The sequence below is a fragment of the Chenopodium album genome, chromosome 7 (genome assembly GCF_948465745.1).
Source record: "Chenopodium album chromosome 7, dcCheAlbu1.1, whole genome shotgun sequence".
NCBI lineage: Eukaryota > Viridiplantae > Streptophyta > Magnoliopsida > Caryophyllales > Amaranthaceae > Chenopodium > Chenopodium album.
The window spans coordinates 71,073,180-71,344,857 of NC_137840.1; the positions used below are offsets into that span (position 1 = coordinate 71,073,180).

A 271,678-nucleotide genomic window follows, 5' to 3' on the forward strand; every position below is an offset into this window, starting at 1 on the left:
AATTAAATGAAATTATGAAAAAAATAAAGCTACAAAATGATAATCAACATAACATTATTCTTATAAAGTAGTGAGATTTATTTAAGTTGGGGGTTTGGGGGGGGGGGGGGGGGATATTCAGTTGGACAATACAATTAGGAACCAACAAAAAGTCAACACTAATTAGTCTACTCTCATAGCCATGTTCTTGTTATATCATTTAAAAGTGGTACAATAAATTAGATATTACCCATGTTCATTCAATCAAAAACCAATAAGTTCTTTAATTTGTTTGAAAAATGAAAATTCAAACATGACAACGCAATTTTCTATCTTCATTTTGTATGTATCATATTTCCATAGCTAAATGCATATTAATATATTACTCCGTATTATTTTATGCTAGAATATGTCGCTTTGCAGGCCGACCCTGTATTATAATGAACTTTATTTTCACACACGCATATTTATAAAATAAAATTAAAGTAATATATTATATAATGAGTTCATATTAGGTAAAATAAGTTAACTAAAACAAGTATGCAATGTAAATTTATAATATCCGGTTTGTATTTTCAAAAAACAAATACGAGTAATAAAAAAAAAATAAGTATGGTAAAAACTAAAAAATACTCCTATATGCAGATGAAATACTCTACTATTCCGTACTCCGTATGCAAGAATTTACGTTTAAAGTAATGGAAGCATCGTACACATGAACGTGCATTAGATGCATGCTGCTTGCACGTGGCTTATGTAAGGTGCTCCATCTGATTAATTATTGTATTAGCTGCTGTTTTACCTTTTTTTTTTTTATAAAAAATAAAATAAAAATTTAAAGAGTTGTCTACCCTGAAATTAGGGTTAGTTGAAGACTTGAAGTACTCAACATTTCAAGTTAATTTCTACTCATTTTCTTATAAAATTAGACATATGTTGAGAATAAGGAATAACTAGACAAAATTGCGTGTCAATCACTCTGATTATTAATGTTGTATTTCATTTATTATTTCTAATTTTATCTCATTATATAGTATAATGATGTATAATGTATTGCATTCCACATAGCTTTACATACAATATGGAGTATATAATTTTACATATGGAGTATATTTATCATTGCTATTACGTACCACTTATTATTGAGAATAAGGAATAACTCAATTGGTTATAATTTTTCTCCTATGTGCGGCCTCTAAGCTAAGGAGTAATCACACAACCAAGAATTATAGGGTAGCCTCTTCTATTAAATATATGTTGGTCTTGAACATCTGCTGCAAGGATTTTCAACGTGCACCTTTGATTAAGAAAAACGATCTACTTTATGTTACTAATTTTCCAAATAGCAAAAAAGGTTTTAAGCTAATTAGATTTTTTTTTTTTTTAATTTTCTTTTTCTCCATTACTTTTTATTTTTTGGGGTGTGTGGAAACTTCACCTAAAATTAACAGTAAACTAGGCTAACCTAGCCCTAAATTAAGCACTTTAGCTTGTAATACTGTTAGAGATGCCATAAATTAGCTCTTTAGTCTTTACCAATATGAGAAAGGCTATGTAACACTGTAAAGAGATGCCTAAATCAAGCACTATACTGTAGATCGATCTGCCATGAATTACGAAGTAGCATTCTATTCAATTTTGTCAAACTTTTGCTAAAACGAGCTTAATTATTCTTTATTTTACAAAACTTTATTTAATGTTGTTGAACTTATTTAATTATGGTAAGGCTCTAAATAAACATTTAAGATTTTTCCTCATATGGAATCAATTTAGAATTTCATCACAAAATCACGCGCAAATAGTGTAATTAGGAGTATTTTTTTTTTCTTCATAATTTTTAGCTCCTTATATATTATACTGTTATGTAACGCTAAAGGCTATGGATAATATTATATTCTGAACATTATTTATTTTGCACATACTCCTATTTGACATCATATTATGCTAATTACTAAAATATGCATGAGATAATAATACTTAAGGCAACTCATAATATATTTCAACAAACTTTTAGTTGGTTTTTTGGATGCAACTTTTAGTTGGTTAAATAATAGAGATTATATAATTGTATTGGCAGTTTTGGCACCAAAGACATAAGATTAAATTTTGTATAAATCTTGTCTTTAATTTGTATAAACCAAAAATAAATTATTGACCGACCAATGACCACGCAAAACCAATTAAAAGAACGCACATTAATAATTGATGATAGGCAGAAGAGAAAAGAGTGGTAATGCCTGATTACCTCTGACTCTTGTAAACAATTTGATTCTTGAAATTGAAATCACTTGCTATTGTGGTCCCTTTTGATATAGAACTACTCTCTAGCAGAAATCAGATAAAAAATTTAGTAATGGAAAACAACTTTACAAGCCAATTAATTGAATGTGTATGGTACTTTTTGGCAATTTTTTGATGATTGATTATTTAATGGGTTAATGCCTTAATTAGCAGTGTTGTTGATGTTATTATGTTAATGAGTGAAACGATATAAATATCAACAAATTCGTGATGCATTTTGATCAACCATACTTAAAATGCCAAAATTATAATTATATTGGTTTAACATTCCTAATTACAATATATAAGTGTACGTTCAAAAAGTTACATGCCAATGACAATTTGTACTTGTGTTAGTGAATCACAAATTCGACTATAATGAACCTCTAAAGCTCTAATTAAGCGCTAAATACAACATATTAATTAAGTACGTGTTTATTTAATTCATCATCATCTTAATTACGTACACCCTTAATCCTTAGTTTTTAATTTACAAAAGATATGTGCATTATTATTGTTTAGGTTTATGTGCTTAGTTCAAGCGCTAGAATGCTTCCAAAATCTCATGCTATACAACACCCTAAATGTCACTTTCTTATAATCAGCATTTTTCTTATTGCAAATCTATTTATTTGTGTAGTTTGTGATGAAAAAATAACACACGTTCCCTTATTCACCATCTAATAATATATACAAAAGGATATTATTTAAAATCACGTCCTTTAATTCAATGTGATTTGATGTATCAATGTTAACAAAATTGCAATAACAATTCACTCTTCCACTATCCCCACAAAAGAAATGAAGCCAAAAATTGAGAGAATAATACTTTGAAAATCAACATTATTAGGATATGATGAAATTATCTCTCTAATGAAGGAGATCATACAATTTCAATTAATATGTTAGTATTGATAGTTTCCAATTATTCACGTAATCATCAATGTGATAAACTGATGGAGATGTGAATATCATTTAACTCCACAGTTTATGAAATCATTTACATGTTTATGTTCATTCATATAATGACATTTTCAATTAGATCTCCCCTATACGACTATACTTCCTCATTTATCTCTTTATTGCAACGTATGCATGAATATCTGACCCTCTCCAATTATTGAACGTTAACTTTTTTTAAAAGATTATCCTCCTATATCCATCTATCTATCTATACTATATACTAAAGTAACTTGAAAGAGTCTCAATTTATTATTATTATTTTTTATTTCACCTTGTGCACCCGCCTCTATAGTGAGGCTAGGTTATACTCCCTGTGTGTTGTGTCCACTACTTTTTAACTTGTTCTTTCCGATCTGGTCTTTTGGACATCCAAATACTCTAAATGTGATGTTTCTTGGACGACAAAAGTAAAACTACTTGATTAATAAATACTAGTAAATACTCCATATAAGTAATGAAGAAAATGGAAGAATAAAAACAAATGACACATATCACACACTCACACATAATGAACCCACAATAATCTAGCAAATCACAAATTCGTAATCATATAAATTGATTTATTGCGGACCTAAAACATAAGGTGGATCATGATCCGTACCTCTATAATTAACTTCGTCGGATCCATACATTCAAATAAAATTATATAAAGATGAACAATATTTTTTTTTTTTTTGAGAAACCGTTTAAGGTGCATTATATTGATAATTTATCCATCAAAATGTATGGGGCGACCTCACACGGACAATGTGCCTCCCATACTTGTTCAACACCGAAAGGGGTAAAACGGGCTAAATTATGAGCTACGGCATTGCCGTCTCTCTTTACATGACACCAAAGAACAAAATTAAAATGAGAGGAAGAGTACAAAATATCATTAAGGATAGTATCAAGATCAGTGTATAAGATTGTAGCCTTCGATAAACGATTGATAAGCACTTGGTTATCAGCTTCAAGAATAATATCTGTCAGCCCATATCTCTTTGCAAGCCTGATTGCTAAAGCTGCTGACTTGCCTTCTGCTATAATCGGTGGCCAGTAGGCTCTTGTGCGTCTAGTTGCACGCGAAGATAACCTCCCCTTTCCAATCCCTTGCTATCACTCCCAAGCCAACCCAGCCATCAACACTTAGTGAAGCATCGCAGTTTAATTTGATGACACCTTCAGGAGGTGGCTTCCAAGTCTTTGGACTGTTGCAGCTAAGCTTACGGGTTCCACCATAAATTTTCTTCACATACGAGTTACAATCAGCCGCAAGACGAAAGGTGCGTTCTAGTATTATGGGGTGGAAGGTTTCCTTAGCATTAAACACCATATCATTCCTCCTGCACCATAAATTCCACATTAAAATCGCTCCCCTGCATACCTTCTTAGCATCTAACTTGCTCCACGAATCAATCAGCTCAAGGAAGGAAAAACCTGTAGGCCAAAAGGACATTTCGGTGCAGTCACTCTCTACCCAAAGAGCTCTGACAGAAGGGCAATCAAAGAGCGCGTGCTGAACCGTTTCAGGGCTGCCTTCACACCACAGACAGTCCACATGCTCTGTCATGTGTCTATAATTCAGGTAGGCTCGCACCGGAAGAGTTCCAGTGCAAACACGCCATAGGAAATGACGAACCTTTGGAGTGACATTTAATTTCCAGATATCCAACCACGCTTTATGAAAGAGGTCTAGATTACATGGCTTTCCGAGCATATACGCTGACTTTACAGAGTAACAGCCATCCAAGGAGAATGCCCACATGATAGAGTCCGGAGCAGCCATAGCACTCAAAGGCAAAGCTAATATACTACGGACATCCTCATCATTGAAGATGCGTTCAATGCGTTGCACATCCCACTCATGAGAATTAAAGTCGATCAAGTCACTTACCCGTGAGACCTCTTCGGAGATTGGGGTGGTAATGAATCTGCTTGTACCATTATCGACCCAAGGATCATGCCAAATATCAACATTCGACCCATTTCCAATCCTCCATAACAAGCCCTCCTTAAACAAGGCTTTCGAAGACCATATACTACGCCAGGAATAGCTGCCACCTACACCCGAATTCGCATCGAGAAAGGTTTTCCTAGCATAGTATTTTGCACTTAGTACTCTGCTCAATAAGGAGTTCGGGTTGCTTGTTAGCCTCCAAGCCGGAAGGCCCAGCTAAGCGTCATTAAAGACTTTCAAATCCCTAAAGCCCATACCCCCGAGGCATTTCGGGGTACAGAGATCTTTCCAACTCTTCCAATGCACTCTTTTTTTCCCTTCTTCTTGTCCCCACCAAAATCGAGCCATCATCGAATGAATATCATCAATTATGCCCGCCGGAATTTTATACACTCCCATAAGGTAGGTAGGAATGGCTTGAATCACTGATTTAAGTAGAATCTCCTTCCCTGCTCTTGATAGCAATTTTTCCTTCCATCCCGACAACTTTTTCCAAATTCGATATTTCAGAGCCGAAAAAACCATTTTCCTTGATTTTCCGATAATGGTCGGAATACCAAGATACTTGTCATGCTTATCAACTCGTCGCATCGCTAGGACAACCAACAATTCCTCTTGCATTGTAACACTGACACCCTTGCTGAAAGAGACTTCCGATTTGTCATAGTTAATTTTCTGTCCGGAAGCTTGTTCATATATGTTGAGAATTTCTACAATTTTTGAACACTCCCTTCGGTTAGCTCTAGCAAATAAAAGGTTGTCATCTGCAAAAAGAAGATGAGAAATAACCGGCCCACTCCGACTAGCTTTGGCACCATGAATAGAGCCATCAACCAAAGCTTTCCGTAATAAACCAGAAAAAGCATCTGCGACAAGAATAAACAGATACGGGGATAAGGGGTCTCCCTGCCTGAGACCTCTAGAAGGAACCACCGAACCACTCACATTGCCATTGACTATAAAGGAATATTTTACAGTAGTAACAAAGTCCATGATAGTCTTCACCCACCTCCTATCAAAACCCATTTTCAGGAGCAGTTTTTCCAGAAAATTCCATTCAACTCTATCATAGGCCTTACTCATATCAAGCTTCATCGACACCAACCCCTTCCTGCTATTGCACCTAGATTTCATCGTGTGAAATAACTCCAGAGCAATAAGAGCATTGTCTGTGATGAGTCTGTCCGGGACGAAAGCACTCTGATTCTCGGAAACAATGATAGTATAGGAAGAATAGACTTTAATCTCATAACAATTGCCTTCGAAGCTATTTTATACAACACATTACACAGAGCAATAGGCCTGAATTCCGCCATCAGAGTAGGGGATTTAACTTTCGGGATCAAAACAATGTTAGTATTATTAACAGGGCTTATAGACTCATGACCCTGTAAGATATTACTAACAAGACTAGCAACATCATCACCAAAAATATGCCAAAATTTTTTAAAAAATATTGCATGCATACCGTCAGGTCCCGGAGCCTTACATGGGTGCATCTGATTAAGAGCGGCAAAAATCTCATCCTTTGAAAAAGGACGCAAGAGCTCTGAATTAATTTCTGGGGTTATCAGCCTTTCCGTCGACTCAAGAACTTTCTCATAAGCTTCTTTCGAAGGGGTGCCCGCTGTGAACAACTTCTGATAAAAGCTCTCCACAATTTTCTCTAAATCCTCATCATCTTCTTTCCATGTGCCATTATCATCGAAAAGACCCTTGATTTCGTTACTGTTACTTCTCTGAGAAGCCTTGTGATGGAAATAAGAAGTGTTTCGATCTCCATCTTTGATTTCTGAGGCCCTAGACCGCATATACCAATAAGCTTCCTGTTTATCATATAGATCGTCAAGTCTTTTCTCAAGGTCGGCTCTCTTTGCTAAGGATTCATCTGACACCTCTTCTCTTTGCGCTTCATTCAACTCTTTTCCAAGAGTATTAATTTGATTATCCAGATTTCTAAATTTGCCTCTACTCCAAACTTGAAGATCTGCAGCCACCATTTTAATTCTATCCTCCATATTACCCACATTGCCTCGCCAAGCCTCTCTAACCACCTTCTCACAATCCGCATCTAGCAACCAGCAAGTTTCAAAACGGAATCTTTTCTTCTTTCTCTTCTTCTTTCGCCTATGAGCACCAAATTTGAGGAATATTGGTGCGTGGTCAGACTTGCAGCGATCAAGATTCTCAACTCTTGGGAACATCACAGTATCGAGCCATTTACCATTTGCCACAAATCGGTCTAGCCTCTCTCTCAAATAAGTACGGGCAGTTAAGCCCCGCTCCCAAGTAAACCACTGCCCCTCGAAACCCAAATAATGAAGATCACAATCACGGAGTGCATCCCGGAACTCTGACATCTCCCTTCTTTCATTATCCACACCACCCTCCTTCTCATCATAGGCAAGAATTTCGTTGAAATCCCCACCAATCAATAAAGGGCCATCGAAATTATCACAAAGGCTTCTAATAAGGGACCATGTTTTATTCTTATTTCCGGAATCCGGCCAACCATACATGCCCACAAAACGCCAACTCAAGCCCTTTTCCGTTTTAACATCCCCACAAATATGGTTTTGAGAGTAAGAGACAACGGAAAAATCAACATTATCCTTCCAGTAAATACACAAACCACCAGACTTACCAATACTACTAACACCAAAAGCATAAGGGAAGCCAAATTTATTTTTATTCATCTCAGCAATATTTTTATTAATCATAGTTTCAGACAAAAATAAAATTTCAGGACCTAAAGATGAGCACCACTTGCGAAGTGCTCGAACTGCTCGAGGGCTTGCCATCCCCCGGCAGTTCCAACAGAAGGTACTCATTGGATAGGGCGAGGTTGAACCGAGTCAACCTCCGCCAGATTAGTAGAGAAAGGAGTCACCTCAGAGCTAGCTTTAAGCTTCTTCCCAGTTGATGCCTCCGATACTTCTACTTCTTCAGAATTGACAGTCTGCTTCCTTTTACCCGCAAGCACAGGTTGCTCCTCCATGGTGATGTCAACATCCCTGTTAACTCTCATCCACTTCTTCTTTACCCCAGCATGATCCCCTTCTTCTGTGCCAGAAGGTTCTTGAGTATTCGGAGCTAGGGTCTGATCAGGTGCCCCATTAACCTGTGCCGAGACATTCAAGGGTCCTGAGAAAGTGTCAGTTTCCTCAGAATCAATATTAGCCACACTCCTCAGTCTAAGTACTTCTTTGGAGCTTGATTTATCGAACACCTTGACAAGAGTGGCCTCCCTAGCACGTGGAGAAAGGTTATGTTCGATAGCAGAAGGCGATGAAAACTGCAGTTTCCGAGCAGCTCCAGGGGGACCCAACCTCACTGCATTGTAGTCATTGTAGCTAATTGCACGTCCCTTCCTCAATGATAGCAGCTCTTCTTTCAATTTTTTCTCCTTTTCAATTTCTGCCAGGGCTTGACGGGACAATTTCCTTGGAGATGCTCTGAGCCATGGACCATAATTAAACACTATCTCCTTACTTGAATCTCTAGCCTCCTCCTTGTAAGTGTAGCTGCTCTCTGTATGATCTAAACGCCCACAGAAAAAGCAAAAATCTGCTAGGCGTTCATATTTTATTGTGACCCATTTGGATGAAGCACGTCCAGTGGCTAGGAAGAGCCCCCTTCGCAGAGGCTTTGTGATGTCTACATTAACCTTGATACGCATAAATTCGCCCCACCCCAAAGGGTCTGACTCTTCTAGTTCAACAAAATCCCCAAGGTAATCTCCAATTTCTTTCATAACTTTCGAATTTCGCTTATTAAAAGGCACGTCAAACAATCGAACCCACATTGGAGAATGAATGAATTCGACCTCAGATGGTTGTTTGACTCCACTAATCTCCTTCAAAACCAGCAATTTATCGTCAAAGAACCATGGGCAGCCCTCTACGATCCTCTCCTTATCCTCTACCCTTGTGAATTGAAAAGCAAACAAATTCGAGTCCAAGGTTTTGACAGCGATTTTGTCTTGAAGTCCCCAAACATTCATTAAGGTTCGTTTCATCGCCCCCGAGTTAAAGGGTTTCGAGGTCCATAGTTTTCCAATTAACGATAAGGGAATCTGATTATTAGTGTCCTGTTCCTCATCGTCATCAATGTCCTCTCCAACAATCTTGACCTCGTCCTCTGTTAATTGGAAGCGCTCAAACTCTGTAAGCAATTCTTCTGCCATTGAGTCGAAGCACAGGAGACCGACAAAAGTAGTGAAAATACGAGCAAGAAGAAAGAAGAAATTGAGGGAAAGGTTCAGAAATAGGGAATGGAATTGGGACAGGAAGTGAAAAAGAGAATTAGATTGGGAAAAAAAAAGGGGGGGAAACGACAAACCCTAGTCGAGGGACGTACGAACCCTAGACGAGGGACCTTGACAAATTAGGTTGTATTTTGTAATTAAGAAAAAAAAAAAGTAAATTAGATGAACAATATTTTCACATAAAAGTAAAGAAAAAAAAACCATGGATTTGATTGAGCTTGATTTCACCTAAAATGAACATGGTTGGATAAATTGTTGTGGTGGGGTGGAAGTTTAACCTATTTTAAACATCTCGACTTTTTTTTTTTTTTTTTTCCATCTATTTTAAAAACTTTTAATTTATATTTTTAAAAACAAAAAGATATCACATGGGGTAGGCAAATAAGGGGTTGTTGATAATTAGGGGTCAATAGACACTTTTATGCTACGAGTAGCTAGTAAGTACGATCGAGTAATAATCTTTGATGAAAAAAAAAAGAAAAAAAGAAGGAAATCAATAAGAATATCCTGTTAACCACTTTTCCATGCACAGAACGTGTAGTAGTGATATGAAGTGACTATCTATGTGGGCATCTTAATCTTTTTGTATGTCCATTTTTTGTCAGAAATAAGAGATCATGTTTTTATGCAACTTAACATTCTTTCTTCCTTATTCTTCCTTATTATTGCCTTCATCCCTAAGGTTCCATGTCAACCTATACGTAATCATTTCTAAAGGGAACCAAGGGGATTGCTATGTGTCTACATGTTTGGGTCACTAGGAGGATTGATCGAGTTAAGTTTATAGCTAATATATATATATATTGGATTCAGATACTGGCTGATAAGTTTTAGTTACACTAAATTAATTTATACTCCGTTTAAACATTCGTGTTTGAATGATTGTTAATTAATTAAGATCATGATTCAAGGATGATTCATTTTTCTGACTTAATATAAAAAACAATCGTATATCATATAAGCCTATAAGGTTGGTACTTAGCCACGTGACATGTTTTTTTGGCTCTTTGCGTCCGATCTAGTGAGACAAATTAAAATGTCTTCATATTGTGTCTGTCTCACGGTCTCACCAATAAGTTAATTAGTCAATGGTATTTATCAAGTGGCAGATCGTAGGCCAAAAAAAATTAAAGGACTAAGATTAATCCTTCAACCTTTTGTTAAAAAATAACAATACTTAATCAATATGTCATGTAACTTTTTAAATACTAATATAATTATAAGACATTATATTACTTATAACCAACAACTCAGAAAAATTTAGAGGGGACGGACCCTGATGTGCCGTACGCTTGTAACAAAGGTCCGCCCCTCCCACATGTAGAATCACGTTGTCGGCCGGTCCTAGCTAGGCGGTGCTAAGCAGTTGTAACGAAGCTTGTGTCGTCCCTGTCATATATATTGCAACGGGTCGCTAGAAAAAGAAGCCCGAGTCTAACCCACCACGCCAACCAAGCACAATATTCTGTTGGGTCTTGCAGCTCGTGCTTGGCTCATGCATGCATGTACATGTCGGTCCACCGTACCATACATAATTACTAACCTTAATCTTATAATATTTGCATGGTTGGTAGATTGAGCAATATATTAATCTATATTTCTTTGTTCTTAGTAAAACTTCACCTTTATATAACTACTACCACTAGTACGTACCACATAATACTACCTACTTAGGATTTACCAATTACCACTAGCAAGGTTTTTAACATGCAATTTTTTGCTCATGAGAATGACCCCAATTCTCAATAATCAAATATTCAATAATTCAAATATCAATTCAATATGCTTAGTGCCGAGAATAAGAAGATAAATAACCACCTTTCTGAATTTAAAGAGGAAATTTGTAGGTTTTCTTTTGGTGCGTTGAGACATTTGGATGACATCTTATTAGAGTAGTGGCTTCTATGGTCCTCGCCCTAGCATTGCAACTTACTATTGAAGCTATTAAGAAAATTAACGATATGAATGTCAAATAGTTTAGTTAATTAGCAGACTTAACACTCATACTTCTTATCAGTTATCACAAAGTTATTTGATGGGATTATGAATCTATTATGATTTGTCGTTAAATTACATGATTAAATGGTCCCGGCTCCTGCCCACCAATCTTGGTCTAGTTAAAGCTACTTTCATCCCTAAGATAAAACAAGAAACTATATCTACCAATGTACCACATTACTACTATTAAGGAAATTAAATTCTCATTCACTCAGACTAAATTAATCTGCAAATAAGGATAAGTTACATGATAATAACATTCTAAATTGGCGTCTTACCATAAACTAATACACTTAAATCTTAAGATGCATGGGGTCCAAGATTAAAGCAGCAGATTGACTACTGGAAGACTTTAATTAGTAGAAAGTTGAAGATTGAAAGAAAAAGAGGAAGATTTAAAATACAGTAGCTAAGATACATTCCCCTTTGATATTTTTCATCTCAATCAACAACAGCTAGCAGCCTAGCTAAAATACAAATTTGACTTTACAGTTGTATTCACTGCGTTCTTTTATATTCTACTCACTTATATACAAGTACAATTTTTTTTGAAGGATTATATACAAGTACATTTTATACGATCTTCAACTGATATGTTTCTTTTATCAAATTAATACGAGTATATGTTTAATTATATACTAATGAAAATTATTAACAAAAATTAATATTTTTAAGTAGTATTTATTAAAACGAATATAACAAGTATAGTAATAAAGTATTAATTTTGACCCCATAAATAGTATGAGGGCATTGTATCACAGTAACAATCCTATATAAAATTGAAATATCTCAAATAAAGTTAATATATCTACCTAGGGTCCAAATTTATCAGCTCTTCTATATCTTAATCCAATCATCAAAGTTAAGAAAATAAGCATGTGTGCTTATACAATTATAAAGTAAGTAAAACTTTAGATTAAAAAAAAGGGGTCTAGAAGCAGACATTAGCTAGATTCCCACAAACTCAACATGCACTTTTTTTAATTTATTATTTTTTAAAAAAATATATTGACTTCCTCTTCTGTGATCTATGGAAAATATCTTAATTTGAAGAGTATATATGTAGGTCAATTAGTTAATTAGTTATAAATATTAATACTATTAAGTAAAAAGTACTCTTTTTGAAACAAAAAAAATGCGCGGGTTTTGCGGTAATTTGCAATTTATTGGAGTTGTTAGGTCAAGTCCAATATGATACTAAGCTCCAAATATTTTTTTTTGGGATATATGCACGTTAGCCTTATTAGAAATCATTAGAATTTTAGGTGCATGGTTGGTCCATGCACTATTGCTTGCTTGATTATTTAAGGAGTGATAGTATTTTATTTAGATGGGTCAATTTATACTTCATCGAAGGATATACACCACACCAATTTACATGATCTTGTTATATTTAAACTTTTAAAGTCACGAGATGTTTTGAATTTCTATTTTGTTTGCCTTATTATATCTGATTAAATAACATGCTCAGATCATTATTTTGAAATGCCGCTAATAATCTAAACTTTTGTTTACCTAGACAATAAGGATATTATTGATGCTTATAATATACAACAACTCGATCTAGTAGAGTGATCGAGAAACCCTGAGTAAACGTGTGCAAGCAATAATGTATATGCATTGCTTGTCTTACGAGCATCCAAACGACTTCTTGATACACACGAGTTACATGACATATGAATATATGATCTTAGTTGAGCCTAAGAAACCAGGGTAATCACACATAAGCAAGAAAGCAAAGGCGACAAAGCTGAAAAATGTCAAAAGAAAGATTATGAAATCAACTTTGAACTCCTGGATATATATAACTTTACGTACTACCTAGTATAGATAGCTTGGTCCCGACCTTAATAAAAGACATAGTATAGTACTCGTAGTAGTTGTAACAAGAGAAGTATCTTTGTAAATTAAAGCGCCAAGTTTGAAATGCATTGCATGCAATGTAATTGTAATGTGACCACTTTAGCAAATTGATCAAGCCGATGTCAAGGCAGTAAAAAAGGGAAACTTAGTGGTACTGGCGGCCGGATTGTTACCGAGTAGATGAAAACATCATTTTTGTCTCATTGGTATTTTTATTATAACGAAATATGTTCGGATTAACCATTACAAAGGGACGTGTTCAAAGGGCCTGTTCTCTTCAGGAGCTTAATTTCAGTTCAGTTCAGCTTCAATCAGTTCAGTTCCTAATCTCCTTCTATCATAAACAATTCATTTCAGTTCAGTTCAGCTCCAATCAGTTCATCACAGTTCAGTATATCAGAACATGCCCATGTATGTCTAGATTCTAGACTCAAATTTTAATAATATGATTTAGTCAATTTATGTAATCAATAATTATTGATAACAAGACTTTAGGTGTAATTAATGATGATTGATACTTGATAGAGTATGCTAATATGTATAAACTAATTTTGGGATTCAACCATTTAAACTTTTTGTTAAGATGAACCTTTAACATGGTATCAATTATCAAGAGCTAGGGTCACAAAAGTCACGGGTTCAAATTAAATCTCATCTAGCGCCCTCCTTTCAAGTGGAAAATCTAGCATGATAGATTATAGAATTCAATTCAATAATGAGCTACAACCCTCTTAATATGAATTACCTGTACAGTTTAAGGAGGTAATTAATATATTTTTATCAATTGGTTGTAGCAGTTGCATCCCGAAAAGAACTGAATTTTCATAGTTGAAGACACTTTAATTTGTCTCAAAAACAATTGGTGATCAAAGTAGAACTAATTATCCCAAATTATCCAAAATTTTAGGCACATGATCCATCCATAAACACACATTTGGGCCAAGTTTGGTTAAGGATGGTGCTTAAGCCGGATCCTGGATAAAAGTTTGGAGATTGGCCAAATTAATTCTTCCTTAATTAACTTTCTATTCCTTATTGCTTATTCAGTTATGTTCCATTAATGTATGCCATTCTAAGATTAGTATTTCCTAGAAATTTGATTCTTTTTATATCCTAATGATCACATATATACACAAGTTCATTAACTTTCTCTTCATTTGTACTACGCATACATAGTATATTTTAATGGTCAAACTCATGCATATATACATGACATACATATATGTTAGATTTAAATGCGTCAATCATCTTGAAACAAAAAGAACAGTGGATCCTTTCATGACAATCTAGGTTATGCATTGGCCTAATAACAATAATGGACCCACGTGATTTATTTTTTAAAAGCATAATCTAGCTGCTTTAGGCTTCTTCTTCTTCTTCTTTTTTTTTTTTTTTTTTTCCTTCTCCCCCCCCCCCCAAGTTATTTGTTGTTGATCTTTTTTCATTGAAGTTGAAGGTAATAACTTAAATTGGCCCTTTACTATTCTTTTTATATTTTCAACAAGATTAGTTTCTTTTAGAATTGAGTTGAAAATCATGAATCATGTCCATTGCAATAATATAGGTAGAGCTGTCAAATGTTGACCCGACTTGAAATGCTGACTCAAACCCAATTATTAACTGACCCATCTGAACCCGAAAAAATGGTGACCCAAACCCGACCTGACCCGACATGAAACCAACCCTAGACCCTAGTTGACCCGAGTATGTTAGATCTGAACCCGAGCATGAACAGACCTGGAGATGACCCGACCCGAATGTAACCCGTAAATTATTGACCTGAACCGAACCCGACTCAAATCGAAATTGACCCAAACCCGTTTTAACCCGTCAAAACCCGAACTTAACCCGACTTGTTACTACCCCTACCTGAATTTAACCCGACCCGAATTTAACACAACCTATTACAAACCCGACCCGAAATCAACCCGACTTGTTATTGACTTGACCCAAATTCAACCCGACTTGTTATTGACTCGACCCGAATTTTACCAGACCTAATACTAACCCGACCCAAAAATTCAACCCGATCTGTTAATAACCCGACTCGAAATCAACACGACTTGTTATTGACCCGATTCAACCCAAATTGTTCCGAATCCGATTTCGAACAATTCACCTTAAATGCAATTAAGACCACCTTATCATCATTGATTAAAGCATTTTGTCTAGGGAGACCAAGTCGGTCCAGGCCAGCAAAAGAAAAGAGCATCATCCTCAAATTTAAGAGTTAAATATAGTATATATTTGTTGTATGGTCAAAGAAGATAATTATCTTCCTAAATTATAAACTATAGTTCCCTAGTATATCGTCATTATAGTCAAAGGAAATAATTAGCTTGACAAAATGATAATTATCTATTTATAGTGAGTTGAACCCGAATATGACCTGACTTGGAAATGACCCGACCTGATTGTAACCTGCAAATTATTGACTTGAACAAAACCCGACTTGAATCCGAGAATGACCCGACTTTGAAATAACCCGACCTGATTATAACCCGCAAATTATTGACTTGAACCGAAGCCGAATTGAACCCGAGAATGATCCGACTTGATTATAACCCGCAAATTATTGACTTGAATCAAACCCGACTCAAACTCGAGACTCGACCTGATTCTAACCTGCAAATTATTGACTTGAACCGAACCCGACTCAAACCCGAGAATTACCCTAATCCGTTTTAACCCGTGAAAACCCGAATTAAACCCGACCTATTGTTCACCCGACCCGAATGTTACCCAACCTGTTATTAACCCGACCTAAACCCGACCCAAACCCGACCCAAACCCGATAAGAAGTATGACCCGACGTGACCCGACTCAAGCATGACCCAACCCAAACCCGACCCGCATAGGTTATGGACCCGAACCGAGTTGACCCGACCCACTCTTATCGACCCAAACCCAACCCGTTTACCCGAATTGACAGCTCTACCCGAAACCTCCAAAATTTCTCAAAAAGTGTGGATATTAGCCTTCAATTTTTGAATTTTTTTTTGACTTTTTTCACCCAGAAATAAAAACTGCCAAAATGTTTACCATGGTCCCTAATACCCTCCGGGGGTCCAATTAGCTGGGTGGAACCATCCAATTTGCCTTTAAACAACCAATTTACCGATTTACAACTTGCACCGATTTCATTAACTCAAGCTTACCACGAACATTATTTATGACAGCATATAATGATCATATATGGATCCAAACGACATTATATGACCCCGAGATATATCCCCTACAATCTCAATGCTTTTCGACACCGGGCCCCGAAACCTCCAAAATTTCTCAAAAAACGTGGATATTAGCCTTCAATTTTGGAATTTTTTGACTTTTTTTTCACCTGGAAAATAAAATTGCCGAAATGTTTACCATGGTCCCTAATATCCTCTGGGAGTCCAATTAGCTGGGTGGAACCATCCAATTTGCCTTTAAACGACCAATTTACCAGTTTACAACTTGTACCGATTTCATTAACTCAAGCTTATTATGAACATTTATGACAACATATAATGATCATATTGAAGGAGTTATGTCTTCGTCGTGTGCAATTACCAGATATATAATTTGATCAAATTATGGAGATAATTAAGTTCGTACATTTGGGTCGTCGTTTTGCCATAGCTAGAGGTACTAACGATCTTTGGACTAGTGAAATAGCCCAAAGCCCAATTGGACGGATCCTATAAGGTCACACAAAGGGGCTAGATCGAGCATTAGAGGACGAGGCCCATCACGGGCCTCATCACTCTAGGTGGCCGGCCATGTAGTGGATTAGAAGGAGTTTTGGGCTTCGTGCCCTAGTCTAATTATAATGAGATTATAAATAGACTAGGTGCCTAGGTTTGCAGTAAGTAAGCAATTAACTGATCAGTGTGATCAAACCCTAATTAGCAAACACGAAACCCAACCTTCTCAAAGTCCTCTCTCTCTCACGGCTCTCTCCTCCTCCTAGGCGCCGGTGGTGTGTCGTGGTGGTGGTGGTTCGTGCGATGGTCGGTTGTCCATAAAGGTGGTGATCGCGGTTTTCCTCAATCACTCGACCAATCTAGTATTGGTGGACGGTTCGTTCGAATCTCGTGGACTAAGTAGAGGAGCAACGCTTGGGGCTCTATTCTCTCCCTGATTTGCCTGTCGAATAGCTTCGTGGAATTCACGCGTCAAAGGTATGATTATGTGTCTTGTGTGTTATGCATGTGATTCTTGGGATTGGTACTTGTTTGAATATGATTCATATTATTTCCGCTGCGTAGTACCTATAAACTCCTACACATATATGGATCCAAAAAGCATTAAATGACCCCGAGATGTATCCCCTACAATCTCAATGCTTTTCGACACCGAGCCCCGAAACATTCGAAATTTCTCAAAAAGCGTGGATATTAGACTTTAATTTTGGAATTTTTTGACTTTTTTTCGCCCGAATATAAAAATTGCAGAAATTTTTACCATAGTCCAAAATACCCTCCGGGAGTCCAATTGGGTGGGTGGAACCATCCAATTTGCCTTTAAACGACCAATTTACCGGTTTACAACTTACACCGATTTCATTAATTCAAGCCTACAACGAAAATTTATGACAACAAATAATGATTATATATGGTTCCAAACGACATTATATGGCCTCGAGATGTATTCCCTAGAATTTCAAGACTTTTCGACACAGGACCCCGAAACCTCTAAAATTTCTCAAAAAGCGTGGATATTAGCCTTTAATTTTTGAATTTTTTGACTTTTTTTCGCCCGGAAATAAAAAATAAATGTCGAAATGTTTACCATGGTCTCTAATACCCAGCGGGAGTCCAATTGGGTGGGTGGAACAATCCAATTTGCCTTTAAACGACCAATTTACCGGTTTAACACTTGCGCCGATTTCATTAACTCAAGCATACCACGAACATTTATGACAACATATAATGATCATATATGGTTCAAAACGGAATTATATGACCCCGAGATGTATCCCCTAAAATCTCAAGGATTTTCGACACTTGGCCTCGAAAACTTCAAAATTTCTCAAAAAGCATGGATATTAGCCTTCAATTTTTTATTTTATTTTTTTAATTTTTTTTTTTTAACTTTTTTTCGCTCGTAAATAAAAATTTCCGAAGTGTTTACCATGGTCCCTAATACCCTGCAGGAGTCCAATTGTGTGGGTGGAACCATCCAATTTGTCTTTAAACGACCTATTTACCGGTTTACAACTTGCAAAGATTTCATTAACTCAAGTCTACCACGAACATTTATGACAACATATAATGATCATATATGGTTCAAAACGACATTATATGACCCCGAGATGTATCCCCTAAAATCTCAAGGATTTTCGACATCAGCCTCGAAACCTTCAAATTTTCTCAAAAAATGTGGATATTAGTCTTCAATTTTTGAATTTTTGACTTTTTTTCGCCCGTAAATAAAAATTGCCGGAATGTTTACCTTGGTCCCTAATACTCTCTGGGAGTCCAATTATGTGGGCGGAACTATCCAATTTATCTTTAAACGGCCTATTTACCGGTTTACAACTTGCACCGATTTCATTTACTCAAGCCTAAACTGTCACGAACATTAATCACAACATATAATGATCATATATGGTTCCAAACAACATTATATGACTCGAGATGTAATCTTAAAATTTCAAGGCTTTTCGACAATGGGTCTCGAAATCTCTAAAAGTTCTCAACAAGCATGGATCTTAGACTTTAATTTTGGAATTTTTTTTTACTTTTATTTCGCAAATAAAAATTGCAGAAATGTTTACCGTGGTCCCTAATATCCTTCGGGAGTCTAATTGTATGGGTGGAACCATCCAATTTGCCTTTAAACAACCTATTTACCAGCTTACAACTTGCAAGGATTTCATTAACTCTAGTCTACCACGAAAATTTATGACAACAAGTAGTGATCATATATGGTTCCAAACGAAATTATATGACCCCGAGATGTATTCCCTGGAATCTCAAGACTTTTCGATACCGGGCCCCGAAACCTCCAAAATTTCTCAAAAAGCGTGGATATTAACCTTTCATTTTGAAATTTTTAGACTTTTTTTCGCCCGGAAATAATAATTTCCGAAACGTTTACCATGGTCCCTAATAACCTTCGGGAGTCCAATTGGATGGGTGGAACCATCCAATATTCCTTTAAACGGCCTATTTACTGGTTTATAACTTGCACGAATTTCATTAACTCAAGCCTACCACAAACATTTATGACAGCAAATAATGATCATATATGGTTCCAAACGTCATTAAATGACCCCGAGATGTATCACCTAGAATTTCAAGACTTTTCAACACCGGGCCCCGAATCCTCCAAAATTGCTCAAAAAGCGTAGATATTAGCCTTTAATTTTGAAATTTTTGACTTTTTTTCGCCTGGAAATAAATATTATTGCTAAAATATTTACCATGGTCCCTAATACAGTCTGGGAGTCCCACTGGGTGGGTGGAACCATCCAATTTGCCTTTAAACGACCAATTTACCGGTTTACAATTTGCACCGATTTCATTAACTCAAGCCTAACATGAACATTTATGACAACAAATAATGATCATATATGGTTCCAAACATCATTATATGACCCCGAGATGTATCCCCTAAAATTTCAAGACTTTTCGACACCGAGCCTCGAAACCTCCAAAATTCTCAAAAAGCGTGGATATTAGTCTTCAATTTTGGAATTTTTTGACCTTTTCCGCTAGGAATTAAAAATTGCCGAAATGTTTACCATGGTCCCTAATACCATCCGGGAGTACAATTGGGTGGGTGGAACCATCCAATTTGCCTTTGAATGACCAATTTATCGGTTTACAACTTGCACCGATTTCATTAATTCAAGCCTACCACGAACGTTTATGACAACTAATAATGATCATAAATGGTTCCAAATGGAATTATATGACCCTGAGATGTATCTCATAGTATTAAGAATTTTCGACACCGGGCCCCGAAACCTCCAAAAATTCTCAAAAAGCGTGGATATTAGCCTTTAATTTTGGAATTTTTTTGACTTTTTTTTTTGCCCATAAATAAAAATTGCCGAAATGTTTACCATGGTCCCTAATACCCTCCGGAATTCTAATTGGGTGTGTGGAACCATTCAATTTGCGTTTAAACGGCCAATTTACCGGTTTAGAACTTACACCAATTTATCGGTTTACAACGGCTAATTTAATTAACTTGCACCGAACTCGACTTGAACCAAAATTTACCCAAATCCGTTTTAACCCGTCTAAACCTGAATTTAACATGACTTATTACTAACCTGGCTTGAATTCAAACCGACCCGTTCCTAACCCGACCCGAATTTAACCCAACCTGTTACAAACGTGACCCTAAATCAACCCGAATGGTTATTGACCTGACCCAAATTCAATCTGACTTGTTATTGACCCGAACCAAATTTAAGCATACCTATTATTGACCCGATCTATTACTAACCCAAAAATTCAACCCAATGTGTTACTAATCCGACTCGAAATTAACACGACTTGTTATTGACCCGACTTAATTCAACCCAAATTGTTCCTGACCCGATTTCAAATCACCTCAAATGCAATTTAGACCACCTTATTATTGTTGATCAAATTATTTTGCCTTGGGAGACCAAGTCGGTCTAGGCCAGCAAAAGAAAGGATTTTCATCCTCAAATTTAAGAGTTAAATTTAGTTTATATTTGTTGTATGGTTAAAGGAGATAATTATCTTCCTAAATTATAGACTATAGTTCCCTAGTATAATGCCATATATATTATATTCAAAGGAAATAATTAGTTTGATAAAAATGATAATTGTCTATTTATAGTTAGTTGAACCCGAATATGACCTGACTTGGAAATGACCCGACCTGATTGTAACCTGCAAATTATTGACTTGAACATAACCCGACTTAAATCCGATAATGACCCGACTTGGAAATGACCCAACCTGATTATAACCCGCAAATTATTGACTGGAATCGAAACCGACTTGAACCCGAGAATGACCCAACCTGATTCTAACCTGTAAATTATTGACTTCAACCGAACCCGACTCGAACCCAAGAATTACCCTAACCCGTTTCAACCCGTGAAAACCCGAATTAAACCTGACCTATTGTTCACCCGACCCGAATGTAATCCGACCTGTTATTAACCCGACCTATACTCGACCCAAACCCGATAAGAAGTATGACCCGACGTGACCCGACTAAAGCATGACCCAACCCAAACCCGACCCGCATAGGTTATGAAATTAATGTGAATTGACCCAACCCGAGTTGACCCGACCCACTCTTATCCGACCCATTTACCCGAATTGACAGCTCTAAATACAAGTACAATATTCACTATTCATATCACCAATTTTGAGATTGAAAACTATGACCAAAAGCCTTAGATTATACGTGTAATATATAAAACTATTTTTTACAATTGTCAACCAAACAACACTTGTGTTACTACTCCCTCCGTTTTTAAATTCTTGCTCCACTTTCCTTTTTCGGCCGTTTTAAATACTTGCTCCGTTTCATTATTTGAAAAACTTTTACAATATTTAATTCATTTCTCTCACATTGTGGACCCAACATAAATTATATTTTATTAATTTCATATTCTCTCTCCTCTAATTCTCTCCACTACTTTTGCTTTTTACAATTTTTTATTCTTTCACCTATCTCACTACCTCCATATTCTATTACTTTCTCTAATTTCTCCTAAAACTCTGTGCATGGAGAAATGGAACAAGTATTTAAAAACAGAGGGAGTATTATATTAACCAAATCATACATTTTATTCATTCAGTTCAAAAAAATTATCACTAACTAAACAATAATTTCAAATTTTATATACCAAAAACCTTGATTACTGCTGTAGAATCATACTCATCACTCAAATTCTAATTCCAAAAGCTTATCACAATTAATAACTTCGTACATGGAACTGAAAGTGAATTCAAGGCTCACATCAAAAGTCTCTATCCCAAATTACCAATCACAATTCATTAAACTTAAACATTAAAGCAACCAAACTAATTTAATGCAACTGGCCCATAATTGGTTGTGTGAGCCCATACATTTAGAAGCCCTCAGCCCATAACCACAACCTAGGATTTATTGAAGGTGACAACAATATATTTTGGATTTTACAACAAAAATTTAGGTTTTGTGAGTTCTTACAATTAAACACGACAAGACAAGAAACAAGCTAAAATATTTATCACACATTCATACCCTGCCCCTTTAGGTTCGTTCTATTGGAGCCTGGGGTTATGCTTAGACTTGAGATTTATGTTATTTTGAGCATGATAAACTTTTATTACGATCTACTCAAAATTTTTTGACCTAGAGCATGGGTGTGACAAATTTTCCACCCTTGATACATAGACTTGCAATTAAGTGGGTTCAATTGTTCAAGCTAAGGGCCTGTTTCGATTTTCAGAAAACAACTTAACTGAACTGATTGGAGTTGAACTGAACTACACTGAATAGAGCTGAAATGAATTGTTTATGAGATAAGAAAATTAGGAACTGAACTGAACTGAAATTAAGCTGAACAGAACAGGCCCTTACACCTTATACCTTACAATGACAGTACCCCCCCCCCCCCCCCCCCCCACCCACCAAAAACCCATGCAGCAGCAACAAAAGTTTCTTTACCATAGAGCCGAATTGATACTCTTCTGGCAATAATAAAAGTTGTGTACTTTTCTTTTCTTACATATCACATTGCTATGATATGCTCCTTCATGCTTTAAAATACTGTAGTAATGGGGTAATTGCCCTACTTCTTTACCCAAAAAAATAAAGAAAAAAAAAGCCGAATCTTCGGTGATAGCATAATTTTCTTACAAGGCTTCTAGGGAAAAAAGAAGGCAGAAACAGATCTTTAATATCAGTGTGCTGACATCCACAAAAAAGCCTCAGTAAGGAGTAATTATGTTTCTTCCATCGACTTCGAGAGGAAGAGAAAGAGAACATATATTAATACAAGGTTAGACTTACATCTTAATTTACAGTGGAGGTTGAAGAGAAGGGGTAGAAACAGGTTACAACAGGAATTCGTAAACACGAATATATACAATTCACATTACAACAGTCAACAAAAACACAACACATGAGAAACTCTAGACACAGAAGATAAGCCTCAGACAGTCGGAACATGCATCAATAGCACAAACTATTCTTGCATATTTCCTTACAAAGATTATAAAAGCAGGTAAAATCTTAAGAAAGAAACCTAGTTAAGGATGAAACTCCTACCGAAAATAAATATTCTTCATAGGTCTCGATCACCATACTGCAGAATATAAAGAGCTTAACCGCATAGTTCCATATTTTGGTTGACAGCTTCTGGATGGTAATGCATAATCTCCTGCCACATGGATTCCCTGATCATTTCTTCGTCTAAATCTTCATCAATTTCGAGATCAATAGGGAATTGTGCAGGAGGGTTAGCTCGAGGGTCATACAAAGGAGACATGTATGGGTGTTGGAGAGCCTCAGTCACGCTAATTCTCTTTGTTGGATCAAAGACGAGCATCTTTTGCAGCAAGTCAATGGCTAAAGGATTGGCAGTTGGGTAAAGGCGAGACAAAGAAGCAGTAGGAGAATAAGGGAGTGATTTTATGAACCTTTTGGCCTTAGGATTGTCAATAAATTCAAGATCAGCATCTCTTTGGCTACCAAGGATGTTAACTATCAATTTTAGTTGGTTCAAACACTCGGTACCTGGGAACAATGGTTTACGACCAAGAAGTTCAGCAAAAATGCACCCAACAGACCACACATCAATAGAGGTTCCATACTTGTCACAGCACAACAGCAGTTCGGGAGCTCTGTACCAACGTGTCACCACATACTCGGTCATAAATTGACCTTTGCCACTACTTGTACGAGCCAATCCAAAGTCACAAATTTTTAGATCACAATTTGCATTTATAAGAAGGTTTCCAGGCTTCAAATCACGATGAAGGATGTTAGCCGAGTGGAGATACTTCAGACCTCTCAGCAACTGCATTAAAAAATGTATGCTAAAATTTGTCAAACAGCAAGCACATGTATTTACATCAATCTTAGCATTGAATGATATGACACAAACTGACTGATTTAGGAACAGATTCAATCCAAATTTATAAGTTCCATTTTATTTTTTTTCTTACGAAAAATTGCTCCCATTAATCTGAACTTTGCCTCGTCCGCCGAAAATAATCCCAACTTTCGTTTATTATCTATTGCACCCAACTTTAGGGGGTATTAATTTTCGTTGCACCCAAATGACCTGCAACCGGTAAATCAGGTAAACATTTCTAATTTTTTTTTTGGCACACGTGTCAACATGTAATTGGTTGAAAAAAATAGAAAAAAAAAATTAAAAACATAATTATAAAAAAAACAATAAAAATATTAAAAACATAATTAAAAAAAAAAAGTTTAAAACAAAAAAAAAAAAAAAAAGTAAAAAAAACGACCACCACCAGCAACCCCCCCAACCACCGCCAAACCCTAACCGTTCCCGTAGCCCCACCAAACACCGGCCGGCCGCCGCCATAAACCCATGAAAACGGCCGGCCGGAACCCCTAACTATTGAAAACCACCCCGCCAACAAAACCTACCCTGAAAATCGCACAATCCCACCCCAGAAACCACCATAACCACCACCCTGAAAATCGCACCTAGCCGCCGTAAACCCGTCGAAACCCCACACAGCCGCCGAAAATCCCACCCAGCTACCGATAAACCGCCGATAATCACCAACAACGTCATCCCAACATCCCTAACCAGCATGGGAGGGGGTTTTCGTGGGTGGGGGAGGGGATTTCGGGGGTGGGGGAGGGGGTTTTCGGGGGTGAGGGAAGGGAAGGGGTGGGTTTCGAGGGAGGGGGAGGGGTTTCCGGGGATGGGTGGTGGTTTCCGGCACCTGGGGAGGGGTTTTTCGGGGGTGGGGGTGGGGGTGTGGTGGCCGGCTGCTGGGTATGGGTGGTTTGTGGGGTTTTTATTTTTTATTTTTTGTTTTTTTTTTTTTTAAAAAAAAAAAAAAAAAAAATTTAAGCCAATCATACGTTGACACGTGGCTAGGTGACCTGCTACATCAGGTTAGATGACCTGTTGGGTGCAACGAAAATTAATACCCCCTAAAGTTGGGTGCAATAGATAATAAACGAAAGTTGGGATTATTTTCGGCGGACGAGGCAAAGTTCAGATTAATGGGAGCAATTTTTCCTTTTTCTTATTGCAATTTCTTTATTTTATACTACGTATTATTTTGTAGCTCTCTGTAAAATCACCCAAGAGAACACGTTTCTAAGGAATAGCATGATAGAAACTTTTCAGCAAATTAAAGCAAGATCTGGAATCATGCTAGCAGACTTTACACACAAGCAAACAAGTAAACGCAAAGTAGGATGAACAGAATCCATATGAACTAATATATGAAGTACTTGCAAGAAAATATTGCAATACACATATATGGTCAAACTACAGTAAGCCTATCATAGGAGTTTCCGGAAAAATTGCAATGAATTGCTTTGAGCATGAGGAATGTGAACTCAACAAGAACAAAGAGATCGAGAAGATATAGAGTATAGACTTATCATCATTAAGCTGTCCAAAAATGGAGTGAAGTTGTTACTTAGAAATTTATGGTAGTAGTAAATTTCATTGTAAAGCTCTGATGTTCGGGAACATTTGCATATGAACATAAGAAAGGATGGCTCAATGTGAACATGGAAAAAGGGATACAGTGATTAAAATACAAGAAACTCTACAAACAAGTAAAAGCATGCTTGGTTTATTAAAAACAAAAGTTCAAAGACTTCAAACACAGATTAGTACATTTAGATTGAAGGAAAGAAAAAGAAATTTGCGGCTTTCATAAAGATAAGCAAAGGTCCAACATAAAGATTATTTATAAAGATTTTATTTAAACTAGATTTCTTGAAGATTACTGCTTCTCAACTTCAGAATGCTTTCCCATATAGACTTCACAAAAGACAGCATTTTCTTTCTCAATTTCATAATGATCATCATTCCTTTCTTTAATAAAAAGGAAAAGAAGGCTAATAAAGAGGATCAATTGGAAAACAGAACAAAACATAATACATAACAGGATATAACAAATCCAAATCTATAAGTAAAAATAAGCAATGAAAGTTTTAAACTCGAGCATCTTGATAAAACAGAAAGCACCAATGAACACAAGAGTTCAGACAAATATGCTACAAGGCAACCACAGCCAAAAATCTAAATGATAATGCCAACAGACTCATGTTCTAATTATAGACAATAAAATTCATTAAATCTTCCCATAGAAACACAGACATAGAACAATTGTTGAATGCTACAATAACCAAGAAGTGACACCAAAAAATATACCTGAAACAAGAAGTACTGACAATGATCATTCGAGAGAGCCTGAGAAGACTTAATAATCTGATGAAGATCTGTGTCCATAAGTTCATAGACCAAATACACATCCTTGAAATTCTTTGGATGGGCTGGCAACATGACATCCTTTAAAGCAATCACATTATCATGCCTAAGGTGCCGAAGAAGTTTCAATTCGCGCAATGTCCTCAGTGCATCAACACGATTCTCAAAAGCGTTATGGATCTTCTTTATAGCAACTCTCTCATTCGTCTCTTTGTTTATGGACGAGCAAACAATTCCATATGCACCTCGACCAATTGGTTTAATGGGCACATACTTTGTGTCAATCTCAAACAAAGCTTGCCACATTGAATAGTAATGCTTCCCTGGGCATCTAACACCATTTGGAGGCTCAACTTGTGTTGCCATTACCTTCAAAGTCACAACTTATAAAATCAAGTAAAATTCGAAAAATTCATCATTCTTTTCTTGCAAAATTATCTTCATTAACAATTTAAGTACAATAAAATGGTAGATAAACGGTATTATTAAGCATAATCTACACTATTATCATAGATTAACACTAGTTAATTAATCATAAACTTCATAATCCAAATTATTTTCATATTAACATAAGTTAGTTATACATAAACATTACACTCCATTTTTTTGTCATAGATTAACAACTAGTTAATTGAAGCATTATAATTATAATCTAATCTAAATTCATAGATTAAGACAAGTTAACTAGACATGAACATTACAATCCAAACTGTTTTCATGGATCAATACTAGATAACTAAACAGAAAATCATGGCCCACATAACATTGAAACACATCAATCACATTAAGTACAAAAAGAGCATGTGAATAACGTTTCCATTTCCAAAAAAAAAAAAAAATCGAAGCAATGAAAATACATTAGCAAATTTTATGAACAACAAAAAAATTGTAATTAAATCTTCATACTATTAAATAGTTTCTAATATTTGAGCTTAACATAGTAGCGAAAAGATAAAACGATAAAAAAAAATAAAAATCGTCATTAGGTATTGTAGTTTATATAGTTTTTATTTATGATTGCAAACAATTTAAAGAAAAAAAAAATGAAAATTATTCATACCTTTGAATTAAAAACCCCAGAAAGAAAATTCAGTAAAATTGGCAGCAAATATAGATAGAAATTAGAATCAAAGCGTCGCTTTTATCATCAATCCCCAGAAAAATTGCATCCTCGAACTTACTCCAAATAGAAACATCTTCAAAATCCCACCTTTTTAATTCGACTTTTATTTTATCTTTATTCACCAAATTTCACTAAACCCACAAAAAAATCAAACTTTATTCTTTAAACCCAGCTAAAAAATCGATCAAAAGTTTGGAAATTTAGCAAGAACAAAGAGCAAAAAATGTCATCAATTGAGAAAAAAGAAAATTGATGAACAGATCTGAAGCAGGGGAATTGATAATTTGGAGGGAAAATTGGAAATTACAAAGTTGGTAATGATGAAATTGAGGAGAGAAAAAAGATAGAAAATGGGGATTATTGGATCAGATCCTCGATTAGAGAGATTATATTATTGCGTCACGATCAGTTGAACAGAGGAGAGAGAAATGATGGGAGAAGAAGGGGAGATGTTGCAGGAACAAAGAAAGAATGGATAGGTGACAAAATAGATCCATTATATCTTTTTTTTTTTTAAAAAAATCAGGATTTTTTTATTGTAACCTTTCTTCCCTAATTTTCTAAACTTAGCCCAGTTCTAATTTACTGGAATGAACTGTTCATAGAAAAAGAATTAGGAATTGAACAAATTGTAGTATAACTGAATTGAACTGAAATGAAATTAAACTGAAGAGAACACTCATAAAGATGTAAAAAAAAAATTAAAAATTTTGGAGAAATTTGATGTTTATAGCTAAAAGAGTTTAAGAAAACAGACCTTTAGACAACTAATTAAACTTTCAACTTAAATAACAATTTAGATCTCACACTCTTAGCATGCATTTGTTCAAAATATTGACACATTTTTAGGTTCATTAGTGTAACACTTGGACTTATTTAAGTTTAATTATCCACGATTAGACCTAATTAGCTTTAGAGTATTTTTTATTAAGGTGAAATAAAACCCATAACCCCACCCTTAACTTTTCATTCTATTTCCCATCAAAAACACAATGGAAAAAGTAAAAGAATTGGAATGAGTCCTTAAACATAGATTTAGTTAGCACCTCAAAATCAAAGATTATTTTTAGTAACTTAGCTTTTTACATGCTTGTCATTTGACTTATGATTTCAGCCAATTTAATTGTAAAAGTTTATGACATCAGACATCAAACATCAAGTATAAATTTCATTCACGAAATTACACTACAATTGAAATAATAAAGAAATCTATTTTTGATGTGTATTACCTAATGCAAATAAAGATTGATTTTCTAGTTGAAAAAGATAATCTAGATATTGGATTAAGAATAGAAAATCGTATAAAATCAGATATAAAGAACATGATTAGGATTGTTTGTTGAGCTTCCACTCTAAGGACGACAAATATAGCATTGGGATTGATTGTCTAAACTTCAACGCAATTAAGTCAAACTTTGAAATTGCAAATCTTATGAGAAATTCCTTAAAATGGAAGGAAGTAAAGTTTTTTTTTTTCTTTTTTTTACAAAGTAAAGTTTTTATTCTACAGTACAATAATAATTAAGTATTTATTTGGGAAAGAAAGGCTTTTGTGCTTTTAATCCGATACATCATACATGTGATTTACGCCAAGGGGATGTTGATGTTAGGTTCTTTTGTCGTAATTAATATCTCACTTTTTGAGGAACCTAACCAAGAATTTTAGAATATCCCCTTCATTTTGGGTCTACTATTTTATCTTTACTTGCCAAATATCTAACTATAAGTAATTTTTGTGGCCAATAATAATGTAATATTCTTCCTAAACAATTAAGAGCTTATTTAGAAATGCATGATAAAATCAAATAATTTTGCTTTATTTTATTTAAACTATCCATTTTTAGCTTACACGGGGTATATCATTGTGTAGCTTTATTTACAACTTAAAACTTGGTGCAATTACCGTAGCGGGTTAATTATATTTCTATATGGGGGGGGGGGGGGGTGGGGGGGGCAGAACTTGTACACATCTTTTTACACATTGGCGGTGCAAAGTGAGAAAGATTGCAATTAATTTAGAACAAAAGAATATGATAAGTGTGGAGATAATCTTTAAACAAAGGAAGTATTGTGCACGTTTGGGATTTTTTTTTTGCAAATAAAAGCCATGTTCTTTTCACATTATTCAAATATATCAAGTAGAAATAATTAAAGTTTTGTAAAATAAGTTATAATTATTTTTTAAACATCAAATATAAAAGAAAAGTAGTAAAAATAATTTTTCATAACCAAAAAAATTTAACTTCAGCAAATACAAGGTGAAGAGAATAAAGTCCTATACACAGATAACATATAACTCTGCAAGTACTAGTTGTTGGCTTGTTGCCCTTGTTAAAACTATGCTTAGTATCAATATACTTTGTTCAGTACACATTCACACATTGAAATGTTTGACCATAAGTTAATTAATGCATTATTTGTTCCCATGCCTTTTTTTATTTATTTATTTATTTTTTTAATTTTTGAAAAATGACCCTAAATATCTTTACTTTCATATTCGTAAAAATTGTAACAATTAAATATTAGTAGTTTACTCATTAAAATGAATCAAATGATAGGACCCGACATGACTGTGATATATTTTACATATTGAGAGTAATTAAATTATTTTCTCACCTTATAAATAATGCCAAAAATTCAACTGAAAAGAACTTTTAGAATTAAACATAGATCATGTAGTAATTATTAAAATTAGGCTTTGTTAATTAGCTGATTAGTTGTTACAAACTAGCAGAACAAAAAGCAATAAAAAAAAGCTTGTAATTTGCATACTTTGGGCCTCTTGATTGTTGGTGGAGACCATCACACAATAATGGAAGTGCAACATAAAATCAAAATTACCTACTTGTATATGCTACATTGTCCTCTTACATGGCTTACAATTATTGGTACTCCGTAGTATTTAAGTAGTTAATATCATTCTTTAAGTAAAAACCCTTCAAAAATTCACAACTTTACTTATAATTTCATTGAAGAAGTCATTTTGTGTACTAATATAATGTGCTTTAGCATGATTATTAAAGGTTGTACTTAAATACTATAGTACATTACTACAATACTACCTAATCAGCAAAGACAGTCGGTAGACTAAAACTAAATAGACCATCACATTATCATAATTCAATTCATATTTCCTACTATTGTACATCTTTTGCAAATCTTAACTCACACAAAATTCCAATTTGATCACTGTCTAAACAGCTGAACAACACACAATTAAGCAAACAAGCTAGTGTTTGGGTCGAATAATGGCAGCTTTGATGATGAGCCCGGACTTCCAGTGACCGCCATGCTCAAAGATATCGAAACACACCTCTTCAGTTTCATCAGCTTTTGCCTGAAAAGTGCCCAAATTCAGCTCAAACCATTCTCCTTTTGGTTTCATTAACAAGCTGACTTGCCTTGCCTTAACTTCATTACCTGGTACATTTAATCTCAGCATAAGTGGAAGCTCCCACCCAGATGCTGATTTTGTCAGCTTAACAACGTACACAACCTCATAAGTTACTCCTGGTGAGAGCTCTGACATAGCCAATTTACCTCGCACATCTAGCCAGCACACACTGATCAGCTTCGCGACTTCAATATTATCATCACTGTCGAATTGCCAACAAATTTACCAATGTAAATAGTTATGATGCAACCAATTAGAATTATTAATAGCTTCTCCAAATAATATAATACAGTAATAATTTGAGCTCTTTAACATGAAAGTATGCAAATGAGATAATAGAGAACTTACTCAGTGTCTTTGAAGCTATTCCAAGACCAATACCAACTTTGACCCCAAGTTATAAACAGGAATCGTGCATATAACATAAAACCATAGCTTCCATCCTTGGTATCTACCCATTTTTTCTGCATATAGCATAACATAAAAATTATATATATATACTTCATCCGCTTCTTTATACATGCAACAAGTCGACTTTATTATATACTCCTTAATAGTCGACTACTATGTATTGAGAAATAGAGGAAGCATAACATTTTATGAATTTCATCCTTTTCTTTTTAGAGATTTCCTAACCTTTCTCTTGTGCTCGAGGAATAGTTCCTCTGTCTTCAATAATTTCTTCCCCATTAGTTTTGATGAAAATTTTTGCTTTTGCCTTGTGAGATCATCCCCGTCTTTGAACCACATATATAAGAAGCTGCAGGGGTAGTCATACTAGTCAACTAGTCATTGTAGCAAAGTCAGCTGATCAACGCGATTAAGCATTTCTTCCCCATTAGTTTAGATGTCTTTTCATAGATTTTCGAATTTCCGACCCAATTCTGAATCATCTTCTGGAATCGTATAATTGTCAAAAGTCTTCCGCTCCTCATGAACTACATACGTAGTATATTAGAACCTGCAGAGGTAGTCATTGTAGAAAAGTAAGCAGATCAACGCGATTAAGCCTTCTGTTTTGAAAAAATACAGTAAGACGCGTTTACTAATAACCTCATATGGAAATTGTTCTGAAACTACACTTTGTTACTTCTAGCTTCTGTTAAATTACGAACTTTTTTCATTATAAAATATGCAGTTGTTTAACATCCGAGTACCATCTCACAAACAAAATCAGATCATTTCATGCTTCCTCTGAATTTATACCTCCATAATTTCCATTTTCCAAAACTTTCTTGTTCCATATTTGATTGATTCTCTATTAGAAAGAGAACATCAGACCAATGTCTGACCTGGTCTCACCTCTGATAGAGCCTATAATCACAAAAATCATAGAGTTAGCATTTTCCTTCAGCAAGAACAAGTATGATAAACTCTATGGAGTCGAAGGCGAGATTGAAAAGCTAACGAGCAACTTAAGCTCCATTGCAGCGGTGCTTAAGGACGCAGAGCATTGCTGTTCAGATTCAAAATCCGAGCAGCTAGTTGATTGGCTGACGAAGCTTAGAGATGCAGCTCTGGATGCAGAGGATATACTGGAAACTTATGCTGTTGAGGTTGCTATGAGAGACAAGCAGAGGTACCCTGCCCCACTTGCCTGGATTTCTTCTCGATCAGAAGTTGCAAATAAGATCAAGAAGATTGCAGCAAGGATCGGCACAATCTCCCAAGAAAAGAATAACTTCCATTTTAGGCCCAAGGACTATGGTGGAACAGAATGGACACATCAATCCACTAGGATTGGCCTGCGCGAAAGGGATTTTCTAAGGGACACATCAGACATAGTTGGCAGGGAAGAGGAGAAAAATGAGGTTGTTAGATGGTTGCTCTCGGAAGAAGAATCTGACAACGATGGGCGTGTCCCTGTGTTGCCCATCATTGGGATGGGAGGCCTAGGAAAAACAACCCTCGCTCAGCTAGCCTATAATGATGGGAGGGTCTATAAAAAGCGAGATGAGTCGTGCCATTTCAAGGTTGCTATGTGGGTTAATGTCTCAGTGGATTCAAGCGTGGATAGGATTCTTAGGGAGATGGTTGAAATCCTCACAGAGATGAGGCATGATAGGGTTCCTCAGAGCTCAATCAAGTCTCATATCCTGGAAGTCTTGGATGGAAAACGTTTCTTGCTTGTTTTAGATGATGTGTGGGTTGAGAAATTAGACTGGGAACCACTTCATGATTTCCTCAAGCAATGTCCAAAAGGAAGTAAAGTCTTGGTTACCAGTAGAAATGGCAATGTCGCAAGGATTATGGGCGCAACTCATATACATACCTTGGGAAATTTGCCAGAGGAACGCTGCTGGGACTTGTTTGTAAAAAGAGCCTTTCCACCAAATGGGGCATTTTCGACAGATTTGGAAGAGATAGGGAGAGAAATCATCCGCAGGTGCAATTTTCTCCCTCTAGCAGTGAAGGCAATGGCAGGCCTTTTGCGTGGGAATAATGATGTTAGTCAATGGCAGAGAATCCTGCGAAATGGCATCTGGGAATCAGAGCAATACAGCCTTGGAAATGGGGCTCCAAACATTCTGCCAGCTCTGAAATTGAGTTATGATCATCTCCCTTCTCAACTCAAGCAGTGTTTTGCATACTGTTACATATTCCCAAAAGGCCATATGTTTGATAAAAATGATCTGGTCAAACTATGGATAGCTGAAGGTTACATCCAACTGAGAGGAGAAAACAAGCTGGAGGAAGCTGGAAGTGATTATTTCAACGAGTTGCTAGCGAGATCCTTCTTTCAGATCTTAGACATTGACAGTCAGGAACAGTTCAAGATGCACGATCTAATTCACGATTTAGCGAAATCTGTCTCAAGTTGCTGTCAGCATGTTGAAGAAAACAAGCCTTGCTCTATTGAACAGACACTGCGGCATGTATCACTTAACTGTAAAGATGTTCATAAGCCTGCACAAGAGATTCTCAAAGCTAAGAAGTTGCGCACTTTACTGCTACCGATCAGTTACCCCAGAGATTTTGGTCATACCCTTGATAAGATGTTCCGTGCATTGAAGTACATGCGGGTTTTAGATCTCAGTTCAAGCAGCATAGTTGATCTACCAAAATCAATAGGGGAACTGAAGTTGCTGCGGTATCTTGACTTATCAAGAACGGAGATCAGGTTACTACCCAACACCATTTGCAATCTCTCCAATCTGCAAATACTAAAGCTCCTAGGGTGTCTTTGGCTTCTGGAATTGCCAAAGGACCTTGGGAACCTTAGAAATCTCCGATATCTTGAGCTGGATGAGATGTTTTGGTACAAGTGCTCCACATTGCCCCCAGGTATAGGAGGCATAGCTAATTTGCATAATTTGCATACTTTCCATGTTCGTCGTGAGAATGGATATGGAATTGAGGAGTTAAAGAGCATGAACAGTCTAGAAGGTACGCTACACATTTCTAAACTCGAAAATTCAGCCGATGCAAAGGCTGCAGAGCTCAAACAAAAGGAAGGCATTACTAAGTTGATACTTGAATGGAGCAAGGAGGTAGCCAATTCACAAGATCAAACAGAGCAAGAAACTGTCCTTGAAGATCTTGAACCTTATCAAAGTCTGCGAGAGCTCCACATACATCAGTACAAAGGAAGTAGACTTTCAAGTTGGATGGGGAATGGAATGCTCGAGAACTTATACAAGCTCTCCTTAAATCATTGTGCAAGCTGTAGAATTCTCTCTCTTGGCCCATTACCGCGCCTCGGGGAGCTTTTCATTAAAGGAATGCTAGAGTTGGCTGAATGGCCAGAGACACTATATTCTTCTCTCACGAGAGTAACGATTAGTAAGTGTCCACAGTTGCGGGAGCTTCCACGCATCTTCCCAAACGTCAGGGTCATGAAAATCAAGCACTGTGATGCTCTGAAGGCTCTACCAGTGATGCCAACTGTGGAGTTTTTGTTTCTCAGCAACAATGCCTTGCTAGAAGAATGGAGAGAGGTATCTGTCTTTATAAGAAATCATGGAGGTCAAGATGAATATATACAGCAAGTTTCATTCATGAAACTTCTCGAGTTGAGTATTGTCAATTGTCCAAGGCTGCAGGGCATGCCACAAATCTTTTTTCCTCAGAAACTGCAGATAAGTGGGTGCCCTTTACTAAGGACACTCCCACAGCACAACCGACGTCTTCAGTGTCTGGAAATAGACAAATGCAATGGTTCAAGCTTGATAGAGGCAATACAGAGTACAGGCTCCTTATACTCGCTGATAATTTCTAATATAGCCAACCTTGCCTCGTTACCAAAATTGCCACATCTTCCTCAACTGAAATCTTTGTACATCCACAACTGCCAGGATCTTGTTTGTTTGTCTCGTGAAGATAGCTCACTACAAAACCTCACTTCCCTGAAGTTTCTGTCTGTTTCAGGATGTCAAAAGCTGATGGTGTTTTCAGAAGAAGACCTTCCTACATCACTTGAATGCTTGAGTATCGAAAACTGTTTCAAGCTGCAATCCTTTCCTACAAGAAACTATCTAGCAAGCCTCACATCCCTTAAAGACCTGTACCTGGAGGACTGCCCCATACTTGAATCATTGCCAGAAGACGGACTTCCCATCTCCCTCCAGCATATACGCATTCGAGGATGCTCTCTACTCACACAACAATGCAACAAGGAAGTAGGAGGCAAGTATTGGCAAATGATCAGCCATGTTGCGGATTTGGAACTTGATTCTATCATGAATCATGAACCAAAACCATCTCTTGGTCCAAGTAAAGGTTATCTTACTTGCTTTACAGGCAAATAAAGCTTCTCTGCAAATTAAACAAGCCAATATACATAAACTTAAGGGAATGGTGAACTCTAAAGAGACACATTACATACCTTATCTGCAGCACTATTCAGTCTTTACTGTAATGGTAGATATAATATACTCCCTTGTATTTTTCTTCTTTTATTTAACAAATGCTCCAATAATAGAAATTAATACAGCAAACTTAATCTTCTTAGATCTTTGATACACTAATCAAACGAATATTATTCACAGATGCCATTATTACAACTACAAAAATTGCGAAATATATAGAGAATGTTTGAGTAGCCAAAACTTACTGTACTATTTTAGAGGAAAGAGAACAAATTTGTATACAAACATATTAAATTCAAAATAGTTCAACAATTTTCACGAAACTCATCAGTGTCATCACCATTAAACGACAGTTTCCTCACTTTTCTTTCTTTCTTTCTTTTTTTTTTTATTTTTTATTTTTTATTTTTTTACATGAAATTTTAGTAAAAGAGAAATGAATTGGGATTTTACTTGATTTCCATTTGTAAGAGTTGAACTCGTAGTAAAGCAATGTAGTACAGCCAATGAGACATATAAATTCAACACCAAGTAGAACATCTCAATGTAAAATCTTGCAATGGCAGGTAAACTTCTTAGACAAAAACTTTGTGATACTTCGAGAGGATCTCCAAGTTCTTAACTTTTGACAAGTTTGACCTCAATAAGTTCAGAATCTCTCACATTTTCTCAGCGGCATTTTCACAAACACTTGGTGTACATCAGAAAAATTTAGGCTCTTTTTCACCTATAAATATTTGAATCTTCATCTCATCTAAATTAGTTTCTAAGATTTGAACCTTCATCTCACCTATAATTTTCTGGGTAGGATTTGAATCTTCATTTCACCAATAACTAACTTTTGGGTATAAATATTTGAAACTTCTATCTCTCATTGTAATACGTAGTACAAGAAATAAATAGATTGAAGTAGAACATACATCGGTAATGGTCTAATGGAGCAATAAAGATACTAATCTCAACGAGCTTTCGAGTGAGGAGGCGTGCTAGAGTATATAACACCCCTTTAAGGAGTGTTTTCGGGCTCTAGCAACTGGAGACGAGAATGTCTCTAGGAAAGAGTAACATATAAATTAGAATAGATGTAAATATTTTTCAAAAAAAAAAAAAGAATAGACGTAAATAAAAATAAAAGAAAAATAAAATGGTATTAAAAAAAAAAAAAAAAAAAAAAAGTTCATGTGAGACTAGGGATGGCAATGGGTCGGGTCCACTGAGACCAAGACCCAGCCTCGAAATTTCAAAGGTAAATCCAGATCCAACCCAAACCCACTGGGTCTAAAAAAATAGACCCGGAGCCAGATCTATCGGGTCTAGCGAGTCTCTGGTCTAAAACGGGTCTAACTAGGATTTTTATTAATTTTATAACTTTGTATATATATTATAAATTTATAATTATACTACTGCTTCAAAATAATTAAAGACGCATTAAAAAAAATGTGTTCATATTTTTGACACACAAATAATTTGTTCATTAAAAAGTAAAGAAAAAAAAGAGCGTACTACGCAAAAAACTTAATTTCTTGGTTGCTTGCCGTTTTATTTGCTCACTTTCACTAAAGTCTATCTTCTCAACCTCTAATTACGTAGTATATTAAGTGATTTTTTTTAAAATATTATAACCAATACGAGTGTATATTTATTATTTATAAAAAATAAAAATAAAAAATGGGTCCATGGGTCGGGTTTAGGTCACAATTTTTGGACCCAGATCCAGATCCCACCCAGACCCATCGGGTCTAAAATTTAAGGACCCAGACCCTAAAATATAGGTCAGGTCCATCCGGGTCTGGGTAGGGTCCAGGACCCATTGCCACCACTACATGTGACTCCAAGAGAGAGAAAGAATCCAAGGGAAAGAAAGAAAGGGAAAAAAAAAAAGTCAGCTCTCATTATCAATTGAAGCACTAAAAAGAAGGAAAAAATAGCCAAAAAAATTCCATATTTTCGGTAGCAAGAGGATCGATACATTCATCAATTTTTTGAAGATGGAAGAGGAGGAGGAGGAGGAGGAGCATCAAACCACAGAGCAAGGATGAAGCTTTCAACTACATCTTGTAAATTATAGTATATATTTGACTTTATTTTTTAGGGAATTGACATCCTAAATTGTAGATCTATAATAATGAAAATTGTATTAGTCATTGAAATCCGTGACCGGGAAGAAATACATGTAGTTGAGGTGAAATTATGTATATGTACTTTGAATTATATTCTTCTTTTGTAGAGATCTAATTGTGAATTGAACAATTATATTTTTATTTTGTGAAGATCTAATAGTAAAGATAAAAACGGATAACGAATTAAATTACGATTGACTTAGTGCTCAGTATTGATCATCGAGAACAAATATATATTCTTCTTTTGTGGAGATCTAGTTGTGAAAGTAAGATTGCGTAATGAATTAAACTGTGATTGATTTGACGCTCAATGTTGGTCTACAATTGATGTTTGTTGGTATGAATTTGGTTAATGTATATTGGTATAAATATGTACTCAAAGTATTTTGAGCTTTAAGGTGCTAGGTGTATGTAATTTTATAAAAATTTAATTATTTAATTGTGGAATAATTAGTGGTGATAAGAATACAATATGATGGTTAATTACTACTCCGTATTGGTTAAAATTGTAGTTGGTGTTTACTTATGATGTTATTGAAAAAAAATAATTAGAAATATAAGAAATTTCAAAGTAGTGTTTTCATGTCTTATAAACCAAAACTTATGTACAAGCATGTGTTTATGTTGGGGATCGATGAATTGAACAATTATATTCTTTTTTTGTGGAGATCTAATTGTGAAGGTAAATTGCGTAATGAATTAAATTGTGATTGACTTGATGCTTGGCGTTCGTCTACAATTGATGTTTGGTTTTACAAATTAAAAGGTATATATTTGTTATATGTTGGTATAAACATGTAATCAAAGTACTTTAATATAATATTTTGAGCTTTAAGTATAATGTATTAATTTTTCGTAATTGAGACAATATAATGTGTATTGTATGCATAATAATATAATTGTGTGAAAAATGATATCCTCTTTGTTTCAAAATAAATGTCCCATATGACTTTCTTTGTGCTATTCACAAAATTCACGTTGACCAATGTTAGTAATTGATATATAAGAAAAAAAAATATAATTACTCCGTGTATAGGTACTTGTTAGAACCGTCTTAATTTTCTAGATATCAATTTTCTTCAATTTATATTTACTAAATATCAAAGACATTATTTATCAAAGTTTTGTGTTTTCATATATGTGCTTAATTTGATTGGGACATTTATTTAAAATAGAGGGAGCATATATTCAGGCGAAAATGCAAATATTATAGATGGATATATAATTATAATTTGGGTTTGGACTTTGGATTATAATCGTTTTATAACATGTCGTGATACATTTTATGTTACAGGTTTGTTTATTGAGCGTGAATGTGGATCCCAAACTACTAGTTTAGGATCTGTGATTTCATAGGCATCCTTTTTCCGATTTCTATACATCACAAGTTTTGTGACATTATTCCAAAACGTCTGTACAACGGACATCAACACTTATTAGTCACGTACTATTATATGGGGGGGGGGGGGGAGGGGGAGACTTGTGTACACACCTTTTCACACATTGGCGGTGCAAAGTGAGAAAGGTTGCAATTAATTTAGAACAAAAGAATATGATAAGTGTGGAGATAATCTTTAAACAAAGGAAGTATTGTGAAAATTGTATAGTACACCAGGGTGTACCATGCTCCTGGTACACCTAGTGTTAAATGATGTGTTTTTAACATTTCATTTGCAAGCTGTCAGTTTGTTATTTAAAAAAAAAAAAATCAATCTCTTCCACAATTCATGGAATTCAACGTGATATTTTCCATTTTTACATAACTTTCAAAATTAAATTTCACCATATATATTTCTATTTCGAATTAAGAGAGAATAAAGTTTATAAAGAATTTTGTAGAGAGAAAAATACAGAGCAAATTATGATAACATTGTAATCGATGGATCGGAGAAGGTAATTTGATTTTATTTGTTATGATTTCAATTTCAAAATTTTGCTTGTTAGGTTGATTATATTTCGTTATTATTTTGCACGATTATTATAAAATATCGTTGTTTTTTATTTCAATTTTGATATTTATGAATTTGAGATCCATATGACAAAGGTTGAAGATGATGTTCTTTTATTTTGTCAAAGGTTGAAGATGATTTTCTTTTATTTTGTCAAAGGTTGAAGATGATGTTCTTTATATTTTGTCAAATGTTGAAGATGGTGTTCCTTATAAATTGTACTTATGTTCGTCATTATAGTTATTGAACAATTATATGAATGTTCTTTATTTTTATCCTTTATGTTCTTTGCTTCGATGTTCTTTGATTTATTCTGTATTTTTAAATAATATATCATTTATTAATTCTATATATTTTTTTATAATATTAATAATCACTAACTACGTATATATATTTTTTAAATCAGGATCGTGAAGGTTGATGACGATATTCTTTTGAGATCTCCTCTATTGATTATTGTTTTTCAGATCTAAAGAACATCCGTAATATTATTAAAGAACATGATAATATTATGTAATGAACATAACTTATATATATACCTACCACGATCCAAAGACAAAATTCAAAGAACATTTCACAATAAGCAATGAACATTATGTGACGATAAAAGTACATTGCAATTACAATAATAAAAAAAAAACATAATTAAAATAAACTATAAAAAAATCTAATAAAAATCATTATATGATATAATTATGGACATAAGGAAAAAGATATAGTTTTAAAAGGTAATTGTACATTACAAAAAACTATAAAGTACATCATGTTTTCTAATAGAGAACATTATTAAATCACATATAGAACATCACAAAAAATTTATAAATACCATCCCTAAAATGAATATTGTAACTATATATATTAAAGGTGAAAAATATGAACGAAATTAAAAAAAAATTGAAAACCAAAATTTTGAAAACGAAATTTTATAAATTTAAATTTTGAAATTTAAAAACAAAATCTTAAGTTATTCATAGGTGAAATAATTTTAGAGAATAAAAATTATTTTTTTTACAAAGAACATTATAGTCATATAAAGAGCGTCAAAAAAAGTACACAGAACAATCATTAAAATAAATATAATAATTAATTTTTTTTAAAAAAATTGGTGAACAATATGAAATATATATATATATATATTTAAAGAAAGGGAACTAATTATAATATTTTGGATAATAACATTTTGAAATTTAAATTAAAATTTAAAAATTTAAAATTAGAAATTCAAAATCCAGGTGTACCATGTGCATGGTACATGCATGGTACACCTAGGTGTAGGAACCACGCATTAAAGTATTGTGCACGTTTGGGATTTTTTTGCAAATAAAAGCCATGTTCTTTTCACATTATTCAAATAATTTCAAGTAAAAATAATTAATTAAAGTCGGTAAAATAAGTTATAATCATTTTTTTTAAGAGCAAATATAAAAGAAAAGTAGTAAACACATTTTTTCATAACCAAATATTACCTCCGTTTCTTTTTTATTGACACGTATTACTTTTTAGGAAGTATTTTTTTAGTTGATACATACGTTTATTTTAGGGTAAATTTTTTATCTTGCATTTACAAGGTACACCACTTGCTTTTTCATTCTCTCTCACTCTCTCTCCTCTGCTTAATATATGTGACTAAATCAAACGCGTTAAGTAAATAGAAACGGAGAAAGTATAATTTTAGTTTAGCAAATATAAGGTGAAGAGAATAAGGTCATACACACGGATTCTATATTACTCATCAGCAAGTACTAGTTGTTTCAATATACTTTGTTCAGGACACAATAACACATTGAAATGTTTTTAATTAATGCATTATTTTGTCCCCATGCCATTTTTTTTTTGTTGAAAAATGACCCTTAATATCTTTACTTTCATATCAATAAGACAATAACTAATTGACTATATCCTAAAAGACACACCAGCAATGACACGTGTCATCTTCAGGTGTGGGTTTTTTTTTTTTTTTTTTTTAAATATCTATAATATAATTGTAACATTTTAGGCAGTAAATAAGTTAGCTTTGATGATACAATTTATTTTGATTTTCATGTACTATTTAACTCATTATAATTTCCTTAATTATATTTTAAGTTTTTAACTAATATACTCCATACAATTTCCACTTTACATAAAAATATTTTTGTAAAAAACAAAATTCGGTTAAGATAATTTTTTATGATAAAAAATTATTGTCTTTTGTTATGAATTATGATGAAAGTTTAAGTATCTTATTAAAAGAAATATACATAATAAGTATCTTATTAAAAGAAATATACATAATATTAGCAATATTATTTTCGGATTAAGCAAGTATTTGTGATTTTGACTTGCCAATTTTTGTTTTTAATATATATTTTTATTTCCCTTTATTTATCTCTTCTACGACTATATTTTAAAGGCAAAACCAAAATGACATGTCTTATTCTGGTTAAAAAAATTTCCTTCAACAGTTTAGTTTAGTTTAGTTTTTTTTTTTTTTTTTTTTTTTTTTTTTTTTTGGTGCCAAATTTTCTTAAAGAATATATATTACTATATAATAATAATACTTCCTTCCTATTTGGTAGGTATATTCCATTTATATACATCTAACAAAAATATTATTTTTATAATTTAATACTTCGTAGTTCGTACTATGCAATAATATTTTTCCTATTGTTAACTTTGTGATGTAATCCAATTTTCTATTAGATGTACATGTAATACTCCGATCCCTCTGTTTTTAATTTGTTTTTTTTTTTAACTTTAATACTCTATTGGTTTTCTTTAGTATTAATTTTCTTTGTTTTCTTTCTTTTTTTTTAAATTACAAATTTTTTATCTTATTTTGCAAAATATAAATTTTTGTAATTATATGTAGTGTTAAACTAATGATAAGTAATAAAATTTACCGTGCTTGACACAGGATCTAACCTAGTTAGTAGAAATTGTAACAATTAAATCCGTAGTAATCTATTCATTAAAATGAATCAAATGATATGTTTTATTTATTGGGAGTAATTAAATAATTTTCTCACCTTATAAATAAGGATTTTTTTGACTTTTACGACAAAAAAAAAAAATCACAAAATTATTTTTTACTACCAAAAATTTTAAAAGTTTTATTTTACCAAAAAAAAAAATTGTTTTTTTACCACATGCCGTCAAATACCTAACAAAATATTTTAAATTCTTCGATTTTCGTGCCAAAACATCATCTTAATGGGTTTTGGGGTGCATTTTGGCCCTTATAGATCCAATTTGAGGTCAGAATTGACAAAAAAATAATCAGAAATGCTTCTTTTTGCTTTTTAAAAAAACCTCTGCTTGCGTGAAACACACAAAACAAGGCATTTACGATCATCTTTTGTCAATTCTGACTTCAAATTGGATCCATAGGGCCAAAATGCCCCCTAAACAATGAAAAACATGTTTTGCGCACAAAAATAAAAGAATTTTTTTAAAACCGTTAAATTTAACGGTTTTCTTGACGGTAGGTGGCAAAAAACAATTTTTAGAAATTTTTTTGGTGGTAAAATAAAACTTTTAAAATATTTGGTAGTAAAAAACAATTTCGTGATTTTTTTTTTTTTTTTTTGTAGTAAATGGAGCCCTTTCCCTAAATAATGTTGGGAAATTATCTAATTCCCAAATTACAACTACTCTTTTTTTAATTCCCTTCATACTGTCCACGTCAGTTAAGGAAAACAAACCGTTTTTTTTTCTCGGTCCAGCAACAAACTGCTACTTCAAGTAGCGGTGTTATGAGAATAAACCGCTACTTGAAGTAGCGGTTTTAATTTTGTAAACCGCTACTTGAAGTAGCGGTTTTAATTTTGTAAACCGCTACTTGAAGTAGCGGTTTTCCTCAAAACACCGCTACTTCAAGTAGCGGTGTTATGAGAATAAACCGCTACTTGAAGTAGCGGTTTTAATTTTGTAAACCGCTACTTGAAGTAGCGGTTTTCCTCAAAACACTGCTACTTCAAGTAGCGGTTTTCCTCAAAACACCAACAACCCCAATTTGATGAAAATTTGTTTAAATATAAACCGCTACCTCAAGTAGCGGTTTCTAATAAGTAAACCGCTACTTGAAGTAGCGGTTTTCCTCAAAACACCAACAACCCCATTTTGATGAAAATTTGTTTAAATATAAACTGCTACCTCAAGTAGCAGTTTCTAATAAGTAAACCGCTACTTCAAGTAGCGGTTTTTAGTAGCACACCGCTACTTGAAGTAGCGGTTTTCTAATAAACCCGTTTTTAAAAAAATTCCCACTGAACCGGTGACATGGACGGTATGGTGGGAATTAAAAAAAGAGTAGCTGTAATTTGGGAATTAGATAATTTCCCAACATTATTTAGGGAAAGGGCTCTAGTAAATGTCAAAAAATCCTAGTATAAATAATGCCAAAAATTCAAATGAAAAAAAAACTTTTAGAAATTAAACACAGAGCGTATATTAATTATTAAACATAGGCTTTGTTAGCTTTTTTTTAAAAAAACCATGGAAATCAATTAATTAATAATAGTCAAATACAACCAAGGAGCCAAAATTCCAGATTAGATCCACTAATCTGCTAGCTCCATCAGCAATCCAAGAAAAAGCATAAAAGGGAACATAAGTTTGCAAGATAGTACTTAGGCTACCATTACATGTCATAACAGGAATAAAAAGACTAATGCTAGAGCAGCATCCCAAAGGCATGTCAAAATCTGGCTTTGTTAGCTGATTAGCTGTTACAAACTAGCAGAACAAAAGGCAATAAAAAAGCTTGTAAGTTGCATACTTTGGGCCTCTTGATTGTTGGTGGTGGAGACCATCACTCAATAATGGAAGTGCAACATAAAATCAAAATTACATACGGAGTACTATACTTGTATATGCTACATTGTCACCTTACATGGCTTACAATTATTGGTACTCCGTAGTATTGAAGTACTGTAGTTAGTATCATTATTTAAGTAAAAATCCTTCAAAAATTCACAACTTTACTTGTAATTTCTTTGAAGAAGACATTTTGTGTACTAATATAATGTACTTTAGCATGATTATTAAATACTTCGTATTGTACAGTACACAAGTACATAACCACCAAATCATCAAAGACTGTCGGTAAACTAAGCCATCACATTGTTATATTCTAATGAAGTAGGAATGTTCTGAAATAATTTATTTAAACACAATAATAAATCATTACACCCATGTCCCATGTACATATTTTGCAAATCTTAGCTCACACAAAAATACTAATTAATTTGATCACAGACTAAATAACCGAACAACACACACACATAAGCAAACAAGCTAGTGTTTGGGTCGGATGATGGCAGCTTTGATGATGAGCCCGGTCTTCCAGTGACCGCCATGTTCAAAGATATCGAAACACACCTCTTTATCAGCTTCATCAGCTTTTGCTTGAAAAGTGCCCAAATTCAGCTCAAACCATTCTCCTTTTGGTTTCATCAACAAGCTGACTTGCCTTAACTTAACTTCATTACCTGGTGCAGTAGTTAATCTCAGCATAAGTGGAAGCTCCCACCCAGATGCGGATTTTGTCAGCTTAACAACGTACACAACCTCATAAGTTACTCCTGGTGAGAGCTCCGACATAGCCAATTTACCTCGCACATCTAGCCAGCACACATAGTTCAGCTTCGCGACTTCAATATTATCATCACTGTCGATTAGCCAACAAAATCACAAATGTAAATAGTCATAAATCTCATAATGCTAGCCTATACATTATTCAGTGTCAGAGCCTTATACATGGTTTTGACACTTGGACACTTCACTTTTAGTTTAAAATCATGAATTTTTTTCACAAAGTAGCCCGAGTCCAAGTAATTTAACATAGTATAGCTTCTCTAAATAATACAGTTATAATTTGAGCCTTAAACACGAAAGTATGCAAGAGAGATTAAAGATAACTTACTCGGTATCTTTGAAGCTATTCCAAGACCAATAACAAGATTGTCCCCAAGTTATAAACAGGAATCGTGCGTATAACATGAAACCACAGCTTCCATCCTTGTTATCTACCCATTTTTTCTGCATATATAACCTTTGTCAGACACAGTGATATTGTAAACATATCAAAACAAGAAGAAAATTGAAAAGAAGGAATAGTATTCTTGGCTAATTAATTTCATACTTTTTCTTTTACATAGGTTTCTAACCTTTCTTTTGTGCTCGAGGAACACTTCCTTTGTCTTTAATAATTTCTTCCCCATCACTTATAACTTAAGTTTTTGACTCATAAGACCGTACCAGTCTATAAACTACATATATAGCAAGCTGCAGGAGTGGTCACTGTTCGAGAAACAACAACTAATCAACACAATTAAGCAATTTGTTCTCTATTCTTCTTCTTATACTTTAACGCCTTAATCCCATAAGTAAGGTCAACTACATGAACCAACTTGAAGACTTCCTAGAAAGTCAACCATCCTAGTACTACTCTCAATCATTGTGGCTCATGTCAGGTGATGTTACAGAAACTTATTTATTAAGTAAAGCAATTAAAAGCACTTTGTTCTCCATTATTAAAGTAAAACGTGTTTACAATTCCCAAGGTGTAAAATGTTTAGAAATTATCTTTTTTCTATTTAGATAATGTAAAATCCATAAATTTTCTATTATAAATAGTTTAACATCCGAGTATAATTCATCTCACAAACCAAAATTAAATATTTTCACACTTCCTCTAAATTTATACCTCAAAAATTTCCACCACCTTTCTTTCACAAATCTGCAGTACAGTTCTTTGGTTTAGCCACCTCTAGTACACTTTCTTGTTCCATATCTGATTGATTCTTTGTTAGGAAGAGACATCAGACCAATGTCTGACCCGATGTCACTTCTGGCAGAGCCTATAATCACAAAAGTAATAGAGTTAGCATATGCCTTCAGCAAGGACAAGTATGATAAACTCTATGGAGTTGAAGGCGAGATTGAAAAGCTGACGAGCAACTTAAGCTCCATTGCAGCAGTGCTTAAGGACGCTGAGCATTGCTGTTCAGATTCAAAATCTGAGCAGCTAGTTGATTGGCAAACGAAGCTTAGAGATGCAGCTCTGGATGCAGAGGATATACTGGAAATTTATTCTGCCGAGGTTGCTATGAGAGAAAAGCAGAGGTATCTTGCCCCACTTGCCTGGATTTCTTCTCGATCAGAAGCTGCAAATATGATCAAGAAGATTGCGGCAAGGATGACATAATCTCCCAAGAAAAGAATAACTTCCATTTCAGGCCCAAGGACTATGGTGGAACAGGATGGACACATGAATCCACTTGGACTGGCCTGCGAGAAATGGATTTTCTAAGGGACACATCAGACATAGTTGGCAGGGAAGAGGAGAAAAATGAGGTTGTTAGATGGTTGCTCTCGGAAGAAGAATCTGACAACGATGGGCGTGTTCCTGTGTTGCCCATCATTGGGATGGGAGGCCTAGGAAAAACAACCCTCGCGCAGCTAGCCTATAATGATGGGAGGGTCTATAAAACGCAAGATGAGTTGTGCCATTTCAAGGTTGCTATGTGGGTTAATGTCTCAGTGGATTCAAGTGTGGATAGGATTCTTAGGGAGATGGTTGAAATCCTCACAGATATGAGGCATGATATGGTTCCTCAGAGTTCAATCAAGTCTCATATCCTGGAAGTCTTGGATGGAAAACATTTCTTGCTTGTTTTAGATGATGTATGGGTTGAGAAATTAGACTGGGAACCACTTCATGATTTCCTCAAGTTATGTCCAAAAGGAAGTAAAGTCTTGGTTACCAGTAGAAATGGCAATGTTGCAAAAATTATGGGCGCAACTCATACACATACCTTGGGACAATTGCCAGAGGAACATTGCTGGGGCCTGTTTGCAAAGCGAGCCTTTCTACCAAATGCGGCATGTTCAAAAGATTTGGAAGAGATAGGGAGAGAAATCATCCGCAGGTGCAATTTCCTCCCTCTAGCAGTGAAGGCAATGGCAGCCCTTTTGCGTGGCAATAATGATGTTAGTCAATGGCAGAAAATCCTGCGAAATGGCATCTGGGAATCAGAGCAATCCAGTCTTGGAAATGGCGGTCCAAACATTCTGCCTGCTCTGAAATTGAGTTATGATCATCTCCCTTCTCAACTCAAGCAGTGTTTTGCATACTGTTATATATTCCCCAAAGGCCATATGTTTGACAAAAATGATCTGGTCAAACTGTGGATAGCTGAAGGTTACATCCAAGAGGAAGCTGGAAGTGATTATTTCAACGAGTTGCTAGCGAGATCCTTCTTTCAGATCTTAGACATTGACAGTCAGGAACAGTTCAAGATGCACGATCTAATTCACGATTTAGCAAAATCTGTCTCAAGTTGCTGTCAGCATGTTGAAGAAAACAAGCCTTGCTCTATAGAACAAACACTGCGGCATGTATCACTTGACTGTAAAGATGTTCAGAAGCCTGCACAAGAGATTCTCAAAGCTAAGAAGTTGCGCACTTTACTGCTACCAATCAGTTACCCCAGAGATTTTGGTCATACCCTTGATAAGATGTTCCATGCATTGAAGTACATGCGGGTTTTAGATCTCAGTTCAAGCAACATAGTTGATCTACCAAAATCAATAGGGGAACTGAAGTTGCTACGGTATCTTGACTTATCAAGAACTGAGATCAGGTTACTACCCAACACCATTTGCAATCTCTCCAATCTGCAAATACTAAAGCTCCTAGGGTGTCTTTGGCTTCTGGAATTGCCAAAGGACCTTGGGAACCTTAGAAATCTCCGATATCTTGAGCTGGATGAGATGTTTTGGTACAAGTGCTCCACATTGCCTCCAGGTATAGGAGGCATAGCTAATTTGCATAATTTGCATACTTTCCATGTTCGTCGTGAGAATGGATATGGAATTGAGGAGTTAAAGAGCATGAACAGTCTAGAAGGTACGCTACACATTTCTAAACTCGAAAATTCAACAGATGCAAAGGCTGCAGAGCTCAAACAAAAGGAAGGCATTACTAAGTTGATACTTGAATGGAGCAAGGAGGTTGCCAATTCACAAGATCAAACAGAGCAAGATACTGTCCTTGAAGATCTTGAACCTTATCAAAGCCTGCAAGAGCTCCACATACATCAGTACAAAGGAAGCAGACTTTCAAGTTGGATGGGGAATGGAATGCTCGAGAACTTATACAAGCTCTCCTTAAATCATTGTGCAAGCTGTAGAATTCTCTCTCTTGGCCCATTACCGCGCCTCGGGGAGCTTTTCATTAAAGGAATGCTAGAGTTGGCTGAATGGCCAGAGACACTATATCCTTCTCTCACGAGAGTAACGATTAGTAAGTGTCCACAGTTGCGGGAGCTTCCACGCATCTTCCCAAACCTCAGGGTCATGAAAATCAAGCACTGTGATGCTCTGAAGGCTCTACCAGTGATGCCAACTGTGGAGTTTTTGTTTCTCAGCAACAATGCCTTGCTAGAAGAATGGAGAGAGGTATCTGTCTTTATAAGAAATCATGGAGGTCAAGATGAATATATACAGCAAGTTTCATTCATGAAACTTCTCGAGTTGAGTATTGTCAATTGTCCAAGGCTGCAGGGCATGCCACAAATCTTTTTTCCTCAGAAACTGCAGATAAGTGGGTGCCCTTTACTAAGGACACTCCCACAGCTCAACCAACGTCTTCAGTGTCTGGAAATAGACAACTGCAATGGTTCAAGCTTGATAGAGGCAATACAGAGTACAGGCTCCTTATACTCGCTGATAATTTCTAATATAGCCAACCTTGCCTCGTTACCAAAATTGCCACATCTTCCTCAACTGAAATCTTTGTACATCCACAACTGCCAGGATCTTGTTTGTTTGTCTCGTGAAGATAGCTCACTGCAAAACCTCACTTCCCTGAAGTTTCTGTCTGTTTCAGGATGTCAAAAGCTGGTGGTGTTTTCAGAAGAAGACCTTCCAACATCACTTGAATGCTTGAGTATCGAAAACTGTTTCAAGCTGCAATCCTTTCCTACAAGAAACTATCTAGCAAGCCTCACATCCCTTAAAGACCTGTACCTGGAGGACTGCCCCATACTTGAATCATTGCCAGAAGACGGACTTCCCATCTCCCTCCAGCATCTACGCATTCGAGGATGCTCTCTACTCACACAACAATGCAACAAGGAAGTAGGAGGCAAGTATTGGCAAATGATCAGCCATGTTGCGGATTTGGAACTTGATTCTATCATGAATCATGAACCAAAACCATCTCTTGGTCCAAGTAAAGGTTATCTTACTTGCTTTACAGGCAAATAAAGCTTCTCTGCAAATTAAACAAGCCAATATACATAAACTTAAGGGAATGGTGAACTCTAAAGAGACACATTACATACCTTGTCTGCAGCACTATACAGTCAATCTACTTCATTTATGCTCATTTAGATATAAAATAAGAAGACATACATATTGTTGTATTGCACAGTCATTACTGTAATGGTAGATATAATATACTCCCTTGTATTCTTCTTCTTTTATTTAACAAATGCTCCAATAATAGAAATTAATACAGCAAACTTCATCTTCTTAGATCTTTGATAGACTAATCAAACGAATGTTATTCACAGCATGCCATTATTACAACTACAAAAATTGCGAAATATATAGAGAATGTCTGAGTAGCCAAAACTTACTGTACTATTTTAGAGGAAAGAAAACAAATTTGTATACAAACATATTAAATTCAAAATAGTTCAACAATTTTCACTAAACTCATCAGTGTCATCACCATTAAACAACAGTTCCCTCACTTTTATTTTATTTATTTTTATTTTTTTTTGACATAAAAACATATTAAAACTACGTAGTAAAAAAAGTTCAATAATTTTCACTTAACTCATCACCATTAGACGATTGTTCCCTCACTTTGGGTAGCCGCTCTGAGTAGCTCCACATTGATTGAACACAAATGTTATCTAGATATAAATTTTGGCTGCCAATTATGTGAAAGGTTTCATCAAATTTATCATAAACTCGAGACACACGATGACATAGGACTACTAAATCTCGACAATTGGCCTACAAAACCCTTACTTCATCCATCATTCAGGGTTTAATATTTACACAGATAAATTGTCACCGGTCTTGAGCTTCGTGCATTAGCCCATCCTTCCTTAATATCAAGTTCATTACAGTTTCTCCATTGGGTTATATTTTTGTTTTTTATTTTTTTGACATGAACTGTTAGAAAAAGAGAAATGAATTGGGATTTTACTTAATTTCCATTTGTTAGAGTTGAACTAATAGTTTACCGATGTAGTACAGCCAATTAGCCAATATAGTTCAACCCCATTTGGATCATCTCAATGTAAAATCTTGCAATGGCAAGGAAACTTCTAATGCAAAAACCTTGTAATATTTTGAGAACCATGAGAGGTTCAGATCTCCAAGCTCTTAACTTTTAACAAGGTTGACCTCAATAAATTCAGAATCTCTCACATTTTCTCAGCAGCATTTTCACAAACACTTGGTGTACATCTTAAAAAATGTAGGACTCCTCTCCTCATTTTCACCTATAACTATTTCAATCTTCATCTCCTAAATTAGTTTCTAAGATTTGAATCTTCATCTCACCTATAATTTTCTGGGTAAAAAGATTTGAATCTTCATTCCAACAATATATAGATAGAAATAGAACATACATCAGTAATGGAGCAATTAAACTTAAAGGATGAATCTTTGTCAAATTTTCTCTGTGGCATTTTCACAAACAGTTGGTATACATGTAAAAAGTTGGTACTTCTTTTACCTCCATTGGATATTAAATATTGTGAGATAATAGGTTGAAGCATCAAATTTCTAAGTAATAACAAAGATTAATAGATGGATAGAGAACAAACCTCAGAAATCTGGAGAGCGGCTAATGATGTAGCCTCCATAAAGGCTGATTATGCGCCACCATCGGAGGAGGAAGTATGGAATTCTCTTACTCCTAACCAAATGTAAATAGTGGGTCTTGAATTTGTGACATTAACTGATTGTTGGCTGCTGGAGGTTTAATTTAATTGGCTATATTGACTAGCTGAATGTATTAGCTGTCGGACCATTGTCTATTTAGAAATTTGTTTGGTGAAATTAAATATTGGTTGTTGGCCGTAAGAACATAAAATGATGATTAAGGAGATTAATTATAAACTATGAATTATTTGATTATTAATTTTGAATGGTGAACTATCTCATTACGGAGTATTGATTATAAAAAATAATTTATTTAGTTATTGATTATTTAATGATAATAAGAAGTAAAAAAAAAGTCATTTAACATGTAAAACCCAAAAGCCAAAATGAAAAATTTTGCTTTTGGCTTAAATGTTGTTTTAACATTGTAAAAAAAAAAAAAAGTCATTTCGTATAACTATATTGTCCCATTAGCTTTTTCATTTGGCAAAAGCTAACGAACGCTCCAAGGGCGTTGGATAAGCTGGCTAAAAGTAAAAAGATTAAATTAAAATGAACATTAATTACACCGATCGAGGCGTGATTTTGTCATGCTTTTCCAAATTAATACCATTTTAGGCAATATTTTTAATGTTTATCCAACGCCCTGGGAGTGTTCATTAACAAGATCCTTTTCATTTTGGCTTTAAAGGTAGCTTTTCAACCATTAAAAGATGAATAATTAAACATGTTTATGACTGTTTGACCACATAAAAAATCAAAAATCAACCAAAAAAAACCTCTTAAAAGCCATTTATTGAACATAACAAAATTAGAAATATGAAATTAAATTGCTAAACCCTTGTACACCCTGAGCATTCAAAGTTTCAAACTAACACTTTGTGATGTATGCAGATGGAGCTATGCTATGTTATGCTTGAAAAGTGAAGACTACTATGTATTCAACAGCTTATCTCCACAATTATGTGGTAATCAAAATCTGATGTGATAGCACTGCACTTAACCAACTCAACTAACTTAAATAACAATATATTTGCACATAAGCATGCTAATACCACTTCCAATATATTCCATCAACTTTGGATTGCATAACAACTAAACATACAAATATACTCTATTATATAATCAAATTAAAGGCATAGATCTTATCTTACTCTAGCTTTAAAAATAATATACTCGTATATAAAAATCAATTTCTTTCACATCAATAAAATTTTCTTTTCAAATTTTTCTTGAGGAATTGGATTCCAACAAACTTATTCCTATATTGACTTAACATAAATAAGAAATATATATGGGAATGATACCAATTGCATCACCCAAAGCATTTGAGCCAACTCTTAATTAACTATTGATTTGAAGTATGAAAATAAATACTCTCTTTGTAAAGGTATTGTGGTTAGAAACTATTTGATAGAAACTAAATAAAAGTAGGGCTAGCTTGGGAATGAATTTATTGTTTTTCTAAGGAGAAGTAGTGAAAGAAACTTGGAGATTAATTTACAATAGATTGATGGTCCGTTCACATTAACTTAATTAATATTCAGTTCAGTTCAGCTCCAATCAGTTCAATACATTTCAGTTCAGCTCCAATCAGTTCTGTACAGTTCAGTTCAACTCCTAATTTTTGTCTCTTATAAAATATATATTTCAGCTCAGTTTAGTTTAGTTCAGTTCAGTTCTAACCAGTTCAGTTCAACTCAATTCAATAAATATGAACAGGCTCTAATTCACTCAAATGAGAAATAAAACTTTTGCTAGGGACATATATATAGAAAGAAATGAAAATTTTCCCTAGATACGAAGGGAGTAAAACAAACGTATATTTTATGCCGCCTTCGTTATCAAGAAATCTAATTAGACAGGAAGATGTGTTATATACCTATGTATATGTTAAAGACATTGTATATTTCATGAACATTATAATCTTAATTAAACCATGCATCTCTTGGATTGGAAAGGCGGCTGTAAAACTGACGTTGACATTTGTTATTGGAGATTAACAGCATTCGACTTGTTATTGGTCACGATGTATTAATTTAATATAATCATATTTCTTTGACATAATAATATGCCCTTTAATATTCTTATTTGGAATTGAGATATATCTTTACCAAAAGAAAATGCATAGTGAAGTTTCATTTATCATCTTATTAGATTCTCATATGCATAGCATAACATTGATTTTATGCGATTTTCATAAGATTAATTAGTTTGCGGTATATATGAATATCATAATACTTGTATGTGTGTTATGTATTGAGAGGAATCGCATAATATATTATGATTAGGGTCTGTTCACTTTAACTTAATTTCAGTTCAGTTCAGTTCAGTTCCAATCAGTTCAGTTCAGCTCCTGATTTTCTTCTCTCATAAAATATTTATTTCAGCTCTATTCAATTCATTTCAGTTCAGCTTCAATCAGATCAGTTCAGTTCAATTCAAATCAGTTCAGTAAATATGAACAGGATATTAAAAACAAATATTTGTAACATACATAAGTATTTAATTAACTAGAATAATTTCATTTAACATGGAGAAAATTATACTACCTCCGTTACATATTATTTGCAACGATTTGATATAAAGTAGAGAGGAAAAATGTCTAATCGTTGTACATAATATGTAACGGAAGTAGTAGATTTATTTGGACAACGATTGAGTTATAAGCCTTAAAATTCAAGAGGACCCAACGATAATGTACTGTTGTCAACATACCACTGTACTGAGTTATTTGCACAGTTAGATGGTACGGTGCACATAATTGTACTGATTACAAAACATAATAAAACCGAAAAAAGAAAAACAAAAAATGAAGCCGAATTACATTCGCGTGGTGGTGTTACATCATATTATTGTTCATTTGTTCCTGCATTTGTTATGCTACAAGCACGGTTTTTGCTATTTCAGGAAAGAATGCATTTCTAAATCATCATGGTTCCATGAAGCTAATCAATAATAATAATGATGGTTTTATAAATATAATTATTGTCTATATTTAGTGTGGTCTTATCCCTCTCTAATAGTAGGGGTGGCAATTCAAGTGGACGAGTCAGATTCGAGTTAGACTTGAGTCAATTTCAGATTGTGTTAAGAAACCATCAAGAATAGTGTAAAACTTATAAGGGTTATTCAAGTTCGGTTTAGGTTGGATTCAAGTTTCTCTAGTAACTTATGGTCGAGTCGGGAATTGTCAACCATGCTCCCTAAAAGTCAATACATTCAATTTGTGTACGGGTAGGGGCTGACCTTTGTTTGGGCTGGCTAGGGCCCGGCACCCCTAAGTATTTTGGAGTTGTTCATTATAAGTAATTTGATGTCTATTTATTGCATGTAAAACGTTGTGGCAAAGTGGTTTTATACTGTTATTTTTGAACAAAGGTTAAGGGATTAAACCTTGACCCCTCCTAACTTTTTGGCCTAAGATCCGCCACTGTGTTTAAATACATAATACAATGAGATCCCTTCGATGTCTAGTCGTGAGTCTACATGGTAACATGTTTGGTTATTGAAAGAAAAATTATACTCTATATAGAAAAGACATGTTAGGCGCGTGAGAGTCAAACTTGAGTCTCTCATCTGAAATAAAGGTTTAAAGACTTGGCGAACTTCCACAAGTATTCTTTTTTAAAATAGTCATTACAAATGTGGTTCCATTCAAACCGATAAGATAAGAAAGATCAAATAGAAAACTTAGAATGTGGTGGGCAAAATTATAGCCCCCTCAAGTAGTATAATGATTCAACAAACTCTAAATACCAAATGTGGCTTATGATTAGATGAGAGTGGTCGATCGCGTGACTTTGGCATGATATGGTATTAGATTTTGTTGTTTATTAAGAAGATCTGTCCATGTCAGAAATTAACCTCTTTTTTTTTTTTTTTTTGGCCATATTTATAGGCTTCCACGTATTGGAGGATTTATAAAATATGATCAACCCACGTGGATTAGCAACAATTAACGATAATATAATCTACAAGAGTGCATATGTAATTATCAAAACATGTACTTAAAGTGATTATCATCATCAAAATCAAGAATTAGAAGACCACCCCATTTCAATTTGGACCACCATAACTACTCTTTCACATCACATTCCTATGTTAGTTTAAGTAGTTTTTATATAAACTTCACAAACTCATAAACTCTTAGGCGTGTAATAAATATTGTAAGGCGGGTGTAAAATTACAATATAGTTTGAAAAATGATTAAAAGTCACTTTGATGTACCTAATAAAATAAAAGTCATCATATCTATATTTTATGACAAAATGAAGTTTCTCTTAATCAATATAAGAGTTTGTTTTCATTTACAGAACTGATTGGAACTGGATTGAACTAAATTGATTATTTTATGAGAGAAGGAAATTAAGAATTAAACTGACTGATTGAAGCTAAACTGAATTGAATTGAACTAAAATTAAGATGAAGAGAACAAGCTCTAAGGGTAGATAACTATCATTGAAATTTAAATTTTATTGCACAAAGATAAACAAAAACAGGTTTAAAATCACTCCAAACTAGTTAATTAGGTGCCTTAATATATTGTATGATAGAGTTAAATAGTGTACACCCTAGACATATACAGCAAAGTTAAATCATTAGGGTACCCCAAACACACACAAAAAACTTTCATTAACTTTTTCTGTAATAGAATGCATGATTTAATTCAAGAAAATATTCATTTTGAGTGCCTAAGTTGTTCCATTTTGCACCTAAAAAAATTACTCAACGTGAATATATATACCAACTTGCCATCTTAATTTGTTAATTAAAGTTAAATTTTTTTTATCTAATCTTTTTTTTTTTTTTTGGGGTGCAAATAAGAATCTTTCTTTCTTTATTATTTATATATGTACTTAAACTTTTGTGTGATCGATCAAATCTTGCTAACATCAATTTCTCGTGACTTTCTTAATAAAAAAAAAAGTATGATTTTTTGTATTATTAGGGTGTTGATACCACTAATCCACGCACCGTCTCAACATGAATATTTTTTATTAGATAATAGCATCCTTAACGACAATTGGAATATGCTCTAAGCTAAGATCTAACAAGAGGCATTTCGTCCAATGGCAGAACCCCGCGAATCACATGGTGCTCCTCCATATAAATTTAATTTGTACACATCATTTAATTAAGCAAGCAATTTATAAATTAGTATAGTAGTTTAAGGTTTAAGCCAAAATAGATTTGTGTAGTTAATTTAGTTGAAATTACTTGATAATCTTATTAATAACATTGATGTAGTTTATTACTTTTTCAAAAGTGGACATCACATAAGATATTCAATACAAAAGTCCAAGTACTCAAAAATAATTTGAACCGATATGTATAGTACTATCGGTTCAAGTACATATCCACTCCATACACGAGATCAATGCTACCTCAGTAATCACTAGTTTCCGAGCATTATTATTAAGTTGGATCCGATCCCCTCCCCCTCCCCCTCCCCCAAGGTGCTCTCTAGTCTCTATCCCCGCCTACTTATCAAGTGTCACGTAGTGGAATCTCATCGTACATGACAATATCACTAACTATCTATAATATGAACATAACATAACATAACATGCATATCTAACCGTAGATTTCTTTCTCTCCTCTACAAATTCCCTCCTTCCTTTCATCTCTTCTCCAACCTTCAATCCCCTCTCTTTCCCTCTCTACTTTCTCTCTCTAAAAAACTTTTCAAAAAATAATAAACATGACAGCGGACACTAAAAAATCCGCAGAAATCCCAGATTGTGAGTACCACCCTAACAGTCCTTCATTAATCACTCCACATCTTTCTACACCAACTCATTCTCTCTATCTCTCGAATCTCGACGATCAAAAGTTCCTTCGATTCTCCATTAAGTACCTTTACTTGTACGAGAAGGGTGTTTGTGTTGAGAGTTTGAAGCTTTCGCTTTCGAGGATTCTGACCGAGTATTACCCTCTAGCCGGGAGGTTGAGAGCTACTACTACTACTACTACTACGACTAGTACTACTACTCATGAAAGTAGTGATTATCAAAAGCTTGAAGTTGAATGTAATGGTGAAGGTGCTTTATTTGCTGAGGCTTTTTTAGATTTATCTGTTGTTGAGTTTTTAGAGTTTTGTGGTAAGCCTAATAAGTCTTGGAGGAAACTTCTTTACAAAGTTGATGCTCTTTGCTTCTTGGATGTTCCTCCTCTTGTTATTCAGGTTTGCATCTCTACTCATTTATCCATTTTTTATATTATAAATTCTTAGTTGTTTTCGGGTATACTTGAGATACTCAGAACTATATATATATATCCAAATTAAATGATTGGAGTATAAAATAACCTAAGTTAACAAAATAAACGTGTTTGTATACTATAAATAGTACTTAAGAACATAGTAGTCGTGTTGATCTTCTGTACGTACAACTCCATAGGTGTGATTCAACAATTGATCTCCAACATATTAAAAGTAGTAATGGAAAAAATTATAAGCCAAAAATTTTAATTTTCAATTTTTGAAAAGCCAAAAAAAAAAAAAAAAAAAAAAAGTAAGAAAAAGGGAAGTAGAAGTGGGGGCATACTCGTAACTAAACAAAAAACGGATAAAAAATGATACAAGTCCACTAATTTGTCCTTTAACTGGTAATTAAACTAAAATAATATAATTTCTATAATGTTAAGTATTTTTTGAAATAATGTGAAAATATTTTCTAATATACTTTAACAAGCGAAAGGAGTTATAACTCATCAACTAGATAAATTAGACGATGTTTTAAGTAAAATATACAAGTATATATATCAATATATGGATGATGATAACGTAAGTTTAATCTTAACTATAAACGCAGTATTACATACTCTATTGAGAAATAACACAAATTAGTACTTCGGATATTGTAAAAGTGAACATTATGAATAATATGTAACAAATAAAGATTCCAGATAACTTTCACACTAATATAAATAATGCAAAAGCTTTCAAATGTAAAGTTATTAGCTATTCTAATTAACATGTATTCCAAGGTTACTAAATTCAACAATTCTAGCTAGGGAATTAGTTCCTTTTCTCTTTTTCGATGGGAGTGGATTTGAGCTGGATTTGGTTAATTAAAAGATTTGTTACAATATCTTGAATTAAATTGAACAAAAATTATAGTACTAGTAGTACGGTGCATAATCTACTCCGTAATTCCTCAATAATTAATTTTGAGTATGTTCACTTCAGCTTAATTTCAGCTCAATTCAGTTCAGTTCACTTCAACTCTTAATTTCCTTCTCTCATAATATATTCATTTCAGCTCAGTTCAGCTTCAATCAGTTCAATTCAGTAAATGTGAACAGGCCGTTAACATTTTAAATTCAAATTCTAAGTTACAAACAAGGGTTAATAGTTTGGCTTAATACAAATATTTTTTTTTTCTTTTAAAAAATGTACGGATTCTACTATATATTAGTACGAATAATGCCATTATATAATTTTATTTTATTTTTTTCGCTTATGCAACTAGCAAATCATACTATTCTTATCTAAGATATTTTACATAATAAACAAAATTCCAAACAATAATGAGCTTTTATGTGCTTTCAATTCATTTTGAATGATGACAACGTCAAAAAAGATTGGTAGGGTTTTTTTTTTTATGAATTTGGAGGTATCGTTCCTCCAAAAACTTACCAAAGAGTGAAAGAACATATACACAAAAAAACATGCTCCAATGATACTAGCTAGGCTTATAATACTTATTAGACTTAAGTTTCATATAATACGTTATTGAAAGCAACCTTTTATTTTGACATGATTATTGATTATTCCTCTATTTCGTTAACTTCATATGTTGCATGTCCATTTTCTCACCTTGTTACTCTCAAATGTCCAAAACATCACATGCTTATATTCTTGCCAAAAACATACACGTACACAAAACCTTTATCATAAAGTCACATACTAAAGTACATTTCAATATGGTTTGGGGCTTTCTTCCCATGCATTATTCCATTTTTTGATTTGATTTTCCAAAACATTGTTGTTTTCATTCAAAATCTCATATAATAATATTCACATTAAACAAAATATTATGTTATGAAATTCTATTTTGGCAACTTATATTCTACAAATAATTTATTTTTAATTAGACACGGATATCTTAATTACTTAATTAGAAGATTAGTAACAGGTGTTTGGAAATGAAAATTGCCCTAAGGGCCTGTTCTCATTTACTAAACTGAGCTGAGCTGAATTGAATTGAATATTTTATGAGAGAAGAAAATTAGGAACTGAACTGAAAAATAAGCTAAAGAGAACAAGCCCTAAGTTATCCACAAATCAATCTAGGTCACATGTGCTTGTCGAATCCTTAATTTGTGTCTTCACTTATATATATGATGTTCATTTTGTGAGGATTTATCTACTAATTGTTTTACTGTAAAACGAGTCTAATCTAACTACTTAAGAATGGATTAAGAGTTTCTACTTTTATAATAGTATGTCAATAATGCAAATTGAATTACATTGACAATTAAGTTATCTAAATAGAATAGTGAAAACACACAAAAGCAATTGAAATAAAACAGGTGAATCGTTACCACACTATCCCCACTACTTGAGCTGAACTTATTGGTAACAAGTTTTGGAAAACGTCAATCACAAACTAGTACTATTTTATCCAAAAAAAAAAATCCTTAACAAATTAAAACGCATACATGCATATTATTACAAAATAATTCATAGCATACATGTAAAGCAACATCTATATGGATCCCTATCTAATTAATCTAAAATATGAATTCTTCATCTTTGTTTCTTTCTTTTTTCTTTTTTTTTTTTCCTTTTTAATTTATGACATAAGACGTAGCACATATGTATGTCAATCATCACTATAGACAAGTATAATCCTTCATTGGCAAAGAACAAAATTTTGAATAATTTTATGATTAGAATTTAATAAAATATATATTTATTCCATTGACAAGTAGTTAAGAATGCTATATAATCCATTTAATTTATTATTAGCAAAGTGATGTGAACGGGAACAATGATTAACTTTTTAATTGGAAAACTAAAAAATCATTTGAAAGATGGGATGAGCTCGCAATTTATGGCGTGCCTTTTTGTTTCTTTTGCCCTTTTCTTACCCTTTGCTAAATCCTTTTTGATTTAAATATCATATCCTAAAAAATAATAATAATGTATGAATATCACTATATCTCTTTCAATTTTATTTTGTTAATTTTATTGCTTTGGAATTATTCAAGAAAATGACAATAAAGCCATGGATGACCCTACATTTCATGTGCAAATTTTGCTCATTTGGATTTAGTGTCACTAGCTCCTCTATTGTTCTTTTCACTACTTGTTGGTTGGTGAATTTGTGTTTTTTTTTTTTTCCATCCTCAATATAATAAGAAATGATTATTTGAAATTATACTTGAGACTAATCTACAAATATTTAGGCAATATTATAAATTTATAGTAATTATATAACTTAATATAAGTACATCTATAAATAGTGTAAAAGTAAAGTTGATATCTAAAAGATACCTTAATAATTTAACAAAAAATTTTAAGTCTTCTATGAAGTATAGTATGTCTTAAATTCACGATAAAAAAGTGATATCTTAACTTGTCTCATGTAGTTATCTTATTTTTACCACTTAACAAATTAAATAGTCTTTTCAAAACGTTTAACTTTAATTTATTTATACGACTATATATTTGTGTCTCTCATATTATATGCAATAAATCAAAATTTGCTCGGGTCAATAACTAGTTTTGTGCTAACATACACACGTACCTTATTCTCTAATACAGGTAACTAATCTCAGATGTGGTGGAATGATCCTGTGCACAGCCATCAATCATTGCCTATGTGATGGCATTGGCACATCACAATTTCTCAATGCTTGGGCCCACATCACTTCCAATCCCAATTCTGATCCACCAATCCAGCCATTCCACTATCGACACGTGTTAAAACCTAGGACCCCATCAAAAGTTACCTTTACTCATCCAGTGTTTACTAACTTTACCCCTAAGATTGGAGAAAATGGCCATTTTGCCCTCAACAAATATTTACAATCTCAACCCCTTGTTGCCACATCCATAACATTCAACCCCTCCCAAATTCTTAAATTAAAAAGTAAAATTACTCCATCACAAAAATGTACCACATTTGAAGCCCTTGCATCTCACACGTGGCAGGCGTGGGTTAAATCATTAAACTTGTCACATTTGCTTAATGTTAAACTTCTTTTCTCAGTTAACATTAGAAAAAGGGTAAAACCAGAGTTACCACAAGGATACTACGGTAATGGATTTGTGCTTGGATGTGCCGAGACAACGGTAAAAGATTTGGTCAATAACAACTTATGTCATGGGGTAAAGTTGGTCCAACAAGCTAAGTCATGTTTAAATGACGATTATATAAGATCTATGATAGATATGTTGGAGGATAAAAAGGTAAGAACAGATCTATCAGCAACATTGGTAATTTCTCAATGGTCTAAGTTAGGTTTAGAAGATTTGGATTTCGGGTTAGGAAAACCATTACATATGGGTCCAGTAGCTAGTGATATTTATTGTTTATTTTTACCCGTAGCTAAAGATCCTGAATCTGTGAGAGTTCTTGTATCGTTGCCTCCAAAATCTGCTGAAAAGTTTGAGTTTTACATGACTCAATTTTTGGAATGTGACCGAAATATCGAGTTGAATGGCTATCATAATAACGATGGAGATATGTTAACATATTAAGATGGTATATGTATTGCACCACCTTTTCCTCCTAACATGTAATTACTACCTCCGTTACAGGTTTTGTGCAACGATTTAACATAAAGCAGAGAGGGGAAATGTCTAATCGTTACACATAACATGTAACGGAGGTAGTATTTTTTATAAAGTGAGTAATATAAGCTAAGGTTGCATTGTATGAGGAAGCACCTTGGTTACCCTTTTGCTCCTTATTAATTAAAGAGTGGAATGGCAAGTAAATTTATCCTTAATTTAGTTGTAGAGTTTTGTACTTGAAAGCATTTTCTTGAACAAATTATATAACCATCTGAAAAGTTTAAGTTGCACAAATTATTTGCCATAACTTTTTTTCATATGAAATCCTATGATGGATTGTGTTGCCGACGAATCTTTGGAGCTTTGGTAATAAGTACTCTTTTAGTCTTTCTTACTTTCCATCTTTGACACCCCATATTGTTTGGTCTGAAGAAAGGGTGAACTTAAATAAAGTCATTTTCACTCCTTTTTGCTCAATGTTGTAACATACTACATATAAGTTGCTAATAGGTGTCACACATGTTTGACTAGTACTTAAATAAGCTAGTTATTACTATGGCCATGTTCGGTAAATGGCTTTTTGGTGGCTTTTTGGTTAGCTTTTGGCTTTTGGCTTTTTTATGAGGTCAAACAGCCAAAAAATGTGTTTGGTAATTGGCTTTTAAGCCAGTGAAAAAGCTGGCTTTTAAGCCAAAATGAAAAAGCTGCTTTGAGTAACTTTTTTGTTGGCTTTTGGCTTGTTGGCCCACAAATTATCTAATAAGCAGCCAACCACCAACAATTAATTTACCAAACACTTTTATAAACAGCCAGCTTTAACAGCCAATTTCAAAAGCCATTATAAACAGTCAAACATACCAGCTGGTCAAACAAGCCAAGTGAACCAGCCAACAGCCAACCGCCAACAGCCACTTGCCAAACAAGGCCTATTACAGAGTAAATGTGCAGTATGATCTTACCAACAAGTGGGTCGTTTGTACCTATGGGCCTTTAATAAGTGTCTCACGAGACACTTATATAAGGCTCATATTAGTAAAATAAAAAATTAAATTGACACCTATTAGCATGTATATGTGGTTATGGCTCTGTTTGGTTTGATGTAAAAGGTTTTCATGGAAAATGAATTTTCCATTTTTTCCCATTTTCCTTTGTTTGGTTTGTTAAGGAGTGGAAAACAATTTTTCAAGGGTGAAAAATTCCATCTTTAATAATGGAAAACATTTTCCTTCCAAAAACAAGGGAAGCCACATTTTCCTCTCTCCTCCTTACCTCTTTTTTTACTTCCCTCTCATTCATCCTTACATTTCCACTCTTATTTTTTTTATTTTTCTTGGACTTTTCTTGTATGCAACCAAACAAAGGAAAACTAATTTGCAATTGTGTTTTTCCTTGAAAATATGTTTTCCATGAAAACTAATTTTCCATTGAAAATGTTTTACATTAAACCATACGGGGCCTATAAGCCTGATTTAACACGCTCTTATTTATAACATTTTGCTACAAATCAATACACTAAGTCAGATATTAGAGTGACTTTTCTCGACCTAACATTCAAGGCCATTTCTTTGCTCTTCTTAAAGATGTAAACTAACATAAAAATTACCATTCTACTGTATGACTGTATCAATCTAAAACAATTGAACACTATAAACATCTTTTTAATTATACAGAATTAGCGAAAATAATCTAATGTAAGCATATTGTATTGTGTTTATAAACTATCAATCATAAAGCCAACTATATATTGCATGAATGTCATAGGTCTAAAAGTTATCACCTTTTAAAACATATTAACATTCCCTTTAAATTAAGGACATTACCAAGTAGCAAAATGCATGTTTTCCTTGTATGACCCACATAATCTTAAACTTTGGATTTTATCATCTCAAATTCAAGATTGTTATAATAAGAAAGCCTAATTATTTAAGCAAAGATCACAGCAATATAAATTTGTGACTAAGAAGCCATCCTTTTTTCCCTCCTTTATATCTTAAAAGATTTGTGTTCAACAAGAATATCATTGACACTGTCGTGACGTACCATTTATTTTGGTATATTTTCCCCTTTTAGCTGATTTTATAAGAAAACATCAAACATTATTCGTGCAATTATTCAAGAGTAGGGCATATATTATAAGGTGGAACTCCAAATTGGAATTCATTATTGCACTCTTCCGTACCTTTCCTTTGCCTATGCTCTGAAGAGGCATTGCAGAGGCCTTGTTGTGTAGGGCGGTAGGGCCCTTGTAACGTTTATCATGCCTGACATCAACTTTACTCATTCTTGAAAACTTATAACGGTTTAACTTTTATACTGGTACCATTCTTCTAACTTATAATTGACCACATTTTCTTACCACTGTGGTCAAAGTTTGTAATGCTTTGTGTACTAGTTACATTGTTGCGATTATATAGGAAGGAAGCTAAGAGACAAGGGACGAATTGAAGTAACAAACTAGAGATAAGTTTATCAATAGATGATTTTTTTAATGGCCATTGGAAGCTACAAGAAATAACATAATTTGAATTCCTTCATCTAGATGATAACTTTCTACTCTACTTTTGACTGATATTGTTCATGTTATAGACCATGTCCATCTTTAATTGAGATAGCCACCTCACGTTGTGCTAGGAAAGTAAGCTAATAGAGATAGTCTATATATGGCTATATGCTCCACTCTTCACGACTAAGATTGGTGCCTTATATACCTTGGTTGTTCGGACACTAGAAATTTAAAGGAGTGGCTAGGAACCTATATACATTATTCTTTAGTTGGCCCAAGGATGACTCAGGGAGCATATTATTCACTACTATGCCACGGTGGGATCGATGATAGATTCGGGGTCGATTCTCATTATCCACAACTTCATGATTGGACATCATGTAGGTTTTATACACCATATACCCTTATAGATATACTAATGATTCTCGATTATGAGTCTAAATGACTGAGGTTTCCTTGTGCGTTGAGGATTCAAATCCTCTAATCACCTGCCTAGCGAGGATTGTAATCAATGAGTACGTTTTTATAATTCATGTTAAGGTTTTTGGTAAAATGTCAAACATAAAAGTAGCTACTTGATTGTTAATTGACATATAAAGATATTGACATGAACATCATAGCAGAATGAAAGTGCTAAGGACCTCACTGGCTTTCTTCCATAACTTCTACGCTTCAATGCGTCGAATTTTGTAACTTCATAGTTCAGTTTCATAAACTCACAAACCATTTTTTTTATTGAAAGAAAACTCCAACCTCAAAATACATTTTATTTTTCAGCTAAGCGGCTACCACTTGGTATCCTATGACCCTATGTTTAGATAACCAAGTGAGTGACCACCCAAGGGAAGGGTGAAGTGAGGCTGTGACTTAGCCATGTAAGTTGGGGTGAGCACCAGCTAAGCTACATGTCGTCCTCAGTTATTATTACAACATAGTTACAATTGTGCCTCGGCACATTCTAAACTGTACAATAAGAAAAAATAAGGCCAATCGTCAGGAAGGTTACAGGTATCATATGGATACAACAGATGGTGCAGACAAAAATCTACCTTCAAGTTCAAAGATCACTGTGATCAATATGTCAATATTATCAAGGTAAAATGGAGTGACCAGAGACGTCATCATAAACTGTCAAGCCGATGAGGCCCATTTCCGTCAGCCTCACCACTCTCATTTTGAAGAATGTTGCCTGAATCATCCAACCACTCTTCTAATCTGGCTTCCCTATCAGCCTTGAACTCGTCATATTCTATTGCTTCGGGCAATACGAGTTGAGATTTTCCATCTACGGATAAATTACCGCCTTCAACTACCTCATTTTCAATCTGACTAGATACAGGCAAATCATCAGTTTCCTCCACCTGAGTGGAACTATTGCTTCCAGAAGGTAATGGCTCCTTCATATCGAGTTGAGTACCTTGTGCCCATTTCAAGTTAACTGCCTTTTCCTTAGCAGACTGGAACACGCTTGAAAAGTAACTTCCTGATTTCACAACATCATTCTGGTCACTAATTGCAGAGCGGGCCCATGCTGAGCCCCAGGAACTGGCTGCACCGGCCTGATAACTTGAAGTGCGTGGTTGGATAACACCTCTAACCGGTTGTTTGGTTGACATTATTGTCAGAGATGTCTTAATATCTCGAATCATTGCATCAATAACTGGGGAGCCACATTTTTTCATCGTCCTTGTCATAGCTACGGAATCCTCCAAATCTTCAGTGTGTAAACTCACTTCATGTGACTTCTCCAAGATGTTATTCTTGAGCCTGATGATGTTAGGCACTGCACTCTGGGCATGCTGCTGGATGTAGTATAGTCCTACAGAAGGTTCGTTTGCCACGTACTTAATCATATCTCCCAAGTTCTCATTTATCTCAACAAAGCCATCAGCAGGAGAGAGTTCACACATTTACTACAAGTACACAAATTGGAAAAGTTAACAATATGCCACCTCCAAAGATAATCTAATACAACGAACACGTGAAATTTGATAGTATATGTATATTTACTTCCAGAATCAATGGATAGAAATTTAGTAGAAAAGATACGGAGAATAAAAGATCAGAAGTTTCACAACCTATGCAATGTACAAAATCTTTTCTGACTCCTGGGCTTTCTATGAGTTACGATTAGTAGCTGGCATAAATATCACATAGCTTATCTGAAAGGTACTGATCATACAATTGAAGGTCTCAAAGAGATTGACCCTTCCACAGACACAATCTTCTCTTCTTAAATACAAATCAGTAGCACTACTTTGAGAAAAGGCATTCCTAACTTTGGATCTAATACTGTAGTATAGATTTATAACCTTATATATACCAATCTAATGATATTGCATTTTCAGCTGAATCAATTAGGATCAAGTTGGCCTTTTAGAAGTCCATAATAATATTGGAGGTCTGGAGGATCAGAAAAGAGGATCATAACCAATGAGGCAGGCAGAAAAAATAATCCGGAGTAACTAAGAGAAGACCTGTTCCAGTTCCAATTTACAAAAATTCTAGAGGCAATATAGGTCTCTTATGTTCTCCCAAAGCATCAGTCTAGAATGTCAATGCAGCTATAGGGTCAAAAGGTCATCTCCAGTGAGGTAAAGATGTATGCACCCTCATTCCTAACTAATCAAACAAAGAAGTGAGCTGCACATCAAAACTGCATTTTTGTCCAGTTCTGGATTTGATTTCAACAGATGATCTAGAAACGAGAATGAACTGAACACAAAATAGCAAAGGGCATCAGAGCAGCAACTCATAAGAAGAGAATGTAAACCATAAATCAACGTCTTTTAAGTTTTAAGTATGTCAACCATAAAAAAGGTAAGGGAAGGCCTAATTAAAGCATTGTCTTTTGAGTATGCAGACAGACTGGATGATAGAAATATCAGCCCAGCCCTTCCTGTATCCATTACTTAAAGATTCTCTAATTGATAAGGTAGTCCCCGTAGTTTGGATCTCTGTGAGAACAAAGCATTTAGTTCTGCACTAAAATAGCTTACTTCAACAAACTTAATCACACGCTACAATGGCCAACCTCTGCAGCAAAGCTGTGTCTAAACTCAGATGGGTTTCTGAAAGTATGCTATTATTGTATTCATGCCCATTTACTCGTCACCAAATAAATAAAAAAATAACACCAGAAATGAGTTCAAGCTTTCTTATATGGTAAAATCCATTGTCTTTACTAAATAATCCATTGTCGAATCATGGATAGCATTACCATGATAACACATCCTTACTAGCTACATGCCTACATGTCATGTTCCAAAATCTGTTTGACAGGTGTATACACTTCCCATAAACTACAAAGTTCTACAATCAACTATAATGTTGCAGAGATCTCTAGGCCTCCGGGAACGTGAAGGACATCAGAAATCCTTTTCCAACTACGCGTAACTCATATCAAATTACAACCATGACCTTACCAACATCTCCGTAATTAAGGCTATACTGTCACTTGGGTACAAAACACAGCAATAAACAAACTCGAATACTCAAACCTTTCCAAGATTCACTTGTTCATAAAAACATCTCCCAATCCTACCATTAAACATATTACAAGTTACAACCTTGCATCTCTTAACTTCCCCCCAACCCAAAGCAATTTCTTCAATTAATCATTTTCTACCCCTCTATCCCTACATCCATCAACTCGCCTCGCACCTGCACTCAATACCTCCGTTATCAATCTAATTACAATCGAATTCTCGTTCATTATGATTACAGACAACGCTGTATACAACCTTTCCTTGACTTACTCCCTCCTTTCCCCAAAGAACAAAAAGACAGTTCCTTTAAGCAATGTACAAATCCAAATTGCATAAACTATAATCATCAATCAACCACTCAATTCCCAGAACAATAATGTTGGCGATTGCACATAAATAATTACCAACCCCATGCAATACAACAAACAAAGTGCATTACCAAATTTTCTTTCTTGACAAATTCACAGTATTCTTCAATTGTCAAACACTGACAAAATAAATGTGCATGAAAACGTAAATTAAACACAAAAACTTGGTAATTAAATTCGATGAAAACGAGAATAAATCATACCCCAATTCCAGTTTCTGAATAATAATTAAATTAAAGCATTCAAGAAAGATTTGAAATTAGTACCTGAGATGGTCAATTCCACACCCGGAAGATGATTTGTATTGCTTGAAGCAGATCCACAAACACCATATAAATGAGCATTACCTGAATTAACACGACGATTGAATAGATAATTTAAGGTTCAAAATTAGGGATTGGTGGATAAGAAGTAAAGTGATAAGAAATTGTGTTAATTATTTATACCTGAATTTATAAAATTCTGGGTTGTAGTTGTGATCAAATAGGTTTGTTGGGGATTTTCAGATTGAGGAAATTTTGACAAGATTGATATATGAGACAATGGTAGAATTAGACTCCACTAGGACAATTGTTGTTTTGTGGGAAAAGGATGATGGATTGAGACATTTGATAGTGGGGCAGGCGGGCGGGCAAGGCCAATTGTTTTGGATACGAATACGGAAATGGATACGGATACGGATATGAATATTGATGTAGTTTGTAGTTTTGAACGAGTTGATCTGTAGATATAGTTCAGAGTTGATGAGATCATGAGAGATCCTTTTATCTAAATCCGCGACTTGATTTGCTTTCCAAAAAACAGTGAGAAAACATAAAAAATAGAATTTGGATTTATTAAATCAAAGTTGATATTAAATCAAAGTTGATATCAGTATCAAAATTGAGATCTCTAAAATAATATGTCATCAAATCCGCTGCTTGATTTGCTTCTAATAGAAAAAAAAACATGCCACTATCCCAAAGAATATTGATTTATCAAATCAAACCTCATATTAGTATCAAATTATGATCTTCCAAAGAATATATCACTATTTTGATCCGATTTATAATCTTAATCACATAATGACATTTCGTGTATCATTCTTATAACATCCTCCAATTATGGGATACCTTACAAAAATACACCTTGACGATTTTGTGTATTTTATAAAACTTTCTTGTGATACATGGTGAAAAATCCGAAAAAGGAAACCTAGGTAAAATAATTATCACCTAAGTTACGGACCTAAAAAAAAAACAAATCTGAAAAACGTGTGAAGTCTTCTTGGTCAACTGGAATATCTTTTTTTTTATTTTTTTATTTTATTTTTTTTTTGACAACGGAATATCTTTATTTAATCCCACAAAAACACAACATGTTTCTTTTTGTTTGGTTTATTTTAACAGATACCGTTAATAACCCCTAAATCAAACTCCATCTTGCTGCTGCTTCAGGTTTCTCTATTCCTCTCAATTTGTTTTTATTTAGTCTATTTAATTTACTTTAATGTGTTTGATTTTATTTATATTGTCAAGTAATTCATTTGAATTATGCGTGGTGCCAATTTTTTATTTAAAGATGCAATTTTTTTTCAATATTTTGGATTATGTTGTCGATTTCTAGGTTTCTTTAATTTTTGGCTCAATTTTCTCGTGTTCATCATGAATTATTGCTGAAATTTGTGTTTTTATTATAAATCATGATGAATTCTTGTCGAATTTTGGGTATTGGGTATATTAGGGTTTCATCGAATTGATTTCTGTGATTTTTCTGGTTGGAGGACGAATTAGGGTTTCAATTGTTCATGTTGCCTGTGAGGTTGAATATCCTTTTTTATTTGTTCGGGAATTTGTCAGTGAAGGAGTGAAGTTTGCTTTGGAAGTTTTGTCTTAGTTGGTTTGCTGTAAATTGATGAGGAAAATCAAGCGTGGGAAAGTATAGTTTGTAATCTGTTATAGTAAGAAACTATAAAATTGTAAAGTCTGAGAGATCTGTGGAAATCTTCGTGTTTCGTTTGGTTTTATGTAGCTTTCCGCCTTTCCGTTGAATTTCTTTAGATAATGATGGGATATTTTGGAAAGTTAATATAGAATAAGAAGAAAATTTGAATACTGGTTCCACTATACCTCCGTAGTTTGTAATCCGTTGAATTTCTATTGCAGTTGTTTTTGTTACATATAAACTAGATGCTGATAAGCCAGACGAATTATAATTACTGGTTCCATAATTATACCTCTGTAGTTACTTAGTTAGATTTGCATAGATATCCTGGGATCAGTTGGTTTAGTAACTGTTTGAGTAAGTTATTATATGTCTGTAGGGTCCCTTGATACTTGAAGTTATATTATAGCTGTGGCAGCTGATGTAGTTTCTTCTGATTAATTTTTATTTTATTTTTTTCAAAATTGTGCAGCAATCTTGTTAGTGGAAAGCTCTTAATCAATTCAGCTGTAACTTTAGAGGTGCCATTCCTATAGATTTGTGGCGGGAAGAGCCTCTTTAAGTGAAATTGTGAAAATGCCAGCGAATGCTTCTCAGAATGGCAATAATGCCACTTGTAAAGATTTCACTGGTAACCTTCATCCAGGTACACATGGCTGGTACTTCACCAAAGATGAAATAGACAACTATTCACCGTCTAGGAAGGACGGGGTTGACCGTGCTAGGGAATCTTCTCTGCGGAAATTATATTGTTCATTTATTAAAGATCTTGGCATGAAGCTTCGAGTGTAAGCGCATCTGTTGCATACATTATTACAGTTTATAAAGTTTACTTGCCTAATTAAGGGATATCTTTTGGATAGTTATGTTCAACTACCAATGATGTTTATATTGAAACTCGGTGTATATATTCTTATTCAGGTTTCAATTAGAAATTTAAGATCAGGGGAAAGCTTTAGAAGATTCTGCTAGTTCTATAATGTGTACTTTTTTTTTATTAAGTGTGATATTATACATTTCAGGAGCCCAGTCACTACGGCAACTGCAACAATGTTCTGCCATCGATTTTTTATGCGCCAATCTCATGCGAAGAATGATTGGCAGGTAATGTTGCAATCCTGACTTGGCCTGCTGTATATATATATCAGGAAATGCAGCTGTATATTAAAATTTGCAAAGGGTTCCTGTTTGTCTTATTGTAATACTAAGTATTTATTCATTAGCATAGTAGATAGTAATGATGGAAGATAATTTACCAAGAAATACTACCTCATCCCTGCCTTTTTTAATACCCCCTCTTCTGTGTTCTTCTCTTCTTCTTTCAAGCTTGTGTGCTTATTTATTGCGTTGTCTCTATAGGATCTACGCTTCAAATATTTCAAAAGGAGACCATGATAACAATATACTTGTATCTTTTAGAAGTATCTATAAAAGCTACTAGCAGCATTTTTGCTTCCTGCTTGTGTTTCATCTTTGCTGGAAAAAAATATGTCTAATTTGTTTTTATATTGAGACCTCATGAATCCTCTGTTTTCCTCTCTTCTTCCTTCAAGCTTGTGTGCTTATTTATTGCGTTGTCTCTGTAGGATCTATGCTTCAAATATTTCAAAAGGAGACCGTGATAACAATATACTTGTATCTTTTAGAAGTATCTATAAAAGCTACTAGCAGCATTTTTGCTTCCTGCTTGTGTTTCATCCCTGCTGGATAAAAATATGTCTAATTTGTTTTTATATTGAGACATCATGAATCCACAAGAGCACAACAATAGTTTATAATTTATTTAAAAGAGATATTAGTAGCGTCTCATTCGATCGATTATGTAAGGGAAAAGTTGGCACGTTTATGATATCCACACTTTGTTGTTTTCTAATAAGGTACGTCAATGTTCTCGCTTGTGATATTTTGATAGTTAAACCCGACTGTTGGCTTTTGCCCCCCCACTTTGCACCTCTTATTGTGGCAGATATGAAACCTTTTGTGATTTAAAAAAAATGTTGTAAAAAGTATTTTATAGAATCTCTTTGGAACTGGCTTTTAAACTTTTAGTATGAGTTTTATTCAAGTGTATTTTCAGGTTGTATCTATATTCATCTTGGAAAAGCCTAAAGGGTTCTTTTACTTAGAGTTCCTGGATTTGTTTTCATTGTTTCTACCAACCCCTCTCTTTTAAATAAGGGGATGTAGCTCATTTGGTAGAGCGCTTGCTTATCATGCGAGAGGTATGGGGATCAATAACCCGCATCCCATAAATTCATCGTTTTTATTACCTTGTTCTTAGATTTTAATATCCCTTAAAATCTAACCAAAATTTTTTCCAGTTATAGAAAATATATCTACAACCTACAAGTGTAATATATCTGTAGTTCATATAACTTGATGTTCAAAGTTGCAAAAAACAATCAGTGACCTAAAGAACCCATCTTCATTCATTAAGAAAATTAACTTTCTACACATCACAAGTAGCTGAGTAGTTGAGGCTGAAGCAGCTGCAGATGATACAAAAAAAAATATTCTTTTTCTTTAAATTCTTCTCATAAATAGGGCTTCTTTCTTTATCGTTTGCTATATGTACTTTGTTCCTTCTCAATTTGGTCTAATAATTGTATTTCTACAAAAATGGTCATTTATCATGTGAAAGTTATATCTAGTAGGGTAATTGAACACAAAGCATAGAAAATTTTAATTGTATAGGGAGTAGGGACTGTCAAATGCAGTTGGAGATTGTAGTGTTCAAATGACTTTTGCCACACTACTGTTCCTAGTGGGTGATCTGTCCTCACAAATGTGATGGTACAAATTATGCAGACAGTTGCAACTGCTTGCATGTTTCTTGCTTCCAAAGTGGAGGACAACCTACGTCCGTTGAGGGATGTTGTCTTGGTGGCGTATGAATTAGTCTATAAATGGGATCCTTCTGCATCTGAGAGAATCAAACGACGGGTACGTTGGTCCTTTCGTGTCCATAAATTTACTACAATAGTTATTTTTCTAGGTGTTGCAGAATTTGAAATCTGTCTTGCTTTCATCTTGTAGGAAGTTTATTATAAGCAGAAGGAGCTAATTCTAGTTGCTGAGAATCTTCTGCTAGTGACAATCGACTTTGATATGGCAATTCAACACCCATTTAGCCCACTTGTTGGTGCTTTAAAGAGGCTAAAGATCTCAAACAATGAAGTTGCAAAAGCAGCTTGGAATCTTGTGAATGAATGGTAAAGATTTCCCCTTTTGATTACTCATCTGTGTTTACTATTGGGCTAAAGTTGGTATCTGTATCTCAATGTTGCTCAAATAATCTGTTCCTGTGCTTTGTAGGCTTAGAACAACGTTATGCTTGCAGTATAAGCCACACTACATTGCTGCTGGATCCTTGTCAGTTGCAGCCAAGCTTATTAATTTCAAACTGCCAATGGTTGATGGAAAGGCTTGGTGGCTGCAGTTTGACGTGTCACCTAAGCATCTAGAAGGTTTGTGATTATTTATTTGTCATCATTTCTATTTTTTTTCCTGCTGTTCAAACAGTGATTAGCCAGTGGAACTTTGGGAAAGGTATACATCACCTGAATTTTGAAAATTTCGGATTAAATTGTTTCTGAGAACCTTGAGAAATTGGGAAAATATGTGTTATTCTGTGATTCTTTAATGGTCAATTCATTGCTAGAGAGAGAAAGGTATGTGCAATTGGTAACAGAATGAGAGAGCAGGATATTAAAGGAAGATTGCAAAAATCACATGAACGCTTGAGCTTTTTATTTGCTTAGTCAAAACCATATTACCCTTTTCTTTCTTGCCACTGCCAAGTGGCCAAGTCCCAATTAATTTTACAGCGGCGGCCCTTTGCTCTTCCCTTCCCTAATCTTTCTATCCCCTCCAACAATTTCCAGCCAAATTCTCTTTTTTCTCTCCTGTGGTTCCCTTCCCTGCCACAGTCCTATTGCTATCTTTTCTCCTCCCTCACCCAACCCTTCTGGACCCTCAACCATCTTTGGAGCCCTTTCCGCCAACATATTGCCTTCTTTGTTTATGGATGGCCTGAAGCTTGGCTTTTGATGGACCTTGGTGATTAATCCTTTCTCGAAGAAACAAATTGAGGCAAAATATTGGGCGATCTCCTTTTCTTTCTACCGGGAGCTTGGAGGTGATTGAGCTGACCGGAACTGTGACTGGCTTGCCAAATGCTTAGGAAATTTCCGTTTTTGTAGCAGCCACCGCTTCAGATCCTGCCCCCCTTCAATTTCTGACCACTATTTTATCAAGAGGGGGAAAAATAAGGTTGCATAGTGAAACAGAGAGAACAAATTTGTTTTTAAGTGATAGAGGAAACAGGCGGAGTAGGGAAAAAGGGGTGTGTTTGCTGTTGGAGGTAGTTTGGTTGGAGATGATGTTTAAGTGACTCAGTAGTGGGTTTGGTTGTCCTGGGTCTGTAGTTTTTTCTTAGCAGTATCCTCTCTTTGGGATTGGTGGTGGTGTATGTGGCTAGGAGTAGGAAGACTAGAAACTTTGGTTGATCTGAGGTTTTCTGTTGATTGAACCGATATTGTTCCTCCTGGGTTTCAATGAACACCACATGGTCTTTAGGGTGAAGGCCCACTGCTTTCTATAATAACATACCAAAACAAGGAATTGGGTTGGAATTTGGAAACATTGTCTACTGCAAATCTATTCTTCCCAAGTCAACCAAAAGTCTTCCCTGTGTGTACATTTTTTCTTCTATAGCTACCTCACCAACTAAAGTATGTACATTCTATCCAAAGGGTCTTCCAATTAAACAACTAATGGGCAGGAAGTAGTTCCTCGGGCAAACCTGTAGAGCAGTATTAACTCTCATTTCATTTGTATCCTTTGGTGGTGTCTCCGTGCACATGCTAAAAGTTTTGTGTTTATTTATTTTGTAGCTAATGGTGATGTCTCAGTGCCCATGTTCAAACTATTATTGGCTTGAATCTGATGAGAATTAATTATAAATCTGAAGTTATTATGTTTGAGAAACAAATGCTTTCAAAGTAGTAATGACAATTGCTAAATGGTATCAATGCAAAATAAATTTGGTACTCTGGATTAGCAGTAAAAATTGGAAGCAATGCTTTGTGGGGAGAGGTTGTCATGGGAGGTTCTTGTCTGCCTATAAGATGCAAAAGTAATGGAGTTTCTCTATGTTTCATTCATCTTCATTGAAGTTTGAGTACTGTTTTGTTGCTTTGCATTCTCTCAGAAGTTACACAGCAAATGCTTCGGTATTTTAAGCACGATGAAAAACAAAAAGTACCGCAAGTGCCTTATGATGTGATCAAGCCATCTACTCTGAAAGCTGAAAACTCCACAAGTCAAAGTGCACAGAGCAGATTAACGGTTGACTCTGGTCTTGAGGAGAAAGCTGCTCCTGTGGCTCGAGAGCAGAAACCTCAAACATACAAGTATGGCTCGAAGGGTATAGTTGAAAGCAACCATCTTCCGGGGAAGGTAGCATCAGAGCATCAGTCAAGTGACTGTAGTGGAGTTAGTAGTGTCATTGACTGTGAGACTGTTGATACAAGTTCCAAAACTGCTCGTGGGGATGATGCTCTTGGAAAAATTGATTTGGACCGCCTCAAAGGGGCATTTGAACGAACCCGGCGTGTGAAATGTGCTAAAAATAAGGCTGTGGCAGTAACAGAAAGCGACCTGGACGGCGATCTCTTAATTGAGAGTGAACTGGAGAAAGGAGTAGAACTTGAGTATGTGGCCGCTTCCAAGAGACAGAAGGTGCTTCATGAGTGAAGTAGAAGTTGATTTTTGTCTGAGGGGGAATTCTAACTGTCCAGCTCTCAGCCTCTCATATTACAGGTATCAATTCATTAAATTTTTAAGGCTTCATATGGGTGGTTTTAGAACCCTTATCCAGAAATAGCAAATTGGCCAAGCTTTGTAAACTCGTTCTACTCAGTTACGAGTATTGCATGAATTCTGGGAAACCTTGCTTGTAGAACTGATGTATACTAACAATTATGGATGTAAATAGTTATTTATGGGTTATGCACTTATGCCTGCTTTCAAGGCTAGCATTAAATTTTGATCATTTGTAATCATAAATAGTGCAAAACTTTCTATATATATGAGGTAGAGCATTTTCCATCATTCAACTGTCTTGATTTTTGGCTTCTGTTCTTCACCAATTTTTCTCTGGTTCCGACTTTGCAGAACATGCAATGTTTTTTGGGTCCAAGGGATCCCAAGTTCCCCACTTACAAGCACCATTATAAGATTCGAGCCTCGTATCTCTAGAATTTAAGGCAAGAGTCTTACCAATTGAGTTAAGTCCTTGATAAATTGACTACTTACTGATACGCTTATTTATATTTTCCTGTAGGCTGGGCATATACCATTCCAGCAGAAACTCAAGTACGAAGTACACTTCGCAAGTTCTTATATTTTAACGGCAAATGTTACAGTAGAGCCCATTTAAATTATTATTAAAATAATAATAAAAAAAAAAAGTAACAAAAAACAAGAAAATGCGCCTGAAACACTTCTGTCGGAAGCAGACTTCATGGAATGAATCTTGAGAGTTTGTGAGACTCAATTGATGACCTAATGTAGGTACTTGTAACAGAATATCTGTCTCTATGTCTTTATTTTTAAATATTAATATGCTCGCATTCAAAGAGACACACACATGTAAATACTCGTAGTATAGATAAAATTCGATCGTAAGTGTTTAATACAATACTACCTTTTAAGATTTTAATCAAATACGATAATTGTCATTCTCATACATGTCAGTTAGTCTCATTTTTAAATTACCTTTTTTTTTTTTTTGGGTTGCACATATAAATTATTAGACTGAAATGTAAATGTGTAAAATACAGCACAGTTGCAACTGGATGGATGGGTGGACAATGGGGCTAGCCATGAAGGGTAAAAGCAAAAAGGTGAGCATTTTAAAGCCAAAGTTGCCCATACCCCCCTTGTCATGTTTCTCTTTCCCATTTTCTACTCTGATGTCAACTTTTGTCCCCTGATTTTATTTCTGTCTTATCTCACTAAGTTCACTACTTAACTAGTTAATCAACTCATTAATTAACTGTACTTTTTCCTCCTATTCAAAAGAATTAGATTAAAATTTAATTAGAATTTTAACCTGCAAAACTGTATTATGATGATAAAATGATAACTGAAATTGGTCTAGTGAAAATAAAGATTGTAATTTCCAACCTTGATTTTGGTCACGCGGAGTTTCAATCCTTACTAGGAACATTTCTTAGGGTGGTAAATGGTACGAGTAATTAAGTTGGATTAACATGTGCAATAAGGTTTCAGATCAATTTGATAACCTTTAGAAAAAATGAGAATAAAATTGTCAATACTCAATACCCTACTAACATACAAAAACATAATGCATCAAAATGATGGTCATCCATGTTGTAACTTGTAACTACACACCTAGCTTTAAAGTAGTCTTAAATAACGTAACAATAATCTTGCTAACAAATCAAGTCTTAGACAAGCCATAATTACCCTAAGCTTCTATAATCATGATGGATTTAATAGTTAACTCCATTGAGCTAGCTACTAGCTATATTCATTACTCCTATAATTTTTTTCATAACCGACCAAGCATAAGATATGGTTATTATTATTATTATTATCTAATCTATCAAAAAGCACATTTTATAAATAATTTAAGTTGCTAGATATAATACATAATTAAGAGGTAATCAGAGCTTATAAACATGCTGGGTTAAGATTGAAAGAGTAGGGATATTAAATAGGGCAAGGCTGCCAATAGCCATCATTAGCTTAGCATTAAAGCCTTGGGATTGAAGGGAAGGACAATTATGATGATGATAACCTAGCTAATTTGTAATCATCTTCCTGTTATTGCAGTCTGCCAAAAAAAATAACCCTTCTTAGTTCTTACACATTATTGATCCATGGATCTCCTAAACAAAGAATAAAACAAAGTTTGAGATTGATAGAAAGAAACAAGTAGCTATGGGTCGGCAAACTTGATACTCTCTCTGGCCGAAAATAATGGATATTTTATCACTTTACTTTGTATCTTAGACAACTTAATCTGAATAAACTTTTGGAAAAACATAAACAAAAGAGATGAATTGTATTCTAATGATAAAAGCAACTATTATATTGTGTGGAATTAATTAAGGGACATTCTACTTTAATTTAAAAACTTTTTTTTGTTACTTTGGATACCTAAGATTGATCAAGTGCATGCTTTCATTATGTTAGTTTTTTAAATTTAAAGATGAGCCAAGCTTGAACAATTCTTCAAACTCGTTCAATTCCTACAAGGTTGAGCATGAACATTAATTTGCTCATTTATATAATTAAGCTCATAAACAACTAGTTTATTCATGCTCATGAACAAGCTTGTTTAATAAAGTTATTGACTATACACCGTTATTAAGTTAATTTAATTGTTCATCCATCAAGTAAACTCTTAGACTCTTATGTAACTAGCATGCACAACTCGTTACAAGAAAATCTCATTCGTTCATAATTCGACTCATTTAATTAATAACAAGCTATTTACAAATTCTTCATGAAAACTACAACCTCATAAACAAGTTGAACCTTGCTCAAATGGAATTTTGAGCTTGCATGATCCCAAATAAATTTTCGATCACCACCTATCAAATGCCCGATAAAATTTTCATATGTACTTAGCAAATTAAAGACATATATATACATTTACATATTAGTCTTGAACATAGATTTCTTAACAACCTTAATCTAAAGACTTTCCCAACATAGTAAGGTAACATCCACATCAATGTTAATGTACATATTCTTTACACTAATCAAATATTGTCAAAATTCCTAAATGGCCCCTCTAGGAGAGAGTTATTCCTCCTAAGCTTTCTTTCTTTTCAAGGGTACTTTAAGAGGTGTTGAAAACACAAAAGAGGATATTATAGAAATGAGAAAAAAAGTTTTTTAAAAAAGCAATATAATGCATAAAAACTTGGGTTTTTTGTGGCTGTCACCTGAAACTATTCTTGTTGTTTGGAGGGAGTTCAGAATTATGGGGAGGAGATTAAATTAATACACTCTTAATCTTGGGATTTTAAAGCCCAATTTATATATATATATATAATTATATTTATCTTTACTTAATTATATTATGCACATATTATTACTTAAATGTGTGATATAAGCATGGAATCTTCAAATCTTCATCAACAACATAATCATCATCATCATCATCTTCAAGATCATCAACTTATTGCAGATTCTTCTTCTAATAATCCACCTTCTTTGCCTTCTCCATGTTTTAGTGTTGCAGAAAATGACCATGCTTGGAGAACTCCCACTTTCTTCTTGTAAGTTGATTTTTTTTTTATTTTATAATATTATAATTATTTTGGCATAAATTTATGTATATCATTTTTTCTAAAGAAATTGATTTTTTTTTTTTTTGGTTGATTTTATTTTCTATGAAATAATATACAGAAGTAGGTGGGATGTGAACTTTTAATCTTTTGATTTGAAATTTGTACATACATATGAGATAAGCTCTTTGTGCAATGGGGTTCCTCTCTTGCTAGTTTGTGCTTAGATCTTACATGCATTTTCCTAGAATTAGGGTTTTATAATTGTCTTTCATCATTTTTTGGCACTCTTTCTTCTTTGTTGGATCTTTTTTTTTATCTCCTATCTTTTTGATGCATGGATCTAATTTAAAGACTTAGAATAGTTACTATTTTGTAATTTTCACATAATTATACATAGAAAATTTACCAAAAACATAAGTTTATTTCAAGAATAGTTACTATTTTGTAATTTTCACATAACTATACATACCAAAAACACAAGTTTATTTCAAGGATAAATTGTAATTTAATTATACAGAAATTCATTTTCATTAATTATGTGATTTTGCTTAAACTTTTGTTAATTTAATTGGCAGGAACAATAATGGCAATATCCATGCAACTTGTGGTGAAGATGCTCCTACTTCTCTTAACAATTCCCTAATACAAGAAGTAGGTTTTCCTTGGCCTAATGATCATATTACCATTAATCAATCTACTCCTCACCAAGAACATCATCATCAATTTATCGCCGACAAAATTAAGGAAGAACAATCACCATCAACCTCCTCAGATCACCATGATAATCCTACTTTCGCGAAATTTAGTGACATGTTAAGCTCCTCAACTTCATCACCAAGTGAAATGCTTCTTCTTAAGAACACATTATCTCCTACTTTCAAAAACCATATGCTTTCTAATAATAGAAATCTTCATAATCAACCTTCAACATTTCAACCAAATTTACAACAATTTCATCAAAATACTAATAAAAGCATTAGTACTACTTTCAGCCAGATTTTTCCTAGTGTAAATATTTCGAACATGAACAACAACAACAACAATAATATGTCTTCACCAATATCTTCAAGTTCAAGCACAATTGATCCTCAGATGGCTAATAATGCTCAAAATGGTTTCGATCTATTCGCTACTGCTCGATTTCTAAGTGGAGAGACTCTTAACAATCATTCCTCTCCAAGTAATAATCTCCTAGAGCTGTTTGAAGGTAGTCCTCGGTTCAACGTTGATCATGATATGCAACAGTCTAATGATCTCAAACTTTGCAACTTTCCTAATAATAATGTGAGTATCTTTTTCCTATGTATAACTAATTGGTTTATATTCATATACTTCTTCTGTCTTTATTTTTTTTTCCGGTCTTTCTATTTTTAGTAACAATTTTCTCCTCAATACCGCGAAAAAAAAAAAATGACAAAGGGAGTTTATATGATTCTACATCTTATTTGTTATTTTTGTTTTATTTTTAGCTAATATATATGTATATATATAATGATACTATAAGTTATGATATTTGCATTGTCAAAATGTCAAACAAAACACATGTATGTTCAACTTTAAAAATTAATGATTCTTCACCTTTGACAAGCGTGGATTAGTGTTCTAAGTATACTTTAATAATGATGACACATTAATTATACATTTAGGACAATATGTAAAAAGAATATAATTAAAGAGATGGATCAATCAATAATTATTTACTCTAATAATTTGTATGAGTAATAAAATAGAAAAAGCTACACTTCTTTATAAATTAAAGTTGAATAATTTAGATTATTGAAAGTGAAAAAGAATGGTCCTGCTGATTTATCTTTTTTTTTTTTTTTTTTTTTTTTAATATGAATGATACCTTCAGCTTTATACATTGAAATGATATAAAAAAAATTATCTTTTCAGAACCTTAAGACTTTTTCTTTTCTTTTTTTTCCTTTCTTGCAAAGTTTATGTGGTTTACTTATTTCTTTTTGTGGGTAGTCTATTGATATTGATTAAGTTCTTTTGGTTAAAGCTTTCATCTTTTAACAATAATAATGGAGTCATCCCAGCTGATTCAAAGAACTACATTATGGAGCAACAATCAACTCATCATCAAATGTCATCTAAAAAACCACGCTTCGAACCACGCGCTTCTTGCCCTCCTTTTAAGGTAGGTTATAGCAAGGTTAGCTTAAGCATAGCACTTCGGAGTTTTTTGGTTACTAAATAATATGTCGCTTTCTAAATTTAATTTAGTCACTTAAGCATTCGTGAACTTTGTTGTTATGATGATATCTTTAGGGCTTGTTCCGATTGACTGAACTCAGCTGAACTGAACTTATTAATTAGTGATTTTTAACTACGGATTAGTGATCTTTGATTATTTATTGATTATTTATTACTATACATATGTGTTTATACAAATGTACATATTATTATTAATAACAATAATAATAATAATAATAATAATAATAATAATAATAATAATAATAATAATAATAATAATAATAATAATAATAATATTATTACACTACAAAATTATAGCATCAACTCAAATTTGTTGCTATTCATCAAAAATTCGTTGCCAACTCTATTTAGCAACGGGTTGGAAACAAAAATTTGTTGTTGCTAAAAGGCTTGTTGCCATGGGATTTTGGCTACCAGTTGCAAAGCAATTTTGTTGCAATATTGCATATATCCATTTAAATACTGTTTCCATGATGGTTGCTATTTTTGGTGCATTCGTTGCCAACTTTGGCAACAGATTACCATTGGTCATTGCTAAAATTAGAAACAAATTATTAATATTAGTTCCTAAAATAGCAACAAATTATTAATATTAGTTCCTAAAATAGCAACAAATTATTAATGTTGGTTCCCAAAAATAGAAACAAATTATTAAAGTTGGTTCATAAAAATAACAACAAATCATAAATATTGGTTGCTGATAACACTACGAGACAAAAACCTAATCTGAAATCTCACTCAGATTAGGTCAACTTGGCTTGACTTTGCATGTAAGGCTCTTTGAATTTCCTGTCTCAAGAATCGCAGTTGGTAGGAGTCGAACTTGTGACCTCAAAGTCACATGGTGAATCTCTTACCAACTGTACAAAGTAATATTTGTTTACTTCTATACATATAATTTATAATAAGTGAACGAAATATTAGAGACGAAATTGAAAAATTTGTCTCTATATTAGGGACAAAATAAAAAATCCGTCTCTAAATTAGAGACGAAATTAAAATTCGTCTTTATTTGATGTCATTATAGCAACAAATAATAAGAAGAGTGTTTTAAAATAATTTTATACATAATAGCAAAAACTGACCTACAAATAAATTAACAACAAAATGTAACACAACTTGTTTCCAATGGCAACAAATAAAAAAATACATAATCATTTAGCAACAAAAGTTTAGACGACTTGTTTCTAATGGCAACAATTCAAAAATCATTGCCTTTGTTTGTTTCTTAATCAATACAAATAAAATATTTGTTGTCATAGTTTGTTACTACATGGCAACAAGAGAAAAATATGATGCCATCTAGTAACAACTACTAAGAAAATTTAGTTTAAATAGCAACAAATCAAAAACATGTAGCCATTAATTATTAAAAAAACTAAAGCATAAAATTTCGCTTTTAATTAGGCAATGAAAAAAATTATATTCGTTGCTATTTAGCAACGTTTAAAAAAACTGTTGCCAAACTTAGTTGCTAAAAGGCTTTTATTTTTGTAGTGTTAATTATTGATGATTATTATTATTATTATTATTTATTGATTATTATTATTATTATTATTATTATTATTATTTATTGATTATTATTATTATTATTATTATTATTATTATTATTATTATTATTATTATTATTATTATTATTATTATTATTGTTATTATTATTATTATTATTATTATTATTTATTGATGATTATTATTATTATTTATTGATTATTATTATTATTATTATTTATTACTTATTGATTATTATTATTGTTGTTGTTGTTGTTGTTGTTGTTGTTGTTGTTGTTGTTGTTAAGGCTTTATATCATTAGCAATATCATTAGACGTAAATTAAGAGCTGAACTGAACTGAACTGAACTGAACTGAACTGAACTTCAACGGAAGAGAACAGGCCCTTAAACTCTTTACTATACAAATTCCAAGAATAACTACGTATGTTAGTATTTGACTGAATTTTAAACACGGAATTATTTACACTAGGGGCCTGTTCATATTTACTGAAATGAGCTGAACTGAACTGAACTGAATTGAACTGAACTGAACTGATTGGAGCTGAACTGAACTGATTGGAACTGAACTGAACTGAACTAAGCTGAAATGAATATTTTATGAGAGAGGGAAATTAAGAGCTGAACTGAACTGAACTGATTGGAGCTGAACTGAATTGACTTGAACTGATTGGAGCTGAACTAAACTGAACTGAACTGAAAATAAGTAAATATAAACAGGCCCTAGGTCATTTTCTTAAAAAGGTGTATCTTATGTACGGTGTTAAACTACGTACTTGTGTAACATACATGCTTGTGTATTAATCAGGTAAGGAAAGAGAGGTTAGGAGATAGAATCGCGGCACTTCAACAACTAGTGGCACCCTTTGGCAAGGTATATACTCCGTACTTAACATTATGAATCGATTATATTGTTGCATTATTATTGCAATTAAAATAAATCAATCAAAATCATTTCTATCGAGTCAAAAATGTATTTCTACATATTTGAATAAAGTAGATGAGGAGGTAACATTTGGCAAGACATTTTATCTTATTTGAAAGATTGATAGTCGAAATGAGAATTTAATTAGCTTAATTATTGATTTGATAATGTGTTTGACAAAGTAACTTTTCAAAATTATTAAAGCTAGTTAAAAGAAAATTAAAGTTACTCAACAACCTTATCAAAATTAAAGCTTCCTAGCTTATCAAAAATCTGTATCATCTTTATGTATATGTACATTCATTGAAAGTTACATGTAATTTACAAAAAAACTAGCTTTATTTATATCTTTCAATTTCAACTAGTACGGAGTAGCTTTATAATAATAATGTTCGTCAATAAACTTATCTTTCAAATTTAGCAATAATTTCTGCTAAAATTTTGTTGATATTTAGCAATAAGCTTCTTTATAATATAATAATACAATGTTCAAAGAAGCTTTGAAATGTAAAATTTTATTGACAAAATTGTGTAAACGAAAACTTGTACGTGTGTGTTGTTGGCAGACAGATACAGCTTCCGTATTGATGGAAGCGATTGGATACATCAAATTCCTCCAAAACCAAGTTGAGGTACGAACAATGTAACAAACATGTTACGTATACTTATTATTTTTAAGGTGAAGAAAACAAGGCTTAAATACGTGGTAAAACATTGTTATTAATGCAGACACTAAGTGTTCCATACATGAAGTCATCATCTCACAACAAAACCTCCAATACTACTCGAAGGGTAAGATCTATGTACGTTTTATTTATTGCATGACTACGTAACTACGTATATAATTCATAGGACATACAAAATATACGTATAAATCGAAATTTCACGATGAATTAATGTTATTCTTGCAGGTTAAAGACGATGAATTTTGTGAGAGTGATGAATCAATATTAAAAGACGACTTAAGAAGCCGAGGATTATGTCTTGTGCCTCAATCATGCATGTCCTATATTAATTTAGCAAGTGATGCTGCCATTAATGGTGGTATTTGGCCATCTCCTAATTTTAATCCTGCAGGCTTATAACTTTTAAAAAATGTGTAAAAAGAAAATATATACGAGTATTTAGTAATTATATATATATATGTTATTTGTATGATTAATGGAGCAAACTTGGTCATCTTGAATGAATTCATAATATCGAGATCGACCACGTTTGATCCATTTTTTATTTTTCTAAGGCATAATATATAATTAATGTGTTACTATTGTCAAATCTTTAACTCAATGTAAAGTACATATTTATTATTATTATTATTATTATTATTATTATTATTATTATTATTATTATTTGAGTCATACAACCTACAAAAAATTAGTGGGAAGCCGAGATACAATCTGGGCCCCCACTCCTCTAGCTATAGCAAATCCTACCCTATTGAAGATATGAGCTGCAGCACGAGCCCCAATGTCTTGCGTCGTCGAGAACCTCTGAATTCGCTTCAGTAACGCAACAGCCTCCTTCTCTAATTCCCCAAGCGAAGAAAAGGAGAAGGGAATGAAACCATATCCAATCGCCTGACATCGAGCTTCATACTTATCCCGCTTCCGATGAACAGCATCAGCCACAACCCGCCCAGGAATAAAGTCAGATAGCTCTCACTGTGTCAAAGGAGAAGACCCTGTCAAATCAACACAGACATCGCGACCACGATCCCATGAATAAAGTAACACATCCGTAGGTTTGAGGGCCTCGTCGTTCCCTCCAGCCAACCCAATGTCAACCTCCGTTCTCGCTGAAATCCCAGAACGATAACAAACATCAACAAGGGTATCCCGAACAACATTATGCCGATGTTTAATACCCACAATACCAGCACAAGACACCGCGCATTATTATTATTATAAAAATGTAAAAAATGACCAAGTCAATCAATTTACAAGAAATTGGTGGGGAGTCGAGATACAATCTGGGCCCCCACCCCTCTAGCTATAGCGAACTCGATTCTATTGAAGATGTGAGCAGCTACACGAACACTAATATACTGAGTCTTAGCGAATGCCTGAACCCGCTTCAACAACGCAATAACATCCTTCTCTAATTCTCCAAACAAAGAAAAGGAGAAAGGAAGAAAATCATATCCAATAGCCCTGCAACGCACCCCATACTTGTCCCGCTTCCGCTTAGCCGCCACAGACACAACACGACCAGGAACGAAGTCAGACAACCCCGATTGTGTCAAAGGTGAAGACCCCGTCAAGTCAACACATACATCAAGGCCTCTATCCCAGGAATAAAGCAACACATCTGCTGGTCGAAGAGCCCGTCATTCCCTCCAGTCAACCCAACGCTAACCTCCTTTCGAGCAGAAAATCCCAGACCGAAAACAAATATCAACAAGGGTGTCACGAACAACGTTGTGTCGATGTTTAATACCCACCATCCCAACACAAGACACATTATTATTGTTCAATTATTTAAGGGAGGCTAGATCTTATTGAATACTCGTATAATTTTACAAATTCATTAACCGTAGCAAGATTAGGTCTATTGTCAAGGCTCATATCCTGCCCCGTCGATCAATCTCGACTGTCTAGTAAGTAATTTGGAAGAAGAAAAAAGAAAGTACCTGAAGGTTCTTGTGTATGCATTAGTGCTTGTAATACAAGTAAAAGTGAGATATTTTTGCATAGTTTCTTTAAGAAAAAATAAAACAAAAAGTGGCTTAGTTGTAGCCATATGTTAAAGAGGCTAAAGGCATTATAATTACGAAGTGGTCAAGCAATGTGTCTATAATATTGTGACAGAATTTAAAGCTTTTGGCAAGCTCTTAAGATGTTCATTTGCTTGAAGCTAACTACATTCAATTTTCCCCTTTTTGCTTATTTTTGTTTGCAACAAATGATTCTACATTTTAATCCTACATACATTGAATAACAAGATTATGAAAAGAAGAATAGAGTAATATCGGTAATATATTATTGTAGTAAACAAAATAATTTATGTTTTTTCAAAGTTCTCAAATCTAATAGTAGCAAATTTTGGCTAATGAAATATACACTAAAATAATTCTGAAATATATATAGTAAATTAATGATTAATTAATAGGTGAAAGTTGTATTTTCTTTATTTTCTCAGTAACATATATTCATAATGGAATAACTTTTGTTTATATTCAATAAGATTTATTAATCTCATATTAAGTGTAATATATTGTATGAGGGGAAACAATTTGAATGCATTGAGTTTTAGTCATAAAACCACAACTATTGAATGTATTATACAGTTATCAATATATATGAGCAAGCTACAACAGTGCTGGTCAATTTTATGGTCTGTTCAATAACAGAGAATAACTATGAATTATTGCCGACGAATACGTTATAATATTCATTAACCAAATTAGTGTGAATGATAGACAACGTTAGGCGTTGTTTTGGATTACGATATTTAATAATCACATGTTTACGTGTTACAACATCCTCATCAAATTAGATTTACAAAATGTTGATCGATACTATCTCAATGTTATAGAGAACAATGACGTGGTTATACAAATCTACCATAAACCCCCACCCTTGAAATCACCCTAAAACCTAAACCCCCACCAATAAAATCATCTTCATCAGTGTGCACCTTACTCAATAGAAATTCACCATCTTACTCAACCAATCGAAACCATTTCTACCAACCTAAAAGATCGCGCACCCTACCCACCTGAAACCTATCCAAAACCCTACCCCACCACCTCGAAAGATCACTTTATTCATCCCCAAACCACCCTATTTAGCTACTTAAATAATCCTTACCACACAAAAATCAACTCCAATAATATAAAAACCCACCAATTAGGGGTGTAAATGAGTCGAGCCGAGCCAAGTACTACCTTATTCATATTAGTTTCTCTAATAAACGAGAATTTGTATTTTTGACATTTGAAAATAAATTAGCATAATAACTAAATTTTAATTATAAACTTAAAAATTAGATTAATAATTGTGAATAAATTAATAAATTTATGAAAATAAATAAACGAGCAATTCGTATACATAAATAAACAAGTTGTTTTATGAACTTAGTTGAACGATCATATTTGTGGCATATTTATGTTTGTGTTCAAGCTTAATTCGTTTATTAAATAAACGAATATGAACAAGCTTGAACCCGAGTAGTTTATTGATCAGCTCAGTTCATTTACGCCTTTACCATCAAGCAACCAGATCTAAAATAATTTTGTTAGAGAGAGGGGTAACGTGGCGCGCGGCGGCCAATGCTGAACCAGGTTGGTTTAGGTGGGGAATCAAGGTGTGAGGAATTTTAAAGGGGGGAAAGTTAGACATTTATAAATGCATAACATTGATTAAAATATTATTAAAACACGTGATAGAGAGAGAAAAGAGGAGAGAGATAGGAAGAGAGAGGTTGTAGGTGGACCCCACCTATTTTTTGGTCGGATTTGTATCACGTGATGAAGGACCACTTGTTGATTGTTCCACTGAAAGTTTATATGGTACCATTGAATCCTCAGTGGTACTATTTATGCATAAATTTTGTACAATTAAATGCATATATAATACCATTATGTGCATATATAGTATCACTGTATATTCAGTGGTACCATTTGATCATCCAATGGTACCAGAATATGCATTCGTTTATACATATATATAATTACATGAATACCCCTTGTTATGCATTTGTAAATGCCTAACTTTCCTCTATTTCTAGTTCCTCATCATGGTGTAGCCCATGCAAGAGGAATAGGAAGAGAGGGAGTTGGTCCATTTTTTTTTTAAAAAAAAAAAAAAAAAAAAAATAGGACCAATTAGAAGGTGACATGTGGTAAGTCACCTTTTAAAACGGGTATTACCTTTAAAAAATATATACCGGGTATATAGATTTTAAGGGACTGTTTTGAGAAAATAAGGATTATTCTTTTAATTTTTCCAATTATTAATTCTTCTATCTAGAACAGATGAAGTTTACGTTTTTTAAAAATAGATGGAGATTAAATTACTCCCTCCGTGTTTTTTTAAGTGTTACACTTTCCATTTCCGGCCGTGTTTTTTTAAGTGTTACACTTTCTTTTTTGGCAAAAAACTACATTAAAATATTATACAAGTATCTCTATTCTCTCATGGTCCCCACTCAAATTCATTACTACCTCTCCTCTCACATTCATTACTTTTCAATAAACTATTAACCCCGTGTTATGATAATATCTAAATATGGATGACTATTATCCCATGTACAATCTAGAATATTCTAGAGTTGGGTATTTGGTCTTATCCATTGATGGAACCCTAGGTAATGTACATTATATATATCCCGTACTAGATGAAATATAAAATACAACGTAACAATCTTCCCTCATCTCTCTTTATTATCTCTTCCATATTTAACACGTTATCAGCAGTTTCAGCACCATTGCTAGTCAACTGAGTAGGATTACCAAACATTTATCTAGAATCCCATATTATTATTATCATGTAAGTATGATCGCAGCCCATAACAATTATAATTTAACATTTATCTACTTTTGATGCTTATTTATTGGAATATCAACATATATAACGAATATAGGGCATGATATATAATTTAAGGTTCCATTCTTATTTTTCTCCATGCTAACGTTCTCATATTCTATTTCGTTCTTATTTATGCATGAATTGTATCAGGTTTATTTATGCATGATTATAACGTTTAGTACATATTTTGGAAACTATTTATATATATTTATTTTTTTTAATGTTATTTTATATAGTGAATAATGTCGAATCTTTCCAAACTCGAATTTGTGGCCCTTAATATTACCGGAAAGAATTATTTATCATGGGTGTTAGATGCTGAAATACACCTAAATGCTAAAGGGCTTGGTGAAACAATCAAAGAGGCTAATAAGGCAACACCTCAAGATAAGGCTAAAGCCATGATTTTTCTTCGCCATCACCTCCATGAAGGGCTCAAAAATGAATATTTAACTGTGAAAGACCCACAAATCCTTTGGAGTAATCTAAAGGAAAGGTATGACCACCAAAAAACAGTGATACTCCCTAGAACTCGTTACGAATGGTTGAATTTGAGATTGCAAGATTTTAAATCTGTTATTGAATATAACTCAGCTATGTTTAAAATAACTTCTCAATTGAAATTATGTGGAGAAAATATTACTGATGCAGAAATGCTTGAAAAGACATACTCCACTTTCCATGCTAATAATATTGTCATGCAGACACAATATAGAGAAAAAGGTTTTAAGAAATATTCTGAATTAATATCTTGCCTTCTTGTGGCTGAGCAAAATAACGAGCTGTTAATGAAAAATCATGAATCACGTCCTACTGGCTCTACTCCATTCCCTGAAGCGAATGTGACAACCCATGACGGTAAAGAAACTAAAAGCAGAGACCATTCTAGCAGTAGTGCTCGAGGTAGAGGTCGTGGTCGTGGCCAGTGGCGCGGCCGGGGTCGTGGACGTGGATATGGTAGAAGTCGTGGAGGTCATTTCACAAACTCACATTCCCACCAGAAGTGGGAACGTAGGGATGAAAAAGAGAAAAGTGATAACAATATATGTTACCGTTGTGGAGGAAAAGGTCATTGGTCTCGGGTTTGTAGAACTCCAAAGCATCTTATTGAACTTTACCAAGAATCATTGAAGAAAGGAAATAAAGTTGAGGCAAACCTTGTTCTTGAAGATGGTTAAGGTGATTTTGATTTTGGCAATGCCAATCGATTTGATGTTGGTGATTTCCTTACTTCCCCGAAAGGGAATAATTTTGATTTTGGCAGTACAACTCATTTAGAAGTTGTCGATTTATTCACTGCCCCAGAAGGGAATAATTAAAATTATATTGTTTTATGTCAGTTTTAAGTATTAGACTTACGTTTTCTTATTCTAGTGATTTATTTAAGTTTATTTCTTTCGTTGTAATAAGGATTTTTGCTTTATAAATTTATGAACTATTTGAGTGTTTTTATTGATTTATTTGTTTTATCATCTTTATTTTTATGCTTAATATTTTGACATGTATTTTATTTCATGAAGAACATGGATATTACTCAAGTTCAATTTGCTATGAATGGTGAAGAATTATGTCTTGCTGACAGTGCAACTACACATACAATACTTAAAAATAAAAAATATTTCTCTCATTTGATGATGAAAAGGATTAATGTTAGTACCATATCGGGTAGTACAAATATCATTGAGGGCTCCGGAACAGCCACTATAAAATTGCCTTGGGGAACTGAAATTAAAATAATTGATGCTTTATACTCCCCATTGTCTCAAAGAAATTTATTAAGTTTTAAGGATATTCGCAACAATGGTTATCATATTGAGACAATCAATAAAGAAAATAACGAATTCCTTCAAATCACAAATATAACTCAAGGCTCAAAACATGTTTTGGAGAAACTACCTACATTCTCTAGTGGTTTGTACTACACAAAAATCAATGCTATTGAAGCTCATGCTATAGTAAACCAGAAGTTTACTGATGATTTTGTTGTTTGGCATGACCGGTTAGGCCATCCCGGTTCAATAATGATGCGAAAAAATAATTACGAATTCATGTGGACATTCTTTAAAGAGCCAGCAGATTCTTCATAATAATTTTTCATGTGCTGCTTGCTCAGAAGGCAAGTTGATTATTCGCCCATCACCAGCTAAAATTAATTTTGAATCAATTAGTTTTCTGGAACGTATACAAGGAGATATTTGTGGGCCCATACATCCCCCATGTGGACCATTTAGATATTTTATGGTTTTAATTGATGCATCAACTAGATGGTCACATGTGTCTTTGTTATCAACTCGTAACCTGGCGTTTGCGAGATTACTTGCCCAATTGATTAAGTTACGGGCACATTTTCCAGATACTCCCATTAAGACTATTCGGCTTGACAATGCTGGTGAATTTACATCTCAAGCTTTTAATGATTATTGCATGTCCATTGGGATAAATGTTGAACATCATGTAGCACATGTTCATACATACACAAAACGGTCTAGCAGAGTCATTAATAAAACGTATTTAGTTAATTGCTAGACCATTGCTCATGAAATCCAATCTCCCAATTTCTGCTTGGGGACATGCTATATTACATGCAACAACACTAATTCGCATTAGGCCAACAAGTTATCACAAGTTCTCCCCATTACAATTGGTTTATGGTCAAGAGCCAAATATTTCCCATCTAAGAATTTTTGGATGTGCGGTTTATGTTCCAATAGCTCCACCACAACGCACTAAGATGGGTCCTTAAAGGAGGTTGGGGATATATGTTGGGTTTGAATCCCCGTCAATAATTAAATATCTTGAGCCTACAACAGGGGATTTATTTACGGCTCGTTTTGCAGATTGTCATTTTAACGAGTCACTTTTCCCAACATTAGGGGGAGAAAAGAGAGAGCTGGAAAATGAAATTAAATGGAATGAATTATCATTATCCTATCTTGATCCTCGAACTAAACAATGTGAACTGGAAGTTCAAAAGATAATTCATTTACAAAGTTTAGCGAATCAATTGCCAGACTCGTTTGCTGACCCAAAAAGAGTGACCAAGTCACATATTCCAGCTGTTAATGCTCCATTTAAAATAGATGTCCCGGAAGGACAAAATAAAATTGCTAATGAGTCTAAACCACGCCAGAAACGTGGAAGACCAATAGGTTCCAAAGATAAGAATCCTCGGAAAAGAAAAGGAGCATTGATTGATGATGGTCAAATTGAAGAAACAACTTCCGAAGGATCTCCAGAAGAGACTTTAGACATGATACAAGAAGAAATTCAGGTACCTGATAATGAAGAAATTTCAATAAATTATATCATGTCTGGAATTACATGGAACCGAAATCAAATCGACGTCGATGATGTTTTTGCATGCAATGTAGCATTAGATGTTATGGATAATAATGAGGATCATGAACCAAAATCCATTGAAGAATGTAGACAAAAAAATGATTGGCCAAAATGGAAAGAAGCAATTGAAGCAGAATTAAAATCTCTTGGAAAAAGAGAAGTATTCGGACCTGTAGTCCGTACACCTGAAGGTGTAAAGCCAGTGGGATATAAATGGGTCTTTGTGCGAAAGAGAAATGAAAAGGGTGAAGTTGTAAGACATAAGGCACGCTTAGTTGCACAAGGATTCTCACAAAGACCTGGTATTGATTATGAGGAGACATATTCTCCTGTGGTGGATGCAACTACTTTTAGATTTTTGATTAGTCTGGCAATAAGAGAAGGACTTGACTTACGTTTGATGGATGTAGTCACAGCTTATTTATATGGCCCACTGGATAATGACATTTACATGAAGCTCCCAGAAGGATTCAAGCTGCCGGAAGCAGCAAAATCTAGTTCTCGAAAACATTTCTGTATTAAATTGAACAAATCTCTTTATGGATTGAAACAATCTGGGCGTATGTGGTATAACCGTCTAAGTGAGTATTTGTTGAAAGAAGGTTATAAGAATGATCCTATCAGCCCATGTATTTTTATAAAGAAATTTGGATCAGGATTTGTTATAATTGCAGTGTATGTTGATGATTTGAATATCATTGGAACTCATGAAGAGATTTCAGTGACTGTCAATTATTTAAAGAAAGAGTTTGAAATGAAAGATCTAGGAAAGACAAAATTCTCCTTGGGGTTACAAATAGAGCACCTAGAGAATGGAATCCTTGTGCATCAATCAACATACATAGAAAAGGTTCTTAAAAGATTTTCTTTGGATACAACACATTCATTGAGTAGCCCTATGGTTGTAAGATCACTTGAAGTAGAGAAAGATCCATTCCGACCTCGGGAAAATGATGAAGAAATTCTTGGTCCTGAAGTAACGTATCTTAGTGCAATTGGAGCACTAATGTACCTTGCAAGTCATACACGACCTGATATATCATTTTCAGTTAATTTATTAGCAAGGTTTAGTTCATGTCCAACCTGAAGGCATTGGAATGGGATTAAACATTTACTTCGTTACCTTCAAGGTACGAAAGATATGGGTTTATTTTTCCCAAAGTTGTCCAAAGAAAATTTGATTGGTTTTGCAGATGCAGGTTATTTATCTAATCCTCATAATGGTCGGTCACAAACTGAATATGTGTTCACATATAGTGGTACTGCCATTTCTTGGCGTTCCATGAAACAAACCATTGCAGCTACTTCTTCCAATCATTCTGAGATTTTAGCAATTCACGAGGCTAGTCGTGAATGTGTATGGTTAAGGTCGGTAGTTCAACATATAAAAGAAGTTTGTGGTTTATCATTTGGGAAAGAGGCACCAACAACTTTATATGAGGATAACGCTGCTTGTATTGCTCAACTTAAGGAAGGATACATCAAAGGCGACAGAACAAAACACATCTTACCCAAATTTTTCTTCACTCATGATCTTCAGAAGAATGGAGATATAAATGTATTGCAGATTCGTTCAAGTGAGAATTTAGCAGACTTATTTACTAAGGCTCTTCCGACAACAACATTCAAAAAGTTAGCTTACGGCATTGGATTGCGTCGTCTTAAAGATCTCAAGTGATGTAGTCATGAGGGGGAGTTAATGCGTGCTGCACTCTTTTTCCTTAACCATGGTTTTTTCCCACTGGGTTTTCCTGGTAAGGTTTTTAACGAGGCAACATCTTATGCGCATTATAGTGTATTATTTTGAACGGGTTTTGTAGTAAATGTTAGTTATTGTTTTATTCAATATATAGTCATCCAAGGGGGAGTGTTATGATAATATCTAAATACGGATGACTATTATCCCATGTACAATCTAGAATATTCTAGAGTTGGGTATTTGATCTTATCCATTGATGGAACCCTAGGTAATGTACATTATATATATATCCCGTACTAGATGGAATATAAAATACAACGTAACAATTTTCCCTCATCTCTCTTTATTTTCTCTTCCATATTCAACACCCCGCTATCTTTCTTTTATAATTTTTTAATACTTTAACTACCCCACTTACCTTTTATTTTATTTAAGTCAATTAAATATCCTAAAATTATTTACTTAAAAAGAGTATTAAATTAGCACAACCGAAAAAGGAGCCCAAATCCTCCAAAGTAGGGAGTCCAAGTAGCCTGAAAGAACAGTAGACGTGGCAAGACGTAATCTGTTGTATGCTGATTATCCCCTCTTCCTCTTACCTGGCCCCATTTCTGTCTCCCTCTGCTTACGTTTATCCAAACTCATTAATTATTACACCAACTTGCATTTCCTAAATGACCTATTTACCCTTGCAAATTATCACTTTGACAAATTTCATAACAATTTATAATGTTTTTTAAGATTGCGTAAACTATCATACTAATGACTTTGAATCCAATGTTCTCAACTCATTAATGAAACGAAGCTTTGGTCTAAAGTTTTGCATTTCATAATATGTACTCCGTAGAAAACATTATTTTAGTTTATGCGCTATCTCATTCCAAAATTGAGTTGGTCATATATCTAAAAGGTGTTATGCGACTTGCTACTGTCTCATGTTGTTAATAAATAAATAAAAAGCTATATTATTCAGGGGCAGAATCAGATTTTTTTTTTTTTTTTTTTTTTTTTTTTTTTTTTTTTTTTTTTTTTTTTGGGGTGGAACTTAATGTATGTCCTAGTATCTTGTACATAATTATAATGTTGAAATGTGAAAAAATAATAAGATCGAGTATTATTAAAAAAAAAAAAAAGATACCTTAAAAAAATGGAAAGATATGAAAAAGCGAATTTAATGATTGGAGCTGAATTGAATTGAAATTAAGCTGAAGAGAACAAGTTCTTACTATTATTGTCAACCAAGAAGTATGTTTCATTTCTTAGAACATGAAACTTTTGACAAGGAAAAAACCTTTTTTTTTTCTTTCTAGACAGACAACATAAGATGATAGTGTAATTCGTTCAATAAGTTATTAGAATGCAAATAAGTGAATAACTGGAGTATTATTCTTTTTTTTTAAATTTAATTTTTTCTTCAATAACATTGTAAGTTTGTAACAAGTCATTCTCATTATAAATAGAGCAAGTTTTGTAAAGACATCCTCTAAACCTTAAGTCAACACCACTCATATTTAATTTTTTTATTAAGAAATAATTAGTCTCGACCAGACATCAACCTTCACGGTTATTTTTCCAGTTATTTACAAATCAACACAATTACAATTACAATTCCAAATTTCCAATGTCAACAATTATTGAGGATGCAAATGTCATTGAGCAAATTACACTTAAAACACAGATAATTCTTCATTTATGTCCTCTATATATGGAAATAAAAAAATATCTTCCCAAGAAAAAATAAAATAAAAAAAAAGGGGGCCGAGGAATCTCTTATCCAATTTTATCTACTTTGCTTGATTAATTTTCGTCGGTCCATTCTTTAAAAACCCCACCTTTCTCCACTTTGATTCCATTTATTTTTTCGATTTTAATTTCTCTCTTCAAATAATAGCCTCAATTTTGTTCTCATGGTCCCATCAAAATTTCCCAATTTCTTACCACTTACTAAACTATGATCTAACACCCATTTCATTTTTTTTAGAATTTTTCGAAATTGGGTTATTGTTTTTTTTTTTTTACAGGAAATTGATCGTTGAGGTCTTTAATAGAAGAATCTCACGCCCTTTGATCGTCATAAAATTCCCAGATTCCTTCAAAGCTTCTCTTTTTTAACAGGTTTGATGCTGGAATCTGAACAATTTATCCATATTTTGTAATTTGATTTAATTGACTGATTAAAAATAAGGAAATATTAGAAAATATTTAGGAAATAAATAGAAAGTTGAAGTTTTTTATATCCAAATTTGCACTATTATCAATTATGCTTGATGGGATATAGATGATTAAGCTTCTCTTGTTACTATGTTTCTACTTTGGACCTTTGGATTGTAGGGAGCCATAAAAGTCAGTGATGTAGACGGGATTTGATCCGAGGTCTCGGGGTATCATCCCGAGACTTCTAATTTACACGGAAGTTGTAATTGATTGAATAATATTGTTTATTGCATGAAGTATGTTGTTGCCTTTGTGGGTTATAAGTGATGAAAATTCTCTGTTTTGTTGGCTGTTTTTCCTTGTTACAGATTGTGTATCAGACTTGTGGTCCAGAAGGGTGTCACTATAAAAAGTGTGAAAACTCAATTGTAGTAGTATAGTAAAAAGAAGGAACATTTTTTTTTTCTGGAAAGCTTTGATATAGTACTAAGTTGGAAATCTATTTTGTGTTCAATGAAGTAGTTATCAAGTCAGCTATGTCTTATCTTGCTAGTTGCTAGCTTAAGTTGAGTAGGAAATGGTTAAGTGTTGGTGAAATTTTTGATTATAGTTTAACTGGTTTAGTCATGAATACTTTTTGGTTAATTGTAAGTTATCATAACCTTGTTCATGTAGTAAAATTGTTGTGACGGTTGTTGATCTTAGGATTTGGAAGTAGGAGATGGGGTCATTACACGGACCAGTCGTTTGCCCTACAATTCGTGCTAAGCAGGTCGGTGTTTACCAAACACCAATTAGTGTCTCTTTGATGAAGGATGCCATGTTCAGAAGTGCATTTTGGGGCTATAAAAGTGTACGCCAACAATCTACTAATGCGAGCATGCTTACTCGCCCAATTAATATCCGGAGGCTTGGTACAGTTCATTGCACTTTTAGTTCGTCTTCCAATGGAAGTGGTAACAGAGCAGAAAAGGAAAATGATGAGGATTATGTCAACTCCAGTGTAATTGAAGCTGGTAGGATGTACTCTCATTACCATTTCACGAGATTGAATGTTGGCATTGCAATGGTTTTATATAAACTTCATTAGTTCATCTTATAATTTGGTGTTCTTGCTTGCTAATTTGTGTTTGGTTTTCCTAGGTTTATAGATACTACAATGTATCTTGCTTTTTAACTTGGTGCCAAAGGATAGTATGAGACTATCATTGTGCTGAATGTCTTTTAATGTGCAGCCAATAGCTCTATGCACGAGCTTGTTTTCTTACGACTGAGTATTAATCAGTAGTCTCTTACTTTCTGTCTCTTTTGTAACCATTATCAATTCATTGGACCGTTTGAATATTGTGGGTGAAGGGTTATAAACATAATTTCTTAGGATATTAGTAAACTATGTAAATGGAGAGCTAACTTGCATTCTCTTGTCATATCTAATTTTTCACCTTTGTTGTATTCCAGATGCACTTGAAAGCTGTAAATACAGTTGAAAAAAAAGTCAATTCTGCATGCCTGCCTTATTGATGCTTTGGTGAATAATGTGCTGCCTGTTTCTAGATTGAGGTCTCGTCACGTATTATTTATTTATTTTGAGCATACTATTAATCAGTATTTTTGTATTGCTTTATTGTAGTTGAGGTGAAAAGTGGTTCAGATGGTTTCACAATTAAGATGAGAGATGGCAGGTTCTTAAAATGTGTCCATAACAGCCCTCAAGGTGGCCACCTTCCAGATTATGCACCACATCCGGCCATTGTGCTTAAAATGGAAGATGGAACGGGTCTTCTTCTACCAATAATTGTTTGTATGTACATAGACCTCTTTGCTAACAGATCTATGCATTCTTTAAATTCTGTTAAATCAATTTGATAACTGTCCAAATTATGTGTTCTTGCAGTGGAGATGCCTAGCGTGTTGCTCATGGCTGCGATCCGTAACGTACATATTGTATGTGTCTATTCTTCAATGCAACTCAGTTTTGTTGTGAAGTTAATCAGCTACACTAGGTATGGTTATTTAAGTTTAATCACAAATTCTCTGATGAAAATGTGCAGGCCAGGCCAACAATGTATCAGATTATGAAGGAAATGATTGAGAAGATGGGATATGTAGTAAGTGGGTTAAATGAATATCCCCTCCCCGTTTAGAGTTATTTGGTGGAAAGTGAAATTCTATCTTTAAAACCCCACAAAGCATTTTGCTTAGATGCATTTTTGCAGGTCAAACTTGTCCGTGTAACTAAGAGAGTCCATGAAGCATATTTTGCTCAGTTATATCTCACAAAGGCATGTATATGACTATGTATATGATTATGTTTACATTCATAGTTTGTTTACCTTTTCTTGTGAATAACAATAAATTAATTGTGGAAAGTCATTGCTTATTTGCTATAGGTTGATAACGAAGATGAATGTATCAGTTTTGACCTTCGACCTTCAGATGCAATTAATATTGCTGTAAGATGCAAGGTATACATTTTCTTCCAATTTAGTGACTCTTCTGGGGCCTTTGGGATGCTATCTTTTTGTTTAGCCATGGATAAAAAAGTAACATTACCCTTTTGTACTGACTATTGATCGCTATTTGGAAGATTCTGATTTTGGAATCTTGCCAACTACTGTATTCTTTTGTTACCTTTTGCTTAGGTTTAGTGCTAGTTGCCTGATATCCTTGGTATATCAGTTCAGAACTTCAGATTTCGAATCTATATGATTTTAGCTTACTGATGTCAGTATTATGCCTATCTTTTATGCTATGATATATTGTATTGATATCTCAACTTGTCTTCACATTATTGGACCTTCTGTAAAATAGTTTCAGTTAAGCAACACACGCACAATATTATTTGCATTGTTTCTGGCAAAAAAACAGTCTGATGCACCCTATGATCTGATACCCTGGTTTTTTATTTGGTTTCCTCGTATGCTAATATAATGGATTTTCTCAAAGTTGATGTTGATGTTGATGTATATGCTTCCCCAACGGTCCAACTGTTGGTTTGAACGTTTAATAAAAAGAGCCAAGTAATATGGAGTATATTATTCTTTAGTATTGAGCTCTTACTATATATCAACACTAGGAAGTTGACCTACTGCTCCTTACACATCATCTACTACAACATGCTTTCAGTTGAGAAGGAAGAAATTTATATTAAAAGAAGTCAGTCAACTAATGTAAAGTTATTGACTTTTCACTACAATGATCTCTTCAAACAAGAATATGTAGTGTTATGTACAAGTAAATCCGATTAACTGATAGTATCACATATTGTGTCAAGCCTTTATAAGCTAAATAGCTTTTAAGCTTTACTCTGAAGCTTATCTGTATCTACACAGGTGCCTATACAAGTAAACAGGAACCTGGCTCAAAGTGATGGTATGAAGATAGTTGAATCTCCAAAGACGATAAATGTGGGTCTTGCATCAGATGTCATGTCATTCACGGAATTGGATCGGTAGGTTATTTTCTGTATTATTCTGGCTCAGGTTCCGGGCCCTTCTCTTTGGCTATGGACTAGAGTTCATTGAGCTTAGGAACTGGATATATTATGGAAACAAAGACTGTATTGTCCTGTAATGAACTAGATAATCTGCTAACTTGACTCACACAAATAACAGGAAAATAGAAAGGAAAAGATTGATTCTTTGAGTGAACTATACAATCTGATTTTTCGTAGATTGATTATATTTGAAGAATTAATAAAGATGGAAGCATTTATTGATTGATAACGGTGGAATGGTTACAAAATGATAGGGTTAACAGCTTTAAGCTATCACTCTCAAAATAGCTTGAGGCTATCACTCTCTAACAATGGCTTTAGGCCATAACTCTCTCAAGTATTCACACCAAATTTCTGCCTACCCTCTTATTTATCCCCTCTCTCTATTTATTTACAATTTCTAAGATGATTCTAGATGGTTTGTCTTCTTTTATGCCCATGTGGCATGTCTTGATTCCGTGCATAATTTCCCTTATGACTACTAACATACTAAATCACCCATAATACCCTCCCCTAAGTCAGTTCATTACATGTCACAGTTTCATTGCATGCTCAAATTTTACTTTTGTCCATCTGCTCTTGAAGCTGTTGCAATGAGCTTAACAGCTTAGACATAATCCATCAAAGTAATAACACCTGATTGGCTCTTAGACCCTACTTCTCTTTCACCTTATTTTACCGAGCTTAAATTATTTCTACTGAATATGCTGTTTAAATCTGTTTATTTATTTTTAAAATCGTTTTCTTTGTATGAAATTAATGATTCTTGCTGAAATGTACCCATTGCAACTGATTTAACTGAAAAAACGTGTATTGATCAAAACTGATACACTACCATACACCTTATGTCTACTGTTTTTTTTTTTTTTTTTTAAAAAACTTATTTATTTATTTATTTTTGAGTGAAAAGAACAAAGCCTTATTTGGGGGGAACCATGTTCCTTAAACTAATAAAAATGAGCCAAATTCCCTTTAAATTAGTCATATTATTATGTTTTTGAGGTGGATTGGAGGACATAATATCATCGTACCTCATACCTACTTAAGATGAGATGAAAGAGTAAACTTGTGTTTGTGAAATGTACTTCTTCTACTATGTAGTGTTTATTTTTTAATTTATTTTGGGCAATTTATCAAAAAAAATTGCCAATAAATGAAATTGGAAGAATAGAGTATCAGGTTCTACAAGAAAGTTTATAATATTGCACAATTTTATTTATCAAAAATCTATTTTATGCTTTGAGGTTCACTTAAGCAAGCACATGTTTGTTCTGCAAAATCTGCTTTACCATGAGGTTTGTTGCATTAGAGTAGAAGAGCACTACTTATTTTTTTGGTTTTCTTGATGCATACTTCGTAATTCGTATTGATGTAATGATGTGTTAATCAGTGTGGGATATGGTTTTTTATACTTCTATTTATTCTGTGGAGCACAAACTGTGTATTAATTTTTCTGGGCCCTGATCCAGGCCTAATGGTCAGCCATGTATAGAGACAACAGAATTTAACCTGTTGCGCAACATGCTTAATGCTGCTTGTGAGGAGCGTTATCAAGAAGCAGGTATGATGATTACCTTTTTTCCCATCTATTTGTGTATCAGAGTTCATCTGCTAGTACTTCTGTTTGTAATTAGCTCCACATTTTCAACTGCACGTAAATTTAGGTGGAAGCTAACCCTGTGTTGTGTAACATAAGAATGTACAGGCAGCTTTTTAACAAAATTTACAACCTTATAACACGCTAAATGTGTTTACATGTCATGTGTTGATTGTTGATACCTTGGTGAGTTGGTGCTACAAGATCTCAGAACTCTAATTTGTACATGCCTAAGTTCTTAAATTGACTTTGCTTTCACCAACTTTCATGAGCTAACACTTAAGTTGACTCCTAAGTACTTGTAAAGTGATTTATTATGTTGAGGGTTGACATACAGCATGTCTCAGTCTCATCTGAGAGACTGAGACTATCTGTTATACTTGTGGAAATTTAGCATAGGCTTCTGTTTGTTATTAATAAGCTTACCCTGCTTGATACAATTGATCTTCTGAAATGAAGGACCTGAAATTATTATTTTCGGTTCTCTCATGGTTATTGTGCTGTTCTGGCAGCTCAATGGAGGGACAAACTCACCCAACTTCGGGCTAAGAGAAACTGGGCATGACAGGTAAATGAATACCTCTTTTTACAACAGTTTATCGGTACTATTTTTCTAAGTCAATTCCTTTGGTAGAAATGTAAAACCGCAACTTCTTTTGCGTCAATTCCATCAATAACTTGTTTGGTGCTAATTCATGCAGAGTTGCAGAAAGCAAACATTGTACATTGTATATAATTTTATGAAGCTGAAGATTATGCTGGTTCCTCAAACGGATCGAAATGCCCTTTTTAGTGTTCTCTGTGTTAATAAATGCTGTAATCATATTTGTGAATAGTAGCTATAGATGAACAACCTTTACTCCCATGATAATGGAACTTACTGTTACTCTTAGTATGCTTCAGGCTACAAGGTTGTATTGGTAACGTCCTTCACCTTTAGGCTGTAATTCAAACACGAACAACATGAAGCGATGTATGTGCAATGTTGAATGTTGCATCGGCTATGGAAATGAGTCCATATGACACTCAGGTGGTAAACTGGAAATATATGCTTTCAGGCTGTCTAGAACTTAAAATGATGTAAAATTGGATCTCATATATATTTCTATTTGTTTAGATTGCTGTCATACACTTGTAGTATTGCTTGGGAGTTGGTACTACTTGGAAGCTTCTAATTTTAGTTATGTTTAATAATAGTAAGCCCATAATCTTAAGAAGGAACTTTGAAAAAACTTGTTGCTGATCTTTTAGGTGGGAGGATTTTGTCCAAGATAAGAGAATTATTTTACGTATCCTTCTCTTCTAGAGTTACTTGTACAAGCATCCGTGATGTTGTATGTTTTTATGTACGTAAGCGTGTTACCGGATTGGAACCTTGTACACGTCAACTAACCTGATTTAATGTGCAAGGTCTCTTAGGAGGGTCGGGGGTAAGAGAATTCGTACTCCAAATGTGTCTAGTGAAGATTAATTTTGAGGTTGTAAGATACAATCCTTATCAATTACCACTAGACCAAGTGTTATTTCGTAGGGTCTACAATAATGCAATTTTATGAATGGTCACACTGTCGGCGGAGTTCGTTGATTGACCAAGTTCTTGCCAATGCATGACAGGAGGAAGTTGAGTAGGACATCATAAAAAGAACAAGATAAATCCGTACATTTAGATAGCTAAATCTTCGAATCTTTCTTAAGTATCCACACATTGTTCTTTCTTATATTTTGATGGACCCTTTCTTCAATAATAGAAGAAAAGCCATTGTCCCTTTTGTTTTTTTGACAAATAATTTGAGTATAAATGATAATTAAATGAATAATTAACAAGAAATGATATTAATTAGTTTTTTTTTAAAAGTTAATGGTGCCAAATCAATTCAATAATCTCCTTTGAAGTTATGTTAATGAAAATATCAAAAATAGTAGGTGTTGGATTTGTAGTGGCAAAATGGATTAATGGTCATTTTGTAACCAATTGTCATTAAATACACGTATTGTACTTTAAGTCACTAATATGGGCCCCATGTGTTCCTTTAATTTTGTATAAAAAAATATAGAAAATACATTTTTGCTATATTTTGTTGCTTCAAGTTTTCTAACAAAGTTTGTCAATGAGGAACAGAAAATTATGCGAAATTGTTGAAAGATTACACGACACTTTGACAATTAGGTGACGAGTGATGCTACACATACAATGGTTGTATATGGGCTCCACATACAATATCATTGTATGTATGCCACATCAAAAGGAAGGAAAAAAATAAGAGGGAAAAAAGGTGGGCTCCAAAATGCAAACCAATTAGAGGCTGCCAACAATGGTTGTATGTGGGCCACCCACATACAACCATTGTATGTGTAGCCTTTTCCATTAGGTGACATTAGAGAGTTTTTTTTGACATTAGAGATTTTAAGAGGATTAATGTACACAAAAAGGATAATTATTTTTTGTGCAAAAAATGACAAAAAGAGAGTTAATATATTTAGTGAATTGCGGCTATTTCTCTCAAATTATGCTTTTATCATAACATAAAAATAAGTTGACATAAAGGTTAATAAATTATACGGAGTACAAATTATGTTGTCTAATGACAAATTTTATTTAGATTGCATTGTTTAAAGGTAAGGAGTACAACACAATGAATGAATAAATAAAAATTTATAATTTAATTGTATGATATATTAGTGCTATTGAAAATTAGTTTCATCATGCTGAAATAGAAAGGGTAAGAAGTTGGAAGAAGCGGTAAAAAAAAAAAAGGAGAAAAGTAGTTGAATTAGATATGATAATGCTGACCTAATCTACAATTATCTACTGCCCATTGGTATCTCTTACCTAAATCACACCCAAATTGGTTCATTCCAACTTGAAATTATCTACAAAGTATATAACTGAAATCGCTCAGGTTAATCTGATCCTAATAAGAGCTAATCTGACTATTAGCCGTTTTAAATTTCTTAGTCTTAACCAAGACACATTTAACATACTCTATAAGTTTGATTTGTACTTTTGTGAACTATTTTGAACTTGACAATATTGTCATTTTATCCATCTTTCAATTCCCATCCCTTAATACCACCCCCTATTAGGTACTTTATTATTTTCATGGAAATTCAGCTTTTTATTCTCAATCCCATTCCCTCCTCACAATCTCATTCCCATCAAAACAAACACAGAATTTTATGATAAATGGCATTAAATTCCCATTCCCATCTTCTATTCCCACTAACCAATTCAACTAGTCTCAATTGACCTATAAGTAATTAGAGTTTATAAGCTTGCTTTACATGTTTAGCCTTGAAATTTTATTTAAGTTAAACAAAATGACTCGAATCTATTAGATTATTTTATTTAAAACTTCAGTTATAAATTGAAAATAACCTTTATTAAATTTATTTTTTCTAAACTTATCTATAATCTCCGTTTTAGAAATTTATAACGATTGACATTTTCACTCTTTATTTTATATCAAATCGTTACAAACAATATGAAGCGGAGGTAGTCGATACAATAAACGGAAAAAGTTAACCAAGACCCAAAAATGTAGCCAATAATAAATAGACATCCACCAGACCAGCACACCTGTATTATTATTACACTCCAAAGATCCATGTCTAGAAATACCATAAATAAACGAAGGAAAGAGAAAAGAGGCGGGAATAAAAACGGCAAAGCAATCGGAAAAGCAAACGTGTCATTGAAAGCAATCACAAAAGGGGACCCACTTTGGGTGCGTGTCACCTTCAATATATCAAATACCACCATCACCATTACCAAACTATTAAACCGCGAAACTCTCTGCCACAAATTCATACCTCTTTTAAACCCTAACCTTTTTTCTTTTTTGTTTTCTATCTTTTCAATTTTTCCTAACTAATTTTATTTTATTAGTTTTTTGATTTTTTCAAAATTTTGAAATTTTCGGCCGAAAAGAAAAATTAAATTTGGGGATTCTTTGAATTTTCTACAATCTACTTTAACTCCACTTTCTTTTTGCATTTCTTTCTCTCTCTCCTCTAATTCCAGGTAATTTTTTTTTTTTAATTTTGAAATTATAATCAATATTTCATTTCCATAATTTCTGAAATTGAATGCTATAGTTTATTTAATTAATTTTTTTAATTTTTTTTTTAATTTTTTGTTGGAAGATTGTCAATGGAGAACTCGAAAATTTGTTGAAGTTTAAAGAATGGAGTTAGGGAGGAATTCCAGCTTGTCTGGCCCACTTGACTTTGCTCGTCCTTGTAAGTTTCAATTATTCCTTTTTATTTTTTTTCTCAATCCCCAATTTTGGATTTTTTTGCACTTTTTAGTAATTATTATCATGCATATTTCAAATTCTAAATTATGTGTTTTTTGATTAATTGCCTTTTTTTTTTTTTAATTTTGCAATGATTATGTAATGTGTAATTTCAATGATGTGTTGTATACTTGTATGACTGTTTGAGAGGATGTATGATTAGCTAATTAAGTGGGTACAAGTCTTTAAGAGGAGGTAGAATTCGAGACTTGGGATCAAATTCCGTCTACATCATTTTTCTTGGGTGGTCTGAAATTATGGGATGTTTGGAAAAAGGTTGTCATCTATACTTTACAAGTTTACAGTATTGAGATACATTTTCATGTGTCTTGTCAAAAATTTACAGTATGTACCGACCGGAGTAGCATTGTAGGTAGATTATGTGTTCTGTTAAGAATCACTGTCACTGTGTTAGTGAATTTTTGTAGTATGAAAGACTGTTAATTTCTCTGTTGATGGTCTTTCCATTAATGATCATAGATCACTTGTATCAAGCTCGGGTTTGGGGGTGTAATCTTGTTTTATACGAGGATTAACATATTTAGTATACTGTAGGAGAGCACGAGCGAATAAGGGTACTTGATAGATATACATTTGCAAAGATGTAGAATTGAGAGCTTACATTGATGCTTAAGTAATACGAAGTAACTAATGAGTATAGCGTTGTATCTATGAACTTTTTGTTTTCTATAAGTATTAGCATAAGTAGTACTCCGTATGCAGTAGAGGGGACCGAGTTACTGAAGACTGAAGTCGCTTGAAAGGTTTTCACATGGCTGTGATACATAGAATTAAAAGCTTACATTGACACTCAAGGATAGCCTTGTAGCTATTAGCTTGTTCTCGATCATGTTTTTGGAACTCAATATTTTTGCGTTCCCTAATTTATATCCAACCTGTCCTTAGAGAAGAGCATTTTATCTGACAAACCAAAGTGATATTATAGCTTGAATTTTTTTATTTAAAGATATGAAACTATGTAATAGAGGTTTACTAAGTGTTATATAATGTTTGCAGGTTTTGAAGGCTCAACAAGTCGTGAAAGAAAAGAGCGGAAATCAGATGTTGAGATATCAGAAGATGAGAAGAAGAAGAAGATGGGAGGTTTTAAAAAGAGAGCAATTAACGCATCCAGTAAAATAAGGCGTTCACTCAGCAAGAAAAAAGGCAAGAGGAAGGTTGAAGGACTTCCTTCTGTTTCTATAAAGGATGTACGAGATGTTAAGGAAGTGCAGGCTGTGCAAGCATTTCGACAAGCACTGGCTTTGGATGAGTTACTACCTGCAAGACATGATAATTATTACACCTTGCTGAGGTAATCTGTTCTTTTAGTTGGTGAACGATAGGCTATACCACTGTCTTCTATTATGGCTTTTCTGTTCCCTATAAAAGTTCTGTGCTGTGTTCTAATGACTGCAGTTAAGTTTCTTCTGTATTGTTGTATTGTGAATGAGTTGCTTAGACAAATTGCTTATTGTTGGCTAACTGTTGATGATTGCCTGAAACCTTTGGATATTTTGTTTAGCAGCTATAATTTGGTATCTATTTAATTAAATGGAATGTTTATATATCTTCTGAATGATATATTTGTTTCTTGAAAATTCATCCTTGCAGGTTTTTGAAGGCAAGAAAGTTTGACATTGAGAAGGCAAAGCAAATGTGGGTTGATATGCTCAAGTGGAGAAAAGAATTTGGTGCCGACACTATCCTTGAGGTCAGAGTTTAAATTATTGACATTGATCTGAGTAGTTGCACAGCGACCCAGCCTTCTGCAGTTCTGCTTCCTCAATAGTTTGGCAGAATGGATTACTCTTCTGTTATTTGGTCAATCCTTTTAAAAAAATGACTTCTTGTTTGCTTTCTGTCAGGATTTTGAGTACCATGAGTTGGACGAGGTCTTAAAGTATTATCCCCAGGGATTTCATGGTGTTGACAAAGATGGGCGACCTGTCTATCTTTACCTACTGGGAAAGGTTGATACAGAGAAGCTTATGCAAGTAACTACAATGGAACGATACCTCAAATATCATGCTCAAGATTTTGAAAGGTGCTTTGCACTGAAATATCCAGCTTGCTCCATTGCTGCTAAAAGGCATATAGATTCAAATACAACTATTCTTGATGTTCAAGGCGTGGTATGTTGCCTATTTCACTTGTTATCTGTTCAATTATCAGTGGGCATAATGCACAGGTCTTTTGTCTTGAGAGGTGCATAAAAAGAGTTCCAATTATTTTTTAAACTTATCATCAGGGCTATAAAAACCTAACAAAACCTGCTCGTGAACTGATAATGCGGCTACAAAAAATTGATAACGACAACTATCCTGAGGTATGTTGAGTAGCTACAAACTGTTTTGTTGAATTCAATGATAATGATTTTAATGTATCTGATTACCGCCTACCTGTGTTGTTTCTTATGTTTGTTGCGGATATATCTGCAGACTCTTTACCGAATGTATATCATTAATGCTGGCAATGGCTTTAAATTGGTCTGGAATGTAATCAAGCCTTTTCTTGATCCTCATACGACATCCAAAATTCATGTAAATATTAGAGTGCTTAAATATGCTTATCAACCAATATCTATTAGTTAATCACCTTTAAGTTATATGAAAATTTTGATTTTCATATCCTTGTCAGGTCCTTGGCCCCAAATATCAGAGCAAACTGTTTGAGATCATTGACAAAAGGTAATCTCACTGGATACCCATGTTGGTTGTCATTTTGTATGATCAACCTTCTACTGAATATTACCTATTTAGGTTTACTTATTGTTTAAATTGATTGCCTCATACAGCCAATTGCCTGAATTTCTTGGCGGTACATGCAATTGTGCAGATCAAGGAGGTTGTGTAAGGTCTGACAAGGGACCATGGAAAGATCCTGAAATCTTAAAGGTTGTTTAAAATGAGCATTCGCGTTCAAATTCTATGACTGTATTTTCAAATTTCCAATGTTTTAAGTTTTTGACTTGTTGAATTCTGATTGATTAACTGCAGTTGATTCAATCTGGCGAAGCCGAAGTAGCTATATCAAACAGTGAAGGCAGGGTTATTGCTTACAACAAGATGGTATGTTAAATTTCTCGAATAAAATTCTGTGGATACATAAAAATTTGTTACCGTTTTGTTTGCATATTATTTGTTTGTCCTGATGTTACTTATGTATTTATGTATTTTTGCTTGACCACCAGATTAAAAATCATGACACATCAACAGCAGAGTCTGGATCCGAAGTTGAAGAAATTTCTTCTTCTAGAGCACCTAGGGCTTCTTTGGAGTTAAAATTGATGCCAGTGGATGAAGAAGTAAGCCCTCATGTACCCAACATCTGATAGACTTGACTTCCATTAAATTAAGTTAATATTTTGCACTAGTGTTTTTATTGGAAATTTATATACTTAGGCACTTTCAACCTGGGTTTCTTAAAACTCGACCTTATCTCCTCCCATTACTATTTCCTCGTCAGTTTTGCCTAGGTAGAGGCTGTAGGCTGATTCTTGATACTGCACAAGATATATCTCTAAACATTAAGAGCTTCCTATTCATAAAGAATGATATTTAAATTTTAAAGCTGCATAGCTAGTCATAAGAAAATTCTGATTGTCTTGGACATGCAATTGGTAGTATACTTTCAAAATTTTGGCCTAAACAGAATAATTTAGCCCTTGTTATTCCTTTTTTTTTTTGGAGAGAGAGAGGGGGGGGGGGGGGGGGTTGAGATTTTTCACTTGATAAAGTTCCATGTAATTTGAAGATAAGAGGGCAAAGGAGGAGATCCTGACAGGAAATGATATTTTGCAGGCTCGGATAGCTAAAAATATTGGGGAGGTTTTGGAGGGGGGAAGGGGGGATTTTCACTTGATAAAGTTTTATGTATTTTGAAGATAGAGGACAAAGGTGGAGATCCTGACGGGAAATGATATTTTGCAGGCTCGGATAGCCAGAAATAGTGGCTCTTCTGGTGGCATTCCTGATAATGATGAAAATGTTCCTGTAATTGTGAAGCACTTGGATTCAGAATCTGTAGGAGTTGTCTCCATTGATCAGTCTAATCCATCCACAGGTTAGCATACCTTTCCTAAAGTGTAAGAGTGTACTATTTCATCCAAAATGATATATTTATGGACTATGGTCGCATGTTTGTTATTGCGTACTAATAGCTGGGCTGCATTCTTTTCTCTAATTCTTTTTATGTTGTGCTTCCTTTTTTGCTTCTGGAAGAACTAGTTGAACTTGGACTAGATTTTATTGTTTGCTTGTGAGAAAATTGTCTAATTTGATTTTTCAGCATGTCTAGTGTAATTTATTGCAGAGACAATATCTCAACAATCTGCAGATGTAGAGCAAAGTCATTTCCGAATTTTCGCTGCAGTCGTAGCCTTCTTTGTGACCTTATTTGCTTTCTTCCGGTCAGCAACGATGAAAATTTCTCGAGAAGTTCCCATGGTTATTTTGAATTTTGCCCGCAACCTTCATGATATCCTTGGACCAGATTTTAAAGAAAATTTGCAACAACCGTCAGTGAATCCAGACATGACAGAGACAGAATTTCGCTTAGTTACACTCAGAAAGCTCAGTGATCTTGAAGAGAATGTAAAAACATTACAGACAAAGCCAACGCAAATGCCTTCTGAGAAAGAGGAGTTGCTAAATGCTGCAATATATCGTGTGGATGCTCTGGAAGCAGAGTTGATTGCAACCAAAAAGGTAAATTTGTTACAATTATTAGTTTGTAATGAACTGTTTTCTGATGTTAAATGAATAGAAAAAACTCGAAGGACAGCTCTTCTTGTGTCCTGCTACAGGAAAATTAAATAAGTCTGAAGTGTTTGTGGGTCATTTATATCGTTGTTTGATGAACAGGCATTACATGAAGCTTTGATGAGGCAGGAAGATTTGCTCGCATTCTTTGACGCACAAGAATCTGCCAGATTTCGGGTATATAGTCATGAAAAACCTTGTTCCTTAAGTTATTGATGTGAATGCAGACTTTCCCTAGATGTTTGTTGTTTAAGTTTATCATTGCTTACATGTATTATTCAATCTGCAGAGGAGAAGGTTCTGCTGGTGAAGAATGGGTTGCTGCTTACAGGGATAAACTTGCCGTATTCTTTGGGTCTCTTTCTCGGCATTGTGTATTGGGGTAGAGTTTTTAATTAACAGAGGATCCTCCTGTATTTTCTGTACAGTATAGGGTTTCATATTTTTCTCCTGAGGTTAATATTTATTAAAAGAAATGAGAGAAAAGTTAGTACTTGTATGCGTTTTCTTTGTCTACTGTTGACATTTCTTTTGATTGCCTATCTGAATCAAGTGATTCATAGGTGCAAACGATGTCTACTGACGTTTCTTACAGCATCTCTAATTTCCCATTTCAATAAACAAAACTAAGCGAGGCCAATCGTCGTTGTGCCTTAAAAGTTGGATTATTCACCATCACCACAATAAAATGCTAACCAAGACATTGTATTTAAAACCATGACTAAGGGCCTATTCTCTTACGTTGAAATTCAATTCAGTTCAGCTCAGCTCCTAATTTCCTCTCTTATAAAATATTCAGTTCAGCTCAGTTCAGCTCAGCTGAGTTCAGTCAATGAGAACATGTCTTAAATAGATTCCTGAATCCTAAGTGATGGTGGAAGAAAAAAAAAAATTTGATATTAGGTAATGTTCCTTGTGCTTCGCAGAAGCTTAGAGTTAGTAATATATAATATATGCACATTTTCTTTTGGTAACATTTGACGATTATAATCAGATTTTTCATGTTACAGGGTAAAAAATTAACACTGAGTGCAACTAAAACTATGTGGCAATAGAAAACAAGCGCTCATACACATCATTTTAGTTTCGTTCCTTTTCTTCTCATCTTTTTAGTGTTCCTTTGAAGCGCCAACACGACGGGCGCTCTGGAATTTCCTCAGCTTATACGATATATACAGGATCAGCTTCTCCGGTGAATGTTACTGTATCTGTTGATGGGTTCAGGACTATAGAAGTTATCCCTTTTAAAGGTGGATTATTTTCGTCACTTTCAGCCTGCACTTTGAGCAGTGAAGATCCACTGATACTATAGTTTTCTGCATCAAAACAAAACAAGTCAGATTAGCTAATAACTATACTGAACTAGTGCACACATCATAATACGCTTAAAAAATAGTACAATTATTATGTAAAATTATTTTTAATCTGTTAACATCAGCGTAAAAACAACAGCATCAATCTGCAGAAAAACTGTAAAATAAATTTAGCTTCTTAAGAAATGAAGAAAATAAGTTGTAGGGAGGGAACGCGAGTGGTACTAAGATTGTAGATACAAATACAGAATTAACATACAGATTCTGCTGCACACTATATCAGGTTAAATTGAAGCATATAATGCAAAAATATAAAATGAAAAAGATCAAACCTTGGACATAATTCTGTAAGAATTAGATACACAAATGGAGAATAAACTTCCTTGTCAATGAAGTTGGCAAGGAACATATACTAGAGTACCCATTTATATATTCATGTTCACTACTCTTTTCTGATTTTTTTCAAACTCAGACGCAAGCAAGAATAAGTTTGTGGAATTCTATCTACAGAATATATCTTGACAGTTCAGGGAACAATTGTCCTGTATAAATTATGGTCATGACGATTCTAAATGCTATATGTCACTTATAAGCATTTAAACACCAAATATGGAACCTGATGAGGCTAACCGTGGCATAGTGTTCCATCCCAGTGATGCCCGAGAGTTCATCATGAGCCGAGCAAAGCTACAATCGGTTATGAAATTTAACGTCCAAACTGCAAATATGAAATTAAACATTACTCCAACAGAAGAATCACCAAGCAGCTAGTAACAGACACCCACTCACTCACATATATGAGTTGATTTTAGTTCTCTAATCAAACTATGACCTATAATTCATCATTAAGTTCGTTCCTCCGACCCTCATGGCCACAGATCATTCAATTTACAAGGGGAAACTCTCTTAATTCCATTTTACCCTACAGTTCAAGCACTGTGAATGAATTGGGAGGCACTGTCCTAGCACTACATATCAAGAATAACCTCAGTGTAGGCGTGTAGCAATATCAAGAAAACATATACAATAAGGTTAACAGAGAAAGCATAAGAAACAAAAACAATGAAATAATCACAAACTTATAACTCCTGTTGCATGAATCATAAAACACTTGACAGCTACATTCCTTGATCCGGATCGCTTAATTAACATCGACAAATGATCGCTAAAATCGCATACTCAGGAAAGGCAGAAATTCATAGTTGAGGTAATACAAAAAAGTTCATCTATCTACCACAATAAGACATTAAGAATTACATATTGACACATTGTACATACCAAAATGTTACATATTACAGATGAAAATTATACACGAGGACACTAAGAGCATCAAATATTGGAATCTAAACTATGGACAGTTGGACACGAGCAGTCGAGCATGCCTAAGATAACAATGTATTCTTAAAGAGTTAACTAGGTTACAGCAGCTTTAAGGACAATTTGTCAGGTTATGTCGATTTTAATGGAACTGTGCAATCCTCAACAATCTATACCAAGCAAAACCTTTTAAGAAGTTTTTTCAATCTCAATATCCAGTTTCATACCCCTCAATGGTTCCCCCATTTGCAGCACCACGCTCTACTTTGACCATCTTCTTGTAACTCTTGACTATCTTCTGATCCAGCTCATAGTAGTATTCCATATTATTCAAGGGTTTCATATCAAGGTCGATAAAAAATGCCTGCAATAGTGCACGGAACATAAGACCATCAAAGAGTAAAAGAATGAAAAGAAGTATTATGAGAAACTAGCATAAATAAGCATATGTAAGCCCAACACATTCTTGATACCATAAGATCACCAATAGGCATCCGATTTACCAATCACAAAGTATATGTCAAGCGCACTTTAAAAGGATCCTAGAACATCAAAAATTTACAAAATTCTTGAGTGAAAATGGGGGGGGGGGGGGGGTGTTATATAGCCAACTAATCTATCAATATTATCATCCGTGTTCAACACCTTCATTTAAACCCAGCTAATTGCTGAAACTCTCTATTGAATACAGGTATACAGTCATGGTCTTTTTCTGTGATAATAACATAATACAACTGAAGCGAACTTTAAAATAGACCAGGATAGATCTTTACCTTGACATCAAACCTTTGCTTTGTTGCATCCAGGTATATTGTTCTATAGTGTGATTCTTGATCATCATCTTCCCTTGGACGGAAACTAATCATTAAACTACAGTCCTTGGCTGTTGCAGCTATCAAGTAGTCCCTTACAATCTTCAGACTTTCATCTACAGGGATTGAATGCAGAGAGCTATACTTTCCTAATTGCCTGTCTTCACCGGAATCTTTACATATCTTGCAAGGCTGGGAAACAATATCATAATAAGCATGAATTGCCCCTTCCACATCAAATTTGTCAAGCTTTTGGACTTCAAGTAGCCTGTCTAATACACCGGATTTAAGTATTGCCTCTCCTACAAGATTCACAAAATTCCTTTTATGCAAACCATTTTCTCCATGCAAGAAAGATTTAAGATTATCTTCAAATGCTTCAACCTTAACAGAATCTGTCCCTTGGTCACCACCCCCCATGCCCCCATATATTAGGGAGCTATTTAGAAAAACCCGCAGATTATTCTGTGGATTTGCAAAGAGAGCCTTAAATGCTTTATGTATTCGCTCCCTTGATCCAGAGAATAAATCCAATGGGTCATATTCGCTCAATTGCTGTATCTGAAAAATAAACAGAGCCATGTATCACTATCAGGAATACCAAATGATCAGCATCAAAGTCATCTCAGGTAAAAAGTAATGGCATTTATCTATTGGGACATTATGCAAAAATATTACTATTTGATTACATTTCCTTGAATAAAATCATGCAAAGAGAATTAATGATGGTTACCTTTTGTTGTTGCAATTTAAGGACTTGGTGCATTTTAAAACGAGATACATTCTTCTTGATGACATTTTCATCAGCTATAAAGCTCGAAGATGGAAGAAATCCCCACTTGGGCTGTTCATGGGAGACAATAGAGTTTTTATGAGATAATAAGATCAGATTTTTACTAATTTGGGTCAGTTAATTGAGAATGAAATCTATTTTATCAGTCATTAAAACGAGTACTGTCATATGAAATTTAAACCACCTTAATTTCCACGGACAGGCATGGTTTTCCTTTAGATGTGCCTACAAGAAAACCAAACAGAATGATCAAAAAGGTAATTCGAAGCAAGCAATGAGTAGTCACTTTTTTTATCAAAAAATAATACTAAATAAAAAGCTAAGAAAAAAAAAAACAACAAAACACAAACATATTAAGCACAATGTCTGCTCTATGACAAGAACGAGCAAACTTACAAAGACAGAAGTCAGTGAAGAAAAAAAATCAAAGTTTTCAAACTATTCCGAATTGGAAGAAGCAATCAGAAGGAATTATAACATCTAAAACCCTAGCAAGCTATAACACACTGTTTTCATAATCAATTTCAATAACTCATTCTCAAATTTATTTGACAAATTACTTGGATAAAATGATGTTATGATAAATATAAACTCATGTTTTCTGAAAGTGATGACAAAATTCATCATATCCCTTCCTCTATCAAACAAGTAGCAACATGATATAGACTAAGGCTACATATATCATTGCATTCATCAATATAACACCAGACAGGAATACAATTGTATCTAAAGTGAAACTCAGATATGAGATACTTTTCTACTATTCTACCCTTGCTACATAAGGAAACTCAGGTTGGTGAAAATATCAAAAAGAAATGGAGAAGCGAAAAAATAAAGAAATTTATATTGTTTCCTAGTGCTACTCACCTTGGGGGAATACTGAATGATCTGACATTAGCAGCACAGAATCAGCACCGCAATCCACACTGGCAGCACTAACTCTCCAACCAGGGCGCTGGGAGTGAACATTTCTTTCAACCAATTCCAGAAATTCCCTTGATACAAGAATCTTTACCTGCAAATTTGCAAAAACCAAGATTTTGTCAGCGCTTCTATTTCTACAATTTCCTGAGTCTTAAAATGAGCAGATCACAATACTGTCCAAAGAGTAATACTAGTTGTACAAATTTGATGCACATTTCTACAAGGTTTCCACAAAACCTTAACATCAAGATATTTTTCATGGCTGACTAAGTGTTGTGGTGAAGGATGATGGTGGATTAAAAGCATGATAATGATACAGAGAAAATTATATAATCACATCCTCTACAGCCGATTTGAATATTACTTAATAAAAAAAAAAAAATTTAAATAAAAAAAAAAAAAAAAAAAAAAAAAAAAAAAAAAACGAGGATAGAAAAAATGGCCTCAACTCCTCAAGTTTAAGCAGTCTTTGCATAACCATAAACCTTAGCTAAATTGAGGTATTAACTGACTATACAACAAACTTAAGCCTTTTTTTTTTTTTTTTTTTTTTTTTTCTCATGTAGACTTTAGAGTCTAAACACACCACCACAGAATTTCCATGCATAAGAAATCGACATAATACTCTTCATGACAACATTAGTGATGGCCTTTTAATATAGCCATTTCACCAACTTGAGTTTTTTACCCAACAAACAGGACATAGACAAACTGAAATTACACATGCACCAAATACACTAGCAATAGACAATAGTCACAAGTCAACATACCCCAGGATCAACAAACTCTGATCCTAACAGTGGAATCATCACACATTGCACATACATCTGCTCAGCAACCTCCTTGTTTGGGGATGTAACAATATCTGCTACATCTTTCCATAAGCTGCATTCATGCTCGGATAAAACCGAGCGTTCGGTCTCTTTTATTGACCCATTCCTCGGGACCTTTGGCACCCGTATTATTTTCCCACTCTACACAAGGGGGGAAACTGATCAGCAACTGGAAGTAATTCACATACAGTCCAACAAGAATGCACATTAGCAATAATGCTCAACAACAGCCAACAGCCAACAGCCATCCAATGATCTGTTTTGTTCACATTATTTCCACTTTTGGAAAAAGTAAATTCTTACAAGGGTTAAACAAATTAGTAAGTTTAGATAAGACAATTCAGGAAATATAAGTTCAAATCAGTTCAATTCAGTTAAGTTCGGGAAAATAAGGACTATCAAAGTTCATTTACAACCAATAAAAGTTCTAATAAGTTCAGTCATGTTCAGATAAATTCAAATATATAAAAACCCAAGTGAATTGAACACACACTAAGCCTAAATGGACACAACATTAAGATTTTTGTTCTATAAAGCATCAAATTATCAGCTACAAATCAGATAAAGCCTATTGAAGTTAGGCAAGATGGATTAACTTAAAAACTACTGTAATACAATTCTAATTTGAGCAGTATATCAATTTTGAAGAGAATAAAGAACAGAATTTAACAAGACATAGAAAAAAACAGTAAAAAGTGAAATTCAGTTCAGATGAAGCTTAAAATTAGAAAGTGAATCAGACATAAAGATAATAAGCCATTAAAATAACATGCAATACATTAAAAGTGCAGGAATCAAAAAAGTTCATAAAAAAAACATACAAAGGTAGGGGATGATCCAGAGTATGCAAGAACTAAATTAATTGCTCCTTCCCCTCTGTAACACCAATCACCTGCATCTTTTTTCTCCAAAACTACCTTCATTCTGCAATTTAAATAATAATAAAAAAAATCAAAATTGAATCTTTACAAATTCACAAAGACTAAATTCAAGGCTTTATACCAAATTATATAAAATTTCAGAAATGGAAATCAATAATTGGTCCAAAATTCCACAAAGTAGAGTACCCTTTTAGAAAAATTATTGAATTAAACTAAAATAAAATAGAGAGAAAAAAATTTATCTAAAAAAAATATTCTTATAGTATTAAAAAATACGCAAATGAAGAAAAAAGTACATGTGAACTGGAAATTAAGATTCTGTCTTAGCAAATAATAATACAGTAGAACATGAGGTGTGATTCTCAAGAAATTCAGCATCTTTTGTAGAATATAAATGTTGGAATTAGGAATTAAGATGAAAGTGCAAAAAAAAAACAAATAAATAATTATCATCTGAATCTACATTTCAATTAAATAGTCAAAATTGAAAGGGACTAGAAAGTTAAATGAGTGACTACATTATTGACTGTTCAAGGTGATTGAAGATCTAAGTATGGCAAATGAGTGTCTGAAATTTGAAGTGATTCGCCGGAAAAAATGGCGGAATTTCGACCGGAGAAATGGGGTTTTCCGGTTGATTGGATTTGGTTCGTGAGATTTTTCCTTTGATTACTTTTCTGATGTAAATGTTTTTGTTTGATGTTGGTTTTGGGGTATTTGAACTGCTATTCTGCCTAACCTCACCCACCACCACTTTAGCCTCGTGGAGGCTCCAAGGGACAGTTGGTGCAACAATTTTGTGGGCTGGCCGACATCAGGAGAAGATAAAAATGGCCGGACTCGGCCTGAGTCCGATCGCGGGGCAGCCCGGACTTTGTCCAAAATAAAATCGGCCCGTGAATCAGTCGTGTCCAAACCCGTTATTTCAAGTAAAAGTTAGCATGATTTTCAAGCAGAGTGGTTAACACACGCGATGTGCTTGCTATAGCTGGCATATTCGATTAGCTATTTCAGTTTGAGGTTATGTCATAAATTGTTGGTAACATTAATGAGTGAAAATATGTAAACAAATTTTTTTAGAGTATAAATGTGCGCACACTATTCTTTTGAGTTTAAAAAAAGAGCATTTTAGAGGATATAAGGGTGTGTGTTCAATTCACCTGATTTTCACTTATCTGAATTAGGGGCTTGTTCACATTTACTTAATTTCAGTTCAGTTCAGTTCAGTTCAGTTCAACTCTAATCAGTTCAGCTCTCAATTTCCATCTCTCATAAAATGTTCATTTCAACTGAGTTCGGTTTAGTTTAGTTCAGTTCAACTTCAATCAGTTCAGTTCAGCTTCAATCAATTCAGTTCAGTTCAATTCAGCTCAGTTCAGTAAATGTAAACATGGCCTAACTTATCTAAAATTGACTTAATTTATCCGAACTTATTCAAACTAATTTTAGTTGTAATTTGAATTTGGGTAACCCTAATCAGAACTTAACTTATCTAAACTTATTTTTTCTAAACTTAACTTATCTGAACTTATATTAACTTATCTGAACTTATTAGACTTGAATAAGTGAAAGTAAGGTGAACATAATAGATAGAGCTGTCAATTCGGGTAAATGGGTCGGGTTTGGGTCGGGTAAGAGTGGGTTCGTCAATTCAGATTAATTCCATAACCTATGTGGGTCGGGTTTGGGTTGGGTCATGCTTGAGTCAGGTCACGTCGGGTCATATTTCTTATCGGGTTTTGGTCGGGTTTATGTCGGATTAATAACAGGTCGGGTTACATTCGGGTCAGGTGAACAATAGGTCGGGTTTAATTCGGGTTTTCACGGGTTAAAACGGGTTAAGGTAATTCTCGGGATTGAGTCGGGTTCGTTCGGTTCAAGTCAATAATTTGCGGGTTAGAATCAGGTTGGGTCATTCTTGGGTTTAAGTTGATTCGGTTCAAGTCAATAATTTGCGGGTTATAATCAGGTTGGGTCATTTTCTAGTCGGGTCATTCTCGAGTTCAAGTCGGGTTTGGTTCAAGTCAATAATTTGCTGGTTATAATTAGGTTGGGTCATTTCCAATTCGGGTCATTCTCGGAGTCAAATCAAGTCATGTTCAAGTAAATAATTTGCAGACTACAATCAGGTCGGGTCATTTCCAAGTCAGGTCATATTCGAGTTCAACTAATTATAAATAGATAATTATCATTGTTATCAAACTAATTATTTCCTTTGACTATAATATATATGGCAATATACAAAGGAACTATAGTTTATAATTTAAGAAGACAATTATCTCCTTTGACCATACAACAAATATATACTATATTTAACTCTTAAATTTGAGGATGATGCTCCCTTCTTTTGCTGGCCTGGACCGACTTGGTCTCCCTAGACAGAATGCTTTGATCAATAATGATAAGGTGGTCTAAATTGCATTTAAGGTGATTTGAAATCGGGTCAAGAACAATTTGGGTTGAATTTAGGTCGGTACAATAACAAATCATGTTGATTTCGAGTCGTGTTTTTGAATTTTTGGGTTGGGTTAGTAGTAGGTGTGGTAAAATTCGGGTCAGGTCAATAACAACTCGGGTTGAATTTGGGTCAGGTCAATAACAAGTCGGGTTGATTTCGGATTGGGTTTTTAACAGGTTGGGTTAAATTCGGGTCGGGTTAGGAACGGGTCGGGTTAAATTCAGGTCAAGTTAGTAAAAATTCGGGTTTGACGGGTTAAAACAAGTTAGGGTCAATTTCGTTTCAATTCGGGTTCGGTGCAAGTTAATTAAATTGGCCGTTGTAAACTAATAAATCGGTGCAAGTTGTAAACCGGTAAATTGGCCGTTTAAAAGCAAATTGAATGGTTACACACACCCAATTGGACTCCAGAGGATATTAGGGACCATGGTAAACATTTCGGCAATTTTTATTTATGGGCGAAAAGAAGTCAGAAAATTCCAAAATTAAAGGCTAAATTCAAAATCAAATTTATATCCATGCTTTTTGAGAAATTTTGGGGACCGGTGTTGAAAAGTCTTTAAATTCTACGGAATACATCTCGGGGTCATATAATATCTTTTGGAACCATATATGATCATTATTTGTTGTCATAAATGTTTGTGGTAGACTTGAATTAATGAAATCGGTGCAAGTTGTAAACCAGTAAATTGGTCTTTTAAAGGCAAATTGGATTGTTCCACCCACCCAATTGGACTCCCAAAGGGTATTAGGGACCATGGTAAACATAACGGAAATTTTTATTTTGGAGCAAAATAAATAAAAAAAAAATTCAAAATTGAAGACTAATATTCACGCTTTTTTAGAAATTTTGCAAGTTCGGGGCCAGGTGTAGAAAAGTATTAATATTTTAGAGGATACATCTCGGGGTCATATATAATGTCGTTTGGAACCATATATGATCGTTATATATTGTCATAAATGTTCGTAATAGGCTTGAGTTGATGAAATCCGAGCAAGTTATAAATCGGTACGGTAATTAAATTGGCCGTTTAAAGGCTAATTGGATGGTTCCACCAACCCAATTGGACCCCCGGAGAGTATTAGAAACCATGGTAAACATTTCAGCAATTTTTATTTCCGGGCAAAAAAAAGTAAAAAAATTCCAAAATTGAAGTCTAATATCCACGATTTTTGAGAAATTTTGTAGGTTTCGGGGACTGGTGTCGAAAAGTCTTGAAATTTTAGGGGATACATCTCGGGGTTATATAATTCTATTTGGAACCATATATGATCATTATTTTATTGTCATAGATGTTCGTGTTAGGCTTGAGTTAATGAAATCGGTGTAAGTTGTAAACCGGTAAATTGGTCGTTTAAAGGCAAATTGGATGGTTCCACCCACCCAAAGGGACTCCCGGACATTATTAGGAACCATGGTAAATATTTCGGCAATTTTTATTTCCGGACGAAAAAAAAGTCAAAATTTTCAAAATTGAAGGCTAATATCCACGCTTTTTGAGAAATTTTGGAGGATTCGGGGCCCGATGTCGAAAAGTCTTGAAATTATAGGGGATACATCTCAAGGTCATTTATGCCGTTTGGTACCATATATGATCATTATTTGTTATCATAAATGTTCGTGGTAGGCTTGAGTTAATGAAATCGGTGCAAGTTATAAACCGGTAAACAAAGGCAAATTGGACGGTTCCACCCACCCAATTGGACTCCCGAAGCGTATTAGGGATCATGGTAAACATTTTGGCAATTATTTTTTTCGGGCGAAAAAAAGTCTAAATATTCCAAACATGAAGGGTAATATTCATACTTTTTGAGAAATTTTGGATGTTTTAGGACCCAATATCTAAAACCTTTGAAATTCTAGGGAATAAATCTTGGGGTCATATAATTTCATTTGGAGTCATGCTCACTATTTGCTGTCATAAATGTTCGTGGTAAGCTTGAGTTAATGAAATCGGTGCAAATTGTAAATTGGTAAATTGGTCGTTTAAAGGCAAATTGGATGGTTCCACCCACCCAATTGGACTACTAGAGCGGTATTAGGGACTATGGTAAACATTTCGGCAATTTTTATTTTCTGGCCAAAAAAAGTCAAAAATTTCCAAAATTATAGGCTAATGTCCACGCTTTTTGAGAAAATTAGGAGGTTTTGGGGCACGATGTCGCAAAGTCTCGAGAATTTAGGAAATACATTTGTGGGTCATATAATTCCATTTGAAACCATATATGATCATTATATGTTGTCATAGATTTTAGTGGTAGGATTGAGTTAATGAAATCAGTGTAAGTTGTAAACCGATAAATTGGGCGTTTAAAGGCAAATTGGATGGTTCCACCCACCCAATTAGAATCCCAGAGGGTATTAGGGACCATGGAAAACATTCTGACAATTTTTTATTTTCGAGCGAAAAAAAAGTCAAAAAATTCCAAAATTGAAGACTAAGATCCATGCTGTTTGAGAAATTTTAGAGGTTTCTAGGCCCGGTGTCAAAAAGCCTTGAAATTTTAGGTGATACATCTCAGGGTCATTGTAGACGCCCATTTGTGTCTCCCCAAAACCAAACCCAGTGATGAGTATCTTTCGCGTCGAATCATAATCGAATGAAGTGAAAGTGTGGAAAGTTTAATGTTGCGGATAGTTTTAATTTCTTTTCTCTTCTATCTATTTTTGAAAACTTATTTAAAAAAAAACAGCCAATCCAGTTTGGTTGGTCCATGATATGGGTCCAATAGTAGTGTAGTTGGATGAGGCTTGACAAGACCTTTCCAACGATATATTATAAGCCCAATTCCGATGAATATTGAGGAAGTTATGGCCAATTTACTAAACTGGGCCCGTTTTGAGCCTTATATGCGGCCCAATGATCTAGGGGAGGGCCTAATAGATTTATCATTCCTAATTGCATTAGGAATGATTTTAGTCTTCTAGATTCTTCTAGAAGGTTCTTTTCATTCCTAATTCAATTAGCATTGATAAATTGACTTTTGTTGACTTTTCAGAGTTTTAATTAGAATCAAAGAACGTTTTTTTAGGAAGATACGATTTTATCCTCTTGTACGGCAATTTTTATCTGATTTTAAGAAAACGCGTGAATTTCTGGATCAGCGCCAAAGGCCAGCTGTAGCGCCTGGCGCTAGCATTGGCGCCTGGCGCTAATGTTGGCGTCTCGCGCCAATAGCCAGCGTTGGCGCTAATCAGATTTTATCTGCGCCAGAACTCTGTTTTGATATTTTATCTTTTTGGCTGATTTTCTTTATAAATAATGTCGTAAAAACTCCGTTTTCAATCACCCACAATCATCAGTTTTCACCTACAATCACCGATTCTCTCTATTTTCACCAACTCTCATCAAGATTTCCTTGATCTATCTCTCTCTTTATTTTCTAAACTAGCTTCTCTCATATACAAAATTCCGCATTCATTAGATCTAGATACACCTAGCCATATTCGAAGTTGCCTTCGCCCTAGACGTGAAAGGTTTAATTTCTGAGGGTTTGGTCCCAAATCTCTCTTTCAATTATTTAATTTAATTGTTTTGTTTATTATTTTCCTTGAACTTACTAACGTGTGTATTTTGTTATTAGAAAGAGGTACGAGACATCAAAGTAAGTACTTTAATGGTTTAATTGATATTATGATGTAGAAATCATGCTTAGGTTGTTATTATGATTCCTAGTATCATGTCTAGGGTAACTTTAATATCAAGTATGATTGTTATGATGCCTTTTATGTTCTTCCTAATATTTATGATTGTTAGTATCATGTTAGGGTTAAAGATTTGATTTTTATTGTTTAGTGGACATGCTAGGGTTTGTTATTAATCTTGTTAGTATCATGCCTAGGATCTTGCTAGTATTATGCTTTAACGGTGATATTATTATGATTATGATTATTATTTTGATTATAATTATAATTATTGTTATAATTATTATTATTATGATTATTATGTTGCTTGATATTTATTGTTATTGCTTGATCACGCCTTTTATTGCATGTTTAAAGGGAAATTGGTACTTGTAATCACGCTTATATGAGATAATTAATAATCTTGTTTAGGGTTAATATGATTATAATTCAAGTGATCGCCAATAATAGTTTTATTTGTGCATTAAATTCAACCAACATAGATAAGCAGTTTTAGGGTTAACCTATTGATTGCATGTTAGTCAGAAAGCGCACATGAATACGATCAGAATAAAGTAGAGGCCTATTATTAGGGCAGGTTCAATCTCTTTTAGGTTGGATTTGTACCTTCATCCCCGAACCCTATTTGTTTCAAGACTTTATGGAGTTGATGATCTCTTGGATCGTTAAGGGGTGTAACCTTCACCTCGTGAACGGTTTACAAGTTCCTAAAAAACTTGTTGGCGACTCTTTTGCTCTATCTTCTTTCCCTTTGGACGCCACCATACTTTAGTGTATGATCACAGTGGGGTTCAAGCTAGGGGATTAACGCTTTAAATATTCCCTACAGTCATATAATGCCATTTGGAACCATTTATGATCATTATAGGTTGTCATAAATGTTCATGGTAGGCTTGATTTAATGAAATCGGGGCAAGTTGTAAATCGGTAAATTGGTCGTTTAATGGTAAATAGGATGAATACACCCACCCAATTGGACTCCCGGAGGGTATTAGGAATCGTGGTAAAAATTTTGGCAATTTTTATTTTCAGGCGAAAAAAAGTCAAAAAATTCCAAAATTGAAGGCTTATATCCACGGTTTTTGAGAAATTTTTGAGGTTGGGTATTGTGTCAAAAAACCTTGAGATTTTAGGGAATACATCTCGGGGTCATATAATGACGTTTGGAACCATATATGATCATTATATGTTGTCATAAATGTTTGTGGTAAGCTTGAGTTAATGAAATTGGTGCAAGTTGTAAACCGGTAAATTAGCCGTTTAAAGGCAAATTGGATGGTTCCACCCACCCAATTGGACACCCGGAGTGTATTAGTGATCATGGTAAACATTTCGGAAATTTTTATTCTCGGACGAAAAAAAGTTTATAAAATTCCAAAATTGAAGTCCAATATCCACGCTTTTTGAGAAATTTTGGAGGTTTCGAGACCCAGTGTCGAAAAGTATTGTAATTTTAGGGAATACATTTCGGGGTTATATATGTCGTTTAGAACCCTATATGATCATTATTTGTTATCATAAATGTATGCGGTAGGCTTGATTAATGAAATCGGTGCAAGTTGTAAACCGGTAAATCGATTGTTTAAAGGCAAATTGGATGGTTCCACGCAGCCAGGTGTACTCCAAAAGGGTATTAGGGACCATTGTAATCATTACATAATTTTTTTATTTCCGAACGAATAAAAGTCAAAAAATTCCAAAATTGAAGTCTAATATTCACGCATTTTGCGAAAGTTTGGAAGTTTCGGGGACCGGTGTCGAAAAGTATTGAAATTCTAGGGAATACATCTCGGGGTCATATAATGTCGTTTGGAACCATATATGATCACTATATGTTGTTATAAATGTTCGTGGTTAGCTTGAGTTAATTAAATCGGTGCAAGTTGTAAACCAATAAATAGGCCGTTTAAAGACAAATTGGATGGTTCCACCCACACAATTGGACTCCCGGAGGGTATTAGGGACCATGGTAAACATTTCGGCAATTTTTATTTACGGGCGAAAAATAGTCAAAAAATTCAAAAATTATTGGCCATTATCAACGCTTATTGAGAAATTTTGGAGTTTCCGGGTCCCGGTTTTTAAAAGTCTCGAAATTGTAGGTAATACATATCGGGGTCATATAATGTCGTTTGAAAGAATATGTGATCATTATTTGTTGTCATAAATGTTTGTTGTTGGCTTGAATTAATGAAATCGGTACAAGTTGTAAACCAATAAATTGGTCGTTTAAAAGCAAATTGAATGTTTTCACCCACCCAATTGGACTCCTAGAGGGTAGTAGGGACCGTGGTAAAAATTTTGGCAATTTTATTTTCGGGCGAAAAAAGTCAAAATATTCCAAATTTGAAGGCTAATAATATCCACGCTTTTGGGAAATTTTTGAGGTTTCTGGACTCGGTCTCGAAAAGCTTTGAGATATTGGGGGATACATCTCGGGGTCATATAATAATGTTTTAAACCATGAATGATCATTATATGTTGTCATAAATGTTTGTGGTAGGTTTGAGTTGATGAAATCGGTGCAAGTTGTAAACCAGTAAATATACCCTTTAAAGGCAAATTGGATGGTTCCATCCACCTAATTTGACTTCCTGAGGGTATTAGAAACCATGGTAAATATTTTGGCAATTTTAATTTACAGGCAAAAAAAAAGTCAAAAAATTCCAAAATTTAACGCTAATATCCTCGCTTTTTGAGAAATTTTGGAGGTTTCGAGGCCCGGTGTCGAAAATCCTTTAGATTTTAGGGGATACAACTCAGGGTCATCTAATACCATTTGGAACCATATATGATCATTATATGTTGTCATAAATGTTCGTGGTAGGCTTGAGTTAATGAAATCGGTGCAAGTTGTAAACCAGTAAATTGGCTGTTTAAAGGGAAATTGGATGGTTCCACCCATCCAATTGGACTCCCGGAGGGTATTAGGGACCATGGTAAATATTTCGAAAATTTTTATTTACAGGCGAAAAACAGTCATAAAATTCCAAAATTAAAGGCTAATATGTCTTTGAGAACTTTTGGAGGATTCGGGACCCGGTGTCGAAAAGACTAGAGATTTTAGGGAATATATTTTGGGGTCATATAATGTCGTTTTGAACCATTTATGATCATTATTTGTCGTCATAAATGTTTGTGGTAAGGTTGAGTTAATGAAATCGGTGCAAGTTGTAAACCTGTAAATTGGCCGTTTAGAGGCAAATTGGTGGTTCCACCCGCCCAATTGGACTACCGGAGGGTATTAGGGACCATGGTAAAAATTTTGGCAATTTTTATTTACGGGCAAAAAAAAAAGTCTATATCCACGCGTTTTGATAATTTTATTAGGTTTCGGGGCCCGGTGTCGTTAAGATTTGAGATTTAAGGGGGTATTTCTCGGTGTCATATAATGCCATTTGAAACTATATATGATCATTATTTATTGTTATAAATGTTCGTGGTAGGCTTGAGGATGATGCTCCTTTCTTTTGCTGGCCTGGACCGACTTGGTCTCCCTAGACAAAATGCTTTGATCAATAATAACAAGGTGGTCTAAATTGCATTTAAGGTGATTTGAAATCGGGTCAGGAACAATTTGGGTTGAATTTAGGTCGGGCCATTTACAAGTCGTGTTGATTTCGAGTCGGGTTAATATCAGATCGGGTTGAATTTTTGGGCCAGGTTAGTAATAGGTGTGGTAAAATTTGGGTCGGATCAATAACAACTCGGGTTAAATTTGGGTCAGGTTAATAACAAGTCCGGTTGATTTCGGGTCGGGTTTTTAATAGGTTGGGTTAAATTCGGGTCGGGTTGAATTCAGGTCAGGTTAGTAAAAATTCGGGTTTTGACGGGTTAAAACGGGTTTGGGTCAATTTCGGTTCAAGTCGGGTTTGGTTTAGGTCAATAATTTACGGGTTACATCAGGTCGGGTCATCTCCAGGTCAATTCACGTTCGGGTTCGGGTCTCACATACTCAGGTCAACTAGGGTCTAGGGTTGGTTTCAGGTCGGGTCTGGGTCACCATTTTTTCGGGTTCAAATGGGTCGGTTAATAATCGGGTTTGAGTCGGCATTTCGGGATGGGTCAACTTTTGACAGCTCTAAGAACAGACCCTAATTGTCCAAAATGGATTTTTCCGAGTTGTCCAAACCTGTTTTTTTTTTTTTTGTTTTTTGGAAGCTTGAAATTCAATTCTAAAAACTTTGTCCAACCATGGGTCTTCTTCTAGCCGGACTTGATTTGATCAGGTCTATGACATGTATCTCATCGAGTCATAGGTATAGTAACAATAAACTTGTCATATTATCATTTGCTCCCTTCGTTTTTAGAATACTTGCTCCATATCTCCATGTATGGAGTTTTAAGAGAAATTGGATATAAAGTAATAAAATATGGAGGTACTAGGGTAGGTGAAAGAATAAAAATTGTACTATAAAAAGCAAAAGTAGTTGATGAGAGAATTGGAGGAATGAAAACATGAAATTAATAAAATATGATTTATGTTAGGTTTAGTTGTTAAGAGAAATAAAGAAATATTCTAAATAAGGAAATGGAATGAATATTTTAAAACGGTTGAAAATGAAAAGTGAAGCAAATATTTTAAAACGGAGGTATAATTCACAATAAAGTACTCTTTCCCTGAAGCTACTATAAATTGAAATTGAAAATTCGAATAAAACATGTCATATTATCATTTAATTCAACTCCCCATGTTCCTAGCTACTTTGTATTTGATGATGTTACTCCAGTTACATACTTGGATTAAAAGCCTCTTCACTTTAGCTTAATTTTAGTTAGTTCAGCTCCAATTAGTTCAGTTCAGTTCAATTGAGCTCCTAATTTCCCTCTCTCATAAAATATTCATTTCAGCTAAGTTCAGCTCTAACCAGTTCAGTTCAGTTCAATTTAGCTCCAATTAGTTTAGTTCAGCTCAATTCAGTAAATGTGAACAGACCCTAATCCCATTGATAGGAAAAAACTTGTATCATCCAACATATAGAATTCTATTAAATTCGCTGTGATGCTTGTGTAATTTGTGTGGTTCCAACAGACTAAAAATGTTAAAATATATCCAAAAGGTATTGATGCTATATTATGCATAACTATGTAAAATAAAAACACTACCTTCAAATTTTTTTAGTTGCAAATTTGGAATATCTTATATCTTTCAAATAATATCCCAAAGTTGCAACTTAACAAAAAAAAAAAAATAATAAAAAAATGGAGGTAGTAGATTAAAAATAAAAAAAAATAATAAAAAAAATAAAAAACCAAAATGAGAATAAAAAAAAGCAAACAATTATACATTTTGATGCTCTGTTGTATACAGCATATGCATTTCTTCATCAGATCATCAACAAGTACATGTGACACACCAAGCAAATTAAAGCTCGGTGGAGTTGGTGTTGGGGAATCCACTTTGTGACTTTAAGTTCATGAGTTTAAATCCTATCAACTATATTTTCTTATCAAATTTTATCTACTAAACTGAATTGCTTACAAGAGAAGGAAATAAGAAACTGAATTGAACTGAAATTAAGCTGAAAAAGAATAGGTCCTTAATTCGGCTAAAATTCGAATTACAAAGAAATAAACTTATTCCCTAAACCTCCAACACTATTGTGGATGCCTTAATGAATCCTACATGTCTATTTGCTCAATTAATTGACAACACTTACCATATCGTCTTATCTAATCTTAGAATTTATACGTATGTAATCAATCTCAACGAACAAACTTAATTTTCCTCCAATGTGATAATTTTCTTGTTTCAATTCCTAGAATAAATTCTAATGAATCATGAAATAAACTGTTCAAATATTGTCGGCCCGTGTTTTTAATGTGTTGTACACTTGTACGATGTTATATCAAGCTATTTGCATCAACGCTGCCCTTTACAGTTTTACAACGTTATACAAGTAATTTAACATTACAATTACAATAATCGTTTACAACGTTTTTGATAACTTTGTATCTTATTTCATACTCCGTATGTATCATGTATGCATGTCAGTCAAGTCACCATCATAAAACATTTGAAAAGTAAAACTACAAAATTAAATTGAAAAATGCCTCCATTATTAGGCTTGTATTTCGTACTACGTTGTCTAGTTTTGCTTATTATTCCTTTTCAATACGAATACATATTTTTAGAAGTCGAATCAATGGGGAGCATGCGTATGAAAGTAGAATTTACAAAATTTAAGCTTAATAAAAAAGACAAAAGTTGAAAATTTAAAGTGCGCAATTAAGATTTTATGTGCGATTATTATATTATATGTATATGACATTAATAAAAATAGATAGGATAACAAATATTTTAATTTGCCACTTTCTTCATATAATATGTCCCTAATAGAAGAACTATTGAACAAACAAAGGGGGCGCCTAGTTGATGAGCCTGATCAACAAAAGTTGTAAATCAGGTGGCAGTTTGGTCATTGATAAATAAGTTGTACGTAAAACTGGATGATTTGTCTCTTTTTCTTTTTCCCTTATGTTTACTACTTTCATCATTACTAATAATACTATTATTATTACTAATTAATAATATGTATATTCTTTATTAATTGACAAAGATACATTTTTTTTGGTAGAGAAAGATCAGAGTTATTTAATTTGTTTCCTTTGGCCTGGTTAATTGATACTCCGTAATTATGTATACATAACTATATATGAATCAGAGAAATTAGATCGAAATGCACAACAACAATTCTTTTTAAAAAAAAATGTTAAATCGAAAATTTTGAAGTTAAAACCAATATTGGTATAACTCCATCCAAGAATTCTGAAAAACCAATTTCATCCCCAATTCAAGGCCAAAATTTTACATCTAGGATTTGAGGTTCGTTTTGCTTTGTTAGAATTTTTATTAAAGCTATCATCAATTCATCAGGATCCCAATTCATCATGAATGAACAATGAAGTATATAGTAATGAATTATATAATTGCAATATTGTTTGTTTTGTTTTATATTTAATTTTTGGGCAGCAAAAATTGACCAATTGGGTATGACCGTATGAACTTATGATTAGTTCGGGGTTTATCGATGGGTGAGGCAGAAATGAAAGTAATGATTATAACTTAACTAATTTTTATTTATTTTTTAAGAAAATGACCGTAAAAGAAATTTTGGTTCCATCATGCTCTAATCGTACCCTCTAATTTATAGTGGCGTGGTCCATTAACGTTGGACTATCTAGGAGACCCAAGAGAGGATGAATACGATTGTTCCATATACCTACCCTATCAGGGAATAAACACCATACAAAAAAAATTTGTTTACATATACACGCGAGAGCATGATTTGTATATAAGTGCAATGTAGTCTCTATTATTTTTCTAGTTGATGTTGTTTTTATTATACTTACATATTTCATTATCACTCTCATGATGTACTATTGACCACATATATGTTTTTTATTTATATTTTTTAATATCTTTATTAATGAATTAGCCTATGTTAAGTTTAGTGGTTAACCTTACTTTTGTTTATCTAATTTGAATCTGAAATGATTTTTTCTATTTGATCTAAATGTCCGATTTGAGTAAATTTTCACCGTATATGTACGATAATCAATAAGGGGAAAAAAAATCAATTGAGGTCTTATTATTAATTAGATATATAGATTTATACACATCAATGTGTATTTTTTTTAATATATATATGTAATTTTCATAATTTTTTATTGCAGAACTAAAGACAAAATCTAACAATAAACAATAATCCCCGTCAAAAAAAAAAAAACAATAATCACAAATAATAATATACTATGTCTTTAGTTCTGCAAAATAAAGTCTTATTATTAATTAGATTTATACACATCAATGTGTATATTTTAAATATATATGTCCCTCAGTATAATGAAATAAAATATACTCTGTAATAAAGTATGATTTGAACTTATTTTTTCTTATAATTTAGGGCCTGTTCTCTTCCGTTGAAATTCAGTTCAGTTCAGTTCAGTTCAGTTCAATTCAGTTCAGTTCAGTTCAGCTCAGTTCAGTTCAGTTCAGTTCAGTTCAGTTCAGCTCTTAATTTACGTCTAATAATATTGCTAATGATATAAAGCCAAATTTCATTCTTTTAAGCTCTTATTACAACGACGACAACAACAACAACAACAACAACAACAACAACAATAATAATATTAACAATAATAATAATAATAATAATAATAATAATAATAATAATAATCAATAAGTAATAAATAATAATAATAATAATAATAATAATCATCAATAAATAATAATAATAATAATAACAATAATAATTGAAATAATAATACTAATAATAATAATCAATAAATAATAATAATAATCATCAATAAATAATAATAATAATAATAATAATAATAATAACAATAATAATAATACTAATAATAATCAATAAATAATAATAATAATAATCAATAATTAATAATAATAATAATAATAATCAATAATTAATAATAATAATAATAATAATAATAATAATAATAATATGTACATTTGTATATACACATATGTATAGTAATAAATAATCAAAGATCACTAATCCGTAGTTAAAAATCACTAATTAATAAGTTTAGTTCAGTTCAGCTGAGTTCAGTCAATCGGAACAGACCCTTATTTTGTTCTTATATGAACTGCAAATAAGTACGGATGCTTAAATAGTGAAAACTAAACATTGCTTTAATTAGAGTTATTTATTTACTTTATTTTATTTTTAAAGGGGCATTAATTAGATCAACTCTTTATTCATTCTTTTGGAGGCAATATTGTGGCTACTATAATTGACTTGAAATTGACTAGGTGTAGACATTGCCTATAAAATGTCACTCCCTCAACCTCAGTCCATTCACTAAGGAAGAAGTATTTGAGCATCTTCCTTTGTTCCACTCTAGTTTTTAGTATTTTTTTTTTTTTGAAGGATCATTCTACTCCACATAATTTTATTAGGGAGAACAACTAACATTAATTATCTTGATTTAATTTCTTCTTCTAGTTTTAACACATTATACAATTTTAATTTATTTTTATGGAGTTGACAACAATGGACATGCGTCAAATTTTCCACATGAACAAAGGCCAAGGAGAAGAAAGTTATGCAAAGAATTGTACTGTTCAGGTAATTATATACACTCCCCATTTTAACTGTTTTACCATTCATATATGAGTAATACCCTATATATATATGTCAAATAAAATTCATTTTCTTTCCTCAAAAAAAAAAAAAAAAAAAAGTCATTTCTTAATTGCAATTTGTTTTATCTCTATGAATATATTTGCAAATTTTTTTTTACTATTCAATGGCTACAATAAAATTGTACGAGTAGCTATTGTAATTAGTTTTAATCTGGGCCATGTATTTTTAATGTTCAATCTTGTCCATTCATTCAATCGACTTTAATTTTTAATTTTTTTTTTCTTGATTACGAAGAAAAAAATTGTTGTACAGTTTCCAAAGCAAAATTTATGAACCTTGCCATTGATGCATATTCTTGAAATTTCTTAGCTCAAATGATTCTCCCATCTCAATTAAAAATCAACATTTGATTATAGTTTATAAACAATATAAACCTAATTACCGCATTATATATTACAACTTTACAAGGCCCATAATTAATTTTGCATCAACTTTATCAAAAAATGAATCATCCTCCATTAAAGAAAACCATAAAAAGGGAGGAAAAAAGAAGAAGATGATACTATTTAAAAAAAATGTGAAATTTGTCTATAATTTTCAAGAAACCAATCAATTGATATTAAAGATGAAAAAATTGAAAACATCAAGTATGATAAATTAGAAATTTCATCCTTCTTTCAGACCAAAATGGCTGGTATTAAAAAAGTTGATTTTTTTTTTTAACCGTATTTTAAAGTCAACTAATGGATGGATATGATGAATTTTATTAATCAGAGGGTTGTGATTCACTCAGTTACATACAATGGCCACAATTTTATTACAGTAATTTGAAAACTGTCCTTTTTATATATATTTTTTATTAATATTTAAAATTTGTTTTCTTGATGAATATAGGTGTCAAAATGAATAATATTGTAATTGCTAAAAATATAACGATGTAATCATGTAAATAACAAGTAAAAAGGAGCCAATAGGGTCACCTCTTGACCTAGTGGTTAGGATTGAAAATATGTGTACGATAGATCAGCTTCATGTCTCCCATTCGTTGAAAAGGTTATTTTTTTTTTGGTTACGTTGAAAAGTCTTTAATTAACTAATTTTTTTTTTTTTTTTTTACTTTCAGAACAAGATATTATCCCTAACAAAATCATTTGTTGAAGAAGCCATACAAGGCTACTTAAGCAATGAGTTACCAGAGACCATGGTCATCGCCGACCTCGGTTGTTCATCAGGCCCAACAGCCCTAGGGGCGGTGTCGGAGATAATCAACATGGTTAATGCAAGATGCCGGAAGATGGAGGGACATTCATCATCACCCAAGTTTATGGTGTTTTTGAATGACTTACCAGGAAATGACTTCAATGGGGTGTTTGGATCACTCTCTAATTTTCAAAACAAGTTGAAAGAAGAAAAAGGCGGTGAATTCGAGCCGTGTTCATGTTTTGTAGCTGGTCTTCCTGGAAGTTTTTATGGGAGGTTGCTTCCAAACAAGACTTTGCACTTTGTCCACTCTTCTTCTAGCTTGCATTGGCTCTCTCAGGTTAGACTATTTCTAATTAATATTTGACACACTATCATTTATAAATTACTTCGTTTCGAAATAATTAATTGATATCTTATCCTCTTTTGTCTATTTTAAAATTAAATGTAAGAGATCGACCTCTTATCCATCATTGAACTATATTTATCATATTCACCATAGCTCATTAATAAGTTTATGTCACCTTTTAAATATTACAATATTTCGTACGAAGTATAAATCTATATCTATACTTAGTATTTAAAAAGTATAACCAAGAAACTAAGAAAGACACATGTCCCCATCCATTCTATTACACTTCTCTAACCATAGTGCCACATGTCATCTTACACTATTAATTTTTTTATTACACTATTTTTTTTTTAATTCTTTCATTAAACTTATACTTCATCATTCATACACACTTCATCTCTCCCCTTTAATTCAACCTTTTCCTATTCTGTCTTTAATTTTAGCCCTTCCACCTTCTATTTAAGCCTCTTTTTTCTATTAAAGTTCCAAAATTTTAATTTCTTTAATCATGTTTCCGATTACATATTATATCCTATAATGACTTGCTGATATTTCCTCACTTATCTCTTAATAAAATTTTTCTGATTACATATTATACCCTATAATGACTTAACTGATATTTCCTAACCCGTGCATTGCACGGGCCAGAAGGCTAGTTAAATCTAATAACTTTACTTTACATTAAACAATTTAATTTTATGGTTTCCTACCTTATCATTTTCTTAAACTACGTGTAACATGTCAGTTATTTTGAAGTGGAAGGAATAGTTACTTATGGAGTATTGTGCATATGAAAAGTATAATAATGCTAAAGATTTAGTTTAGATGAAAATAATAAGAATTAATTGAGAAGAAAATAACGGTTTAATAGTTTTGTATGGGAATGAAAATTTGTTAAAATTAAAGAAAAAAACTATACATAGCTTAATAAACAAAATTGAATAATCGTGACTACCTGTCAACATCATCATAAACTCATAAGTCATCTATATATATATATATATATATATATATATATATATATATATATATATATATATATATATATATAATCGTATATATTTTTGTTCCATGAAAAAAAAACCCAAAACATCGATTATTAAAAAAAAAAAAAAAAAAAAAAAAAAAAAAAAAAAAAAAAAAAAAACGTTGCATAAAATAACCACACCAACAACATTATCCTTACAAATCTTACAAAGTTAGGAACGTGAATTATGAATCATATGTATCTTTGCTTTTTTGCTATCAAATTTGGAAGTGTCCCTATTCATGTATCGTACTAGTAATTACTCCGTAATACTAATGCCCGTCTATCAACTGTTGATATACATATGTTTTGTAATTTGTATTCACAATTGTTGTTGGACCACCCACCACAAACACACAACATTCACAATTATTAAAAATATTGATGTACTTATTCAGTTATTCATCAATAGCCATTCGAAACCTATCTTAAAAGGTATCTTAGATACCTATGTTTTTACCCCCACAAAATAATAAAAATTAAATTAAATTAAAAAATAAAATAAATCCCAAGAAACCTATGTATGGACTATGGAGTACGAATTGAAGTTTAAATTTAAAGCATGTTCACATTTACTGAATTGAGCTGAACTAAATTGAAATGAACCGATTGAAGCTGAACTGAACTGATTGGAGTTGAACAGAACTGAACTGAGCTGAAATGATTATTTTATGAGAGAGAGAAATTAAATTAAAAGTTGAACTGAACTGATTGGAGCTGAACTGAACTGAAATTAAATAAATGTGAACAGGCCCTTAAACTTGGTACATAACACCTAATATTTTCTTCAATTTGTTAACTAATTATAAGCACCATCTCTTTTGAAGATTAATTTTTATTGATGAATATAAGTAATTTACACAGTAATACAAGTTGGGGCCTTAGGGCCTGTTCTCATTGACTGAACTCAACTTAGCTGAACTGAACTGAACTGAGCTGAACTAAACTGAACTGAACTAAACTGAAATGAATATTTTATAAGAGAAGGAAATTAGGAGTTGAACTGAACTGAACTGAGCTGAGCTGAACTGAACTGAACTGAATTTCAACGTAAGAGAACAGACCCTTAGGGTATATATAAGACAATGACGCGACACTAAGTTTAATTGATATTTTATACGAAGTATCATGTTATAATGTTATATGTACTCCTTTATTTAAGATTATGCTCCATCTAATTGGGAACCTATAATAATAATAATAATAATAATAATAATAATAATAATAATAATAATAATAATAATAATAATAATAATAATAAAATTTTTTTTTTTTAAAAAAAACCTCTGTATATTTGCTTGTGTGACAGATTAATCGACCGTGTATAATTACTAATATAAAAACTAATATAGAAAATTGTATTTGTATAGTCATATACATATACTCATATTAATACTTATATGCAACTCATATATAGCATAGTCATGTATCATCTATTGAAAATCGATTTAATTTAATTTGCAGGTTCCAGCGGGTTTGGATGACAAAGATAACGCAAAGATGCTAAACAAAGGAAAGATATACATGTCAATGACCAGCCCAAATGAAGTGATAAATGCATATAAATTACAATTTAGAAAGGATTTCCTTTCATTTTTGAAATGTCGTGCAGAAGAAGTGATTTCAGGGGGGCGTATGGTGTTAACATTTATGGGTAGTAGGTCCAATAATCCTACTTCTGAACATAATTTCTATCCTTGGGAGTTGATTGCCAGGAGCTTTAACACCATGGTTTCTGAGGTTAGTTTTTATAGGTTTTGCTTACCACTTACGTACGACATTTAAGTATGAATAGAACATATCTGGTAGTATTCAGAATGGACGACAAAATCATACATCTCAGGATCACCTGAAATCGAGAGTAGAACTCTAACTATCATAAAAACTTAATTATAGTTCAGTGATTTATTGTTAATATACTCGTATTTAATTAGTATTAATTTAGTCCATAACAATTCTATAAATGTTAGCATTTTTTTCTATATTGCCAAAAAAAAAAAAAAAAAAAAATAGTTGAAACCAAAAAATTAAAATGATTAACTCACTATAATGAGTCTAAATGGTTATTGAAGATTTAAAAACTTCACATGCATTAATAAACATGTGGATGCAAGTTAATTTAATTAGACCCTATTATGCTCAAATTATTTTAAATTATTTCAACAAAATTATTTACAAGCATATGGTTAAACATAACATATTACAACAATTTTAGATAATTTCATATAAGAGTTCACACAATTTCTTCTAGTAAAAAAATAGAATAAATAAACTTAGGACAAAATGAGTGTAATAGAACAAACCCTGGCCTTAATTAACCTAAGTTTCAAATCTCACCACTTTTTGTTATTTTGTACATAATTATGAATTGTTCTACATATTATTGTAAATAAATACTAACAAGTACAACATGCACGTATGATGAACTAATGTAGGGGTTGATTGAAGAGGATAAAGTGGATAATTTCAATGTGCCATATTATGCACCATGCCTAGAAGAAGTTAAACAATTAGTAGAAGAAGAATCATCATTTTCCGGGCATCGTTTCGAAGCTGTTGAAGTGGAATGGGATGGAGACGTAAAACTGATCAGCAACAACCAGTCTGATGAACATAGTTTATGCAAGGCGGCGCTCGCCAAGGGTGAAAGAGTAGCCAAGATACATAGAGCTGTGGTTGAGTCTATGTTGGAGCATTACTTTGGGAAAAATATTATGGATGATCTTTTTCAAAGGTATATCAAGATTTTGGAAGATCACTTTATTAATAACCGTAATTCCACAATGATTAGTTTAGTTGTTTCCTTAATTAGAAATTAATTAGCTTTACCTTACATGCTTAGAAGGTTACCTCTTACTTACATAGCTAGTATTTTAGTTCTTTCCTTGGATTGCAAGTTAGCTTAAACTTCATTTGTGCGGCTTAAGATTTGCTTATTTTTGTTCTTGTAATAGTAGTTTTAAATTGAATGTGTTGCTATGAAATGTTTAATAAATTAGCCATTTGATGATATTCAATCTCTAATTTGGTTGAAGATTTCGATATATGGAGTATATTGTTAAATTTATAAAGTATAGCAAAAAAAAAAAAGTATAATTATATACGTGACATATACACCAGTTTGTACGGTGAATATCTTAAAAAGATGATAAGTCTAATTTTTCAAAAAAAAGTTGGTCCAGGCATGACCCAGACCATGTGAAGTCGTACCTTATATTAGGTAAAGCAGGGCTTATTAGAAATGATGATGCTTACAATCCATTCTTGAATTCCTAACAAATAGTACTCTTACTTATTCTGTATTGCGTTTCTTCACATCAAAATTGAAATTAATCAGTGACTAGTAATTAATTGAACAAAAGCAAAGAATTGATAAAAAGAAGCAATCAATTATTCAATTTTAGTAGCCCACTAACTATAGTGGAGAACATTAAACAGCAATGTGCAGGCCAAGATCACAACACCCATCATCTCCCTTAATTAACGTGGCCTTTCTTCCATCGTTAAATTGAACCACCTTTAATTAAAACTATATCATAACTTTAATATAATCAAATATCATATTAAATTTAAATTTAAATGCATATATGTCAATGAGTGATCAAGAATAACAAAGCATAACTTCCAAATAATCAAATAACTATTTCATATTAGAGCAAATTATTAGAAGAATTATGGCTTTGGGATTCTACCTATTTGTTCTCATTTTATTGCTAATTGGTTATTTGATGAAAAAGTTATGGTTAATTAATCATAATGATGGTAAAAATGGAGAATTAAGTATAAATTTTCCACCTGGAAGTAGGGGATTACTCCCTTATATTGGAGAAACCTTACAATTCATTGCAGCAATTTATAGCAAACAAGGTTTTTATAGCTTTGTTCAAGCTCGCCATCTCAGGTATACTTCAAAACTCTACAATTACTTTTTATTTAATGGAAATAGTCATCTAAAAAATGCACACGCGTACCTATCTGGCCTGATTATATATAAATCATGAATGTAATTATTCTTTTATATCCAATTTTATTTTTCCTCGAGTAGGTATGGTAATTGTTTTAAAACGCACATATTTGGGGAGACACATGTGTTTGTGGCAAGCACGGAATCAGCCAAGGAAATATTAAGCAATGATTTGGGAAAATTTACAAAGAAGTATATTAGGTCAATTGGAGAAGTAATTGGGTCAGAAAGCCTACTTTGTGCATCACATCAAACTCACAAGCTAATTCGAAGACATCTTCTTGACTTGTTTAACTCAAATTCGATTGCTGATTTCACCAAGCAATTTGATCAATTGGTTGTAGATTCTCTCAACTCTTGGAAAAATACAGGAAATGTGATCATACTTGATCAAGCACTTAAGGTATGATCAAATCATTGACTATTCTTTTTGTAACATCTATATATCTTAGAATAATATATAAGAATCATTTTGACCTATTTGAAATCATATTTATGAAGCTATTTTTTTTATTTAGTTCAAGATTTAACTATGTTACTTTTTATGGAATAAACATTGAAAAGTTATGGAATATATATATAAATTGCTTTTGAGTATGCCCTAGACATGACGTAAATGAAACTTTGAATCAAGTCTTTCATATATGCTTTCGAATTTTAGTTATGATAAATGTACAATGTATACCATAATAATTATGATTCCAATATAATTTATGGTTGATGAATTCGAATTTGTTTCAGTCATATTGGTTGTATCGATTTGGCCCGTGCACAATTTTATGCATAAAGTTATTCTTGTATAATCTCATACTCAAAAAAGGAATTTTGGCTACACGTGCTTTAAATATGTTTTATTCAACTGATTTTTATTTATCTGAACATGTCAAATCTTATTAAAACTTGTTTTACTTGTAATTTGAACTATGGATATATAACCTTTATCAAAATTTATTTTCGCCAAACTCACCTTCATAAAACTTATAAAACCTTAAATAAATGAAAATAAGGTGAACAAAATATGAGAACACTTTGTAACTTATTGTTGAAAACTCTGAAATTAGTCAAGTATTTTACTGCACTAAACCAATATGATGCAAGACTACTTGCTACTTGGGCTTAAAAATTTTCAAATTTAAATTTTTTTTAACATTGGGCTTATTAAAGTGGGCCAGGTTTACCAAAAGTTAGATGTTAAATAATTGGGCCTTTAGTCTAAGTTGAACAAATAATGAAAACTAATGGGCTTGGTCTATGAATTTGGCAGATAACCTTCAAGGCAATGTGTAAAATGCTACTAAGTTTAGAAGATGGAAGTGAGCTATCTATGCTACAAAAGGATGTTGCTTGGGTTTGTCATGGAATGCTTGCATTTCCTTTGAATTTACCCTGGACTACTTTCAGCAAAGGTCTTAAGGTAAACTTTCTAAACCTTTGTAGCAGCTTATATTAACCCCGGTCCTCGGCCTTAACCCCTCTCCTAGGCCCTTGCTCCCCTCGGTAGCTAGCCTCTATTCAAGGGCAAGCCCCTAGTCCGCGGTATGAAATTGAGATAAATTGCAAATGTAGGCAAGGAAAAGAATTATGAACTTGCTAGAGAAGATGATTCAAGAGAGAAGAGCAAGACATTCGACACAAATTCCTTATGGTCATGATAATAAAGATTTTCTACAATACTTGCTTCTAGGAAAAAATCACGAACCATGCTCTTCTGACTCAGAGCCAAGCTTAACTGATGCACAAATCAAAGATAACATCTTAACCATGATAATTGCAGGTAATTCTTCAATGAGTGAAATAAGCAAAACAATTAAGAAATTATATATTTAATGATGTGTAAATAAATTAAAAATGTAGGTCAGGACACCACAGCAAGCGCGATGACATGGATGGTGAAATACTTGGATGAAAATCAAGGAGTACTACAAGTTGTAGAGGTATATACAATCTTACTATGTATGATGGATTATGCTTGAGTTAAATAACTTAAATAGTTATAAAATTGACCTTGTAATATTGTAAATGTACAACAAACCATACTTTTATTTATGTTATAAAATATCTTTATTCTAACAGGATGAAGTACTCAGCTTACATAAAAGAGTTGCAAACAAATCCTCCCTTACATTAGAAGATCTAAATGAAATGACATATGCTGCCAAAGTACTATTCTGCCCTCTTTTGTTAGCTGTTTAAATTAGTCCGATAGATATTTTTTTTTGAGATGTCCCTTAAAAATTGTCTCGTTTTAAATATGATTAAAAAAATCTTGTCATAAGGACTTTTATTAATTAATGAATGGTATAATAATTCAGGTAGTAAAAGAAAGCTTGAGGATGGCATCAATAGTACCATGGTTCCCAAGAGTTGCTCTTCGCGACTGCAACATCTTAGGTTAGTCTACCTTAAATTAAGGACATACATAATACATACATGTTATATAATTTACTAATTTACTTGATATAGGATATACAATCAAGAAAGGATGGAATGTTAACGTCGATGCTAGAGCTATACACTTTGATCCTACCATACATAAAAATCCTTGTAAATTCATTCCATCTAGGTTTGATGTAAGATTTCCTTTCAACATTCACTTGTGTACTCTCTTATACTCAGCTTTCAATCAGTTTTTACAAACACCGAAAAAGGTGTATGTACGTGCCTTGATACGTACAACAACTGAGTCATTTGTGTTGTTTATTACGCAGAATAAACCAAAACCATACACTTTCTTAGCTTTTGGCGCGGGAGGAAGAACATGTCTAGGCATGAATTTAGCTAGAACAATGATGCTTTTGTTCATTTACCGGTTAATCACCACTTACAAGTAAGTCCTCCTAGCAAGAATTGGAAATTTTACTTTTTTTTTTTAAACCATTGGAAATTTTACTGTGTAACGTTAATTTTTTTACTAACAAATTGATTAGTGGATCGACTTAATGATACATTTTAAACGTGTTTTATCTTTTATGCAATTCTTAGGTGGGAGGTGACAGATCCAGACTCGAGTGTGGAAAATTGGGCACTATTTTCGAGGTTAAAAAGCGGTTGTCCAATCCAAATTACACGAATTAACAATGAAACAAAAATTAAGGATAATTAAAAGATTACATTAACACCCTTGTACAATGTATTTGTATACATTTGAAAATTTTACAGTATGAACTATTAACATGTACAATAATCTATTGTACACATTTGAAAATTGTTCTAATAAACAGTGATACGAAATGAAACAACGTTTTGATTGGGCTCTTACCTTATTAAGATCCAGATTTTGTAGAACATGGGCCTGCTCTTTGGGCTGGGCAGTTTATAAAGTTGGGCCATTGTTACTTCAACTTGGACGCATATGACCTTACAAGTCATGAGTAAGATGTTTGGTCCAATCCTCAAAGTCCAAATAAATTGTTGCAAGTTAAAAAAATAAATAAAAATAAAAAAAAAAGAACAATTGGTCTTGTATGGACCTGGTCTACAGTAAATTCTTGTAGACCCAAAATTTGACACTTTTAAATAATATAATCACATTCTGGATGATATAATCACTTTTTTAGATGATATAATTATCTATTTGTGATCATATTTTGAATTATATAATCTCATATTAAACCATTTAATGAGATAATATAATTATCTTTAGGATGATAAAATTTAAAAATCATGTTTTGAATGATGTAATTTACTATTTGATAGTACTTTTTATAATGATAAATTCACCTTTTGAGTTATAAATTTACATAACAGTTTCAAAATGATATAATCACTTTGGTAGTAATATAATCACATCTCGTATGATATAATCACATTCGTGTGGTATACAAGATGGTTGGGTCTACAATAAGTTATTGTAGACCGGATCTATTCTAGTCTTTGTATTCAACATGATATAATCACTTTGGTAGTAATATAATCACATCTCGTATGATATAATCACATTCGTGTGGTATACAAGATGGTTGGATCTACAATAAGTTATTGTAGACTGGGTCTATTCTAGTCTTTGTAAAAAAACGAATATTTGCATAGAATGTAGTTATTAGAATTAAGGAGGACAAGTTACGTTTTTACCTATATATTAATTTCTAACCCTTTTTTTTTTTTTTTTTGAAGACAATTAGCTTCTAACTTTATATATACTAGGGGAGCTTACGCGCACGTTGTGCGCCACATATTCGATGTTTACGGTCAAGTTGTGATAGCTTGTCATGACACCCAAAACTTAATTAGTGGCTAGGCTTTTGAACGCATATACTAATAAATAAATTATTGAAAATCATATCTTTGCGTACGTACGGAAATAACACTTGAAAATATATACTATACACTATTCACTTTTTAGTTATAAGGTTTTTATGGTGCAATATGACTTTTGTTGTGAATTATAATATACATCACCCATCACTTTTAGTTGCACACTTTAAAATATATATACATTTTTCATTTTTTTTTTAATGATTGATCTTTATTTTTATTGACTTATTTTAGGCAAAATAGTCATGTGGGATCTTATTAGATTCATCTCGATATATATATATATATATATATATATATATATATATATATTTTAAATATTTAATCTTTATATTTTTTACATGTCTATGTATAATGTGAGATACAAGAGATTGAAATTATGTATTCACAGGCGTGAAAGTTAAAATGTTGCAACTAAAAGTTAACGGAGAAAGTTTTAGAAGAAAAATGTCTAATTAGGTGATGAGGTAATTAAATTCGATGGATTTGTGTGTGTGTGTGTGGGGGGGGGGGGTTTAATGAAAATAGTAACAAAGTGGATTATATCCAGCCTATTCCCCCATCCCTTGAAGAGGACTGTTATCAGGTTAAATAGTTTTGCCTTCTAACGTTAGAAGAAAAATAACTTTGGGCGTTGGAAGTTGAAAGGGAAGGAACACTAAAGAAGCTAAGAAGAATAAATACGGGAAGTATAAGAGTTAATATGACATAAATGAGTATATGGGTACATAAACATTTTTAGGGGTAAAAAAGTCATCACACTATTCATAAGAGTTGTTTTGAACTTTTTATAAGGTAGGGACTTCGTACATAGTATTTGTTTTATCTTACTTTTATGGTTTTTTGGCATGAAACTATGATGCATATGTAAATAGCTAGGTTCCTTTATTTACTACTCCATAGCTTAATAGTTATCAATTAATCACCAATTACAAATTACAACTTACAAGTGAATTTTACTGACATTGAGAATTATGTTGCACTAAGTGTCGGTTCTGATTTTATGAACTTAACTGAACTGAATATTTTATGAGAGAAGGAAATTAGGAACTAATTAAACTGATTAAAGCTTAACTCAACTAAATTGAACTGAAAATAAGCTAAAGAGAACATGCCCTAACATGTTAATTAGTCTAATGCATTCAAAAGCAACCCTGAACTTTTTTTCAAAAGGTGACAATATCGAACTCAATACGTATTGAGTTTTAGGGCACATGATGCAAGCACGAAATGAACTCGAGCCCAAATCAATTTAGTGATTTAGTCCATATATCTTATAATCTAAAATTACAAACTAGAATTTGACACAAACTAGATATGATTTGTATAAATACAAACGTTGTAAAAATTGCCAACTTTATTCACTAATTATATCAATTATCAAGCCTATGCAATATGCAATCCAAGAGAATAACTTATCTTTACAAGTTACACGTGTAAACGAATAATCAAAATTACGAAGCATGATTAATTAAAAAATATTGTTAGAGCATATTTAAGATTGAGTTTGGTGTCCATTATCCAGCAACTACACAGCTAGCTAAATTTCCTCATGTACAAGTAATGTAGTAGCTAAATATGTACAGAAAAGGTAGGTCGATGTACTAATTAATTAATGCGTTACATTGTAATTGTGTATATTAGGGTCTTCTAAATGTTGGATAATTAGTAGACTTTAGGCTTAAACTGAATTTAATATCATAATATAACAACAATTAGCAACATCTTTTCTTCACTTGCTAGGAATCAGGAAGCAGATTTGTAGGTAACTATTAAAATAAAGTTTAAATTTTGTCTAATTTGAATGTTATGCATGACAGCTAACTAATGTGTTTGGATAAAAGGGTCTTAAATAAAAGTGTTAGTTTCTTGCTTTTTCTTAATTGTATATTATGGAAAAGTTGTAATTATGCAAAAAATCAACATATCTATAAGCTAATTTAAGACTTGTATATTTGACCTTTTTCACCAAACTCAATTGTAAATTATACCAAAATTAATTTATTAGTAGTATCAAGATTGTAATTTAGCTAGTCTATCTAACTTTCAGTAGTGACATTATTAGTAGATTTTTCATAAGTATAATATAAAGGCTACCATGCCTAAAGCCTATAGCGAGGTGAAAATTCGTCCATTGACAACATAAATTAGCAATTCTACCTCTGGATAATAAATTTCGTCTCTCACACTTATTACGAAGTAGTTTATAAAGAATTTAGTATTGTTAAAAAAAATATCGCAATATGATTTATTATCCAGAGAAGAAGTATAACTAATTATTAAAGGTATTGAGCATTACATAATAGTGTAAATTGAAAATTTATGGTACAGCCGTACAGGTAGATTTCATTGCCCCTTCCAATGATTGAAGCTGGAAATGAGTTGTATCGTACATGATGGTGCATGGCCTGTCCATTTGAACATATCCAATTTGATACAGACAATTGTTTGATATTATTTCAAAACATAATTGATCTAGGTAAAAATAATACTCCGTAATAATAATTAACACGTGAGATCTTGTTAGATTTAGCACGTAAGTACAATATATCTGATACCACAATTAAAATACATGGTTTGTACAGTTAAAACTATTTAAATAAACCGAGTAGAACAAAGTTTAACACTCTAATTACATTCTAGAGGAAACATAAACAATCATTAGAGAATTCACTTAAAGAAAAGTAAAAGTACCATAGGAAAATCTAATAAGTACAAAACAAAGACAAGAACATAAAATTCAAACAACCAAATTAAAATTCTAGATTTCTTGACACTTGTAATGTAAATTGGATAGTTCCTTTCCTAAAATATAAGGGCCAAGTACCTAAAAAATAAGGGCACGATCTATTAATTAATTTAATTTAATTAAATAAATAATTTAAATATCCTTTTATAGACTTATTAGACTCTAGGGAAGGTTCACTCGGCTTTTTCCCCTGTTTTTATCGTTTAAAACAATATTTAAAAACAAACCAAAATGCCAACTCTTTCTCTTTGTGATTAATTATCAAAATTATGGATCATATGATTGTTCAAAAGGGTAGTGTAACAACCACCACACCCACAAATATTGGTAGCAAATTACAACTTTGGATAAGCATTACACCCTACATGCATATTTTTACAAATATACTTGTAATTATTAAACTATATAATATAAAGTTCATTATGATTCCATATAATTGGACGGTCCACATTTTTTGTTTACTAAATTTTTTTGGTTAAGTGCACGAGTTCATAGTTTGATTGTCTGACATGTGTACTTTGAACAAACAGTTTACCCAATTGGTTTGTTTATGTTTGGTGTCTTAGAAATGGTCCTCTCTTATTGCTACTTGTAACATCAGGGTATATAGTTCAGTTCTTGTAGTAAGTTTGATTTAATTTTATGCTAAAGAATATTTTGCACTGTTGACCTATTGTTGTACAAAAAGTTACAAACCACCTTCTATCTAATTTTTGAGGTGATTTTTTTTAGAGGGTGATTGATCATGGACGACCATATAACTTGGATAAAGAAAAACTATAGTATTCTGTATCAAATATCAAAACTAATACGTTAATAGTTGGTTGTAACAAAATACAAGTAGTAATTAATGGAACACAAAATAATTATTATTTGAAAGTAGCGCCTATTTGGATTGTTTGTTGTTAGGTCTTAGCTTCTCAATATATTTAATGTGAGGCAGAATCTAGCTTGGATGTGGCAATCAAAGGTCATTACATAGGCCGGGATATGTAAGGTGGTGAATCATTTTATGCCTTAGTTTTGGATTCTTAAGATCATACACGATTATACTATCAATTAGTTTAATGTGATAAATAATTTAACATTACTGATTTGTAATGGGGTTGAGTCATGCAATAAAAGTTAGGATTGTGTAATATATAGAGTAATAATGCTACCTATTGACTATTGTTACTAAATTCATTGTTGTAAATTTCTTGCATTAAACTAAATCTTATCCAAACTTAATTTTCAGCTTTAGCTAGTCTTTCAAATATCCAAATATTGAATCTTAAATAAATTTAAAAATTATTTCATAATATAATTTGTCACTCTTTATACTACTATACTGAGTACTTGTTTGGTTGACAAATTCCCATGTCAACTAAACAAGGTCTAAGATTAGTAAGATTTTATGGTGAAAGGAAAGAAGTATTAGAACTCAACTCACAATTGTGCCAAATATCTTTTGACAATAATTTTCAAAAGTAAAATAAAATCAGAAGTTGACACCACCAGGCACCAGTCCACTAGATCATAAACTATAGGGTTGAGTTTCTCAATTCTTTTCAAAAGAATAAATTAAAGCTACAGCACTAATAAATTAGGTTTAGTATTCTTATTAAAATTAATTTAATATCAAGCATTTAGGGGCAAAAAACAAGAGGAAGAATCTATACGTCTAGTCAGAAAAAAAAAAAAAAAAAAAATCAAAAAAGTTGTTTCCCTTCTTCAAATTTTACTATGTTTAATCATCCACTAATTTTAAAAAATTACTTCAATTTTAATTAAATTATATTTTTTTAAAATATATATATTGAAAAAAGGTCTATTTATTGGTGTGCATTAAATGAAAATAAAAAACGAAATTAAAATAATAATCTAAAAGACAAAGTGGGGTCAAACTTATCTTTGTGATTAAGATAAATTTAGCAGTTTTTAGACTGCAAAAAGGACTCTAATTGTGCTAATTAAGTACGTAGTTGACTGAAAAAATATAAATAAAAAATGAACAAAAGACTACTCGAGAATATAAATTAGGTTATATAATATGGTTCTTTTGTGCATGAATATTACATTATTACGTGTATGTTTGTTGCAATCTTTGCTTAGATATATATACGCACTTTATTTAATGCCCAAATGCTGCCAAGAAAACTAAGTTTAGTGCCTAAAACAGAATATAAGCATGTTTTATGAAAGTGACAATCATACAAAACATGAAACAAAATTGATAAGAGGCTAGGGAGCCATTGATTTTGAGAAGGTAGTATAATTATCAAATACGAAATACCATAAAATAGCTAATTAGCTATTATTCCTTCCGTTTCTAGCTAAATAAACAACCACACAAAACCCTGTCCTAAATAAACAAAGTTGATAAGGAACCATGATATCATCAATATCTAATTTGTGTATGCTTCCTTAAAAACCATAAATTGTGTATGCTTCATTCTAATATTCAAATATTGTCAATGTGCAAGTTTGATTTATAATAATAATTGTCATCTTTAATATAGATCTAACAATTTACTTGATACAAGTAAAGAAAGAGAGTACATATTCTAAAAGTCAAAGTGAAATTACTAAGGGCATGTTCACATTTACTTAATTTCTATTCAATTAAGTTCAGTTCAGCTCCAATTAGTTTAGTTTAGTTCAGTTCAGTTCAGCTCCAATTAGTTCAATTCAGTTCAGCTCCTAATTTCCCTCTCTCATAAAATATTAATTTCAGCTCGATCAGTTCAGTTCAGTTTCAATCATTTCAATTCAGTTCAGTTCAGCTCCAATCGGTTCAGTTCAGTAAATGTGAACAAACCCTTAATTATATAATAAGAATAGGGTCTGTTCTCTTACGTTGAAATTCAGTTCAGTTCAGTTCAGCTCCTAATTTCCTTCTCTTATAAAATATTCAGTTCAGTTCAATTCAGCTCAATTCAGTTCAGTTCAGTTCAGTTCAGTTCAGTTTAGCTCAATTCAGTTCAGTTCAGTTCAGTTTAGTCAATGAGAACATGCCCTTTTAATAGCTCAATAGCTTGTAACCAATATTGAATTATTGATGTGTGTTTTTTTTCTTTTGTATTTTTTTTTCTCTTTTTTGTTTTGGAAATTTTGCATACCCTTCTAGAAATATCAATATAAGTACTAAATTCCTACCAGTAATTCCCAATTCTATAAGAATCCAACTACCAATCTATCAAAATCAATGCACATATGCACTTGTTATGTTTTGTTGTAAGATGCCTCACCCTTTGGTAGCTTAGTATAATATGCCCAAGAATTTGAGGAAAATCTCATAAGTGAAACTTTTTATGGGATTTGATAGAAACATGTCTAAGTTGAGATATATAAGAACAATAAATAACCCGCCTTTTAAATAAGATTTGAAATATATTGGTCAAACTCCACTACAATTTGAACAATTATATTTCACCTCTAATATGAATTTTTTATGTTCAACACTTTAATTAACTAGCCTTTTTCAAATTAAAAACTTAATAATGTTTCGTACTTGCACAAAAATAAAAGAAAGATGCTAAATCATGAACATAAAGTAAAGATAAATGGATAAAAACACAAGAAGAAAGGTTCTTCAAAAAAAACTAACCACCTCTAACAAGAAGCACTAGTAGTATAAATAATAAAGTACAAATAAAAAAGATAGAAGAGAATCCATCCCTTCACATTCGTTTCAACCAACCCCACATCAAAGGAACTGTCTGTTGGCTGTTGAACTCTCCTACCTAAATATCACTTCCTATATATTTTTTTTCTTTCTTTCTTTCTTTTTTTTTTTTTTTTTTTTTTTTTTTTTTTTGTGCTTTCTAAAATGGAGTACAAAAACAAAGACCTACACAAAAGACAAAACAAATTAATGAAATAATAATACTACCTCCGTTTCATATTATTTACAACGATTTGACATAAAGTGGAGAGGAAAAATGTCTTATCATTGCAAATAATATAAATCGCAGGTAGTACAACTAAAAAAAGTAATTCGTATGTGAACAATATTGTCCCTACTAAGGAACAATTTTCTAACTTTAAGGACAAATTTCAAAGCATTTGGATTTCTCCTCACTGTTTATACTTCAGCTATATAATCAACAATACTTAGCCCCTCGTTCGGGACTAGTAGTAGACTAGTAGTAGTGTAGTACTATATCTTTAATTAATTTTGAAGGAAGTTAGATAATTGTCAATATATTCAGCTATATAGCACCAATGTATACTTGATTACCACTAATTACCGTTGGTAATTGATCTTAAGGTAAACTTAAGAGTGTTAGACATTTGTCAATTAGTTAGTTATTAGATTGTAGTATTATGAATTATGCTAAAGAGAAAAAAAAAAACTAATTTTTTTTTCCATTGATTGTTCGTCTTCTCTTTTACCATAGGAGTTCAATTTTGAAATACGTACGAATGATAATACAATTGTTTAAATTTTTCCCAAAAAAAAAAAAAGAATTGAATCATTTACTTGGGCTACTAAAAAATAATACTTTGTAGAATTTTATTTGGTCCCCAAAATAATATTCGATTTCAATTCATACATGCATGTTAGTAATTTAATCTCTTGTTCATATATTACGAGTATTGTAAGACTTTACAATTGCATACGTAAAGAATAGAAAGCTTCATTCTAATTCTATAGGAAAAGATGAAGAAGAAATTGCATCATCAAATATATGCCTTTGGGCTTTGTGGATTAGGTATCCAAAGAATTATGCCTTCTATCCAAAAGCCCAACAATTTATTGGTTTACTTGGCAAGCATAACAAGTTAACAACTACGGAGTAGTAAATTAGAATAAGAATAAAAATAAAATAATATCTCAAATGTTGGACGAATTAATAAGTTTCCTTAAAACATCAGAAGAATCTATAGGAAACATAATTTGTGGAGGTAATAATTCTGTAATTTCTAGATTAACTTATTGATCTATGCTTTTAAGTACAAGAATATGTTCCAAAGTTTATCCATAAACTCAAGTGGCAACGCATCTTATTGATGTCTATTTTGTCCAATTCTAATGCTGGATTCCTTCATTTTAAAAATTGTTTTACCAGTATTTTATTTTTATCCTAGCTAATTTAGTTGAACCAACACTTAGCGCCTCTAGCTAATTAATTCAAGCTCGAGTCAGGCAACTAAAGTGTGGTGGAAGTGGAACCTATGTACTCTCATAAAATATTCAGTTTAGTTCAGTTCTGCTCTAATCAGTTTAAATTTATTAAGCTCAGTTCAATAAATGTGAATAGGTAAGACAGTAAGAGTGGAACCTCAAATAAGTAAAGTGATGATATGTTCCAACATTTTATTCATTAACCTAGGCTCATACTCATTTATGTTATAATCTATCATAATTCATAAAGGCTTTTAACCTTTTTGAGTAGTCTGGGATTGTGCTCAAAAACATTATTTATTTATTTTATTACTTTTTTTTCATTCATTGTTGCACTGCCAATTAACCATTACAGTTTTGTTTTGCACAAACAAATGCAAAACTTTGCCATTACCAGATCACATTACACATACAGGATATCTTAAAGGTGTGAAAAAAGGCTTTATTTGTGCTTAAACTTAAGATCTAAATTGTAAGATTATTATATTTACTAAATGAATGAACTTAACAAAATCTCCCTAGAATAATCTTTTTGTTCTGAAAATGTTTGACAGTAAATAATTATTTACTAATTACTTGAGCTATAAGGTATGGTAAAAATGTAAGATCCACGTTAATTTTTATTTTTTCAATTATCAATTTGTTATATACTGAGTAGTTATTTTAATTAAAATTACGGAGCCGAAACATTGAAAAAAAAACATAATCCGACAGAAAAAGTTGGATAATTAGAAATTTATACTGTAAAACACCATTAAAGTTCATAACAACATAACTTCAACAACAAGTTTGCTAATAACAGTAATTATTATTAATATTATTATAGTGGTCGTAGTTACATTAACACTAATAGTAGAAGTATGTCTCAGATTTGTACTACTACTCTTCAACTAAAACTGTACATTCATCCAAAATAAAAATCACGCACTACAATTTCTGATAGTAAAGTGTCAAAAAAATAACACTTCCTATCATACTCTGTTTTTCCTCTGTTTTCTCTAATCTTTCTCACAGAGTAATTAACATAATCATCAATTTATCACTATTAATCATTATTTAATTACTCATAATTACCGTAATTATGCTTAATTACTCAAAACAACCGCCAATTTCTCTTCTCGTAAAAACTTCTGCTGTTTCTGAATAAACGCTTCAACTTTCCTGTTGAATTCTTCGTTACTCAATTCATCCTCTTCAAACCTCCGATTAATCACCGGCGATTCCTCGATTTTCCGGCGAACTTCCGTTTCTGATCGCCGGAGTTCTTTCTTCTCCTCCTTTACAACAACCATTTCCGAAGTCGATTTCGTCCTTCGGTACACTTTCTCCTCCGATTCTCTCTCCTCCGCCGCCGGAACCACCGCCGGAACTTCGCTAACGATCTTCTCCGTCACGCCGGAGATTCCGCCGTCGACATTAGCAGACTCATTTCTTTCGCCGGAGATTCCGATTTCGACATTAACGGACTCAATTTTGGCGCCGGATAATTCCTCTTCGGTTTGATCGGAGGTTCTCTTCTCGGAGGAAGACTTGGCGAAGAGAGTGATGATAATGACGTTTCCGATGAGAAATACAAAGTGAGGACAAAAGAGGAGAGAGAAAATCCGGCGGAAAAAAGCGCCGGAAAATTCTATAACGGCAGGAAGATAGGAAGAAGTGAAGGAGAGAGAAAATGAGACGAACATAATCGCGACGATAACTTCAACAGTTCGAACAATGTTAGCGATCTTCTTGAAAGTTCTATATCGTCGCATCGCTTTCTCTTTCTCCATTTTAATGGTGTCGAATTCATGGTAGGAAGATGAAGATGATGATGACTCCATTGAATTTGAAATTGTTTTGAGGAGAGAGAAAATGGATTAGAATAACTGTGAAACGGTTTTGGTCTGAAGAAAAGTGGAGTTTGAGGAGAGAGAAAATGGTGAATTGGGGAAGAAGAGGAGAGAGAAAGAGAGTGGTAGTATTGAAGAATGGAGTTGTGGGGAATGGGGGGAATTTGCGGGTTTTTTATAGGGCTATCCATGGCATTTTAGGGTCCATGATTACAACTTTTTTTTTTTTTAAAAAAAAAAAAAAGTAAATGTAGTTTGTATGTGAGAATTTCATATTAGATGCCCTATAATGGAGGGATGTTAAAATGGATGCTTCCACACGTTATAATGTTAACAATTTTTTTTTTTTAAACCTTATAATAACAAATGATAGTACGTATTATTACTAGTTTACTACTACTACGACTATTAAAATCTACACGTAACAAGTAATACAATACATACACGATTTTTGAAAGTATAATTGTACTTTATGTGATAATGAATAAATGTAATTGATGAAATTTTGTGAAGTTACTAATTAGTGAGTAACAAATTTTATTTTTGTTTAATGAAGCATGTTAATTGATTTCTTTAAATTGGCGACCTTATTAAAACAAACCCACAAAATTTGGATATAAGGTTGTTTTATTCATGGAAGTACATTAATTATGAATAACAAGATTTTACATAAATGGTCATTCCATTTCCATTATTACTCACTACGAAATACTTAGGCCTGTTCACATTTACTTAATTTCAGTGCAGTTCGGTTCAGTTCAGCTCCAATCAGTTCAGTTCAGCTCTAATCAGTTCAGTTCAGTTCAGTTCAGCTCTTAATTTCCCTCTCTCATAAAATATTCATTTCAGCTCAATTCAGTTCAATTCAGTTCAGTTCAGCTCCAATCAGTTCAGTTCAGCTCCAATCAGTTCAGTTCAGTTCAGTTCAGCTCCAATCAGTTCAGTTCAGTTCAGCTCCAATTAGTTCAGTTCAGTTCAGTTCAGCTCAGTTCGGTAAATGTGAATAGGCCCTTAGTAGTCTGTACTATTTAGGGTTTTTGGCAGTCATTGGTGACGAATTTGTTTCAATGTAAAATTAGTCATACAAAAGTATATATTGATGTAGAAGAAATTTGTATCTAGATGTAAAGTACTTTCCTAGAACTTTAATCAACGATAGTTGTCATTCACGTCAAAGTAAAATTGCTCGTGAACTTACTGTGTTTCCATGAACAATTGTTGAACATATTAGAAATATAATAATATTGCGTAATTAACTCTAAAAAGTCGGTAATTATGATAGATAGTTTTTTTGTAGGGCAAATTAAAACAAAGAAGATAGAAACTCGATCATATATTGGGGTTGGGGGGGACTATTGCGTATTGTCAAAGTTTTAGTCAATACAAAAAGACGAAGCAGAGAGGAGAATAATTGTTTGTTTGGAATCTCCCTATTTTTATTTACTTCCCATAATTTTAATAAACGACAAAGATTCCTAGCATTACATTCATTAGACATTTCAACAACCTTAGCAAAGGTTTTATAAGGTCGACAAATTACTTGATGTAGCAATATCATTTCAAGTAAATTTCCTTGTTTGTAGATTGATTCTTGTATAAAGTCATATAACTTGTCTCATATAATTTAAGAGGTAGTAATTACTATGAGTACATAATAATTAACTAATACTTTTCTAATTGTCAATTAGAAAAGTATTGACAATCACAAAAGTATTAGGCAATCTTTTGACAAGCTAAGCAATCAAGAAAATACTAATTTGTATAATTTATACATGAAAATAAGGGATTAGAGGTTAAGCTAATGAAGCAAATGAACACCATACAGTAACATATAAGAAATGATATATAAACGAACATTTTTACCCATATTATTCTAACATAATTATTATTTAAAGAAAAGTTAATTATATACTAATTAACGCCGTCTCACTACTCTTCTTTGTACTAACATAAGAGAAATTGCCAAGAAAAGAGGGGAAAAGGGAAGAATAAGAAGAAGAAGACAGGAGCTAGTATTAGTTAGAAATAAGTTAAATTAATCCCTAGGCTTACGTTATTAGCCGGCAGGCTAATTAAAGCCTATATGGGGGCATGGTTGCTACTTGCTAGTGCTTCAAATCCTTTTCTTACAAGTGCGTTGCTATCAATACTTTGATCATATACCAAATTTATTATTCCGCACTCCATATAATAAGGGTCTGTTTTCATAAACTGAACTCGGCTGAACTGAACTAAAATAAATATTTTATAAGAGAAGGAAATTAGGAGCTGAACTGAACTGAACTGATTTGAACTGATTTGAACTGAACTGGAAATAAACGTATGAACAGGCCCTAAGATTATGTTAAACGCAATTATAAAGATTCAGTTGTCTATAAAATTTATATAGATCAATAGATTTTGTTTTAATAATTAAATATCAGTTAATAATCTTTCGATTACTAAGAATAATCAGATCAAAAAATTTATGTAAAGCATGTGTATTACATATATCCTAAACCAAACCGAAAAATGAAAATGTCTTACACTTTACAAATGTTACTATTGCACTCTTATACTCTTTATTGAGGAAATCCAACATCTATCTCACATAGGAAAAGGTAACACAAAATTTCTTGTAATGGCAAAACTGAGCTCGAGTACAACACTATTTGATTGCTACTATAAACCTTCCTTACTGATTAAAGACTTAATTAACCAATTCTTATAAATAAGACGATAAGATTTTTGTCCAATGGACAAACTTTTCGTAATGCCCCATTCCTTCTATTTTTGTTATATTTTGCAACTAAAAGATTAGAAATAAGTAACATAGATTATATAATTATGAAATAAAGTCCATAGTTTTAGTTCATGTATGTATAATTCAATGGCCGCTAGGCCCTATATACGCTTATCTTGTTTATATTCAAAATTCAGTGTACTTAGTACTATTATTTATTTGTAATGCATTATTATGATTTGGTCCATGATACTAAGATTAAACGATGATGTCAATGGAAATTGTAATAGTAATATACAAGAAAATTATATTTTTGAAAAAGATTATTTAACTATGTTAAGTGAACATTAGTTCATAGTAGTAGTATAGAGTAAATATCTAGCTTCAATTTTTTGTTTGTAAGACTTGGCTTCAATTATTGGGGGTTGGTTCGCAAATTTGTCATTCTTGAAAACCTTTAAATGACTCCTTTTCTTGGGATCAAAAGTCTCATCCTCGTAATAGAAGGTGAAATTTATAATTTTTTGTCTAACATGATAAAATGACAATGTAAGATATCTTGGACAATCTACAACATTATTATTGTTGATGTGGAAAATGATTTCTCCTATATTCGAGACAATCTCTCTTCACCATTGTTTTCGAGTTCGGAGACATTTTAAACTATTTCGTGTCCAATTATTGTCAGAATCGCGCCTCTTTCTATATTTTATTAATTGGTTCAGTTGTTTTAAAGATTTATTCTCTTCTTTTGTCGAAAAGGACAATGAATTAATTCAACCATTTTCTAAGGCCGCTAACTCATAACTTTCAAAGCATGTTTCATATCCCCGAACACTTTTTATTTCCTTATGGAAATAATTGTTGAAACAAGATATAAATTTGCTTCCTCACCAAGATCTTTTTACTGTTTGCATAGATACATAAATAATTGATCCATAAGAGGCCAATGGTAAGAGATGACCCAAGAACTTTAAAGAAGATTTATTTCCATACTCATGAAAAATACATGAGCTAGAAAAAAGTATCGAAACACCAAAGATTGAAACATATAATGTGTACAAAAAAGTTAGATAAAAATTGATACATTATTTACACGGTCAAATAATTAGAAACATTCAATTGGATTGGTTGGTTATGAATAAAAAGGGAAAAATTTAAATTGAGAATCCAACCAACAAATAATCTTGTTGTTCTACATTTTACCATGACAGATTCAGAGTTTGACACGTACAAATAACGCCCGTGCTACTACTCTTTATTCTTTTGGTCATCACGTGACACTGTTGCTCTGCCCTAACTAATTCGGACATAACCAATTATCTACTACTAATTGGAAATACTTGCCCCATTATAGAAGTTGTTTCGTAAATTAGGTATCTATATTTTTACATTAAGGTTTGATTTTTTTTGAAACATTGTTCTATATAAGTATCAAATGTAATGAGAAACCATTACTAAGGGTCTGTTCTCTTACGTTGAAATTCAGTTCAGTTCAGTTAAGTTCAGTTCAGCTCAGTTCAGTTCAGCTCATTTTAGTTAAGTTCAGTTCAATTCAGCTCCTAATATTCATTTCATTTCAGTTCAGTTAAGTTCAGTTAAGTTCAGTTCAGCTCAGTTCAGTTCAGTTCAGTTCGGCTCGGTTCAGTTCAGTTCAATTCAGCCGAGTTCAGTCAATGAGAACAGACCCTACATTTAACATTCTAGTTTTGTTCAAATTTAGATGTCAAAATTCTTAGTACAATATTCTCAATTGATTAGAAAGTCGTTTACAATATAATTCATTTTATTGTAATAATTAATTCTTAATAAAGGGTACGGTGTACATGTATAATCAACCTACGTGTTGAACATAATAATTAAGTGTAAGTGTGTTCTAAGATGGATGACTTTTGAGTGGCCACAATAAAATTGTGGCCATTGTATTAGATTAAATCACAGCCGTGTATATTTTTTGACTAATATAAACCGTTGATATAGTTGACTTTCTGATTTTATTTTTGGAGATCATTAATAAAAAAAAAAAGCATTAAAATTCAAACACGTTCTAATCCACTATCAGTCAGTTTCCATATTTCACAAAGTAGTTTTCTTTTTCCCTTTCTCTCCTGTTGATTGATTTCGGTACATTCCCCTAAATTTTGTGTTGCTTCAATTCAATTCTCATCCACTTTGCATGTCATCTCTTCAAATCGGTTGGAATTGATTCGGTAAGTTTAATCTATGTTGTATTATAGGCTATTTAACTCTTAAATTTGGATGAATTCATGATTTGAATAATGTTTTAAAGTATTGTTACTGTAGATTTTTATGATCTTGATGTTTTATAGCTCTTAATTTCACTTTTTCTGCATCAATTGTTCAATTGGGTGTTTAATTCTAATAGAATTTAAGTGATAATTTTTAAGGGTTTTTCTATGGTCTGGTTCAAGAGTTATCAATTGAATTTGAGTTTGATTAACAAGTAATTATTCCTCTTTCATTGGTTTTTATATGGTGAGTTTGATCTATGACAATGAGTTTTAAGCGTAAACTAGACGGGATTATGACTGCTTATATATGACTTTAATTTTCCTGCTTGAGGTGGGAATCTTTTTAGAAGAGGTATTAGGGGCGATGGTGAAATTTAAGGATATCTCTATATTTTGCATTGATGCAGCAGAGTTTTTTGTTTGTCCGCATATTCTGTAATACTCTTATACATTCCCGGTCGGTCTTGAGAACCAAGATAATAAGGGGAATTGGGTTTAATTTCGGTCGGTGGAGGGGGTGGGGGTGGGGGTGGGGGTGGGGGTGGCGGTGGAACATCATCACCTGCCATTGAAATTGGTTGTTAGAAACTTTGGCCTGATACCATGTAAAATTGTGATAAAGCTTTGGCTTGATTCTCATTAACATATGGCAAAGCCATTAAATAGAACAAGGCAGCATGATTCCTTAGTCGTATCAAACTAGGAAACATGATAGCTAAATATGATAGCTATGGAAACTAAATATCTAGAAGATAAAATATATTTTCCCAATCTAAATATTTCCTAAATATATCGTAATATACTGTGAGACTACTACATCATCGTCATTGTTTGAACAGTGTTATGAGTATAATCTATACTTTTGGGCTGAACTATGATTTCTCCTATCTATACATTTCACTGGAATTGCTACCAATATGATCAACTGCCAATAAATGATTGATTCAAATTAAAACCTTTGGATTAATAATTTGATGGTAGTATAGGCTTTGATATTTCTTCTCTGGTTCTTATAATTTTTAGTAGTATAGGCTTTGATATTTTTTCTTTGTTTCTTTTAATTTTTTATTTATGTTGTATGTGTATGTTAACGTCTTGCAGATTAGTCTATGACAATGAGACATAAGAGCATGAACAAACCTTCAACACAAAATACTGATAATGCAGAGAAATTTGATGGACGCTTAGAAAATATTGAAAAACTAGTCATCACTATAAATGAAAAATTTGATGGTCTTAAAAACAAGAAATGTACTCACAACCATCGTTTGATCATGTTGGAAAAGTCATTGATAATTTTGAAATCAAAATTCGATAAGTTATTTGGGAACTTTGTAAAGAGTAATGACTTTATAGAAAAAAAATCTTTAGTAGAACAACAAGAATTAATCTCAAAAGATAGTGGTGATAAGGATAAAGAACAAGTTGTTGATGAGGTATGCCAAAAAAACCTAACGTCTTCTACAAAATCTCCTTTTTTAAAGGATAATGTTGAAGATTTTAATCCAAAATATAATAAAAATTTGAATCTTAGGGATGAGCATAGTATTGGATTTGGAAAAAAGAAAAAAGGAATTCCATCAAGCCTTAAGAAAATCTCTTTTAATGAGCCTACCCTTTCTAGTGGTTTAATAACACTTAGAGATAGTCCTATTGTTGAAGTTGAATGTTCAAGAAAGAAAAAGCACAAGACGTCATCGCCTCCACCGAAATCAACTAGTGGACCAATGAAGGTAATGAACCACACCATTGTATGTATTTGTTATATTATGCATGCTTTTTTTTTTTTTTTTCCTTGACTACAATATGATAAGTGCATCAATTGCTTATTCATTTAATATATAAGAAATTGTTTTATATAGGACAAAATTGTTGAAGATTCAACACCAAGAAAAAAAATAAACAAGGTATGAAATAGTGGTATTTTTTCTATGGGATTGTAAATATAGTGTTGATGAAGGTATTATTAAGTGGTTTATATTTTTTTTGAGGGAAATTAAGTGGTTTATATAATTATATTATATGGAGTCATTCTTAATTATTTTTTTTGGGCTATTTGTAATTATTTTTTTGGCTTTTGGCAGTGCAATATGTCTACCAATTGTGCACGTCCTATCACACCTTTATACAAGGAATATTTGAAATATTTAAGTGTGGAAGAAGGAGAAATATGTGAGAGACTATATAATTATAACGATAGGATCCAAACTATTTATAGTTCTCATTGGACATCTATATTTTGGACAGTGGATGACGTTATATGCTTATATCCAGATTTAAGCATTCATGATTTTGTAAGTTTCTTACTTTTCCTTTTATTAAATTATAAGTCATTTGAATACAAGGTAACTAATTTTGGTCAGAAAAATGTAATGCAGCTTGTAGACCTGGTTGCATTTGATATGAGTTTGAGAGCAATCAAAATTCAATCACATAATTTATATTTACCTGCAGTATTCCAGGTATTAAATGTTTATTAATAATTGTTGATAAAGTTTGGACAATCACTTAAATATATTTTAACTTTGATATTATTCAGGGTCGAGTATTGGGTTATGACGTTTATAATGATGAGCCATATGAAACTGGTTTGGCACCTGTTATATCATTTTTGAAAAAAATTATTCCCAAAGACACTAGACATATTAAACAGGTATATATATTTTAATTGTTTTGTCTAAAAAAAACATACATTTTTTCACTGTTTTACAACTTTATTTTTATTGGATAATATTATATTTTGTTGTAGGTTTACTTTCCTATGTTAGAAAAGATAGATGGTCCGTTGTTATTGTCAACTTGTCATTGGTTCTTAGTTGTCATTCAAATAGAAGAGAAGAGATGTTATCTTTTAGACTCATTAGCGACCACAAATATTCGGAAAAACTTGGCTTTAGATTTGGTAAGTATTATGTGTTAAATATTGTTGACAATTAACCTAGGTTTATTATTATGATTACTATGTTTTTTTCAAATAAACTAATATTTTAATTAATTTGAGTACTAGCTAGCAAAAACCGCGAATTGCGTGGAAAGTGATCCACCGTTGAATCAAATATTTAAGGAAGTGACCTCGTTTGATATGGAAGTTTGTGATACGCAAAAACAAATGAATGGGTATGTGATAATATTTTCGCCTTGGTTATATTTTATGATCATCTCTTATAATTGCACAATTTATTTATTGTAGACATGATTCTGGGATGTTTATGATCAAGCATATGGAAGTAGATCATATTTCGCAATGGAGGAAAATTCAATACACAGTAAGCATATATTTTGTTGTAATTTTTGTAGTTAAAAAATGTTAATTTTGCTTTTTAATAAACATGTCACTTTGCAGACTGATCAGATGAGAGTGGAACGCTTGAAGTATCTTGTCAAGATTTTGAAAAGTGAATTCAATAATAAGCAAGACAAATCTAACATTGTTAAAGAGATTCTATGTGATATGCAAGCTTAATACTTCGTACATTACACTTGCTTTCATTTTAGTGGTATTTGTGATTGTTGTTATATACTTTTTATTTTTTTATTAAGGTTTGTAATTAAATTGCGTATTGCAATCAACTACCCTTACAACCTATGCATTACAGATTATTCATGTTGAATCACACCTAGTTGTTGTTTTGGATACTATGTGCACACATACTGATTATTGAGTACTAGCTAGGGAGTAAGGTTAGTGTACTTTTTTTTTTTTTTTTAATTTGTTTTTTTTTAAATTTTGATTGTAAAATTCAGTGGAGGTTTAGGAGTTATTCGTACTAATTATCTAATGCATGTCTATAGTCACACATGAAGACATCAAATTATCTAGGCAAGAGGAAAAAGTTTTTATTATCTAACTCTACAATTTTTGCTTTACAATTAGCTAAAGTGGAAAACAAAGAGGGGGGCTGATGACGTCAACTATCTAATGTTAAACCTTGAGTACCACCCTCTAGAATATTCAAATATTAGAGCAATTTTAAGCGTGAAAGAAATGTATCCCGTGTGGATTTTACGTAGTAAATTCAATCAAGGTTGTAACTTTTTAATATACTCCGTAAGACATTTCATCACATGGAACAAACTTGGAAAACTTGCTTTAAGTTAAAATAGAATATTTACTTCTGAAGTTGTTTTTATCATATTACAACTTATAGATAATTAAGTTTTGGGATATACGTACGACTTGCAAATATGGTGAAATAATTTCTCAAATAAATGTCAGCTTGGCTAGATTGTCACTAGAGCTCCATCAACAAATAAAAAAACTAGAACAAAATTATCCTTGAGTTTCCAACTCTAGAACCAATATAGGAAGTTGGTAAAGAAAATAAGAACTAGAACAAAATTATCCTTGAGTTTCTGCCACAAACTCTGAACTAATTAATGTATAGGAAAAAAAAAACAAGCAATGTAGCAAGTTTGTAAGGAAGATAAAAACTAAAACAAAATTATCCTTGAATGTCTGCCACAAACTCTAGAACTAATTAATAAATAGATTAAAAAAAAAATAATAAAAAAAAAAAAAAAAAAAAAGCAATGTAGAGCGTTTGTAACGAAAATAAAACTAGAACAAAAGCAAATTCTACCAAGTGTTCTTTGTTGGATGCCAATCATACTTTAGAGGGTTGTTCTCTAAATCAATCAAATCATATTCTTGTACATCCTGCAATATAAAGTAATGGACATATATAAATTTAATATACAAAAACTATAGTAAAAAAACTATATCAAATTCCATGTATAAATTTAGTAAAGAGGAGATAAATAAATAATCATACGTTTAAATTGTACCTGTTGTACTTGTCCCTCAACATATATCTTGGGCATGTACTCTGAAATAGCTGATAAATTAGTTCTAGTGTGTTGTGAATCGTCACTTGTTGACATAGACATAGTGTTGCAAGCATGCTGTGAAGAGGCATTATATGATTCAATGTCATTACTTGCACTTAGAGAGTCATCAGAATAGTCATCACTACTACCAAAATTTGACCCGGGTGATGGAGATATATTTGGGGCTTTTACACAAGTGCGTTTGTTGTGACCCGGTTTATGACATATTCCGCAAGTACGTTTTGATTTCTTCATTTTCCCCTTTACATTAACTACTACTTCCGGGTCACCAATGCCAATAGGGGTATTCTTATTATGGTTACCCTTTTTCTGAGTTGCTTCTTCGCCTTTTTGGAATTCAATCAATATCTTTGCATAATGATCCTTCATTTTATCATACATCTCTTGGTTTCTTGAAGCAAATCGATTTACTTTGGAGGAAAAACCATTCAAAGATAAAAACCTACTCATTTCTTGTGACTCGTCATTTTCAGTTGTTGTTGTTGTTGTTGTTGTTTCTCCTTCAATAACATTATCCTTAGCATGTTTTGTCCACCTCTTATATATACAACCAGCTGGTATTTGCTTCATTTTTGCATATTTCATCACTGCAAACATGTGTCGACATGGATATCCTATTGACTCCAATTTTAGGCAACAACAATACATAGTATCAAATTTATCATGTCGAATCACAAGGTATTGCCTGTCTTCTGCATCGACTTCATCTAACCAGTAAAAAATGGGTTGTTGATCACTTGTGGGGTTGTGTGATTCTTCTGCAACCTCTACGGGAACAACCATTACGTGGTATCAAATTTAGGCAACAATAATATAGTACATAGTATCAAATTTATCATGACGAATCACAAGGTATTGCTTATAATTTGAATCAACTTCATCTAACCAATAAAAATGGATTGTTGATTACCTGTGGACTCGGAAGATTCCTCTGCGACCTCTACGACAACAAACATTGCTTCGGCCTCCATCTCTTTGCATAAGATTTGATAAGACTTTCTGGTATATATTGATGCAGCATGTTTTTTGATATTGCAGAGTGTACCCGTCAAGACCGGTTCCGAATATAGCGTTGTGAAATCATCAGTTCCATTATCAAATCGCATATCTTTGATTGAAGCGTCAAAGAGTTGAACGAATCTGTAAAGCATTATTTTTTGATCTAATACTTTTTTCAATGTTCTATTCATCGACTCACAACGCTGCGTGCTCCGCATGCCTGAAAATATTTATGCTAATCTTTAAAGGAACGAATAGGTATCTATGAGCTAATTTTAGTAACTTTGTCTCAAAAAAAAAAAAAACTAAAAAATAAAAAAAAAAAATAAAAAAAATCTAATTTTATTAACCAATGCAGAAACTTGGTTATATTTGCTCCCAACTATTTATTCTGAAATTCAAGCGAAAAAAAACTAATGGCATAAGGAGTAAAGCAAAGGGTAGATTTAAGAAAAATTACATTAACTACTACTATCTAAACCTGAAAATTACATTTTTTTTTCGCTTGAATTTGATTACTTCATTTTCCCCTTTATGATTTTTTCATTTTCCTCTTTACATTAACTACTACTATCTAAATTACTATAATTAATGATAACAAAGAAAGTCAAATTCTAGAAACTTAAGCCCATTCTTTATTTAACCAAATTAAAAAGTTTCATCTCTAGACTACTAGAATTAATGATAAATTATAATATTCAACTAATTGGCCAAAGTAAGTGAAAAAAATTACCTGCAAAAAAATAACCGCGCATATAAGCTTCTGCCCATTTTTCTTTGTCTTCATACAATTGAGTCGCCCACTTTGAATTTTCAAGTTTAAATTTGGTTATGAGTTCTTTCCAAGCCTTTTCAAAATCATCCGGCACTCTGTATCTATCAAGACATCTTATAAAACAATTTCCAAATTCTTTTCCACCGTTTGACTTCACATTTCGCATTAAATGCCATAAGCATAACCTGTGCTTAGTGTTAGGGAGGACTTCTTTAATAGCATTAGCCATGGATTTATCACCATCTGTTAATACTGTTTTTGGTTTTAGTCCATCTCCTGCTTGAATTAGTTGTTCCAACACCCAAGTATAACTATCTTCCTTCTCATCAACGATAAGTGCACAACCAAATATTACTGTTCTCCGATTATTATTAACACCCACTAGTACTACAAATGGCTTATTGTAGACATTACATTTATATGTCGTATCAAAAGCTAGAACATGTCCATAGGTTTTATAATCCACCCTAGATGCTCCATCACACCAAAATAACTTTTCCAAATTATTAGATTTGCTACGAGTGTAAGAAATAAAAAAATTAGGATCGTACACCTTTTTACCTATCAAATATGCTAACACAGCTTCTGCATCCCCACCTTCAACTTCTTGTTGTCTAGTTCTTTCAACAAAATTATACAAATCTTGCTTCAAGAAAGTAAGTGCTTCATGTCCTCCTACTTGATTAACCATATGTCTCAATATATTGCTTTGATTGATTCCAGAATTGTACATTTGAGTAATTACAATTCTATCAGCATCTTTTATTATCCTATGAGACCTGCATAATATATTAAAATTGAAGGGTAGTACAATTTGATTTTTCCTTAAATGTAAGACAACTTATTGTAATTAAATTTAGTGTATCCAACATTGCCTTTGTTAAAAACATAATTTTTCCAATTCTCACAAATCTTTGATTACGTTAATATCAAATTCAAGTTAATTGAAAGAAGTACTACATAACTCAATTCCATATCAAATTCATAACATGAAGGCCAACTTATACAATGATTATTTGTTATTTTTTTATTTTTATTTTCTTTTTAAGTAGAATGATGAAAATTTTATAACTATCCATACTAAATTTGAACACCTATAATTGCAAATTATAAGTTCAAAGGATTCTCTCATCTCCATTAAAAACTAACATTCGATTATTGTTTATTATCAATGAACCTATATATATAAACCTAGTAGGCTAGTACTCTACGACATTATCTATTACTAGTTCCATAATTTTTGCATCAAGTTTATCAAAGAATGAATCATCCACCATTAAAGAAAACCAGTGAAAGGGAGGAAAAAAATTTAAAGAAGAAGATAAAATATGATGAAATTTATCTCTAATTTTTAAGAAACCAATCGACCAATTTTCTAGTATTTAAAAGTTTTTTTTTTTTTTTTTTTTTTTTTTTTTTCTATCTTATTAATTATTTTAATGATGTAATTTGAAAACTAAATAGATGGATACGATGAATTATATTAAATGGATGGTTGAGATTTACTCAGTTACAATATGAAATTTTTTTAATCAATCGTACCTGATATATGGCACATGCTTTGGATGCACTAGAGGGTGTGAATGTTCTCCAATGAAGTGATATACTTTCCAAATATTGTCACCTCTAATAAATTTGACTCGCATTTTTGCTTCACAATTAAATCGTGTTATTTTCTTCGGAATTTTCTTTCTTCCCTCTAAATTATCCCATTTGGCATCTCGACAACCTTGGGCTTCACATACAAATGGGCAAGAAGTTGGATGTCCGTCAACAGTACTATATCGTGGACTCCTTTTTCTAATGCCAAAACCCTTGATTTTTGCATAGATCGAATAAAATTCTTCACATGCTTCCAAGGAATGGAACTCCAATGATTTCATGTCTGTTTCGTCAAAATCCTTGAGAGGTTTTTTAAAAGAATCCCATGTATTCTCATCAAAAAAATAGTCAAGAGTCTTTTCACTTGATTCCACTGGCAAAGAAATTTCATTATCTTCATCCATGGTTTTTTTTTGAAAGAATTCATCCATGTTTTTGATTTGTTTAGATGGATTGTTATTTTAAGAGAGATGGATTTTTTAAAAAAATTTAAAATTTATATTTCAAAAAAACTGTAGATTTTTGGTTTTTTAAAATTCGAATATATATTTCATCCATGTGTATTTTTAAAATTTAAAAAAACTGTAGATTTTTTTCAAAATTATATATTTCAACGTTGTCTTTTTTTTTTTTTTTTTTGGTTTTTTATTTGGCAAAATTTCAACCTTTTTTTTTGTGTATATATATAATGATAAGAACAAGATTCCACTAACAGAAAGTGCTTAAACAAATAAACCCACTAACTTATAACTTATTTTGCCTCAATATACGTTGTTAATATTGAAAATAAAAACTCAAAGTTTATATGGCAGATAAATAATACTTCATTCATAAATTAAAGTATATTTTAATAGGTGTAATTTCCGTACCCCCATTACCTAATTCCTGGATCCGCCACTGCAGTATGTACTAGAAAAGGGGTCATTCTTTTCCTTTTTTTTTTATTGGAATATATCCGATTAATAGTAACATTAATACAATACATGTATAGTATGTGTTAAACAAAAAAATATATATATATAAAAAAAAACCTAGTTACACATCGTTTTATAATCAACAATGTAATTAAATAATTATTATCAAAAGAAAAAAAAAACGATACGGAGTATATATATAAATAAAAAATGTAATACAAATGCAATGTCTAAAAAATTGTAATACGGAGTACAAATTAAATGTCAAACGCTCTTTAAATGCGCTACTATAAATCTAATAATAGGAAATAAATTTCGCGATCCGCATCAAAAACCTTGACCTTCCATTTACTCTTACACGGCATGCCATTTGATGTGTTCTCCACTCTTTCCAAATGGAACAGCGTAATTATATTTTGAGTTCACCATTTTCACCATGATTTTAAGGCGTTCAACTCTAACTTCATCTCTCTACATAAAAAGGGGCATTCATACAATAGTTGTAATGAACATAAATACACCCACAAGGCCACAACATAATTCTCATGTAAATATATAAAATATACCGTTAACTTGATTTTGCTCCATTCTGACCGATTGGATGCTTCAATATACTTAATCATATATACGGGGCTTTCAATCCTACATAATAATAAAACATTATTTATATTTTTTATTTATTATAGTTTTTTAAGTAGAAATAAAACATTTATGAGATTAAATGCATATATATTATTTACCTGTGCTCTTGCTTATTGGTTATTGGAATTTCTATGTCAAAGTTCATCACGGTATCAAAAAATCGACCTACCCTTGGATCTTCGGTATAAATGAGATATGCTTTTTTCAACTATTTAAACGAAAATATTTTTTGTAAGTTCATACGATGATTGATAAGGCGTATCAAAAAAATAGACTTTGATGAAAAAGTATGGGAAGAAAACCTACAATTTCGTTAGTCAGCTGAATGGCTACATCAGTAGTATGTGATGAGTCCAATAGAAAATACAGTTTTTCCGCCATGTCAATAACAACTAAAAACCAATGACCATTGATGTAATCAAATATTGGAATGTAAACCTGTAATTAGACACATGTAACTAAAATGTAAAATCTATATATATATATTATATATATATATATATATATATATATATATATATATATATATATATATATATATATAAAAGCACCGTAACATTAAATTTTTTGTAGTACCTGTTGAATAGCAGATGTATCATTGGGAATATATTTATCACAAACTTCTCTTATAGTATGCACTTCATTTCGACGCATCTTTACTTGATTCATAACATTCACCTCAGTAACAAGACTCTATACGACAATAGGTTGCAAGCAAGATTTTAAATTAAAATAAATGAATGTAAGGTTAATGAGTTAAGTGGAAAAAATAAATGAAGGAAATTTCATAACAGATAGATTAACCTGAAACATCGCGGGTAAGTATAATTTATTATTACTTTTGGCATCAAGAGCATCCAAATAAAGATTGTGCATATACAAGTCAATTATCTGTCAATCAACATATATATACAAATATAAATAAATGTATTAGCTTTATAGAAATTCATGGCAAATGAAGTACAACTTTATTATTTATTTATTTTTTTTTGAAAGGAACTTTATTGTTTGTTAGTATAATGTTAATTATATTATTTGCAACAATACTTTTCAAAAAAGATATACATACTTCATCAGTAATGAATCCATCTGGAAACATGCATAAAACTTCGTTCACAGATAAATGAATTGAAAGTTCCATATTCGAGTACGCAGTCTCTAATGGGCTATTCCTCCAAGAATATAGTAGATCACAAAATTCGGCTTCTTCTGAAGTCAAATAAGATAAGTAGTTTTTGTACTTATCTGTTGCCTCTAGATCCTACACGAAAAAAGGATATTTGGTCAGTTTTGAAATTTTAGTTTAACGGTAAAAAAAAACTGGATCAAAAAAACTGTCAAAGCGATGAATAAAGGGTATTGAATCATTAAACAATTTTTATGATTCTTATGAACATCAAAATGCTATTTCTAAATTAATTAACACAAGATACAAAATATTTTTTTTAAGATACGAAATATACATATACATGAGATATTGAATCATGAAATATCAAAACTATGGAAACAATGGAGAAATTGATAAACGAACCATCTCGATTGTGTCAATTCCATGTCTCGTGGAATTTTTTGATATTTGCTGGAGAACTTGTAATGTATGTGCTATCTTAGCATTTTCACAGTCATCAACCTACATAGATTATTGTGAGAATGATAAATCAATTATACAAACTAATAAACATGTATGTGTGATGAAAAACGTGATCCATGATCAAATTCAATCTCACCGTATCTTCCGCTTCCATGAGGTTCGACCGCTTGCATGATACTTTGGTCATCGGTAACAAACTATCGGCATTTTTGTGCAAAGTATTTGATATTCGAGTTTTTTTGGATGGCGATCCAACTTCTTGCACATGTTTCATATTAGGAGTTGTATGGTTTACCCCAATCTCTCCTAACTCACCCGGTGGTGTCATAGAAGCATGATTCATTGTAATACAACCTCCATACTGCTCTACAAATTTATCTAATGTTGAAATTAATGATGAAACTATCTCTTCTAACTTTTCTATACGCTCATAACAATCACATTGATTGCTTGAATCTTTTTCTGAATTCGTCGCCATAGTTTGTTACGAGAAAAGTCTTTCAGTAGAGGTAACTACTGAAATTACAAATTTAAATGCAGTTAAATAATGGGGCACATAAATATATTTTTTAGGGAGTTTCGTAACAAATTAGATTTCTTTTGATTCATTCATATAAAAAATTTGTTTCAAATAAAATAAACAAACGATTTTTTTAAGACATTTTTTTTAATTTAATTTTTTTTATAAATAAATTAATGGAAGTTTTGTAACTAATTAGTTTTTAATATCGTGGTTATTTGTAATCCGTGTACTTGTCTCTTATTGGTTAATTAAAAAATATTTCTTGCTTTCTCATTGGTTCATAATGATAGGCATGGATTTGCCAACCTTGCATTATTATGGTTTTTTTTTTTTTTTTTTTTTTTTTTTTGAAGCAACCAACCTTGCATTTCTTTGTAGGATATAAGCAAAATTAGAAAATAATGTACTTTATTTTTTTAATTTTTTGATGGGAAAACGTACTATATTTTTGCATATGTGTGCTTCAAACTATTTCAATCATTGTATAATTACTTATCCATTTGCATTAAAATTCGTGAAAATTACAAACCAGACACTTAAATTTGGACGAAGAAATCATTAATAATTAATAAATTAAACATTATATAGAGTAAGGGTCTGTTCTCATTGACTGAACTGAACTGAACTGAAATGAACATTTTATAAGAGAAGGAAATTAGGAGCTGAAGTGAACTGAACTAAACCGAACTGAATTTCAACGTAAGAGAACAGACCCTAATTGTTACGAATATAATGTCTAAAATCTATAATAATCAACATTATTAAAACTCATGAGGACATCATGCTAACGACATGTGTCACTCATATACCACATATGCACTACATGTCATTCTACGTATCATCCCGTTTCTCTCACCATATTGATGAATTGTATTAATGTATAGTCTCCTTTTTATTGATTTAACTGTAATGCTATATAATAATAAGTAATTAATTTAATTGAAAAACTTTTCATATGTTTCCTCTTAATATATTTTCATTTAGTAATGAATATTGTTCAACATCAACTCTTCTAAATTAATTTGATCAAACTTATGAAATTATGATGATCCAGGACATTGCTTGGGTCAATAGCTAGTTCATATTTAAAATAGATTGTTAACAATGAATGCTATTTCGGGGTCTTTTGATGTGTTCTGCGAGAGAGATACAACTCCAAAACTAGATCTATCGGTGCTTGTACCTGTAATAAATTGAAGCTCCGGTGTCCGGAGTTTCGCCTCCGACGATCAAGTTAATAAATGTTAAAGTTGAGTAAAAAATGCGGAGTTAACCTATGTAATTGGGATACTCCGTTTTTACTACGTCTCGACAATTGAGCCTATGAAGGGCCTCATGTTTTTTGTGCCACGTGTCTTATCCTAGTTGGCCCTCTCAGGCGTTTCTTAAGGTGACTTGTGCCAGTACCAGATTGGTCCATGTGTCTAGGGTATTAAGAAAACCCGACTCTAGAGTAATGTTCAAGGCATGTCGCAAAGCCATAGCTGGATAGGCCCAATCAAAGAGGGACACGTGTCATCCCTAGATAGGTCAAACATGGACCACTCAACTCCTCTTCACTTTATACATTTATTAGATAGTTGTTGTAGCACATTGCTAAAGCCTTTGGGTTTTTTTTTTTTTTTTTATTATAAGATGTCATCAATTCAAATTCGTGAATTACTAATATAGAATTAAAGATCATGTTCCAAATTGGATCCGACAACCCGTATCCAAGATCTGTGAAGACCCTATCGTCCAGCTAAGCACCTACACATAAAATAAGGATCGACTAACCCCGGGGTGATTCCGAAGATTACGACTCCGATAATAAAGTTGGAAAGTATTTAGAAAGAAGAAGATATCAAGGGTTGATACCGGCATATATTCTGCTGATAGAAAGAAGAAGAAGACTAAGGGTCTGTTTTTTTTTTTACTAAACTGAGTTAAATTGAATTGAACTGATCTGAACTAAACTAAATTATACTGAACTGTCTATGAGAAAAGAAAATTAGGGAATGAACTGAAATTAAGCTGAAGAGAACAGGTCCTAGGGCTGCTAAATTCTTCTAGAATGTTTAAGACGCTTTTGTAACAGAATATTATGAGTAGTTTGTTACAGGTAGTTAAAGACATACAATAGCAACTAACAAGTTAGGGCCTGTTCATGTTTACTTAATTTCAGTTTAGTTCAGTTCAGTTCAACTCCAATCATTTCAGTTCAGCTCCAATCAGTTCAGCTCTTAATTTCCCTCTCTCATAAAATATTCATTTCATTTCAGCTCAGTTCAGTTCAGTTCAGTTCTAATCAGTTCAGTTCAGCTCCAATCAGTTTAGTTCAGTTCAGCTTAGTTCAGTAAATATGAACAGGCCCTAAGTTGTAAATTTGTAATATAGTTTGTGAATTATTTGTTATTTTAGCTTTATGTGTAATAACGTTATTCACTACCAATAAGAAATCAGTTGATATTTTCTCTCACTAGATTTTAATTACAATGTTCTTATTTTCTTCTATAATTTCACTCAGAAATCATAATACGTACCACATATTTAGGGGTTTCTTTCTTTATTTTCTTTATAATAACATATTATATAAGTAATATAAATAAGTCAACGATACGGTTTACAAATCTGTACAAAATATTAAATATTTTAAAGTTGAATTAAAACTTGACAACAATTTTGTTATACTAAACACTTTGCATACTACATCAATACTAGCTAAATATAACTTCGTCTTTACATTTAAAATAATTAATAGTTTCATAGATCAAATCAGAAGAAGAAGAAAAATAAAAGGAGGCTTTGGATATAGCTCGATATAGGGCTAATAATTTAAGATGATGATAAAAAAAAAAAAAAAAAAAAAAAAAAAAAAAAAAAAAAAAACCAAAGGGAATGAAAGAGATACAATGTGAATGCTCCAATAAAGTCCAAAATGTCGCATGTTTGAACTTATTTATTTAAATATATATGTCTTAAACTGAGTAAGTTAATATATTGAACTATTGCTTTAATTTTTTTTTTTTTTTTTTTGAATTTTATTTGTTACATATAATTAATTTAAAATGATTTTTTTTAAAAATTTATAGGCGTGCATGGCACGGGACTTAAAACTAGTAAATAAATAAAAGTGAAAACAAAAATAATTCTAGGAGTACATGAAGTATATCTTCACGTTACTCTTTTCACTCCACATTCCCCACTATCCCCCCCACTCTCCAATTGTAACCATAAATTCTTGGAGTACATGAAGTATATAAAAAGGTTTTACATAAATCATTATTCAATTCTAATTTCTACTTAAAGTTCATTTCCATTATTGCTAAATATGGCTACCAGAGGTATTAGATGTTCATATTTTGGGTGCTTCTTGTTTCCTTTTTAAGAATTATTTTCAATCCATATATCTAATTGATATATTTTTTTTTCTCAGATGACCTACACAAGTCTTTAATCAAGCATAGAAGAGACTTATTCATATTCATGCGATCTTTGATCATTCATTTAGGAACGGAGAAAACGCAACAACTGTTGGATGGATGCGCTCGGGTACTGCCTACCATTGAAGCAGCATTTAAAAGGCAATGTTTAACTAGTGTGATGATGAAAAAAGATGAGGATACCCCTAAAGAAATGTCGTCCAAGAAGAGAAAATCGATTTACATTGATATAACCGGAGAGGAGCCCATTGAAATAATAGATTAATTGTGTTAATCTATAAATATATTTTTCTTTTCTAATTTAGTATTTATATTCAAGTTACCAATTTTCTTAATTTGTATTGGTAGCAATTGCAAGTTGTTATGGCATGAAATTTTATTTTTATTAGGTTATTTAAAATGTACCTCCCACCACCTATTTTTAACGTTTCTAGTTATCATCTATTTAGACTATTCGAGAATCTCCATTATTTAATTTTTTTCTTTTTACATTCATAATTTAATTTATTAAAATATTATTAAATTATTTGTTTTTGAAGAAATATTACTACTATACATTTTTTTACGAATTAGGATGACACCTCACACCACACGATATCTATGTTTCTATCTATAGATCTATGTTGATTATTACTCCGTATTAATTACTCCCTCCGTTCCACAATGATGTTCTTGTTTTGACTTTTTGACTTTTTTAAGAAAGAGAGAATCTTCTAAATTTCTCTTAATCTATAAGAATAAATATAGTCATGTGGGATCTAGTTTGATTCGTCTTAGTGAGTAGATTATTAATATCTAACTTTTATAATTTTTGCTAGTGTGAGATTAAAGATATTTGCGGTCAAAATTGGGTCAAAATTTGCATCGATTTACGAAACAAGAACATCATTATGAAACGGAGGGAGTATTATTTAATTATTAATTTAATCTTAAAGGGAATACGCTTTGTTGATTGGGAATTTTTCCTTTACGAATATGCCCTTAAAAAAAAGTCTTATTTACTAAAAATATTTAGAAAATACAGTTAAGGAAGTAAACAATTATTCAAAAAAAAAAAAAATATTTGATAAAAAAATATCAATGAAACTAATATAACTACCCACATTAACAATGCAGTTGCTAAACTGTAATCAATGTATGTTTCCCAGTAATTAGCCTAGGTTGCATGATACTATTATGTTGTTCCGTGGTATTAGGTGTTAGTCATGCAATTATCATTGTATGTATTGAATCTAATGAGAATGATAATTAGCCCTTAATTTGTTTGATTTTTTTTTAAAATATAAAAAACAATAAAATAAATCCTAGCCCTCACCGTTTTTTCTTTTTTGCATTGGTAATTTTTATCTTCATAAATTTTTTTTTTTTTTTGACGAGAATCTTCATAATTATTATTATTATTTTTTTGACGAGAATCTTCATAATTATTTTTAAAACATTATTTTCATAATTTTTATTATCTCTCCATAAATTAATAAAATCTTTCATAAATTATAATCTCTTCATAATTTTTTTTTTTTTGCATGATACCCTTAAGTTATTAGGTTTTCTACATTGTATCCTTCTGAATCCAAAGTTCTACCAGGTGCCCTTGAGTTTTTGTATTTTTGTACATGGTACCTTTATTTGAGTTGTAAAATAAATTTCTCTAACTTAATTTGACTCAAACCGACACCATCTAAATAATCTGTTTACCACTTCTATATTTATATTAGATGAAGGAATCACCAATCTTCATTATTCGCTATTTAATGGAACTTTTGTATGATTGTTTAAGATGGAAGATAAGAACTTTTTTTTGCTCCTACTTTATTTAAAAGAGCTTGTTTTAGAGGGGACTCAAGTTGTTAGTCCTTTTTTTTTTTTGCAAACATGCTAGTTGTGTCTTTGAGGGTACTAAATAAGTCATTTAGATGGTGTTGGTTTGAGTCAAATTAATTTAGAGTCATTTATTTTACTACTCAACGGTACTATATAGAAAAGTCCAAAAACTCAAGGGTATAATGTAAAATAAATTAATAACACAAGATCACCTTATAGAAATTTGAATTTAGGAGGATACAAGGTAGAAAACCCAAAAACTCAAGAGTACCATGTAGAAAAAACCTTTTTTTTTTTTTTTTTTTTTTTTTTTTTTTTTGTAAATAATATGTCACTCAAACTATAATATACTTGTAGAAGATAGGAAGGAATTACAAATTTACAAGTTGTATAAGTCTATAACATTAATATCCAAATCACTTATGATATTATGATTGATAATATCACGTTTAAAAAAATAAATTCCTAGGATTAGGATAATATATCAAGTGTTGGGATTTCTTTAAAACAAAAAAGCAAAAAGTGCTGGGATATATTTGTCAACGTAGGGTTGTAAAATAAATAGAGATATCATTTTTTTTTTTTTAAATGATGATAGATACCATACTCTCTGTACGAATGAAATTCATATTATTGAGTTACTTTTTTTTTTTATAGAGATATCACTTATTTGATAGAAGAAAACATTGAAAACTGATACACCAAAAATACAGGATGTCCAACAATATAACTTCGTAATAAATAAACAATACAAGGCTATTTTGTTTGGCAATTTAAATAAGATTTCTTATCAAAAGACAGAAGAATACCACTACAAAGCCACAAGAAGCAAATAAAGGTTGGCTCAAACCAGACTAAGATACATAAGCTGCTTCTGGACAACATTGGCTCTACACACTACTGTATAGGCTATTCTATGAAAACTAGTAGCAGTGTCTTCATAATTACTTTGGAATATTTTCTTGTTTCGTTGCAAACCACACATGATAAAAAGGCTAATTCAAGATGGTTAGAGCTTGATATGGAAATAATCTGGGCCAGTGATTTAACCTCACATAACCATCTTCACCTCCACTGGCAAAGCTGCATAAAAAGCACTAAATACAGACGTAGTTTAAGGAGATTATTTACCTTTTACCATCAGGATTGAACGCCAATGCATTTACAGGCCCGAAATTCCCCTTAACACCTCCAATATCTGCTGTGAGGATCTACAATCAAAATAATTACTGAAGGAAAATCTTAAATTCATCAAGTTAGAGCGTAACATTTATTTTTATTTTCAACCACATAAAGTAATTGCTAAATTTGCTAGGAAAAAACTAAACAGCATATCACCAACATAATTCGGTAAACCAATTGACAATGGAGAGACATCGACTACTCCTAAGTCCTATTTAATCAGACCACTTAAGACTGCAGCATGGATGGAAGCCCCACAGGCAACATCCTCATCAGGATTAATGTTTTTCAGAGCTCTTTACCACCGAAAAAGTCTTTCAGCAGCTGCTGAACCTTGGGAATTCTGCTCGAGCCACCGATCAACACTATGTCATGAACATCACTCTTTTCCACTTTAATATCCTTCAAACGAATAAAAAGGTTTGAAGAGTGTATAAACCTTGGTGAAAAAAGCTTGAAGGATATTAAAGTGGAAAAGAGTGATGTAGTTATCACAGTTGAAAATAAAAATAAATGATCTGTAGTTATCACATGTGATGCCTCCTGACCACCTCCAAGCAAAACCTATAGAAAAAAACACAGTTAACATACACATACAACATAAATAAAAAATTAAAAGAAACAAAGAAAAAATATCAAAGCCTATACTACTAAAAATTATAAGAACCAGAGAAGAAATATCAAAGCCTATACTACCATCAAATTATTAATCCAAAGGTTTTAATTTGAATCAATCATTTATTGGCAGTTGATCATATTGGTAGCAATTCCAGTGAAATGTATAGATAGGAGAAATCATAGTTCAGCCCAAAAGTATAGATTATACTCATAACACTGTTCAAACAATGACGATGATGTAGTAGTCTCACAGTATATTACGATATATTTAGGAAATATTTAGATTGGGAAAATATATTTTATCTTCTAGATATTTAGTTTCCATAGCTATCATATTTAGCTATCATGTTTCCTAGTTTGATACGACTAAGGAATCATGCTGCCTTGTTCTATTTAATGGCTTTGCCATATGTTAATGAGAATCAAGCCAAAGCTTTATCACAATTTTACATGGTATCAGGCCAAAGTTTCTAACAACCAATTTCAATGGCAGGTGATGATGTTCCACCGCCACCCCCACCCCCACCCCCACCCCCACCCCCTCCACCGACCGAAATTAAACCCAATTCCCCTTATTATCTTGGTTCTCAAGACCGACCGGGAATGTATAAGAGTATTACAGAATATGCGGACAAACAAAAAACTCTGCTGCATCAATGCAAAATATAGAGATATCCTTAAATTTCACCATCGCCCCTAATACCTCTTCTAAAAAGATTCCCACCTCAAGCAGGAAAATTAAAGTCATATATAAGCAGTCATAATCCCGTCTAGTTTACGCTTAAAACTCATTGTCATAGATCAAACTCACCATATAAAAACCAATGAAAGAGGAATAATTACTTGTTAATCAAACTCAAATTCAATTGATAACTCTTGAACCAGACCATAGAAAAACCCTTAAAAATTATCACTTAAATTCTATTAGAATTAAACACCCAATTGAACAATTGATGCAGAAAAAGTGAAATTAAGAGCTATAAAACATCAAGATCATAAAAATCTACAGTAACAATACTTTAAAACATTATTCAAATCATGAATTCATCCAAATTTAAGAGTTAAATAGCCTATAATACAACATAGATTAAACTTACCGAATCAATTCCAACCGATTTGAAGAGATGACATGCAAAGTGGATGAGAATTGAATTGAAGCAACACAAAATTTAGGGGAATGTACCGAAATCAATCAACAGGAGAGAAAGGGAAAAAGAAAACTACTTTGTGAAATATGGAAACTGATTGATAGTGGATTAGAACGTGTTTGAATTTTAATGTTTTTTTTTTTATTAATGATCTCCAAAAATAAAATCAGAAAGTCAACTATATCAACGGTTTATATTAGTCAAAAAATATGCACGGCTGTGATTTAATCTAATACAATGGCCACAATTTTATTGTGGCCATTTGAAAACTGTCCGTTCTAAGATAACATGCCGCATTCTCCCATATATGTATGTTTAGAAAGAGGAGAGTTCAATTATTTTGTAAGATGATAAATTAGTAAGATGTCATTTTGTAATTTTGATGAATATAAGAAGTTGTGTAATGTCAAAGCTTAAGATCAAAAGTACTACTAATTAAGCAAAAATTATATTAAAAAAAAAAAAGTAGACAACAAACAAAGTTAGTTTATGAAATTCCTAACACAAGTTTAGCTTACCACCTTATGATTTCATCATAATCACAACTCATGGCTCTCTTTTCAATAATCAAGTTTAAATAAGAGCTTGAAACTTGATAAGGACAAGTTGACAACTACAAACTCATGCATATTAATTTAAACCGTTATTGAGTAGTAAATATACTTACACATAATATGAGTTTTGTAATAATTGGACTCGATCAAAGTATTCCAACTAATATACAGCTAAAATGAAATTTAAAAAATAAATATAAATAGATCAAGTCAATTTCAAACTCTAGGTTAAAATGAGTTTATTTGAGTTATTAGTTGGGGAATTGACTATTTGAGTCGATGACAAGTATAAAGCAGTTAATTTTCATTTGACGGGGTAAAAGTAAAACCGAAAAAGAAGGCCCCAAAATCCAAACTTTTACTATGTGGGGTTAAAATTTTAATGCGTCATTGGCCCCGTCAAACACGCGATCAGCCGTGTGCTTTGGGTTTTTTTTAATTTTTTTTTTTTCCAAAATTTTTAAAATATATTTATTTTTTGAAATTAATACGTGGAAAAGTAAAAACCAAATTAAAGGATAAGGGAAAAAGATAGATTTGTTCCTTTTGTCACTTTGTGTGAATCTTTCACGGTTTTCTTCTTCATCTTTTTTGTGCCCCCTACCTTTTTATTTTCTTTTATGTAGTTGATCCAAAAATTTGGACCGTGAATGTTGTAAATATATTCTTTATTTATCTTTATGTAATTTGCCGATTTGTTGGAGTATGAATAGGAAGTTAGAAATATTAATGATTTAGATTTTAATGGTTACCAAGCCCTATGCTGATCCAACAAATTTATATGTTAATCGATAATTCGTAAATAAAAAGCTTAGATAAATTGTGAGTTTTATGATTTGAAGCTCGATATTGCTTAGCATGCTTACGAAACAAAAAGACTTTGCTAACAACATAGGAAATAATATAACCAAATTCAACAAACAAAGCAAATATTATACTACGTAGTTTAATTTTTCTAGTAGCTATTAAGTAGGAGCAATAACATAGTTGTATAAATGACCATTCCTTTGGTACAATGGTACATGCAAAGAAATATTAAAAGAAAACTAAAAACATAAAGCTACTACTAGTAATTGATGTTCGACATCATTCTTAGCCATGTCACCCCATTTAAGTCCTCAATTATAAAAAGTTTATAAGATTTACCAACACCTCACGTGTCCAAGTTTCAATTTGAAGTTGCCCCATGATATGGATTAGCTTACGGGTGTGTAACTCTATTAGCTTCTCTCTATAGCAATAAGTCATTGACTCTTCGCCTTGATGTCAATCAGTGTCGATCATGCATTTCTAATTTTTACGAAAATTTTAGAACAAAGATAACAATCTGCGGTTTTAATAGAATTTGTTATATACATCTGGATATACCGTACAACAACCTCTCGCTGTTTCAAGAAGAAAGATGGAAAATTTATTTGAGTAGTTAGTGACTTGGTTCAAGAAAGTTTCATCACTAATTCCCCAAATCTACTCAAATCAAACTTTTAAAAACTTTTCACCTGGTCTTCCTTCCCTATAGAACCCAAATCTTAAAGTAATAATTATGATTATTAGACTAAAGCAAAATCTTCAAAAAAAAAAAATCAATACATTTACCAATTAGCACCCATATTCTTGTTAAGTTGCAATACACTATAAATTAATTTAATCCCATTTATTCTTTTGAGATCAACTTTTAATTGTACTCATTGTAGACTTTTAAGCTTTAGGTGAATAACCAAATTAAAGCAAATATATAGATATATTTAGAGAAAATTAAATATTTGCAAAAGCCTAATTAACTTAGCTTTAACATGAAAGATATACCCAAAACCTCTTGGGTCCCTACACATGAAAAGGTAAGAATGTGGTAGTAGGGTTTTTATCTTAAAGGTCCTACATACCCTAGCTTAGCCTACATATATTGGCTAAATTTTGATTAGAGAATGTATGAATATTAATTAATTAGCCTTTTAAACAGCAATCTAGGAGTAATTATTGAGTCAATCATGGTTTAAACATCATTATGCCTTCCATTAGTTCCATTTAGCAATTTTAGTGGCAGAGTTGGACTTATATTTCTACCGTCATACCACGCCCACGGCCACCCCACCAATTTATATCATATTCATATGAATTGTGGAGTTTTGATATTTTTGAAGTTGCTCACCACTATGCTTGTTCATGCACGTGTAGGACTTTTTTATGTTAAGAAAACATAATTTGATTGGAGAGTTTGTGATTAGAGAAGTTATAATTCACGTAATCAAATTTGACATGGTCGATCTAGTAATTTCTAATGAATAAGAAATTTGTTATGTCCCGATTAATTACGCGCAAAATACATGTATTTATAAGGGGCTATATTTTGAAGAAAGATAAGGACATAATTGTACCCCACCTATTAATGGGGTTATTGACCTTATTGTTGGGGGGTTTTCTATAATTTTTAATGTGTATATGGATAAAATGGGTAAAATAATGTAGATTTTTGAGATCCTTTTACGAATTTTGGAGAATTTTTTATAACAAGAGTGATACATGTCTACAAGATTACTTCAAGCAAAAAAGTAATTTAAGAGATTAAGGGTCTGTTCATATTTACTGAACTGAACTGATTGGAGCTGAACTGAACTGAATTGAGCTGAAATGAATATTTTATGAGAGAGGGAAATTAAGAGCTGAACTGAACTGAACTGACTGGAGCTGAACTGAACTGAACTGAACTGAACTGAAAATAAGTAAATATGAACAGACCCTAAGAGAGCCCAATATGAATCTTATAGGTTTATGAGTACCTGAATCAAAAATCAAAGAGAGTAAAGGTCTGTTTTGATTATTGAAAACAACTGAACTGAATTGAACTGATTGGCTGAACTGAACTGAATAAAGCTGAAATGAATTGTTTATGAGAGAAGGAAATTGAGAACTAAATTAAAGTGATTGGAGTTGAACTAAACAAAACTGAATTGGAATTAAGTTGATGAACATAACAGAAAGTCCTATATATTCTTCTAAGCCGAACCAAAAAAATTGTATTAAAGTATTGAAAATAAATTCAAAAGAACAAGGCTTTAATCGAATATTAAATTGGCCATTAGTGAGCCTCTAACGTTATACATACTCTTGTAGCACAATAGCACGTACGTAGTATACTCAAACTCAATCAATAGTCCGTCTCCTTTTGATTACACTACTCACGTACTCCTGATATTTTTCACCCATTCCGTTAAAGCAATAAGTACTTGTTTCTAGAAGATCATGAAACATAATAGTAAAAGAGTATGATAGGTTCGTACAAAAAAAGCAGTAAATAATTAAAGGGAAGGAACATGAATGAAGAGAATGTAACTTAGAATTGCAGAAATTGAACTACTGTACTTGGAGTATCATAGGCTTTATGTTGTTCCATCATGCTGGCCATGCGGAGGGCGATTAATACTTCGTATAATTATTACGAGTACCTTCGTATCATAATAATATTAACATTTTACATTTTGACATCATTTTACATACACTAATAAATAAACTATTATTTGTGATTTAGGGCATGTTCAGTTCAGCGTAATTTCATTTCAGTTCAGCTCAAATCAGTTTAGTTCAATTTCTAATTACATTATCTCATAAGCAATTTATTTCAGCTATATTCAGTTTAGTTCAGCCCCAATCAAATCAATTCAGTTGAGTTCATTTAAGTTGTTTTCAGTAAGTCGGAACAAGTTAGACACTTAAAGTTCTCTATTTGCAAGTAAGAAAAAGGTAAAATGGTAACACTATTGTAAAACAGAGTAAAGTTGTAGTAAAAAAAAATTAAAAAAGTAATTTTTTTTTAAGGTTATGATAATTGATAAGTTCCCACTACACACTACTTGACTAGTAAAAAAAAGTGAAGGGGACGAAAACAATACTGTATGAAAAAGGGAAAAAGAAGCAAAATGGTCGGCGGTGGAGTGTATTTAATATGATTGATGATGGACTTGTTGTCTATTCTATCTTTCCTAAACGTTACTTCATTTCGTTTTAGTCACTTTCTTTAAGACTTGACTCAATTGACTTAATTTAGGGCTTTAATTTGTTACTTATATAGCTAAGTCTTTAACAGTTAACCTAACCTTTGATGTAGTGTTTATTTGTTTAGCTTAATTTTGCTTATTAAATCATGCTTATGTCAATAGTAACATGCATGCTGTCGTCCAAGCTGCAATTACATTACTGATTGATATAAATAAGATGCATTTAAAATTATTTTCCATCACTCGTACTATAATGTTAACAATATTAACAAAAGGCATAGTGATGAGTTAGTGACTATCGACTAATTTACCTAGATTGAGAATCATAAGTTTATAGATATACGACGAATTTTTGGAAGATAATTTGTATATTCTTCTTAAGTGATAGAATACTTCTATACTGAATAACGAACTATTAATACTACGTAATACATAAAAATATATGCTTATGTGAGCTAATTTATATTATTAGCTCGTTTGGCATGTGAAAACTGCTAGTATAATGATTGATTATTATAAGGTAGAGATTTTTTGGGTGTAGTTTATGATAAAATTTGATTACCAGCTAGGATTATACATATTTTCAGTAGACTAGTTACTAAGCTAATAATTTAAAGCAACATATTATATTTGTTCTTGCTACGTAACACTTTGCTAGTGTCATTGTTTAATTGAATGAAGCATCATAATAATAAATTTGAAAGTTGGTATGAATTAAATATTAATGGTAACTTCTACCTCAATTCTTAAAGCATTAAGGACATCTTTTCGGCGTGATTTTTTCAATTAAAGTTGACTGATATTCGGGTCAAAATTAGTTTAGCATTCTAAACTTCCAAAACATTAATTATGTTGTCAATTTATTTTGATCCTTAATTATTCATCTTGAACATATGGCGTAATACTAGTAATTTCAAGGGAAGCTAGATTAATCTAACCATATTGACTTTAACTGTACACTAGCTTGTTATAAGGACTTTATAACAACTCAATTCTTCATCTCTTTGTTGCATTAATTAAGGCCTTTGGAAACTAAACAAAGACCCGAAGAATTATATTGTTTGGATTATTGTCTGAAGTCTAGCAAAATCACATATATGTACATTGACTTAAATACACTTATAATGTGCTTGTTCACACGATTTATTTGAGGTGCGTTCTACTCAGCTAAATTTTATTAAAGTGAACTAATCTTTTCTATATTATTGTTAACCTATTTGTATTGAAGTTATATTACTTGAACATGTGATCCATATCTAACATGAACAAAAATAAGGTGTTTAAAGAGAGGAGTCTTTAATTTGTACTAAGGGTATGTTCTGATTTACTGAACTGAGTTGAATTGAAACGAACTTAATTAAACTGAATTGATTGAAACTGAACTGAGCTAAATATTTTTTGAGAGAAGAAAATTAAAAACTGAACTGAATATAAGCTGAAGAGAACAGGTCCTAAATGCTACTCTTATGATCTCATTTTCTTTAATATCGAAATTATAAATGTCAACACTCATGCATAAGGCAAAGTAATAAAAAAAAAATGGACAATTTAGAATTTTAAGTGATTTCTTACTAGTTATTAATACTTTAATCCTCTATTCTCATGAGGATATGCCTTGAAATGCCCCCCCTATAAATCAAGTATGGATCCTTCAAACTTATTTTAGATTAGGAAATTTTTGTTTAATTTGCTCTTATTTTCAAAGCATGGTCTATATCTTCCCAATTAGGGAGCTCCTAGGCTATTAACCTTACCTAAATTTGTCATCTCATATGTTCGTGGGATAAACTCACACATTGTTAGTGAATCATATACATTTATGTGTTACGTTGTTAATATTGTTTGTTAACCTTTTTTGGTATTCATGACAACAAACGCTTTCACCATTCTCTTTAATTTCAAATTTCAATGTAGAGACGCTTGTCCATCTTAATCCTCCCCAAATTTTTGATAGATAACTTAAGCTCCAAAAGCACTAACCGACCCATAATAAGAAAAAAAGGGGGAAAAAAATAAAATCACAACCAAAAATTGAATATGACATGACTTGGTGCAACAAAGGGTCAACCAAATTACCAATCGTATAGTTGGGGTTTTAATAATTACTCATGCAATCAGTTGAATAGTTGCAAAAGAAAGGTTAACGTGTAAACCCTTAAAACCTCTAAAAATTAAAGGGTTTCTAAAAAGTCCTTTTCATTTGTTGCTAAGATTCATGTGAATTTTAATCCGTTTTTGACAGTTATAGAAAAAAGAAGGTGAAATTATTGAATTTCTAAGATGATATGCATTGAATAATATGCTAGACCCAACCCAGATTTGAGGATCTTGTATGGTCTTTTGCAATTTTGCCATCTCATATAATGTGGGCTCATACATACAACTATACAAGTACACATCATATTGTTAATTTGACATTTGATTAATTATGCCCTAATCTCTTCAAATGATTGTTAGTGAGCTTAATTACTTAATGATTGTTACCAATTTAAATTTATGTTGTCCGATGAAATTGTTTTTTAATGATAGTTAAACCAATGTTTATCACTATACTAATGTTTTTGTGTGTGTTATACAATCGCACTATTATTAGTTTATATTAACTTGTTTTTCACTTTATTGTAGAAAAAATACATTCTAACAAGATAAATGTAGGAAAAATAAGGTCTATAAAGATTAACCCAAATTCAATCTATAACTAAATAAATTCGAATAATGTTTAATAAATTTTGATAAATTTAATTAAGTTCATATATGTAATCAGGTGATAGAAATGCATCATCACTCTACTATATTTTGCAATCATGAATGGAATTTGCTAATTAAAATTAATTTTATGTTAATAAAAATTAATTTTAAAGAAAAAAATGATTTAAAATAAAATTAAGCTGACTCGAAATGTATACAAATTTGAAAAAGTATTATTCTTGTATTTGAATTATTTCAAAATCTTTTACTTTTAAATATAATTAATTTTTTCAAATTATTTTATCCTCCATGTGACTATCATTGTTTGATAAGAGCATCAAAACATTATGATATACGGAGTAATCAATTGAGTGAAAATTAGTAGCAATTTTATAATTTAAATAACCAACATATAGTATATGCTATCCTTACATGTTAAGGAAAATTGATAATGGGAAAGCTTAAAAAAATTTAGATCAATTTATTTTTTCTTCTTTTCACGCTGTTTTTAGTTGCATTTCACCATCAATAATTAGAAAAAAGTGTTCCTTTAATTTATTCCCTCAATAAATTGATAGAAGCACTTGAATGAAAGATACCATCTGTTCGTTTTTCTCCTTCCACTTAGCTGCCTCACTTTCGAGTGTTAGATTCGCTTCCCACATATTATTGCGCGATATTCATAGAAACACCTAAAGTTTATGAGATAATCTTATCCTTGCTAATTTCTCACCTACTAATTTTAAGTGTATATGTAGAAAGAAGATGGAATTTTGGGCATTATTACTAAATTCAGCTAAGAAGTCTAGCTAGTTACTAGCTAGTTTCGCCTTTTTTTCGAAAGTGCCTCTCTTGAATACGAGTAATATGTAGTTGACTCACTAGATAAAGTTCTTACCTTATATCCGGGAGGTTTAGGGTTCCAATCTAACTAATTAAGTGTACTTTTGGGTAGGAATTTCCTTAACCTCACCTCTATTAAAAAGTGTTATAGCTCTCTAATGCATAAACCTGGTGTGTCGAGTTATATTTGAGCTTTAAAAATGACAATTTAACCGTTCCCAATATATACAACCGTACTCTCCTCCCATTTAAGAGGAGACGGACAATATAACATTAAAAACAATACTCTTTTCGAGGGTGCGTAAATCATTACTCTTATTTTGCAAGGAAGTGATAGCTTTGCTATTGTTTTCAGAGTTTCATCAGTGTAATTTCAGATTGTGACACTCTTAAGTAAAAATCACAAAGTTAAACTTTGCAGCAAAGTTAGAAAAATTTCACACACCATTAATTAATGATTAGCATCATAATTAATTATATAAAACTCCATGATTGCCCAACAAATTTTGTTCAAGAGGCATATTGTGTCCGCTTAAGGAGACAAAAGTGTGGCAAACAATGTAGCTTTTGAAAGAAATTAGATTTGACAAGATGTCATTAGTCTCATTACCCACATTTTAATTATCTAAGATAATGCCTTCTTTCCGGCTCTATTGACTCTTCTGTGCTAATTAAGGGATTTTGTTTACCTACTTTTTCAACAGTAATTTACATAAATTTACAAGAATGCATAAAGTAAATTATCTCCAAAGAAAGATAACAGAAAGTTTAAAAGGTCTGGTCCTCAGAAAAATTGATAACCTTTTGATGGAGTTATTAAATTTCATCCGTTTCAAAATAATTGTAACCAACTTCCATATTCCATAACATAAAAGTTAATAAAAGTATACAAATATAAATAGTTTTATTTTATTTTTTATTGGAAAGAAATTAAGAGAGTTTGATGACAGTTAAATGAAAAAAAATATATATACATCAATCATCAGCAAAAGGATTGGATTGATTATGGTTTTTTAGATCATTATCTTATCTCTACTCTCTATCTTTAATTGTATGTCAAGAAGCTTTGTTTCAAGTATTAAATTAAATAAATCCACCCACTATTCGGAAAATTAATGTGCCAGATTTCCATGTATATTAATTCGGTCTTTAGGGCGTGTGTCATTCACCTGATTCTTACATGTATGAACTTTTTTTTTTAGACAGATACATGTATGAACTTATCTTAATTGAATAAACACTTAGGTAGTCCTTAACAAAACGGAGTACGTCTGTAACTCCTTGGGCTTAATAGTTCAGCCCATGATTAAACCCATATTATTGGGCTGACACAGTACAGGCCTACCCTTTGTACTAATCCGTCTTGACAGTCCAGCAGTCAAGGCCAGTAGGCCACTGTCCCTTACCACAAACAAATTTAGCTGATCTTGATTTTTTTTAAAAAATAACAAAAAAAAAAATAAAAAATACTGTACTTCATATGCTAAAGTGCAGCAATTAACTTAAACCAATTAAACCCAATAATCTCGCAAAAAATCAGTACGGAGTACTAAGTTTGCATAAGGCAGATTGCAACCTAACATAATTACAAAGTCACCACATATAACAAGTTCCCCATGTGTACAGAAATCTCTCACTCCCACTGCTACTGCTACTGCTACTGCTAGCTCCAGCTTCTAGTTACTGATAGACAGCATAATTGGGGTTGAGTATTGCACACAAGGGGCAACTTATCGATAATGCCCCAAATTCAAGTCTTACAACAAATTTCTTATTCAGAGGATATAAAACATTTCATCCTTGTTAGTTGCCTAACTAGTTGTGAATATAGAGTTATAGAATATACATTCACTTTAGGTTGATGCACTTGCAACCCCAAGAAAAACCATCTATGTAATGGTACCTCAATATTATTTATCATTGCATTTGCTAATTGCTACCAGAATATCAGGCTACCAGCTAGGGCCTATATCATTCAAAATAAGTTTCTCATCTTCTAGTATCTTCAGGATTATTCACACTATCTATATCAACCACTGGCAGAGCCTTAATACCAATTATCCAACATATTCTAGCCTAAAGAGGGTCGGGGTAGTATCAAGAAGATTTTTAAAAAAGAGAATGGAGGGAAATGGGTAAAGACGTAATCAGAACAGCAGCAGCAATATGGCAGTAGAAGTATAGATTATAGAATCAAGTGTAATCAACAACTTTACTGTAAGGCAGACAGAAGGAAAGGAGATCAAAATTCTGAGGCTCATTGCAATTGTAATAAGAGAACAGTGAAAGCATCAATATGTGAATATGTGCGTGTGTAGTTCTAATGAGTGCAACGAAGGACATGTATGTGTGGGTGAACATGTGTATGTTTAGCCAGTGTAGGTGAACAACAAAAGCAGTTAGAAGTACAACAAAGGATAACTTGGTCTCAAAATGATTTTATTAGCAAATGCCAACTCTCAATTCTGAAGTGAAGAGTAAAACCAAACATTCACATTCCCGTCTTCCTGGTGTCCAGCCAATCTATCAAACTCACTGCGGATAATTAGTATCAACCGCGATTCATTAGTCTCATCTAATTGCTTGGTCTCAAAATCATGTACTTATGGGAACCCAATAATATCAAATGCCAACCTTATAACAGAAGTGAGTAAAACCAAACACTCATTTCATTCCTACTGTCCAGCCAAGCTATCACAGTCATTGTGAATGATTGATATTTCCTCAATTCTATAATCTATCTAATTGTAGCCAGGTTACAAAAGTACATTAAAAAACTCCTCCTTGGCTCAATCAATCCCAATATTCTCCATAAATTACACAAGCAACTTGCAAAGGCCAACTCTCATTCTGAAGTGAAAACAAACATTCACATTCCTGATATCCAGCCAATCTATCAAACTCACAGCAGATAATTAGTTATAACCTCAAATCATTAGCCCCCTCTAATTGCTTAGTCTCGAAATCAGGTACTAATAGGTTCCCAATATAAACAAATGCCAACCCTTAAAACAGCAGTGAAGAGTAAAACCAAACACTCAGTTCATTACTACTGTCCAACCAAGCTATCACAGTCTTATTGTGAATGATTAATACTATCTTTGATTTTAAAGCCTCATCTAATTGTAGACAGGTTACACAAAGTACATGAAAACACTCCTCAATGGCTCAATCGATCCCATCATTCACCGTTCTATAGCCTCATGCCTCATCTAATTGTAGCCAGTTTACACAATGTACATGAAAACACTCCTCGATAGCTCAATCGATCCCAACATTCACCGATTCTATAGCCTCATCTAATTTAGCCAGGTTACAAAAAGTACATATAAACACTCCTCAATGGCTCAATCGATCCCAATATTCTCCATAAATTATGCAAGCAACTTGATAATTTTGAATCACTCAGTAGGTATTTGCCATGGTGGTGAAGTGGTACCAAATCAATAACTCGAATTTACAAATCCCCACAACTCACAAGTTAATATACACAAACAGAAACGATTATAGCGCCGGTTATTTCCATGTTCCTAACTCCTTACTGTATATGTGCCTAAAGACTCAAAATTTTCAATATCTTGTTTAGAATTAGTTCTTCAGAAGCTAAAATCATCTCGAAGATTTGATGCTCAATTCAACTGCAGCATTTCCACTGACAGCCCAAAACAATTTTCCTACTTTTTTTGTCAATCAAATAGCAATACAAGTGAAGTAAAAACATAGACAACATAGCCCATTGAAATTCAAACATTTTGGCTTACATATCTTGTAAAGTTCAAAATAGTAAACTAATTCAATTAAACACATAGTATTAGCATTACATTGCAATAAGTCCCAACTAAATGAAGAGCATCAATTAGCACCATTAACAAACACATTAAAACCCAAATCAACATCAATTGTACACAAAAATTACCCATTAAAAACATAAATTTCATTTTACTTCATCAAATTAAAACCAAAATACACATAAATTCCATATAATTCACCAACAATAACACCCAAATATACCCATAAAACGAAACAAATTATACAAAAAACACAAATTAAACCTAAAACAAAATCAACAAACAATACCCAGAAATCTTATCTCTTACTTCTTCTTAGCCTTACTCTTCTTTTTAGGAGGAAGAATAATCTCACCCTTAAGAACAGGAATGGTCATAATCTGAGTCAATTCACCATACTTCTTCTTAAACTTCTCAACTTGATCAGCATCAATAAGAAGAGCAGAGCGATTTCCGAGGTAAAAAGGGTGGTTTCCCGACCAAACTTCAACAGTGTACTCTTTCTGGGTGCCACCAGTTGTCATAACAAGTTCACCATTGCAGTAGACCTTAGCATCTTCATGGAATTCTGGGTGAATGTCTGTTTTACGACAGCTCCATTGAGGACGAAGGGTTGAAGATGAAGTTTTTGAGAATTTAGGGAGAGTTAAGGTTTTTGGGGTTGATGGGATTTTGGCTAGGAATTGGTTGGATAGGGTGAGCACCATTGTTGTGAATTGTGAAGAGCTTGTTTGTGAAGAGAGATTGAGAGAGAGAGAGAAATGTTGGGTTTTGAGTGGATGTGGTAGTGTGAGAGTTTTCTAATGTTGTTGATGTTTGGGAGATGTTGCGGGTTAGAGTTGAAGCAAAGAAGCCCATCTTTTAGGTGTTTATCATTGAAGTAAAGCCCAGTTTTTGTTGTTGTTTGGCAATACTCTTATGAGTCTTATCCTACTTCCTTCGTTTAAAATTAGAATGCGTTCTATGGCCCCGTTCACTTCACTTTTAAAAAATATATACTTTCTCCGTTTTTTTTATTTGTAATACTTTCCTAATAAGGAAATGTCACAATACTTGGAACACACTATAAAAGGAAAGTTACTTTAGAGAAAAACTATACTATTTTCCTTATTTAAAGCACATGGCCCACTAAATTACACTCCAAACAACCACTCATCCTATTTTAAAGTTTATAATGTCATGTAAACCCCACCTTTCTTAATTACCGCGCTAAATGGTGTGTTGCATCTAAAAGAAAACGAAGGAAGTAGTAAAAATAATTTTGGCTCAACAAAAATAATTTTAGTTCAGTATAAATTATTTTAGTTCAGTAAAAATCAGTAACTTTACAGAATAATTACAATGGAGAATCAGTAAAAATAATTTCAGTTCAGCAAAATTGAGGTGAAATGAACGAGGCCTATATTCATTTAATTGTTAGGAAAATGCTATGAAGTATACATATAATCCTTAGGGCTATATATAAGGAACTAAAAATGGAAAAAACAAATGAAAATATAATATTAAAGCTAAAACCTCCAAATTTCTCAAAAAGCGTGGATATTAGCCTTAAATTTTGGAATTTTTTGACTTTTTTTTCACCCGGAAATAAAAATTGCCAAAATGTTTACCATGGTCCCTAATACCCTCCGGGAGTCCAATTGGGTGGGTGGAACCATCCAATTTGCCTTTAAACGACTAATTTACCGGTTTACAACTTGCACCGATTTCATTAACTCAAGCTTACCACGAACATTTATGACAACATATAATGATTATATATGGATCCAAACGGCATTATATGACCCCGAGACGTATCCCCTAATATCTCAATGCATTTCGACACTCGAGCCCCGAAACTTCAAAAATTTCTCAAAAAACGTGGATATTAGCCTTCAATTTTGGAAGACTTTTTTTTCGCCCGAATATAAAAATTGCCGAAACCTTTACCATGGTCCCAAATACCCTCCGGGAGTCCAATTAGGTGGGTGGAACCATCCAATTTGCCTTTAAACGACCAATTTACCGATTGACAACTTACACCGATTTCATTAATTCAAGCATACCACGAACAATTATGACAACAAATAATGATCATATATGGTTCCAAACGACATTATATGACCCTGAGATGTATTCCCTAGAATTTCAAGACTTTTCAACACCGGGCCCCGAAAACTCCAAAAATTCTCAAAATACGTGGATAAGCCTTCAATTTTTGAATTTTTTGACTTTTTTTGCCTGGAAATAAAAATTGTCAAAATGTTACCATGGTCTCTAATATCCTCCGGAGTCCAATTGAATGAGTGGAACCATCCAATTTGCCTTTAAACGGCCAATTTACCAGTTTAGAACTTGCGCCGATTTCATTAACTCAAGCCTACCACAAACATTTATGACAACATATAATGATCATATATGGTTCCAAATGGTATTATATGATCACGAGATGTATCCCATTGAATTTCAAGACTTTGAACACTGAGCCCTGAAACCTTCGAAATTTCTCAAAAAACGTGGATATTAGCCTTCAATTTTGGAATTTTTTTTACTTTTTTTCGCTTAGAAATAAAAATTGCCGAAATGTTTACCATGGTCCTTAATACACTTTGAGAGTTCAATTGGGTGGGTGGAACCATCCAATTTGCCTTTAAACGGCCAATTTACCGATTTACAACTTGCACCGATTTAATTAACTCAAGCCTACTACGAACATTTATGACAACATATAATGATCATATATGGTTTCAAACGACATTATAGGACCACGATATGTATCCCCTAAAATCTCAAAACTTTTCGACACCGGCCCTCGAAACATCCCAAATTTCTCAAAAAGCATGGATTTCAATTTTGGAATTTTTTGACTTTTTTTTCGCCCGGAAATAAAAATTTTCGAAATGGTTACCATGGTCCCTAATACCCTATGGGAGTCCAATTGGGTGGGTGGAACCATCCAATTTGCCTTTAAACGACCAATTTACCGATTTACAACTTGCACCGATTTCATTAATTCAAGCCTACAATGAACATTTATGACATTATATAATGATCATATATGATTCCAAACGGCATTATATGACCCCGATATGTATTCCCTAAAATCTCACGCCTTTTCCACACCGGGCCCCGAAACTTCCAAAATTTCTCAAAAATCGTGGATATTATCCTTAAATTTTGGAATTTTTTGACTTTTTTTCGCCTGGAAATAAAAAATGTCGAAATGCATACCATGGTCCCTAATACCCTATGGGAGTTCAATTGGGTGGGTGGAACCATACAATTTGTCTTTAATCGACCAATTTATTGATTTACAACTTGCACTGATTTCATTAATTCAAGCCTACCACGAACATTTATGACAACATATAATGATCATATATGGATCCAAACGGCATAATATGACCCCGATATGTATCCCCTAAAATCTCACGCCTTTTCGACACTGAGCCCCGAAACTTCCAAAATTTCTTAAAAAGCGTGGATATTAGCCTTCAAATTTGGAATTTTTTGACTTTTTTTTGTCCAAAAATAAAAATTGCCGAAATGCTTACTTTAGTTTCTGATATCCTTCGGGATTCCAATTGGGTGTGTGAAACCATTCAATTTGTTTTTAAACGGCTAATTTACCAGTTTACAACTTGCACCGATTATTTACCGGTTTACAACGACCAATTTAATTAACTTGCACCGAACCCGACTTGAATCGAAATTGACCCAAACCCGTTTTAACCTGTCAAAACTTGAATTTAACCCGACTTGTTACTAACCTAACCTGAATTCAACCCGACCTGTTCCTAACCCGTCCCGAATTTTACCCAACTTGTTACAAACCCGACCCGAAATCAACCCGACTTGTTATTGACCTGACCCAAATTTAACCCGGCTTGTTATTGACCCGATTCGAAGTTTACCATACCTATTACTTACCCAACCCAAAAATTCAGCCCAATCTGTTACTAACCCGACTCGAAATTAACACGACTAGTTATTGACCCGACCTAAATTCAACCCAAATTGTTCTTGACCCGATTTCAAATCACCTTAAATGCAATTTAGACCACCTTATTATTGTTGATCAAAGCATTTTATCATGGGAGACTAACATAACTCGACTTTAATCCGAGAATGACTCGGCTTGGAAATGACCCAACTTGATTATAAGCCGCAAATTATTGACTTGAATCGAACCCGAGAATGACTCGACTTGAAAATGACCCGACCTGATTATAATCCGCAAATTATTGACTTGAATCGAACCCGACTCAAACCCAAGAATGACCCGACCTGATTCTAACCCGCAAATTATTGACTTGAACCGAACCCGACTCGAACCCGAGAATTACCCTAACCCGTTTTAACCTGTGAAAACCTGAATTAAACCCGACATATTGTTCACCCTACCCGAATATAACCCGACCTAAACCCGACCCAAACCCGATAAGAAGTATGACCCGACGTGACCCGACTCAAGCATGACCCAACCCAAACCCGACAAGAAGTATTACCCGACGTGACCCGACTCAAGCATGAACAACCCAAACCCGACTCGCACAGGTTATGGAACTAATCCGAATTTACCTGACCCACTCTTACCGACCCAAACCCCACCCGTTTAACCAAATTGACAGCTCCAATATTAATAACATTGATTTGCAAGTGATTTTATCATGTATTCCTATATAAATACCAAATTAGGAAAGATCTCAAATGCTTATTCATAGCCCCGGGAGCTACATATAACATTACCCTAATTTTTATAGGTATTTCTTCTTGTTTTTTTTTAGATGTATTGTTTTTGTTTTTAAAAGAATGTTTTAATTTAGATGTAGCACTTTTCTCTTTACTTACAAATATCGCTCTCTTATCACATGAGTCCACTATTTTCCTTTTCTCTATCTCTCTCATCTCCTAAAATTGCCTATAGGCTCTGTTCACTTCACCTTAAAACAATAATATTAAGTAAAAATAAAATAATTTCAGTTTGGCAAAAATAAATTCAGCTCAGTAAAAATATATTCAATTCAGTAAAAATGAGTTCAGTATCTTTAAAGAAGTAAAATCAGTAAAAATAATCACTACTACAAAACTTGGAAAAAAGACCACTAAAAAAAGACCAGTTATATCAATCAACGGGTCTGATTGATGTAACAAATCTAATAACAAAGATAACGGGTCTCTAATGTGTGTTAGGGCCCACTAACGTTATCTGCTCAAAACTCTTCTTTTCTTTTCCTCATAAGTCACCGACATTTCTTTACCTCCATTCATTATTCACCTTTTTTTTCCTGTCTTTTAATTTATCTCTTAGATTTTGTCTATTTCTTCCATAATTTGTTGTAACTTAACCCACAAAGATGTTGCTGCAAACACCCTTCCCCAGCGTCGTCCCTCCATTGATGCGATATCGTCATCCCTCACGCCGTCACGCACTTTAATTATTCAACGGGTCTATCTAATATACAAGATTTGAAATAATGTGTTAGGATTTATTTGTTTCATGCTTTAGTGATTTTTTTTTTCTATTGACAAGGTTTTTGCTTGGATTTCAATGAATACCCAGTTTTCCGAATTCGTCGATTCGAGTATGTATTTATTCATTTTTTCTTAATTTATTGGGTTCGATACTTTGATTCCTTAGTTAATCTTGAAATTTTGTTTGAATTAAAGTTGATTCACTTTTTAGATATAATGTTCAGGCTTTGACCTTGTCTTTGTAATCCAAATTTTGTTTGGTTTGGGTGGTTTCAGTTTTAATAAATTATTGATCTTCCTACTTGGTTTGTTCTTATGGTTATTTTTAATCTGATTTTTCGTGTTTGGTTTGTTCTTGACTATTGTAGTGATTGAATTGGACGGAGATGAAACTAAGATTACAAAAAGTTCGAAGATATAGATAATTTTGCGTGGTCTTCATAAGTATTTTGTAACCAAAGAATTGCATTTTGCAAGTTTATCAACTGCTCGGTGTGTTTCAAACCTTCAATGCGGTTGAAATAGGTTGGAAATCTTGGGATTGATATATTTTCTAGGAAAAATTAGAAATAATAATCCCAACTTTCATCAATTTTGGTAGAATAATCCCAACTTTAGATTATACTGGAATAATCCAAACTTTAGGGGGTGTTCTTTTTTTTCAATCCCAAACCGGTCAACAAAAGTCAATGACCTACTATATCAGGTCATTTGACACTTGAAAAGCTCTGAGTGGTCCAAAAATTAAAAAATAATAATAATTAAAAAAAACCAAAAAAAATCAGAAAATCAGAAAACCCAGCCAACCCTCACCGTCCCCTTCCTCTTCCCCCACCACCATAGCCAGACCGCCACCTCTCCCCTCTCTGGACCGCCGCCTATCCCTCACCCCTTGCGTCGCCGTTTCCCCCCTTCCCGAAACCCCTTCTTATTCCCCCCACGCAACCAATGAAACCCCAATTTCGCAGCCAACGATACCCCAAAACGCAGTTGCCGAAACCCCTGTATCGCAGCCAATGATATCCCAAATCGCAAATTCAAGGCTGTTTCGCAAATTTAGGGGTGATGTTTAGGTGATTTCGAAATTAAGGGAGTGGTTTCAAGTGAGTTTCGTGACAGGTGCCGTCCGGCGTTCGTGGCTGGGAAATTGAGAGGAGAGAGAAAATGAAAAGGGGTTAACGTTTGGCCGGATTTCGTGAGTGGTGGCCGGATTTCGGGGCTGGTGGATGAATTTCGTTGATGGTGGTTGGGTTTCTTGGCTGGTGGCCGGCGTCCGTAGTTGGTGGTCGAATTCAAGGATTTTCAGATTTTTTTTTTTGTTTTTTTAATTAATTTTTTTAACCACTTAATTTGTTACACGTGTCACTTTAACAAAAAAAAAAAAAAAAATTAACCCATTCAACCGGTAACCGGTATTTGGGATTGAAGAAAAAGAACACCCCCTAAAGTTCGGATTATTTCAGTATATATTGAAGTTGGGATTATTCTACCAAAATTGATGAAAGTTGAGATTATTATTTCTAATTTTTCCTATTTTCTATTCAATTGAATCAAATAGGTTTTTTTTTTTTTTTTTTTTTTTTTTTTTATGTTTTGGTAATTATACTTGTAAAATTTATTTTTGTTATTTAGTATGTAAACTTGTACTGTAAAGTATAGTTGTATATTGTAAATTATTGATGTTATTCAATTAAATCTTAAATTGTAATTTTATTTGCAAAAATATTTTAGCAATCCATATAATAGAGCGCAAAAATAAAAATTTCAAAATTTAAAATTCAAAATTCAAAACACAATTTTTTTTAACAAATGTAGTGATCTAACAGACCCGGCATTGAATGTAACAGGTCCATTTGACACCCTTTAAAAGGACCTAGTATCACAAATAACGGGTCTGTTACCCTTCTAATTCATTTATTATGCATCATACCTGACAGACCGCCTATATGTAATAACAGGTTTGTTTGATTTTAAAAACAGACCCCTAATTAGAAGGGGTCTCTTAATCAAACAGACCTCTAAGATAGAGACCCGTCCTGAGGCGGTCTCTAAGACATGTTTGGACGGGTCTCTTTACCCATTTTTGTAGTAGTGAATTTCAGTTCAGTAAAATTTATTTTAGTTTAGTAAATATAATTTAAGTTTAGCAAAAATAATTTCAGTTTAGTAAAAATAATTTCATTTCAGCGAAAATAAGGAAAAGTGAAAACGCCCGATTCCGCAATTTTTAAAGTGATGCAATCATGCAACTCAAAAACAGTGAGTTTTAGTTTAGTTAGTTGTAAATTGAGCTTGGATTGCCCTTATTAAAACCTACTTCCTCCGTTTCTTTTTAGTTGATACATTTCTTTAGTCACGTTTGTCAATGCACAAAAAATATAGATTATGACGAATCTAACAAGGTTCCACATGACTATATTTTTCTTTACATGTAAATCACAAAACATGGTCAAAGGAAAGTGTGTGAATAGTGCTAAAATCAAAACGTGTCAATTAATAAAAAAACGGAGGTAGTATTAGAATTGAGTTTAGTAATTTCGTGTAGTTGTTAATTGAGCTTAGATAGCCCTTATTAACCGCTTTCATAACTTATTAGAACTAATTTTTCCTAAAATAAGTGAATAAAAGATAGAACTGGCCTTTAACATTAAAGTATGCTTAAAGTATATAATTAATCACGTAACAAGAATTGAGAGTTAACTCGTGTATAAAGGTATTTTAAGGCGATGTAGGTTGCTACCAAGTTAAATCATGGATCCATATGGCTCTATAAAAATGATCACAAGAGATGCAAGATCAACACAAGTACACAACCCTTCAATTTGTTGCCATGGACTCCATCGTCTCTACTTCATTACATTTTTGTACGTAATATAAATGTTTAACTTTCTCTTTGTTATTATATGCATTCATTGTTGTCTTTGTTGCCATTTAAACTTTTCATAATTGGAGTATGAATTATCATCCTTCTTTGTGATACAATTTGAAGTAAGTAATTTACTTCGCATATTGTATTTAACCTTTCACATGAATTATTTAGGCTCCAAAAGTAATTTGTGCAACTATAAATTGGCCTCAAAAGTAGGAATAGAAGTTTATCATACAATAGGTCCAATAGGAGAACAAGGAGGGGAATATGAGTTATATGACTATTCCATATGATCAATGCATCACACGTTTAAGTAGATGGATATTTGCTTGAAAGATACTAGCCATAATTGATGATTGTAACAACACAGTGAGACATAACATGTGTGTTGCTTGTTAAACAAAAAAGTTCAACCACCTCTTTTGAAAATATTTAACTCATGATTTTTTTTTGAAAAATGTCATGATAATCATGTTAAATACACATCTTTGATGATACACTTTGAAAATTGATACAAAGAGACGTGCATTATACGAGCCTAATATATACGAAGTACAAGTTTACACGAACTAAACGTATTCACTTGACATGTAATGTTTGAGTGAATTATCTAATCATATGGTGAGTCATTTTGCAAATTGATTTTCGTTTGAAATAAACTATCTTTTTTTTTTCCCCTTGTCATATCTCATTTAATTAGCAACAATTATGAGACGATTTGTCATAAATTGCATTACAATAATGGAAAGGAAAGAAAAAGAAGGTATCTATAAATGACGAAGATTGTGAGATTATGTTTACAAATTACATATGGGATAGATTAGAATTCACTATTCTATGACCATAATTTTAATCATCTAGTTTTAGAAAGTAACCTACAATTTTAAGATTTCTAAAAAAAGAAAGTGGCTTAGTTAAGTTTAATGTTTAAATATAGGCAAACTAGTTAAGTTTAATGCTTTTTCCTCCTCTTTTTCGTTTCTTGTTCATTTAATGTTTAAACAAGTACTCGGTTCGGGTTGTTCTTGGTTTCGGGTTGTATCAGTTCGGCTTGATATCGAGTGCGGTTCATTAACAGTTCTCAAACATTCAAATTGGGTCAGTTTTAGGTTTTAAAAAATCGGGTCGGGTCGATTTACGGTTTTAAAATAACAGGTTCTTAGCGGTTCGGTTCCTTTTTGAAACAATTCAAAACGATTTGGATTCACCAGTTCGGGTCGATTTTTGACAGCTCTACTCCACAGTAATTAATTAAAAACTACTCAAGTTGATACATTTATTTTAGGGTCATTTTATCTTCCATATTATTCGAACAAGATTAACAAGAGTAACAAATGTTTTGCATTCATTTGACAACGGAAGGTGAAATTGAAATTTTTCCCAAAAAACATAAAAAATATGTTTTTTTTAAATAATAAAAAAAAAACCACATTACTCCGTACATCACATCACAGATTCACAACACATAAAATGTGGAATGTTAAGCGGTACCCAAATTCAGAAAAAATTATCATTGATCACACTCTTCAAGTACCTCTCACTTCCCACTCATTTAGCCAATTTGTCTGTCTTCTCCTTCATTTTCCATTTTTATAAACTCCCTAACTTTATTCTGTTATACATTACATCTCCTCTGCCAATTTTCTCTCTCTGTTCTTGCTAGATTCCTATGCTTTGATTCTGATTCCCATTATAATTTGGGATCAATTTTTTCTGGGTATGATTTATTTTTTATTCCATGTTACTTTTCTGATCTGGGTATTTTTTTAATTGCCAAATGATTGATTCATGATTTGGGTATTAATTTTAATGTTTAAAAGTTGGTAGGATCTGTTTATGCCTTTTCAGTCTAATTCTTTATTATTTAATTAATATTTGTTAGATTCACTACAAAAAGAGTTTTTTTTTTGGTATGATTTTGATTTTTTTTTTTTTTTTTAAAATGATTCAGATTTTAGAGAGAAGCAATGGAGTCAAGTGTAGCAGCAGTGATGAACCCTAATATTGCCCATTTATCAGAAGCTGGAATGAAACGGTTTTTCGGAGAAAGAATCAGTCAAAATCTAAGGAATAGAGATCTGAAAGCTCTGTTTTCCAGGAATTTAAGAACTGATAACAGGGGTAAAAGGGTCGTTAAACGTGGGGTTGCTTTCTCTGTTCTTACTTCTGATTTTAATCAAAGTGTTAAAGAATTGGTAAGATTTTTTTGGGTCGATTCTTAATTTTTGAATTTTTTTTTTTTTGAATATATATATGGTTTTGTTTGATTTCTATAATTGTAAAAATGGGCTATATTTTTTTTTGGTACAGAAATTTGAGCCAACTTTTTATGAAAGTCCAAAAGCAGACCCTAAAGATGTAGCTGCTATTATACTAGGTGGAGGTGCTGGGACTCGCCTCTTTCCTCTTACTGGCAGGAGAGCTAAGCCTGCGGTATGATCTTGTAGTTTATAGTAAAGTTTAAAACTTTGCTCAATTTTTAGACCTTTTGTTACAATATTCAAATCAAATGTTGGTAGATTGTTATATACACTCGGGTGCAAAAACTAACCCTGGGTGCATTCGTGTATAAATATTCAAAACACTCATCAAAATAAACATGGTAATGTGTGAGTGTACATGAATTGGTGGACTTATGTTGGTGAAATGGTATACAGGTACCAATTGGAGGGTGTTACAGGCTCATTGATGTTCCTATGAGCAACTGCATCAATAGTGGCATTCGAAAGATTTTCATCCTTACTCAGTTCAATTCATTCTCCCTTAATCGCCATCTTGCTCGGACGTACAATTTTGGGGATGGTGTGAATTTTGGTGATGGTTTTGTGGAGGTAATATAAATGTATAATGTAATTTTGATAATGAAGGGTGTGACAGACTAACAGTAATGATTTGTGAAATTAATTAGGAATAAATTTGTCAATGAAATTGTTTTTAATATAATGATAATAGGTTTTTGCTGCCACTCAAACACCTGGAGAAGAAGGGAAGAGATGGTTTCAAGGCACTGCTGATGCAGTGAGACAATTAGGATTATTTGAGGTAATTAAATATGTTATTTGAATTTTTTTTTGTGAGTATTTTTAACATTGATTATAATACTAGAGTTTTGTGATTGTTTATGTAGGATTCTAAGTCCAAAGATATCAAGCACATAATTATTTTATCTGGTGATCATCTTTACCGAATGGATTACATGAGTTTTGTGCAGGTATCATTTTCATTTTATCTCATATACCATCCGACACCATTTTTTTATAATTTTTTTTCGTAATTCATTTTATTTTTTGTTAATGAACCAGAAACACATCGACACCAATGCTGACATTACAGTTTCTTGTTTACCCATGGATGATAGGTACACATTTAGTTTTCATGTTCGGTGAAAAATGATAAATTTGATATTCTTATCTTAATTATGTATAATAAGGTATTTCAAATTTTTGGTTTTAATTTGTAAGTTGGTCTATTTTCAGTCGTGCATCAGATTTTGGGTTGATGAAAATTGACCACACTGGACGGATTGTCCAATTTGCAGAAAAACCCAAAGGGTCTGATCTAAAGGCAATGGTATACCCTTTATTTACCTTATCGTTATACTTAGCATAATGTTATTAGTTACTCCTTGTGTTCGGACCAGCTAATGTTAGTATTTAAAAAAAAAAAAAAAAAGCCTTTTATATTAGTTGTATAATCATTGACCATAAATCCATAATCTTCTTTATGTAATTAATACTTAGTATAAGAAATATATAAACAGGAATGAAAACATTGTTACAAGTGGATTCATCCTTTTGGTGTAGTTATGAAATCCATAATCTTCTTTATGTAATTAATACTAAGTATAAGAAATATATAAACAGGAATGAAAACATTGTAACAAGTGGATTCATCCTTTTGGTGTAGTTATGAATTTTAACTAGAATACATACAGCCATACATGCATACAGCTACACACATATTGTATCAAATTGAGTATAGAGTTTTTAGACTATGCTAATCCAACCGTATTTACGCTAAGAAGACAATCATATTTCTGTTAAAAGTGGAAATATTTTTTCAGAATTCCTAAAGTAATAAATTGTAGGAAGAAATGTTTTCAGAATTTCTCATTAATGATGGTAGTTTTTTTATTTGTGGTAGCAAGTAGATACCAGTATTCTTGGCCTATCAGACCTTGAAGCCAAGTCAAACCCATATATTGCATCGATGGGTGTGTATGTGTTTCGAACGGATGTTCTTATGGAGCTTCTAAATAGGAAATACCCTTCAAGCAATGATTTCGGTTCTGAAATTATTCCCTCTGCAGTAGGCGAGTACAATGTTCAGGTGAATGGAATTTGGTTCCTTAATTTTATTTATTTATTTTTTCTATATGAACTCGGATTAATGTTCAAACATATGTTTATTTATTTGATACTAATACTAATTTTAGTATTGCTTCTGTTTTGCAGGCTTATTTATTTAACGATTATTGGGAAGATATTGGAACAATAAAATCTTTCTTTGATGCCAATTTGGCTCTTACTAAACAGGTTGACATTTCTTTCATTTGAGTAAGAATTTGTTATTTCTATTTTGCCAAATAATTTTTATGCAAGCTAAGCTAGATATGTTTGTTTATACTTGTAAATCTAAATATATATTTTTTTTCTTTTTTCGAAACTTTACCAAATTAGTTACTAAACATGTTAATTTTTCTACTTGTAGCCTCCTAAGTTCCAATTCTACGACCCGAAGACACCTTTCTATACCTCTGCTAGATTTCTGCCTCCTACCAAAGTTGAGAAGTCCAAGGTATAATTTCTATAGACTACAATATCTTCTGATTTATTCTTTGCTTTAATTTCGCAATACTAAATTACTAATTGTCTTTTTTCTATAATAGATTGTTGATTCCATAATCTCCCATGGTTGTTTTCTACGGGAGTGTAGCGTACAAAATTCCATTGTTGGGATTCGATCAAGATTAGAATCTGGCGTTGAGTTTAAGGTGAGTTGATTATATTTTCTTCTATTAAACTTGAATACAGTCGCTTAAGTAGATTACGAGTCACTATGTTTTACATTATCAATCATTTAATTAGTGCCTGTTTTTGGTTTCTAGAAAACCATGATGATGGGTGCAGATTACTACCAAACTGAATCCGAAATTGCTTCTTTACTTGCTGAAGGAAAAGTTCCTATTGGTGTTGGACAGAACACCAAAATAAGGTAACACTCAATTTTATTTTTTCTCCTCTTACCCTTCCTCTTCCAACTTGATCTTGTCTTATTTGTGTCATGCTTATGCTAGGAATTAGCATGGTTTCTAACCAGATTACAGCTCTAAATATGGAAGAAATTAGGGAAGAACAATGATGACTATATTGATAATAGGCGAATTACACTAATAGAAGGATAATTCCACTTTTGAGAGGTGGATTCTCTCCTAATATGAGCTTTCGAGAGGCTCACTCTCTCCCAATGACATAACCTCAACAATATTCAACATGATGATTATTCCTCCTAATGAGGTCTATTTATAGAAAAAGTCTCACAATTAACTCTAACTTATTCCTCAAGACACTACTAATAGGCTATGACTAATGTGCCCCTCCCTCACATACTGATTCCTTGCAGCTTACTGTGTCGAATATAGTTATTTGATGGATGTGGTTATCATATTATCTTTTTGTTGGTATCAACCACTATCGAGGCCTCATTTTGAATAATATCTACATCACTTTGTGTAAATGCCTCTAAAATTCAAGTCGTGTATATGTAACTACAAGTCTACAACTGAACATGAGGGAGCCCCATTCATCTTCATGATAAACAAAATTTGTTTATCTAATGGCATTTTCGTAAATATATCAACAATTCATCCCAGTCATCATGACATTTTTGTAAATAAGTGAACAACTTTTATTAATATGCGGGTCCCACAAATGTTGACTGGACGAAAATGCCATGCTGACTGAGATTTTTTGTTGATTTATTTACCAAAATGCCATTAGATAAACAAATTTTGTTTATCATCAAGATGAACTTGTATTTTCTGAACATAATACTGCTAATCAACTGGGATTCGATTGCACTCACTACCATAAACATGACACCATTCACTACTAACAAAAACTTTAGTAATATACTCACTCTATTGGAAATAGTTTACACTGTCCGGTCTGTTTCAACCTCTTAATGTCAAGGATATACAAAGTATGACTTAATATTGTTAAGAGTGAGTGCAGGAAGAGGAGGAAGCTTTAAGGAATTTCGGTGTCAATACTTGTTAAGATGTGTAATTGAAGTTTATCTTTTTTGACTACCAATCTACTCTGTGTGTTTAGAAACTGCATAATTGACAAGAATGCAAAAATTGGAAAAGATGTGGTTATCGCAAACACAGATGTAAGTCCAACCATTTTACATTAGATTTGAATATGTTGAAGATATTATGGTACTCATGTTATATATTACTCTTTCGTCAATATCTGGCAGGGTGTTGAAGAAGCAGATAGATCAAACGAAGGCTTCTATATCAGGTCAGGCATCACCATCATTTTGAAGAATGCAACTATAAGGGATGGTTTGGTGATTTAGATTTAGTTTGGTTAACTTTATGGAAAGAAATAAATTTTGCAGGCTTTCCTTTCCATGTAACATAAACCACGAGCTTACCTCATGTGTATATAAACTTAGATAATCATGGTATAAGAGGCTAATAAAATACCGAAATTGCAGCAAAGGGTTTTAAAATTGTGTACATCCACTAATTCTAGTATTTGTTCTTCTCGGTATCTCTGAGCTAAGCATACTTCTTCCTTAGCCCAGAAAGTTTCTGTGATTGTTCAGAAATTATACCTGCTATGTATGATTCTTCTTCGAACACTATTTCATACCCATCTCGGAAATTATCCATTCCCTTAGTTAAGAGATGCCAGAATAACCCACCAGCTGCAGGTCCACCTCTGCTGGCCGATGAATAGATGGAAGCGTAGGTGATATTGTAGAGTTGGTTCCTGTCAGATGGGGTGTAGCCTGAGACTTTATATGATTTACCAAACTCTGCTAATATGACTGGCTTCTTAAGGATGTTTAGTGAGTCCATAATATGTTGCTGCACCCACTGCTGGTGGAAGGAGAGTTGTGCTCCACCAGTAGAACCATTGAGCCTGTAGTAAAGTGTGGCAAGTTAAGTTACTTTTGGAATCCGAGAAAAGTTAGAGTCCATGGTAAATTGGGGATCCTACTTGCCTGATACTGACATTGTTGAGTACTACAGAGTGAAGAAAAAATCTTAAATGGCAAGTTTCGGGTGATATATTAGACAAGCCCGACATTTTATAGGATATGTTATAAGGTGAATATTAAGGGCGACTTCTACGTACATCAGTTATCTTACCATTGATCCGGGTATGAATGGACAGTAGCAAAATCCACACCAGGAACCTGATTATTAGCAATGAAGTTTGTTCCTTCTTTGCCGGTGTTTGGATTGTATTGCTTCTTGTCATCTCCATAGAAACCCTCTAGTCCAACTTCAAGAAGATGGTTTGCATCTATTGATTTTAGATAGGAAGCCATCTCACTGATCCAATCCTGAAAACAGGAAAAAGACTACTTCAGAGTACAGTTAAAAATGACTGAGCTAATATCAGAAGTTCAGAATTATCTTCACCAATATCTATGTATTTTGTTCTTTGTTCTTTGTCTAAGTATGTTGTATGTTTTTGTATGGCTTATAAGGTCGGCATACAGGTTAGGAAAGAAGTTAACTATAGGAGCATCTTTTGATTCTTGTTCATGAATGTATTTGGTTCCTAGTGTAGATGAACCAAACTGAAATTGACTTGGTCTGAACTATTACCATCTCTATATGAGTAGTTATAGCCTTATAGGCACAACCACACGACCACCCTATATACCACGAGTCCACGACAACACCTTCGATTACCATATCACCAGTGTTTTTGACCACTGCCACCCACATTCACACCAGTAGATTCATTGCATGTTCGACCAATACTCGTACCATTGTCGTTGGTGCTGCCAATTGCCATAATCAATTCCTTCACCACCATCTCCTCCTAAAAGCCACCATTGCCACATTGGTATGTCCAAAACACTCAATATCACTAGGTCACAATGTGGAGTGAGTGCGAAAGGGAGAATTCAAGGAGGAGAGAAAGACATCCATTAATATTTAACGTTGACAACTCATGAAAAAGAGAGAAAACCCTCATAAATATAATAATGCGACATTTATTTTCTCTATTATGCTTAATTAATAATGAATGTTGTCCGCCCTAAACTTACGGGTTAACAAATATTTGCGGAAAAATGAGATCGATCGATGATCGATGTGACGATGTCTACTTACTGTCTTTCATAAGAAAAGGTGCATCAGTATCAACATGAATTTGGCATAATATATGCACCCACTATATAATGTGGCAAAAGGAATGCAATGTAGTCACTCTTTTACGTTACAACTTAATAATGTAAGTATGTAACATCACCTTCATTATGTCAACCTTTCTTTGTATGGTTGGAGGATCATAGATTCCGTGCCCAACTTAAAAAGCCTTAATACTATCAACAAATATGTTGGTTGGTTGCAACTATGCATGTGATTATATGACTATGACATTATACTCTTTGATTTGGCTATTTTTACCACAACATGTGCGGATTTCATCTTTCTTCTATGAATACGAAAACACATTGATTATGAGGAACCAATAAGTTTAGACACATTATTAAAGTCGATAAGTTCAGATAAATTCTAACAACGGAAATTCGATGAGATCCTTTACATCAAACATCAAAATAAATGCTACTAGTACAATGTAAGTTAACAATAAAAAGAGAGTCAAAATTTTTAAAAAGTAGTAATTTAAAGTAGTCATAGTTAAGTAGGGAGAGGTTGAACTAACCTGAAGTACTTTTCCAGAAGGATCAGAAGGACATCTTGGCTCATTCATAAGCTCCCAAGCCATAATTGTTGTATCATCTTTGTAAGCAACTCCAGTAATGCTATTTACTCTTGTTAATACAGTCTGTACAGTAATTTTCAAATCATAATTTACTAATTATAATCACATAATTAATTTTATGGTCCCAACTCCCTTATTAAGCACTATATGTATAGCTACAAATGCTAATTTGCTGACCATAATAATTGCTTTGACATCCATAAAAGGAATTAACCAAACTCGCACACTTAACCCAAATAAGCTAATTGACATTGACCTGGTTCTCGATTTAAAACTACTACTCTCCCAACTACTTATAACTCGAGTAATGACATTGAAAAATTTGTAAACCATTAAGAAGGTGACATCTTTTTCTAGACATTCTATACTACGTAAGACTGGTGACATAGAACAATGTATAGATGATATAGTAGATGTTCCGGCGTCGAGATGATTACCTTAATATGATTTTTGTAGAATCCCTTAACAACATGATTAGTGAAGAAGTCATCCTTAGATGACAAAGACTGTCCTTTGCTCTTAGCCCACTCCACATACTGTTTCTTCCCTCCATATTCATCATAATTGTTCACCAAGCTTAACACCACCTTTATCCCATACTTCTTTGCTTCAGCCAACACAAAATCTAAACCCTTCATAAACACCCAATAAAAACCACAATTTACTTATAATCAGAACACAAAAAACCCAAAAAAATTACCACCTTCGTTAATTTTTAGCTGCAACAAAGGAATATTTTACTGTCTCACAAAATAAAACCCTTTTTGTTACAACTAAAAGTTAACGGAGGTAATAACATAAAAATATTCTGTAACAAAAATTACAAAATGAAGAAAAGACGAATTTACCTGGAACATTTGTTGATTGTAAGAACCAGGGGAGTATTGAAGCGGTCGATAACCGGCGTCGCTAAAAGCCCAAGTTCTAACAATAGAGAGGCCATGATTTGAAGCTTCTTGAAAAACACCTGAAACTTTGTGTCTTTGAGAAGGATCAGAACCCTCATACATTAACCAATATGCATTGAATCCATTTGAGTAAAATGGGTTCCCATTTAACCAAAATTGTACCCCTTTTGTTCTGATGAATCCATCCTCTGCTTTTACTGGTTTTTCTTGGATATTTAGCAGAAAAACTAGCAAAATTAACCCCCATGCTTTCATTTTTCTTTTTCTTGGTGATATAATTTGTTTTAGATTGTAATCGTGGTAGTATTACGTGCGTTTGTGTGTGTATATATAGGGTTGTAACTTATGAGAAAAAGTTTGGACCATAAATTACTTTAAACTGGTTGAACTTTTTCCTATGTCAATTCTATGCCACAAAAACAAAGTTTGTTATCAGAAAATATAAGACTATCACCTTAATAAATCAATTATATATATATATATTACAAAAAATACAATTCAAATAAGATAAGTGATGCATCTTAAAAAATGATGATACTTTTTATAAACACTTGGACACCCGTACATCTCAACCCAAGGTTTAAGTTTACTCATTTATTTAATTTCAGTTCAGTTCAATTTTGTTTAGCTCCAATCAGTTCAGTTCTGTTCAGTTCTGTTCCTAATTTCCCTCTCTCATAAAATATTCATTTCACCTCAGTTCAATTCAGCTCCAATCAGTTCAATTCAGTTCAGTTTAGTTCAGCTCCAATCAGTTCAGTTCAGTTCAGTTCAATTCAATTCAGTTTAGTTCAGTAAATAGGATCAGACCCTAAATAAACAATAATCTTCCAAATGAGAAAAAATTAGTCCTAATACCGTATAGCGGTATATACCTCCTCTGTTTGTATGTGTATTATAATCCAATCCACTTAACAGTAGGAAAGAATGCCTGAATGAAAGATCCATGTATAATAATTATATTAGCGTGACGAGCCAATGCCGCAACATAGATAAGTCAAATTATTGCCTTTCCGAGGTTAACGTGTGAGTTTGTGATAAGGGGTAAGTTAATACACAACTCCGTAATTGTAACGTTACTTCGCTAAAATGCTTCATGCTCATGCACGATTGCACACCATAAATTCATAATGTCATCTTTTGCGATTATTATTGCCTTTAATAAAGGTTATTATTAAAAGTGTGTTAAATACCGCCAATATTTTTTATCAAAACCGCCAACATTTGATATAAAGAGACAATAGTACCCTTACTATTTCTTTTTTTTTTTTTTGACCATCCACGACCAACATTACTGTCACCAACTACCCACACAACCACATTGGGCAGAGGTGAAGGACAGCGGCATCACAACAATGTAGGGAGGCGGCGACGGTGGTTAAAGTTTTGTGACAGTGAAGGGGTTGGCGAGTACAAGACAGCGACGACCGCGAATACGATGGTGAATGTATTGATGTGATGGTGGGAAAGGGGATACTTTTTTTTTTATTATTCCGGCGTCATCAATCGGCAGTCAAAACTGGTGGACATCGCCGGTAACCGGCGTCCAAAACCGGTTACCGTGTAGGTTGACCGGTTTTGGCCTCCGGTTGACCACGGTTACCGGCGTCCAAAACTAGTCAACCGGTACGGTAACCGGTTTTGAACGCCGATTACCATGCCGGTTGATCGGTTTTGCGCGCCGGATTTAAAAAAACACCACCTTCCTGCCGACGAAGGAAGGTGGTGGGTCGTCGTTTTATTGATGGATGTTGACTGCTTCTGTTGGGCAATATAAAAAATATAAGACAATACCTCTTTGTGGTTGTGGACCTTGATGGTGGGTGCTGGTCGTGGACTTGTGGGAGGTGGCGGTGGTGTGGGTTGTGGCAGTGGTGGTTGCTCTAATTTTTATGGTGGTTGATGGTTGAATTTGAGTGTTGAATCTTGATGGACTTAGGAGAGAGAGAGCAAAATTGGGATAATAAGGGTAATCTTGTCTCTTCATTACTTTTGTTGGCGGTTTGATAAAAAAACGTTGGCGGTATTTAGCAATTCACTATTAAAAAGGTAGAAAATCTCCCACTACCTGTCATCTTAATTTGGAGTTGCAAATATACAAAGGAGAAGTGACTAAGTGAGAAAATGAAGATGCTAAATATGGGTCTGGGCCGCATCCAGAGAGAGTTTATTTTATGAATTTCATTTCAAAATTATATGATTATAAAAAGAGTAATCTTTTAACCTTATCAAATGTTTAATCCTCCTGCCTAATCAAGGCTGATTTGCTTTAAATACTGATGGAGCCGCTAAAGGGGCACCTGGTGCAGCTGGTGGGGGTGCCATCATCCGCAATAGTGACGGCAAATTCATCTCTGGTTTTACTGCAAATTATGGCCGATGCAATGCATTCAGAGCGGAAGTTATGGCACTAGTGTGTGGTCTAGAGCTAGCAAGGAATCTACAAGTACGCAAACTCCAAGTACAATTAGACAACCAAGCCAGTGTCCAAGCCTTAAAAGATGAAGCACGAGGAAGCGGTGAGTGTGCTCACCTGTTTAATCATTGCCACAATTTACTTAATAAGGATGATTGGGAGGTCACGGTGGTTCATGTGTTCCGTGAAGGAAATCGTGTCGCCGACTGGCTAGCTAATCGTGGTGTGGCTCAATCGGATAATCTTCTCATTCTAGGTAGAGCTCCATTGGAGCTTTGTAGGATTCTTAGTGAGGACATTCAAGGTGTGGCGCTCCCACGCTTTGTACCTCCCTAATAGATTATTTGTTTGTTTATTTTGCTTTTTTATTTCTTTGGTGTATTCCTCATTTGCCAAAAAAAAAAAAAAAAAAAAAAAAAAAAAAAGAAGAAGAAAAAAAGATACAGCATATTGTTTGGAAAGTTTATACTTCAACATAAAATAAATGCAGTACAAAGTACGATAATGAGGTTAATAAACTATTTAGGCTATTTAGGGTTTGTTTGTTTGTTTTTTTTAGATTTGTGAGATATAATTGATTAAAGAATCACATTGGCAAACATCAAATTAGAATTGTTACAAATAAAAAAAAATGGAGGAAGTATTATTTCGATGGTTTGGGCCGAGGAAGTATTATTTTGATGGTCTGAGCCCAATCATGAAAAGCTTCTAAGCTCACTAAGATTATGGATAGCCACAGGCCACAGATCAACAAAACTTACAAAAATGTTCGAACTAAAAGTCCCTATAATTGTACTCGTACCAAACTACTAATCCAACGATTAATAATTGATAAAATGTCCTTTTCATAGGTGGAGTATTTTTATTTATATAATTTTTTTTTTTAAAAAATAAATAAATAAAGTTCATATTGCCAAAATCCCAAAGGATATATTGAGTTGGACAGAAATATGGACCACAATTAGCAGTTGGATGAGATAATATCTAATTGGATTTAGTCATATAGACATGCATAGGATTTGTTGTTGAAAAATTTAACAATCCCTATTATAGCATAGATTTTTGTATATTCATTACAGTGGTAATAAAGAAATATACGGTTGTATTCACCCATTCACCCACCATTTTTAATCCATGGATGCGATCTTAGGTATATACATATTTCATGCTTTGTAGTCTAAATCAAGTTTTCGAGTTTGAATTAGATCAATCAAGGATCTAAGGTATGGCATAAGCCATTTTTTGTATATGCACCTTAAGTCTAATTTTTAAAATACAATGCGAATATAAAAATCGTTCAATAGACATATACGACTATATAATAGGCACAAGATTTTTTTTTTGGATTATTTTATAATTACATATCGATGCAAAATCATGACACAAATTACAAATGTGAGGAAACAAATTAAGAAAGTCCTCACCCCTTTCTTCACAACAAATTATTTATAAGAGCTAGATTATAACACAAATTAAAGCATTAATTAAGTTTAATAGCCGCTGTGACCCTCTTTGATCTTTTCCTTGGCTTCCTTCTTCTTGTGATGCTCATGGAATGCAAATCCACCAGCTCCCACCGCGACCGTGGCTGCGATCTCCTCTGCTGTCTTGTGGTGGTGAGCGTTCTCCGGGTCCTTCTTCGCCTTATGCTTCTCATGCTGTACATACACATAAGATAATTCCCATGTTATATCACTCATATGATCAATTTCACTAATATGCTTCTCATGCTGTACATACAATTATTACTTTTAGATTTGAGATAGAAAAAATAAACTAGCTTAAGTCCCGTAATTAAACCCAATCTACCACGTACATGTACGAGATTAAACCCCGTAATAAAGATTAATTGCGTGTATAAAAAAATGTACCAAGGCATAAGCACCAGCGGCGAGGGCAGTAGCCTTGCTAATGTGGCCAAGGTTTTTGTGATGCTTCAACTCCTGTTCGGGATCCTTAGGCTCCTCATCCTCCTTGTGACGGTGGAAGAGGTGGTGGTGCTTCTTCTCTTCGCCATCGGCCATTGTTTTCTAATCAACTCACAAAATCAAGAAAACTTTTTTTTTTTTTTTTTTATGAGAACTAGAAGTGTACTATTATTGAATGAAATTATGTATCAATTGATGATTTTTTTTCCTAGGAAACTTAAGGATATATATAGGCCACTTGAGCTAGATATTTTTGTAACAATCATCTAGAAAAAAAATCTTATGTTAATTAATGTTTGGTCATCAATCATACACCCACAGTACAACCAAAATTGACAATTGGCAAACCAAAAATGTGAACATAACAATATAACATACTATGTAACTCCCTGTATTACAATTGGCGCGTTATCTGGTCAAATAATCTTAACCAATAAGCATTGACTTTTTATTGGTTTATTAGTGGATAATTTATAACGTTGATGGGTTCCTTATACCTTAAGACTGACTAATTTATTCTCTCATGCTTTTTTTTATTATCTAAATCGGTTAATTACAGAGTATAATACTCTTTCCATTCACATGCTTAGCCATCAGCTTGATTGATAGTTGTTGAATTCGAAATGTTTTTGGTCATCAATGACAAATCATGATAATTTATTATAAGTAGTAATTACTTCTTTATTTTAAATACAACATATTACGGGCCTATTTTGATTTGTTGAACTGAAATGAACTGAACTGATTATAGCTGAATTGAACTGATATTTTATAAGAGAAGGAAATTATGAATTGAACTAAACTGATTGAAGTTGAACTGAACTGAAAATAAGCTAAAGAGAACAGACCCGTATATGTTAGATGACTATTTCAACCAAAAGATTAAGCTTATGTTTGAAGCCATGGATCTATATATACTCTATCAATATAATTACAATATACGGACAATTTGTAAAAATAACTTAAATCCCTATTTACCTTTTGAAAAGTTTGAGTATGTCCTCTAAATATTTATTTACTTATTTGCCCTCATTAATGTTGGAGCCTGTTCCGATTTACTAAACTGAATTGAACTGAACTACATAGAGTTGAAATAAATTGTTTATAAGAGAAGGAAATATAAACTGAATTGAACTAAACTAATTAAACTGAATTGAACTAAACTAAACTGAATTGAACTGAACTGATTTGAGCTAAACTAAACTAAATTGAAATTAAGCTGAACATAACAGACTTTTAATGATATATTTTTTTTGAACTCTTAAAAATAGTACGAGTGTGTAAACATTTATACCATTAAAAATATTTGTTTACATATTTTCACTTATTAATGTTGACAATACTTAAATGTGTTACATAAGGCTAAACTGAAAGAACTTCCTAGATATAATTAGCTATGGCGTGTGTATCGCGTGCGTTAGTCACCATAGTATTAGTAAGATTTAAAAGGGACGGCCGTGTTGGATATTATTAAGGTATACAGTTATTTAGTTTGTCCTTTTGAAGTTATTGAAATTCTAATCAAAACATTAATGGATACTAATCATACTATGTCCTTCTCAGAGACACTGCACATAAATTGATTTTGAATATTTGTTCAAATTGTTCTTTCGTTTTTTTTTTTTCACAATCAATTAATATCTTTTTTTATGGAAATCCAATTCTATATTTTTTATATGTTTTTTTTTCTTCTAAAAGTAGGACCATAAGTTATAACAATTGGATCCAGCTAAAATTCTTATTGGATTTGTTTAATTAAGAAAAAATTGACTATTCCTAATTATAGAATTATGATATAACTTTTCTTTTACTTATTGGATATAACTAGTTAGCAAAATAAAAACTGGACTACATCCACCGACCATTAAAATATCACAAATGAGTTAACTGATCGTCTGATCCTACATTCATACACGATTAAGGCATCGTTTTATGTTGTCAAGGAATGTCAACCAAACAAGGCCTAATATTTAGACTTGACCTGAACACGAAGATTTCATGTTAGTGTAGAGTGTAGACTAGATCAGATATTTTGAGTATGGGTTTGGACTAGCTTAGAATCATCATGAGCAATTGAGCCTATTTTAAACAAATCCGTGCTAAAATAAAATTGTCAGTCTTGCATCTAAACCTTATTTTTCTAAAGGGTAATGCTTAGTCCTAAGGGCTATATATAAGCATTAAATTCACTCTTGGAAATTGTATAAAATTAGGAATTCATGACAAAAACACGCGTAAATCAGTGTAATTAGTGTTTATACTTATATTATTGTATTGATAGTCATGGTAGAAGTAGAATTCAGAATTTTTCACGGGCATGCACAGGCAAATAATTTAATACTTCTTTGGTGCAAAATTACAACACAAAATAATTTAATTAACATGTGAGATTATAAAGTCTTCTCCCATGTTTTCATAGCAAATTACAGAGTATTTATTAGAACAAAAATCAAACACACGGTTTAAATTTTAGTTTAATGACCACTCTCCTCTTTGAGCTTTTCCTTGGCTTCCTTCTTCTTGTGATGTTCATGGAATGCAAATCCACCAGCTCCCACTGCAACCGTGGCTGCGATCGCCTCTACTTTCTTGTGGCGGTCAGCATTCTCTGGATCCTTCTTTGCCTTATGCTTCTCATGCTTTACATACATAAAACACCATGTCACATATGGTCAATTTTTCTCTAATTTGACACGATAACATATGCATATATAGTATTGTTTTTTGAATTACTTAGAAGATTGAAAAACATTCAATCCTTATTATATATCGAATGTCATGGAGGTCATCTTAATTAAGATTATTCATTGTATCGAATCAAAATGTTCATAAGCATAACGTACATATGATTATATGAATAAGAATATGTAAAGAAAAATGTATGTACGTACCAAGGCATAAGCACCAGCAGCAACAGCGGTAGCCTTGCTAACGTGTCCAAGGACCTTGTGATGCTTATACTCCTGTTCGGGGTCCTTGGGCTCCTCATCTGCCTCCTCCTTGTGGCGGTGGAAGAAGTGGTGGTGCTTTTTCTCCTCGCTATCAGACATAACTTCAAATTAAATCAACTTACACAGATAAATTTGATACTTTTTAAAGATCAAGAAGATTATATATACTTGTAATATTATTATGTCAGCTGATGAATTTTCTTCTTAGAACTTTAGGGTTATTTATAGTTCTATAGAGTTACACATTTTTGCTATCATTATTATTATTTAGAATACAAAAATATAAAATAAAAAAAAAAAACTTAGTCTAGTGGATTAAGGAGAGGAAAATGTCAAGTCGTCGATTATACACCGGCCACAACCAAAATTGACAATTCTCATAAACATTAATTATTCAATGGGAACATGTTCATCATCGTGTATAGTAGTACTCCCTAATTAAATAACTTAGTATTAGCTATTAATCTATTATTATACACTTAATTAATTAAAATATGACTTTTTATGTCATTGTGTTACCTGGCTAATCTCAATTAAGCATATACTGTTATCTAAGTGGATAACACCTCAAAAAAAAAAGTGGATAACACCTCCATGTTGGATGGTTCCTTGTACATTAAGATCGCGACTAAATAATAGTCTCATGTCTTAATTAATTAATTAGAATATTAATCCTTTCAAATGTTTAGCCATCAGCTTAATTGGTTCTTGAAAAAGGTGTTCTATACTATCATCAATTCCTCCCTAACATATAAATACAGTACAATAAAGGGACAAATTAAAAGAATCGATTAACATGGTTTAAAAAGTCGTCATTACCGAGTTCTACTAATCAATGTACACCATGTTTCATGTAACATGTTAGAGAGTATTTTGTTGAACGGTTTTTTGAAATTTCATAAGTAGTTTGCTGTTCAAAGCAAGACACTTTCATCTTTCTCACCCAAAATGGGATCTCTTGTCAATTAGTCTAGATTGAGTCGTATAGCAAGCAAAACTAGGTATAATCACAAATCATTTTATTTTTTTTTAAATTTTTTTTACCCGTTTCATCCTTTAGTTTAATCCGGATTCGGGGATCAGTTCTGGGTGGTTAGGTTTCAATTATAAATCATGACTATGAAATAAGATTTTTGTCTTTTTTCCTTTAATTTTATTTAGTTTTGCAATTTGAATTTCAATAAATCTACACAAGTAGTGTAGATATTTGTCCGTCTCCCTATGGTGGAGTGTCTCCCTATGGTGGAGTCGTTAGTTTTCGTTAGTTTAGTTGTTTGTTTTTGTTTAGGATTTGTTTGTGTGTTAGGGTTCATAAAAAAAGTAATCATCTTTTGCCCCTATTGTCAGTTCTTTGGTAAAGATTTGTTCGGGGTCGCAACGGTTGACAAATTTTCAAATGCGTTCAGGCGAATCAGATGAGAATCATCCTTACGGCTATAACAAATTGTTAAACAACCTCTCCGAAAAGGCTGTATATTCCAGCGATGTGTGCGAGAGATGTACCACAGTGCAAGATCTTTTCGACGATCGTAGCTCTGATGAAAGAAAACCTAATTTGATTCAATTTTATGTATTTGTTAATTTAGATTTCATTTGTATATGCCGGATGACTTTTTATTAATGAATTGATTTGTTTCAAAAAAAAAAAAAAAAAAAGATTTTTGTGACCAACAAAGCAATCTGCTTGCTGCAATGCTGGCACATAACAGCCTAAATGGGCTGTTCTCTCTTACCAATTCTACAATTTTTAACAATGGGCTCAGTCAGTGAAGTAACCTTATGGAGTTATGCTGTTATGGCCTTATGGGTACTTTAAAACGGGATCTACCTACAAGAGATTTTTGGCCTACAAATCAAGATTGTAACAAGATTGAGAGTTTGTGCACGAAAAATTATGGGTTCTAATCTCTTATTAACCATGGGTTCAAATTTTTTGGCCTACAATTCTACAATTTTTAACAATGGCCTAAGTTAGTGAAGTAACCTTCTGATTGTAATAAGTTTTTCTTTTTTCTTTTTTTTAGGGATCTCAAATTTAATTCGTATTGCCTTTACGACTCATTCCAAAAAATAAAAAATTATGATTGACCAATTCATTCCCTTCGAGTACTCGTTCTCTATTTATGAACTCGATGTGCTACTACAAAAGGAATCGATTATCGATAAGGTTTTGCTATAAGGTTAAGACTGATGGCTTATGTGTGATAAGTTACGGGTTCAAATATCTCCACTCCCGTCTATAATTTGTGTTATCCTAACTTGTCACTCATTTAAAGTATGTTAAATGGAGAAGCAATGTACGAAGTAATGCAATCGTCGTATTAGCTAAAGTATCAACGGTGTCTAAATTTTTTTTAAGATAGTACTTTATTAGCTTATGCCTCTACCGTTGGTTTAATAGTGACCTAATTATCCTATCTAGCTACTTGATCACGAGATTCCTCAACCTACCTTGTTTCTTATCTTCCATTCTTCACCTACCATTATTATACCCCTAAAATCAATTTAACCTTAATCTTCATTTAAAAAAAACTATGCAATAAAATGATCAAAGTATAATATGGCATATGATCCGTCCAATAGAGCACTCGTCCACTCACGCAGTCTATTATATATAACCAAAGTAACATACATTAGAAATATGTAACGGTCCAAAACTTCCAAAGCCAAAATATAACATCTAACAATAAGCTTGTTCTATCTAATTCAAAAATGGTTGTTCAAGGAGAAATTGTTTGTGTTACTGGTGCAGCTGGGTTCATTGGCTCATGGCTCATCAAGAGGCTCCTCGAGCATGGCTACATTGTCCGAGCTACTGTTCGAGACCCTGGTCTTTTTACTAGCTATATACTACTAAGTTACTAGTGTTATACAAATATTTTTATACATTAAATACTTACGTACTAACTTTATGTTTTTGTAGATAACATGAAAAAAGTACAACATTTGTTGGACTTGCCAAATGCAAAGACTCACTTGACACTATGGAAAGCAGACCTTAATGAAGAAGGAAGCTTCGACGAAGCCATCAATGGTTGCACCGGTGTTTTTCATGTTGCCACCCCTATGGACTTTGATTCCAATGATCCTGAGGTTAATCAGCCCCCTATATCTAATCTCAAACTACAACTTTTACCTCGAAACTTCGAGTTAGACACTTATAAAAATATGTTTAGTTTCTAATAGTTTGGGTGTCATTTTGGTTACAGAATGAGGTGATTAAGCCTACCACAAACGGCATGTTAGACATAATGAAATCATGCATCAAGGCGAAAATTCGAAGATTGGTGTTCACATCATCTGCAGGAACTGTTAATGTAGAAGAAATCCAAAAACCTGTTTATGATGAAACTTGTTGGAGTGACATGGAGTTTTGCCGCTCTAAGAAGATGACTGGATGGGTAATTAACAGAGTAATTATTTTCAATAGTACAAATTAATTCCAAACTTTTCAAGATTTTTATTTTAATATATGGTTTTATTATATGATTTCAGATGTATTTTGTATCTAAAACACTAGCAGAAAAAGCTGCATGGAAATTTGCTGCTGAAAATAATCTTGATTTTATCAGTATTATTCCACCTTTGGTAGTTGGACCTTTTATAACTCCAACAATGCCACCTAGTCTTATAACAGCGTTATCTCCAATTACAAGTAAGTAATAATTTGCTAGATTATTTGATAATTAATCATGTATTTTTGTGTCATTAATTAATTGTGGTTTGATATAATTTGTAGGAAATGAAGCTCATTATTCAATCATTAAGCAAGGCCAATTTGTGCATTTGGATGACCTTTGTATGGCTCATATATACTTGTATGAACATTCTAAGGCCGAGGGGCGTTACATTGCTTCCGCTTGTGATGCTACCATCTATAATATTGGGAAAATGTTGAAGGAGGAGTACCCTGAATACGAGATACCCACCAAGTATGTAGCAATTACTCCGTATGATCGATATAATGTCATAATTGTATGTAGTCATCATATTATAAATCGATACAATATTAATTAAACGTGCAACAAATATTTATCAAATTAGTTCATAATATATATTTTATTTGAATGATTTTTCAATTTTTTAACTTATTCAACGAACTATTGGACAGATTTAAGGATTTTGAAGAAGATATGGAATGCGTGCATTTTTCTTCTGAAAAACTAATGGGATTAAATTTCAAGTTCAAGTACGGATTGAAGGAGATGTACAAAGGAGCTGTAGAGACTTGTAGAACAAAGGGACTTCTTCCTCCAATATTTCAAAATGAAAATTATGAGAATTAAATTAAATTAATTATGAGATCTAGCTAAAGGATCTTGCGTTAATACCGTTATTAAGCATGGGTTTCACATATTTCGCATATCAAATTAAAATGTTTAATTTATTCGATTATCAATGGAGTTTAAAAATATATACTTGTATTATGATAATTGATGTGTTGCTATAAGTTATATTCATCCAACAAGTTTAAACACTAGCTTATGGATCTATTATCAAATTGTCAATAAGTATTTGAGGCTTTGAGCTAATAAGGATAAAATGAAAAAAAAATTATTATTGATAAAGTGTTTGTTTGTATAATTCTATATGTTACCCCCGAAATAAACTGTATGCATTTGATCCAACTATTAAAGTTTTAGTTTTTGTAATCTTATTTTGTTAAAAAAAATTGACATTTTTTTTGTTATGGTAAGTTATAACTATTGCTTACCTAAAATTTAGTTTGTTTTTTTTTTTTTTTTTTTTTAAAGAAAATTTAGTTTTTTTAGTGGGATATTCATTTTGGTTACATAATAACAACTTAAATGGTTATTAACCCAAACAAAATATATTCCTTGATGATTAAATGATTACTACATTTACTTATGCTACGAGTATTATATTCATATTCACACTACCAAAAAGAACAAGCGGTGTTAATCAATTATTTACTTCAATTGGTAATTTTGACAAAAAAAAAACCGACAATTTAAAAGAATATTACAAATTTCTAGTGATAGTTTCTTTGGAAGCGATTGATGTATAAGATTTATTTCTTGTTTTTAATAACAAAAATAAAAATATGTGTTAAACGGTAATCCATCAGTAATATGCCGTTATGTTTGAATGTCTGGTGTATGTATTTTATTTGAAAAAAAAAAATTCACTTTTTCGCATAGTGTATCAAGATTCATTTTTTTGATTGGTTTGAGAAAACATATTTAAGTATTATGTTATTTATTGTTTTGTTAGAACAATAATCTTGGTATTTGAAAATAGTCAATTTCTTCTTTTGATCTCATATCATATTTTTTTTTATATAGAATTGAATACGCATATTAAACGTAAATAATACATACTTCCTCTGTTTTTTTTTACTTGACTTGTTTCTTTTATCACGCTTGCCAATGCAAAACTTTAACGATCAATAAAGATTATACATGAATATATTTTTCCTTACATATTATTCATAAAAGACGGTCAAAGAAGAGGTGGTGAATAGTGTAAAAGTCAAAGCGGGTCAAGTAATAAAGAATGGAGGAAGTATTGTATAATTTTTTGAGACAAAAGGTGTTTTTTTTTTTTTTTTTTTTTTTTTTTTTTTTTTTTTTTTTTTTTGTGTGTGTTTGTGTGAGGGAATATAAAGCAAAAGATTAATGGTACTCACACTATGAATGAAAGAAAGAGTTGCAATTTTCGAATACTATAAGGAGCTTCTAATTGATTATAGGACTTTTAATACGAAGTTTTATTTATAAAGAATAATTTCTTGAGATTGTTACACTTGTCACGTTCTAACCTTATAAAATAGGGACAAACAAATATGTCAGTAATCACATTTCAAATGTATTTTCTTACTCGTATGTACATATTAATGTATAATACCATGAAATTAGATTTTTGTGTATATTCTAGACATCAACTCTATAATTTCATTAATTATACATAATCTATACTTCTATACTTTATTAGTATTTTAAAACAAAAACCACAACTTTTTCAAATGACACGTGGCATCATAAGTCACTCATTACCCCCATATGCCACATGTCACCTCCCTTAATATTTATATTTAAGTCTTTATGGATTCTACAACTTGCAAATTCAATTGAGAAAGTGAAGTGTTTCATTTCCATCATAATAAAATAAAGTTCAATTAATTAGTACACAACTAAACATTACATCTATTCAAAAAAAAAAAAAAAAACGCATTAGATAAATATATGAATTATAATAAAAATTGTCTTTTCTTCTCATAGACTTTAAATATAATCTTAACGTGGTACATTATGAAAAAAATACGTATCATTAAGTTTAGCTCCAACAAGTTCGGTTCAATTCGGTTCGGTTCGGTTCAGTTCAGTTCACCTCAGTTCAGTCAATCAAAAAAGGCCATAAGTTGGAAATTTATGACAAAATCACACACATATCAGTGTAATTAATGTTAATTCATCCTCAATTTATTTATTTATTTATTTTTCATTTTCCATTTTTTTTTCTAAAAATACTAAGGACTTGTTCACTTCAGCTTAATTTCAATTCAGTTCAGTTCAACTCCAATAAGTTCAGTTCAGCTCCTAATTTCCTTCTCTCATAAAATATTCATTTCAGCTCTATTCAGTTTAATTCTTTTCAATTCAGTTCAACTCCAATCAGTTTAGTTCAGCTTAGGGTAGTTTAGCTTAGTTCAATAAATGTGAACAGACCATAAGTTATTAGATACATGTAAATACTTTGATTATGTAATTGTTATTTACATATATAATACAAATATCTTAACACGTTATCTTGAAAAGACACTTACATTAACATCTCAATTTAAGTTTTGTTTATCGCCTTAAATTTTACAGCTTGTTTTCTATGTGGCCGGTTGACACACATCAAACTCCTAACTGAGTAACCCTTGATTGATCGAGTAATCCTTGACCAAATAACCTATGACCGACCGAGTAATCTCCGACCAAGTAATCCAGGCCTAACTATGTGACCAACCATATATAAAACTGTGTGAAAATGTTTTTTTATTTTATTTTATTTTTAAAATATAGTGTAGGTTTTTATTTTGAGGGCAAAATACAGTGTAGCTAGCAATGATAATGATGATATACAATTAAGTGCTATACAACATATAAAAATTTTTTTCCCTAAAAAAAATCTTGGGTTTTTCTAAGTTATGCCCCCAAGGTTATTGAGTTTTTAAGGTGTGTCCATGCTTTTTTAAATTTACAAGATATACCCTCCAACTTAAGGTGTTTATTCAACCATACCCTATAACGTTAATCAAATGTTAGTAGTTGTGTTAACGGTTCATTACCACACTTTGGAGAGAAAGTTCACGCACAGATTTGTAGGGGTTTAGGTACTCTAAGCGGAATTTCATGAATCACATTTATACGCACCTAAACAGGATCTCATGCATATACAAATAAAGATCACATAATAGTTTATAATTAACCTTTGAAGCGTGAATCCTCTTAGCAATCTTCTTCTCTACCGGAGACAAAGAGCCTCAATTGTAACTCCTCTATTTGGTCCACCGGATTGAATCAACACTCCACCAATGCTAGTTGGACGGGAAAAACCTTTCACCTTCCTTGGAGTTGAGAACCAATTTTAGAGAGAAAATATTGAGAGAAAACTTACGTTGTTTTTCGGAAACTGAATACCGTCTCTTTTTTAATTATCCCTAACTAATTAATATATAATCATATTATTATTAATTAGGTTAGGGTTTTCTCTCCCCTTTCCCTTTTTGACCGGTCACCCTAAGGTTCACTTTGGGCTTCGGGTTTCTTTATTGATCCAATCCTAATGTGTGACCTTGTAGGATCCGTTTAGGCGGGCTTCGGGTTTGTTACTTACTAACCCAAAGTTCTATAGCATTCTCTAGCAAGACGTATAGACGACCCAAATAAACGAATTACTATCTCCATAATACGATCCATAATTATATTAAGTAATTGCACTAAAGTCGAGGACACATTTCTTTCAAGATTGTGTTAGAGTTATATAAGTAGGGTAACATTTAACATTTTTTTACAAATTTTCTCATCTGCCTTTTCTTCTTTCTTCTAAAAGCAACCATTGATATGTCAAGTTCTCGGTGTATTTCTTATTCTTTTTTTCTCATCCGCATCTTATTACTTCCTATTTATTTACAATTCTAACGTCGAGTTTACGTCAGAGGGTACGATTAATTAAACAACTTAAGTTGGAGGACACAACTTGTAATTTTTAAAAAGCATGAGCACATCTTAGAAACTCAACAACCTTGAGGACATAGCTTAGAGCAACTACAATGGTTGGCTAATTTATATAATAACTTGGCATGCCACATCATCTTTTTAAGCTACAACAATTCAAGTTATTTGTTGCTCCAATGGTTAAGCTAGTTGTAAATTAATTTATTTTTAAATTTATAATATTTTTTATCTAATAAATATTTGCCAAGCTAATTAGCTCTACAAAGCTAATTTATTTGCCAAAGCTAATTAACAAGATGTGCAACAATGGTGTAGCTACTAGCTTAAAATTTTTAATATTTGCAAGCTAGTCCCTTTTCTCAACCATTGGAGTTGCTCTTAGAAAAACCTAAAAATCTTTTTTGATTTGATTTGATATGATTTGATTTGATTTTTTATTTTAAAGTATATGGGCTATGAAGAAGTTATCGATTAGATTTGGGCCAGAAACAAAAATGGGGTTTGGGCTGAGCAAAAGAGAAAGAGAAGAGTAAAATGGGAGTAAATATGAACCGTAGGATGAGAAAGAGAGATATAAAATGAAGAAGATTATGAGATAAGTAGAAATAGCCTCACACTCTCACTCCTTTCTTTAAACCCCTTTTCCCTCATTTTCTCTCTCCTCGACCCTAGTCCTTTGCTCAGCGGCAACCGCCGTCCACCTCTTTCTCTCTCCTCTCATCTCCATTTCTTCATCTTCTTTAAGGTATATTTCATTTTCATTCTTTTCATTTTTCTACCATTTTATCGATTTGTTTTTGTTCGATTAGGGTTTTAATGAATCTGTTTATTTTTAGGGTTTTATAAAATCTCATAAGTAATTTGTTGATTTTTAGGGTTTTAGAGTGCTTTTTCTGTGTTGTTAATTGATTATTATTAATTTGGATAATGTTTTTGTTTATTGGATGGTTTTGATTGTGGATTTTTTGGATTAGGGTTTTTCATTGTACTGTTGTGTTATTTAAATCTGCAAGTATCGTCTTTTTTGTTTTATTGAATCTTCATTTACTTGTATAATTTTATTGGGTTTAAAGAATTGATATGAAAAAAAAATGCCCAAGTTTTGATAATATGATGTTTTAAGGCATTTTTAGCTGCATTTCTTGGCTAATTTAGTTATTGAAGCACAAATTATGTATACCATTTTGAAATGTTGCTTAGATTTATCTGTGAATTGAGATTATTACGTGATTTTGTTGAGGTTTTGGTGTTCCGATTGCTGTTGTATTGATTTGCTAAGTTGCTTGGATTGTTAAATATTGGCTGCCCAAAAAAAGTTAGGGTTTTTATTAGATGATAAATGAATTATGAGCTTTAAGTTTCAGCTGATCACTGTAACTTATTTCTTGCTTCTTTTTTAGATGAATGTCGAGAAGCTCAAGAAGATGGCCGGTGCGGTCCGCACTGGTGGAAAGGGTAGCGTGAGAAGGTATGATTTTTGTTTTAGCATGCTGCTGAATTATGGCTAGGAATTGTGGTTAATTGTTTAGTTATAGAAATGCCTGATATTAATGATGTGTTGTAGAAATTCCATTTGAAAATAATAAACTATGCATACATCACTTGGATAAGAAACCTAGTTGGGTGATTAGTTGTGTGTGTATATGTCATTACTATCCATTTGTTCTGTCGGTGTAGCGCTGAACTCGTCTACATATATGGCTTTTTATCATTTATTCCAGCTCTTTGCTGCCTTCATTACTGAGTTTTTTCTTGTGTGCTTTGGAGAGTTACATGTCTCAGTCAGATGGAATTGTGGATAAAATGTCATTTCAAGTCATGATTAGGATGTTAATATACTTGTGTGGATTTGGATGGTGTAGTTTTGCGAACTTTGTTTTCCCAATGATTCTGTTTAATGTGAATTTGCTTGTTTGAAAGCCTTTTTTGGTCCTCTATATGCTAATTAGCTTTCATGTATTGATAGATTACATTCAAATTCTTTCTAAGATTATATGTGTTGCTGATTGCAGAAAGAAGAAGGCCGTCCACAAAACTACCACTACAGATGACAAAAGGTTGCAGAGCACCTTGAAAAGAATAGGTGTGAACGCTATCCCTCAAATCGAAGAAGTGAATATCTTCAAGGATGATCAAGTTATACAGTTTGTTAACCCTAAAGGTTAGTCGAGCTGTTTGATGAAGCATATGTATTAAGGATATGTTGATATGGTCAACTTATTGGTCTATTGTTTGTTCGTTTTGCTGATATGATTATTCTTTTTTATTTTTTTTCACAGTTCAAGCATCTATTGCCGCTAATACCTGGGTTGTAAGTGGTACACCACAAACCAAGAGTATGAACCTTTCTTAACTCTATTTTCATTGTTATATCTTCACTTGTTGAATTTCATCATTTTTTGGCTATTAGTAAATACAAATTACCTGGTTTTCTAACTGAGTAAGTTGCTTTTGTCTATCAGAATTGCAAGATATCCTTCCTGGAATCATCAATCAATTGGGTAAGTGTTTTACAGTCCTATCCTCTTCCTGAAGATTAATATCTTCTACAAATCTACTTAGTTTATTTTCTAATACCCATGCTCTGATATATCAGGACCTGATAACTTGGACAATTTGAGGAAGTTGGCCGAGCAGTTCCAGAACAGGGCACCTAATGTTAATGCTGATGGAGCTGGAGCTAATGTTGCTGAGGATGACGATGATGAGGTTCCCGAGCTTGTTGCTGGTGAGACCTTCGAAGCAACTGCAGAGGAAGAGCAGAAGTCTTGATCTGTTAGATGATTTTGTGTCCCGTTTTATTTTTAAAAAATATTTCTGCTTCCTCTTGCCCCCCCTTTTTGTTTAATTTAGCAATTTTGCTGAATCTCCTTCAAACAATTAGTTAAGCAATGTGTATTGTGACTGGAGGCAAGTTAGTTTTACCAAGCCAGATTGAGTTTCATCCGCAGCTCTATAGCAATGATTTTGAATTTGTCCTTTTTTGTTACAAATCTGAAGTGATTCTTATCTTTGCCTGGCTAAAGAGAACTTTGTTGGCTCCTAACTTTTATGTGAAAAATATGATTATGCTGTTTTTCCTATTAGGTTTCGACTTCTGTTTCCTTTAATTTTGATTTATTTGGATTGAAATCGTGGGCTAAAGAAGTGAGTTTGCTTAGTCTGGTTACTCTTCATCTCTGTATCAACTAGCCCAACCAGAAAGAGTTTTGCAACTGTTACGGTTATTTTTAACTTGGTCTGTCTGAGCTAAGCCGTACAGTATGGCTAGGATTTAGTTGTAAATGCTGATTGTGTTGCTTGCCTAGCCACCCAGTCCAGTTCATTTACATTGAGCAGCTGTGATCCTATTTAATGAGGGTTAATATCAGTTCATTTTTTGACGGACACATTTGCCGATGTGGATAATTGATGAATAATTCTAACCAGTACGTATTTGACGGTTATTTCTTTATGTATAAAGCACTAATAGTAGTATATCTATTTTGGAACGGAAGGAGTACTAAAAACGCTAATAGTATATGTAGATATATTATGAAGCCTAATCTAAGCATGGTAATATAATACGTAGTATTGTAGTATACAATGATGATATTTGTGGAGTAAGCAACCAAGTATACAAGATTACAACCTGTGCAAAAAATTCTACAAAATCTATAGCAACAGGCAATCCCAACGATTTCTTAGGGCATCATATGCCATGGAGCACGGAATAACTTGCAACACATTTTGGCCATCGATTTTCTTTTCAACTATGAGACCAAAGTTTATCAACATATCTACCGCTTTGTCAATTGGCATCTTCACCTGCAACATTTTGCTCATAATGTATTATAAGTTTGTAACAGTAAAATGTTAAAGAACAGGCACTCAAATCATATATTCAGTTCATACCTTCTCTTTGAACTTGCTGTACAAAAATTTCTCACACTCTTCTCCGAGGGATGCGCGAGTAGGAAACTGCAGTTTAAAGTCGTAAGTCCTAAGAACTAGTTAAGTTAGAACAGACATGTTTTTAACATTTATGAGTCTGAGCAATGCTAACAGATGTGAAAGATCATTAGGTACTAAAACATTTTGGTTATCAGTTGCTAGTGACAGCCAAACGATATATATCTCATTAATAGAAACATAATTCAATAATGTGAACAAAGCAGGGACAATAAGATGTACAAGTAAACTAATGAAAGGGAGGACCTGAATTTTTTCTGCTTTGAGTAGGATCCCGTAGGCCAAAACGCATTCCTTGTACTGATCATAGGTATAAATAAGAAAAAGATAAGTATTCTAAAAGACTAAAAAGACTATTAATGGAAATATATCATGAAAAATATTCTATCTGCTCACTTGCTGTTGTTCTGAAGCATCTAGGAGAAAATAAACAGAGCCAAACCCACTAGCCAAAGTTTTTTCATACAATGCCCTGTTGACGAGAAGCTGTTTAAAAAAGAATTAATAACCACGATTAGAAAGGAGGGTGCTTGATTAGGCAACGTCTTTCCTTCTATCTGATATCAACAAAGAGTAACTCAGCAATCTTACCTCATATCTATCCCGTGTCTGTTTGTATCCAAGTGCTACACGTGTAACAAAAATGATGAGGGCGCTCACAGCAATGACATCTAGCAGTAAATCTGACCTGAGAATGAAGTTACACAGGGCTCAAGAACTTACTGATGGTATGTAACAGAAGCAGAAAAGGGTCAAAAGTGGTCAAAAATAGTTAATGAGTTTGAATTGATACACAGAGAAGGGAAAGGGATTCCTAGATGAGATGGTTTCCACAAACCGGGCTCAGCCTGAGCTATATGTTTTGACATGGAAAATACTTGCATGGATAAGTGGCCTTGCATCAGGCCGACTACATGTTAGTTGCAGACTATATGGTGTTCCAAGCAGCAAGTTTCAGGCAATAACACACGACAGTACATAGATCCACCAGTCATTAAATAATAGGGGCTCTTGAAGGATACTGCAATTAGAAGGAATATAGCATATCTAGAGCCATTCCATTAGGACTTAATCTCAGCATCACAAGGAAAGGAAAGCATTATCACGGCCTCACGGGTGACTGGACAACAGGTTTAACCAACTGACCAGGAACTCACTCATTCACATGTCTTCTCTATTGCAAAGCTTGACTTCAAGAACTGAGGAAACAGTTCGTTATTCGAGCTTGAGGAATGATAACTACTATATTAACATATACATCCTCCATTCTTTATTACTTGACCCGCTTTGACTTTTACACTATTCACCACCCCTCCTTTGACCGTCTTTTGTGAATAATATGTAAGGAAAAATATATTCATGTATGATCTTTTTTGGATTCGTCTCAATAAATACTCTCATAATATATAACTTTTTATAATTTTTTACTTATGGAGAATTTAAGTTATTGATCGTTAAAGTTTTGCATTGGCAAGCGTGATAAAAGAAACAGGTCAAGTAAAAAAGAACAGAGGAAGTATAAATCTTGCAGAAAAGTTTTGCATATTAGTAGATATGAAAGCTATCGTTCATGTAGGAAATCTTCAGAAAAAAATACCAAATGCTCGGAAAACATACGGAGAAGACAAGGCATCCTCAAATCTGTAATTGATGAAGTAAGCCAGAAGTCCTACAATTGTGGCAACATCCAAGCGTACCTTCAAATGAAGTTCAAGATATCAGATAGGTTACCATGCAAGGTAGCCAAAAGCTCTACTATCAAAAAACTTTTATTACTCTTAGGAAACAAATATAAGCAGTTCTCTGCCCCAAAGAAGCTATATAATTCGGAAATCAGATAGATTTCACCATAGTGAATATGGAACAAGTGGACCTTGTTTCAGGCTCTAATTTCACAACTGGCAAGGCAAACCTAGCTTTATACAGAACGAAGGATGCTATCCCTATATCAAATCCACATTGTATACACATATATGATCTTGGGACAGATACTGGTAGAACTAGATCAATATGGAAATAACTGTTGCCAGCTGATAAGCAGTGACCAACTTCATCAGTAAGAAGTTACTCGTAAAGGACAGTGATACAGAAACCTCATGGCACATGCTAACTATGGAGTGCCAACTTCAACAGGAAGAATTGAGAACACTTGCCTAAAGTTTCATCCATATAATTGAATGGTAAAGTACTGAGTACTGACCAATTGATCCTAACAAATATTTATAATATATGAGTTGAGAAACCAAGATTTAACTCATCAATTGCAGGGTAATGTAGAACGAATTTTGTGATGACTGATGAGTACATTATCATAACACAATCAATGAAAGGAAAGGCCCAGGGGTATCCTTACACCAAACAGTAACTTAAGTTAGGACCAAAAATATATTAACTACTTTGCAAAGAAATATATCTATAGAAGAAACTTAAGTATATTACAACGTAACAAAACTTTTAAAATAACCATCATCGTATAAAAGAGAGTCAAAGTAGTGAGTAGCAGAAGTACAAGGAAAATTTTCAATTCATAAACTGCTCTAATATAAGGCCCAACTAATCTGAACTTTCATTATCCATTTATGAAAAGAGAAAATGATATTTGAACTGTTTTACATAAAAAAATGTTTTTTTTTTGGTCAAATGTAGAAAAGGGCAAGTAATAACATCAGAGGCTATCAATGGAGCCAGATCCTAAAGGCACAACTGCACAACTCACAACTTCATGCCAGTCAAATTTTAAAATAATTGATGCAAAGAAGCTTGAAACTACATGTGTATAAGACCTTATTACAAGTTAAAAATGAATTGCATGGTCCTTACCGTGTCCAGTATGCGAAATGATAGCTTTTTGTGAGGAAAAATGACCTGCACAAGAATATCATAAAAATGCTAAGACAGATTGAACAAAGAAACAGAAAGCTAATAAATACCCCATCCATTTCACTTTGACAGTCCTAGTTGATAAAACACATATTAAGAAGAGTTCAATGACCAGTATGTATCAGTTGAATATTGTATTACTACAGAGGGAGATAAAATATTAGGGCAGACATATTAAGACAGAACAACATAAATCAAAATTTAAAATAGATGGAATTTGCACATTGCATGATGAAAAAAACAGTTCATCACTAGCTTATAAATGTTACCGGTAAATCTGGTACTGGAATTTTCTCATAAATCTTTAATTGCAATGAAGAAATCTTCGTATCTCCAGTCTCCTCAGTGTACAGCAAAATCAATTCCTGAAATGCAGGTTCCTAGGATAACAGACACCAGAATAGTATTAATAGGTGATTGACCTATAGTCCTATAGCTCCTATCTACAATTCAGAAATTCAGTTTAAATATTGCATAACAAGAACAGCATAAATTTGGTGGTAGAGAAGCAAGAATGTCAGTATTTCAGACACTACTATTTCAAAGATTAGTAAGATACCTGTATAATTGACCGAGAGAAAATAATAGAAAAGCCAACCCTCAACATTTTCCATACGTTGTTCCCGCAAAATTTTCTTGTAGCAGGTTTCCATATATCATTGAGAGTGATTCTAGATAGTAGCACTGGCCTGTGAAAAACCCTTCAGTTATTTTCATTGTAACCCCCGAAAAAAGCATAAGAACATGAATATAATGAACAAGTGCTTCCTTTATCACACATTCTCGCGGACACAGGGACACTTACGACTGTGAATAGGGAGACTGTAACTTTAGACATACCTTAAGTGAGGTTCAGTAGCAGCAACGTTTTCAGAATCAAACTCAAATGGAACTTCTGGTGTTGGTGGTAGAACTCCAACCCACGTTAGAAACTTCCTCAGTAACCTACTACGAGGTCCTATTGATGATAAGAAGCCTTCATAACGACTCACAGCCTCTTGTGCAGCCAACCAGATAGGCAAGTCCCTGTCTAAATCCTGGTCATGTTTTGGGAAATCGTCCGAGGTTGTATCAGAAATATATGGCTGCTGGAATAGGGAAGTCTCTTCGAACTTGAGCTGGACTCTCTTGATCCAAAGCTGAATATCTTCATTCTCACTGGCTAGTTGAATGGTCTGCAGAAGGAAATTCCACTAATAGACCGTCTAGAAGGAAAAACAATGAAAGATAACACAACAAAGCCACACATAACTTTTCTGTTTAAAATTTCAGTAAACACGCTGTCTTAGAGAATTTAGAAATCTCAAGAAGCATAACACAAGCTACTGCCTTTTGCAGTCACATTGTCATACAACACAACAAGAGATGAAATTGAGAAATTCCTATACTGCGAACTATAGGCAACAATCAAAATCAACAATGGTAATAATGGTGTAACACACTCACACCAACATATAAACAACACATGCACTAACAAAGGTGGGTGGTATTACTCAATGAAGGACTTCAACACCTTAATAGGACTTTTGATGCCTAGTTGGTGATTGGAATCTCCTGACTAGCACCACAACAAGATTTAAAAAATAGCCATATAATTGAACCAAACTCATTCTAGGGACTTTATAGACCTATTAGCAGACTTGTTATGGTTCCAAATTAATTATTATCACCCCTCGAGATACCCCCCACTTCCACTTTTGTTTTAGAAAATTTTCCCAAGATTGGTCCGAAAGCATGGATTATAGCCTTCAAATTTGAAGATATTTTGATTTTTTCCGGACCTGGAAAGGAAAGAGGATAAGGTGTTTCCCATGAATCCCACGGGATCTCGGGAGGCCACTTGGGTGATTAGAACCATCCTATTTGCCTTTTAACTATCAATCTAGTCAATTCAAGGCACTTTGGCTATTGACTTGAGGCCATCAAAGGCCATTACTAGACCTCCTAGTGGTCATATATGGTTCCAAACAATCTTTTATGAGTTCGAGGTGCATCCCCTAACATCACTTGATTTTTCAAAATTGGGTCCTGAAGTCTCCAAAAATGGTCAAATTTCATGTATTACAACCTTCACTTTTGGAGAATTTTTGACTTTTCTAGACTAGAAAGGACATTGACCTAGGTGCTTCCCACGGACCCCATGAGATGCTAGGAGGCCAACTAAGTGATAATTTCCCCTTTAATTATCAATTTAGTCATGCACTCCTACCGTCATTTTTTTATTTTATTTTACTCAAGATCACCACAGGCCGCCTTGATTAATACAAAATTCATTGTTTATCGGTTTGCTTAATTAGCTTGGTTAATTTTCATTAGTCCTCTCTTCACTTATAAGGATAAATGAGATTGAAAGCATTTTTTAATTATCAAATACGATGTGCATACTTTAGTTCTTCCAGAGAACCGAACAAATGAACAATAATGTTAGCGCGAAAATCAAAATATGCACATATAGTTGAAATAATATGCATATTAAGGGAGGGAGATGACTATAAGAGTCTTAAAGAACTATAAATTAGTACAAATGAAAATCGAAGTACCTTTTTAATCCAAAGTCCAACAGTCAGCAGTGGTTTTGATACAAGGCCAAAAATTCCTTGCAAAACCTTTGATTGTAGATAATCAAGCTTTTCGACTATGAGCAAACCTTTCTGCTTTTCAGTACCATAGCCCCGCCTGGAATGCATAATTGTTGTTTATGAATAAAGTTCTAATTCAAACAAAAGCATGCAGAAAAAAAAAAAATCAAAATTTATTCTTTTCCCGTTTTGGTTTAGAGCTTATAGGAAAGACCTATAAGGTTGGTAACAAATTAACAATAAGATACATCCACCACACTCATGTATGGTTCCCGAAATTGTAGCCCAATGTTTTCATTAAGATTGAGAATTAACATTCAATAGGATTGAGATGAATCATGATTTTTGTAACTAGAACTCTATTAATCCTGGAATCTACCACTTGCCACTTTGCCAATGCAGCAGCCTTCTAATCAAAGGTCTTCAGATATGATGCAATAGGTGTCAACAAAAGAGTTTGATGCAACAAGCAAAGTGAAAAAAGGAAGATGTAACTAGAAGACATAAGCTGTGAGAATGTTGACATTGTTGTTGGGCTATAGACTAGAGCAGGAATAATAATGTAATACAAACAAATGAGCAGCCATAGGAGTTATACAAATGGGATAAAAAGACTCAAGAAGGGGACTGTAAGGACAACTAAAGCAATAGTGCCCTGTATATTAGTGTTGCAAAAATATAGGCTTAGCATTAACAAGACAGCTAGATACAATTTGTTCTTTCTTTGATCTGATAAAAGAAGTGGCAGGACTGGCAGCTATTGGATTGGAATGGAAATTGGGAAGTATTGCTAAGTGCCAACCAACACATAGAATTTTAAGCCTGATAGGTTTACTTTAATATAGTTGATCATTTTGTGTTGACGAATTATCTCACTTCAGATGAATCATCTTTACTAAAGTACATTGCCTAAAAATAAATACATCATAGATTTACAAGAGAGCTGAATGAGTCATTATTGGCAACATCTCAACTTTTGATTACAAAGAACTAAATCAAATGTCTTATTTTTTAGTAAAGTGGTAGGTCATGTTTCAAAAAAAAAAAAAAAAAAAGGTGGTAAGCCAATCAATCTCCATCAGAGTATGAGAGAGAGCCCATAAGGCTGCCTATATGTGATAACGGGAAATGATGTAGAAAAGTAATATGCTTTGACAGTTGAAGAGCTTTATTTGAGTATGCATGCAAACATTAATACTGAAATATCACCTGAATATAATTGCTTTGGACTCAGAAGCTCTTTTCCAATCAACATATATTGGCAAAGTGAGAAGATAATCACTGTTCAATGCTGATGTAAGCATCAGATCCCTCACTGATAGCTCTTCAAATTGTGCATCTTGAAGAAGCTTCATGAAAGAGCGCTGGAAACGGGTCGCTGTAGCCACTTCAGAAGTACTGCACAGTAAGTTCATGTTGCCTGAAGGATGGCGTTTATTTCGTTACAAGTAACAAACATACAACTGCAGGAACAGATAATAACCATAATTGATACTCCATTGAAATGACATGAATATTTAACACAAGGATTTCGATAATGACAATCAGAGCCACACATCCGAGCAAGTCTTTCAGTTGCCTTGTGACTTGAATTAAAGGGACATAACCCCTTATTACTTTATTAGTAGCTCAATGTAGCTAGCTCAAATAGAAATAAATGCAAACTATATACTGGATATGTTAGCTAGATCATCATAAATAATAGATATGTTATCATATAATACCTGGAGTTCTTGTCATCATTCTTTGGGATATCACCAAAAATCTGCATCAAGTCCAGCCCTTTTAAGAAAGACAATTGGTTCTCCTCTAAATCTGCGGTGTCATCTCCACTAATCTTCACACTCCTATTCCCTCCACCATTAACGAACTCAATGCCCTCATCAGAATCAGGTTCTCTTTCCCTTTCAAGTCCAAACGTATCAAAATCCTCCTCATGTCTCACAGACTGAGTGGAGAGGTAATCAGCTCGCATTTCCTCCAAAATGCTTTTATGCTCAGCATGAAGAATTGAGTCCAAGCACCTATAAACAAGATAGCAATATCAACATCTACAAGTCATAGTGAAAAGTTGAAAACTAGACAAATTATGGGATTTACGAGCACAATCTCCTCTAATTTCACACATGTTTTTCAGAATTGTGGGAATATCAATCAGGTCAACAAGTATTCACTATAAAAAATAAATACCTTTGTTGGTGAATACACTAACTTAGGCCATCCTGTCACCTAACTTTTACCGAACTGAAATTATTTTTATTGATTAAAATTGATATTTATTGATTGAAACTTGTGTTTACTTCAGTAATTCACTACTGTTCTTCACTTCTTTGCTATATGCAATTACTGATTGAAACTAATTATTACCTATTAAAACTTTTTTTTTTTTTTTTTTTGTAGAAACTTAATATAGGAGAATTGCAGCTTAGACTCCATTATGTTTACCTTATTCAGATAAGCTATAATAAGTTCCTTACCCAACTACGGAGTAAAATTAGTTTTCGCGTAATAAGTTTTGATAAGTTCAGATAAGTAAAAATCAGGAAACACATACACTTCTTCCAAATGAAATGATCCAATTGTCCGTGCTTCTCATCATTCAATGTGTAAAATCATTCCATTAATATATCTTACAATCATAGAAAACATACAATCAAGCAAAAATTATAGCTAGAAAAATCATGAAAAGGCAATTAAACAACTCCATATAATCTAATAAAAAATGCTTACGAAGAGAGGAGGACGAAATGGGAAACAATAGAATCATCATCATTATCGACACCGCCATCGCTGCCACCTTGATTATCACGGAGGAAAGAGAGGAGAGCATCATGAAGTTGGGATTTTGAAACTGGGATATATTTTTGCCTTGAAACTTGAATTTTTGAAATACCCTTTTTTGTATAATTATTACCCTCATCATTCATCTTCTTCTTGTCGTTGTTTTTGGGGTTGGAAATTGGAGAAGGTTGAGATTGAAGCTTGGATTGAGACTCAGGTGCAGTAGAAGAAGCAGAAGCAGAAACAGAAGCAGGGGAAATGCAACAGTTGAAGGTGGAAGAAGATGATGAAAGAGAAGTGGGGTTAAACATAAGATGACATGAAGAAGTTGTTAATGGTGAAATTGAAAGTGAAAGAATCTGCATAATTTCAATTTTGGAATGGAGTATGAAGAAGAAGAGAAGGGTGAATGACTGAGTGTTTCACATTTTCTGTCACTTCTCTACAGTTTTCCTATCTCTCTCACTTTCAGCTGCCAACGGGGGCCTCTCATTGGAATGCCACTCTTGTTGTAGTCTTGTAGAGTTGTATGTTTTTGTTTGGGGTAGCTTGTAAGATTTTCGATTTGGAAAAATTGACCCGACTTTAATTTAAAATGGAATATACTTCTCATTTACTTGTAGGAAGTATCAATTTTTGATCAATTGAAATGGAAATGCTATTATATTAGCAATATTTGAATACAGGAGGTGATGGGGAATTTAAGATAAAATAAAAAAAAAAAAACTTACTAAATCAGTATCTCTCGTAAGGTTAAACCAGTACAGCTTCACAGGAGAGTAAAGGAGGAGGTAAGGGAATTGGTGGAGCTTGAAATCGTGACTTTAAAATCATAAGTTGAATTCGCATTATGGTGAGCTAGTGAGGAGTTAACTATCCCACATTATTAACACTAGTAGTAGAAGCAACACTAGTTGTTTATTGTTTTGTAGGATTATTAACTTCATTAACTTAGCTTACCATCTTTGTTTATGGCTAATTGTAATTGCTTTTATGAATTGGTTGAATACATTCATGCTCTTCTTTCACCTTTCTCATCTCTCTATTTATAATGTCTAATAGATGAATAAATTTATTTTTTATTCTTAACAAAGTAAATGATAAGAAAATTAAAATGAAGGTGATGATAATGCTTGGTCAAGACAAGTTTAAATTGCATGTAACCTTGTCCTAATCAATTCTAAAATAGGTGACTCACCACCTTAATATAGCTCAAACCAAACCTGATCTTAACCTTTTTACTACGCACTTGGATTTAACAAAAATGAAATATTGAAATTGATTTTTACTAATAGTGGTTGGTTTGTAATTACATAGTGATAAGATATTTATTAATATCTTTGTTAATATTATATCTTATTCATAATTACTAGTGTTTAGGTTATGAAATATATTATAATTTTTTTTAAAGGAAATATTATAACTTTGTATAATGTAAAGATGTGAATGAGAAAGGTTGAGATGTTTAATTGATCCAATTTGACACATATACATGTAGTACATGTTTTTGGTTTATGAAATCAAATTGTCAAATTAATAAGAAAACAATACTAATGATCTATAACCCATAAGTTGATAATGAATTAATGATAATAGTAGTAAATTAATTAACAATTTCTATTGTACAACCGGTTGTACCATGTGCAAGACTATTTTTTTTTATATACATTCAATTGAAAGATATCTCAAACAAAACGTAAACCAATAAATACCTTTGATTTTACGGCTATTACCATGCACACATTACATTCGTGTTTAATTTTTGAAATTAAAAAACCATTGCCCTCTATAATTGTCAAAATTTTACTTCATAATTACAATTGACTTCTTCATTCTAAGAAAAACCTTCTTACCTCCCCTGTATACTCCAATAGTCCAATCCTTCCAAATTGTTGCATATTTTCACGTACAATGCATAATGTTTCGTATATTTTATGCGTAATTTTGTCTAAACATTCAAGTTCCATACTTGAAACTTTAATGGAAAAACACTAGAATTAGAATTGCAAATCATGGGTAAATTATGTGAAGCTCTCAGACCCATCTTCAGAAAGAACCCAGCTCCTTCAGACCCTTCATTTTACTTGAATTTGCTTCAACTGTGTATTGATGCAAAAGCAGGAATAGAAGGCCGTTTGATACATAAGTATCTTTTCCTTAATGGGATTGACTCAAATGTGGCTTTGAATAACAAAATGATCATATTCTATGCCAAAATTGGTGACATGAGGGATGCACGTAAGGTGTTTGATAAAATGCCTGAAAGAAATATTGTATCTTGGACTGCTTTGGTATCTGGGTACTCCCAAAATGGGTTCTTTAAGGATGCCCTTATGGTTTTTGAGAGTATGCATTGTTCAGGTGTGAAAGGTAATCAGTTTACGTTTGGTAGTGCATTGAGGGCATGTACCAAGTTGATGTGTTTGAGAAGTGGGAAGCAAATTCAAGGGTGTTTGCAGAAGAGTAGGTTTGCTGGGAATTTGTTTGTACAGAGTGCATTGGTTGACCTGCATTCGAAGTGTGGGCGTATCGAGGACGCGAGTATTGTCTTTCAGATGATGTCTGAGAGGGATTTGGTCTGTTGGAATGCAATGATTGGTGGTTTTGCAGTTCAAGGCTATGTAAATGATGCATTTCGAATGTTCCGGTCTATGATGAAAGAAGGTGAGGTGTTTAATCTTGTTTAGAGTATCAATTAGTTTTTGATTGGCAACTATTAAATATGATATGTTTCTGCCCTTGAAATTACTAGGTGAAATACCTGATTGCTTTACTTTTGGGAGCTTATTGAATGTATGTGCTCAAGGTAATAATCTTTCCAGAGTTTTCCAAATACATGGGCTTATTGTACAACATGGCTTCGGATTACATGAACTGCTGAGTAGACTGCTAATAGAGGCGTATGCAAATTGTGGAAGTACAAAGTATGCCTACTCTGTATTTAGGAGTATGATGGTAAAGGATCTAGTGTCTTACACTGCTATGATTGCTGGCTTTGCACATGACAGTGATCATCATATTGATGCTTTGAATCTCTTCGGTGAAGTATACCACAGTGGCATGATGCTAGATGGTTTTCTCCTCTGTACCATGTTTAGTGTGTGTTCTAATTCTTCTTTGTTGAACTTTGGTAGACAAATTCATGCTCTTGCACTTAAATATGTTCCTACTCAAGACGTGGTTATGGGCAATGCCCTTATCGATATGTATGCCAAATGTGGGGAGCTTAAGGAAGCCATTCGTGCTTTTGATCAAATGGAAGAAAAGAATGTCATTTCATGGTCATCTTTGATTGACGGATATGCCAAGCATGGCTATGGACATGAGGCAATGTCATTGTATAGTAAGATGGAATATGAGGGTCTCAAGCCGAATGATGTTACATTCTTGTCTCTTCTAGTTGCTTGTAGTCATGCAGGGTTAATTAGGGAAGGTTGGGAATGCTTTAATAATATGGTCGTCAATCATAACATTGCTCCAACTGAAAAACACTATTCATGCATGATAGATTTGCTTGCACGAGGTGGTCAATTAGAGGAAGCTTTTTTTATAATGCAAAAGATGAATATTCAGCCAAATGAATTGCATTGGGGAGCTATACTTGGTGCTTCTAATGTCCATGGAGATATTTCTTTTGGCAAGTTAGCTGCAAAACACCTTTCCAATTTGGATACCAAAAATTCTTCTACTTATGTTGCTTTGGCTAATATATATGCTGCATCCGGGTTGTGGAATGATTCTTGGGGTACACATAAATTGATGGAGGAAAATAAACTGAAGAAGAATCCTGGTTACAGCCTTGACTTTTCCCAAAAGAAGGATCTATAGTGGTTAACTGGTGAAAACAAACAGAACTTGCATATGTCAACGATGAGCTTATGATCAAGAACCGGGCAACACTTATGAATCTTTGGTTCAAATGTAAGATCATGCTTTCGCACGGATAGCATTTGCATTTGCCAGATCGAGGTGCTTGCTCTATCTTCTCAATATTGTTTTCCCATTGCATTACCCTTCCTTTGAGCCCTGTCTCAGAGTGTTATGTTTTTATTTTAAATTTAAGGCATTTGAGTCTATTTATCATTATTGGAAGATGGAAATTATGAAATCCATCTTTTTTTTGAACTCAGGACATCATACTGAGGAGTAATGAATTGAGGAGCTAAATATGGCTGACATGGGAGGACAATATTAATCTCACCTTCGATATATACCAAAGGTAATATCCAGCCTTCCTTGTTTTTTCTGATTGAGTAAAAGCTCATATATGCATGACAAAAAAAATATAGTCGACATTTTTATTGTTGCAAATTTTGACATCAAACAGCATATTTTTATTGTCTGGAGCTGGACGAAACTTGACATCAAACAGCATATTTAGGTCGATAAGAGAAAACTGTGGCCGAAAGGTTCCTTTGTTGCCTCTGCATCCAATCCAATTTCCTCTCTTTGAATAAAAGCAGAAGAGTTCTGGCAGTTTCATTATGTTAGTGGGAAAATCAAGAGATTGTGTCCCATATTCCTCCAAAAACTCAGTTTTTTTTTCCCTTAATCATACCCTATGATGGCTGCTCTTTGTCTTTTGGGTCATAGGAAGGCCAACACAAACAAAATTTATTCCACTACAGTAAGGCATGACTTTTAATACCTTAATATCAACTACATAACTCTCTGGATAGACAAATACCCTTAATGGCCTTAGGTAAGTAAGCTTGCAAAATTAAAATTTCAGACAAGGATCAGCTAGCTGCAAGCCAACATGGCAACGAGCAGTTTTGTTGGCCTCACAGCAGACATAGGCATTTTTGGACCTTTCCCTAGTGATCAGCTCATGGCATTGAACTGCATAATAGTTGTGGGCTGAAATCATCTGTCCTTTGAAAGCATCAATATGACAATTTTAGAGTCTCTCTTAAGGATATTTGGCTTAATTCCTGGGTTCCAACTTCCAACATCCTACAGGTTTATACTGTACCTTGGATGGCATTCAAGAGTCGGCCTTTAACAAAAAAGCCAACCCACACTGAGTGACAAAGCTTGAATTAAGGCTCCTATTGTCGGCAGAACCATCCAGGTTAAGCTTCCTACAACCAGGGCTTGGAGGTTGAGTTGTGTAGCTGATAATACGAAGAGTCTGTGCCATGTGTGTTCATCTTTGTCATATGCTAAGTGGAAGCTGCTGTGCATGCTTTGGACTTTGGCTAGCTGTATGGTGCTTGTTGATCAAAACCGCTGGAATTAATAGCAGATCAGTGGCATAATTGCTCACATCAATTCAATTACATTGTTACTATTTATTCCGCTGTTGCTTGGTCAGACAGGAAGGTTATATGATACGAAGTATAATTCTAGCTATTATGCTTCTGGAGCCCTATGTAATATTCATGTTTCATTTTTATGGATCAAATTCAAGAATGTTGCAGTGCTTGAGGATTAAGCCATGTTAAGATGTAAGTGTTATGGTAAATGATTTGGAGTATAGATGGGTAAATAATATGCTATAATTCTTTTGTATAATTCTTATAGAACATTTATTCTTTATAAAAGTGGTACAGTTAATCTACGTTAAAAGTGAACTTATAGATGCTAATTTGGACAAAAGTGAATTTAGGGCTTTTATCTACAAACAATAATCACTTTTGATTGTCATTTTATCTTGTTAATCCATTATAAGTCTATTATTGTCATTTTATCTTGTTAAGCCATTATAGAATTTTCTTATTGTAAATAGAAAGAACTGATCAAATTACATTTTGAAAATATCCCTTAAGTCTAAGAATAGCATACAAGTAGTTTTGAATAATTGAAAGTCCAGATTAATTTGAGTTTTTATTTTTTTTCTATGTAAGCTCATTAAATTATTGTCAACTTCTATTGAATTAAAACCTCGTCCCCTTTTTTCATTTGTATATATGCCCAATTGTTAAAAATAATACAGCGTGACAATTGAGCCGTTAAAATTGAAGTCAAGTTCAGCTAATTTCAGATCATGTGATGATTTGTGCTAAAACAATTTCCACTTGAGTATATTTCAGATCATGTATCGTATTTCAAATCAAACAAGTTAGTTTTATCATATTTAAAATATAATATCAATTCCATCTCCAAAAGTGATTTAAGAAAATCTTGTTCAACTCTTGTTGTTGGCCAACCTCTTGCATCATTTGTAAATTTCACCTAAGAACTCTTTGTTTAATCCAATTCCAAATCAAAAATTACCTAAATTTCTACACCTTTGTGGGCCAATGGCAGGAGTTTATTTACCTAAACCAATACCCAAAAAAAAAGAAAAAAAAAAGGAAAAAAAAAGTGGGGTTTTCTTTGTCATTTGTGGTTACTCGTTGGTAGCACTCTCTCTCCGATTTCCTTATCCATTGCTCCTTTCTTCTTCCCACTCAAACTTCTCTGCAACTTTATCTATGAAAACCCACCGCCATTAATAGATTTTGAAGAACAACGAAGAAGAAGAAGATGACATGTTTATTGCCGCAATTCAAATGTCAACCTGACACTTTCTCTATTACCTCCATTCTTCATCCTCCTTCTGCTTCTTCTGCACCTTCCCTCTGTATGTTTTTCATCCTTTTTAATTATCATGTTTTTAACTTTAAAAAGGTTTAATTTTGATTACCCTTTACAATTTTATTGCCTAAAGTTTTAAACTTTTTGATTAGATTTTACTAATTCTTGTATACTTTTATGCTGATTAATGTGTAATTTGATTAATTTGTTTATTACCCATTTGAAGCATGTATTGAATTTTAGTACTAGAATTATCTTAATTTCAATTTTGCTCGATTTTCTGTCTTTTTTATTGTTCTGAGGTCAATGTGATGAGGGTATAGAGTTAAGAAGTTGTGATTTTGATTGTTATTATGTGAATATTGGCAGTGAGAAATAGAGATTCGGTCTGTTTTCGCACACAATGTGCGGTGTCTACTCCACCAGCACCAACAGCAGCAGCAGAAACTGCTGTATTTGATGTTGAGAAGCTGCGCTTATCTTATGCTGAATCTAATTCCAATTCACTTTCTGCATATGCACATGCCAATTTTTCGAGCACTTTGGGCTCTCCAGCTGAGGTCAGAACTCATTAATCTTTGCATTATTGTGTGTTTGAATGATGGGATTTCGAGGGAAGGCGAGGGAAGGGAGATTCCAGGGATGTGAGGATCTATTTTATCGATTGTTTCGATATACATTGGTGTAGTCTGTAGGGCAGGTAATTTAAGGTAATGTGGGATCATATTTAGAAAATGTGAGTAAGATCCTCGCGTCCCCTTTCCTTCCATTGGTAATTGTTTTGCAAACATAGTGTTGATCATGCTCTAGTTTTTTCTAGTTATACCTAACTAATATGCAATTTTTGGCTATAATGGTCTACATCAGGTCATTATGTTTCTTTTCTTATCTTTGGTTGCATTTACTTGCTATATTGTGTTATTTGGATTGTTGTTGTTGTTTTTTTTTTTTTTTTTTTTTTTTTTTTTTTTTTTTTTTTTTTTTGTAATAAATAAAAGGGAATTGGAAGGTATGATGAATGTTGAGGGTTGTATGCATATTGATGAGGTTTAGGCATGCTCACTAATGTGCAAACTGTATCATTTCATTCAACTGATGAGTTTTTAGATCCACAAGTAGACTGAAAACCTTTTGATTTTGGGGCAATATGACACTCTGACTCCTTCTGAGGGACAAGTGTCATACATCTTATGATCACATCCGAGTGCCTGAGTATCCGGCATGGAGACTTTGGATTAGAATAACAGCCCAGGTGTAGTGTGCAACAATTCAAGATATGGGTAACGATAACTTAATGTATTGTAAAAAAATTTCTTCCCTCCACATGTGGCTTTAGGAATCACAGTAAATGGAATGTTATTACTGCTGTTTGTATTGCTTTTGTAATGAAGGTGAAGCAATGTGCTCTATCAAAAAGCCCCTCATTTTCTGGAGGTTTTTATTTTATTTTATTTTTATTTTTCCCCTCGTAAAGAAATGAAACCTATACATATGCATCTTTAACTAGTAAACCATTTTCTGTATTCATCGTCAGGCAAAGTATGATACTGCATTGGCAGCTAAGGTACTGATTGAAAATGAAGAAGCTGTTATTGCCGCCGCTGCTGCTGAAGCAGTTACCTTGGCAAGGGCAGCAGCCAAATTTGCAAAGGATGCCGCACAAATGGCTGTTAACAGTCAACCAAAGAAACCAGAGTCTAAGCCTGAAGGTCAATCACTTCATTTTAATGGTGCTCAACTTTTAGAAAGTGAACAACTATGTAATGTCAGAAACTTTGAGGGTGCTGGCACTTCTCTTAGAGAAAGTGACCTCATGGAGCACCCTGTTTCTGAACCTGCTGACATTGAGCCAACAAGTGAGGAGCTTCAACTCCTAGAAGCAGAACTTGTTGAGAGCATTGCTGTTAGGTCAACACGCCAAGGAGAGAGAAAGGCCAGGAGAGATAAGGCTGCAGAGAAGGCTGCATCTAATGTTGTTTCTGTCAAGGTGGGGAATGGCCGCAGAAAGCGCACATCCGTGCAGGAAGTGGACTATTCTGATCCATTGCGTTACATAAGAGGCACTGGCTCCTCTAAGCTTCTTACATCTTCTGAAGAGCTGGAGTTGTCAGCAGGAATTCAGGTATGTCTAATCTTTTTGTTATATGAATGTGGTCTATATGACCAAATGTCATGCGTATGAGCTAGTAAAATTTCTTCTCTTGAGAGTTCATATGAGGAAATGGAATATTATTGTCAGAGCAGGTTAAGAAAATTATCAGTTTTGTTCAATTTTTTTAGGCATTCTTTCATTGATCTCATATAGCAGGTGATCCTTAAAACATTATTATATCACAGAACATACCAGGAAAATGCTTAAGATGTGCTTATGCTTATCTTAAGAATATGCTGTCCTGTGTAGGAAGCATATGTCTTCCATGCTTTCATGTTTGAACGAAATCTGAGGGCCCTTTGATAATATCCTTGAATATTGGTCCTTTTTTTTTGTAAAGGCATATAACATAAAAATAATAGTAAAAATCAAAAACCGAAGTTGAAAATCATCCATAATATGCAGTTCTTAAGAGATCCAAATCATTAAATGAACCCTCCTCAAATGTTCAAATTTTCGCATGTGAGATTATGGATTATGTCTTTCAGTACCTCCATTCCTTTCTGGCTGTTGCACTTTTGCTAACTTATGCTTTTTTCCTATTTTGGCAAACCTTTTTTACTTGAACTCCACTTACAAGATTTACAACTCTCTTTTTCTTACAGAAACCTCACAACACATCTCTCATTTTGTACATTCCCCACTTTCGACAATATGCACTCTTTTCTACTTTTTTGGTTTCTGTTGCTACTATATAACTCTAATTATCATTTAGGAAATGAGGTATTGTTACATATTTGGGATCCTTTGTGGTTTTGGCCTCTTGATAATTGTCTTGTCAATTGTTGTTGACGGCTGTCAGCTGGCCCTATATAAAGTCCTTGTAGTGAATAAATAGCAGATAATAAAAATCTAGTTTGCGTGAGCAAAATGTATCTGTGTAGAAATATCGTATTCCTACAAAACTCAAGGATGTATCCAATTTAAATTTCTTTGGTCCTCTGTTAATGACCTAAGTTAATGTATAGATTTGAGTTGAGAGTTTGTATCCAAAGTCAACATCGATGAGTTTCCAGCACATGATATTGCTTGGCTCTTGTGTTTGGCTATATAAACTGACATCAGCAGTTATCGACTATTTCAGGATTTGCTCAAACTAGAAAGGTTGCATAAAGAACTGATAGAAAAATTTGGGGAGGAGCCATCATTTATGCAGTGGGCTGCTGCAGCAGGTGTTGATCAGAGGACTTTGAGGAAGCGTCTAAACCATGGCAGATTTTGTAAAGATAAAATGATTAAAAGCAACGTAAGGCTTGTGATATCAATTGCCAAAAATTATCAAGGATCTGGAATGAATCTTCAAGATCTTGTTCAGGTTTATGGCCTTTCTGCCCTCTTGTCCACCTACATTGACCTATAATTTGCAAGATTGTTTCTTGTTATTCTCAACTTGTTATTGCATGTGACCTATGAAAGTAAATTTATTGACTTGCAGGAAGGATGTAGAGGCCTTGTTAGAGGTGCAGAAAAGTTTGATGCCTCCAAAGGGTTTAAGTTCTCAACGTATGCTCACTGGTGGATAAAACAGGCAGTTCGAAAATCTCTTTCTGATCAGTCAAGGACAATCCGCCTTCCAGTAAGTGCTCTTTACATCCCTTTCCCTTATTGATCGAAATATCTGGTTGCAGTCTCCTAGACATGAATTTGATCATTATATAATTATATGCTTGGTATACACATCGAAATGAATCTAAGACCCGTAAGTTTTTTTTTTCCTCGTATGTAACAATCAGACCTTTGTCGGGGGGGGGGGGGGGTGACTAGTGTTTCATTGTACAAGGGATGAAGGGGGCTTACGTTAACATGACTCTGAATTATCATTTTTGTCTCGCATATATTGTTTTACGAGGCCGTAAGTGTTTTTTCATGTTTTGATTGTAAATGCAGTTTCACATGGTTGAGGCAACTTATAGAGTAAAAGAAGCTAGGAAACAGCTGTATAGTGAAAATGGAAAACAACCTGAAAATGAGGCAGTTGCAGAGGCTGCAGGGCTTTCAATGAAGAGGCTAAATGCAGTGCTAATGACTCCTAAGGCTCCTAGGTCTTTAGACCAGAAAATTGGTTTCAATATGAATCTTAAACCTTCGGTATGCATCTTTTCTCCATCTTTCTTCTATCCCATGTAATTCAACTCTTTTATTTCATTCATGGCTTCAAGTCCTGACTCCTTGTGGATTGCCCTCCAGGAAGTAATTGCAGACCCTGAAGCAGAAACTTCTGAGGATTTGTTGACTAAGCAGTTCATGAGGCAAGATCTCGAGAAGGTCTTGGACACATTGACTCCAAGAGAAAAGCAGGTGGTAAGGTGGAGATTTGGATTGGAAGATGGAAGAATGAAGACACTACAAGAGATTGGTGAGCTGATGAGTGTCAGTAGGGAAAGGATTAGACAAATTGAGTCGTCTGCATTTAGGAAGCTTCAGAATAAGAAGAGAACAAAAAATTTGCAACAATACATGTTCTTATAAGATCCAAGAAGCTGAAGTTTACATTCAAAATCTCTGCCACTGTATGTTACATCTTGTTTTTATTTTCTCATTCACGCTTAATTGAGTTAGAGAGCCCTTATTTCCTTTTTCTCATTTTCTATATTAGGGAGGAAAAAAGGGGGGTAGTGGTAATGATGTATGTGGCAAATTGGGGAACTACAATGTTCATATATGGTACAAAGGTCATTTTCTGCCCCAATTGTGGAAGTGTAGCAGATTTGATACTGAATTTAGGGCTAAACAAAGGAATGATACATGTAACAAGGACTTTATCTGAAACAATCATTCATTGAGGTGTATCAAATGTGTACATTTACTTGTGAAATACTCAAATTGAGGCATTGAGCCAATGCAATATCTCAGTGTAGCTCTTTTTCATTGATATTTCAAAATTGAGTTGTGTAATATAACTCAAAATTCCAAAATTGAATATTCAGCTATTGATTTAACCTAAATATTGGATGCCTAATAAAGATTCATAACCACCTTCTAATTAACATGAAATTGATAAAAAAAAATGTTGAATTAGTAATAGGGTTTTAAAATGTTAGAACACTTTCTTAAATTATCTTCGAATTATTAACCTTTTGTGTCAAGATGAAGGTGAGAAGGGAAGCACATCCTTTCATTACTAATATTCTCTTAATGCACTCAATTAACCCTAACGAGTCTAGGAGAACAAAGACACTTTTCATGAATTTGTAACATACGCCAATGTTCATACTTCATAGTTAGGACTTAGGATTGGGCAAAACTCATGAAAAGACCATCCTCACTCACAAAGTCACAACTCACAAGCATTGAATTTCACAATTTCGAGGAAAGAGTTACTAAAGAGGACATATGTCAAAAACGCGTAAATCCTATCTCACAATTAATACTTCAAAGCGCGTAAATCATATCCTATCCTTCAACGGTCCACTTATTGACTTTAAGTCAAAGTTGAAAATTAAAATCTCCATTATTGCAAGAGATATCAATTCAATAAAATGTGATATCGACATTATTACACAGATATCAATAATTCTGTAACGGCCTCTACAATTATACACGGCGTTTCATAAAATTGAGTACAAATATACCTCTATACATTGTACTTTGCCCTCATTACATGTCAGAATATTGTGCCCAAATAGATAGGAGAGCAATCAAACCCCAAAGGAGGGAAAACTGAGAAAGAAGAAGAAGAACAACTCATCCTACAGTAGAGAGAGAAAGTGAAGAGAGAGAAACCAATGAAGAAGCCAAAAAGCAGTGCAGGAAGTGGGACTCCTCAATCCGAGTCAAACTCACTGACTCATTCTCACTCACTCACTGAGTCTCACCCTTCTCAAAACGACGAGTTTAAGGACTTACCCTCCTCATCCACCCCCAATACGCAGCGTATTAAAGCAGAGGATGAGGTAGAGAGAGAAAATGTCATAGATGTTGATGGGGGTGAGGAGAGAGAAGATGAAGAAGACGATTACGAAGAGGAGGATGACGAAGAAGATGATGATGAAGATGAAGGGTATGAGGAAGAAGGTGAAGGAGGAGCAGAGGAGAGAGAAAGAGGTGAAAATGGAGATGGTGTTGATGGTTCGATTGAAGGGAAAACGAGTGCAGAAAGGAGAAAGCTTGCTGAAGGGTTTTATGAGGTTGAATTTATTCGTCGAAAGAGGATTTGTAAGGTGATAATTTTGAATTCCCAATTTTGATTTTGATTTTTAGGGCTTTTTGATTTTTGTTTGTCTAATTTTGTTCTTGTTTTTGATTAGGGGGAGTGTCAATATTTGATCAAATGGTGCGTATTTTCTCCTTTTCTTTTTCGTCTGTTATTTATAATTTGTTGTGTATTGGGTGTTACAGAGGACACTGATATAGACGGGATTTAATCCGAGGTCATTCTGTTTGTTCCGCGTTTTTTTTATTAAGGATTGGCTTATGGATTATGATTGAGAGACATTGGTTATTGTTATGTGGAGATATGATTTTAATTTCTTGTGATAGACTGTTGTAGGTGTAGGAATTATGATTTGGGTTGTAGTGATTGAAATTGAGAGAATTATCATTTTAATTTTTAACCTAGTTGATTTAAATGTGAAATTATCTGAAATTGGGGGAACATTCAATATAATTGTAGTTGATTTGGTTCAATGAAGATTAGCTGAAATTTCTATTTGTTAAAATTTGTGCTTGATTTAGGCGGGGTTGGCCAGAGAGTGCGAACACTTGGGAGCCCGTTGCTCATCTTCAAACTTGTCCTGATGTTGTGGAAGCTTATGAAGAGAGGTTTTTGCTTGCTCTTATCTACATTATAAGTTCATGTTCTGAGCCATTTCTAGGTGTTGGATTTTTTTGCTTATGTAGTGAGTACTAATACATAAAAACATTTTTTCTGCTGACTGTAGCTTGCGTTCTGGCTCAAAGAAGAGTTCTCGAAAGAGAAGACGCAAATTTACTCAACCAAAGAAGAAAATGCAATATACTTATGGTGCTTCCAAGAGTAAGTTAACACCCGTTAGGATATCACTTAGCAATGAACATCAACGCTCTGCTGCTTTAGACAACTCAGTTCAGGCCCATTCTCAACCTGGCATGGTTGACGTTGTTGTAGAGAATGATGAGGCAATGAGGAGACCTAGAGCAGCCAAGAGTGTTGATTACAAGGGCTCTGAGACTGTATCTCCACATGTTGCTAGCAATGAAAAACAAAACACCGACCAATTATATGGTCAAAGTTCAAGCGGAAAGAATATGGATGTACATTTTCCGCAGCCTATGACTGTTGAAGGAGATGGTTTAACAAATAGTCAATCCAATGCAAACAGTGTGGAAGTAGGCGAAAGCAATTTACGTCGAGGTGCAAAGCGAAGGAAATCTGGTTCTGTAAGAAGGTTTCCACAGGATACTTCGTCACTCAATATTGATTACTTTGCAAATGCAGCAATTGGGAATATTAGCTCTTGTGATAGAGCTGAAGAGCTTATGTTAGCAAATTCTGATGCCTACCGCAAGAAGAAATTTGACAGCTCAAGGAGTTCCTCTGTTATTACAAGGCTCATCAAGCCAATAAGCTTTACAGCATCGGTGACGAACAACATTCAGGATGTTTCTGTAACCTTTGTGGCAATGAGGTATGCTAAGCCTTCTTCCTAGTTACGTATTATTGTGCAAAGGATTATTGTGCTTTGAATGTTATCATGTCTGAAGATCTTCATGTTAGTGTCATATTTTCAGATACTAGCCAAAGTTAAAATTTCTTGGTTGATTGAGTAAATTCCCTAATTACAATCATTTGTCCTATGTCCTCCATATAAACATCATCTCTGTTTTCACTGTAAAGAGCTTGTGTAGTATCATTGAAGTACAATTGCGTGGTTTTTATCAACATGGGGACAAAGCTAAAGGGGTGGGAGGGTGCAGAAGGGTGCAGGAAGGAAAATAGCCAAAATTGTATGAGACATCTGATATGAGGTTGAGTTTGAATTACATTTCTGAAAAAGGATATTGTTAGAGCTTCTAGTTAAAAGGTGATGTTTGAAGCCCAGTTAGAAAAAATGCTATAACAAACATCATTTTGGAAAGTTGATTTCGGTAAACTTTACTTTGGCTTCAATATATACTAAAATTTCAATCTGTTTAATCAACTTGAGTTTCGATTTTTTTTCATTTTATGGCTGACATATGTTTGACATAGTTTGATGATAATTCAAAACTAAGATATGTGCCTCTATTTTTTAGCCTCCTTAGATTAATCTTTATGTATGTTGTGGTTTGGGTGAATCCTCTTGGTGTAAACCTTGATATTGGCACTTCGATGTGCTGGGAAGTTGAGGTACCCCTGTTTTTTGGGCCATATTTATTTTGATGTCATGCTTTGAAGTTCATTCTACATGAAATGTAAATTCAGATAACTTCCCTAACTTCCTTTTCCCTTTCTCTCGCTGGGGTGTGAATTTGATAGCTTGAGAATTAGATAAGGTAGATTATCTTTGTGATGTTTCCGGGGGGAGGGGGGGGGGGGGAGGGAGTGGAAATTTGGGATGACTGAGGTCTTCTTAAAAGGTAAAACAAATGTATATTGATATGTTTTGAGTAGTTTAGTTTGTTAGAGGGATGTTGAAAAAAGGAATGTTTATATAATGTACTTGGTTCACGATCATGGGAATAGCAAACAGCTAATTGGATTCTAATTTTCAAATTGGGTAAAGATCTCCTTTATGATTTACTGTGGTAATACCCTGATTCTTATATATTGAAAGGGTCAGCTGCTTGCAATTATTAGTCAACCAGCAGTGATGAAGGAATGTGGGGAGGTTAAAAGATTCTGGTGAGAGAGGCTAACTTTAGTATTATAATTCATAAGCGGACTTGATGAAGGAATGAGGGGAAATGAACCAATTCTGAAGAGAGAGGCCAGCTGTTTCTGTTAATTTAACTCCATTTACTCTTTTGAAAGAGCCAGACATTATTGATTCAGCAAACCTTTTTCTAGACTGCATACTTGTCAAAAGATGTAACTAAAAAAACTCGTCACATTTAGTAGTTACAGCTTCCAATTAGTATAGAGAGAAAAATCAATTAAGTAAAATTTTCTGAGGTCATTTTTGTTGCTGGATCACATCCCTCTCTTCTGACCTCTTAAAGCTTTATATTTTACCTAGTACTGTGCTTTGGGTTTGGCTCAAATCATCATTTCTATTATCATGAGGACACCCACTTGCTATTTGCTAAGTTTAATATTTTCAAAATGCCTTCGATTTTCCTGATTTTCTTTGCATTTCATACTCACGCATAGTGGTTTGTTAATTGGTCCTTTGTTTTGATCATACATGTTCCCTTCAAACTCAATGTTATTCTTGATAAGCTACTGAAACTAGTATAATGTCCCTATGAATGTAGCAACCAACAGATGCATTTTTTTTTTACATTGGTCCTGCACTGTCTTTCTTGGTTTCTGCACTTGTCTGGAATCTTTTGTTATGGTTTGTGGTTTAGTCTTATCTTAATAATACTTTTGCAGTTGCAGACATGTATATTTTCTCCTGTAATTCTTTGTGATGCTCACTAATTTGTGTTTTTTTAAGCAATTACAATTTTTACGGCTGTGCTTGATTATTTTAGGCGTCTGTGTGTTATTGCTGTTATATATATATATAAAGATTTGGCTGCAGCCTTGTTTGTTGTTACAAGCAGTTGCTGCAAAAATCCTTCTCCTTGCATCAACTAGAAAGCTTTGGACTGTGAACACTGCTGGTATATGATGCATCTTGTTTACTAGTATTTGCTTTCATATAGGAGCCCTGAACCACCAGTCTTATTCATTGGAGTTCTATCCTAAGTTCCAGCTTTGATAAAATCCATCCTTAGTGAATTGTGGTGTCCTGTTTAAATTTTTTGTCCAGCAATGAGCTGGACTGCCAGATATGGTGTGTCAATTATCTGACCTTCGATTGAGTTATTCACTGTGTTGTCATAGCCTCATTATAGAACACTCACATTTTATGTACTCCATATATAAACTGCGCTATATGTTGAAATAAATATCTTTAGTTGTGAGATCTCAGTAGTAACATGCATGGTGATGAGCTGTTACAAGGAAATAATTCCTTTTTAGAAGAGTTGTAGAGTATTTGAAAATGATGTGGCCTGACAGTTTTGTAGATTATGGTTCTATGTGATGTTCTTAGTGACATTTGTTTCATACAATGAGTCTTCTGTATTGTTTCTGTCTTCTAGGTCTGATGGAAAGGAAGTTATGGTCGATAACAAGTATCTGAAGGCAAACAACCCCCTTCTGGTAATATTCTCAGTTTTTATAGTGATATATTGATGTTCACTAAACTACTTAAAGGTGGCTATAGTATCTCACATTTCCCTCTTTGGTGTGGTTACAGTTGATCAATTATTATGAACAGTGTCTCCGGTATAGTCCAAATTGAAGTCGATTAATTTCTAAGAGCATCTCTGGTACAGTGGATCATTATCGAAGAAAATCATCTTCCACAACTTTTGCCATTTTGTATGCGATAATATTCTGATAGTGCATTGGAGATCCAGAGGGGCCTTTCTGATAGACAGACTGGAAATGTAGATGATTTGTGCCATAAGTAGGATTTTGTGTATCATCTTATATGGAGTAGAACTATTTTTAGTAGGGCATAGCATAGGTTCCGAGATTAAATGGTGCAGTGCTGACATAGCTGTTGTGATCCACACAGTAGAATATACTTTGTTGAATGCTAAATTGGTGGTAATATGATTGGTGATTGGATGGCATGGCATTTGTGTATTTGTACAATTAAATGTGGTGAGCCTGGTGACTGTTAGCTCAGGTGGTTAGCTGATCTACTGTGTATTTTAAAAGCATATCTTTTGGATGGTTGTCGTGTCCTCTAACAGGCGAAAGTACTACTGCAAGTATTACAGAGTAGTCAAAAACTATCAAACTATCTATTCTTTGTTTGATTACCATTTTTAAGAAGTTGCTCTATATTCAACTTCATTGGGTCAGAATGTATCCTTTTAATTAACAACAGTCATGGTAGGATCAAGTAAGGACAATTATTCTTCACCTTCTTTGGTTACATCAATATCTAAATCTTCTTTTTTAAAACTTGATGAATTCTGACTATTAATACTTGACATGTTTACCCTTTCTTCAACACTAGGGTGTCGTTTGGTTGCTATGGGAAATTACTTCCCATAGGAATTTGTATTTCCTGGGAATTAAATTCCTACATCAAAATCATCGGAATTGTTTAAAGTTGTTTGGTTGGCATGAGGGAAGTTGCAAATCATGGGAAGTTTGACTTACATAGGGGGGGTTAGGTAATTAACTTCTCATATCTTGTGGGAAGTCACAATTCTCATGAATTTGCAATTCCCTCATTTACACATGTTATTGTCAACCAAACAATTCATGTATTTTCAAATTCCCATAATTTTCCACTTCCCCCATTTTCTTTGTGTAACCAAACAACCCCTAGAATTGGAAGTAAGATCAAAACTTTGCAGGGAAGTATGACTATAACACTTGTATTCTTACTGTGCTCAATATGTATGTAAGTGCATTTGCTTCTCAAATTTCCTCCTTGAAACGCGTATTTGTATCCCTTTACTTGGAGTGCAAAGGTGTCTTAGAAGAGGTTAGTAGTTTTTTTTTGCAAATTTTGAAACCTTTTTAGCTCTATACGCTCCCAAGAGTAAGATAATGGTCAATTGTTATTGATTTCAATTCATAAAAACCAAAATATAAGGTAATTAAGGATGTTTAGTGTTATATTGTGTTAATTTGAACCAATACATGAAAGATAGGAAAGGTAGAAGTCCCTTAGGCAATTTTGAAGCCTTTTTGGCTCTATATGCTCCTAAAAGTGAGTAAATGGTCAATTTTCATTGATTTCAATTCATAGAAACCAAAATATAAGGTAATTAAGGATGTTATGTGTTATATTGTGTTAATTTGAACAAATACTTGAAAGATGGGAAAGGTAGAAGTCCCTTAGACAATTTTGAAGCGTTTTTGGCTCTATAAGCTCCCAAGAGTGAGATAATGGTCAATTTTCATTGATTTCAATTCATAAAAACCAAAATATAAGGTAATTAAGGATGTTTAGTATTATATTGTGTTAATTTGAACCAATACATGAAAGATGGGAAAGGTAGAAGTCCCTTAGGCAATTTTGAAGCCTTTTTGGCTCTATACGCTCCTAGAAGTGATAATCAAAATTTCAATTACATTTTTTTTTTTTGGATTTTTTGTAAATTCCCACCCTAAAATTTAACATGTGTTGAAATAACCACCCATTTTTGTTGAAATTAAAATTAACCACCCATATTTTACAAAATTGTAGGTTTTACCACCCCTACCTATACTCTGGCCAGTTTTCTGAGCATGTGCCCCACAATTTTATTATGAAGAGCCCTAATTTTCAATTCAAGTTAAATTGAATGAATCAAACAACGATTACATCATTAAATTCCTAATAAAGCACATTCCGAACAAAAAATATCGTATAACTTGAATTCTGTTTCATTAAAACATTGCAAAATAACTAAAAAAATAAAAATTAAGTGCGATCTTAAAATACCTTGCTGTACAAATTGGTGTAAAAAAAATTTAAGTGCGTTCTTTAAAGGATTTGCTTGTCAATTTGCAAAACTTGGAATAAAAATTGGTAGAATTTGTGAAAGAAATGAAGAATTTTAAGTTTGGGAGTAGTTTGTGAAACAAGGGAGGAAATAAATCGAGAAACAACTTTTATAAAAATAAAAAACAGCCGTTATGTGGGGCCGATGCTCGAAAAACTGGTCGGAGTATAGGTCGGGTGGTAAATCTACATTTTTGGTAAAATATGGGTGGTTATTTTTAATTTCAAAAAAAAAAAATGGGTGGTTATTACAATACATGGTACATTTTGGAATGGTAATTTACAAAAAATCCTTTTTTTTTTTTGAAGGGAAAATTTTCAATTTCATATTATTAAATATTATAGTACTTTTAAAATGGTACATCAGAACTATTTAACAAGATCTCTCATATCATATTTTTTTCTTATGTCGTGATGATAATTTGGAGTTTTATAGTCCCACCTTCAAAACTACAAATGACAAACACTTTTTAAGTTTTTTTTTTTTTTAATTCAAACGTTTAAGCATTGCACCTACTAAATTTATAGGTGCAAAAATTGTCCCGATTTGATCCAACTTGTGCTAGAGATTAGCTTGGTTACAGCACTATTAATGGCAGAAATTCAGAATGAAGACAATGATTATAGTAATAAGATGAGACTTACATCTAATTCAATGATAATTCCACTTTCGAGAGGTGGATTGTCTCCCAAGTATGAGGTTTTGAGAGGCTCACTCACTCCCAATAACAAACCTCAACAATATTCAACATGACTTAATTCCTCTTACTAGGTCTATTTATAATAAATATCCCTAACAAACCTCTAAGGGCCTGTTCCGATTGACTGAATTCAGCTGAACTGAACTGAACTTATTAATTAGTGATTTTTAACTACGGATTAGTGATCTTTGATTATTTATTGATTATTTATTACTATACATATGTGTATATACAAATGTACATATTAAAATATTTACGAAAAATATACTATATAATTATAATTATAAAATGTATGGAAAATATATTATAAAATGTATGGAAAATATATTTTAAAAACTTGAAACCTCTAAACATTTTAAACACATATACTATTTATTATTATTGTTATTTATTGATGATTATTATTATTATTTATTGATTATTATTATTAGTATTATTATTTCAATTATTATTGTTATTATTATTATTATTATTATTATTATTATTATTATTATTATTATTATTATTGTTAATAATAATAATATTATTATTATTGTTAATATTATTATTATTATTATTATTATTATTATTATTATTATTATTATTATTATTATTATTATTATTATTATTATTATTATTATTATTATTATTATTATTATTATTATTTTTGTTGTTGTTGTTGTTGTTGTAATAAGAGCTTAAAAGAATGAAATTTGGCTTTATATCATTAGCAATATCATTAGACATAAATTAAGAGCTGAGCTGAGCTGAGCTGAACTGAACTGAACTGAACTGAGCTGAGCTGAGCTGAACTGAATTGAACTGAACTGAGCTGAACTGAACTGAGCTGAACTACGCTGAACTGAACTGAACTGAACTGAACTGAATTTCAACGGAACAAAACAAATCCTAACTTTAACACGACTCAATCCCAAATTCTCAAAATAACCCGACTCGAACCCAACCTATGACCCGAAGTGACATCTTGTAGTAGTCACCCATTTGCCCCAAATTCCTTAACTAGCAATAACCATCTTTATAACACCAAACAACGGTAAAAGCTCCTAGAATGCAATCAAAGAAAAGAAAAACTCCGGCAATGGATTCTTCGCCGGAGACTTTGCCGGCGATCACCTCTCTCTCTCCTCCCGTCGTCTCCTTCCTCAACTCCACATTCCCTCCGACACACAACTTCAATCTCTCCGAATCAACTAACCTGGTCACCGAGTTGGACACTCACTGCTCTGAGTTGACTCACCATCTCACCGATCTTACTCGCCGCCTCGACGCTAGTCTTCTCTCTTACGCTTCTTCTTCTCACCGAATTTCCGACGCTTTTCACCATGTTCATCGTCAGCTTCAAGATCTCAAATCCAAATCCTCCTCTTTTGCTTCTGCTTCAGGTTTTCATCTTTTCCATTCATCAATTAATAACCTATTTTCCCGGAATTTGAATCGAATTATTTAATTTTTCAATATTTTTTGAAAAATGTTGTGAAGATGGAGAAGTGGAGGATATGGCGGTAGATGAACTACCAGCATTGGCAAAAGAAGTTGCGAGAGTAGCGACGGTGCGAAATTATGCTGGTTAGTTGATAAATTGAAATTTAATTTGTGTTTTATAAAGTTTAATTATAATGCAATTTCATATAATTTGTGTTTTTTTTTTTGCAAGATAAGCTGCTGATTTGAAGTTGAATCAGGTTATGATTTGAGTATTAATTTGATTATCAGAAATTTAAGTTAAACCTAATTAGTGGAATTTGATGAAGCATTCATGATTCATAATTGATTAAAATGTCATAAGGAAAATATATAAAGAGTATTCTTTTTGTGAATCTTGGCCTATAATTTGTCAAAATTAATAGCATAAACCGCTTTACAATTGATAATTAGGTTAAATACAGGAATATAGAAATCACTATTTACATCAGGATTATGGTAAGAGTGGGTTGATCATGGTGTACATTAGAACCATCTGTAAATCCTGCCTGTGGTGAGAATTTGATGGGGTTGTTGTGGTGTTATCTTAGCCTTATAATCTCATTCAATTTAATCAAGAGCTTATTTCGAGTCTTTCTTTCATTAACAATCATAATAGCTGTGAAATTGAGGTAAGTTCTTTTCATTTGTACTAGTGATTGTTGATATATTTGTAATAATAATATCAAGCTGGTGAATCTTCCTTTCAATCTAATAAAGTTACTCATCATTTGTATCCCATCTTTCCTAAGTGCTAAAGTTTGGATAAATTTAGGAAAAAACATATATAGATAAGTTAAGAGCAAGGTTAATATGGGCTACCCAAGCTCAATTTACGACTAATAATAAGCTTTACTAAGTTTAGATTAATAATTCACATAAGTTCATAATTCAATTAATATGTTGTAGAAAAGTTTAGTTGATTTTAAACAACTTCAGCTCCTACTGAAAATCAAGGTGAATACAACGCACCCTTAGAGCTTTAGAGGTTTTCCTCCATATATTAAAAAGCTTTGATACTCAGGTTAGGTGGTTATGTCGACACAAGGTATAGGCTTTGAATTGGGTTTGGTGGAGCCTCTTGGCATCTAATGGTTTGGCTGGCCACTGGTGGTTTACAGTAAATTGATTATTTTCAATTCACTGAAATTTGACTCTAGGTCTAAGAGAACCAGAGTGTAAATCATAGCCTTTGAATGAGCTTGTGGGTGTATTATTTTCTCTTTAATAAAACAATAGGGCACGTCCACTGCTGGGAATTCAGATTTGATTTCCTTTTTAAATAGGTTGTGGGCATTTCTTACTAGTTAATACGCTCCAACATTATTAAAAGATCCAGCTTTGAAGGTCTTTTCAAGTCTTTTTTATGCTATTGCCATTTTATTATTGGCTAAAAGTTTTCAGTAGAAGCAGCATGTTGGATTCATGAGTAGACTGGTCTTGACATAATTCTGATATGGTGCCCTAGTGATTTTCCTGTATATCTTCTAATTTTTTTTATCACCAGGCGATAATAGACATTTTTGAGATTTTGTTTGCTGGAAAATTAAAGTTGTAGCGCAATGTTTTTTCTCGTATTGGCTGTTCCTCTGATCACTGTCACCTTTATTTTGATTTCAGAGACAGCATTGAGGCTTGATAGCCTGGTTGGTGACATTGAGGATGCAGTCACTTCTGTGATGAACAGAAATCTGAAGAAACAGTCTACTAGACAGCATTCAGAGGTTCTCCCTGGAAACTATCATCAGCGGAATGGTTTCTGTTTGGAGTCATGCTTTAAGAGTTGATTGTCTTACTTTGTTACATCTTTTCGCAGGAAATACGCGTCAATGCAATCAGTTCCCTTAAATCAGTAGATGATATTTTAGCTTCAGTGACGAGGGAACATCCTCAATGGGTCCGACTTGTTTCAGCTGCTGATCATAGAGTTGATCGCGCCTTGGCTATTTTGAGACCCCAGGCCATTGCTGATTACCGTGCCCTACTAGTTTCAATTGGCTGGCCACCACCTCTTTCCACATTGAGCTCTTCAAATACTGAAAGAAGAACCGCTGAAGAGTCAAATCCTCTCTCAGCAATGCCTGGAGAGCTTAAACAGAAGTATTGTGAAAATTTTCTTGCCTTATGCAGCCTACAGGAGCTACAGCGGAAAAGGAAGTCACGGCAACTCGAGGGGTATAACCATAATACTTCTATGTACCAGCCACTCTGGGGTATTGAAGAACTTGTGAATCCTCTCTCCCTTGCATCCCTTCATCATTTCCAAAAGTGGGTAGATAAGCCTGAATATATTTTTGCTCTTGTCTACAAGAATACGAGGGATTATATTGATTCAGTGGACGGATTGTTGCAACCCTTGGTGGATGAAGCAATGTTGACAGGATACAGTTGCAGAGAGGAATGGATTTCAGGCATGGTGACCTCCCTGTCAACTTACTTGGCTAAGGAAATATTCCCTGCATATGTTTCTCGTTTGGATGAGGAGACTACAGTGGAGGTTAGGCCACAGGGAAGAATGTCTTGGCTTCATCTGGTTGATTTGATGATAGCATTTGATAAAAAGATTCAAGCTCTTGCTGCCCTCTCTGGGATCTTCGACTCTGAGGAATACAGTCTCTTGCAAAGGATGTCTTCTCTCTCCGTCTTCTGTGATCGGCCAGACTGGCTTGATTTATGGGCGCAAATAGAACTGGACAATATACTAGAGAAATTGAAACCTGAGATGGAAGATGAGAGAAATTGGACAACAAAAACTCGAGGAGCAGTTCTTTTTCCTGGGTCTGATGTTTATAAATCTCCCATAGCATCATCCATAGTTCTCCAACATGTATCATCAGTCATTGACCGCTGTAGATCAATACCTTCTGTGTTTTTAAGATCTCGATTTGTAAGACTAGTAGGTGCTCCAATAATTCAGACCTTCCTGAATTGCTTGCTTACCAAATGCCAAGAAGCAGAAGGGCTCACAGCTTTGGCAGATGATGATGCTGTGGCCAGAGTTATGACAGCAGTTAATTCTGCTCACCATCTCGAGTCTATCTTAGTCGAATGGTGTGATGATATTATCTTTGTTGAAATGGGACTTGCAGATGACAATGAATCAAGAAATGGTTTTGGAGAGAGTAGTCTTTCCACTGGTGTCACTGAGGGAAACGAAAATGGGGTTTTAGATGAGGAAATCACGAAACTAGAGGATTTTAGAAAAGAATGGATTGATAAGATGACTAATGTTGTTTTAAGAGGATTTGATGCTCAGATTCGAGATTATATAAAGAATAAGAAGCAGTGGCAAGAAATGATTGAAGAAGGCTGGACAGTAACAAGATCTTTTGTAGTAGCTCTTGATTTTTTGCAGGGAAAGATGTCTAGGTTGGAAGAAGGTCTAAACAACATGGACTTTATTACAGTATGGAGAAGTTTAGCGAGTGGAATAGATCGCTTGATATTTAATGGTATTCTTATGAGCAACACAAAGTTCTATAGCGGTGGTGTTGAGAGGTTTGGAGGTGACATGGATGTTTTATATGGTGTATTCAGGAGTTGGTGTTTGAGACCTGAAGGTTTCTTTCCTCGTGTAAGTGAAGGCCTCAAGTTGCTGAAACTAGAAGAAAATACCCTTCAAGAACTGTTTATTCAAGGAGAGGGCTGGATGAAACATCATGGAATTAGACATATGAGCATAGCCGAGGCGGAAAAAATAGCGAGGTGTAGAATCTTCAAGTAGTAAAATTTAGGGCAAGATAAACCCCTACCCTCCCCGCTTTAAAGATATGAGTGATGTTATAGGAATATAGTGATGTACATCATGGAGTTTTTTCTACTAAACTAACCCAATTTGTTTTTAATACAAGTGGCAATAATCCAATTTTTTTTTGTCTCATCAGATGTATTAGATATATTGTGAATAATATAGCAAGTTTTTGTCTGTAAGATTTTGATATTGAATCATGTAAGATTTTGCGAGAGACTGTAAGATTTTGGTATTGAATCATGGAGTATCAAGCACGTCCTTGTTTTTGCACTTAAGTGGTACTCGGTGAATATGAGTTATATGCTCTTGCATCAGATATTCAAGCTGCTCACCCAGAGACGACAACGTTGTCCAGCAGATCCTCTCGCCAATGCAGTCGCCTAAGGGCATAAGTGAGGCAAACCCTGCCACTGTAATTGGTGTTCGAATACAGTCTACAAATTTGATGTATGCAATGTCATATGAGTGGTCTATACGATCTCTTGGAATCTTGGCACATCCTAACTCCTAAGAGATCACTTGAGGGTTGAGAATCCCTTTCTCTTAGATATTTAGGATATTTGCCTTGTGAGTCAAAGAATGAATGAATTCTTCTAGACATTCCTCGAATCTTTGTTAGTGCTATTGCTGTGTATAACGCCATAGATGCTCAAAAGCTCAAGGTGTTGTGGACTAGGCATCTTAAAGTGTCTATTGATTAATTGGAACTGTATATGTTCACTAGTTCAAATCACACAAATGCCCGTGGTGGCTTGAAATCAATGACGAGAGGCCTTAATCAACGACCTACAAGAGTTTTGTTCAATTTTATATATGTTGTAAGGTAGTCAAGATCTGCAAGAGATGGATCTTATCACTACATGACTGCAACACACATAAGTCAATAGAGGGACGAAACACGGTATCGTGTTTTAAACTTCTAGGACTTTGACTCGTTGTGTCATAAGTCTATAGAGGGACGAAACACGGTACCGCGTTTTAAGCTGCTATGGATATGGCTGCAACACGCATAAGTCAATAGAGGGACGAAACACGATATCGTGTTTTAAACTTCAAGGAATTTGACTAGTTGTGGCATAAGTCTATAGAGGGACGAAACACGGTACCGTGTGTTAAACTGCTATGGATATGACTACAACACGCATATGTCAATAGAGGGACGAAACATGGTATTGTGTTTTACACTTCTAAGAATTTGACTAGTTATAGCATAAGTTAATAGAGGGACGAAACACGGTACAGTGCTTTAAACTTCTAGGAATTTGAGTAGTTGTGGCATAAGTCAATAAAGGGACGAAACACGATACCGTGCTTACAACTGCTATGGATTTGACTTCAACACGCAAAAGTCAACAGAGGGACAAAATAGCGTACATACTGTGTTTTTAACTTCTAGGATTTTCACTGATTGTGTCATAAGTCAATAGAGGGACGAAACACGGTATCGTGTTTTAAACTTCTAGGAATTTGACTAGTTGTGTCATAAGTCAATAGAAGTAGGAAACACGGTACCGTGTTTTAAACTTCTAGGAATTTGACTAGTTGTCCGTGATAGGCTTGAGTTCACGAAATCGGTGCACGTTGTGAACAGGTAAATTGACCGTTTTAAGGAAAATTGGATGGTACCACCCACCTAATTGTACTCCCGGAGGGTACTAGAGACCATGGTAAACTTCTCGGCAACTTTTATTTCCAGGCGAAAAATGGTCAAAATATTCCAAAATTGAAAACTATTATCCACGCTTTTTGAGGAATTTCGGAGGTTACGGGGCCCGGTAGCGAAAAGTCTTGAGGCCCTAATGGATACATCTCAGGATCATATAATGTCGTTTGGAACCATATTTGTGTAGGATTTTATAGGTACTACGCAGCGGAAAAACATGAATCATATTCAATCAAGTACCAATCCCGAGAATCACATGCATAACACACAAGACACATAATCATACCTTTGACGCGTGAATTCTACGAAGCTATTCGACAGGCAAATCAGGGAGAGAATAGAGCCCCAAGCGTTGCTCCTCTACTTAGTCCACGAGATTCGAACGAGCCGTCCACCAATAGTAGATTGGTCGAGTGATTGAGGAAAACCGCGATCACCACCTTTATGGACAACCGACCACCGCACGAACCACCACCACCACCACGAGACACCACCGGCGCCTAGGAGGAGGAGAGAGCTGTGAGAGAGAGAGGACTATGAGAGGGGTTGGGTTTCGTGTTTTCTAATTAGGGTTTGATCACACTGATCAGTTAATTGCTTATTTACTGCAAACCTAGGCACCTAGTCTATTTATAATCTCATTATAATTAGACTAGGGCACGAAGCCCAAAACTTCTTCTAATCCACTACATGGCCGGCCACCTAGAGTGATGAGGCCCATGATGGGCCTCGTCCTCTAATGCTCGATCTAGCCCCTTTGTGTGACCTTATAGGATCCGTCCAATTGGACTTTGGGCTATTTTACTAGTCCAAAGATCGTTAGTACCTCTAGCTATGGCAAAACGACGACCCAAAAGTACGAACTTAATTATCTCCATAATTTGATCCATTTATATATCTAGTAATTGCACACGACGAAGACATAACTCCTTCAATCTCCCACTTGTCTGAGACAAGGGTGCAATATTCAAATTCCTTAAGTCAATATATGTGTCGATTTGATAATATGATTGCATCACATGTCGAGATCATATTAATCTACAAATCGTTTCTTGAAATCTGAGTTAGAATTACAAAACCAAATGATTACTGTGTAATGCATTTGAACGCGGCCACGTATTTTCCGAATTCTCCCTCTTCAAGCGGCCATGACACATTTCCTAATTTAATAGGTAGACTCTATCCAATCTTGTGGCAACATGACTCCCACTCAACTTCTGAAATAACCGGAAACACCCTTTATAATCTCCAGTTACGGCTAGACGTTTGAGTGTACCATAGTCACAACATCCATTGAATGAAATCAATGTTCCACTCATGTCAAAGGAATCCACTAATATATACGGAAGCTCTATACTTGAACTTCAAAGTAGGTCAATAGTTCGATCATGCATCATTCATGCATATCCAAGTGATTGACCGAGCATCACTATGCCCCTATAGCCCATGAAACTGCGCTATCCAATCAATCTTACATGCTAGTTCATTTATTGAAATCATTTATGTCCACTTTAATGATCTCGAACTAGGAACTTTAAATAATATATGAATTTTGTTCACCTGTGGGGTTTCAATTCACCAGGTCATCAACCTGATGAGCCCATCAATTCATAATTATTTTGGACATTTTATTTAATTTTCAAAACCATAATTAAATAAGAGAAATAATAATTTCTATTTTAAACATAATTCTGCAAATTGATGCATTTCTCATGTAATATGTTTTCTCAAAACATATACAACTTAAATTACATAACTTGCTTCAATCCTAAGACTTTAATATGATTCTCATATCTTAGTCCATGGAAGGGGTTTAGTGATTTCTCACTCATAATAAAACTTTGCAGAACACGACCTTCCGCTGGTCAATGATCTCATAATTGAGGTGATATCTCATATCCTTTTGTTTGGATTTGTGATGTGACTCTGGCTCCTTTGTTCTTGGGCAAAGGTGACCTGTTAGTCACATGACATTCTAATCCGAACTTCCTCTCTAACTATCTTACTATAGTTTAATACACATATTCTGACATTGAGTATGCAACAGTGCTCTGCTTTGAACTCTTCAAGCTCATTGTCCTTTTCCATTCAGACACAAATATGCATTTAGATCACCATCTAGGATCATCTTGCCTGTTTGGAAAACTTGCATTCGTGTAACCTTTTGACAACTTGCTTAAATTATCATTTAACACAATAGCTAGAAATATCCCTTTTAGTGCTTCTCAAGTACTCAAGGACTTTTCTTGGTAATTCTCTGTATGCTTATTCTGAATTTGCTTGAAACCTGCAACACATGCACAAGTCATATGCAACATCTTGCTTTGTAAATTTCATGGCACATGTAATGGATCCTTTTGCAGAAGCATAAGATACATTATCCATACAACTCAACTCTTTTAGCTTTTGAAGGCACTGAGTCTTACTAAGTGTATTACCATGAAACATGGGAAGATATCCTATCTTAGAGTCTTGCTTCATGAAATTGTCAAGATCCTTATCAACATAAGTCTCTCGATTCATTCCAGTCATTCTTCAAGATTCACTTCATGGATTTTAATTCCCAATGTGTACCAAACATCTTCTAAGTCTATCATATTGAAACAATCTTTCTAACCATTGCTTGACTTATTCAAGCATTGATATATCATTTCATATGAACTGTATGTCAACTACATACTAGACTAAAAGATCAATTGCTCCCACTAAACTTCTTGTCTCTACAAGAATTCTTTCGTTCTACTAAGGAAATCAAACTGTTTGATTGCCTAATCAAAACAAATGTTCCAACTCCTTAATGCTTACTTCAATCCATAAATGAATTTCTGAAGTTTGCAAAACTTTCTAGGAATTTCTGGATTTCAAAACTCTTAGGATGTATCATATACATTCTCACCATCAAGAACATTTCATGAAAGCGATTTTGATATCCATAACTAGAATAATCCGAATAGGCTTACCCAACTAATAGGTTTGACCCTATTTGTAAGACTATTATGGACTAACACATCTTTACAAACATGGAGTCCATACTGGATTTCATGGTTTTAAGCCATTTCCTGAGTTGGAATTTATCCAACGCTTGCTTGTATGCCATGGATTCTAACCATTCCAATAGGAAAATTTTAGAATCCACCTTTTCTCAGAATTTCAACAAACTGTTTGTTTTTATCCCAAGTCACCTACGATAGGTATGAGCGACAATAGAATTATTCTCTTCAACTCTTTGAAGTCTTTCATTCTAGTGGGACGATAGAAGCCTTACTAGTGGAATTAGCTTGCTTCGACACATGGTTTATCAAATTAGCTGATTTCATATGCCTTCGTCTCTGATGTAGTGTTATCCACATCCATTTGTTGCTCGTCTCGAATCTCATCGAGATCTAACTTTACTCCCACTTGGCTTTGTAGGAAGACATTCTTTCTATAAAGACACTATCGCGAGCAACAAACACTTTGTTTCTACGCGATTGTAGGAATAATACCTCTTAGTTTCCATGAGAAAACCCATGAAGAACTACATTTCTGATTTAGGGTGTATTATGTCATCTTAGTAAACATTTTACATTGATTTCATAACCCTTTATCCAATTTAGAAAAGATAACTTTTGGAACATTTCCAAATCATAACTCTTATGACATCTTTTCTACTGCTTTGTTTAAGTTTCCTGTTTAGTATATTCGCAATTGTTGTTGTTCTAATGCAAATCCTCAAAACGATATTTGTAAATCATTAAATTTTGGATCTAACAATGGCAAGCAAAGTTTGATTCCTTCTTCATAAACATACAATTTAATTGTAATGTTTCTGGATTGTGAATTAATTCAACAATTCCCTCTAGATGATCATTCTTTTTGAGTAAATATTTATCACAACAATCATATTGTGGTGTTAAATTGTTCATCTCAAACTGATTTTACATTTCATTTTTGGAATTTTGAACATTTCAATATTTCCAAGCTTTACTTCATTAAGTAATTATCGATATATTTACTTAAATCGTCAGTAAAAGCGATGAAATAGTTAAATTTCTATGCTAATTTTGAACTTATTGGTTCACATACATCATATATATGAGTACCAAAAGGTCATTTTAGCTTCTTTTACCCTTTTTACTAAAAGGCAATTTGGTCATTTTAACTTATCAAGCATGACTTCTAATTCTCAATTGATTCATAATCATATAAGAATGAGAGTCCATCCAAAACTTTGGATGTGCAAATGGTTTATGTGACCCAACTTTACTTTGTTATAAGTAAGTGTACCTTGAATCATCTAAATTTACTTTTGTGATCTACGTATATCAGTGTCATAAAACAAAATTAACTCAGATCTAGCAAAATGAAAACAATTTATTACCTTGGTCATGGATCAACACTTGTCCAAGCCAAGTAAACCAAATTCAGTATTCAAAACAAGAAAACCGAAATATTGTCTCATCAAAACTGGAAATTGTTCTAAAATCATGATAAATAATCAAAATTTAAAACTATGAAGCTATCTCTGGCCACTCAAATACTTCTAGTGCACCTTCAAGCTCCATTTCCATGCTAGCTTCACTTGTTTGCAGTTCCTGCGCAACATCACTATGTTAAGCACTGCAACTTGGTATCACATACCTAAGTGAAAGTTAAAATGTTTATAACATTATACCTGAGGTTGATGCTCCATTCTTCTTGAGGAAGTCATGGTATTTCTGGCAATTTTGCTTCCAATGCCCCTTCTTCTTGCAGTAAAAGCATTCACTTTCACTTGCAGCCTTGGGCTTTGGAGTCGTCTTAGGCTTTTCAGGAGCCTTGGCAACTTGCTTGCCCTTGCTCTTGGCACTAGCCTTTTGCCCCTTCTTCTTGAACCCCTTTCCCTTTTGAATCATAAGAACTTCCTTTTTAGGTTCCTTAGGGATTTGTTCCTCAGCACTAACCAACATTGCATGCAATTGATTCATAGTCTTTGCAGTGGCAGTCATGTTAAAATTCATGATAAACTGGTTGAAACTTTCTGGTAGTGAATGGAGAATGATGTCTGTTGCCAAATCATCACTGTATGGGTGCCCCAGTTTTTCCATACTTTGAATTAGGCCGATCATTTTGAAAACATGATCATGAACTGTGGCTCCCTTCTCCATCCTACAATCCAGAATCTCACGATGGAGCTCATACCTTTCAACTCTAGCTTGTTTCTTAAACAAAGCTTTGAGTTCTTGCATGATTGAGTAGGCATCCTGGTCCTCAAAACGCTTTTGAAGACTAGGCTCCATGGTAGCAATCATTAAGTAAGTGATAGGTATAGCTCTGTCATGAGCTTCCTTGTGCTTCTTGATCTCTGCCGCAATTGGATTTTCTGGCAAAGGTCCTGGTAATGGGGTATCAATGATATCCTCTTTACCCTCAGATTTCAGAACAAGTCTTAGCATTCTTTCCCAAGTGGAAAAGTTCTCCCCTGTCAACCTATCCTTCTCAAGGAATGGTCGAAGGTTGTAAACGTTGTTGTCATTGTGGTTACGGCTACCCATCTATGTCAAAATAAGGCAAAGTTTAATAATTATGTTTAATTTAAAATTAAAGTACCATAAACGCATTCATTTGGTAACTTTAAAACACTTTATTCAATAATTAATTGATCCCAATTGAATTTAAGTGATTCCAAGATCCTTTATTTGTGCAATAATATACCGGACTTTGGCCCTACCATCAACCATTACATTTTCAAGGTGAGTAAACTCTTTACTGATTACAACTCTTGTAACTCTTGGTTGAATAATTAATCATCACATGCTTAATTATTTCCCTTAGCTTCAAGGTTCTAAACTCTTTAGGTAACCTTGTTGAGCACAACCAATTAAAAGTGTAAAATTTGTTTTACCCCCACTCCCCTAAGATATAATATGACACCCAGCTTTGGCATCGCCCATCATAAATATCAAAGGTTTCATCGGGTTTTTAATTGGAAAATCAATCTCAATATTACTGGGACCTAGATTTATTATGTTGTGATTATTTAGTGAACTCTAGCGCATCATCAATCAACATAAATAAAATCTAACATGCATAATCTACTAATGCAATAAAGCATGACATAGTATGGCCCCTTAGTCCTAAGAAAACTAGAAATGAAAAAGCTCCCACTTGAATCATCATGGATCTCCATCCACCTTGCTCCTTTAAGCATTCACTTCATGGGCTTCTTTGGACTAACACTATTTAAATAACTATTCTATTTACTTTAAATAAAAGTTACAAAAATACTTAACGGTACGCAGACCGTATTTAGATTACAAAAATACATCACGATGCGCAGATCGTATTTAAGAATCTATGGGTCATACTAGTCTATATATAGCAACATAATATCATATATTATAAAAGTGTCATATAATAAATCACTCAACATGCTTGTCTAAACTACAACATCTAATGTTCATAATAAAGTCAACGCATTTCCTAAAATATCTCATATTTTAATCATAATTAGATAATATCATATATTATTCATGACCGTTTATTAAATATCATATATTTAATTTAGTCATGAGATAGAATCAAATCATATTTTAATCTAGAAAGATAAATCATATTTAATCTTCCATGATTATCCTAACAAATTTAGGAGATTCTATCCTAAATATTAGCCAATCAAATAATTTTAAAATAAATTATATCCTAATCTAATTATGGGATAATCACATTATTTAAATCAATTATTATCCTTTTGGAATATGCTCAGAATATCCTAATCAATCTTATCCAAAATTAACCACTTTAATTAGGATAATTACCAATTTAACAACTTTAAATATGGATAATATCAAATATAACAACTTTTGAATATTTGATTTTATCCTAAAATAAAAGATTTTATCCAAATAAAACCAACTTTATCTTTTAAAATAAAAGATCATATTTTCAAAGTATTTTATCTTATCCAAAATAAAACCGATTTTATCCCAAAATAATTCATAATTATCTTGAAATAATTTTAAAATAGGATAATTAAATTTTTTTTTTTTTTTTGAAAAATACCGTGACTGCACGGTTGCTGGCCACCGTGGTTGGCTAGCCGGGGCTAGCCTCGGTGGTTGGCTGCTTTGCAGCAGCCACTGCCGCAAGGCAGCAGCAACCAGCAGTAGTGGCAGCCACGGCAGCAACTGCAACGCTTGCACAGCTGCTGCCTCAGCCACCAAGACCGCCGCCCTCCCCTTCCCCTCCCTCTTGGACCGCCACCTGGTCGGCAGCCGCCGTGGCCGGGCCACCCAGCCGCGGTTGCCGACCACCTAAAACCCCCTTTTTTTTGTGTTTTAATTTAATTAAAATAACACTTATTAAAATTAAATTAAATCAGTCCAAAAGATTAAAATTGAATCACATTCAACTTTAAAATTAGGGTTCTTCATAAAATTAATCCCAATTTAATTCTAACTTTTAAAATTAAATTGATGATCATACACAAAACACTTTTATGCATAAATCAATCCGATTAAAATTATGAATCATAAAATAAATCGAATTAAATCAAAATCAAGCATAAAAATCATATTTTAGGGCTAGG

The 271,678-nt window shown here is 33.2% G+C and overlaps 27 protein-coding genes and 2 pseudogenes across 36 annotated transcripts; 17 read left to right on the top strand and 12 right to left on the bottom strand.

Annotated features, from left to right (window-relative positions):
• Positions 1-23,202: 23,202 nt before the first annotated feature.
• Positions 23,203-28,286, bottom strand: LOC145639395 (mitogen-activated protein kinase homolog NTF3-like). The gene is made up of 3 exons (XM_081690628.1): positions 27,758-28,286; positions 26,641-27,066; positions 23,203-24,279 (listed from the first exon to the last, which is right to left on the bottom strand). Exons 2-3 carry the CDS (start codon positions 27,061-27,063, stop codon positions 23,584-23,586), a joined length of 1,119 nt encoding a protein of 372 aa, XP_081546754.1. The 5' UTR covers positions 27,064-27,066; positions 27,758-28,286; the 3' UTR covers positions 23,203-23,583.
• Positions 28,287-30,765: 2,479 nt separating this feature from the next.
• Positions 30,766-32,506, bottom strand: LOC145638340 (lectin-like). The gene is made up of 4 exons (XM_081689308.1): positions 32,421-32,506; positions 31,851-32,175; positions 31,563-31,678; positions 30,766-31,416 (listed from the first exon to the last, which is right to left on the bottom strand). The coding sequence occupies exons 2-4, from the start codon at positions 31,962-31,964 to the stop codon at positions 31,050-31,052; spliced, it is 597 nt and encodes a 198-aa protein (XP_081545434.1). The 5' UTR covers positions 31,965-32,175; positions 32,421-32,506; the 3' UTR covers positions 30,766-31,049.
• On the top strand, positions 32,316-36,222 carry LOC145638339 (putative disease resistance protein RGA4). Its single transcript, XM_081689307.1, has one exon. It carries the CDS (start codon positions 32,498-32,500, stop codon positions 35,960-35,962), a length of 3,465 nt encoding a protein of 1,154 aa, XP_081545433.1. The 5' UTR covers positions 32,316-32,497; the 3' UTR covers positions 35,963-36,222.
• An 8,936-nt stretch (positions 36,223-45,158) lies between these two features.
• Positions 45,159-46,909, bottom strand: LOC145639397 (lectin-like). Of its 2 annotated transcripts, none has more exons than XM_081690630.1 (3): positions 46,780-46,909; positions 45,997-46,112; positions 45,159-45,741 (listed from the first exon to the last, which is right to left on the bottom strand). In XM_081690630.1, the coding sequence occupies exons 2-3, from the start codon at positions 46,071-46,073 to the stop codon at positions 45,369-45,371; spliced, it is 450 nt and encodes a 149-aa protein (XP_081546756.1). In that variant the 5' UTR covers positions 46,074-46,112; positions 46,780-46,909; the 3' UTR covers positions 45,159-45,368. The 2 variants fall into 2 exon arrangements, with proteins under 2 accessions (XP_081546756.1, XP_081546755.1); XM_081690629.1 differs by lacking the exon at positions 46,780-46,909 and adding an exon at positions 46,241-46,383.
• Positions 46,903-50,612, top strand: LOC145639396 (putative disease resistance protein RGA4; annotated as a pseudogene).
• A 7,043-nt stretch (positions 50,613-57,655) lies between these two features.
• LOC145638341 (alcohol acyltransferase 9-like) lies at positions 57,656-62,781 on the top strand. Its single transcript, XM_081689309.1, has 2 exons — positions 57,656-58,170; positions 61,759-62,781. Exons 1-2 carry the CDS (start codon positions 57,688-57,690, stop codon positions 62,695-62,697), a joined length of 1,422 nt encoding a protein of 473 aa, XP_081545435.1. The 5' UTR covers positions 57,656-57,687; the 3' UTR covers positions 62,698-62,781.
• A 3,352-nt stretch (positions 62,782-66,133) lies between these two features.
• Positions 66,134-69,711, bottom strand: LOC145638342 (uncharacterized). Its single transcript, XM_081689311.1, has 3 exons — positions 69,539-69,711; positions 69,359-69,439; positions 66,134-67,149 (listed from the first exon to the last, which is right to left on the bottom strand). Exon 3 carries the CDS (start codon positions 67,144-67,146, stop codon positions 66,358-66,360), a length of 789 nt encoding a protein of 262 aa, XP_081545437.1. The 5' UTR covers positions 67,147-67,149; positions 69,359-69,439; positions 69,539-69,711; the 3' UTR covers positions 66,134-66,357.
• Positions 69,712-70,451: 740 nt separating this feature from the next.
• On the top strand, positions 70,452-77,129 carry LOC145639398 (cyclin-T1-3-like). The gene is made up of 7 exons (XM_081690631.1): positions 70,452-70,528; positions 71,488-71,803; positions 72,038-72,119; positions 73,824-73,958; positions 74,052-74,227; positions 74,331-74,482; positions 76,228-77,129. Exons 2-7 carry the CDS (start codon positions 71,592-71,594, stop codon positions 76,770-76,772), a joined length of 1,302 nt encoding a protein of 433 aa, XP_081546757.1. The 5' UTR covers positions 70,452-70,528; positions 71,488-71,591; the 3' UTR covers positions 76,773-77,129.
• A 2,804-nt stretch (positions 77,130-79,933) lies between these two features.
• Positions 79,934-86,346, top strand: LOC145638343 (transcription factor bHLH110-like). The gene is made up of 7 exons (XM_081689312.1): positions 79,934-80,335; positions 80,923-81,631; positions 82,356-82,493; positions 84,887-84,952; positions 85,570-85,635; positions 85,733-85,795; positions 85,915-86,346. Exons 1-7 carry the CDS (start codon positions 80,157-80,159, stop codon positions 86,086-86,088), a joined length of 1,395 nt encoding a protein of 464 aa, XP_081545438.1. The 5' UTR covers positions 79,934-80,156; the 3' UTR covers positions 86,089-86,346.
• Positions 86,347-97,320: 10,974 nt separating this feature from the next.
• LOC145639399 (bifunctional nuclease 1-like) lies at positions 97,321-103,943 on the top strand. 2 transcript variants are annotated; one of them, XM_081690633.1, is made up of 11 exons: positions 97,321-97,684; positions 98,399-98,739; positions 99,354-99,524; positions 99,618-99,667; positions 99,775-99,831; positions 99,940-100,005; positions 100,114-100,188; positions 101,056-101,174; positions 102,689-102,780; positions 103,329-103,384; positions 103,518-103,943. In XM_081690633.1, the coding sequence occupies exons 2-10, from the start codon at positions 98,445-98,447 to the stop codon at positions 103,379-103,381; spliced, it is 978 nt and encodes a 325-aa protein (XP_081546759.1). In that variant the 5' UTR covers positions 97,321-97,684; positions 98,399-98,444; the 3' UTR covers positions 103,382-103,384; positions 103,518-103,943. The 2 variants fall into 2 exon arrangements, with proteins under 2 accessions (XP_081546759.1, XP_081546758.1); XM_081690632.1 differs by having other exon boundaries at positions 97,322-97,684; positions 98,429-98,739.
• A 2,479-nt stretch (positions 103,944-106,422) lies between these two features.
• On the top strand, positions 106,423-112,373 carry LOC145639401 (phosphatidylinositol/phosphatidylcholine transfer protein SFH8-like). Of its 2 annotated transcripts, XM_081690634.1 has the most exons (15): positions 106,423-106,837; positions 106,960-107,055; positions 108,129-108,426; positions 108,726-108,825; positions 108,980-109,246; positions 109,363-109,440; positions 109,553-109,654; positions 109,752-109,801; positions 109,909-110,008; positions 110,111-110,182; positions 110,305-110,418; positions 111,044-111,176; positions 111,426-111,820; positions 111,977-112,051; positions 112,164-112,373. In XM_081690634.1, exons 2-15 carry the CDS (start codon positions 107,001-107,003, stop codon positions 112,182-112,184), a joined length of 1,860 nt encoding a protein of 619 aa, XP_081546760.1. In that variant the 5' UTR covers positions 106,423-106,837; positions 106,960-107,000; the 3' UTR covers positions 112,185-112,373. The 2 variants fall into 2 exon arrangements, with proteins under 2 accessions (XP_081546760.1, XP_081546761.1); XM_081690635.1 differs by lacking the exons at positions 111,977-112,051; positions 112,164-112,373 and having other exon boundaries at positions 111,402-111,516.
• Positions 112,374-112,855: 482 nt separating this feature from the next.
• On the bottom strand, positions 112,856-119,614 carry LOC145639402 (inositol-pentakisphosphate 2-kinase-like). 5 transcript variants are annotated; one of them, XR_014114879.1, is made up of 10 exons: positions 119,266-119,614; positions 118,688-118,790; positions 117,804-118,007; positions 116,977-117,124; positions 116,294-116,334; positions 116,050-116,160; positions 115,278-115,877; positions 114,732-114,868; positions 113,818-113,905; positions 112,856-113,190 (listed from the first exon to the last, which is right to left on the bottom strand). XR_014114879.1 is itself a non-coding variant. In XM_081690636.1 (9 exons), exons 2-9 carry the CDS (start codon positions 118,787-118,789, stop codon positions 113,875-113,877), a joined length of 1,374 nt encoding a protein of 457 aa, XP_081546762.1. In that variant the 5' UTR covers position 118,790; positions 119,266-119,614; the 3' UTR covers positions 113,750-113,874. The 5 variants fall into 5 exon arrangements, 3 of the variants coding, with proteins under 3 accessions (XP_081546762.1, XP_081546764.1, XP_081546765.1); XR_014114878.1 differs by having other exon boundaries at positions 113,804-113,905; XM_081690636.1 differs by lacking the exon at positions 112,856-113,190 and having other exon boundaries at positions 113,750-113,905.
• A 14,024-nt stretch (positions 119,615-133,638) lies between these two features.
• LOC145639403 (putative jasmonic acid carboxyl methyltransferase 2) lies at positions 133,639-139,564 on the top strand. The gene is made up of 4 exons (XM_081690640.1): positions 133,639-133,943; positions 135,085-135,501; positions 138,005-138,280; positions 138,976-139,564. Exons 1-4 carry the CDS (start codon positions 133,854-133,856, stop codon positions 139,357-139,359), a joined length of 1,167 nt encoding a protein of 388 aa, XP_081546766.1. The 5' UTR covers positions 133,639-133,853; the 3' UTR covers positions 139,360-139,564.
• Positions 139,565-140,145: 581 nt separating this feature from the next.
• On the top strand, positions 140,146-143,772 carry LOC145638344 (abscisic acid 8'-hydroxylase 1-like). The gene is made up of 10 exons (XM_081689313.1): positions 140,146-140,441; positions 140,586-140,907; positions 141,769-141,918; positions 142,071-142,278; positions 142,359-142,438; positions 142,578-142,664; positions 142,817-142,895; positions 142,968-143,074; positions 143,213-143,331; positions 143,487-143,772. The coding sequence occupies exons 1-10, from the start codon at positions 140,215-140,217 to the stop codon at positions 143,605-143,607; spliced, it is 1,500 nt and encodes a 499-aa protein (XP_081545439.1). The 5' UTR covers positions 140,146-140,214; the 3' UTR covers positions 143,608-143,772.
• A 9,930-nt stretch (positions 143,773-153,702) lies between these two features.
• On the bottom strand, positions 153,703-154,440 carry LOC145640617 (uncharacterized). Its single transcript, XM_081691869.1, has one exon. It carries the CDS (start codon positions 154,438-154,440, stop codon positions 153,703-153,705), a length of 738 nt encoding a protein of 245 aa, XP_081547995.1.
• A 4,619-nt stretch (positions 154,441-159,059) lies between these two features.
• Positions 159,060-163,034, top strand: LOC145638345 (uncharacterized). Of its 2 annotated transcripts, XM_081689315.1 has the most exons (11): positions 159,060-159,381; positions 160,525-161,156; positions 161,286-161,330; positions 161,508-161,595; positions 161,671-161,717; positions 161,802-161,885; positions 161,963-162,076; positions 162,173-162,325; positions 162,431-162,540; positions 162,614-162,689; positions 162,767-163,034. In XM_081689315.1, exons 2-11 carry the CDS (start codon positions 160,533-160,535, stop codon positions 162,884-162,886), a joined length of 1,461 nt encoding a protein of 486 aa, XP_081545441.1. In that variant the 5' UTR covers positions 159,060-159,381; positions 160,525-160,532; the 3' UTR covers positions 162,887-163,034. The 2 variants fall into 2 exon arrangements, with proteins under 2 accessions (XP_081545441.1, XP_081545440.1); XM_081689314.1 differs by having other exon boundaries at positions 161,508-161,717.
• Positions 163,035-163,999: 965 nt separating this feature from the next.
• LOC145640618 (protein FAR1-RELATED SEQUENCE 5-like) lies at positions 164,000-168,051 on the bottom strand. Its single transcript, XM_081691870.1, has 5 exons — positions 167,588-168,051; positions 166,004-166,824; positions 165,182-165,490; positions 164,209-165,038; positions 164,000-164,080 (listed from the first exon to the last, which is right to left on the bottom strand). The coding sequence occupies exons 1-5, from the start codon at positions 168,049-168,051 to the stop codon at positions 164,000-164,002; spliced, it is 2,505 nt and encodes an 834-aa protein (XP_081547996.1).
• A 23,453-nt stretch (positions 168,052-191,504) lies between these two features.
• Positions 191,505-192,186, bottom strand: LOC145639406 (large ribosomal subunit protein bL31c pseudogene; annotated as a pseudogene).
• A 9,000-nt stretch (positions 192,187-201,186) lies between these two features.
• Positions 201,187-206,426, top strand: LOC145639404 (glucose-1-phosphate adenylyltransferase large subunit, chloroplastic/amyloplastic). Of its 2 annotated transcripts, none has more exons than XM_081690641.1 (15): positions 201,187-201,413; positions 201,648-201,891; positions 202,007-202,129; positions 202,354-202,527; positions 202,649-202,738; positions 202,824-202,907; positions 202,999-203,054; positions 203,173-203,266; positions 203,840-204,025; positions 204,151-204,231; positions 204,407-204,493; positions 204,585-204,689; positions 204,804-204,910; positions 206,029-206,089; positions 206,180-206,426. In XM_081690641.1, exons 2-15 carry the CDS (start codon positions 201,664-201,666, stop codon positions 206,279-206,281), a joined length of 1,578 nt encoding a protein of 525 aa, XP_081546767.1. In that variant the 5' UTR covers positions 201,187-201,413; positions 201,648-201,663; the 3' UTR covers positions 206,282-206,426. The 2 variants fall into 2 exon arrangements, with proteins under 2 accessions (XP_081546767.1, XP_081546768.1); XM_081690642.1 differs by having other exon boundaries at positions 201,657-201,891.
• LOC145639405 (mannan endo-1,4-beta-mannosidase 7-like) lies at positions 206,377-209,926 on the bottom strand. The gene is made up of 5 exons (XM_081690643.1): positions 209,526-209,926; positions 209,115-209,309; positions 208,618-208,740; positions 207,084-207,280; positions 206,377-206,853 (listed from the first exon to the last, which is right to left on the bottom strand). Exons 1-5 carry the CDS (start codon positions 209,838-209,840, stop codon positions 206,487-206,489), a joined length of 1,197 nt encoding a protein of 398 aa, XP_081546769.1. The 5' UTR covers positions 209,841-209,926; the 3' UTR covers positions 206,377-206,486.
• A 3,394-nt stretch (positions 209,927-213,320) lies between these two features.
• Positions 213,321-214,093, bottom strand: LOC145638346 (abscisic stress-ripening protein 3-like). Its single transcript, XM_081689316.1, has 2 exons — positions 213,873-214,093; positions 213,321-213,659 (listed from the first exon to the last, which is right to left on the bottom strand). Exons 1-2 carry the CDS (start codon positions 214,023-214,025, stop codon positions 213,492-213,494), a joined length of 321 nt encoding a protein of 106 aa, XP_081545442.1. The 5' UTR covers positions 214,026-214,093; the 3' UTR covers positions 213,321-213,491.
• Positions 214,094-216,284: 2,191 nt separating this feature from the next.
• On the bottom strand, positions 216,285-217,072 carry LOC145638347 (uncharacterized). The gene is made up of 2 exons (XM_081689317.1): positions 216,821-217,072; positions 216,285-216,568 (listed from the first exon to the last, which is right to left on the bottom strand). The coding sequence occupies exons 1-2, from the start codon at positions 216,977-216,979 to the stop codon at positions 216,404-216,406; spliced, it is 324 nt and encodes a 107-aa protein (XP_081545443.1). The 5' UTR covers positions 216,980-217,072; the 3' UTR covers positions 216,285-216,403.
• A 2,520-nt stretch (positions 217,073-219,592) lies between these two features.
• Positions 219,593-221,166, top strand: LOC145638349 (dihydroflavonol 4-reductase-like). Its single transcript, XM_081689318.1, has 6 exons — positions 219,593-219,710; positions 219,804-219,973; positions 220,090-220,281; positions 220,376-220,535; positions 220,620-220,812; positions 220,992-221,166. Exons 1-6 carry the CDS (start codon positions 219,593-219,595, stop codon positions 221,164-221,166), a joined length of 1,008 nt encoding a protein of 335 aa, XP_081545444.1.
• A 4,488-nt stretch (positions 221,167-225,654) lies between these two features.
• Positions 225,655-228,016, top strand: LOC145639407 (nascent polypeptide-associated complex subunit beta-like). Its single transcript, XM_081690645.1, has 6 exons — positions 225,655-225,811; positions 226,467-226,534; positions 227,079-227,227; positions 227,346-227,402; positions 227,529-227,567; positions 227,663-228,016. The coding sequence occupies exons 2-6, from the start codon at positions 226,467-226,469 to the stop codon at positions 227,836-227,838; spliced, it is 489 nt and encodes a 162-aa protein (XP_081546771.1). The 5' UTR covers positions 225,655-225,811; the 3' UTR covers positions 227,839-228,016.
• A 565-nt stretch (positions 228,017-228,581) lies between these two features.
• Positions 228,582-237,755, bottom strand: LOC145638350 (uncharacterized). The gene is made up of 14 exons (XM_081689319.1): positions 237,207-237,755; positions 236,201-236,500; positions 235,686-235,874; positions 234,438-234,573; positions 232,738-233,072; positions 232,457-232,586; positions 232,167-232,277; positions 231,838-231,882; positions 230,635-230,714; positions 229,609-229,705; positions 229,414-229,503; positions 229,264-229,317; positions 228,961-229,026; positions 228,582-228,873 (listed from the first exon to the last, which is right to left on the bottom strand). The coding sequence occupies exons 1-14, from the start codon at positions 237,620-237,622 to the stop codon at positions 228,721-228,723; spliced, it is 2,202 nt and encodes a 733-aa protein (XP_081545445.1). The 5' UTR covers positions 237,623-237,755; the 3' UTR covers positions 228,582-228,720.
• Positions 237,756-239,103: 1,348 nt separating this feature from the next.
• Positions 239,104-241,277, top strand: LOC145638351 (pentatricopeptide repeat-containing protein At3g20730-like). The gene is made up of 2 exons (XM_081689320.1): positions 239,104-239,921; positions 240,010-241,277. Exons 1-2 carry the CDS (start codon positions 239,270-239,272, stop codon positions 241,083-241,085), a joined length of 1,728 nt encoding a protein of 575 aa, XP_081545446.1. The 5' UTR covers positions 239,104-239,269; the 3' UTR covers positions 241,086-241,277.
• Positions 241,278-243,561: 2,284 nt separating this feature from the next.
• LOC145639408 (RNA polymerase sigma factor sigB-like) lies at positions 243,562-248,783 on the top strand. The gene is made up of 7 exons (XM_081690646.1): positions 243,562-243,825; positions 244,149-244,339; positions 245,314-245,901; positions 247,016-247,246; positions 247,367-247,507; positions 247,819-248,019; positions 248,119-248,783. The coding sequence occupies exons 1-7, from the start codon at positions 243,729-243,731 to the stop codon at positions 248,398-248,400; spliced, it is 1,731 nt and encodes a 576-aa protein (XP_081546772.1). The 5' UTR covers positions 243,562-243,728; the 3' UTR covers positions 248,401-248,783.
• Positions 248,784-249,533: 750 nt separating this feature from the next.
• Positions 249,534-254,750, top strand: LOC145639409 (chromo domain protein LHP1-like). Its single transcript, XM_081690647.1, has 6 exons — positions 249,534-250,091; positions 250,179-250,204; positions 250,606-250,692; positions 250,812-251,537; positions 254,143-254,203; positions 254,301-254,750. Exons 1-6 carry the CDS (start codon positions 249,657-249,659, stop codon positions 254,343-254,345), a joined length of 1,380 nt encoding a protein of 459 aa, XP_081546773.1. The 5' UTR covers positions 249,534-249,656; the 3' UTR covers positions 254,346-254,750.
• Positions 254,751-258,160: 3,410 nt separating this feature from the next.
• LOC145638352 (RINT1-like protein MAG2) lies at positions 258,161-262,598 on the top strand. Its single transcript, XM_081689322.1, has 4 exons — positions 258,161-258,639; positions 258,737-258,823; positions 260,339-260,442; positions 260,535-262,598. The coding sequence occupies exons 1-4, from the start codon at positions 258,306-258,308 to the stop codon at positions 262,440-262,442; spliced, it is 2,433 nt and encodes an 810-aa protein (XP_081545448.1). The 5' UTR covers positions 258,161-258,305; the 3' UTR covers positions 262,443-262,598.
• Positions 262,599-271,678: the final 9,080 nt, after the last annotated feature.

Coding starts and splice junctions, on each gene's coding strand:
- LOC145638342 (XM_081689311.1), bottom strand. CDS start 67,146: ATGTGTGAACTCTCTCCTGCTGATGGCTTTGTTGAGATAAATGAGAAC.
- LOC145639409 (XM_081690647.1), top strand. CDS start 249,657: ATGAAGAAGCCAAAAAGCAGTGCAGGAAGTGGGACTCCTCAATCCGAG. Junction 250,205..250,605: donor TGTCAATATTTGATCAAATG/GTGCGTATTTTC, acceptor TGCTTGATTTAG/GCGGGGTTGGCCAGAGAGTG. Junction 250,693..250,811: donor GTGGAAGCTTATGAAGAGAG/GTTTTTGCTTGC, acceptor TGCTGACTGTAG/CTTGCGTTCTGGCTCAAAGA.
- LOC145639397 (XM_081690629.1), bottom strand. CDS start 46,294: ATGGGGAAGAAATTATTAAAGACAAAGGAAGTGTTCCTCGAGCACAAA. Junction 46,113..46,240: donor TCCTCGAGCACAAAAGAAAG/GTTAGAAACCTA, acceptor TTATATATGCAG/AAAAAATGGGTAGATAACAA. Junction 45,742..45,996: donor AATAGCTTCAAAGATACCGA/GTAAGTTATCTT, acceptor GCTAATCGACAG/TGATGATAATATTGAAGTCG.
- LOC145638347 (XM_081689317.1), bottom strand. CDS start 216,979: ATGTCTGATAGCGAGGAGAAAAAGCACCACCACTTCTTCCACCGCCAC. Junction 216,569..216,820: donor CTGCTGGTGCTTATGCCTTG/GTACGTACATAC, acceptor ATGTATGTAAAG/CATGAGAAGCATAAGGCAAA.
- LOC145638339 (XM_081689307.1), top strand. CDS start 32,498: ATGTCTGACCTGGTCTCACCTCTGATAGAGCCTATAATCACAAAAATC.
- LOC145638343 (XM_081689312.1), top strand. CDS start 80,157: ATGTGTGATATAAGCATGGAATCTTCAAATCTTCATCAACAACATAAT. Junction 80,336..80,922: donor AGAACTCCCACTTTCTTCTT/GTAAGTTGATTT, acceptor TTTAATTGGCAG/GAACAATAATGGCAATATCC. Junction 84,953..85,569: donor TAGTGGCACCCTTTGGCAAG/GTATATACTCCG, acceptor TGTTGTTGGCAG/ACAGATACAGCTTCCGTATT.
- LOC145639395 (XM_081690628.1), bottom strand. CDS start 27,063: ATGGCAACACAAGTTGAGCCTCCAAATGGTGTTAGATGCCCAGGGAAG. Junction 24,280..26,640: donor GTCAGTACTTCTTGTTTCAG/GTATATTTTTTG, acceptor TTTTTAATGCAG/TTGCTGAGAGGTCTGAAGTA.
- LOC145640618 (XM_081691870.1), bottom strand. CDS start 168,051: ATGGATGAAGATAATGAAATTTCTTTGCCAGTGGAATCAAGTGAAAAG. Junction 165,491..166,003: donor GCGCGGTTATTTTTTTGCAG/GTAATTTTTTTC, acceptor AAATATTTTCAG/GCATGCGGAGCACGCAGCGT. Junction 164,081..164,208: donor TTGAGGGACAAGTACAACAG/GTACAATTTAAA, acceptor TTTATATTGCAG/GATGTACAAGAATATGATTT.
- LOC145640617 (XM_081691869.1), bottom strand. CDS start 154,440: ATGGAGTCATCATCATCTTCATCTTCCTACCATGAATTCGACACCATT.
- LOC145639408 (XM_081690646.1), top strand. CDS start 243,729: ATGACATGTTTATTGCCGCAATTCAAATGTCAACCTGACACTTTCTCT. Junction 243,826..244,148: donor TTCTTCTGCACCTTCCCTCT/GTATGTTTTTCA, acceptor GAATATTGGCAG/TGAGAAATAGAGATTCGGTC. Junction 245,902..247,015: donor AGTTGTCAGCAGGAATTCAG/GTATGTCTAATC, acceptor CGACTATTTCAG/GATTTGCTCAAACTAGAAAG.
- LOC145638344 (XM_081689313.1), top strand. CDS start 140,215: ATGGCTTTGGGATTCTACCTATTTGTTCTCATTTTATTGCTAATTGGT. Junction 140,442..140,585: donor GTTCAAGCTCGCCATCTCAG/GTATACTTCAAA, acceptor TTCCTCGAGTAG/GTATGGTAATTGTTTTAAAA. Junction 142,439..142,577: donor GAGTACTACAAGTTGTAGAG/GTATATACAATC, acceptor TTATTCTAACAG/GATGAAGTACTCAGCTTACA.
- LOC145639402 (XM_081690636.1), bottom strand. CDS start 118,789: ATGAAGGTAGTTTTGGAGAAAAAAGATGCAGGTGATTGGTGTTACAGA. Junction 116,161..116,293: donor GCCTGTCCGTGGAAATTAAG/GTGGTTTAAATT, acceptor TCCCATGAACAG/CCCAAGTGGGGATTTCTTCC. Junction 113,906..114,731: donor AATGGGGGAACCATTGAGGG/GTATGAAACTGG, acceptor TCATATTTGCAG/TTTGGACGTTAAATTTCATA.
- LOC145638346 (XM_081689316.1), bottom strand. CDS start 214,025: ATGGCCGATGGCGAAGAGAAGAAGCACCACCACCTCTTCCACCGTCAC. Junction 213,660..213,872: donor CCGCTGGTGCTTATGCCTTG/GTACATTTTTTT, acceptor GTGTATGTACAG/CATGAGAAGCATAAGGCGAA.
- LOC145639399 (XM_081690633.1), top strand. CDS start 98,445: ATGGGGTCATTACACGGACCAGTCGTTTGCCCTACAATTCGTGCTAAG. Junction 99,668..99,774: donor CGATCCGTAACGTACATATT/GTATGTGTCTAT, acceptor GAAAATGTGCAG/GCCAGGCCAACAATGTATCA. Junction 100,189..101,055: donor ATATTGCTGTAAGATGCAAG/GTATACATTTTC, acceptor GTATCTACACAG/GTGCCTATACAAGTAAACAG.
- LOC145639407 (XM_081690645.1), top strand. CDS start 226,467: ATGAATGTCGAGAAGCTCAAGAAGATGGCCGGTGCGGTCCGCACTGGT. Junction 226,535..227,078: donor GGAAAGGGTAGCGTGAGAAG/GTATGATTTTTG, acceptor TGCTGATTGCAG/AAAGAAGAAGGCCGTCCACA. Junction 227,403..227,528: donor TGGTACACCACAAACCAAGA/GTATGAACCTTT, acceptor TTTGTCTATCAG/AATTGCAAGATATCCTTCCT.
- LOC145638340 (XM_081689308.1), bottom strand. CDS start 31,964: ATGTGGTTCAAAGACGGGGATGATCTCACAAGGCAAAAGCAAAAATTT. Junction 31,679..31,850: donor TCCTCGAGCACAAGAGAAAG/GTTAGGAAATCT, acceptor TGCTATATGCAG/AAAAAATGGGTAGATACCAA. Junction 31,417..31,562: donor AATAGCTTCAAAGACACTGA/GTAAGTTCTCTA, acceptor GCAATTCGACAG/TGATGATAATATTGAAGTCG.
- LOC145638341 (XM_081689309.1), top strand. CDS start 57,688: ATGACAGCGGACACTAAAAAATCCGCAGAAATCCCAGATTGTGAGTAC. Junction 58,171..61,758: donor TTCCTCCTCTTGTTATTCAG/GTTTGCATCTCT, acceptor TCTCTAATACAG/GTAACTAATCTCAGATGTGG.
- LOC145638351 (XM_081689320.1), top strand. CDS start 239,270: ATGGGTAAATTATGTGAAGCTCTCAGACCCATCTTCAGAAAGAACCCA. Junction 239,922..240,009: donor CCGGTCTATGATGAAAGAAG/GTGAGGTGTTTA, acceptor TGAAATTACTAG/GTGAAATACCTGATTGCTTT.
- LOC145639404 (XM_081690641.1), top strand. CDS start 201,664: ATGGAGTCAAGTGTAGCAGCAGTGATGAACCCTAATATTGCCCATTTA. Junction 202,528..202,648: donor TTGGTGATGGTTTTGTGGAG/GTAATATAAATG, acceptor TAATGATAATAG/GTTTTTGCTGCCACTCAAAC. Junction 203,267..203,839: donor GGTCTGATCTAAAGGCAATG/GTATACCCTTTA, acceptor TATTTGTGGTAG/CAAGTAGATACCAGTATTCT.
- LOC145639398 (XM_081690631.1), top strand. CDS start 71,592: ATGCCAGCGAATGCTTCTCAGAATGGCAATAATGCCACTTGTAAAGAT. Junction 72,120..73,823: donor ATGCGAAGAATGATTGGCAG/GTAATGTTGCAA, acceptor CAAATTATGCAG/ACAGTTGCAACTGCTTGCAT. Junction 73,959..74,051: donor CTGAGAGAATCAAACGACGG/GTACGTTGGTCC, acceptor TTCATCTTGTAG/GAAGTTTATTATAAGCAGAA.
- LOC145639401 (XM_081690634.1), top strand. CDS start 107,001: ATGGAGTTAGGGAGGAATTCCAGCTTGTCTGGCCCACTTGACTTTGCT. Junction 110,183..110,304: donor TTATTGCTTACAACAAGATG/GTATGTTAAATT, acceptor CTTGACCACCAG/ATTAAAAATCATGACACATC. Junction 111,821..111,976: donor AGTTGATTGCAACCAAAAAG/GTAAATTTGTTA, acceptor TTTGATGAACAG/GCATTACATGAAGCTTTGAT.
- LOC145638350 (XM_081689319.1), bottom strand. CDS start 237,622: ATGCAGATTCTTTCACTTTCAATTTCACCATTAACAACTTCTTCATGT. Junction 236,501..237,206: donor CATTTCGTCCTCCTCTCTTC/GTAAGCATTTTT, acceptor TCTTGTTTATAG/GTGCTTGGACTCAATTCTTC. Junction 231,883..232,166: donor TTCCAGTACCAGATTTACCG/GTAACATTTATA, acceptor ATTCTTGTGCAG/GTCATTTTTCCTCACAAAAA.
- LOC145638349 (XM_081689318.1), top strand. CDS start 219,593: ATGGTTGTTCAAGGAGAAATTGTTTGTGTTACTGGTGCAGCTGGGTTC. Junction 220,282..220,375: donor CTAAGAAGATGACTGGATGG/GTAATTAACAGA, acceptor ATATGATTTCAG/ATGTATTTTGTATCTAAAAC. Junction 220,813..220,991: donor GAATACGAGATACCCACCAA/GTATGTAGCAAT, acceptor ACTATTGGACAG/ATTTAAGGATTTTGAAGAAG.
- LOC145639403 (XM_081690640.1), top strand. CDS start 133,854: ATGGAGTTGACAACAATGGACATGCGTCAAATTTTCCACATGAACAAA. Junction 133,944..135,084: donor CAAAGAATTGTACTGTTCAG/GTAATTATATAC, acceptor TTTTACTTTCAG/AACAAGATATTATCCCTAAC. Junction 135,502..138,004: donor GCTTGCATTGGCTCTCTCAG/GTTAGACTATTT, acceptor TTTAATTTGCAG/GTTCCAGCGGGTTTGGATGA.
- LOC145638345 (XM_081689314.1), top strand. CDS start 160,533: ATGACAATGAGACATAAGAGCATGAACAAACCTTCAACACAAAATACT. Junction 161,886..161,962: donor ATTTACCTGCAGTATTCCAG/GTATTAAATGTT, acceptor GATATTATTCAG/GGTCGAGTATTGGGTTATGA. Junction 162,690..162,766: donor GGAGGAAAATTCAATACACA/GTAAGCATATAT, acceptor GTCACTTTGCAG/ACTGATCAGATGAGAGTGGA.
- LOC145639405 (XM_081690643.1), bottom strand. CDS start 209,840: ATGAAAGCATGGGGGTTAATTTTGCTAGTTTTTCTGCTAAATATCCAA. Junction 209,310..209,525: donor ACAATCAACAAATGTTCCAG/GTAAATTCGTCT, acceptor GTGTTTATGAAG/GGTTTAGATTTTGTGTTGGC. Junction 208,741..209,114: donor TCTACAAAAATCATATTAAG/GTAATCATCTCG, acceptor ATTACTGTACAG/ACTGTATTAACAAGAGTAAA.
- LOC145638352 (XM_081689322.1), top strand. CDS start 258,306: ATGCAATCAAAGAAAAGAAAAACTCCGGCAATGGATTCTTCGCCGGAG. Junction 258,640..258,736: donor CTCTTTTGCTTCTGCTTCAG/GTTTTCATCTTT, acceptor AATGTTGTGAAG/ATGGAGAAGTGGAGGATATG. Junction 258,824..260,338: donor GACGGTGCGAAATTATGCTG/GTTAGTTGATAA, acceptor TTTTGATTTCAG/AGACAGCATTGAGGCTTGAT.